At 56.2% G+C, this 275,195-nt stretch overlaps 18 protein-coding genes across 29 annotated transcripts in view; 9 read left to right on the top strand and 9 right to left on the bottom strand.

Annotated features, from left to right (window-relative positions):
* The window catches only part of MEIOC (meiosis specific with coiled-coil domain), a gene marked incomplete at both ends in the record, with an annotated part of 16,453 nt that extends 2,368 nt beyond the window's left edge, over positions 1-14,085 (top strand). Inside the window, 6 exons of the mRNA XM_083877778.1 lie at positions 3,963-4,120; positions 4,242-4,346; positions 5,778-7,617; positions 9,528-9,662; positions 11,732-11,912; positions 13,793-14,085. Of these exons, the coding sequence (XP_083733904.1) occupies positions 3,963-4,120; positions 4,242-4,346; positions 5,778-7,617; positions 9,528-9,662; positions 11,732-11,912; positions 13,793-14,085 (2,712 nt within the window). The remainder of the gene's footprint in view (positions 1-3,962; positions 4,121-4,241; positions 4,347-5,777; positions 7,618-9,527; positions 9,663-11,731; positions 11,913-13,792) is intronic.
* Positions 14,086-16,974: 2,889 nt separating this feature from the next.
* On the bottom strand, positions 16,975-25,717 carry CCDC43 (coiled-coil domain containing 43; the record flags this gene model as incomplete). The annotated part of the gene is made up of 5 exons (XM_083877823.1): positions 16,975-18,341; positions 19,697-19,752; positions 20,332-20,497; positions 22,744-22,831; positions 25,496-25,717. The coding sequence occupies 5 exons, from the start codon at positions 25,715-25,717 to the stop codon at positions 18,154-18,156; spliced, it is 720 nt and encodes a 239-aa protein (XP_083733949.1). The 3' UTR covers positions 16,975-18,153.
* A 332-nt stretch (positions 25,718-26,049) lies between these two features.
* DBF4B (DBF4B-CDC7 kinase regulatory subunit) lies at positions 26,050-38,118 on the top strand (the record flags this gene model as incomplete). The annotated part of the gene is made up of 11 exons (XM_083877777.1): positions 26,050-26,160; positions 28,376-28,585; positions 29,931-29,981; positions 30,588-30,657; positions 31,506-31,576; positions 32,251-32,287; positions 34,213-34,255; positions 35,096-35,212; positions 35,365-35,491; positions 36,123-36,232; positions 36,735-38,118. 11 exons carry the CDS (start codon positions 26,050-26,052, stop codon positions 38,116-38,118), a joined length of 2,331 nt encoding a protein of 776 aa, XP_083733903.1.
* A 3,930-nt stretch (positions 38,119-42,048) lies between these two features.
* ADAM11 (ADAM metallopeptidase domain 11) lies at positions 42,049-51,678 on the top strand (the record flags this gene model as incomplete). Its single annotated transcript, XM_083877477.1, has 26 exons — positions 42,049-42,106; positions 43,382-43,575; positions 44,816-44,892; positions 45,229-45,295; positions 45,668-45,753; positions 45,831-45,897; positions 46,043-46,091; positions 46,187-46,254; positions 46,571-46,645; positions 46,733-46,804; positions 47,283-47,449; positions 47,525-47,609; positions 47,688-47,778; positions 47,892-47,943; positions 48,108-48,207; positions 48,466-48,537; positions 48,628-48,720; positions 48,821-48,901; positions 48,982-49,032; positions 49,654-49,717; positions 49,784-49,883; positions 49,957-50,076; positions 50,157-50,325; positions 50,399-50,513; positions 50,983-51,073; positions 51,547-51,678. 26 exons carry the CDS (start codon positions 42,049-42,051, stop codon positions 51,590-51,592), a joined length of 2,310 nt encoding a protein of 769 aa, XP_083733603.1. The 3' UTR covers positions 51,593-51,678.
* Positions 51,679-63,366: 11,688 nt separating this feature from the next.
* GJC1 (gap junction protein gamma 1) lies at positions 63,367-88,946 on the bottom strand. 3 transcript variants are annotated; one of them, XM_083877484.1, is made up of 4 exons: positions 88,902-88,946; positions 69,819-69,932; positions 67,792-67,864; positions 63,367-67,655 (listed from the first exon to the last, which is right to left on the bottom strand). In XM_083877484.1, the coding sequence occupies exon 4, from the start codon at positions 67,634-67,636 to the stop codon at positions 66,455-66,457; it is 1,182 nt and encodes a 393-aa protein (XP_083733610.1). In that variant the 5' UTR covers positions 67,637-67,655; positions 67,792-67,864; positions 69,819-69,932; positions 88,902-88,946; the 3' UTR covers positions 63,367-66,454. The 3 variants fall into 3 exon arrangements, with proteins under 3 accessions (XP_083733610.1, XP_083733609.1, XP_083733611.1); XM_083877483.1 differs by lacking the exon at positions 88,902-88,946 and adding an exon at positions 86,840-86,920; XM_083877485.1 differs by lacking the exon at positions 88,902-88,946 and adding an exon at positions 86,840-86,920 and having other exon boundaries at positions 67,792-67,861.
* Positions 88,947-92,200: 3,254 nt separating this feature from the next.
* EFTUD2 (elongation factor Tu GTP binding domain containing 2) lies at positions 92,201-113,595 on the bottom strand. Its single transcript, XM_083877662.1, has 28 exons — positions 113,544-113,595; positions 113,282-113,387; positions 112,418-112,583; positions 111,891-111,969; positions 109,699-109,774; positions 109,106-109,171; positions 108,831-108,866; positions 107,948-108,038; positions 107,006-107,088; positions 106,363-106,529; positions 105,220-105,344; positions 103,579-103,642; positions 103,135-103,225; positions 102,209-102,344; positions 101,800-101,927; positions 100,578-100,771; positions 100,319-100,430; positions 99,934-100,074; positions 99,397-99,498; positions 98,832-98,914; positions 97,112-97,198; positions 96,731-96,857; positions 96,198-96,285; positions 95,733-95,851; positions 95,256-95,350; positions 94,328-94,481; positions 93,307-93,414; positions 92,201-92,766 (listed from the first exon to the last, which is right to left on the bottom strand). Exons 2-28 carry the CDS (start codon positions 113,384-113,386, stop codon positions 92,671-92,673), a joined length of 2,919 nt encoding a protein of 972 aa, XP_083733788.1. The 5' UTR covers position 113,387; positions 113,544-113,595; the 3' UTR covers positions 92,201-92,670.
* DNAAF19 (dynein axonemal assembly factor 19) lies at positions 113,385-117,637 on the top strand (the record flags this gene model as incomplete). Its single annotated transcript, XM_083877776.1, has 4 exons — positions 113,385-113,409; positions 114,144-114,360; positions 115,189-115,321; positions 116,722-117,637. 4 exons carry the CDS (start codon positions 113,385-113,387, stop codon positions 117,187-117,189), a joined length of 843 nt encoding a protein of 280 aa, XP_083733902.1. The 3' UTR covers positions 117,190-117,637.
* A 3,568-nt stretch (positions 117,638-121,205) lies between these two features.
* GFAP (glial fibrillary acidic protein) lies at positions 121,206-125,069 on the bottom strand (the record flags this gene model as incomplete). The annotated part of the gene is made up of 9 exons (XM_083877709.1): positions 121,206-121,247; positions 121,522-121,607; positions 122,253-122,296; positions 122,482-122,702; positions 122,945-123,070; positions 123,350-123,511; positions 123,579-123,674; positions 124,051-124,111; positions 124,606-125,069. 9 exons carry the CDS (start codon positions 125,067-125,069, stop codon positions 121,206-121,208), a joined length of 1,302 nt encoding a protein of 433 aa, XP_083733835.1.
* Positions 125,070-129,348: 4,279 nt separating this feature from the next.
* FAM187A (family with sequence similarity 187 member A) lies at positions 129,349-130,590 on the bottom strand (the record flags this gene model as incomplete). The annotated part of the gene is made up of 1 exon (XM_083877775.1): positions 129,349-130,590. The coding sequence occupies one exon, from the start codon at positions 130,588-130,590 to the stop codon at positions 129,349-129,351; it is 1,242 nt and encodes a 413-aa protein (XP_083733901.1).
* Positions 130,591-142,113: 11,523 nt separating this feature from the next.
* Positions 142,114-147,692, bottom strand: C1QL1 (complement C1q like 1; the record flags this gene model as incomplete). The annotated part of the gene is made up of 2 exons (XM_083877607.1): positions 147,117-147,692; positions 142,114-142,293 (listed from the first exon to the last, which is right to left on the bottom strand). The coding sequence occupies exons 1-2, from the start codon at positions 147,675-147,677 to the stop codon at positions 142,114-142,116; spliced, it is 741 nt and encodes a 246-aa protein (XP_083733733.1). The 5' UTR covers positions 147,678-147,692.
* A 6,441-nt stretch (positions 147,693-154,133) lies between these two features.
* DCAKD (dephospho-CoA kinase domain containing) lies at positions 154,134-163,368 on the bottom strand. Of its 4 annotated transcripts, none has more exons than XM_083877394.1 (6): positions 163,034-163,368; positions 161,519-161,626; positions 159,729-159,846; positions 157,535-157,738; positions 155,635-155,722; positions 154,134-155,192 (listed from the first exon to the last, which is right to left on the bottom strand). In XM_083877394.1, exons 3-6 carry the CDS (start codon positions 159,838-159,840, stop codon positions 154,907-154,909), a joined length of 690 nt encoding a protein of 229 aa, XP_083733520.1. In that variant the 5' UTR covers positions 159,841-159,846; positions 161,519-161,626; positions 163,034-163,368; the 3' UTR covers positions 154,134-154,906. The 4 variants fall into 4 exon arrangements, with proteins under 4 accessions (XP_083733520.1, XP_083733519.1, XP_083733522.1 ...); XM_083877393.1 differs by having other exon boundaries at positions 161,523-161,626; XM_083877396.1 differs by lacking the exon at positions 163,034-163,368 and adding an exon at positions 162,933-163,033 and having other exon boundaries at positions 161,523-161,626.
* A 71-nt stretch (positions 163,369-163,439) lies between these two features.
* NMT1 (N-myristoyltransferase 1) lies at positions 163,440-180,515 on the top strand. Its single transcript, XM_083877594.1, has 12 exons — positions 163,440-163,584; positions 169,495-169,609; positions 170,826-170,970; positions 173,080-173,198; positions 173,690-173,781; positions 174,378-174,494; positions 175,200-175,370; positions 175,707-175,815; positions 176,828-176,998; positions 177,240-177,407; positions 178,371-178,508; positions 180,257-180,515. Exons 1-12 carry the CDS (start codon positions 163,457-163,459, stop codon positions 180,275-180,277), a joined length of 1,494 nt encoding a protein of 497 aa, XP_083733720.1. The 5' UTR covers positions 163,440-163,456; the 3' UTR covers positions 180,278-180,515.
* Positions 180,516-181,833: 1,318 nt separating this feature from the next.
* PLCD3 (phospholipase C delta 3) lies at positions 181,834-194,202 on the bottom strand (the record flags this gene model as incomplete). Of its 3 annotated transcripts, XM_083877592.1 has the most annotated exons (15): positions 181,834-182,445; positions 182,526-182,675; positions 183,860-183,995; positions 184,860-185,008; positions 185,400-185,516; positions 186,248-186,407; positions 187,201-187,356; positions 187,432-187,584; positions 187,747-187,891; positions 187,987-188,188; positions 188,958-189,183; positions 189,653-189,782; positions 189,869-190,097; positions 191,328-191,489; positions 194,100-194,202. In XM_083877592.1, 15 exons carry the CDS (start codon positions 194,200-194,202, stop codon positions 182,357-182,359), a joined length of 2,307 nt encoding a protein of 768 aa, XP_083733718.1. In that variant the 3' UTR covers positions 181,834-182,356. The 3 variants fall into 3 exon arrangements, with proteins under 3 accessions (XP_083733718.1, XP_083733717.1, XP_083733719.1); XM_083877591.1 differs by lacking the exons at positions 191,328-191,489; positions 194,100-194,202 and adding an exon at positions 186,995-187,030 and having other exon boundaries at positions 184,860-185,059; positions 189,869-189,987; XM_083877593.1 differs by lacking the exons at positions 191,328-191,489; positions 194,100-194,202 and adding an exon at positions 186,995-187,030 and having other exon boundaries at positions 189,869-189,987.
* Positions 194,203-198,405: 4,203 nt separating this feature from the next.
* Positions 198,406-205,232, top strand: ACBD4 (acyl-CoA binding domain containing 4). The gene is given in 10 exon segments (XM_083877708.1): positions 198,406-198,564; positions 198,567-198,696; positions 198,780-198,864; positions 198,932-199,052; positions 201,003-201,116; positions 202,019-202,125; positions 202,725-202,875; positions 203,959-204,110; positions 204,473-204,517; positions 204,812-205,232. Coding segments are annotated over 10 exon segments (1,143 nt in total). The 5' UTR covers positions 198,406-198,437; the 3' UTR covers positions 204,923-205,232.
* Positions 205,233-206,868: 1,636 nt separating this feature from the next.
* Positions 206,869-208,502, top strand: HEXIM1 (HEXIM P-TEFb complex subunit 1). The gene has a single exon (XM_083877674.1). The coding sequence runs from the start codon at positions 207,037-207,039 to the stop codon at positions 207,952-207,954; it is 918 nt and encodes a 305-aa protein (XP_083733800.1). The 5' UTR covers positions 206,869-207,036; the 3' UTR covers positions 207,955-208,502.
* Positions 208,503-218,501: 9,999 nt separating this feature from the next.
* LOC310918491 (myosin light chain kinase, smooth muscle-like) lies at positions 218,502-223,285 on the top strand. Of its 2 annotated transcripts, none has more exons than XM_083877359.1 (10): positions 218,502-218,544; positions 219,860-220,033; positions 220,365-220,455; positions 220,575-220,778; positions 221,208-221,425; positions 221,852-221,975; positions 222,054-222,206; positions 222,370-222,490; positions 222,565-222,655; positions 222,990-223,285. In XM_083877359.1, the coding sequence occupies exons 2-10, from the start codon at positions 220,018-220,020 to the stop codon at positions 223,115-223,117; spliced, it is 1,146 nt and encodes a 381-aa protein (XP_083733485.1). In that variant the 5' UTR covers positions 218,502-218,544; positions 219,860-220,017; the 3' UTR covers positions 223,118-223,285. The 2 variants fall into 2 exon arrangements, with proteins under 2 accessions (XP_083733485.1, XP_083733484.1); XM_083877358.1 differs by lacking the exon at positions 218,502-218,544 and adding an exon at positions 219,315-219,502.
* A 5,680-nt stretch (positions 223,286-228,965) lies between these two features.
* Positions 228,966-246,453, top strand: FMNL1 (formin like 1). The gene is made up of 26 exons (XM_083877530.1): positions 228,966-230,048; positions 235,691-235,774; positions 236,027-236,110; positions 236,193-236,266; positions 236,786-236,869; positions 237,095-237,226; positions 238,426-238,534; positions 238,757-238,833; positions 238,906-238,999; positions 239,329-239,403; positions 239,921-240,031; positions 240,105-240,254; positions 240,346-240,447; positions 240,547-240,784; positions 240,992-241,297; positions 241,411-241,532; positions 241,984-242,186; positions 242,678-242,912; positions 242,996-243,064; positions 243,178-243,258; positions 243,853-243,982; positions 244,070-244,233; positions 244,461-244,562; positions 244,788-244,880; positions 244,990-245,113; positions 246,062-246,453. The coding sequence occupies exons 1-26, from the start codon at positions 229,887-229,889 to the stop codon at positions 246,163-246,165; spliced, it is 3,309 nt and encodes a 1,102-aa protein (XP_083733656.1). The 5' UTR covers positions 228,966-229,886; the 3' UTR covers positions 246,166-246,453.
* A 2,101-nt stretch (positions 246,454-248,554) lies between these two features.
* Positions 248,555-274,926, bottom strand: MAP3K14 (mitogen-activated protein kinase kinase kinase 14). 4 transcript variants are annotated; one of them, XM_083877371.1, is made up of 17 exons: positions 268,426-269,098; positions 268,150-268,267; positions 266,909-267,181; positions 266,293-266,362; positions 264,438-264,648; positions 263,727-264,323; positions 262,557-262,694; positions 260,300-260,429; positions 259,486-259,617; positions 258,961-259,065; positions 257,720-257,883; positions 257,225-257,375; positions 256,266-256,613; positions 254,923-255,029; positions 253,467-253,611; positions 252,832-252,932; positions 248,555-251,744 (listed from the first exon to the last, which is right to left on the bottom strand). In XM_083877371.1, exons 3-17 carry the CDS (start codon positions 267,159-267,161, stop codon positions 251,580-251,582), a joined length of 2,817 nt encoding a protein of 938 aa, XP_083733497.1. In that variant the 5' UTR covers positions 267,162-267,181; positions 268,150-268,267; positions 268,426-269,098; the 3' UTR covers positions 248,555-251,579. The 4 variants fall into 4 exon arrangements, with proteins under 4 accessions (XP_083733497.1, XP_083733500.1, XP_083733498.1 ...); XM_083877374.1 differs by having other exon boundaries at positions 264,438-264,645; XM_083877372.1 differs by lacking the exons at positions 268,150-268,267; positions 268,426-269,098 and adding an exon at positions 274,874-274,926.
* Between the last annotated feature and the right edge of the window lie 269 nt (positions 274,927-275,195).

Genomic DNA, 275,195 nt, shown 5'->3' with positions numbered 1-275,195 from the left:
CATCCAGGACTTGTTATTTTGTCAGACTGCTGTGCTCCAAAGGATTGTATCCTGAGTATTTAACATTTAACCCTGCAAAAACATTTATTGTTTCACTTACTAAGGGCTAAGAAGGCCTGTTCTGTCTAAACCAAACAGATAAAATAAAGGTAAAGATGTTCCTTTTCACTTAATCAGGATATAATGCCTTTTCTCAAGAAAAGAATTGGATGCAAGTTTTCTTCAGTACCTTAATACTCTCTACTGATGGGGAGAAAGGGGGTCTAATTCCTGACTCCTGGCAGGGATCAACCAGCAGAAACTGGAGCAGATGTTTTAAGCCAACATTGTTGCCGGTTTTAAGAACTCCCTGGGCCTGGAGGCAGGGTCAGGTTGAGAAAGGAGACATTGTTTATTCTGTGCATGGTCCCGGGGAAGTTTTCCACAAACCAAGCACGCCAAGGAGTGAAAAGCAAGAGAATTTAGACACTAAAGTTGTCATAAACCTGCCTGTCTAATCCACAGTTCCTGCCTGCCTTATGCAGTCACTCAGCTTGTGCAGCCTTAAATAAAATATCCCAGCTGTGGTGATCTCCATCTTTCTTTGCTCATTCCATTACTTGATGGATTTCTTTAGTGCCGTGAAGAATAAGAAGAAAGTGTTTCTGCTACTCTTGTTAGCTTATTTTAACAGCCTTTGCAAATTTTTACATTGTAGCAGTTTCTATACTAGCGTAGTGCTCATACCCATAGGGTTGTATAGATGAAATTAAGATACAGGGGTGTTTTTTTTAGTTGAAAGGAAGCCACTGGGGGTTCAATAGTTAAAATCACAGCCTCTGTTCTGAGTAAATTTACAAACATAAAAACTTGAATGTGATTTAATGGATTATCTATTTCTGTATCTTCACAAGGAGTACTAAAGCATACCCACCTTTTACTCGTATATCTGAGTATCATTTTTATATTAATCACTGGTGGAATTTCAAAATTACAGGTGTTCTGTTCCATATCAAGGCAAAAATCTTGAATTTCGATTGTATTTCCTTCAGCTGTTGTTCATGTGCTGTACAAGTGCTGACACCTGTGGTTTGTCATCTGTTTCTTAATGGGCCCATACTCTGTGTCCTGTTGGATACATTGTGGTTCCATTATTGACCAGGTCCAGAGCAATAATAGCATGAATATCATATACTATAGTTTTCAGTGCATATATAAATAGTATCTGTTGTTTCCCTACCTTCTTAATTACACACAGCCTGATTTCCCAGCTTCGAGGCACTTTGGGAGGTGTTAATGGTCAGGGGTTTCCTTTTGCATTACTTGTATCAAATGGCTTTCTGCTACTACTTTATCTTCTGTAGCTCAGCAATATTTACCTTCACCCTCCTTATGTATCAAAGGAAATTTTAGAGTGTGTGTTGTCAGATTCCCATCTAGTTGTAACATTAATTAATAATTTAAATTCTCTTCCATCCTCCTTAAACCATTGTAAAATTGGTTTTTTGTTACAGTGTTTGACTGGACAGGAAAGAACAAAAGGATTACCTGTATAAGTTTCATATTCAGAACAGTTAAGGCAGTTCAAGGAAACATGTCACAGTAACAATCCTAACCAATGTAAAATTATACCAACATTATAGCAAGTTTGATATCTGGCACTGTCTTGGCAATCCTGCTCTGTGCAATTATTTGTCTGCAATAATTACAGCAGTTGAAATTGCTACTACCCCTTGAGGGCATTCAAGTTCTGTGTAAGACAGGCCTTCTTTCCAGGCACAGTTCATGAAGTTTCTTTTTCATTTTTTTAGTCTCTAAGGTCCAGAGTCAGGGGTTTCTCACTGAACTCATCCTGTAGTTTTCTTCAGTCCTGAATGGTGGTTCCACAGCTGTAGCCCTTAAAATTTCACAGCTGTGTACATTGTAAAATGAACCTGGTATGGTCCTTTCCAGTGTTCCTTTGGTGGTTCATTGTTCCCTGGTCTTAATCCAATCTCCCACCTGGATGTAATTAACAGATCAATCAGATTTCTGCAGTGAAGGTACTTGTTGATAAAGGACAAAACTCTCCCTAGAGAGATAACATAATTACACAAGTGTTCTTGGCCCAGATATTCACAGAATGTGGTTTGTAAGAGACTGCCTGATAAGGTCATCTGTACAGATTTCAAAAGGACTGAGTTTATCTCTGGATCTGGGTGTTATTCTGACCCTCAGTAGTGCTGGTGGCAACATCTCAGGTCTCTTTGTTTTGTCCTTTATTCCTTCTATGGTCCATGGAGGTTTTGATTGGGCAGGGCCAGCTCAATTGGTGTAGCCTCAAGTGTTCAGTGACCAGGTGGCCTTCACTAAATGTAGATCCCAATGTTTGAGGGTCCCACCACCCACTGCTTTCAGTGTGGTTTTTAACAATCTGCTGTACTGTTAAACTTCCCCAGAGCCTGGTGCTGCACACCCACTACAGCAAATGCTTGGATCAGGTTTGTTTCCAGCCTGCTCTGGGCAGGTCTGTTGTTAACTCATCCCTTTGTGCCTCACGTTTGTTGGGTTCCAGTCCAGGCTGTTGTGGTTTGGGAATGGCACTTCCCAGTTCGGTTCTCCCACTGGGATTCTCCAGACCACACACTGATCTCTCCTGCTCTCCCCTTCCCCTCCCTGCTGAGCACAGAGAGGAGAATTGGAGGCACAAAAGGCAAAGATCACAGGTTGAGAAGAGCAATTTACTGGGAGCAGTAGTGAGAGAAGAAAAGGAATAGTAACAGCAATAATGATAGAGGGTACAAGAAAGGATTCACATGGAAGAATTTCCCAGTAATACTGGACAGCTCCCTCCAGCACATTCTCTGGACTGGAAAAGGGCCCCCTCCCAGGGCAAGGAGGTTGGGTGGTACAGAATAACTTCTGGGTCCTGGCCATGCCCCTTCCCAGCTACTGTAAAAAATTAACCCTGTCCTGGCCAGAACCAGGACAGTTTAATTTGTATCCTGTGCCGAGGAATGATCTCTTTCAGTAATACCTCACCTACCTCCTCAGCCTGATTGCTTTGGCAGGGAAAAGCTTCAGGTTCCCAGGAAATGTATCAACTATTACCAATAAGTATTGATCCCCATTCTGCCATGGCAATGAGAGAAATCTATTTGCCAATGTTTTCCTGGTGTGTTCCTTTTTTAGCTTGTCCTGGGGGAGGCTGAGGCTGGCTCTGTGGATGCACACTGTGGCTCACATTTCTTCACTATACTTTTTGTGATGCCTCCCATTCTAGTCCCAAGGGTACACAGTTTTACATTGTTTTCCAAAAACCACTGGGCTGTTCTTAAATCCCTGGGGCAAACCAGTGCAGCTTAATTGAGTCTTTGGTCCCATTTGTGGATCCTCCCATTCAAATGCAAACAGCTCCTGACTTTGGTGTCCAGTGGGATACAAAAGAAAGCATTTTACAAGTGCAATACCAATACTTGTTACTGTGCCTGCCTAGGCCTTTTGGGGGGTCTGTGGTGATCACTACGTGACTGGGGAGGTGCCCCCTACTCAGTTGCCAGCAAAGGTCAGCTCAGGACACACAGAGCACAAGGCTGAGTGACAAAGAACTTGTGATGTGCAGCTCCAGCACCTTCTTAAACAATTGCTAGGCAGGATGTACTAAAGCTTTTCATAAGCCTTAAACAACACTTGTTTAGCAGACCTAAGAGCATCTGGTTTTATTCAAAAGAGGGGTGAAAAGTGAGAATGATACCATCAGCTTCCATATGCAACAGAGAGCAAGGGAAGAGACAGAGAATTCTGCTTAAGAATTTTGAGAATTCTGCTTAAAATATTAATTATTAATATAGCTTGAAATTGTTGTATTCCAAGTTTGTGGCTTGCTTACTTCTCATGTGCTGATTCCTCAAAGAGTGAACTCAGTTATAACCACGTACAATGACAAAATGACAATTTGACGTGTTTCATATTAAATAAATGCTTTTATTGTATATTAAATGCAGAATGAAGAAAATGTGGAGTTACCTCAGACCTACAGTTCTTCCCTTACAGCATTAGAGTACTCTGCACCCATGGACCCTTCCCTTTTGTACCCCTCTTGGTCTACGTGTACAGATGACAACAAGCAATCTGCTGCTCCTCAGATTAACCTGAAGTCCAGGTAGTCATCCTTGGCAGGGAGTGTATGTCTGTTGGGGTAGATGGGTTATATTTTTTTAATTTAATGTAGGAAGTACTTTGAATGTAGGAATTGTTTTTATTAACACACAATTGTTTTTCAGGATTCAGCCCGAAAGGAACGATTATGGCAGTGAAACTGATTTATATGGGCTCGTGTCAAACATTTTGGAAGAACAAGACAAACCACAGCCGTGCTTTGCTGAGGGGTAAGTGAGGTGCAGGTGACAGGAACTCCCCTCTCTGATCTCAGTGGGCTCCTGAGTCACCTCCATCTGCTGCTGGCCAGGCCTCATGCTCTGAGCATGAGCTTGCCCTCCCTTCCCCTCATCCTCCAACCTTTCACTTGGGATACTTGGAAGCTTTTCTCACGGCACTTAGATTGTATGGCAGCTTCTGGCTCTCTGATATTTACAGAACTGGTTAATTGACATTTTTTAAATAAGATCTTAACAAGTGTTGTGGACATGCTGTATTCAGATAAATCCCCTGGATGTATGCCTTGGTCTGGTGTTTTGTTTTTTTTTTTTTATTTTAATCAAGAATGAATTCAGACTTTAGGTTTCTTTCTTAATTAATGTCAATTCACAGAAAAAATACACAAAGCACAGGCTCCTTCACATTTGCCTGAACTGGCAGGAGAAAATTCCATGCAAAATTAATGTTTCTTGCTGTTAGTGCTACCTAAGCAATATTTGTGTATCTAAATGTCAGGTTTATTTTGCCTCTATTCCTGCACCAGAAGAGACAATTCCATAGTCATAACAACATGACACAGAAGGGTGCAGGTCCAACATCCCCAGGATACTTACGGAGCTCTCTGTGTTTTCCTTTTCCAGGTCTAGGAGACAAGACAGGGAGCCCAGCTCTCAGGTTCCCAAGCCAGGCACTGCTTTTCCTTTCTGTCTTCCCAAACAATTCCAGTGATTTCTCTATGTGTGCTGAGTTATGTGTCTGAAATGAGGGAAAACTTCAGAGTCAGTCTTGATATCATGAGACAACTCAGTAATTCCTTTGCTATGGACAGGCAGGGCTGGTTCAGTATTCCCAGAACTGGCCTGCAATGGCTTCCAGGCACAATTTCTCCTTTACTTAGTCTGTTTACAGTTCTCCTGGGCAGTCAGGGATTGGTGGTCCTGTGTTAATTCATGCTGGTTAGTGGAAAGAAACGAGGTGTGCTGGGATGCTGCCTCTGGCTTTACCTGCAGGAAGCAGTGCAGGCCAGTGTAAGGCACAAGTGAGGTGAGAGAGAAGCATTTTCTCTGGAGTGCTGGGACATGGCTTTGGAAGACTGAGAGCAGTCTGGCTGCCTGAACTTGGTGCTGAACCAGGAGTATTTTTGGTGATGATGGACAGGAGTGACATACCAGGATTTGATGTGTACACATCCCTTGCAGGATGAAGCCTGCCCATAGCTCCTGAGCTGTGGTGATGTGTTCGGACAAGGCACAATCAGTTTTCTCAGCTAGTTCTGGGAAACTGAGGATGATGGGAGTGGGTAGAAGTTGAAGTCAGACATCTTGGAATCATTTGAGAGAAATTGTTCGGGAATAATTAGTTTCTTAAACCTTGTTTTATGTTTGGGAATGAAGAGCAGCAGCACAGATCAGTGTTTAACCTCGTGTTTCTTGTTTTTCAAGGACCTGCCCTCCCACCCTGAAGTCAGTGTGGCCAGTGAACACGAGCAGAATGGAGCACCATGAGCTGTTGCCAGAGGCCAGGAGGGCAGTTGTTGGAGCAGTGCCCCAGCAGGGTTTCTATGGCACTGAGTCCATCCCTGCTGCTGACAAGCAGTTCCTGCAGAGTCCCACTGTGGTGGCACAGCAGAAAGCCGACGATTGTTACCGCGGCTTTGCCAGCGTGGACCTGGAGGAGCAGAGCTTGTACTCTGCCAGGAGTGATCGTGCCAATGGCTGCAACCTGCAGCCTAATGAGAGTATGAAGACAACACCTGTATATCAGAACTACCCCTACCTGAAAAACACATTTGCAGCCCAGGCTGGGTACTCAGAAGCAATCAAAGACTCAGGAACCGATGCTTATTCTTATGGAAGGGAGAAGGTGTGTCCCAAAGGAGCAGATGCACAGGTGCACCCAAAGCGGGCAGAAACATTCCTTCCACAGTGTCACAGATACAATGAGAACACAGATTATAGCAGATACACTGAATATTCTCATGCTGGTAAAGCAAAGCCCAACAAGGGCACCAGTTGTAGCCTACAAGAAAATAGAAAGCTGGTAAATGGAACCCCTGAGGCACCACCTCTGGATGCAGAGCCCTATGCTAAATTATTTCAAGTTAAATCAGGAACTCAGAAAAAATTTGAAGATACAATTTCTGATCAGCACGACTTTACATTTCCCAAGTCTGTAGGACTTGTATCAGAGAAACAATTTGCAAGCGAATCTTCCTTCGGCACTGATTTTGGGCAAAAGTTTGAATATGGACTGAAATCTTTTGCAGCTTGTCCAGGAAATAATGGTGTGGAAAAGCAGCAGTTTTCCAAGGCCGATCTTCAGAATCCTGAATTCTATAAATCACTCCCACTGTTGCCCAGTGCAGCAGTCCCCTCAGCAGGCTCGAGCACCAGGCCAGGGTGGATAAACATCCAAACCAAACCCGCGGCTTCTGGCCCCTTCCAGAATCCAAGTCCTTTGTTGAAACTGAATAATCAGTCACCTGCATTTCCAAAAAGCTCTCGTCATTCTAATGATGTTTTTCAGTTGCCATCTTCAAATTTGCCTTTGAATAGTAATTTACTTCACAAGTACTGTCAAGACAACCCATTCCTCTCCAGCCTTGACTTCGGCTACAGCACCGCAGAACGAGCTCGGGCAGCTGCATGCATGGAAGCCCTGGTTAGAGGTGGGGAAGAGAACCTCATTGAGTACCTCAATGAGAAGAAGTTGAAGCAGCCCAATGGATTCTGTGACAGTTACTTGGCTCAGCAGTTGGGGATCATTGACAATCTGAACAAACAGCGTTTCCAGCTGAAGCCACAGAGCGAGCACTGTGACCTGGAAGGGCAGAACCAGGCAGATGGGGTGTTCCAGGACATGTACCAGGAGTTACTGGAGTCTCAGGGGCAGCTGCATCTCGGGGCAGGGAACGGGGACACTGGTGCCATCGGTGCTGGGAGCTGCCTGCAGGCTCCAGGCATTCCCAACTGCATGGTGGGGGACTTCAGGCGGAACCGGCAGCTGGGCCCCGGCACCTTCCCCTTGAGATCTGCTCACCTCTTGGGCCGCTCCGTGGTGCCTCTGATGGAGCCTCACACCTTGTTCTCTCAGGATGATCTCAAACGCCTGTACCCCTGCTTTACAGAGAAGATATATGGTGACAGTGCCCTTTCTGGTTTTGTGTCAGCATTTGGATTCCAAAAGCAAGTGAAAAGTCGCAGTGGGCCTGCCAGCGAGCTGCATGTGAGACTGGAAGAGTGTTATGAGCAGTGGAGAGCTTTGGAGAAAGAAAGAAAGAAGGTAAGAAAACCAAACTAAAATAGTATCACAGGTTTGATGTAGATCTCATCCTGCTCAGTGCAGTCCCAGATCATGAGTAGTTCTGCTGTTAGGAGTTTAAATGCTTGATGGGACTTGAAAGTTACAAGTTTGTTTCTCTGTGTTTTTTGGGACAGGAAGTGAAAGGTGTGGAGATTTGAAGCCTGGCTGGAAGCATAGCTCATTTTGTATGGAACATTGCACTAAAAACAGGAATTCAGGAGCTTTTCCAGTCCCAGGGCTGGGGAAGGTGTGTTCATGAGGAACAAAGATGTGTTTGCTATATCTTTTTTATTAATACAACTGGATCTTTGAAAGCAAATCCAGTAAATATGTTTTGAATTGAAACTAAACTTTAATTCTTTCATTCCAATTTTTAGGAGCTACACTGATTTCCTACCTCCTGTTTCCCTGAAGGTTTAAACCTAGGGTGTATTTGAAGGGTTGAAAGGGTTCTTTTTTTTTCCCTGAAACAGAGGCTGAGGGAAGGGTCATTTAATTGAAATCCTTGCAGTAAAAGGCTCAGGTAGGGCTGTGTGAAGCTCTACTAAAAGCAGTTGCTTTTTCTGGTTGTAGGAAAACCTGTCTTCATTTCACCAGCTGAGATGGGGTTTGAATTTCAATACCTGGGATTGCCTGTGGGGAAAGCTGGGCCAAATGTCACCTGGCAATAGTGGGGCCTTTTGGGAGTTCTCCTGTGCCAGCCCCCACAAAGGAACCAATTCCAAGAAGATGTAACGTGGGGATTTTTTTGACAGTGTTTCCTGACATAAGCAGTGGTTGCTTTGAATACAGGGTTTGAGGAGCAGCTTAAGGAGAGGAGGTGGTGTCTGGAATGCATGGAAAGTGCAGACAGAAAAAGCTGGCATGTGGATTGCCAGGGGCCATGGGGGAGAAATTCAGCTTTATCACAGAATCCCAGAATGGTTTGGGTTGGAAAGGACTTTAAAGTTCCCTCAGTGCCACCCCTGCCATGGGCAGGGACACCTTCCACTGTCCGAGGTGTCCCCAAGCCCTCTCCAGCCTGGCCTTGGGCACCTCCAGGGCTGGGGCAGCCACAGCTGCTCTGGGGACTCTGCCAGGGCCTCACCATCCTCACAAGGAACAATTTATTTCTAATATCTAGTCTAAACCTGCTCTTTCTGTGTGAAGCCGTTCCCCCTTGTCTTGGCACACCATGCTCTTGTTAATAGTGAACCACTATGAAACCATCCAAGAATTGCAATTTTAAATCAGATTCAGCTAATTAATTGTATGTTGTTATGGGTGTTTCAGAGTGACATAATGAGGGAATGAGAGATGGGAACTTGGAATCTTGCAAACAGCTTTCAAAATAGTTTTCTGATGGCTAAATAAAATACAGAATCCTGGAATGATTTGGTTTGGAAGGGACCTTAAAGACCATCCAGCTCCACCCAACTGCCATAGGCAGGAACACATTCCACTAGACCAGGGTGCTTAGGAAAAAATCTTTCTGTAGTGTAATCTGTACAAAAATTAGGTTAATTGCTGACTGAAACAGTTTTATTTTAATTTTATGTGTGAGATCCACATCTGTTTGGTCATTTTTTTCCCTGTAATTCTGACTTACCTCCATTTTATTTCCAGGCAAAACCAGTACAGGCTGTAGTCAGAGTGAGCAGACATAGCACTGCTGGAACACGGTGTGTTGGCTTTAGTTGAACTGCTTTGAGTAAAGCAGTTGTTCACTTAAAGCAGGTGATTGTCTCACCAGAGAGTTAAATCCCAAATGGCTGAATCCTCATTGTCTCCTTTAAAAAACTCCAAAACCCTGATGGGAAGAATTTGAATCTGATATTTTTTCTTGTTTCTGTAATGAAGCACACTCTGCATGTACATTCTGAGGGAGTTGTTCTTTTGTTTTCCTGCAGACTGAATCAGCTCTTGCTAAGAATTTCCAAGGGAAGAAGGTTTCCAGTACTAACAACATTCCAATTCCAAGGCTGACATCAAATCCATCAAGGGTTGATCGCTTAATTGTGGATCAGCTACGGGAACAAGCCAGAGTGAGTTGTAGGACTAAAAAAAAATCTATTGAACTTATCTCACAGAACTTAGAGTACAGTGTGAGATAGGTAAGATGATCAGAGCAGCTTTTCCCAAAATAGCTTTGTTCTTCAATGCTGTGCAGGGAATAACATTTCAGCAGTCCCTGTTAGAGCTTCTACAGCTCCTGGGTGCTGTTTCCAGGGAACCACAGAGGGGCTGAGGCTCACAGTCACATCCCCATGTGCCAGGAGGACGCAGTTCCTGGTGCAGGAGTGTGCACGTGGTGCAGCATCCAGTCCTGGAGCCTGTGCACTGCTCTCAGGGCTGCTGCATTCAGAGCAGCTCAGCAGGGAAATGTTCACTGTGGATTTGGAGACACTGTGATGGAGGAGGTATTTGTGGGGAAAAAACAGGTTTAGTTAATGTTTCAAAACTGTTGACAGATGTATTTGCTTGACAGTCTGGTATATTTTACTGCAGAATGATTATTTGATGCTGAAAATAGACCTTCATCCAGAGCTTCTGTTCCCAGTTTGCTGTTTAACCCAGAGAGCCTTAACCAATAGGACAAGGGAGACTGGTGTCTGCTGAGCTCTGTGGGCAAACCACGGGGAGGTGACAGCTGGGGGAGGAGGGAGCCATCAGAATGGTGAGGGGCTGTTGTGGCCCTCCTGAGGCCCAGTGACCAGAGCCATGTGCTGGTGCTGCAGGCAAGAGAAGCAGAAACCATCCTGTCCCCCCCTGCCAGGGGCTGTGGGGTGAAAGGGTTCTGGGAAGTGTTTGGAGGCAGCAGCAGTGCTGGGCCAGCCACTCAGCAGCAGGGGGGAGCAGCAGCCTGTCCTACCTGCCTCACACAGGAGAAATAATCCATGGAGCTGTGTCTGCTCACTGCCTGCAGGGCCTGCCTGGTGCTGCTCATCCAGCTGAGGGATGGAGAGAAAGATGTGGATGGGCTTAGTGTACTCTTTTTAAACTCCTGCTCTGTGAATCCCAAAAGAACAGCCTTAGTTTCCATGTTTGGAAGGCTTGCCTGCCCTTGTCCTGGTACTTTAAAACTGCCTCCAAAACAGGGCTTAATCCCCTCTAGCCATTTGAGAAACCAAACTTCAGGGTATAACACCTTAAACCCTTGTTAGGTACCTTGTTAGGTAGTTTTAAGGATGCACAACAGCAGAGTGGGTCTGTTAAACCTGGATTCTAACAGCAGAAAGCTTGGTGATGGCCAGAGAGGAACCCTGGTACAAAGGTTTAAGTGGAAGCTGTGTTGGCAGAATCTAGAGTTAACTCTTCATAGTTGGAGCATCCAGTTCAGTCTTCTTGACAGTCATATGCATTCCTTTAAGACGTTAAGTACAGCCATGGCCTAAGGAACATCCCAGTTTTGGGATTTTTAGTTTCTCTTTTTCTGCAGACCAGTAGCCAAGTTCTCAGCTTTATGTGACTGTGGCTGAGGAGTCACTTACCACGGGGAAACCCACTAAGTAATGTGATTGCTGTAAGATAAGACAACAAAGATGCACATTTTTAGTGGACTAAACAAACCTGAATTATTTCTGAGTGTTTGTTCTCAGCTCCCTTAGTGTTGAGTGTTCATCCCAAAGTTGGCCCACACGTGGTTCCACAGCACCTTTCCCTCTCCCAGTGCAGCTGTGAGTGCTGCTGGCCCAGGCTGCCTTGCACAGCACAAGGGCCCATCTGGGTTTTCACCCAGAAACTGCAGCAGTGCTGTGAGAAGGGAGGACCCAGTGCTCTGAATTCAGGGAAATACATATTACCCTGAAACCACCTTTTGTTCATGGATGTCTCAAAGCTGTACAGATCTGGTATTAACCAGTAAGCTGGGGGTCCTTACTGTGGTTCTGTAGCTTTGCTATTGTGCTTTGCACACCCAGCTGTACCACAGCTTTGGGTTCAGAGATCAACACATCCCTGGTAAGAACTTAAAACTGCTTCAGCTGTAACTTCATGAACTGTTCTCAAAAGAAAGTAATGATTATCATTAATCTGTTCTCCCTAGTTAGTTAATTTTCTTGTAAGTGTGGATGAGTACAGCGTGAAGCCCTGTAAGATGTGAATTGCTCCTCAGGTTGTGACTTTGCTGGGGAAGATGGAGCGCCTGCGCAGCTCCCCACTGCACGCCAACATCTCCACTGCTCTGGACAAACACCTGGAGTCCATCCACGTGGTGCAGGCTCGCAGGAAGGACGAGATTGTCAACGCCTCCAGCCGGCAGCGGCACGGCCCTCCCAGGTGCCAGGATGAGAGAGGTATAGCTCTGCTTCTGTACCTTTATAGGGGAGCTGGGAATTGAACACATCTTGCAAAATAAGTGAGGGAGGGGGGTTGTAATTCAAGTTTTAACTTACTTTTCAATGTTAGAGCTTTGTCAAAGGTAGATTGGATGGGGTTTAGATGAGGGTTTGAGGAGTCACTAAAACTGGGGTTTAGAGATAAATAGGTTAAATCAATTTGGAGGTTAGTCAGTTAATAAACTAGCAAGGAATAAAAATTAGTGGGTTTTTTTGATAACATATTCAGAGATTGGGGGTGTTACTAAGCTATTGCCTCTTGCTTCTCCCTGTCCCTCATATTCCTGTTCCTATGAGCCCTCCAGTTCTTTGTCTAGAACTTCCTTGGTCTCTCCATGCTGAATCTTCCCAAAGCAACCAAGATGACCTTGGGTGACAAATGGATTTCCTCTTCAAGCATATTCTGTATGGACTGGCATAATTACAAATCGTATTTTGGATGGATGCACAAAATGAGCAGAATGTTTTCATTCTTAATGGTGTCCCAAATAAGCCAAATATTCAGTTTAATCTTTGACCAGTGCACAGGCAGAGTGGCAGGTTCCCTTTTTTCTGAGATGGGAGTCAGGGTAAATTCCTGCTCCCTGCAACACTCTGACCTCCTACCTTGTGTCAGAAGCTTATATTTCTTATATTTCTAAATCTTCTGATCTCTTCTGCTGTTCTTTCTACATCTGAATTGCAGGGATTATTTTACTTCTTTGGGGTGTCTGTAATTCTCAAGTTTACCTCAGAATATACACTGCAGCATTCTTTATTTACACCTGTTCCTCATCATTCTTGTTTCTCTTTACCTTGACCGAAGAATATGGAACTCATTAAGGTGAAGGGGATTTTTTGGGTGTTGAAGCCCATGAAAATAATTGGCTTTACCTGGCACTAGCACATCTGTGAGCTCTTTGGAACAGAGTAGTGTGGGAAGGAGTTGTCAGACCGGGAGATGCAGCTTCTTGGTGCAGGTGCTGGGAGAGCAGAAGAGACTCTGCACCGTGGAATCTGATTGCCCACCTGGAGGGGTGGTGCCTGGTCCTCTGCCTCATACTGCTGTCTTGAGAGCAGCAGTGGGGAGGATTTTTTTGAACAGTAAATTGTTGGATGCAGTAACTGTATTTGCTGTGTCAGGCAAAACCTTGAGGAAAAAGCCTGAAGCTGTTCTGGTTTGTTTGGGAGCAGGTCCTGCCTAGCCCTGTTTCCATAGCACTTTTCTATTGCATCTGATCCAGTATTAAGCATCTGTTACAGAACCACAGGATGGTTTTGGTGGGAAGGGTCCTTAAAGCCCATCCAGTTCCACCCCTGCCATGGGCAGGGACACCTTCCACTGTCCCAGGCTGCTCCAAGCCCCATCCAACCTGGCCTTGGACACTTGCAGGGATCCAGGGGCAGCCACAGCTGCTCTGGGCACGCTGTGGCAGAATAACAGGATCACAGCCCAGGTGACCCTTTACAGCTCTGTGGTTCAACACCCATTCACAGAATATGACCTTTGTGCTTCAATACAATGCCCCAAAGGAGCTGTTCCTTCAGCCATGGTAAGGATTTCTTGGCAGGACAGGTGGAGGATCCCCTGTGACCCAGAAGGGGAGGGCCCAGGTGCCTTTAGTGTGTGTACATGGAGCACCCCAGCCCCGGGGTGCAGCTGCAGCAGGAAGGTGTTGTAACAAACTGAGAGCCTAAGAGCACATTTGCCTCACTGTATGAGGGCAGAGAATTTCACATCCAGCTCTTACAAACCTGTCAAGGGCCAGGCAAAGTCAGACACGAGAGGGAGGGAAGGTGTGGGGCGAGGGCAGCCCCAGCAGCGCTCCGGGACTAAAGGGCCGTTTCCTCCCCTGCAGTGGTGCTGGCTCTGGCCGCGGCGCTCCGGGCCCTGTGCCTGGCCACGCGCAAGGTCCGCACCGTGCTGTGGTGCGCCTTCCAGATGACCCTGCCCAAACCCTCCGCTGCCAAACGGGCTCGGGAGAGACTTCCCCAGGAGGGGGCGGCGCCCGAAGAGAAACGAGCCGAGACGCCCCCGGCTGCGGCCGCGGCCCCGCGAGGGCCCAGGGAAGGGAGTGCAGAGGGAGCTCCGGGGCCCTGCACGGACCTGCTCCGCAGTGTGTATGAGAGAGGAGACATGAATTCCTCATAATTTTTGGTTCTTTTTAGTTACTTCAAAGTTTCAACTGCTAAAGTTCATATTTAAAGCTATATCTTGATGAGAAGTGAGATTTGCCTTAAGGGCTCTCAAGTTAAGCTGTTAACGTGAAGGGCAGGGTGAGAATGTTGTAAAGCCAAACTGGTGAATGTTAACTTAAAAAAATAATCAGACTAATTCATTAACAGCCAAGATATTATTTAACTCCTGTGGGTGAAGCCTGGTGTCCAACTCTCCCCATAACTCCTTTTAGTTTTGCTTTAGGAAATAGGTTTTTAAATAATGATTCTTAAAGTCTCTGGTGTGATGGGGTGTGAGGTTGGTGTCAGATCAGATTGTGATGTAAAATGGTTTCCTTATTGAACTAAACCCTGGAAACAGGAAGAAAAAAGGCTAGGAATACCCAATATTCATGTAAAAGTAGATATTTAAAATACAAATATTTATGATTTTGAGATTTTAAAGTCTACATTTGGGAAAGGCAATATGCACCAGGTTCCACTAAATTACCAGTAGAGGAGAATTGCTGTGTGAAACCATGAATTTAGTGAATGTGTTCAGATATTTGGAATGGTCTTGGGAACAAAGGAACTACTGTTGTAAAGTATTTAAGTATAATCAAACTACGACAGGCAGACAGGATTGTCCTGCAGAGCTATGAAGGAGCTTCAATAATGAGCGTTGTTTTTAATTTAACTTCAGAAAAGGTCAAGCCAAGTTCTGAAATTTGGATTTTCTTAAAGTTACTAGTTTGGTTTGAAATTTGATTGTCAACTTCTAGACTTCTTTGTTCCCTTCTGCATTTGGGCAGCTCCCAGCACTGGTGTTTGCTTGCAGCTCTCAGTCTTTAGGAGCAGAAGTGATGGATTCACCAGCACCCAACACTGGTGCTCGGGACAGGGTGACCCTGGGAAACCCACAAGCAGTGGGTTCAAGTTACTGAGCTGACCATGCCTGCACATGTCTGGGTACTGACATGGCTCTGCTCTTCCTGCTGCTGGGAATGCTGATGGGCAGAAGGGGTGATGGCATCAGATAAATTGTCATTAGATGATGTGCAGAAACGACTGAGAAAGGCTCAGCAGAAGGTGGGGTGTGATCACGGCAACAACAGAAGTGCTGCCGGGTGAGTGGGGCAGAACAAGCACAGCTTCCTAACAGTCAGTGCACTGGGGGTTGTTCAGTTTGACCCAGGCTGTGTTGATGTTAAAGCAAAACTGACTGTGCTGACTGGAGTTGTCTATAAAAAAATAAATTCATTTTTGTTGAAGAGCTTTTGTTCTGCAAGTGTGTTTCCAGGCTGGGCTCCTCAAGCCCTAACCAGTACCAGAGAGAAGCATTCAGTCTGTTCTGGAGTTGCATTGAGGATAAAGCAGAGGGGATGCTGAAATCCCTCTCTGGAGAGAGCCATGACCATAGCATTGGACATGCCAAGAGAGCCAGAGTAGGGAATGTTTCTTCCCTGCAAATGTCTCAGCTCCAAGCTCTGCATTTCCAGGGAAGGCTGATGCAGCAATTCTGTCATCTGCACTGGGAATCTTAGGGATGAGTCCAGAGTATTCCTGCTGTCGGTGCCAGCTGTGCACTGCTGCCTGTCCTGAATGGAGCAGCAGTGGCTGGAGCTCCAGAAGCTGAGTTGCTGCCAGCCTGGGCAGCTGATCCATGGCACAAACTGCTGACATGGGAAGGGGTGGGCCCACAGTCCTGGGGGGCAGGGGCAGTACCATGGGGTGGGGGCAGCCTTTCAGCCTCATGGCCTCACTTTGAGTTTCCAACACCACTGGAGATTTCTAATACCATTGGCTGCTGCTATGGTGCTGCCATGGTTCCACTCTGCCCCAGGACAACTGCTGGAAGTCAAAGGGCTGGACTTGCCCTTGCTCCTGATCCCTGTCCCTGACAGGGCCTTTCCCAAGAGCAGAGTGAGGTTTGGGCAGACAAACAGCCCAGCCCAGGCCTGTGCCTGGCTGGGAGGGCAAGGGACAGTGGTACCTGCAGAGGAATCTGCAGGGTGTGGGGTTCCCACCGTGTCTGTGTGACTGTGCCCTTCCTGCATCCATGCAGACTCCTATGGATGTGCACACGTGTACCCTGTTCCTGGACAGGCTCTGGAGTACAGCAGTGGGCAGAGCAGGCTCAGCCCCCCTCTGCCATGGAGGTGAATGTTGCCCTTCTCTGGACCCTCACAACCAAAGGTCTCAGGAGGCTGTGACAGGCTCAGGTGGGCTGTGCCTGGGAGGTGGGCATTTTCCTTGGAAATGCCCTCAGCTTGCATTTTCCTTGGAAGCCGAGGGCAGGGCAGTTCAGTGCCAGGTCACAGAGCTCCAGGTAAAGCCACTCTGGCTGACAAGGCTGGGCAGCAGCTGCTGCCAGAGCAAGTGGGATGCAGAGAGAGGGGAGATCTCTGGTGCTGCCACCTGCTGAGCCTGCAGGTGGGCAGGGCTCCCTCGGGCCTGGGCAGAGTCAGTGCCTCACCCAGCCTCAGCCCAAGGCTGGTGCACAGGGCTCCAGGGCACTAGAGGAAGTGAGAGCTGGGGCTGAGTGACACCCCCTTCCCTCAACAGCTGCCCCTGCCCTGTTCCACCACAGTCCCAAACCCTGAGCCACCTGAAATATGATGCTCCAACCAGGAACTGCCACAGTGCACCAGGCCAGGCTGGGAAGAGAGCCTTGGAGAGCAACACAGCTGGGTCAGCTCCCAGGAAAGAGGGTATCACAGACAGCCCTGAGAAACAAGGCATGAATGAAGCTGAATCTACACCAAGGCAGCAACAGGTGAGCCTTCAGAAATGCTGCTGCTGGGCAAGGGACCAGCAAGGACGTACCACTGGCACTGCCATCATGAAAGGCAACATCACTCAGAAGAACCACTTCTTTGCCAATCAAGATTTATTATTCAAGTCCAAAGACAAAGCAGTTGGAGACTCACACAGCACAGCAGCGGCCTGAGGGGGAGGCCTGGCCCTGGAGTCAGAGGGTGCTGAAAGCAGTGCTGGGTCACACCCTGGGAGTGCAGAAGCACAGGAGCTCAGCACAGGTCACCTCACAGCACACAGGCACCTGGAGCATGCTGCAGCACAGAGCCCAGGCACACCCCTTCCCCCTCAGTTCACAGGATTAGTGTTCTCCTTCTCCAGTGGGCAACAGCATCACAAGAAAGGCTGGAGCAGCAGGGATGAGCCCTTTGGGGGAGGAGGAGCATTCAGGAGGAGCACTGCAGTTCCTGATGGCAGCTGTGCACAGCAGGCAGTGACCCCAGCACATGCCCGGCTCACCCAGCTTGTGCCAAACCAGCTTCAGAGCTTCACCCTGGCAACAGCCATGGAAGTAACAGTCCATGTTCACCCCACAAACATTGGGGAGCACATTTTTCCAGCTATCTGGAGTCTTATACTGCGTTAGGAGTGTGGTTTGCTGCTGCTGAGACCAGTGCTCCTGCCCAGGCGGTGTTTCCCTCACTCACAGTCCGCGGGTGATGCAGTGACATTGCTGCAGCTCCTATCTCACACATCTCACTCCTCTGCTGCAGCCCAGCACTGCCCTGTGCTGAGCTCAGCTCCAATCCTGCTCCCCCAGCCCGAGCAGGGAAGGAGCGTTGGCCTCAGCAGTGCAAACACGGGGATTTGCAAAGACATTTTTCAAGGCTTGTGTAAATGAATCCATGTGTGCCCCAGGGCAGCGTGTCCTGGCTCGTGGCAGGACAGGCTCAGCTCAAACCACGGCCAGTGCAGGGGCTGCTCCTACACAATGCTCTGCTCCCAAGTGGTCAGAAGTAAAAATGGATAGTTTAACAACACGGACATAATCATTTCACCCTTCTTTGGTACAGACACTGGCCACGAGCACCGACTGGGACACTGACACCACAAGCACAGGGCACACAGAGTCCAGGAGCTGCTCAGAGATTCTGTTCTGCTATGTAACAAAACAAAACAATAAAAAAAAGGCAACACTTCCCAAGAACTGCTCCCAGCCACTTGCCTGGAATACTTGCCGCTTTTTAAACACACACCGTATTCAGAATTAATTTTATCCTTTGAGAGTCCAAGTGGAAATCACCAGCTACCGCTTCCGCTCACCCTTCTGTGTTCGTTTCTTCTCCTTCTCCTTCCGCTCCTGCTTGGCCAGCTTGTCCTTCTCCCGCTGCAGTTTATCCTGCTCTTTCTTCTTCTGGAACTCATCCCGCAGCAGCTCCCGCTCCAGCTTCCTGGCATTCAGGACATCCTCCACGTTGGTGTTTCGGAATAGCGCTGGGGCAGGCTAAGGGCTGACAATGCTCTACCTGAGGCCATGTGAGACAGGGCCTGTGGCACATGGGAACCTTGTTCTACCTTCCCCCTCACCTCCTGACTCCCTGCTTCCTCACAAAGCAAGGAATTGGGGAATGAGTAATGCAGAAAGGAGGAATCTCTGATCGCTTTTCCAAAAAGAATGGTCAGGTTGAAGAACATCCACTCCTAGAGAAGAAAGGGTCTGGAGCACAGGTCTGATGAGGAGTGGCAGAGGGGAGCTGGGGGAGGGGCTCGGCCTGGAGAAAAGGAGCTTAGGGGGGACATTCTCACTCTCCACAACTCCCTGACAGGAGAGTGCAGCCAGGTGGGGGTTGGGCTCTGCTCCCAGGGAACAGGGACAAAAGCCTCAAGTCTTGTCCCTGACTTGACGAACAGCCTCAAGTTATGCCAGGAGAGGTTCAGGATGGATATTGGAAAAACCACTTCATGGAAAGAGTGGTCAGGCATTGGCACAGTCTACCCAGGGCAGTAGAGGAGTCCCATCCCTGAGGGATTTAAAAGCCATGTGGATGTGGCACTTGGGGACGTGCGTCAGTGGTGGCCTTGGCAGTGCTAGGAGAATGGCTGGACTCAATCTCAGAAGGCTTTTCCAACCTTAGTGATTCTATGTTTTTTTCCTAGAAAAATGAGATTGTCTACTGATTCTTAAGACAGATATGTAGAGATACATGACAAACCTCTACAAACCTGAAAGGAAGCAAACACAGGGTACAACCTCAAGTGGGTTCAGTGCACGTGTGTGACATGTCTGAACACATACATGTACATACATGTGTATATGTACATGTCCCTAATGTAGGGACAAGAATAATTTATGTTTTGTAATTAATTATATGATAAAACCTGCTTCCATCTTAAATTTGCCAGCTGGGAGCTCAAGGACAGTCCCAGTTCTGAGACAGACATGGGCCCCTTGGGCCTGCCCATCCTGAGTGTTGAGCTGCACCATGGCTTGCCAAGCTTCATTCCTGACATGATTTCCCTCTCTGGACACCAGTTAACATTAACCTGATGTTCTGGGAGCATTGTCCTTATCAATAAGCATGTTCTATGAAGCTGCAGGAAGGTGGAAGAGGGAAAGAAGGGAGGAGAAGAAAATGAATGGCAGGGTTGGTGTGAGCACTGCACACAAAGCACACAGACCTGTCACTGTGAGCAAGGTCAGGGTAAACAGAGAGAAAAACCAATCCCCAAGCTTAGAAGGTGGCCCTAAAGAAACAGGGAGACCAGCACAGAGAGAGAAGGATGAGAAACTCACCATGGAGGCTGCCTGCCCCACAAACAGCCTGAGTCACCAGGAATTCAAAGGATACATTTTTCTGATCCAATATTTACTGCTGTCGTTGATCCATCCTGTTCATCCCCACCAGTGAGAGAATTAAGGAAATGTAGACATCAGTAATGAACTTGTGCCTCTTTACAACCACACTTCACTCAAATAACAGCCTTATAAAGCCAGGAAGAAGCAGCTGGACTCTCACAGACCAGGTCTGCACAGCTCCCACCCTCAGCTCCTGCTGCTCCAGGGCCAGATGTGGTTGATTCACTCTTCTGGGCAGGGAAGAGCTCATTCTTCAGCACCACAAAGAGTTAACTTCTTACCCTCCCACTCCACACACACTCTCTGTAAAGGATTATTTCAGCAGATTTCTCCTGGGAAAGCAAGAGAGAAACTCAGTACCAGCTGCTGAGGGCTGAGGGCATTCACTGCTCTCCTGCCACACACCTGGGCTGGGCAAAGCATCACAGCCACGTGCTGGTGGGGACAAACACCCTCCCAGGAGCATCTGCTCACAGCACTCCACAAACCAGGAGCTTCCATGCTTTATCCATGGCAGTTATTTCATCGTGAAGGAAGACTGCAAAGCTTCCCCAGCTCTCCCCACCAGACCCTGCAGAGCTGTGAGGGAGCTGTTGTTTGATGTTTAGAACAGCTGTTGTGCCACACAGGCCCGAGCCCTGGGCAGGAAAAGGATATTCTTCCTCATCAGTCACGTTGGCATACTGGGCCAGGAGTGCAGCCTTCCTCTGCTTCTCCTCCTGGGACACCTCCTTGGGCTTCACCACTATCCTGGCCTGCTTCTCCATCATGCTGGCGATGGCCTGGACCTCATCTGGCAGGAGAGGAGTGACAGTGTCAGCCCAGGTCCCAGACATGGCCACAGAGCCCCTGGCGTCACTCACTGCCTGCTGTGTCCTGCAGGGACTTTGTCCTGGGGGAATTGCACCCACTCAAAGAGAGATATCTTACCCAAAAGCTTTTCCCAAGGACAGTAGTGGTGCTGCCAAAGCAGCTGCTTTGGGGAATTCCAGCTGGGATCTGGGAGAGATGGGGTTGCTGAGGAGCCACCACGGGGCTGGCTGGGGCCAGCATGGGGCTGACACCCTGAGGTGATGCCAGCTTCTCCCAGGGGGAGTTCCCTGTGCTGCACCCAGCCACCACCAGGCACTGTTATTCCTGGAGTAGACACTGTTTTACTGGAGTAAGGGAAGTTTCACAATGAAACTGGAATCAGGCTATGGCTAATGAAAATCCATTTGAGTCCAAATCACATTTTCTTGGGCTTCAAAGCAGCTTAGTAAGTTTATTTCAGTGTGTACTAAACTCCCATCAAAGAGAAATTCTGAAAACCTGAAGGAGGGATCAGTTCCATGCTCTCCCTTTCTTTCCAACCAAGAAAAACCAGCAGCTGATTTACCTTTTAACACTGATATTCCACTTCCCATTTCCTAAAATGACATCTGGGTTTTGATGCCAATTTTTTTTAGCCTGTTAATCACTTACCCTCAGGAATTTCTTTTTCTGAAGTGGATACACACTTCGGAGGGGATTTATCCTTTTATGGAACCCCAGTGAAATAATTCCACCCTGGGAACCCTGACACACTGTGCTGCCTTTCTATAACAAGAAAAGTCCCTGTGGGTGAGCACTGGCAGGAGCAGGAGGAGCCCAGCAGCAGCTCCAACAATTCCAGTCACTTGTCCCCAAAAGAAATTTATTTTATTTAATGCATGGAACAGCATTAACTTCTCCCTGTCCCCAGCCAAAGGCAAGGTCAGGCTTCCAGGATTTCTGGGCAAAGCCACTCAGCTGCTGCATGATGGAGCTGCTGTGTCTATACAAAGGGTAAGGGACAGGGGGATGCTGGGGCTGATCTAGTGATGAGGGACTTGCTGCCAGAGCCACTCCTGGGTGACACTGGGCACTGACAAAGTGCTGTTTGCAACCAGAGGAACCAAGAAAATGCAAAGCAAACAAAAAGCAGGATTTAGCCAAAAGGGACATTCCATTGTCACGATCTCCTGTCAGCTCTGTGCCACTGCAGTGTCACTGAGCTATGCTTGAACCACAAATCCTCCCAGCACACGCCTCCACTGCATCCAGAGCCCTGCACAGGCACCAGGACAAACCTCTCCAGTGGACAAGGAAAAGGAGAGGTCTTGGCTCCCAGCTGAGGACAAGGGATGGATTCAGGGAGGGGACACAGGGACAGTGGGGCTGAGGAAGGAGCAGTGACGGTTTATCATCAGCCTCACAGAGCATCCTTCAAGAAGCATTTATGGGGAAAAAAGGAAGAGTTGAAAAGGGAAAATGTTGGAAGAGGAAATATGGAGGTGTGAGCAGGGTGAGCAGCAGCAGCAGGGACAGCCCAGTTCTCCACAGGGGCAGCTGCAGTTGTACAAACCAGCTGCTTTCCAGACTGCCATAGACAGAAGCAGCACAGGTTTCTATACCAGAATAGCTGCAGTGCCAGCACTGAACAGAGACAGCCCTGGATGTGTTGGGAAAGGTTTTTGAAAAAAAAAAGGTTCAGATTGGACCTTAATGACCAGCTCATCAGAAAAAAAAAAATCCTATAGAAAAAAAAAAAAACACACACACACAAAAAAACCCCCAAAACAAAACAAAAACAAACAAACAAAAAAAACCAACAAAAAACCCCCCACCAAAACCACACAAAAAAGAAACCCAAACAAAACAAGAACCAACAAAAAAACACACACCAAACCAAACCAAACAAACCCGACCAACCACCACAAAAAAATCCAATGCCAAACCAAAAAACAACAGAAGACCAAAACCCCCATAAACAAACAAACAAAAAACCAAAAAACAAACAGCTTTCCTCTGCAGGATGGTGAACCCAAAGAGCAGCAAATGCTAGGGCAGCCCAAAGTGAAGCTGCTCATCCCCAAACCAGGTGAAAGAGTAACTGGGCAGCAACGGAACGAGAGGCAGGTCAGACCTGCAGCCTTGGGGCACCACTGGCTTGAGTCCTGCCAGGACAAACACAAAGTTCCCTGCAGGTCACCCCACACTGAGGACCAGGGCACAGCACCCCAAGGCACAGCACTCTACCTTCTTTCTCCTCTTTGGCATCAACGACCTGGGAGTCAGACCACCTCTCCACAACCTCCCTGCACACATCGTTCAGGAGATCTTCTTCCTAGTAAGGGAAAAGAGACTCCTCAGACTTGGAACAGAGTTGGCTGCTTCAAACCAGCACCAGTCAGACAGGAAAAGCAGCAGCAACAAAGGATCAGAAATACAGCTTTTCACCCCAAATCTGCCTGTTGAGCACACACAGGACTCTGTTTTCCCTGGATTACACAATCACAGCATGTCTGGTCTCTGTGCCCATGAACAGCTCTGACACACGTAGGTTTCACAGCTGTGGCTGTGCAGGTGCCAGGGCCCTGCCCACACCCAGGAGGCCATGGGGATCTTTGCTCCCAAAGCCTCCTGCCCAGAATCCTCTCTCTTCCTGAGCAAGGCCACAGGGAAGTGACTCAGTGCCACCTCCATGCCAAGCTCACTAAAGGGAATAAATTACATGGGATAAATCATAGATCAGGGCCAGTAGAGAGCTGGAACCACTGTGGTGGTGCTGACAGACCATTACCTCCCACCAGCAGGGACACTCTGGTCCCCCCTGACCATTAAAGTGGCAGTGGGACACATTCCCCTGCTCCAGTGGGGGCTCCTCCAGGGGCTGCAGGTGAATCTCTGCCCCAGTGTGGATCTCCAGGGGCTGCAGGGGCACTGCTGCCTCACCATGGAATCCCCACAGAACCTCAGGGGAATCTCAGCCTTGGTGCCTGGAGCAGCTCCTGCCCCTCCTCCACTGACCCCACAGAGCTGCTCCTCTCACAGGTTCTCACTCCTCTCTCCAGCTGTGCTTCTGCAGGTGTTTTTTTCCCTGCTTCAATGTGTTACTTAAAGATGCTGAATGTCTTGGAGCTGATTGGCATTTGCTCCATGCAACGTGGGAGAGCCGAACCCCTCTGATGGGAGGGGGATCACAGAGCTCATGGGCACCAACAAATATTTCCAAACAAACAATAAATTATGTTGGTTTGGAGTTCAGTAAATACAGAGAAATATCAACCAGTTGTGAAAAACACAAGTGAGACAGATTCTGTCTGGTTTAAAGAGAAGAACTAGACACAAATAGAACTCGATTTTAAGTTTCTTGATTAGAAATGGTGATATCTGAATAAACTCACTAGTGCAAGCATGGCCATGACAGCAGATATTACCTGAAATGTCACCTTATTTTAATAAGGTTTGTGAAATACAAACAAGTGAACAAAAAAAAAAAAAATCCCCTGTAATTTGTATATAGAACTAGAAGAGACTTGGCAAGAAAACCCCCAAATTCATCAAATAAAACATTGTTTCAAAAGTCAGTACAGAAATAAGCACAGAGTCTAAAAATAAAGAAACAAAAAAGAAACTAAAAAAAGAACAGACTACAAAGAGTAATTACAAAGTCTGAGGGTTAAAGAGATAAAAATGTTTTACAGGAATGGCAGAAAAATGAAAAGGCTGTGATATGGCCGGGGCAGCCCTGGACTCAAGGGACTTGGGAACCCCACAGCTGCTCAGTCCTGGCAGCAGCACCACAGAAGGGAACTCAGGACTGAGCAGAAAAGGGGAAACAGCAGAAAACCAGAGTATCAGGAAAGGGGAATATCAGTGGCAGGCCAGCCAGCACTGCTCAGACAGGACACACTTCCCAGGCCTGGAGAGGGCCAGGCACAGTGATGGGGATGGAATGAAGTCTGGTAATTACAGGGAGGTTAATTAACCTCAGCTACTGCAGAGCAGCACTTTGCAGAGACATCTGGCTCCATCCCTCAGGAAGCACCGTTTGCTTCTCCTGCTCTTTTAGGCTCAAAAACAGTTGAATGAGCTCCCTGTTGTGCCCCGGGGCGGGGAGGGGACAGGGACGGCAGGGGAGGGCGCTCTGACTTTTAGGAAACCCCTGTGGAATGGCACAGTCAGTATACAGAAGGAATGGTGCAATACCTGTGATGAGAAAACGCTGATTGTACCCCCCCAGTGCCTCTGGGTTTTGTGTTCCCGCACTGATATTTTGGGGAGGAAATCAGCGACAGGCACTGACTGAGCAGACAGTTCTCAACACCAGCACCACTCATGATTTAACATTTCACACTATGAAACATCCATTAATTAAAAATTCCCAAGACACAGACACTGTAACAATCACACCAGGAGGACTATCGAAGAGAAATCCCTCCCGGCACTCTCCTGGCTCCCAGGAATCCGGCAGGGGCAGAGGCAAGCCCTGCCCACCCCTCGAGCTCACCACGGCTGTCCCTGTCCGTCCCAGCCCCAGGCGGATCTGGTTCCTGACAGACACCGCGTGTGTGAGGCACGGGAGCACCGCCCGACACGCTCCTGCCGGGGAATTTACCATTAAAAGTCACCTCTCGGAGCCCAGCCGGCGCTGCCCGGCCCGCGGTGAACCCCGAGCGCTGCTCAGGAACAAAGGCGATCCCTGTGCTTCCCACCAACAGCCCCTTCCATCAGCCCCGAGCCTGGCACAAAACCCCTCCCCAGCCAACACCCCAAACAGGCACCGAGAGTCCGCAAGGGCCGCGGGTGGGGGCAAAAAGAGCCCCTGGATGTGGGTGAGCTCCCAGTGAGGGAAGGGGCTGGTGCCCCCCAGGCTCCGGGGAGCCGCCCGCCCGTCCTCCCGCCGGACCCACGGAGCCCCCGGCGGGAGCACGGCGCGCTCATCGGCGCGGGGCGGACGGCGGGACCCCGCTGGCCCGGGGGCCGCAGAGGGACCCCCGCCCCTCACCAGGCAGGCGGCCAGGACGGCCCGCAGCGCCTCCAGCCGCTCCTCGTCGCTCTCCTCCTCCCGCAGCAGCCCTTCGATGTAGGCGCCGTACACGGCGCGGTCCAGCCCCAGCGCGTCCAGCCGCGCTGCGAGCCACGCTGGGAACGGCGGGTCCGGGACCAGGATGGGAGCCGGGATCGGCATCGGGAGCGGGGCCGCGCCCGCCCCGCCGGGCGCCGCCATCTTGGGCCTTCAGAGGGGGGGGGGTACGGCGGCCGCGGCGGGACAAATTGTGGCGCCGGCGGGAGCGGCGGGAGCGGGGTCAGAGCCAGTGCGGCCGCGCCCGGACGGGAGCGACGGAAGCGGGGGAGTGGGCCGGTGTGCCCGGTGTGCCCCGTGTGTCCCCCGCTCCCTTGGCACAGCTTCTCCTTCCCCCGGAGAGCGGTTTCGCGGGGAGCCGCGCGTCCCTGCGCGGCCGCCGTGCGGGGCGGGGCGAGACTGGCGGGGCGGGGCTGGCGGCGGAATTTAAACGACGACAAGCGGCGGGCTCCTGGCTCCGCGCCCCGGGCAGGGCCATGGCCGGCACAGCCTCCCCTCGGCCGCTCCGCGGACAGTCCTTCTACCTCGACCTGCCGAGCGGCCGCAGCGCCCGGGACCTGGCGGAGGCCATCGGGCGGCTCGGTGGGGTGAGCGCGGGCCGGGGCCCTGAGGGCGGGGGAGAGACCCCGGGGCTGGGGATGCCCTGGCAGTGTGGGGGGGTGTCTTGAGGGGGCATCGCCCCTTTTCTGTCTGTGCTTATTTTTTAATGTTTCCTGTTTTTTCCGGGCAGCCGGAGCCCAGGGGGGCAGGTGGAGGTCACCTCCATCCCCGCGCTCCTCTCGGGGGGCCCTGGGCGGTCCCGTCCGGCCCGGGACCGACCTTTCCCCGCCAACATTCCAGGTGTTCCCGCCTGCCTGGTCCGCCCGGTGCCGGCCACCACCACGGGAGGGTCTCCCAGAGAGTGGTGACCGCCTCCCTGGGCCCGGAGGTGCCTCCAGTCAGGGGAGAGGGGTGAGGGTCACTGCGGCCTGGGAGGTAAAGCCGCTGCTGGGGCACCTCCCCGAGGTGATAACTGCTTGAGTGGTGATGGGTGCACCGTCACCCGGTGATAAATGGTTGCCTGGCCAGGGACGTGTTTTCCCGGTCATTGATGCGTAGTTCCCCCTCATGGCTGACAACAGCCTGTGGCGATTTAATTTTTTAGGAAAGCTGTGGGACTTCTAAATGGAGTTCCACATAGAGTAAAGTGGGGAAATGCCAACCAAGGTTCTGATCATGGAGCTATGTGCTTTTCTCATGGTTTTCCCAGAAAAGCCGTCTGGACCCATTTCCCTGGAAGGCTGTTATTTGTGTGTACACCAGTGGCATCCTTCGTGGCCTCCAGGCTTCCTTGCTGCTGATATTCCTCATCAATTCCTTTTATCCTGTCCCAAAACCCTTGAAAAAGTAGCATCACCTCAGTCCCTCAGGCTGGAGCTGATTGTACCTGTTGTTCATCTTTCAGTCTCATTACTCTTGTGCACAGTTTGGTTCTCAGAGTTGTTACTATTTGTTTTCAAGGTGTTTAACATCTCTGATGTGATCATCTCATGTAACCTCAAAACTTAAATCCTACAATCTGCACACCAGTGTAAAATCCTTTAGTTCTTGTTGATGGTGTTTCCCTTCAGCACTGATCAGATGTTGGCTGCACAGACATGTGGGGAGGGTGACTTGCCCTGTTTTCCCTTTCATGGATTGCACCTTCATCCTGAACTTGCTGGTTTCTCTGTGCCCTCCCCTGACTGTGCCCCCCACACTTGGGACATCTCTTTCCTAGCTGGGCATCCTCAAATCTGAGAACTCCATGCTCCATCATACAGTTACTTCTCCACGCAGCTGCTGTGCTGCTTGGAAATAATTTTAGACTTTGACCATCCTTCTGGTTCCTGTCAAACACCATCCTGGCCCTCCCTCTCTGAAATTAAGTCCTTTGGCAGTGCATCTGTAGAGACTCTGAACTGCCACTGTCTGTAAAGCAGCTTCTGGCAGCAATAGCCAAGCCCAGATTCTGTGAGTAGTTCAGGACACAGGTAAGGGCATCCTTACTTGGCACAGGGCTGGTGACACTCTGGAGTGTTATTTGGGTGGGGAGGTTGTGATTTCCTCTCTTCTGTGCTTGCAGCACAGCCTGCAGTGACCCTTGCAGCACTTCACACCCACTTCATGGTTTGAGAATCTCTACCTACATGGATTCTGCAATGGAGCAGAACCAGCTTGTTCAGCAGCTGTGATTTTGGATTGCCCAGATCTTTATCTTCCTGAGCCCTGTGACGCTCTGCCTCCTGCACAGATTCTGAGGAGCCAAGTCATTATTGGCTTACAGTACCATTAGTATCCCAGCTTTTGGTTTCCACCTCTTTCTTGGCCTGGTATCTCCTGTACAAAGGTGTGTGTATGTTTCAACTCCCTGGTTCTCTCCTGCCCTGTTCTCTGCTTGCCCAGTTGTTTGCTTTCTCCTTTATTTTTCTAAAACTTGTTATGTTCTCCTGAGGACAGAGTTCCTCCAGGCTGATCCATGATGTCCAGGGCCTTTTCCTCAGCTGTTGGGGTTTTTTTGAAAGCACTGTGTGAGGAGTAGGTGGTGGTGACAGAGTTGTGGATCTGGATCTGAAGTTCTGGTGACTGTTTGCAGTGAATCTCTAGGGTGCCACAGCATCTCCTCCTTCTGGAGACAGCAGTATGGAATGGAAGAAGGGCTGTGATTGCTTCCAGCAGCCTCTTGCTGTGAGGATTGAGCCAGGGGCAGTAGCTTTGCTTAGCAAGGCTCTGTCAGCTTAGGGTCAGACACTCTCAGAGCTGCTCTGTTCTGTCTCGTTACAGGTGACCGAAAGCTTCCTCAGCAAAGAAGTCACCTGTGTGGTGTCCAGCAACAGAGAGGCCAAGAGGAGCCAGGCCAAGCCTCGGGAGGAGAAGCAGAGCAGCTCAACTGCAAAAGGCACAAAATCCACGAGCTCTGTGCCTGCTGCCCCAACCAGAAGAACCAGAGAACCAGGGAACACAACCAGACCTCACCAGAAGCCACCATACACTGTAAGAGCTACAAAGGTTTTGGCCTAAAGGGTCTGTAGGGTAGAATCTGGGGCCAGTTTTGGAAGGTGGAGCTGTTCCTGCTCTGAGTAAATATTCTGTGTGGTTTTTTCCCTGCTCTATTCCTGTTTCCCTGGCTGCTCCTATTCATACCCTTATTCCTTGTATCTGCCATCACTGTCTACTCAAATGTGCATGTCACAGCTTTGGGCTGTAATGAAGGAAATCTGCTGGAATGGCAGAGGGAGTGGAGGCCTTGGCTGCCTTCCTGGGGGAACAGGCAGAGCTGTGGTGAGAAAAGCCAGAGAAAACCATTTCAGTCTCTGGGTACTCAGAGACACAGGGCAAGACCCCTGTACCTGGGGAGGAGATCCATGAGGGCCTCCTGCAGGAAGGGGCTTCTCCTGGTTCCATTTGCCTGTTGGAGCTGGGTTTTCTGCTCACAAATGCTTGTGGCCAGACTCCAACATCCCACCTTGAACGTGGTGTCTGCTGGAAGCTGTGGCTGGGGAAAGGCAACTGCCCCCGTCCAGGCATGAGGGATCTCTGCCAGCTGGAGCTGAACACTGCAGTGGGAAACCTGAGCTGCAGAGGTTTCTCCCAGTTTCTGTCCCCTGTCCTGGCTCCCAGCACTGTCCCTTGTCCTTACAAAGAGCTGAACCAGTCTGCTGAGAACATTGGCTTGAAAATAAGGCTCAGTTCCCAGGATATTCCTGACCCTGGCCAGCATGTTGGGATGCCTGGAGAACAAGAGGCTCAGGGGGACCTGATCTGTCTACACTCCCTGACAGGAGGTTGTAGCCAAATGAGGCTTGGTCACTTCTCCTGGGTAACAAGTGACAAGACAAGAGGAAACAGCCTGAAGTTGTGCTGAGTGGGTTTAGGTTGGATGTTAAGGAAAACTCCTTCATGGAAATGGTTGTCCAATCCTGGCACAGCTGCCCAGGGCAGTGGTGGAGTCTCCATCCCTGGAGGGATTTAAAAACTGTGTGGATGAGGCACTTACGGACAAGGGTCTGAGGTGACCTTGACTGTCCTGGGGAGGAGTTGGACTTGATGGCCTTATAGGGTTTTTCCAGCCTGAACAATTCCATGATGCAGCAGGCAGTTTCCAAAGCTAAATTGCTGTTTCCCCTTGGCACACTCTGGAGCCTTCATTTCACTGCTGGTCGATAATTCCAAACCTTGGCTGGTGCTGGTGGTGCAATTGAGTGGTCCTCTCTGCACTTTGCATTCCCTGGAAAGGCTCTCTGCACTGGCAGAGATGAGCCCAGCAGAGTGAGGGGATCCCCAGGGGTTGCTGCTCTCCAGCTCTTTGCCATCACCTGTCCATGTCTCCTCTCCACAGGCACTGCTGAGCCGGGGGAAGGAGCTGCTGCACAAGGCCATGAAGAACCAGGTGAGCAGCCCTGGATGGGCTCTGCTGGGGCTGGGTGTGCTCAGAGTTCTGCTGAGCAGAGCAGAACCAGTGCCAGCCTTCCTGCAGAGCCCCTGCCCTGCTGACAGAGCACATCCTGGGACTGGGAAAGGCACAAAGCAGTTGCTTGTGGCAGAATATTGTGCAGTGCTCCTGGTCACTGCTATTTATGGAGCCATGTCATCAAGTGTTGTACCTCTAAGGCCGGTCCCATCTGGGTGCTCAACACAAGACAATTATTAACACAAGGCCTGTTGTTAGATGAATTTTTAGCATAAGAAGAACTAAAGCAATGGAGCTGGGGCAAAAGACTCCCCTGCAGTCCTTTCCCTGAGGTCACAAGTGGCCAGATAAATCTCAGTGCCCACTCAGAAGCTCGTGCTGTAGCAGGGATTAAACATTTGCCCAGGATGCTGCTGTTAATTTGGGGTAGATAAAGCATGAGTTCGATCCTTTACTGCTGTGCCCTGGTTTTAATAAGAGCCACGCAATGCTGTGTCAGTTGGGCAGCAGGAAGGGCCCTGAGCTCAGCTTAGAGCTGCACATGGCTGTGCTTTGAGCTGTGCTTTGCCAAACCTCTCTGTACAGGACACCTGCAGTGGCAGCAGCATCCTCGCCAACGCTCGCCTGTGGGGAGTCCAGATCCTGCATGTGGATGGTATCCTTCTCTGTGGGGTGCAGGGAGGCTGCTGGTAATGAGGGATTTTGGAGACAGGTGGAGCAGAAGTGATGTAAGGGGAGTAGAACAGAAGGAAGGAATTGCAAGCAAATATCCTGGAGTGATGCCATCCTGGCCGGGGCTGGGTCTGCCCTCAGGCACCAGATCTGTGTGTGCAGAACGTGCCACTGTCACATTTGCCGCAGCAAACACAGGGTACATTGTAATGTACTGAAGGTGGAACATCAGGAAATGTCAATATCTTGGTCAGTACATCAATTTGTTCCAAAAAGACCATTTTTACTAATTAACCTGGAAGGACAATCATGATAAGGGCAGGATTTGGTTGGGTTTAATTAAGAAGTGCTGGTGTTTGAGGACCTGTTCTGTAAGGCACCTCCCGTCCCCATGATGGATGGGGAGGGGGTGATGGCAAAGTCAGATGGTGGAACTCTGATACTAATAATAGGTCTGGAGTAACAGGTTCCTGAGTGTCTGATGACAGTGACATACAGCTGTGGCTGAGCCTGTCTGGGTCCTGTCCCTGGGCTCTGCTCAGGCTCTGGGGCTGCCAGACCTCGGGCTCTGCTCTGTGTGCTGCAGAGCTCCTGCCAGTGCCTCCTTCCTGCAGAACCGCAGCAGCCTCCAGCTCTCCTAGAGAGCAAACAGGGGGGCTGTCCCTCAAAGTGTTCTCTTTGTTTCACCTTGGACCGTTCCGTGGGGAAGATGCTCTGCCAGGGGCTGCAGGCTCCGGCTTTTCCCAGTGCCATGGGGGGGGTGCTGCAGTCTGAGGGGAACAGCTCCCTTCCCTGGCTGAGCTTTGGCTCCTTGACATTCCACCTGCACAGAAATGTTGTCCTATGCCCAGCAGCTGCTGCGAGCCATCTCAGGAGCAAGGAAGCAGTGCCAGAAGACAGAGGTAACAATTAAACTGCAGCCAGTTTCAGGAGTTCAAGGTCCCTGGACAGCTTTGAACAGTTCTTGTAGCAACTTCAATGCCAGTGGGCCAGTCAGGGGGTACCGCATCCAATCTGGTGCTTGTGTTAGTGATAGAGATGAAAAAATTCAAAGGATTTTTCGTTTTATAAAGTTGGGGATAAATCCAGATGAGAATGAGGCAGCTGTCAGTACGTATCATCATCCATAGCACAGCTAGCGCTGACTTTGACCCTAAGGGACTAAGGGTCATGGTTTAACCCCAGATGGCAACTCAGCCCCACACAGCCACCCTCTGATCCCCGCCATGGTGGGGAGAGAACTGGGGAAGTGAGAAAGCTCATGAACTGAGATAAAGATGATTTAGGAAGGAAAGCAAGAGCCACACACACAAGCAAAGCAAAGTATGATGATGTGGCTGGTACACTGGCTCACCAAAAGATTGATTAATGCATTGGAGAGGTCATGGGGAAGGTGGGATGTAAGGACAAGGCATGGCAGCCTTTATGTTGTATTTCAACTAACCCTGGGCAGCTTGGGAGACAAAATGAGGGGAAGTGCTCTGAAATGGTGGGTGAGGCTCCTGCTGCTCTGGGATCAGTAACTGCAGCTCTGCTTGTGCTGCTCCCATGCTGAATATGTCCCTTTATTCTCTAGGTGAAATGCCCTGCATCCAGATCCAAAATTCACAAAGGTAGGCCTGGAAGTTTTGCTGCTGTTTATGCTCAGATGTGGAGCTGCTTGGAGAAGCCTCATTTAGAATTTGAAATACATCAAAACCTTTGGCAATCCCAAAATATGCCAACTCTTTAGGCAGTTCCCCTTGAATGGGTTCTGTTACTCCTTGTTGGAGTCTGGCTGCAGCCTCCAAGGACAGCTGAGGACCTTTGATTTCACACTGTGTTCAAAAATCCTAAAAACTCTTTGCTGACAGCTCCCAGAATCCCGAGGCACCTGAGAACAGTGCTGCTGCACACTGAATCCAGCAGCTTCAAGGAGGTTTTGAGGAATAATGCATCCTGCAGAGGAGAGTGTGTTCCTCCCAGCCCACTCACTTCTGTTGGGCTGAGATGTGCTGCTGAGACACCGATCCGGGGACGGCGCTCCCGGGGAGGAGGGAGGGGGAACAGCCAGGTTCTCATCTGCAATTAGACAAGAGCCAATTGTGGTGCTGAAATTGGCACTGGTGACGTCAGTTGATCTGTGACTTGTTTGACTCTGCGCATCGGAGAGCAAATACTCAGAATGGTTTGGAGCAGGCTCCAACCTGGATTGTGTGAGACACTTGGGAGTTATTTTGCAGTTTGGGGTGGGGGGAAGGTGCTGAAGAAAGGCTCGAGAAGCTGTTGGATGTGGCAGATTGTGCCTGCAAGCTCTGAGATCTGTGCTGGGCATGCTCTGAGCCTGGCCTGTGGTCTCACAGTGACATCAGAGCCATTTGTCACTGCTGGGATCACTCGGGACCTGTGCACCCATCTGAGCTGGATCTGGGGCCTCCACATGGCCTCTCTCTCAGAAGTGCTGAGCATTTGGCAGTGTTTGCCTGGAAAAAACTTGATCTTGTACTGAAATAGCTGCTTCAGTGACGTAGCAGCACATTTGAGGCAAGCAGAGGGTGAGGCTGGTGAGGACAGGTGGGCTCAGCCTTTCTGGGGAAGGAGGGTGAAATATCTTTGGAAAAAATAGCATTGAGTGCCAGGATCACAAGAAAACAAAACTGCTTGCCCTTCAGAGGCTATGAGGGAGGCAGGAGAGGCTTGGTTTCAGGGTCAGGTAGATGTCCTGTGGGAACACCTTGGTGTTTATTTGTTTCTTAGCCAGATCAGGACTCAGGTTTCCAAGGTGAGCGTAATGTGAGTGGAACGTACCTGCAGGACAGGAGGGACCTTGGAACCTCCCCTCTCAGCCTGGCTCTGAAAACCTTTTCCCTCAATGCACTGCTGAGACTCTTTTGCTCTCTTCATCTATTTTATGCCTCCATAGGAAGCAAAGCTGCTGTTTGCCCTCCTTGGGAGCTGAGCAGAGGCCAGATACTGCTCTCGAGCAGTGTCCTGGTGCCAGGCTTGGCTGGGCAGCACCTTGGTTTGTCTCCAGCATCTCTTGCTGCTTTCACATCACCATGCTGGCCTGAGCCAGGCTCTGCACTTGAGGCAGGGTGAATGGAGGAAAATGTGCTGGAAGTTGTTGCAGAGCCCTGAGCCAGTGCAGCAGCCACTGCAATTCCTGAATTCCCTTCTCATACTCAGTGGCACATGGTGGGGTGGGCGGGGGGGGGGGGTTGTCACAATTCTTGGGGCTGGAGTCAGAAGGCTCAGGGTCAGGCCAGTGGCTGTAAGACTGAGGGGGCATTAAAGATGCGAGGGGATGGCTGAATACTCTCCCAAAGGTGGAAATGTCCCATGGTTGGGCTACCTGGGGTTTGGTTACCCCACTGCAGACTTGGGGCCAGGGCTGTTGAAGATCACCTAAAGAGCTGTTTTGGCTGTGCTTGGCCACCACTGGGCATTCACCAGTGCCAGAAGGTCTAATGCACTCAGCTCTGGAGCCCAGTTCTGTTGGGGAATGAGTGACTAAGTAGGGAATTTGGCCAGGAAAACTAACCAGGCTTCTCTCTGGCAGGAAAATTGAAGCCCCCTTTTCTGAAGGTTGAAGACCAGAGCAGGTAAATGAGACCTTTCTATATGTCCTACCCTGAAACCTCGGGGTCTCTCCTTCACTGGTTTCATTCCCAGGAACTATTCTGCCCATGAAGCAGAGTCTGGCTTCTGTGCAGACCCTGTTCCACACTGGGAAGCTGACTCTCTCCTAGAGAGAGGCAGATGGAGTTTAGAGAAACAATCCAGGTGTCTTGTGTGTCAGGGAGAAAAAAGGTGTTAAATGAAACTTGACAGCAGTTTCCTTCCTTGCTCGGATTCCATGTGTGATCCTCAGCAGGTCACTTAATCCACCCAAGCCCTGGGCAGTGAGGAGTGAGATTGAAGCACAGGAGGTCAGGGCCTGTAACTTGATGACAGCCTTGGGCACAGGGGGCCTGATCCCTGTGGTGTCTCTGAGGAGTCTGTAACTCTACCAGCATTCACAGGTCAAATTAATTATTCCAAAGGCAACATTTAAGGCATCTCAATTAAGAGCCAATTATTGGGGTTTACATGCTGCATGCAATGAAGTGTGAGGGGAGATGTGGCCTGGGAATCAAAACCCTCCTGTGCTGTGGGGTAGCTGGAAATACTGCACAGCTCTGCCCTGGGGCAAAAGGTGGAATTTGGGCTGAGCAGGCAAACTTGCCTTCTGTCCAAGATATGCGCCACTGGGGCTGTTAGTGGGAGCTGGGTTTAACACTTTCAGGGAGAAATGGGAACTCTGGCACAGGCACAGGAGAGCACTGGGCAGCATCTCATCATAAATGAGGTGCCACCTTGAGCCCCTCCAGGCTACAGAGGGGACAGCTCTGAAGCTTTGCCAGCACTGCCTTAAGTCTGATGTCCTGATCTGCTGCTTTCAGGCAATTTCGACCCTTCTATCACCAGTTCCAAAGCCTTCCTGACCTCAACTTCCTGGCACCCAAAAGCTCCAGCCCATTTGAGCCTCTGAAAAGCCTCTCCAATTCCTGCCAAGCCAGGTAGGCTGTAGTTCCTCCTGCACAAGTGTTTAACCCTGTTCCTGCTTGCTGCTGGTTCCTGTGGTGGTTCCACGTTGGATGTGGGCACCAGGAGCCCAGTGCTGGTCCCTGCTGGCCCTGCCAGGCAGGGTGACCCAGTGCTGTCCCTGCAGGGGTGCTGAGGGCTGTGCCCTGCACAGCGCCGGGGGGAAGAGCCCCCGCTCCACACACGTCACTGTGCCCAGGAAAAGGAGGGGCTTTTGTGAATGCTGCCAAGAGACCTTTGAAGAGCTGCAGAAGGTAAAGGTTCCCCTGGGACCTGGTTCCTTGCAAGAGTTATGGGGGGCACTCAGAGCCTTTGTTAATCATGCCATGCCTGTTTAGCACCATGAACTCCTTTGGGAGGAATTGCTGTATCCAGCAGGATCTGCCTCTGGGATGGGAACGTGGTAAATCTGTGTGCCCAGACTAGCAGGTCAGAGCACAGTGGGTTTGAAGGTTGGACCACAATGTGCTCCTCTCTTGGGTGCAAGAGCCTCAAGGATCATCCTATTACATGATCCATGAGGTAAAGAGGCTGTTCCATGGCAGCCATGGGGCACAGGTGGATTGAAAAGGTGGGAGGAGGTTTTTTATCTACTGGAAGGTGCCAAGCACAGGGGCTTTCAGAGCCCAGCTGTTAGTGCCAGACTGGTGGTGGTGGAGTCTATTTCCTGCTGCTGAGGAGGCTGTGGGCTGCTCTTGGATCCAGACACGGCCTCCTCATCAGCAGGAGCAGGGAACAGGACACTCTGTGTGTTCCCAAACCTGCCAGACACTGGCTCTGTCCCTTTGCCCTCTGGTGTGTTAGGCTGTGGGAAATGCCTGTTATTGCAAATTCCCCTCCTGGCAAAGCTTTAAGTGTTGTTAAAGGGCCTCTGCCACCTTCCAGCATCTCCAGAGCCCTCAGCACCAGCAGTTTGCCCAGGACAGCTCCCAGTACCTCCCTGTGGATCATGTCATCTCCCAGCTCACCAACAGCTTTGTGGAGTGGTCAGCTGAGTAAGTCTGGGAATCTGGGAACTTCTGGAGCCCAAAGGGATCAGGGCATGTGCTGCATGGCACATTCATGGAGTGGGGTCCCTGTGCCCGAGAATCAGAGGCCGGAGCAGGATAAACTTGGCATCTGCTGGGCAAGGCTTAGACAAACCCTGGAAGATGTTCCTGCATTTCCATGGGTTTTCTCCTTCAGGGAACTTCCCACAGACTCCTAGTGCCTCCTAACCTAGAAAGGGCAGCTGAGCCCACCCCTTCTGTCCCCATGTCTGACTCAAAACCTACTGCTCTGTAGCCCCCCTCTGCCTGGGCACTGGCCTGAAGAGGCCGAGATCCCTTGTGTTGCCCATCTTTGCCAGCAGCAGAGTCATTCTAAGCCTCTCCAGGCTAAAAGTGCCTCCCTGCTCCTGAGCAAGGGCTGTAAATAACCTGCACTGCAGGAAAGGCCTTGTCTCCCTGGGGGAGTGTTGCTGGGGCTGGGTGAGCATTAACTGATGGTTCCTCTCAGGGTGCCCTGGGCCTGCCTGGCAGAGGAACGTGCAGTGCCTGAAGCACACAGCACTGGAGGAATCAAGCTGCTGCCAGCAGAGCTGGGAAAGGAAGGGGAGAAGCCTGAGCAGGGTGCTGTGGAACTGGTAACGGATGCAGAGCTGGATCATGGCCTGAAGACCAAGGGACGTTCCCCCTGCCTGCCCAGGGACAGGCTCAGAGATCTCAGAGGAGGAGGGGGCTTGACAAAGCACAGCTCCCTGCAGCTGCCCAGGGGAGCAGGGCTCAGCAGAGGGGTCTGTGCTACCCATGGCACCGTGGGGGAGCCTGGGCTGGGGGCTTCAGGTTTAGGCTTGGCTCCTGAGCTGGGTTGGGGACCTTGTGCAGCACCTGCTCCTGTCAGAGAGGCAATGCCTTCTTCATCTGAACCTCATACACAGCCTGGGTCAGTCAGCCACCCTCCCCAAGCACAGCCTGCCTCCAGGAAGCGCCAGCTGTGCTCCAGACAGAGCTCCCAGGTGGGAAAGAGGGCTAGGCTGGAGCTGGGTTGTGGCCTGTCCCCTCTGGGTGAGCAGACGGAGCTGCTGGTGGGTGGAGGGATGGGGGCACAGGATGCAGGGCAGGTGTCTGAGCCAGGCCTGCCCGGTGTGGTGGGGGCTGGCAGCCTGCCCCTGGGCACAGAGCTCTCCAAGAGACCTCACAGCTCCCTTGCTCTGGATCTGTGCCTGTGTGGGAGCCCTGGGGACCCTGTATCCCAGCCAGGATCCCTGGGAGCTGTGGCTGCAGGTTTGGAGCCCGGGGAGGCAGCTGCAGCCAACACTGTCAGCGAGCATGGCTGGAGCAAGGAGAGATCCCAAGGGAAGCAGCGCAGAGGGGACAGTGACAAGACATCCAGGAATGGGGACAGGCCTGGTCTGGAGAGCACATCGAGCAGGACCAGCTGCCCTGCTGGCTGCCTGCCCTCTCCCACACTGCCTGTGGCTGAAGCCAGATGTTGCTGCTCACTCCATGTCAGGGCAGCAGAAGAAACAGCCCCTGGAGCTCCCCATGTCCCCAGGCAGGGCACAGAGCGGGCACAGAGCCCCGGCCTCCTCCCGCCTGCTCCCCAGAGCCCAGAGGCTGCTCATGGCTCCAGCAGGAGCTCCTCGGAGTCAGACTGGGATGTGCAGCTGCACCCCAGGCTCACGGGTGTCCAAGGCCACAGGATTCTGCCTGTGGACAGGGACTTGCTGCAGCAGACACACGTCAGTGTCAGGGACAGTGGGTACGAGTCTCAGCTCTGCTCCGTGCTGAAGGAGTCAGAGCTGGCCTGGGCAGGCCAAGGGGACAAGAACTGCAGGAACTGCTGCACAGCGACCAGAGGAGCCTCTTTCCCCATATTTGGGACATTGTTCGGCAGCTAAAACCACCTCCAGGCTGCTGTCTGGACCTTGGTGGGGGCTGGGAAGGGATTTATTGAGGCACCCTCTGTATCAGGACCAGGAGACCCATCCAAGAGTGAGCACAGCGCCGGCAGCCTGGGCAGCTCTCCCGTTGGGAATTGGTGGGGATGCAGTGGCCTCGCTGCCCTTGGTTGTGATCTTCCCTTCTCTCTGCTGGCCACGTTCAGAGCCAGCAGCTTCCTCTAAGTCCTCACAGGCTGCTGACACAGTGGTGCCTCTGGAAGTCTCTCCTCAATGGCAGTGTGCTCTTTGCCCTTCCAGAGGGAGAGCAGAGCCTGTTCCTCTTCCCAGAGCTGCAAAGACTTAGGAGAGGAGTGTCATGGGGATGAAATTTGTTCTCCTTATGTGATCTGGGGCTTGTCTTTGAGTATTTTCAGGTGGTTTTAACTTGTTTGTGGTTTTTTTACAAACTTCTAGTCTTTGAAATAAAATGGAGGGATGAGATCCTGCTCTGCCTTGTGGGTGGAATGTATCTGGGGGCAGGAGCGAAGCAATAGGAGATGGGTGGAGGAAGCTTTGCTGGAAGGGGTCTGTGGGCAATGGGCACCACAATGAAGGGGGCACAGCATTTTGTCCAGCCCCAGAACATAACCTCATCTGTGGTTTGCAGCGGAGTGTGCTCAGCAGGTGCTGGGAAGTTGTACCCAGTGCAGGGGTGGTGCCTAGCAAGGAGGGATGTGCAGAAACTGGAGAGCATTTGGTAGGAGCCTGTTGACCTCTCTTGGGCCTGGGGCCAAGGGATGGAGGTCAGGGATGGTCTGGGCTGGCTGAGAGGCTGTTTTGGAGTGTCTAAAAGCAGCCTGTGGCTTCTTGAAGGGCAATTCCAAGCAGAATGGAACCAACCCTTCTGTGATGCCCAGTGTCAAGCTGCTTCCAGGTGCAGGTTGGGAAAAGGAAAGATTCAGGGCCCAGGAGGGTGGGACAGCCCCAGGACGGGCACCCAGAGGAGTGGGGTGTCTGTCCTTGGAGATGTTCAGTCCTCAAATGAAGGACAACACTCCATCCTTCACTCCAGGCTCAAAGGGAAGGCTTGAAATGGGATCATGTAGTGGGAGCAAGGACTTTGAATACACGAGGCTTCAGAGGGTCCTGTGCAACAGCCAAACTCCAGTTCTTTACCTGCTGCCACCCCTGTAACAAAGGACTGATCAGAACTGTGGCAGGAGCTGAACCCAACTGGGCTCAGCGTTCTGCCATGGAGATGTCCCTGCACCCACAGGCTGTCCCAGCAGGAAGGTGATCCCTGGGAGAGGGAGAAGAGGGGCTTGGAGCACCAACCAGCCATTGCCCTGGTGTGCTCAGTCTCCTGGAGGAAGTGACCAGCTCTGTCCCTCTCAGACAGCAGAGAGGGGGCCCTGGGGACAGAGGAATGGCCCCTCCAGGCCTTTGGCCTGTGTTACCAGAGCTCCAGAGTGACCCCGGGGGAGACTGGGATACCTCATGGTAGTGAGCTGACCTGGGAGATCAGCAGCTGTCCTTCACCAAGCCAGGGAGGGGCGAGGGACCCCTGAGTGCCACCTGCCCCTTCCTTGTGCTGACCAGTGACTTAAACCATGGAGTCCCTGGTCTGGGGGATGGAAGCAGCTGCTCCATGGCCCATGGAGACTCTGTAGCCTTGGATCAGGTGCTCAGGCTGGAGATACAGAATCTTGGAATGGTTTGGGTTGGAAGGGAACTTTAGGATCATCCAGTTCCAACCCCCTGGCTGGGGCAGGGACACCTTCCACTAGACCAGCTGTTCCTGGTACCAGGTGTAGATCCACCCTGGCTGAGCACCTCTTTGTCCCTGTGGTGCTGAGGACAACCAGAAGGGCACAGGGAGGCACTGTCCCCGTCGGGCTGGCAGCCTCAGAGCTCCCGAGGAGCCCAGCAGGTGCTGGATCATCTCTGCTGTACTGATGCTGCAGTTCCTCCCGTTGTTGCATAGAGGAAGAGGAAGGTCCAAGGGCAGCAGGTCCCAGTTTGGAAGCCCTGCCTGCCCCATGCTGATCTGCCTCAAAAGAACCATTTGCCAGCCAGGAACCCCCTGAGTATGGTTGAGAAGGTGCTTCGGGGAGTCTGGTCCTGTGCAGCCCCCAGAGCCCCCTGGGGAGATGTCCCTGTGTGTGAGTCTCAGCCCCCTTTGCACGGCCTGGGGGGACTTTGAGCCCCCCAGTCTGAGCATGACCCTCAGCACATCTTCTGCCCAAACCAGGCTGAGATGCAGCTGCCCCTCAGCTTTTGGTTCCTGTCAGCTCTGCCAGCACTGGGGGTAATGAGCTGAGCTGCAGAGGGACTTGTTGCAGTGGTAACACAAAATGGGGCAAAAAGGTTGTCCTGGAGGAGGGTGAGGGATGTGAACTGGGAGTTCAGGGTCCCCAGCTTGTTCTTTTGGGGGACCTCCAGGGCCTTCCCAGGGCAGCTGACATCTGGGATGAGCTGAGGCCACTGAAGCACCTGCACATTCCCTTCTGTGGAGCACATGGTGACACAGCTGAGCCCCTGTCCCCCTGCCAGACACAAGCAGAGGTTCCCCACTGCCCTCCCCGGGGAGCCCAAGGACAGCCCTGGGCACCCCCAGCAGGAAGAGCTGGGGCTGGTGGTCTCCGTATCTGTGTCCCACCCTCAGTCCTGAGGGAATAGTCTGTGCTGGCTGGTGGTGTATCCATCACCCGAGGCTGGGGCCCCTCCGGGGGTGCCTGTGCCTGTGCTGCCTCTCCCCATGAGCTGCCTCTCCCACTCCCACTGCAACAAACAGGAATTTACTGGGGCTTGTCTCCCTAAAATTGTTCCTCTACCACCAGGAGAGAACACAGCCTTGCAGCACCCCCCAGAATAAGAGCAGAGAGAGCCCTTGGGTGACATCACCCACCCAATGGGTATGGTCCAGAATCACCCCATGTCCCCAGCGCTGTGGGCACCAGCTCTCCCTGGTTTCAGCACCATTCCCTTGGAACCCCAGGCTCCATGCACAGCCAACACCAGCCCTGGCACCAGTCGGGGGGGAGTTCCAGCTGGGAGGGTGCTGCTGGTTGGGGTCTTCAGTCCCAGCTGTAGGCTCTGATAACAGTGTGGGTTCTGATAGTGGTTGGAAGCGCCAGGAAAATCTGTAGGGTCTCTGGGGCTGGCTGGGAACCAGCAGGGGACTGAGGGCTAGTCAGGGACTGGGTACCAGCTGAGGAGAACACAGTACAGGCTGGGGGGCCCACAATCCCAGCTGGAGGCCCTGCACTGGCTGGGGGGCCTGGTGCTGGTGTTGGGAGGGTTTGGGACTGGCTGGAGGGGCTGGGACTGGTGTGGGGGTCCTGCACTGGCTGGAGAGAGGCAGCAGTGGCTGAGGGGGGGGTTGGTTCTGTCTCGAGGTTCCAGACCTCGGGAGGTCCAGTATTGACTGGGGAGTTCTCGTGGGGTGTTCCTGTGCTGGGGGGCTGTGGGGAGACCCAGTCTGATCCCGGCTGGGAGGGGTCCGGCTCTGGCCGCTCCACTCCGGTCCCTGCGGTGCGGGGTGCCCAGCCCCGGCCCGGGGCCCCGGTACCATTCCGGGGGGTGATGCTACCCGAGCTCCGGTACGGGCCGGGGGTGCTGCCGGCCCGGGGTGATGCCAGCGGGGCTCCGGTGCTGCAGTGCCGCGGGTGCCAGCGGCGCTGCGGCAGCCGGGGCGGGGAGGGTGGAAGGGGCAGGTACCGGGGGCGGCGGGGCCGGGCGGGGCGGGGCGGGCCCGGGGCGGCGCTGCCGGTGCCGCTGCCGGCGCTGCCGGGGCCGGTGCCGGTCCGGTCCGGCGGGCCCGGGGCCGCGTGCGGGCGGGGCGGGGGCGGCGCTGCCGGCCCGGCCCGGGGCGGGGGGCCGGACGGGACGGTGACGGTCCCCGGCGCGGCGGGCCCGGCGCGGCCGCCGGCGGAGCATGAGGGAGCCATGAGCCCGCTGCGGGGGTGGCTGCTGGCCGCGCTGCTCTCGCTCGCCCCGCGGGCAGGTAGGTCCGGACCCGCTCCCGCTCCGGCATCGCCCCGGTACCGGCCCCGGTACCGGCCCCGCATCGCGCCCGCCGCGCTCCCGGCCCCGCTCCCGGCCCCGCATCGCCCCGCTCCGCTCCCGGCCCCGCCGCCGCCGCTGCGGCTTTTTCGCTGCATCGACACATTTTTCCGCAGCGCCGCCCCGCAGAGCCCCGGGAGGGGCCGGGCCCGCGGTCCCCCCGCACCTGCCCGGCCCCGGCCCCGCGGCCCCGGCTCCGCACCCGCCCCGGCCCCGCAGCGGCCCCGCAGCCCCGCGTCCCCCCGGCCCCGCACCTGCCCCGGCCCCGCGCCCTCCCCCGCGCTGTCCCCGCAGCGGCCCCGCCGTGTTCCCCCTCCGGAGGTGGCCGCATAGCGGCCTCCCATGTCCCCTTCAGGATGTGTCCCCGTCTCGGCTCTCCCTCTCCCTGCATGCCCCATCGATGTCCTCAGAGCAGCCCTCCATGTCCCCTTGGGATGTGTCCCCATAGCGGCCACCCCCCCCGTGTCCCCTGGCTGTCACCTCCAAAGGTGTCCCTGCACCAGTCCTGCTGTCCCCTCCTTGTCCCCTCCAGGGGGATGTCCCCGTACCAGTCTTCCATCTCCCATTCGGTGGTGTCCCCATCCCAGCCCTCTCTGTCCCCTGGGTGTCCCCTCTGAGATGTGTCCCTATTCCAGCCCCCCCTTTTCCCCGCATGTCCCCTCCAGGACATCCTGACCCCCCTCCCCCCAGCCTTTCCCTCAGGTGTGGTGGCATTTCTGAGCCCCCTCTGCCCTGCACGCTCCCCTCTGGGATGCATCACTTTATCAGCCACCCATGTCCCCTGTGTGTCCCCTCCAGGACATGCCAGTGTATCTGAGACCTCCTGAGCTTCCCCACCCCGATGTGTTCCCCTGCTCTGGGCCCCCTCCTGTGCTCGCAGGGTGTCCCCTCCTTGGCACGCCGGTGTACCTGGATGTTCCCCAGCTGTACACCCTGGGACAATCCCTGTTCCCACCCTCCGTGTTCCCAGGGCATCCCATCCAGGACATCAGTGTCCCCTTCTGGATGCAGTGCCACACTTGGGCCACCCCCTGAGCGTGTTCACCAACTCTGTCCCCTCGTGTTCCCATCCCTGCGTGCTCTCATCTCCCTGTCCTCGTCCCCAGCCCTCCACGGCCCCTTGTCCCCAGTCCCCTGTGTCTCCATCCCTCCTCCTCCCCAGCCCCCGTCCCCCCAGCCCTCCCAGGTGGCCGCCACCCTGTCCCCTGTCCCGCAGGTGCCGCCGCCCAGGCCGGAGCGCCGCCGCGGAGGCTCCCACGGGCCGCATGGCAGGAGGGGCGGGTGGTGTCCCAAATCACCCACCCCAGCAGGCTGGTGGGGCAGAGCTCGGGTGGAGAAGTCCCAAAGCATCAGTTGGACACCAGGGTCAGGCATGAGCCCGGAGGAGGAGGAGGAGGAGGCGGCGGACCCGTAAGTGAATGACGGCCCCCAGCCCGCTCCCTTCCCGGGGTCCCTGCCAGGTGCAGGTCCAGGTCCCCAGGCAGCCACCGCCGGCGTGTGCGCGGGTACCGGCATCCCGAACTGGGGCCCTCGTGTCCCCAGGGACCATCCCGCTGCCACCCTCCCCGGAGGGACACTGACTTGTGCCACAAAATCCCATTCAACCTGGGTGTTGGGAGAGATGAAACGGGAGCGGGCAGGTGGCGAGCGGGGCTCCCACGGGAACGGGCTCGTGGGTCCGGCAAGGACGGATTTAGGCCGCTCGGGAGCCGTCCCGCATGTCCCAGCCCGTGCTGCTCCCCAGAGCCCGCCAGGCTGGGGCTGGGGGCGGTGACCTTCCCCACGGGCGGCCGTCCCGGCGCCCCGGGGAGCGGCACACCCGCCCCGCCCGGCACGGGGGAGTTGCGGTGTTGGCACCGCCGGGGCCGGCGCCCATCGATCCCCGTCCGCGCCGGATAAAGGCGAGCTGAGGAGCTGCTCTCGCCGCAGAGGTGATTTACACCCGGCGTCGAGTGAAAGCGCCGGACGCCGGGAAGCGCCGCGCTGGCGGGGGGCAGGGAGGTGTTAAGCCGGGGTGTCGCGGCGGGAGGGAGCAGCGGAGGTCCCGGGGAATTCGGGGCTGGTCCCGGCGGCAGAGCCCTCTCCGGCGGTGCTGCCGGAGCCCAGGGATGCGGTCGGGGCGCGGGACATCCCCTCCCTGCGATGGCAGACGGCTCCTCATCCCTGTGTCCTCACCCCGAGCTGCCCCGGGCTCCCAGCAGGGGGACGGGGCACGCCGGGATGGGTTTGGCCTTTGTGCCGTTCCCGCAGCCGGTGCCGGGCTCACCCGTGCGCCGTTTGCCGGCTCTGAGGCCGCGCCGCAGCGCTCGGCTCCCGCTGCCGGCGGCAGGAATTAGGTCAGGAGCGGCGGCGCCGCAGGGCGGGAGGAGCGGCGGCTCGGGCTGGGCCCAGCGCCGGGGGGACCCTCCGGCAGCCCCGCCCCGGCACCCGCGGGGGGGGCGAGGGGATCCAGGTGCCACCCCAGGGCTCCAGGGGTGATGGTTTAAGAAAAAAAAATCAACAACCGGATTTCCTTTATGCTGAATTTTTCGGTTTAAAAAAAAAAAAAAAAAGGTGTATCTTCACAGGCTGTGTATTTGGGTTGGGATTTTAATTATTATTTTAGTTATGAATTTTTTTGGGGGGGCTGACGGCTCTGGCTGTCCTGCAGGGGCTGCACCTGGCACAGGTGAGCTTCATGGTGCGTGCCTTCGGCTCAGCCTTCACCCTCGATCTGCGGCTGAACCAGTGAGTGCCCCGGGGGTCCCGGCTGCTGGTGCCCCCCGGGAGGAGGAGCTGGGGCTGCTCGGGCAGGGGGAGTTGTGCAGAGCCATCCCAGCAGCGCGGGCTGAGCCGGGGCCTGGAGCAGAGGGGAGAGAGACCCAGGGGGTGCCAGCGCCCTCCCAAACTGGGGGGTCCCAGGCTGGGGTGATTCCTTGTACATGGATGGTGGGTGGTCTCCCGCACCGGGGGGGAGGGGGGGGGGTGCCCTGCACATGGACGGCTGCTGTCGTCTCCTTCTTCCTCCTCTTCCTCCTCTTCCTCCCCACCCCGCGGCCTCTCACTCCCTCCTGCTCCTGGCAGCCACCTCCTCGCCTCCCACTACGTGGAGCGACACGTCGGCGCGGGCAGCAACGGCAGCCACAGCACGGTAAGATGTGTGCCCTGCTGTGCCATGCTGTGCCAAACCACGCTGGGCCCTGCTGTGCCAAACTACACCACGCTGTGCCACTGCAGGGGTTGTGGTGGCCACTTCATAAATCCCACAAAATCCTGGGAATGGGCCCCAGCAGCTCAGCCTTCCCCCATCCCCTGGGTGCCCCTGGGTGCCCAGCCCCTGCTGGCAGGGTGCTGCCATGGTGCTGGGGATGCCCCTCGAGTGGGGGATCCCTGGGTGCTGTGGGCACCAGGCACACCCTGGGGGGGCCTGGCAGTGAACCCCAGAGCCCCCAGCCCGGGTGCGGCCCCTGGGGGTGCGGGGCAGGGCGGGACCCGAGGCTCAGAGCCCGTCCCCGCTCCGCAGGGCGCGGGGGAGCACTGCTACTACCAGGGCCGGATCCGGGGGCAGCCCCGCTCCTTCGCCGCTCTCTCCAGCTGCCAGGGCCTGCGGTGAGTACCCCACTGCCCACAGGGGGCCCGGGGGGCCGCGCCCCTCCGCACCCCGACACGCCCCGCTCTGTTTGCAGCGGAGTCTTCTCGGACGGCCGAGCCACGTACCTGATCGAGCCCCAGGCGGGCGCCGAGCACGGGCAGGTGAGCGGGGGCACTGCCATGGGCCTGCCTGAGTACCCCGGGGCAGCTTTACGGGTCTGCCTGTGCCCTGGGGACAGGCACGGGGACATGGAGACCTGGCTGTCCTCCCGTCCCCCGCACGGCCGTGACACACCTTTGTCCCCAGGGCCTTCGGCCACACATCGTCCAGCGCATCCCCAGCTGCCCCCGACTGGGTGAGCCTCACACAGAGCTGGTCCTGGGGATCTGTGGTGGTGGCCTCGGTGGCCCCGCGTCCTGGTGTCCCACCAGCTCTGTCCCCTCCCTCCAGGCTGCCTCTTCCCTGCGCTGAGCCAGCGTGGCCCGGGTGAGATACCAAAGCTGCGGCGGCGGCGGCAGGTGAGTGGGGACAAAGGGTACACAGGGCAGGACACAGAGGACACGGGCAGGGGACTAGTGTGCTCGGCCCGGCTTGATTTGTGCCTGTTGGCTGCGGGTGCAGCCAGGCCCCTCCCTGGGTGCAGGGTTGTGTTTGCAGTGTGCCCTCCCGCCTGGGCTCAGGGATGTCCAGGGCTCCCAGCAGAACACTGGTGTGGCTGCATCCCAAGAGCAGCCAGCGGCTCTCCCCGCTCCCTGTATCCCAAACATCGCTGGGGTCAGGAGGGGTCAGGAGCCGCAGCCGGGCTCCAGTGCCAGCTCAGGGTTCCCTCTGCAGGTCCGCCGAGCCCAGCACACGGTGCACAGCGAGACCAAGTACATCGAGCTGGCCGTGGTGAACGACCATCAGCTGGTGAGCCGGGGGTTCCCGGGGCTGAGGGGGCGGAGAGGGGTCGGGTTGGCCCCTCCCAATCCCACCTGGCCCCTGGTGTGCCCCCAGTTCCTGCAGCTTCGCAAGTCCGTAGTTCTCACCAGCAACTTCGCCAAGTCCGTGGTCAACCTGGCTGACATGGTGAGGGGGGAGTCCCCGGAAGGAATTTGCCCCTGGGAGGGATTGTCCCTGGGAGGGTTAATCCCCAGCATCTGATGGGTTTGTCCCTTGGGGGCTTCATTCCCCTTCATTCCCAAGAGATTTATCCCCAGTGGGCTTATTCCTGGAGAGGGGGTTTATTCCCCACCCTGGTGGATTTGTTCCCGGGGAGTTTGTCCTTAGTTCCTGATGGTTTGTCCCTGGGGTTGGTCCTCAGCACTTGCTGGGTTGGTCCCTTGAGAGTTTGGCCCCAGGGAGTTTGTCCCACTCATGTTTTTTTTTCCTTTGGCACGGGGCGGGTTTGTCCCACCGGAGCTTTGTCCCTGGGGATTTGTCCCTGGTGACGGATGTGCGTGCCCAGCTCCTGAAGGTGTCCTCAGGGGTTTATCCCCAGCAGTAGTAACAGGGGTTTGTCCCTGGGAGGGGTCGCGTCCCCAGCACTGTCCCTTTGTCCCCACAGATCTACAAGGAGCAGCTCAACACCCGCATCGTGCTGGTGGCCATGGAGACGTGGGCGGCCGAGGACCGGATCCGGATGGGGCAAGACTCCCTGGAGATCCTGAACGAGTTTGTGAAGTACCGGCGCGAGGGGCTGGCGGAGCACAGCGACACCGTCCATCTCTTCTCGTGAGCGCTGTGGCCACATATCCCCCCCGGGCCCGGGGACCGCGTCCCCCGTCCCCACCATCCTCTTCCTCGCAGGGGTCGGACGTTTCAGAGCAGCCGCAGCGGCACCGCCTTTGTCGGGGGCATTTGTTCCCCCGCCCGCGCCGGCGGCGTCAACGAGGTGGGTGCGGGGAGACCCCCGAGGGCGGGCCGGGGACAGGCCGGGGGTCCCCGCGGTGACCCCGCGTCCCTCCCGCAGTACGGCAACGTGGCGGCCATGGCGGTGACACTGGCACAGACTCTGGGGCAGAACGTGGGCATGATGTGGAACAAGCACCGCACGGCCGCAGGTACCCCCCTCCCGCGGGGCCACGGGGGCCATGGGGACAGGTCGCGGTGCCACCAGGCCGGCGGGGGGACAGTCAGCACCCCCAGCCTCGCCTCTCCTCTCCTCTCCCCCCAGGGGACTGCCGCTGTCCGGACTCCTGGCTGGGCTGTATCATGGAGGACACAGGGTGGGTGTCACCCGCTCGGGGTGGCACTGCCACATCCCCTGCCACACCTCGTGTCACCGCTGCCGGCGGGGGCATCGCCGAGCTCCTGCCCGGGTTCGGGTGCCCGGCAGTGCCCCCGGGCACGGGCAGGGTGTGACAGTGTGACAGTGTCCCCCATCCCACAGGTACTACCTCCCGCGGAAGTTCTCCCGCTGCAGCATCGATGAGTACAACCAGTTCCTGCAGGACGGCGGCGGCAGCTGCCTCTTCAACAAACCCCTGAAGGTAACGGCCCCCCGGCCCCTCTGGGGGTCACTCTGGGGGCTTCTGGGGTCCCTCGTGGTGTCCCCAGCCCCTGCCAGGGCCAAGGTGCTGGTGCTGAACTCCCACAGCAGGAGGAGCCTCGTGCCTGGCAGCAGTTTGGGGGTGCTGCCATTCCCCGGGGATGTGGTGCCCTTTTCGGGGGGCTCATGGCAGCAGGTGGCTCGGGGGTCCCCAGGAGCTCTCGTGTGTTTGTGTCATGTCCCCTCTCGGTCCCGGCAGCTCCTGGACCCCCCGGAGTGCGGCAATGGCTTCGTGGAGGCGGGCGAGGAGTGCGACTGCGGCTCTCTGGCGGTGAGCAGGGTCAGGGGGAGCCCCCCGCCCCGGGGGCTGCCAGGACTGCCAGGGGGCTGATGGCCGTGATTGCTGCTGCTGTCCTGGCAGGAATGTGCCAGGAGCGGGGGAAACTGCTGCAAGAAGTGCACCCTGACCCACGACGCCATGTGCAGTGATGGGCTCTGCTGCAAGGGCTGCAAGGTGCGGGGCTGGGGGCACCCGGGGGGCTCGGGGGAACCAGGGTCCACATGTGGATCCAGTGGGGTCCTGTCCCATTCCTGATGAGTTGGATTTGTGACAGTACGAGCCACGTGGTGTGTCCTGCCGGGAGGCTGTGAACGAGTGTGACATCCCCGAGACCTGCACCGGGGACTCCAGCCAGGTGAGCGGGGCCGGGGGACATGGTGGGACACGTTGTGGAGCCTCGTAGCATCACCCAACCTCTTCTCAATGTCCCCACAGTGTCCCCCCAACCTCCACAAGCTGGATGGATATTTCTGTGAGAACGAGCAGGTGAGTTCAGCCCAGCCTGGTGGGACACAGCCCTGGGGTTGGGCACATCCCCACAGGCTCCAGCATCAGGGCTTGTGCATGCTGGAAGTACATTTGGGACTGTCCAAGGCCAGATTGGATGGGGCTTGGAGCAGCCTGGTCTGGTGGAAGGTGTCCCTGCCCATGGCAGGGGATGGAACTGGATGGGCTTTAAGGTCCCTTCCAACCCGAACCAGCTTGTGACATTTGTCAGCAACGCAGCCACAGCTGAGCCACTCACACACATGTGGGTGTGGGGTTTGGGGTGAGCAGGGGGCCCTGAGCCCCCACTGCTGTCCCGTGCCTGTGCACACATGTGGCTTCTGATCCCTGCACCACATGAACTGGGGCTGGGACCAGGCACGGGGGGATGTGTGGGGGGCTCATTGTCCCTGCAGCACCTGCCTGCAGCACGTGAGTGTGAGCCCCTCTCCACCCCTCTGCAGCCCCTGAGCCTCCTCCAGCCCTGATCCCTCCCCAGCCCCTGAGCCTCCTCCAGCCCTGATCCCTCCCCAGCCCCTGAGCCTCCTCCAGCCCTGATCCCTCCCCAGCCCTTAGTTCCCTGACCCCTCTCCAGCCCTGACCCCTCTCCCCTCCCCGCAGGGACGATGCTACGGCGGGCGCTGCAAAACCCGGGACCGTCAGTGCAACGCGCTGTGGGGCCGCAGTGAGTGCTGGCCTGGGGCGGGGGGACGCGGGGGGTGACGAGCAGGTGACACTCGCTCTCTGCCAGGCTCGGCCGAGCGCTTCTGCTACGAGAAGCTGAACGTGGAGGGGACGGAGCGGGGGAACTGCGGGCGCGAGGGCCTGGGCTGGCTGCAGTGCAACAAGCAGTGAGTGACCCCTGTCCCCGCGGCCCCTCCCGGTGCCACCTGCCGTCCTGGTGACACCGCCGCTGCCTTCAAGGGACGTCCTGTGCGGCTTCCTCCTCTGCGCCAACATCTCGGGGTCGCCGCGGCTGGGGGAGCTCAGCGGGGAGATCGCCACCACCACCTTCTACCACCAGAACCGCTACGTGGACTGCAGGTAACGGTGTCCCCGAGGGCACGGCCCGGCCCCGGGGCCCCGCGGGGCGGGTGTCACCCGCTCTGCCTGTCCCGCCACAGGGGCGGCCACGTGCAGCTGGTGGATGGGTCGGACCTGAGCTACGTGGAGGACGGGACGCCCTGCGGGCCCGGAATGCTCTGTCTCGACCGCAAATGCCTTCCAGCCAGCGCCTTTAACTTCAGCTCCTGCCCCGGCAGCTGGGACGGGAAGATCTGCTTCGACCACGGGGTGAGGGGCGCGGCGGGGACAGGGGGACGGCAGCAGTGTCACGGTCGGGGGGTGACGCCGTCTCCTCTCACAGGTTTGCAGCAACGAGGGGAAGTGCATCTGCCGGGCGGAGTGGACGGGGAAGGACTGCAGCGTCTACGACCCCATCCCTGAGCCGAAGCCGACGGGGGAGACGGAGCGATACAAGGGTCCGTGTGCCCGCGGGGGACACGGGCTCCCTGCTGTCCCCAGGCCACACAGGCTGGGCTGTCCCGCTTTGTCCCCAGCCCCACCGGGGCTCCAGAGTGTCCCCCCACCCTGGTGCCGCAGCTCAGCCGGGCATGGCTGGGTTCGCCCCCTCCCCTCCCAGGTCCCCACAGCTCTGGGTCATCCCTGGGGCTGTCCCCCTGTGTACCTGCATCCCGTCCCCACTGAGGTGTGTCCCTGTGGCTGGGTTTGCCTCCCTCCCGGGTCCCCACAGCACTGGGACTCCCCTGGGGCTGTGTCCCGGTGTCCCCCTCTCCCCTCCCCACTGACATGTTTCCTGTGGCTGGGTTTGTCCCCTTCCCGAGTCCCCACGGCACTGGGGCATCCCTGGAGCTATGTCCCCATGTCCCCAGTGTCCCCTTCCCACTGACGTGTGACCCTGTCCCCTCCTCCCTGTCCCGTCTGTCACAGGTCCCAGTGGCACCAATATCATTATCGGCTCCATCGCGGGGGCCGTGCTGGTGGCTGCCATCGTCCTAGGGGGGACAGGCTGGGGATTTAAGTAAGCAGCCACCGCATGGCTCGTCCCCTCTGCTGCTGTCACCGGCCACGTCCCCTCTGCACACCGTCACCGCGCCAGGGCCAGGCCGTGCCCTGCTGGGGCACCGCCAGAACCCCCGGCTGGGCATCCCCTGCGATGTGGCCTCTGGTCCCCTCGGCCCTGCCTGGTCCCCTGACCCTGCCTGGTCCCTTGTCCCAGCCCCTGCCTGACCCCCGGCCTGCCTGCCCTGCCTGCATGTGCCATTGGGGTGTGACTGTCACCCGGACCCCGTGGCCGTGTCTGTCCCCGAGCATGGGGTGCTGGGCGGGGGCTGTGTGGCGCCCCCCCCCCGTGTGTGCTCCTGCCTGGCACTGGGACACCGCTGCTGCCTGTGGGGCCAGGGACACCGGGGCGGGGGGACGCACCAGGGGGGACAGCGGGGACACGGGGGTGGCACTAATGCTCCTCTCCTCTCCCCCTGCCACCCCCCCAAGGAACATCCGCCGAGGAAGGTACGACCCGGCGCAGCAGGGAGTGTAACCATGTCTCCCCCATCGTCTCGTCACCGTCCCTGTCACCGTCACCGTCCGGCAGCCTGACGGCGTGGGAGCCCCCGGGGCCGTCTGTCCGTGTGCTGTGTGTCCGGCCGTGCTGTCTCCATCTCTGTGCCCCCACGGCTGAAGGGGAGCAGCGGCTGGGGGGGCCTGGCAGCCGCCCCCCCCCGGTGCTGGCTCATTTCAGCTCAGTGTCCCCCCGTGTGTCACCCCCCTGTCACAGCCCCCCACTAAACGCACTCCACTTCTGTGTTGCAGGTCCGGGGGGGCCTGAGCGGGGCCGCTCTGCCCCACCCCCCCAGCGCCTCATTAACAGCAATTAAATGGGGCGGCGCTGCCGAGGGTCCAGCCGAGGAGGAGAGCGGGGGAGGGGACACCCGGGGCCGCCCCCCGGCCCCCCCCCGCACCGCCACGAATGTACGGGGACCCCCCTGCCCCCCGGGCTGGCGGCACTCGGCCCTGGATGGATGGATGGATGGATGGATGGATGGATGGATGGATGGATGGATGGATGGATGGATGTACCCGCGGGGCCAGCGGGGAGCCCCGGCCCACAGCCCCCTCTGCCCTCCAGCGGCATCTTCCACCCGGGGGGCCCGCGACCCCAAAAGCAGGTCCCTGTACCCAGGACAAGGCCAGTGTCCCCAGGACGAGGCCAGTACACCCCAGTACCAGGCCAGTAATACCCAGTGCCCTTTCCCAGTTCAGGGCCTGGAGTCGTGTCCCCCCCACCCCCCGGTGCTGCGTCCCACGGGGGCCAAGTCCTGCACCCCCAGATGTGCCTCCCCGCCCCCCCAAAGCAGCTCAGCAGCCCCCGTGTGGGCTTTGTGCCCTCAAATTCTCCCCCACGTCATGGCTGCACCCCCAAGCCATGGGACCCCGAAGTCCCCAGTGGTGGGACAGGCACCCACAGGTGACAGCTCTCCCTCAAGACTTCCCCAGCTCAGGCAGGTGAGCCCCAAACTGGTGACACTGGGGCTGGGGGGGACAGAAGGGCCCCCCTGGGGGACCAGGGTACAGGGTGAGCCCTGGGCTGGGGACACACAGGGCTGCTTGCTGGGTGGCACTTGTCACCCCAGCCCCAGGGCAGGCTTGTGGCCCCCGTTTCCCCCAGACTGGGTGTCCCCACTCCCATGGCAGGCTGGGTGAGGCATCACCCTGTCCCTGTGGCACATGTCACCCTGCATGGGGTGGCTCTAGAGAGCCACCCAAACCACAGCACCACGGACCACTGGGGGCCACACTGGTCCCTTTAACCACTGGTGACACTCAGCATGGAGGGGGGACATCCCCGGTGACACTTGGTGACAGAGCCTGGTGTGTGTGCGTGTATGTGTGGGGACACTGCTGGGGGACACTCAGCATGGGGACAATGGGGGATGACACCCACTGTCCACGGCAGTGTGGGGGTGTCCCCTCTGTGTCCCCTCCGTGTCCCCTCCTTGCCCAGTGTCCCTGCCCACCCTTTGCCATGGAGACAGAGAGTCACCAAGAGTGTCTCCAAGCCCAGCCGTGGCCAAAGTGTGTGGTGGCACCCAGCCTGGTGTGGCAGCCCCACTGGGCACCCACGGGTGCCGTGGCTGTGGTGGCACCCCAGGGTACAGGGTGGGAGGTGACAGCAGGAGGGGGTGGCTGGACATCCCCTGGCTGGGCTTCGGCGGTGGCTTCTTGTGTGACATGTCAGCACCGGGCTGGGACACGTGGGGACCTGGGACCACCGTGGGCATCAGGGGTCTGGGATCAACCCCCCATCTCTACCACTGTCACCACAGTGTCCCCACAGCTGCCACAGCCAAAGTGCCGGGGTGCTCCCCGCGGCGAGGGGACACCCCTGGGTCAGAGCAAGAAGCCACCGTTGTCACTGGGTTTGGGGACATCAATATATATATATATATATATATATAAATACTGGGACTTTTCTTAATGATTTTAACGCTGTCAGGGCGGGAGGGCCCGCGGCGGGGGGGGAGGAGGGGCACCCGGTGCTTCCAGAGCCAAGAGAGCAAAGCCCCCCCGGCCCCCGCTGCTCCCCCGGGCCCCGTCCCGTCCCGGGACGAGCCCAGCGGGGCGGGGTCCCCGTCCCCCCCTCGCCGCACCGCCGCCACCCCGCACCGCCTGCTCCGCTACCGCCGGGCCGGGCGGGCCCCCCGCGCCCCCCGGGCCCCGAGCTCCGCTTTGCACGTGCTGGGAGCCGCCGCTCCGGGCCCGGCCCTGGCTCCGGCCTCGGCCGCCTCCCGCAATGTCGCAGAATTTATTTACAATAAAGATTTGGAAAACGACGGGGCTCCGCTTCTCACCCGCCGGGGGGGGGGGGGGGGAGGGACGGGGCAGGGAGGCTCCCTGGGTTTCATCTGTGAGGATGCTCCGGTCCTTGGATCCCTCCAGCCCATCCCGCTGAAGCCTTCCCCACGTCCCACATTCCACCCTGGCCTGTCCCTCACCATTTCCGTGTCTGAGCCAGGAGACTCATCCGGTATGGAGATGATGGCGCACGGTAAGTGTCACCAGGCTCCCCCGCTCATCCTTTGCCTGGCTGGGGGCACTGTCGCACTGTGGGGACACGCGGCTGCCCCGCGCCCCATCACAGAGATGCTCAGGCTCTGTGCAAGGACAGGGACACTGCCCCATCCCAGGGACAGCCTCAGCTGAGTGAGCACCTGCAGGGTCCTGGCAGCCACCCCTGGCAGAAGGGCACTGGGGGACAGGCCCCCAGCTCCCAGAGGGACCCACTAGGATGGAGCATCTTCCCATGGAGCCAGCCCGGGCGGTGCTCGGCTCAGCTGGGGCTGCACCCCAAAGCTCAGCAGGGACAGTGACGGGCACGGCCGGGCTCGCAGGGACAGCCGGGCTCCCCGGCACAGCGGCTGAGCGCGGGGAGAGTCCCCGGCAGTGCCGCTCCTCCTCGCACACCGACCAGGAGAGGGCTCTCCCAGCACAGCCCATCAGCGGCTCCGGCGGCCCCAGGACGCTCCAGGGCCACGCGTGTCCCCGCGGTGGCAGCCCCGACACAGGCTGGGCACCGGGCAGAGGCTGGGGGTGCGGCTCATCCCCCGTTCGGGCTCCTGTGCTGCCCAGGGGTCACCCCACCGGCCTCACTCCGCTGGGGGAACCCTTCTCTGCCCGCCGGGGACAAGGAGCAGGATTCGGGACAATTCCTGCTGTGAACACCTCCCCCAGAGCCCCCAGACGTGGGGCTGGAGGTGCCCCTCGGCCTGTGGAGCCCTGAGGGACTCGCTCTGGTGTCCCCGGGGAGAGCACACCGGCTCCAGCTCCAGCTCCCTGCACTGAGCTCCAGTCTGGGGTGCTGGGGGCGCCTGAGCACCTCGGGGTGCTGCTGCCTGGGCAGGACACCCAGCCCCGGGCCGGGGCCTCTCTCTGGCCCCAGATCACCTCATTAAAGTGATCACCATCTGCCTCTGGCTCTGCCCCCTGGCAGGACGGGCCGAGGGGTGAGGAAGAGGCTGGAGACTCCTCTGGCCATGGCAGTGACCGGGGGGTGACCGGGGGGTCTGCACCAGGACCCCCTCGCCCCTGTGTCCCCCTGGCCAGGCCAAGGCTGGCAGCAAACGGGGCTGTTTCCCCCTGATGTCACTGCAGGGGCATCTCTGCACCTCATGAGGGGTTTGGTGCAGTTTTGCTCCATCCACAGCAGAGCTGTGCCACAGCACAGAGTTATTTTGGGCTGGTGTCGAGATACCAGCGCGATGAGTGAGTCAGAAATATTCCAGATGCACTGGCTGCTTCTGAATCTTGAGTTATTCAAAATCTTCAGGGTCAGGAGGGCAAAAAACATGAATTCAAGTGGGCCCAGCTGAGCCTGCTGCCCTGCAGAGTCACACAACACCCACAGCTCTTGATCTGGGCTCCTCTGCCAGGGGCTGGGGCACAAGGACACCACAGTGTGCTGGATGTCCCTGGGAGAGGGGAGATGGTCCTTGGCCAACTGCCCAGGGCCACAAAAGCTGCAGGGGGCAGCAGGTCTGGTGCCCAGAGACACCCAACACCCCAGGCTGCCCTTTGTCTCCAACACAAACTTTCCTTTCCAGCTCCCCCCATGGCTGGTACAGGCACAGAGCATTCCTGCCTCTCCTCGAGCTCCTTCTTTCTCCTAATTCACTGGTTCTGTAAGGGACAGTCCCTGTGCTCAGCTCTGATCTCCAATCCTCACCCACTGCTTTTACTACACCTGCCAAAGGTCAACCACAGCAACCCATGGGGGAAGCCACAGTCTCCTGCTTCCATGCTGAGATCAGAGAATCAGGGAATTGTTAAGTTGGGAAAAGCCCTCTAAGATCATTGGGTCCAACCATTCCCCCAGCACTGCCAAGGCCACCACTGCCCCTGTCCCCAAGTGCCACAGGTTTTTAAACATGCCCAGGGACAGTGACTCCAGCGCTGCCCTGGGCAGCTGTGCCAATATCTGATCACCTTTCCAAGGAGCAATTTTCCCAATATCCAACCTGAACTTCCCCTGGCACAACTTGAGGTCATTTCCTCTTGTCCTGTCCCTGTTCCCTGGGAGCAGAGCCCGACCCTTCCTAACTGTCCCCTCCTGTCAGGGAGTTGTGCAGAGCCACAAGGTCCCCCCTGAGTCTCCTTTTCTCCACGCTGAGCCCCTTTCCCAGCTCCCTCAGATTCTCCTCATCAGACTCCTGCTCAAGACCCTGAACTTAAGAGAAAAAAAAAAATCCAAACAAATCCCTCATTATTAGTAAACCCAAAGAAAGAAGAACCCAACGCCTCCCCCGTGCTGTGTCTGTGCCATTGCATAATGGGAAACCCTCGAACCTAAAATATCCCTGCTCCTCTGGTTGTTGAAGCTGATGATCGACCATCTGGCCACGATTTTCCAACTCTAATCTAATGAGGCAGACGCCACTTTTGGGGTGAGCGCAAGGACGAAAGGCCTTGAGGAGTCCCCAGGAAGGTGTCATGGCCCAGCCTGGGGGTGCTGAGGGGGCTCCACGTGAGCCTGGAAGAGCAGGGGGAGGCTCAGGCTGCTCCTTCATCACAGAGCTGGGGTATCTGGGGCACCTTGGGAGCAGAGGACACATCAGATGGTTGTCCACATCAGAGGACACATCACACCTCTGCAGTGTGGAGGGATGGGGAAATGTGTCCTGAAGGGTGTGAGCCATGGGGGGACATCCATGGATCCATGGGATTATCTCCCAGGTGAGAGAAAGAACACCCCAAAAAGCAGTTTCACAACCATTTGCCATGCAAATGAAATAACCTGAACTGAACTCTGGCCAGACAAGGACAATGGGATTCCAGCTGAGAAACCCTCCCAAGGCTGGCACCTGCCTGGTACAGAAGCTGCCCCTCGGTCACAGCACAGTCACACTGTACCCACACCGGAGCAATGGGTGTTCCTGCTCCAGGAATGACGCTGGGATTCAGCAGGACTTCATCCAGCTGGGATACCTCAGAGGAGAGGAGAGGAGAGGAGAGGAGAGGAGAGGAGAGGAGAGGAGAGGAGAGGAGAGGAGAGGAGAGGAGAGGAGAGGAGAGGAGAGGAGAGGAGAGGAGAGGAGAGGAGAGGAGAGGAGAGGAGAGGAGAGGAGAGGAGAGGAGAGGAGAGGAGAGGAGAGGAGAGGAGAGGAGAGGAGAGGAGAGGAGAGGAGAGGAGAGGAGAGGAGAGAGGAGAGGAGAGAGGAGAGGAGAGATCATTCTGGCTCTCTCTTAGAGTCCCAGCACAGTGTGCCCTGTGATGAAGTATCCTCACTGTGCCTCTCCAAGTTGAGGCCTTTATTTGATACATGGAAAATTCAGGGAAATTGACGGGTTTGTCGCCATGGAGAAGCTCAGCAGGAGGAGTATGCACACCTCAGGTGGAAGCAGATCCCAGCTCTGTCTCGCCCACGATGGGAATTTTGCTCTTTAGGCTCCAGATGGAAACAAGAAACAAACCCGTGCACGGGAAAGAGGCCGTTTGGGGAAAGAGGCTCTGGGCTCCACACGTGGAGCTGACACTCCACAGGGCATTCCACAGAAACAGGCATGGGGGGAAGGAGAGAGTCAGCACCCAGCTGCCAAGGCTCTGCCAGGATCAGCTCATCCACAGGGGAGGTGACTCCACCTCTGGGTGGTCCAGGAGGAGCCAGGCAGGCTGTTCTGGAATGGATGAGGAAGAAGGGTGACAGGATCTTTAGCAAGGCCTTGTGGCAGCCTGGCCAACCCAACAGGTCCTGGTGACTGCAGTGACCTCCCAGGCTTGTCCCTGCTGGTTGTGCTGCTGAGCAATTTGGGCTGATCAGAGAATCATAGAAATTGAGACCATCTGAAAGCCCATCTCACTCCAGCCCCCTGCCAGGGGCAAGAACACCTTCCATTAGACCAGGAACACTTTCCATTAGACCAGGCAGCTCAGAGCTCCATCCAGCCTGGCCTTGGACACTCCAGGGCTCCAGGGGCAGCCACAGCTTCTCTGGGCACCCTGTGCTGTGCCTTACCACCCCAATAATAAAAACTTTCTTTCTTAAATTTAATCTAAATCAATATAAAACCATCACCCCTCATCCTGACACAACAGGCACCACTTAAGAGTTTGTCCCCATCCTCTTACACCCTTAAGTAACACAGCCAGAGTTACCCAGTGCTCAAGGAATTTGCAGGGGAAAGCCGGGATTGTTCAGCTTTTAGGTGATGATACCTGAGCTGAAACCTTTTGCTGATCAGCCTGAGTGATCCTGACCCGATTTCTGTCAGCAGAGGGGATCTCTCAACAGCAGAGAATAAGGACACGAGGAGAAACTCGAGCTTCTCAAGGCTGCCCACAAAACAGACTCAGGTCAAACCCCGAATCGCTTTTAGGGATTCTTAGAGGCTTTAGGAGCTCGGGGAGGGACCTGCCAGGGGCAGCAGCCCCGGCCCAGCGTGGGAGCACCGGTGATGGAGTGTCCCCCCCTCCGGGAGCAGGGAACACTCAGTGCCGGGGCAAAGAGAACAGGAGCTGAGCCCCGAGGTCAGGAACAGCCCCACGGCACCAGCCCCACCGGCCGAATCCCGCCGGGAATCCCCTGGAGCCGCTGCAGCCGGACACACGCTGGGGACAATGGGGAGCTCAGGGGTCAAAGCGCAGTCACACCAGCGCCTCTCAGAGCCCAGATCAGCAGGGGAAGGGGAGGATTTTCACCAGCCAATGGCCCGGAAACAGGACTGAAGGCTTCGGTGTCCTTTAACTTTGGCTGCGCAGCCACCAGCTCCGGAGGGAGGGCGCGAATATCCCGGGGAAAACGGGGGAAACCCAATTCCCGGCTAGACTGAACAACAACATTCCCCAATGCCCTTTAAGGAGCGATCTCCCGCTGCCGGGCGCTGCCTGCATCCCTTGTAGGTCTTTTCCAGCTCACAGCCCGTGTCATTCCAGGCGTGGGCCGAGCTCCCTCGGCTTTAACCCCCGCAGTGCCGGGGCTGATCGCTCACACGGGAGCGGGGCAGCCCTGGCGCAGCTCAGATCCAGGTCAGGGCAGCTCGGAGCAGTCCCCGGGAGCCCGGACTGACCCTGGCAGCGCAGCCAGCCCAGCTCCGCTCCCAGCGGGGCAGCGCCCGAGCCCCGCACGGCCCCGGCCCCGGCCCCGGGCAGGGAGCAGAGGATGCCGAGTTAAACTGGCAGCTGACAAAGGGAAGGTTTGTTTCCCCATTTCCTGAGCTTTTCTTCCCAGTCCTGGAGAATTTAAATTCGCAACTAGAATGAGCAGTTTGTTAAATCAGGTTTGAGGTCCCTCAAGGTCCTGGCTGTCCTCTCTGGGATATCTGTGGTGCCACAGCCTCCGGGTCAGAGAAGTTTATGTAACTCTCTCCTCACCCTGCTCTGGCTGTGACACTTTCTCTGCGATCTCCTTTCTTCACAAGGATCCTCCCCTTCCCTCACTGGACAGCAAAATACTCAAAATGACTGAATTTGAGCACTGCAGAGCATCCTAATGTACTGTTTTGTTAAAAACCCAGCAGGCTCCTTATGCTGCTCCATCCAGCTGGTCAGCAAGGGAAGGCAGGAGGGGAAAAGAAACCAGATTTCAGAGCCAATAATTAAACCAGGATTCCATTTCATAGAATCATTAAGGTTGGAGAAGACCTCTGAGACCACTGAGGGACTGATCACTCCTTTGTCACCAAGGCCTGAGCACTGAGTGCCATGTCCAGTCATGAAATCACACCCTGCTGAACTCATCCCCTCCCAGCCATGGACTGTCCTCCTCCTCTATGGACCAGGGACAAACCCCCAGGGCCAGTGTCACCTCTTGGACACACTGCCAAAGGAAACTTGGGGCACGTTGGGAATCCCAGGTTCTGGGTGAGCCAAGGGACAAGGCTCTCCCATTTGCTCTCTCTCACCACAAACTTCCATCCTTCAGGGTGAGGTGGTTATTTTATACCTGAGAGCACCGTGTTCCCAGCCTGCCCAGCCACATCCATGTGCTCCTGGCAGCAAGAACCTGCATCGGGCAGGGAGACACTGCCCAGCCTCACTGCTCTGGGCTCATCCTCTGCTCCTCTCTCTGTACCACCCTGCATTTCACTCAATAAACTCACTTTCTCTGAGATACAGTCACATCTGGGTCTGTAGTACAGAAGGTTCTCACCACTGCCAAGCTCCTGCCTCTGTGTGTGTCCTGACACCTGCCCAGCCCTGCTTCCAAATTCCTCACTCACACCTGTTCTTACCTGTGTGCAGCAGCAGCATTCCTGGTAACCACCTTTTCCTGGCACTGGAAGGGTCCCAAACTTCCTGTTAACTCTTTTGAAGGCAGCAGCACCTGCAGGAGAGCTGGAGATTATTATATTATGCATATTATATAAATATCATATATATATGACCATTAAAATCAGACTGGTTTGAGTTGAAAAGACCTTTTTTAAGAACATCCAGTCCCACCCCCTGCCATGGCTGGGACACCTTCCACTGTCCCAGGCTGCTCCAAGCCCTGTCCAGCCTGGCCTTGGACACTGCCAGGGATCCAGGGGCAGCCACAGCTGCTCTGGGCACCCTGTGCCAGGGCTTCCCCACCCTCACAGGGAGGAATTCCTTCCCAATATCCCATCCATCCCTGCCCTCTGGCCGTGGGAAGACATTGCCCCTTGCCCCACCACTCCAGGCCCTTCTCACAAGGGCCCTGGTCTGTTACCAAAGCTGTTTTCAGTACAGAACAGGCTTTTTAAAAAGTTTGTTGATTGCAGTTTTTCCAGTGACTTCAATTTTATCAAAAAATTTATGAAAAGCCTGGCAAATTCATAAATGGGAATATCAATTTTCTTGGGATAAAAGACACTCGGGTGGAAAAAAACCCTCCCTTTAATCATTATGCATTTTTAAATGAGGACAAGACAAAAGCTGAGAAGCTGCCCTGGTGCTTCCCAACACTCCCAGCAGAGCTGAACCACACCAGTGCTTGTTTGCTGGCTGAAGGAATTCCATTCATCAACAGGGCCTGGGATCCTGACTGCTGTGGGAATCCCGAGGAACCTCCTGGCCGAGCACATTCCAGACAACACCCAGGTGTGCATCGCTTCCCCCCAGAGCCTCACCTGCCTCTGCCGGGGCTCCAGTGGGATCCCAGCTCCTCTTCTGCTCCTGCTTGGCCACAGTTCACCCCACAGGGGAATCCAGGCCTCGGGGCAGCCACAGTCACAGCTCAGGCATGGGAGAAGGGCTCATGTCACCCTCCCAGGGTCCAGGTGGAAGCAGCTGCAGGGGCCACAGTTCCATTCCTGGGATCCACATCCTCTGCCAAAGAGTCACCGGAACATCCTGCTCAATAAAAATAAAAGGGAGCAGGACAGCAAAACTTGGCCTGCACAGAAATGGCTCCCAAGTCCCAAAAAGCACTGATCAGATGCCTTTAAATCCTCCTTCCAAGGCATTTTCCCCAGCTATCAACATGGAATTTACACAACAGTGATAATGTCACGCCGCAGAAAACAAAATGTCATTTCCCGAGCAATGATGAACTGGTATTTGGAGCCTCCTCTGATACAGAGAAAACGAATGACAATTTCCCTGGGAGCAGAAGCCCCCAAGCTCCTTCCCCTGCTGCTTTGGAGGGTGGATCACACTGAGTTATGGATTAACAGAACATCATTTAACTCATGCAAACAGATCTGTCCTTCAGGAACTGTTCCACGGTAACTGAGCTGAGCACGTCCCATTCACAGGGATCAGGCACTGAGCACGTCTCAATGAACAGCTCCTTTGGATGGAACCTCACAGCAGCAAATTGCGTGCCTGAGACCAGGAATTGTTGAATTATTAACAAATCAAGCTACAGGAATGTAACACACTTCCATACAAGCTGCTACAAAACCATTGCTGAACTACAGGTAGGAACACTTAACGTTAACAATATTTAACACCCAACCTATGCTTCCAAAGGGAAAATCACTGTGCAGAGAGGATGTCACACTGGCAATACTCTTCCCCCCACTTCACAGCAGAGGAGAAGGAGGTGGAGCTGTCAGCGGGCACCACAAAGCCTCCGCTGGGATCACGTCTAGACGTGTGGTGCTGGGAGAGGTCCTCAGGCACCCGAGGCATCCGCCCGGGGCTGGCAGATGTGACAGGGACCCCTGGGAGCTGCTTTGCTCCCTCCTGGAGAGGCAGCTGGAGGCCACACAAACACCCAGGGGCACCTCCAGCAGCTCTGCACATCTGCCCGGGGCGGCTGAGCCGAGCCTGCAGCGGCTGTGTGTGATCCCAGCTCTGACCTCTGGTTCTTCTCCCGAGCACAGGATCAAACCACCACAGGATGGGCTTCTACCAGACCACTGCCCCACAAATGTGTCACCAGGGCAGAGTATTTGGGCTGTATCCACTTTTTCAGCTGTGGTTAAAATAATTTCAGACCTTCTCACTGTGAATTTGCTGTTCAACAGAGGCTTCTGTTCCTACAACCACCAGGACTCAGGCTGAGCTGAGGGCCTGTAGCTGCCTGCAGGGACGGGAATAACCATGTGTGTAAAGATTGCAGGGGGTTTAGGGTCTGGGAGCAGCAGAAGCCCAGCTCCTGGAGATCCCTGCCCTGGAATCTGTGCTGGTACAGCAGCAGCCCTGGCCCCAGTTATCCCTGTACTGGAACCTGTGGTGTGGCTCAGGCTGTTGTTGCCCTTCCCAGGCATGGAGCTGGCAAAGGTATTCCCTGTCCCGTGCTCTTCTCCAAGGCTGTGGAGTCTGTGGGCTGCTCGGGTGCCCTGGCAGTGGAGAAAAGAGAAGTTGTTAGTGCTGGAGCTGGCCTGGGTGGCCGCCACCCCTCCTGCCCCAGCAGCCTGGGAGCAGGGCAGCACCGCGGCTGCTTTCCTCGCTCCGGACAAACAGCCCTTGTTCCAAGCCCCCGGAACAGAACCCAGCTCCCTCCCAGCTCCCTGCCAGCTGCACGCAGGACAAACACTCCACGCCTCCTTCCGCAGCCCGAGGTCAGGCCGGCAGCGAGGGGACAGCAGGGACACTCACCGGAGCCACCCTGTGACAGCCACAGGCGCCCGGCCGTGCCCGGTGACAGGAGCCGGGCGGCAGCGCCCGAACCGCGGCTCAACTGGGGCAGCAAATCCTGCACAGTTCACTGGGCACTGCCCGCGCGCTCATCCATATGCAGAAATGCAGATTTCCCTCTTCTCCACCCTTTCCAAGGTCTGACTGCCCATCTTGGTGGGTTTTCCCTTTCCTAATGCGATTGTTCTCGTCCCTGCAGAGCGATTCCCAAGAAAAGGCACAGGTAATTCCGAGCCGACTCTTTATTGACCTAAACAAGGGCACATGTATAAAAATTCCAAACTGTGGCTCTAAGACAATTCATTAAATATGCCTCTCCCTCCCCCCCATGTTCTATTGCTGGAAAAAAGAAGCCATCTCACTCAGACTGGAGCAATCCACTGGATTTAATACTTTTTTTTTTTCCAAACCCAGAGAATGTCACCACAAATCCAAATTCCATCCAGCACTTTTTGTCCCAAAGTGTCTCCTGGACGTTTATTTCAAAATGGTCCACATTAAGCCAAAGCAAGAGCATTTTAAAGCAATGCAGGTGTTGTTACTTCAAAAACAAAATCAAAGTCTGATATTCCAAAACCAGCCACAGCCACAGCCAGAACAGAGTTGGGACAGACCCCAACACACACTCAGCTTCAACCCAAATGTGCACTTTGTACACAAAGAAAGTGAAAATAAAAAGCATCAGAAGTATATAATATATATATCAGAAGTAAATAAAAATTATCAGAAACAGCTCCTTTACTTGGGATTTCAGAATGAATCCAGCGCTGGGATTGGAATATTGTGGACACTCTGCTCATTAACAGGGATTTACTGGGTGGGCAGAAGCCCACAGGACTGCTCTGAGGCAGCAGCTTCACACAGGCCATTAACTGGGAAATAACACAAAACCAGGGAGGAACAGGTAGGGGCCTGGTTTAAGTCCTTAACAGGAATTTGCTATAGTTTGGGAAGAGAGCAGTGAGGAGAAGGATTTTCCCTGCTTTCACTGGGGAAAGGTGTTCCCAAAGCACCACACGGGGTTAAATATCACCCATTTGGGACACTGAACAGAGCAACCAGAGTGCTGGGGGTGATGAGTGGACTGTGGCCACCAGCCCTGTTTATCTCCAGGCTCTGAATGTCTCTTCCCTCATACTTCCAGACATGTTTTCCACCCAGCTTCCCAACCACACTCAGCTCACTCCGGCAGAGCCTCTGCCCATCACTGTGACTTTCTTCAGGCCACTGTTTCATTAGAGGAGTGCCACTGTTGAACTGCTCCCAGACCACACAGCCAGTCCCAGCTCACCGGGCCATCCCTGCCCACATCCACTTGCTACACACGTCCCGGGTCACTCACACTTCCTTAGAGACCACCCTGGCACTCCTCCACCTGCTCCCTGGAGCAGCCAGGGGTCAGTGCCAAAGGCCAGGGGGGCAATTCCCTTCCCAGAATCCCCACAGCTCCAGAGGAGCTCACAGGGGGCTGTGCTGGCTCTGGGCACAGCAGGGGCTCTTCAGGTTGCTCAGGGATAGTCTGGACCCATGCCTGGCCTGCCTGGTGTCTTAGAGGAAAAACAGACCAAAACAACTCAGCACAACACCCATTTACAGGAAGTGCTCAGGCAGAGGGGAACAGCAAGGACATGCTCATGTCCCCTTGGAGCAAACTGAACGTGGAGACTGGATGTTCTGAGGGACAGGAATAGGGCAGGGACTTTTATCTGGGTCCTTCAAGGAGCCTCACTCCTCATCTCTCACTCCTCCCAGGGTGCCCAGAGCAGCTGTGGGTGCCCCTGGATGTGTCCAAGGGCAGGCTGGACAGGGCTTGAAGCACCCTGGGATACTGGAAAGGGTCCTTGCCCATGGCAGGGTATAGAATGAGATGCTCTTTAAGGTCCCTTCTCAAATCATTCTGGGATTTGATGATGCCATGAATCCTGCTCTTGATCCAGCTCTGACAAGCCACTGAGGTAGCCTTGAAAAAGAACAGTCCTGCTTGAAACAGGCCCCCAAAAGATATTAAAATGCATGGAAACCTGAAAAAAGAAAGGGAGCAAAGCAAGGTCCCGAATCTCTTATAAATAGCAGCAGAAAGCAGAGACATTTATCAGCGTCTCTCCAAGCCGAGCCGGCTCCTTGCCAGAAAGACAGAGCCAAAGGCATCAGTCCCTCACTCCCCTTCTGCTAATTGTAAATTCAAGTTTAATGCCAAACCCACAGAATGCCAGATCGGACTGGTCTCTCAAGCAGAAAGCTAAATTATACATATTGCTGTGTCTGAACTAAATCCCTTGGACAGAACGGAAGGAAGAGGGGTCTGGAATAAGGCAGAACCATTGATATTCGGAGAGGCTCCGAGACTCCCACAGACAGCTCGTGTGTGCTGGCTGCAGGAGAGGGAGGGGATTCCACAGCCAGAGAGAGTTACCATGACTCCATCTGACCTGATTCGTTTGAAAAGCACAGGAATCCTCCCCAGAAGGTACCACTGCCTGCCCTTGGGCACAGGGTGTTACACAACAGGAGGCCTCACAAACTCTTCCCATTGCTCGCACAGAAACAGGCAGAGTTACTGAATCCAGTCATTTCTATTTATTTTTTTTTCCGGATGTTTTGTAGGAGTTTGAAGAGTCTCCTCCCTCCTGTTGCACACGATGTGCAGGGAGCCCTGAGCCCTCTCTGCCCCACAACTGGCACTCCCAACACACACAAACACACATTTTTCCTGTATGTCATTTTCCATAGAGGAAAGAGGCTGTAGGACACAGGAGCTTATGGGATGACACTTCCAGGTTGCAAGCAGCACATTAATTTAGTAAAAGACAGAGTAAGGAGCACCATTGACAGAGGTTTCCCAAATCTTTCCCTGCTCATGATTTGCACCCATGAGCTGCCCGGAGACTCCACTTTTGCATGTTCAAGGCACTTTGGAAATGCAGCATAGAAAAGTTTTACTTGGAAAACAAGGAAGAACAATGACATAACTGCAGACAACAATAATAAAATTAACAAAATGCTAATGGCTACCCATTTGCTTTGTCGTTGTTGATATAAAAAGTGTAACATCAGATCCAGTGTACAAATACAAAAAAATTGTGCATAATAAATGTACTATAATACTGTACATACAGCATAAATCGTTCAATGAGAATGAATTAAATATACTTATTTGTCTCCTGACTTGGAAGACAAAAGAATAAAGTTCTAAAGTCCTAGAGTCAGTGTATAAACCCTTTCCAGGGGCTGAATCACGAGCCAACGGTATCCCTGAACATCAGCAGAGTCAAATATTCTCTTAATGAGAGCCTTTATTAACGGGGTTGCTGGTTATGATAAACTAGAAGAAAAAACCGCAACATATCAACTGAGCCAACATTAAATCCAGACCGAGTTCTTCCCATCTCCTGACTTGCTACTGGCACTACTTTTGTTGGAGCCCGCTTTGGATTTCTTCCCTCTGGAAGTGCTGGGGTTGTTTTGGTTGTTGTAAGCCTGGATGGCAAGGTCCAGGCGGTCCTGAGCCACTTTGATTTCCCTCTGCAGGATCTCCAGGTCAGTGGGAATGTTCCCTTCATTGCTGCCATACTGCTGTTCCTGAGCTATGTTGGCTTTGTTCTGCTTGTAGGCCATCTTGGCATTGGACAGCTCCGTGCACTGCATCTGCTCCGGCTTCAGCGCGATGTTGTAGCCCGGCGGAGCTGATGGCGTGTTCCAGGTGAAGGGGTAGTTAAAGGTCCCAGAGTCAACCAGCTCCTTCTTCTTGGCATTCAACGTGTCCCGGATGGTGCCAAACCCCAAGTGCAGCATCTCCCAGACATTCAGGAGCAGACACATGCAGCTCACCCCATACATTATCAGCAGGAAAATGGTCTTTTCGGTTGGCCTGGAAATGAAACAATCGACGTTGTGCGGGCACGGCTTCCTGCTGCACACAAACACGGGGCTCACCTGGAAGCCGTACAGGAAATACTGCCCCACCAGGAAGCCAACCTCAAACAGGGCCCTGGCCAGGAGCTGCAGGACGTAAATCCTCATGAGCCCGTCCTCCCGGATCTGCCGCCGGCTGTCGTGCTTGACTTTGGCAGGGCTCTGCTTCTCCTTCCCCTCCCGGACGCTCTCCACTTCTATCTCCGGGTACATCATTGGGTCTTCCTCGTGGTCACCCTCAGCTTCCTCCAAGGCCCGGTGCTGTTTCCAGCGGATGGGCAAGCTCCTCCTCCTGGCTCTCCTGCTGGCTTCGCTGTGCTCCACCATCCGGGCGATTTTATGGATGGCGTAGCCTAAGTACAGCACAGAGGGAGTGGCAACGAGAATGATCTGGAACACCCAGAACCTGACGTGTGAGAGAGGGGCGAAGGAGTCGTAGCAGACATTCTCGCAGCCAGGCTGCTCCGTGTTGCACACAAACTTGCTTTGTTCATCATAATAAATGGATTCTCCTCCCACAGCAATTAGGACAATCCGAAACACAATCAACAATGTCAGCCAGATTTTGCCAACAAAGGTTGAGTGGTTCTGGATCTCGTCTAAAAGGCGGGTCAGAAAACTCCAACTCATGGTGGTCAAATGAGTTTATCTAAAAAACAAACAGAACCCCCAAATATTCATGAGTTTGTTTATCTGCTCGAGCCTAAATGGTTCAAACTCAACCAAGAGAGCCCGAAAACTCCAGACTTTTATACCCAACACCCATCCATGTTTGTGACCATCACCTGCTATTGGGATCCAGCTGCCAGAATTTGCTTGAAGATCCTACGTCTCCTCCGCAGGCTTTTGAGGAATCTGCTGTAAGAAACAGTAGCAGTTCAGTATCATTTCATTAAAAAATGTGCTCCCAAAGCTACTCCCCAGCCCAAGAGAGAGACACAGCTGCTCTGTATGTCACAGGATGCTAAAAACATTTAGAGTGGAAGCTGAAGACTCCAAAACACAGTGGATGGGAAGACAAGTGGCTATGAGATTTTTGGGTGCTGTTGGCCACATTCCACCACTGATAAGGGGATTTATTTTAATTTGTTAAAGCTTGGTGATTATTGTCTCAGCCACAATCCGTAGGAGACACTGTTGTGTCCAAGGGCAATACCAGCTGCCCTAATTCAGGAAAGGATGGCCCAGCCCAGCTGTGATGCAGAGGCAGGACAACCTAGTGGCCTGAGCAGTATCACCCTGCAGGGCCAGCCTATGGACAGGGCTGGGACAAGGAACTTCTAACCATGCTCCAACCATCCTGTGGATGGATTTGGGTTCAGCCCCTCTGGGAGGCTCAAAATAAAAAAATAAAAAAAACAGAGTGGATTTTGAAGTGAAAACTTGGTTAGAAAGAGTTACCTGTCAAAACTTTTAAAAGAGCTACTCCACACCAGTGAGTGGTGTGTGTGTGAGGGGAGAAGGGGCAGCGCTGGCAGGAGCCGAGTGAGCGCCGGAACTGCCGGGGCTGGCCACGCTCCCGAGCGGCCCCGGCACAGCGGGGCACAGGCAGCTCTGCCAAATTCCAATGGCTGCAGATCCCAGGTTGCTCAGAGAAGCAGTGGCTGCCCCTGGACCCCTGGAAGTGTCCAAGTGTTCAAAGTCGGATGGGGCTTGGAGCAACCCAGGACAGTGGAAGGTGTCCCTGCCCATGGCAGGGGATGGCACTGGATGGGCTGCAAGGTCCCTTCCAACCCAAATCATCCCATGACTCCAGGATAAATTTGCAATCCTAATAGTAAAAATCCCATCCTTGGAAACTCCCGTCTGGAAACACTTTGAACAAACCCCAGCAACACTGCAAGACCTCCTGGAGTTCCAAGAAGTGAAACTGGTAAAGCACAGGAAGAACTGTGGGACACTGTTAGAGCAACAGGGGGTAAGGCATCTTGCTGACCTTTGATGATGTCAAATATCAGTTTGTTAAAAATTATTAAAAGAAATTATAACACCAGAACAACATTTTGTGACAGATCCTGAACACAGAACTGGACAAATCTCCAGCACTCTGATCTTAAAAGGAATTTATTCTTAACCTGAAGAAATTCCAGGAGACTGGAAGAAAACTAGTACTTGGAACTATTCAACTTCTTCCACGTAACTGCAGAGTTGTTTATAGGCAAAATAATGAAATGTGAGGAGATGCAAGCAATGCAGAATTAAAGGATATAAATGTGATCTCCCTCTGGTGGAATTCAGTGTTCCACTGAAAAGCCAAGAGCAGGGATATGGTGTGGAAGGGCTGTGCAGGACATTTGATTTATCACTTCATGACAGTGGGAGAAAAAAAATAGCACAGGAGAGTATTAAAAAAGGCCATATTAAGTGATCAGAAGTAACCAAAGTCTTGACAAATGATTCCCACATTAGGTCCAAGACTAGTTCCATAATTACAGCAGTTCTGAAAATCTCTGGCTGGATCTTCCCAAGCTCAAGTGGGGAGTGGCTGCTGACAAAATGGGCCCATAGGACATGAGTTTGCAGGATGAGAACTGGAGATGAGAGTTAGCAGTGGTACAGGAAAACACAGATTGCTGGGGAGGCTGAGGCCTCTGGAACAGCCTCACTGCCTGAACCACACTCAACTGTAGCTCAGGACCAGCAGAGCAGAGTTTTGTAACAGAGGGAGAGGTTGCTGTGGGTGTCAGTTAACAGGGAAGAGAATGAGGCCCTGAAGGATCAGGGTTTCAAGGAGAGCTGCTGATATGGAGCAGGTGATGGATGTGACCCCTGGCTTTGTCACTGCAATCAGGAGCCAGGGGGGTGATCTTACCTCCTTGTTAGCGAGACAGCCCCGGGCACCTGCGGCCGCATCCTTCAGCACTTGCTCCGACATCAGAGAGTGGATACAGGAGACTCAAAACCAGCTGAGGGATGGGGAAGGTGCCTAAAAGTGAGTGGTTTAGAAAGATCAATTTGTTTAGTTGGCAAACATAGGAGACAAATGGAAGTGAATCCCAATAGCAACGAGTCAGGATCATGATGTATCATCAAAATTATCAATTAGGACAAAAATCCCCAGCCCTCACTCAGGTGGACAGGCCACCTGCGCTCATCCCTGAAGAAGAACATATTTAAATCAGATGTGTTCCATAGATAACAGCTAATAGAGGTGCATGCAGTCCTCCCAAGGCTTCCATCCAAGCTCCTCTTCAACACAACCCTGCTGCCACCATTCCACAGAGCAATGGCTGAGAGACCAGGTGCCAGTCCCAGGGCAGCCCTTTCCTGCAGCAGGGGCTCAGCACTCTCATTTCAAAAAGGCACCCAAGTCCAGCTCTGCCACCCCAGTTCTGTGTTAGGGGGATGAGACAGAGCTTCAGACACCCCACACTCAGCATTTCCCACCTGGATTCCGAGTCCAGATGAGGGGCACAGTGAGTCTGGGGGTCCTGCATGTGCCTGAGAAGTCCCCAGTGGGCAGCAAAGGCAGGTGAACCCCACATTGAAACAGGAGTTAACAGAGGGGAGGATCCCCAATACCCCCCTCCCACCACACTGCTCTGCCCATCTCAGCACCCTGGGCACCAACAGGACACGCATGTCCCCACTGACACCTTGTGATTCATCAACTAAAAACCAGACAAAACCCAAAGGAGTTTAAGAGGTTAATTCTTATTCCCTGAAAATGACAGGGCCACACTTTTCACTGAAAGTAAACTACTAAGTAAATTTGAAATTAATTAAACACTGTTGCCAATGTAAATTTGGAGTAACACCCAGAACCAGCCTTTAAATTTTCATATACTGTCACATTTCTCAGCACTTAAGGACAGGGAAGTTGGAAATGAGTGCAGATTTCAGTAACAGAATCTTTACTTTTGGACAAGATGCTACCTCCCATCTAAGAAATTTCTTCAAGGTACGTGCCAGCTTTTCAAGGTGCATTTTCTACCTGCAGACATGTAGCAACAACAACACAGGAAACACTCCTGTGATTCCCAACCTGAATTCCAGCAGTTGTATCAATGCACAGAGTGCCAGACCTATGTACAGACACGCTGGGGTTCCCACAGCCCCGGGATGCAGGAGGATTTAGCCAACCCATGGTTAACAACCAGGACCTGCCAATTAATGGGTCCTGGCAGTGGAGCTCTGAAGCTGCCCAAGAGCTGCTTCTCTTTGCCAAGAAAGTGTCACTTTCTCCATTTAGTCCTAGTGCTGAGCAGAGCTGCTGGGACAAACATGGGAGGATCCATGAGCAAGCAAAGAACTTCCTGGTCTTTAAGGAAATGTTTTGGTTCAAGCAAAATGACCAGTCATTAAATCTTGGAAAGGTTCAGCCCATCCAAATGAAGTGCAGTACAAACCTAAGAACTTTCAAGCGGAATTCCGGTGTTGTCCTTGTGTTCTGTGGGATCAGCCAAGGTTAGAGGGGCACGTTCTGCCTCTCCACCACGTGCTGCAGCACCCAGACACATCACAGTAACCTTCACCCAACATACACCCACGCTCCTGCAGCTGTTTTTCCTGGCAACATTTAACTCAATAATTTTCCAATGTTTGAAAGAAAAGTCTATGGACACTGACACGTATCTGAGAAAGGCAGAATGTCAGCAATTTCAGCTAATTTAAGTCATGCCAGAAAGTGCATTTGAGAGAGACTTTCATCCCTTGTATTTGTCATAAGTTCATTTCAGCACTTCCAGCGGAGGAGGCTCCTTGGAGCAGGCAGGATCCATGATGAAATATCAGGAGGTAGCAGGCTGGCTCCTGAATTAAAGCTTTGCAGGCACTGAACCCAGAGAGAATGAAGAAAAATTTGGAGCAGGTACATGGGCAAAAAAAATATCAGATTCAGGTGAAGAATGTCTGGAGTTAACATGGCTGTGGTTCACATACAGCCAGGGAATGGCCCCTCAGGTGTGCCCCCTCCTCTACCCAGCCCATGGGGGGTTGCCTATGAATTTAAACATTTTAACATTTAAAATTTCACTTCCTTTCAGCTTTCTCCTCAAATAGCGATGACCTCTTGGCACCCAGGCTGGGAAGAACTGCCCCATGGAGCAGTAACATGCTCAAAATCCTGCCCTTGGATGAGACAGCAGGGTGCAGCAGGGACAGCAGTGGGGCAGGAGGAAGCTGCAATGCTCCAGCAGTGTCGCCATTCCCCCCAGATGGAGGGCACCTGGAGGGCAGGACAGCCAGCACCAGGGGGATGTCAAGGCACCAGTGGGTGTCATTCCAGCCTTCAAATCCCAAACACCTGAACCATTTCCTGCCCAGTACAGACTGGGCCCAGCCCAGTACAAACTGGAGCCCCTTGGCTCCAGCCCAGTACAAATTGGCAGCTACAGCCCAAAACACCTGGGCATGAGGAGGCAGGGAGTGCTGGTTTGGTTTGGCACCAGCAGCCTGAGGATCACAGAGCTGGACTGGATGACCCACGTGGATCCCATCCAGTCCAGGCTCTTCTGTGATGTTTCTTTGGTACCAGGACTCATTTCATGTAATTCCAGCAATGACAGAAGTGGGGCTGGGCACAGCCTCAGCATGTCCAAGGATGGCACCAAACTGAGGGGCACAGCTGATATCCTGCAGGGAAGGGATGCCATTCCCAGGGATCCTGACAGCCTGGAGGAGTGGACCTGTCAGAACCTTGTGAAGGTTGGTGAAGATCCAGGACCCTCCAGCTGACCTTCAACAAGGCCAACTGGAGGGTTCTAGATCTGGGCTGGGGCAATCCACAAAAGCAGCACAGACTGGGGGGTGGATGGAGAGCAACCCTGCAGGGAAGGACTTGAGGATGCTGGAGGATGAAGAACAGGATGTGAACCAGCAAAAGTCCAGAAAACCAACTGTCCTCTGGGCTGCATCCAAAGCAGTGTGGGCAGCAGGCAAGGGGGGAATCCTCTGGAGCCCCCAGCAAGGGATAGACATGGCCCTGTTGGAGGGAGTCCACAGAGATGCTCCAAGGGCTGGAGCACCTCTGCTATGGAGACAGGCTGGGACAATAGGGGCTGCTCAGCACGGAGAAGGAAAGGCCCTGGGGAGACCATCTTGGGACTGTTCAGAATAAATGGAGCTTGTAAGAAAAATGGGGACATTTTATCAAAGCCTGTAGTGACAGGACAAGGGACAATGCTTTTAAACTCTGAGCAGGCAGGGTTAGACCAGACATTAGAGAGATTTTACCATGAGGGTGGGGAGGCCCTGGCACGGGCTGCCCAGAGCAGCTGTGGCTGCCCCATTCCTGGAAGTGTCTAAGACCAGGTTGAATGGAGCTTGGTCTAGTGGAAGGTGCCCCTGCCCTTTGATGGCAGGGACTGGTAGAGGGTCTCTAAATTTCCATATTTCACCAGCACCTCTTAAGACAAGGCTTCTCTGCAGGTTTCGTAGCCTCGAGGCAGTTGTTAAGGAGAATGAATATATCTACAGAAAATTTTCTTCCTCCCTAAATTATGCCTTCCCAGGTCATGCTAATAAAATTTGATTAATTTATTAATGATTTATTTGCTTTGTTTAGTTTTGTTTTTAAGCAGTTTAAAAAGACATGCTGAGCAGGAAAAAAAGAAGAAATGCGTGGCAATTGTGTTGTTAATCAAAAGAGGTTTCATGCTGCATGAAAGTGAAATTGGGCCTACAGGCTAATTAAAATAGTATTTGAATTAGGATGAGTGAATAATTAGCATTATTCATTCAGATCTCATATACACTGAAAAGTAAGAAATTACATGATTTACAAGTACTTTTGAGGAAGCAGAGGAGTTCCTTCTTTTTTTTTTAACCTGGTAAACAAGTAAGATTTTACTGCTCAAGAAAGCAGAGAGCTGTGGCCAGACCCAGCACTGGAATGGTGCCAACACATCCTGAATCCTGGTGAGCCTTGTGCTGATGCCACCTGCATTCCCTGAGCAGAATTCCAGTGTCCATTCTTCTGAGTGACACAGGGGCAAGGATGTGAGGATATCCCTGGGATAAGACAACTCACAGATATCACCCTTTTATCCTCCGTGAAGGCTCAATCACCACCAATTTCACTCCTATTTTCAGCAATAAAGATGAAAAGGAATAAGAAAAGTGCACTGAATTTTATTTTTAATCTTACAGAATACTTGGGAAGGAAAAGGCTGGGACTTTTTGGAGAGCACACAGTGCTCTTTCAAATAAATCCTCTGTCATCTGGCAGGGCTCACGTGGCAACAGCAGAGAATGGTTTGGAAAAAGCCACAATGTCAATGTCAATTTGGAAACCATTTCTGAATGGTGCCTCCCAATCCCAGGCATGCTAACAAGGCTCTGCTGATTCCCAGACCAATCCCCCGAGTCTAAAATCCCCACGTTGAATTATGAGACCACAGATCCTATGTGGGATATAAATAGAACAGGAAAATATGGGTAAGAGGTAGGGATATAATAAGATTCTTGAGCTGTCAAAAAAATAAAGATGTCAAGTACGTATCTTTTTGAAAATCAACATATACCCACCCGAGCATTCAGTTTACAGATAAACTGGAATTTGCAGCTCAGACATGAACCTCCGGTCGCCTTGGCGTGCCCTCTAGGTACTGCTAACATGGGAAGCCAAGTGACAATTTTAGCAACACTCCCCCGCAGTGACAAAATTCAAATGAAATCACGACGTGTTTTGTGCTGGCCCAAACCAGCTTTTACTGCACCTACAGCAACCGTGCTGCTGCAGGAGGCAGCGTGTCCAGGGCAGGAACGCAGAGATCCCGGCGTGGTAGAGTGGGGTCTGCCCGAGCAGCACGAGGACAGGACGAGCCGAGCCTGACTCGGGGTCATCTGAGAGCAGGAGCCTGCAGTGACAGCAGGCTCCACGGAAAATGGAGGCTGGGCTCTACAGTCTCAGTCACCTCATGAGATTTTCGGAGGCCCGTTGTGGGGTCTGTGTCAGCCTGAATCCCTTCACACGCGCTCAGCAATCAGCATCCCTTCCCAAGGACATGAATGAGGTGTTTCAGCTCAGAGACTGGGAGAATGAGCTCCCAATGTGGCACTTCTTGTAGCCTAATGCCAGCCTGAGGCTGCTCCTTACACCCATCCTGCAGATGCCAGGTATCAGGAGGTAGAAGGAGCCCCAGGTGATGCCAGGACTGTGGTGATGTGAAGTGTGATCAAGGAGGAAACAAAGTGGTCAGAGACCACCATGCATTGCTTCATCCTGCACTGAAACCTCGGCTTCCTGGGCAGCCTCAGCCACACCGACACCAAAGCCTGGGGAACCAGCACAGTACTGGGACTGGAGCCTGCAGCAGTAACAAACCCCCTCCTTCTCAACCTGCTGGCAGATGAGGAATATCCCAGCAAGGAAGAGCTACTGGAGCTCAGAACCAACCCAGTGTTTGCTCCACCAGCGCTCCCCCTCTCCTCCAGCCTCACACATCTCACAGCTCTGCTCCACCACAGTTTAACCCCATTGAGCCTGGATGGTTTGAGCAGCTCCTGTAGGAACTGGGCTCCTGCAGCACTGGCAGGTCCAGAAAGACCCACCAGGCCCTGCCTGCTCTTGGCCCTGGTGCTGCTGAGCTTGTTCCTCCATGCAAAGGAGCCAGTAAAGCACAGGAAAGCTTTTCCTGTGTAATTCAGTTGGATATTGAAAACAAGGAATTACAGGGTAGGTAAAAGACAATTTTATTATTTTTTAAAGAATTTGAATCTGAAGTTCAAGCCATAGTAGAAAAAACACCCAACACTGCTGTTCTGAGAACAAGACCAAGCGTTTAACCAAATCCTGAGCTCTTGGATTGCCAGCCCAGGCTGTCTGCAGACAACAGGCCTGGAGACTGATATCCTTAAAATCTGAATATCCAGAGGGCATCCTTGAGAAAGACTGTTCCTACCAGCTGAAATGACCATCAGACTGGGTGAGTGTGGCCTCAGCGGACCCAGGTGCACAGAACACTCCTGAGTGTGAGCTGCCAATTCCCATTCTCCCACACCACAGGATCCTGCAGGCTTTTCCATGAGGTGATCACACACAGTCAGCACTCATCTTTCAAACACCAGAGTTCTCCTTCCTAGGAGCAGCTCCTGGACCAGGCATCCATCTGATGAGGCACCACGTGCTCCTCAGCTCAGGGCTACTAAACTCTGGCTCAGACAGACAATGTGCTACCTCTTGACAAAACATGAGACCAAACACCCCAACACTGACTGAGGCTGTGACAGCCCCTTCGTAAGTGGCAGAGCTTTACTTCAGTCACTTCTGAAGGTGCTTAACCCCTAAGTTCCATAGTACCAAATGCATCACTTTCAGAAATGTGCGATGTTCTCATAACTGGTAGTTTAAACCACTATATTTTACATCCCAAAGCAGGGTCAATCAGAGCAGGTTGGAAGGCCCATGTCCAGACAGATTTTAAATACCTCCAAGGCTGGAGACATCACAAGCTCTCTGGGCAGCCTGATCCTATTAAACACCTCCAGAGACAGAGACCCCCACAAGCATTGAAAAGTCAGATTGGGCAGTCTAATCCTACATTTGCTCATGCTCACAGTAAAAAAAAAAGCTTTTCTTATGTTTAAGTGGAATTTTCTGTGTATCAATTTTACATCACCATTCCCTAGGTACCATGGAGAACAGTCTGGGCAACAGCAACAGGAGCAAAGCAATTTAGCAACTTTTTCTGTAAGAATAAACATAACAGAGAGGGGACAAGTTGCAGCAACTTGAGCCGCACAAGCAAGTGAAACTGTGACCTGAGGTCCTTCCCCCTGCCAGTGTGGGACAACTTCCACACAGTGCTACTTGTACTGGCATGATATAATGCAATACGTTATTAAAATATTAAAAATATTGTACTATTGCCTATTTGGAACTGTGTTCCCAGCAGTTATTTTAATAAATTTTGCAAATGGAAGGGTAAAGATGGAAAAATTGCAGTGGGGAGAATGACAAAAGGCAGACCCTGAGTGGCCAACAGCAATTCAAGCCAGAGTGTGATGGATTGGGGCTGGGGTTCCTGCACAGACCTGTCAACAAACCCCAGGGATTCAGCCCCTTTCAGGACACACTCACCGGTCTGGGAACAGCAGAAGGAAAGAAAGGGCAGGAGAGTGTCCTGCTGCAAACTCTGTCTGGAAACAGCAAAAGGAAAGAAAAAGGGCAGGAGAGTGTCCTGCTGGAGACTCCCTGTGTGGGCAGGCCCAGCACCAGCACTGCCCCTCAGGGCTGCACCCAGGGACACACAGGGTGAGCAGAGCCCAGACAATGCAAACCCACCTGTGACACTCAGGGTATGGCAGCACCTGGGCCCACCCGAGAGCTCAGACCATGACCCCGAGCCCTGCAGTGAAGCAAGAAGGAACAATCCTGTTTCCCCAGACAGACCCACAAGGGTGCAAAGGGAAGAACACACAGAACACACAGAACCTCTGGTTGTTGCATCCCCAGGAAGCATTGAGGGAAAGGTGCTGCTGGGGAGCAGGAGCCTTTGGACAGGCTGCAGCATCCATGTGCTTACCTGGATCCCTCCAAGCTCTCTGGCAGCGAGCTCTGGAGAAGGCCATCCTCACTCCCATACCGTTCCAGTCAGGCATCAGAGAGATTTCCCTCCTTGATGTGATTAGTGATTCAAATAACCACAACACCCCTTTAACTACACCCGATTCCACTGCAGCCAACAGCTCCACAGCGTTTCCCCACCGGGCTCCTCCTCTGCGCTCAGAGGGATGAGTGTCAAAAGAAAATGACACACTGGAGGCAGCTGACCCAAATATCACTCTCACGGCCATTTCGGGAAAGGAGAGGGAAGCCAAAAGAGAGCAATTCTGTCGGTTCCTGTACATCAAAATCCAAGGCTCTCACTTGGCTGAACGGGAGGCAATCGGATGGGGATGAACACCTAATGCTCCCACCACCATCTTATGACAGTCAAGAGAAACTACGACAGTGTTTGCTTCATAGATAAGCCTCAAAAACTACCATGAACAGCTTGTAAATGAAACAGATACCACGCACCCCGACGCAGTCTGCCACAACGTCCCCAGTCACCAATCCTGCAACATGGCAGCTGCTTCTCTGTGACCCACATTCAAAAAAAAGACTTTTATTCCCCAGCTCTATCTGGTCTAGTGGGAGCCACCGCCTCAGCCTACAACTCCACCAAATCCACATCACATTTTCTACAACAGCAGCTCTGCAGAGAGGGAAGGATGTTCAGGGGTAGAAGAGGACAGTGTAAACCAAAGCCTCACCACTGCAAACCCTCCCTGCTGTGCTGGTGCTCTCAGGCCACTGAGTACTTGGAACAGCTCTGCTAAACTGGATTGTTCCTGTGCTGGGACACAGGAGCAGAGAGCCTTGCAGCCCCTGTGACTTCACCCAGCTCTGCATCTCCCCAGGCTGAGGGCACCAAGCTGAGCAGGACAGCAGCCAGCTGTGCCACATGGTACAACAATCCATGACATTGGTGTTGGGATGGACAGCCAAGGACAGCACCTTGCCAGAGAACAGGTCTACAAGAAGTTCTACTGCTGCTTCAACTTCTCCCAAGAGCTACTAAACCACAGAAACAGCTGAAGAGTTTTGTTTCAATAAAGTTGATTTTACACACAGTTTATTCTGAGACAGGGAGCAGAGTAAGGCAGCAGATTGCCATACTGGCATTAAAATGTTACTCCAGCTTGAGTTCAACAGGAGTCATAACAGCTTTATTTTGCCAAAGATAAAATTTAGAATATAAATATGCACATAGATTCACTAAGTGACTGTTGAAAAAAAAATTTCTGTAATGAAATAAGAAACATAAAGCTGTCCTTTTCTGAAGGACTTGAATACTTTCAGACCCCCTTGGGAAGAGACCTGAAGCACTGATGAACTCTCTATGCCCCATCACTCCAGCTGGGAAACATACACACCAACTTCTCAGGGGGCTCTTCCCCCTGAGATCAACTGGAAATAACTCTTAATTTATGAAAGGAGGCCAGAAGCCCTTTTCCCAGTGACAGGCATGCTGCATCAAGCACACAGTGGCAGACGGGTCAGTTTTTCCACTTGACTGCTTTTCCTGGCCAAGGACTTTATCTGACTTATTATCGACACAGATTGGGACAATTAGGAGCAAATTGAAGGCAGATCAGCCTCCCCAGTGCTTAAATCAGGCATGAGATTTGACAGAGGAGCACCAAGGGGACCAAGGGATGGTGTGTACTGTGTTGTGGGGCTGCTGGAGGTTTTTCCTACCTCTGAGACATTGCACCCACAACTACAGTCAGGGTGACAGTGCCAAGCTGCCCCCAGCTTATTTCCAAGCTTCCAAGATTTTAGGAGGCTGGTGACGTCTTGTTAGTCACTGAGTGAACTTCATGCTTGTTCTGTAATGTTCTCCTCAGCTCTAACCAGGAGCCAGCAGATCACCTCTATTCGGCATGACCCGGGAATGCCCAAGGGCTGGGCCACTTCCTAACGGAGCCCAGCAGGTCTGCTGGCAAAAACATTCTTAATACAAAAGGTAATTGAGCATCCGCTGTGTCACAGCTCGTTCACTCTCACAAAGGGGAATTAGCTGCAGATAAGATCACCCCTGATAAGGAACCACTGGCTGTTTGGTGGATCGTCTCATCGTGCACTCTGCCAAACACAGTCAGACTGGTTTAGGTTGGAAGGGACTTCAAAGCCCATCTTGTTCCTCCCCATGCCATGGGCAGGGACACCTTCCACTATCCCAGGCTGCTCCAAGCCCCCTCCAACCCGGCCTTGGACACTTCCAAGGATGCAGGGGCAGCCACAGCTTCTCTGGGCACCCCGTGCCAGGGCCTTACCACTCTCATAGTAAAATACTTCATTTTAATGTCCCACCTAACCCTGCCTTCTCTCAGATTATAAGTGTTGTCTCTTGTCCTGTCACTACAAGCCCTGGTAAAAAGTCCCCATTTTTTCTTCTAGCCCCCTTTATAAGGTGAAAGGCCACAGTGAGGTCTCCTCAGAGCCTTCTCTTCTCCAGCTGAACAACCCCAGCTCTCCCAGCCCATCTCCAGAGCAGAGCTGTCCCAGCCCTCATTCTCACTTCAGATTCCCACCTGCACCTTGACAGACTCTCCCTGCAGAAAGCCACCATCAGGAACAGGCTCAGCTTTAATGTCACTGACAGAGATGACAAATCCATCCAGGGAAAACGACGTGACTCCTTTACACACAACTCATAGCACCAGGAACAGCTCCAGGCTCTTGGCCAGCCCTTTCCCCTGGGACTCACTGGGAAACTGGTTCCCACTGCAAGGACTGGAGGGGAGATTACAGAGCAAAGAGCCAGACTGAGGAGTCACAGCAGGGAGGGCTGGATGGATTCACTGAGGGCTTAACAGAGCATGGAGATGGACCCCAGCCTGGGTACAGCCATTCCTAAAATTGTCTTGGGACAGGGAAGCAACTGCCATGCCAACTCTGAAAGACAGGGGTTGTGAAGAAAGTCCTGGCAAAATGTAGTTGTCCAAACCCAGCACTCACACAGGATTAATGACACAGAGCAGAATTAATGGGCATTGATTATCTGTATAAATATAATAAACCAGGGGAAAAGTCAGCCTGGCTTCTGGAAAAGCACTTCCAGCCCCACAGAGGGCTCCAGATCTTCTGGGTATTAACCTCTGTGAGTCTCTCTCATCTGAGACTTCCTGTAGGGACACCAAAACGCCACTGGAAAAGGGACTGTCCCTGTATGGAGAGACAACTGGGTGGGAGACAAGGGAGTAGCTGTAAATAGTCATTTCCTGCAAGTGAGGGAAGTCAGAGCAGGGGGTCACAGGGGAGAGGCTTGGACCTGTGCCAGACTAGGACACTGTCTGGATGTGACCCAGGATCCTGATAGAAATATTCAAGGGGAGGTGGATAAGCAACCATGAAGAGCAGCACAGAGACCACATGAGTCTATGCAACCTGGAAATAAAATGGCAGATGGAATTCCACATGGATAAAGTGATGCATATATTGAATAAAAAAATAAATCTCAATTTCATCTAAAAATAGATATGCCCTGAGATGGCCTCAGCAAACAGGAGGTCTTGGGGCTGTCAGGCTGCTCTGAGAATGCTCTGGCACTGCTCAGTACAGCCCCAAAACAGCATTTCACCAGTGTCAGAGGACAAGCACACCCAGCACATGCAGCTGTGCCACTATGTGCCTGGGGCACACATCCATGGCATGTGGCTCTGCCCACTCTGCCATGTCCCCCTGAGCACCCATGGCTCACCCATGGCACATGGCTCTGCCCACTCTGCCATGTCCCCCTGAGTGCCCATGGCTCACCCATGGCACATGGCTCTGGTCAGCCTGGCCTGTTCCTATCATAGGAACAGAGGAGAACAGCAGGAGCTTGGAAAAGAGGTATGGAGTGGCTGGTGGGGGAAGGACAGGGAATAAAAGCAAGAAAGCTGAGGGGGAAAACAGGTAGGGAGCTGTGACCCCTGGAGTAGCCTGGAGAAGGAAAACCCCTCAAAAACTAAAAGCCAGAGCTGTGCCTCTAGTAAGGGTAAGTCTGTAAGCACAAAGCAGTTGCATTTTGAGAGAGTTCGGAGCTGCTCCCATGCCCTGCTGCAGCCCTCACATGGGACAGGTCAGAAACAGGACTCTGGAGCGGGCAAGATTCCATCTGATCCATGAGGCCATTCCAAAGGAGCCAGGAGCAAGTGGCTCCGAGGTGTTGTAGAAAAAGCCCCTCCATGAACCAGCTGAAAGAGAGGCACCAGCAGATGCCAAAGGGAACAGAACTGGTACATGGGGCTGTTAATCACTGCTCAGTTCCAGCCCCCTGGAAGTCTGTATGTGCCAGACGATCCCGGGCAATGGGAACACCTGAAGGGCAGCGATGATTTATTTCTGTCCGCGGCTCTCCAGCACAACCCTCCAGGGAATGGGATTCCGCAGACACTCGGATCGATATGGTTTGGTCACAGATTGCAAAGAGAGCAAGAGCAGGCAAGGAATACAAACCAAGCTGGGGACAGCACTGAGGAGGAGGTTCCAAGTCAGCTCCAGAAGGAGCAAAGACTTCACACGAACCAAGGAATAAAGATAATTTCCATATGGCTCTGTGGAAGATCGCCGTGTGCTTCCTCCCAAACACTTCAATTTTATTTTGCTTCATAATATCTCAGGAATCACAGTTTCCACCATGAAAATTCCTCTTCTTTCAAAATAGTTTAACTCCATATCTGAGCACCAGCTGAGTAACTCCTGTGAATGAATCTGCTGCAAGTAAAATTTAGTAATTTCTCAACTACTTCAATGTTTACCATAAGAATCAGGAAATTTTTAGATTTTTAGGAGGACATGCTGTATGCAGGGCAGCACACCTGCAAGACACATTAGGAAGTTTAATTATTTTAATTTTATGCCATTAAGAAATGTACTGACACCAAGGCCAGCCCCATGTACACAACCTACATCCACGTCCTTGTCTGCCTACAGACACATCTCTAACCTCAGGACTGTGCAGCGTTGGGTGTCATCTTTGTCCCTGAATCCATAGCAGAGCCAGGCTTCCAGGAGTTAACAAGGAGTCAAAATTCCCCCTCAAGGGAACATGGGCACACACAAGACATACAATCACCCTTCCAGGCTCTTGACTATTTTAAGCATGAGAGAGATACAGAACTTCACAGGCGATGGCTTGTTCCCAGTCTGGCAGGGCTGCAGCACTTGCGCTGGGATGTCACCGCGGGCAGGAATTCCATCCCCTGCTGCCACCAGCATCATCCCTCATCCTGTAGGAGATGCATTCCCGAGGCACACCACAGCCAGACCCATGTTTAGACCCAGAAGTCATTTTTCTACATTCCCTCATCAGAAAAGCAAAGTGGACAGCAGCATCCCCAAGACGTGGCACTTTTCGGGAAGACTTTGGGGATGTTCAGAGGAGAGGGAATGCTGTGCACAGCCACCTACGAGGCAAACACTGCACCCCAGGACAGCAGATTAAGGGCTGAGCGGGACACCAGAGCGGGGACTCAATGGAAAATAATCAAATGCAGTTGTCAGCCTCCTCCAGCGCCACCGACTGTGACATTCGACATTCGGACTGGAAAGGATGCGAGGCACAATCTGCTGGTCATCCATATGGATGCCTCCCTCCCTCCTTCAATCCTCCTCAGTATCTCAATCGAGGTCAGGCACGCACACTCAGACTCGTTTTCTGACAAATTTGTAACTAAAAAGCTGGAACTAATAACTGTAAGAGCCCAAAGCTGGTTTCATGAACTTGTTTAGGCAAAAAAGCTGGCTGACTCCACCAATTTCCATCTAGGCAAGGTAACAGGGAGAAATCCTTCACTCCCGTGTAAAAATGTAAATCCCAGCTCAGTGAGTCATTTAAACACATGCCTAATGCAAAGCCTGAAACAAATCCCGCTAATAATCCGGGCTGCTCGCTTATTTACAGCTAGGCATGGCTTAAGTACCTGGATGATCTGGAAATACCCCCGAGCCCCCGGAAAAGAGCCTAAACCAGGCTGGTCTGGGAATTAATCACAGTGGTATGAGCAGAACTGCTAATACGAACCGGGGAAGGACTCTGTGTGTGTGTGTGTGTGTGTGTGTGTGTGCTGAAGCATCTGTTCAAGTTTAGGCATATAAAACATTTTTCAGCCCAATGACTCCAGAGGGAAATGCCTCATACATCATCTCATCTGACTCAATTTTTCCATCACACTTCCTTTAATACAGTTTTGTCCATAAATACACTATTTGTTTTTTCCAAATATAGATTTTTATTTATAGCCAGAAAACCTTGTAACTTGTGTTATTGCTTAAAGCCCTGGGTTCTGCTTTGAAATGGAATCACGTTCTTCCTTGAAACAGAATTGCTGAGGAATTACTGGCCAGTACTGAGGTATGAAACCAAATTCTCTACGTTTACAGAAGATAAAGGGATTTCTTTTTGCTCTAATATTTGCCACTCTCAGTATTTCCTTCACCAGGAATCACCAGTAAGATCCCAACTGCAAAGTCATACATTGCGTACATCAATTATCCCACACCACATCCAGGAACTTTCACCTTAAATCTTCATTTTACACCAAAACAAAGTCAAGTTTCAAAAAATCTCGACCAGGTCTTCCAGAGAGTCCTGAATTTGGGGAGAACTGTGCGTCACTACCCGAGCAGCAATAACAATTCATATTTATGGTATGAGGAGGTCAGAAATGCTAGCACTGCCCTTTCCTCTCCAAGGAGCATTTCAAAGATAAATTCTTTTTTGTAGCTTTTAATGGAAAGCAACGAGCCTCCCAAAACCAGGACCAAGAATGGGCAGTGAATGGGAAATTTGGTGATTTTGACATTTTAAAAACATTTTTTTTTTCAAGAGCGGAATTTACATATTGAGCAATTCTGAACACAGCAAGTGAAATGTGATTTAATACCATTTGACCATTCTTAACCATAACTCGAGTCAATAAAAAGCACAGCCTGTTATTCCACAGCACAAGCCCGGGACAGAGGAATTGCACTCCTGCTGCTTGCGGGAAGTGCCGAGACCAGCTGGAAACACTGATAAATGCCAGGGGCTTCTGCAATAAAACCTTCACTGCCTTCCAAAGCAGGGCACACAGAGGGGGCCGTGCAGCCACTCGTGAGGGGCTGTCAGCAGGTCCAGGGATCATCTGTAACTCAGGGAGTCTCCCTACCTGCTGGGCAGGAATGTGCTTCATTCAGCTCAGCAGGGACAAAGTGAAGCCACCATAAAAATCAGGGAATAGTAATGGAACTGTTTTTAACGGCAATAATTTGCTTCCTATTAAGCAGATTAAAAATACATAAATCTGGAGCACAGTTCTGTGGAGTGGCAGCACAGAACACAAAGGCTGGAAGCGGGGTGGGAGCAAAGGATCACCTTCCCCCTAATGAGGCAGCAATGCCCATCCCCCGGGACCGACAACAAAAGGCTCCATTATCCACGAGGGTTTCACTGCAAGTGTTTAATGATTGCTACCCTTGTCCGAGTTCCTGCTGGGGTCCAGGGAATCCTGTCTGAGCAGGAAGGGTGAGGCACGAAAGACGTACCTTGTACAAGGCAACGCTCCTTGTGATTTCCACATTTTAAAAAATGCTGAAAATCTGAAGTGGTGTAAGGAAAGAGCCACAAGATCAGCCCCCTCTCCCCAGCTCCATGCTGGTGGTGAGGCTGCAGCTGGTTTGTGAGAATCACAGAATATCCTGAGCTGGAAACGACCCACAAGGATCACCCAAGTCCATGTCCTGATCCTCTCACTTCTTTCCTCATTGAGCGGCCGCTTGCGGGTGCCAATGACCACAAATCACCAAAATTCACCCCCAGCGAGCAGGGTCTGCCTGGGCTCACACACTGTGGTGTTCCAGCAGCTCTCCATGGAAAGCTCACCATTCCAAAAGGACTGCTTGCTCTCCAGCATCACAGCTGGGTCAGGACCGAGGTGTCAGGAGCACCACCAAGCCCTTGTGGCTCCGGAATCCCCAGCTCCAGCCCCCCAGAGAAGCACCAAGGCACTGGATTTTCAGTGACCCAATCCATAACACACCCAAGGAAGGCACCTTCTGGATTATCCAACTCCTAACTGTGTGTTCCTAGGCTGCTCGGTTGGTCCTAAGTGGCTGGATCACACCTAGGTACAACCTCAGGCACTGGATCTCATCCTTTCCTTGGCAAAAGTGGTGGATGAGGAAAGTTTGGGGATTTTTTTGCCTCACAGAAGTTGCTGGCAGTCAGCAAATTATTAGATGCACAAATTTAGGTGTTAAAATTCATCACAAACTATCCAGTGACTAGATTTAGCTTATAAGAAATTTGTTCTTATCAACTCTAGAACTATCCAAACCCAGAAAAGATAAAATTTATCTTTTTTTTTAAGATAAAGTTTCACCTAAGCAATATAATTTTCACACCAATTACCTTCAGAACCACAGAATTCTTTAGAAAAACTGTGCCTATAATTAAAACTCTCCAGGGTGTACCAAAATCTTTGCTAAATTCTTAAAATTGGTCTCAATTTGCCCAGCATCTGGGGTTTAACTTCCCCACTACCACGGGCTGGGACCCCTGGAATTCCTCCCCTCCTACACATTCCCAACCCTCTTGGGGCTCCTCTCTGCCTTGTTCAAAGCAAGCACTGTGCTCTCAGCCCTTGAACCAAATTTTCCAGTTATTTACTGGTATTTGCATCACTTGCACGTTTTCTGCGATAAGTTGGGTGTTTGCTTTGAAGTGAAGGGCAAAAATAGTTAGTCCCTAAAGAAGGGCTAAGGATGAAACACATCTAGAAAAGAGGTATTTCATGACAATTCCTTGTCTAGAATCCTGCATTCCGATCTGTGAGTTGCTTTAAAAAAAAACCAAAAGTTGTGATATTGTTGGATAAATTAAGAAAACACTTAGATTTGTAAATTGAAATGTTTTTATTAGCAATAACTCAACAGTCCTCTCCATCAACGGTAGGACAAACTTACAAACTCTAGTCTAAAAGCACTAAAGACAGTCAGACCCTTTGGTAAGGGAACAGCCTGTCAGTAAAATGTTTCTAATAACTTTTCATCACTCAAACTGATCTAAACCTTGCTAAACCCATTTCAAAGAGACAAGAGGTGCTGGGAGACAAACCCAAAGAGCAGCTGGTCACATTTCCAACACATTTCAAAAACCACAGACGCTCTTGTAAAGCAAGTTTCATGTGCTGTGAAACCTCCAAGGGGACGTGTCACCGTGCTCCTGCTTTGCCCCATGCGCTGGCATTTCAAATTGGAAATGTCAGACAGGTTCCTGATCCTGGAGAAATATCCTGCAAAGGGCTCTCCTCATCGAAGGAGCCAGAGAAAGGCTCCCAGGGCAGACCCCACGCTCAGCCCAGCCCCTCAGCTCTTACCTGGCCGCCTCCGTGCCCGCAGACATGGTGAGAGCCCGGCCCGCGCCGGCTGCCACGGGGACAGCCCAGCGCTCACTGCTGCGCCGCGGTGTCACCGGGGGCCGGCCCCTGCTGGAGCTCTCGGCCCATTCGCCAGACACCCAAATGTGTGACAGCTCAGCCCACCCCCCCGAGCCCCGCCGAGCCACCAGTGACCACAGAGCTCCATCCCTGCTGCTCCCCAGAGCTGCGGAAGCGTCGGAGTTACTGCGAGCACTGCTGGAAATTCAGGAGTTTCCCTCGGAGCCAAACGGCACAGTAAGGCTCAAATTCCCTTTTGAAACTCCTTACCTATCCCGCTCCCGAGCTGACCTGTTCCCTCAGGAAAGCACAAGCACAACTTTCAAACAGACTTGGAAAGTACCAAAAATACAGAGAATGAGACCTTGCATTTTCCTAAACATGAGCCTTGACAGAAAACAACCTTCTCCCCTAAATGACCTCTGGAGAATGGAGGGTTTGGTAACTGCACTGACAGCTGGTTCATTGAACATCCCCAGGACACAGATTTCTAACAGGAAGGGACAGTTTGGGTTTTTTCTTAACCAATTATCCTTGACTTAGAGCAGGCAGGAGACATGGAAATAATAACAGCAATCAATGGTCTGTCAGATGGAAGGGTTTTGTTCTTCCTCTCATTTCCAAATACCAACAAAACACCCAATGAAAAAACAGAACCCGGTGGTACCAACTGTTGCTCCAGAATCCATATGGTACATCCATGCCCTAATTAATCCCTATGAACTATCTCCTATTTGTAATTAATTTGACGGTGGAACAAAATCAGCACTTCAATGGGAAGCAAGGTCACACTGACCAGAAAGTGTCAGGACTAATTCCTACCAACAGAAATGAGAATTAGCTTTAAAAGGCCAGTAAAAATAGCTGCATAAATGTCATTCTTGTGAAATTTTATGACGCTGGGTGAAAGTTAGGCCCAACGGAGGCCAAAGCTCTCATCTGATACAAGAGCAGGATTCTTCTCATGCTCTGCATTTGGGTCAGGCACAGAGAATCACGGAATGTCCTCAGTGAGAAGGGACACACAAGGTCACCAATCCCAACTGAGGGCCCTACACAGGACACCCCCAACAATCCCAGCATGTGCCCGAGAGCTTTGTCCAAACACTCCTAGAGCACGGCAGCGGCCCGTCAGCTCGGGGCAGGGCTGGCTCCGGCTGCCACCGGCGTTATGAAGGTTTATCCGGGCAAGGAATTCGGAGCAGGAGCTGCTTCTGCTTCCAGGGACTGTGCGGGAGCTGCAGCAGCTGACACTGGGGACCCGTGAGCCCCGTCCTGGCCGGAGCCGGGAGGGGGACGGGGGTGACACGGGAGGGGAGGTGGGCACGGGGGTGACACGGGAGGGGAGGTGGGCACGGCGGTGACACCGGAGGGGAGGTGGGCACGGGGGTGACACCGGAGGGGAGGTGGGCACGGCGGTGTCACCGGAGGGGAGGTGGGCACGGCGGTGACACGGGAGGGGAGGTGGGCACGGGGGTGGCACAGGTGGCCAGTCCCGGTGGGATCGCCCCGTTCTGCGCTGGGCAGCGCGGGGAGCGCTCCGCTCACCGCCGAGGGGCTGGACACGTGCAGCCGCGGGCCGGCACCCGGCGCTCCGCCCGGGAAAGCCCTTCAGGCATCACTTCCCTCGGAATAAACACCCCGGACAGGCCCGTCCCGGAGCGCGGGAGGCACCGAGGAAGGAGGAGGACGTGGGGACCCGGGGGCTGAAACCGGCCCCTCGCAGCGGCACCGGCGGCGGAGCGCGCCCGCCTCATCCCGGCGTCTCCGGATTCCCCCGGCTCGGTCCCTCCGGGCTCCCGCCTCCCTCAGCCCGCCGCAGCTCCGTCCCCTCGGGGCCCGCGGCTGCCGCGCTCGGGCTCCCGCCTCCCGGTGCCCCCTGGAACGGCCGCTCGGTCCCCTCAGCCTCCCGCCGCCCCCCGCGGCTCCGGCCCCTCGGGAGGTGCCGCTCGGTGGTCCCAAACCCCGGCCCGGCCCCGCCGCGCCCTCAGCCCCCACTCACCGGGTCCGGCCCGTGGCGGCGCCGGGGCCCCTCGGCCGCCGAGCCCGGGCGGGGGGCGCGAGGCGCATGCGCGGAGCCCCCTCAGCGCGCGCGGGCCGGGGCGGGCGGGGACCCGAACGGGCGGGAGCGTCCGGAGCGGGACCGGGACCGGGACAGGGACAGGGACACGGGACGGGGACACGGGACAACAACATGGGACCGGGGTCAGGGTCAGGGGACAGCAGGGAATAGGGACAACGACATGGACCGGGGTCAGGGTCGGGGGACAGCAGAGAATAGGGACAACGACATGGACCGGGGTCAGCGTAGGGGGGATAGGGACAAGAACAAGGAGTGGGGTCAGGATGGGGACACAGCAGGGCAATTGGGACAAGGACACAGAGCAGGACAGAACATGGGGAGCAGGACAAGGATAGGGAGGAATACTGGAGCAGGGCCGTGGACAGGGACACTGGAAGCAGAATAGGGACAGGAGCAGAGTAGGATGGGGACACTGGGAGCAAGATGGGGAAGGAGATAGCAAGAGCAGGATGAGGACAGGGACATAAGGAGCTGGACAGGGCGTGGGACAGGGTGGGGATGTGGAGACCAAAACAGGGTGGAATGGGAGCATCGGGAGCAGGACAGGCATGAGGACACCGGGAGCAGGACAGTGATGGGGACAGTTGGAACAGGGCTGTGGACAGGGACACCAGGAGTAGGATGGGTATGCGGGTATTAGGAGGAGGGTGGGGACAGGGACATGGAGCACAGGACAAGGATGGGGAGGGGACAAGAGACACCAAGAGCAGGGTGGAGGTGGGGGCATCAGAAGCAGGACAGGGACAAGGACACTGCAAGCAGGATGAGGTCAGGGACACAGGGAGCGGCACAGTGATGGGGACAGTGGAAACAGGATGAACAACAGGGGCAGGAGGGGAGCAATGGGACCAAGAAGGGGACAAGGAAACTGGGACAGGGGATTGGGACATGTGGAGTAGGAAAATTATGGAGGCACTGGGAGCAGGATGGGAATGGAGAGAGCAGAGGCAGGCTGGGGACAGGGACATTGGGAAGCAGAAAGGGACTAGGGTAGGATGGAGACAAACACCAAAGCAGAGTGGGATGGGGGACCAGGAGTAGGACAAGGACAAGGACACAGGGAGCAGGTGGGGACAGTGGGAATGGGGCTGTGGACAGGGACACCAGGACAGGGTGGAGGCACTGGGACAAGACAGGCATGAGGACAGTAGAAGCAGGACTGCAATCAGGGTCCCCGGGAGCAGGATGGGGACAGGGACACAGCACAGGGTGGGGGCTCATCCCACGAGGGCTGCTCAAGGTGCCGTGTCCTGTGGGGCCTCCCAAGTCCCTGGGGATGGGGACAAATGGGAACAACTGGGGGAGTCGACACAGGATCATTCATTGCTGATGGCCCTGCTGAGGGTGAGGGCACATCCCCCGGGGATGGACCCAGAGCTGAGCTCTGACCAATTCGTGTCATGGATGGAGTCCCCGGTCCCCCAGTGCGTGATTCCATGTGCCTCGGCCCGAGCAGGCACGTTCCTTGGGGCATCCTGCACCCGCACAGATCCTTTGCGTGGGGAATTTCCAGCCGCGTGGCCGGGGCTGGGGTCGGGGTGCAGCCCCCACTCCCAGGGCAGAGCAGTTTCCGCGGAAAATCCCCAGCTCACGTACGCAGGGCCAGGTTTGCGGCTGCCGGCCCCGCTGCGGGTCAGCGTTTTCCAGCTGCCGGGAAGAGCCTGCGTGAGAACCGGCTCCTTCCCACGCCTGCCCGGCCGCGGCCCGCCGCCCTCCCCCGGGGTGACGGCCGGGGCGATGCCCGCACCCGCAGGGACCCACTGGGCACTGCAGCCTCGGGGCTCTGCTCTCTGAAGGAAGGTGCGACTGGCACCGGTGCTCATCCACCGGTGTTCCCAGGGCCCCGTTATCCAGCCCTGGAGGACCCGAGGCTGGGATGATGGATGTCCTCTTCCTACGACAAACCCGCCCAGAGCAGCCGAGCACTTGGCTCCGGAGCCAGGGGCCATCCTCGAGCCCTGGGACGTGCAGTGCAGCACCGAGCACCACCAAGCCCCGGACACTGATCCCGCTGCAGCCCTGCCAGGAGCACCCCAGGGTTTGTCCCAGGAGATGTCTGGCCTGGTCCCTGGGGGCCCAGTTTGGTGCTGGGCTGTACTGGGAGGTGACAAGCAGCCCCAGTGTGGCTATAGGGGTGCCAGGGTTGTATTCTGCTTTCATCAAGCCAGGACTGAGCCTCACTTTCCCCAGGACAGAGGGGGAACATGCATTCGGTGAGGCCGCAGTGCCAGGGCAGGTACGGGAGGCGAGGGGGACCCTCCTGCACTGCCCGACAGGAAAGGCTGAGCCTGGTGATAGGGCTGGAGCCCCAGGACCACATCCCTGGAAACACAGCCTGCTGATGGGGCCGGAGCCCGGCACAGTGCACCTTCCCGCTGGGCCATGGGGTGGGGCAGCAGCACGGCCCAGGCGATAGTGGCTGACAGGAAATCCTTCCCTTCCCTGTTTTGATGCTCCACTGGCCTGAATTATCCCTCACAATATCCAGTTTCCACAGAGATCCAGCACCTGGTGGGATGGCTGGATGTGCTTTCCATGGATGCTTCCTATCCCGTGCTTGTGTCAGCCCAGTGCCTCCCAGCTTCCACCAGCAGCTGGCAGGTTTTGGGAGTGGGGGAGGAGGTTGTCCTTGGCTTTACCCTCTGCTCCCCCTGTGCTGCTGCCTCAGGGCCATCTCGAGCCCCTCTGAGCGCAGAGATGCTCTGGGACAGGTTCCCAGGGATATCACTGGGATGAGTGAGGCTGCCAGGACCAAATTCGGCATGGCAGGATCAGGGCAGGGCCAGGCCAGCTCAGGCTGGGGGCAGCCAGGGGACAGGGAGGGCAGGAATGGCCCCAGGAGAAGTAAATCAGCCCTGCTTCCACAGCACATACTTGGGACAGAACTAGGGCAGAGTTCAGAGCGAGAGACAGAACAGGGGAGTGGAGACGGAGCGCTAAAAACCTCTCAGAGGATGAGCAGCCGATGAAATCCCTGAAAACTCGGCAAGACTGAGTGAGAAAGAAAAAAGCCTGGGCTGACTGGTCCATTCACTACCACAGGCAGGAGTGGGAGAGCTGGCAGACAGGGAGTCCTTGGGAGTGCTACAGTGCTGAGGCCAGGGGGAACTGGGGCTGAGGATGGGAGAAATCCTGACAGTGTGTACTGGAAGCACTGGGAAAGCAGACCCTCTCTGAGCACTGCCATGCCTAGGCACAATCAGATTAAGCCCAGCCTGGAAGTTTGTACTAAATGTTTACAAGGGTTCAAAAAAGGGATACAAAACCATCAAAGCCACACTCATCCCTCCTCCTGGGGAGGCTGGTAAAGCACTGCCCCCACCACCCCCTCACAACCCCCCTTTCAGCTGCCTGAAATGCTTGACACAGTTGAGGCCCAGACCTCAGGAATACATCCTGATTCTGCTCAGCTCCATGTGCTGGAGGAGCCTATCCAAAGGGAAAACCTTGCTGGAGGCAACAGCAGCTAGAGACTAATACAACATGGATCAGGGCTCTGGATCTGGGCTGTCCCCATATGGAGAATGCCCACAATTGGTCCATGGAGACTCCTACAGCCATGTGACCTGAGGAGCAGCTCCCTGCCTGCCCTGAGCCTCCAGGAGCTGGGGCTGGGCAAGCAGGGATGGGGAAGGACCAGCAGGTGCTGGCCAGGGCTCAGGTCAACCCCCACGCCAGGGCAGCAGGTTCACATGGGGTAGTTGAGAACGACGTCTTGCTTGGCCAGTTCCAGCAACATGGGGTCATCGAAGAACTTGCTGATGCTCACGTCCTCACTCAGGCCCTGCAGGGTAACACAAAGCCAGGGTTATTCCCCATACAGCCACTGCCCAGAGAGCCCAATGAAGAAACTTTGTGTACCACACACAGATAAATTTTCAGGTTCCAAAAAAGGCATGAGGTGTGTCTCTGCAGCTTGAAGGCATCTAACACTGCTCAGGAACCTGAAAATGTGGTTTCTGCTGCTGAGCACATCTACCAGCTCACTGCCCTCCACAGGGGAGCTTGATTCCCTCTGCACCCTCTCCAGCCCCTCAGCACAAAAACCAGTTCCTGCTGTTTCTGCTGGACAAGGGGGCAACACCAGGCCACTGAGGGGTCAGAGGGGCTGGGGAGGGAGCGGGGCTCAGCAGAGGCCACAGGATCCTGTTTTGGGCTGGAGCCACTGATGGGACTGACAGGCAGCACAGGGGAAGTCCTGGGGCACAAAGGACATCAGACCCCTCTGGGAACACAGAGAGGATGTGGCACACCCAAGGGACAACACTGCAACAGCTCAGCTGCTGGGACAGAGGGACACTACAGGGATTTGTCCCAGACATACCTTCCTACGCCTGGTCTTGATCATGAACTCCCTGGCCAGGTGTGGGGCTGGCTGCGGCTCCAGCGGCCGGATGACGATGCTCTTGTCCAAGGGGTCACCAGGCACAATCTGAAACACAGGGCCAGGGTGTGAGCATGATGCTGGGGCTGCTTCTGGAGACCCCAACTTCAACAGGAAACATCCCTGGGTCCCACAGACACCCCAACACCCTGTCTTTTCTGGCACACAGACTCATGTCACTGCTGGTGGTGGTCATGCTTGTGAGAAGTCAGTAATACAGTGATGAAAACTCAAGCCAAGGACATGTCCCTCCCCCAGGGAGTACTGCAAGACCCTTAAACACCTCCTAACAGAACAACCCATGCAAGTCCTGGTCAGCACAACCCCCTCCACAAACCAGGCATACTTAATTGTTTCAGAGCTGAGCCTTGGACTTTGAAACATCAACCTTTAGGCCAGGGCTCAGACTGCAGCTGCTGCTCTCATGGAGCTGTACCCCAAACCACTGTGCACCACACAGCTGTGGCTCCCACAGGGCCTGATCTGCCCCAGACACAGAAGTGGCCAGAGAACATTATTTTGTCCCAAACTTTGCTTCCTACAGGTTTAAAACACCACCTCTGAGAGGCAAAGTTGCAGTGTGGCACAGGTCAAACTTCCTGCGGCAGATCAGTGAGTCCAAGCCCCACTCCAAGACTTCTGCTGCCCAGGCTGCAGAGCATGAAGTGGACCCAAACAGGTTCCCTCCTCCCAAGGGGGATGTCCTCTCCCCAGGCACTGCAGGACCCTGACACTCAGCCAGCAGCAGCTTTCAGGGCTCCCTCACTAGCACTGGGAGTGATGGGACTTGGAACAAAGCCCTGGCAGACATGGGATACCTGGTGCACAAAACCTCCCCAAGATCCTCTGAGGATGTTCTTCAGAGCTTTCCTGCTCTGTTGGAGCTGTGGCACTGATGGCACCTACCTGGTACCTGATCCTACCTGTCCCTCTTCCCCATCTCCCCAGGGCATGGACTCACCTGCCAGTGGTGGAAGACAGAGAGAGAAAAGGCTTGTCCCTGTGTGTGAGTCCGCAAGTCTGTCTCAAACCCAAAGGAATCAATGGCTGGGATGAAGGCTTTGATGGTGTAGAGGGGAGAGCCTGGGATCGGAGCATCCTGGGTCACATGGCCTCTGCAAATGTGGCAAAGGATCAGCATTCCCGTGTGTCACAGAATCATGGACTGGTCTGGGTGGGAAGGGACCTCAAACCCCACACATTTCCATCCCCTCTACCATGGGCAGGGCCACCTTCCATTATCCCAAGGTACTCCAAGTCCTGTCCAACCTAGCCTTGGACACTTCCAGGGATGTGGGGCAGCCACAGCTGCTCTGGGCACCCTGTTGCAGGGACTCCCCACCCTCACAGCCAAGAATTTCTTCCCAATATCCCATCTAACCCTGTTCTTTGGCAGTAGGAAGCCATTCTTCCCTGTCCTGGCACTCCAGGCCCTTGTCCAGCTCTCTTGGAGCCCCTTTAGGCATTAGAAGGGGCTCTAAGGTTTCTCTGGAGCCTTCTCTTCTCCAGGTTGAACCACTCCACATCTCCCAACCTGTTTTTACAGGGAAGTGGCTCCAGTCCCCTGAGCATCTTCCTGGCCTTGTCTGGAGCCACTGAAGGAGGTCCAAGTCCTTCCTGCGCTGGGGCCCCAGGGCTGAGCACAGTGCTTTGTACATTCTCCTCTCTGACACTCAGGAAGAATCAGGGACAACCCAAAGGCTGCATGTGATCCTGAACATCCCTCCCTGCACTGCTCAGGGCCAGGATCAGTCAGGAAGCTTCCAACTGTCACTTCATGCAGACTTCACCCTCTGCACCAGTGCCAGGACTGTGGAATTCTCCCAACAGCCCAGATCCCAGCATTGCTGCTGTGCAAACCCCCACTGCTGGCAGCTGGAGCAGCTCACCTGCGCCGGGCCAGCACCGTGTACACGGCAGACACGCAGTCGGCAGGAGCCTGAACCTCCACGAAGTAGTAGGGCTCCATCAGGCGAGGGGTGGCCTGTGAGGGGACAGGGGATAGCCACTGAGCCTCCTGAGCACCAGCACAGCTCAAGTTCTCTGGTCAAACCCAACAGCTGACAAGATTACAGGGTTTTTGCTGCCCCATGGCTGCCCAAATCAACATCACAAACACCAAAAGGACCTTTTCTCCCTCTGGGCAGGAGTCATGCTTCCCTAACCCCCATGCCCACCCTCCCCAGCAAGCCCAGCAAGAGAGAGCAGATGCACAGCAGTTTCCATCCAGGCTGAACGCAGGCCTGCAGGACTCGTGTGCCAGCCCACAAGGGCACAGCAGACACTGATGGGTGAATGAGTCAGTGTGCACCCACATCCCCAGGGCAGCTCTGTGGGGATCAGCCCAGCACAAGGCAAACTCTCACCATGAGGAAGGCGGAGTAGACGACCCTCCGGGCCGTGGGGATGATCTGCCCTCCACCCCGGTGCAAGGGCTCCTGAGCAATCACCGCATCCAGGATCTTGAACTTCACATTGCGGATCACTGCCAAGGGAGAAATGACAGCCAGTGACCCCAGGGGACGTTCTCTGCCAGCACCAAACACATCCCCAGATGCCCAAATGCCCAGAGCCACCAGCAGTTCTCCTAAATTTAATTCCAGCAGGGAATGCATGACCACGTCATAACCCTGCATATCACAGAATCATGGAATGATTCGAGTTGGAAGGAGCCTTAAAGCTGATCTAGTCCAACTCCTTGCCATGGGCAGGGACATCTCCCACTAGACCAGGCTGCTCCAAGCCCTGCCCAGCCTGGAACACCTGAATGCTTAGAGATGGAAGAATTTCACCAATCTCATTATTTCAGTTTCCCCACAAGTCCCACTTACATTCATCACAGAGAGGCCCTTCCCTGGTCCCCCACTGGAAGCCCTGCACGATGCTGTCCTTCACTGAGCCCAGCAGAGACTTGTCCACCTAGAGACAGACAGCTTCAGAGACCACAGCTCACCACAGCCAGTAACACCCAGTGTTCAAAAGCCAGTTTCCAAAAGAGCAGCAGTGTCTCCCTGTGCCCTCAATGTCCACCCCTCTCTGTCACAGCTCAAGAGCATCAGCACTATGTAATTTCTAGAGCACTATAAATTAAGAGTCCACGTTCTGGTGATCCTGAAAGCCAAGGCCATTAAGTTGCAAATTGTGGCAAGCTGGGGACATTGGCCCAAACAGCAACATCTGAAAAATAACAAGTGACCTGGTAACCAGTGTAGAATCACTGTGGGGAAAGTGCAGCAGGTCTGAGCTGTGGCAAACAATGAGCACCTCAAAGGCATCAGGGCCTTGCTGAAAGTTCTGGGAGGAGTGGGCACCTCCTGGCACCACAGGACAAAGGTCTCACTGAAGAGTGGCCCCCACTCCTCACCTCTGAGGGCAGTGTGTCATCTACCAGGATGTTTGGGCCAGTGGCGTCTGGCCCAAAGGCCCAGATGGAACGGGCAGCCAACAAATCCCAGTCATATTTGGTCTGGAAGAATTCACCCAGCTTCTTTCTGAAAGAGAGAAAGGGAAGAAGCTCTAGGAAACAAGAATCTGACCTGCACTCATGATGTTTTACAACCTTGTTCTCTTCAGGCACAAAAGTCTCAGCCAGAGAGGCTCACAGACTGGCTGGCAGGAAAACCAAACCAGGATCCCTGCCTAGAGGCTGCTGCCTGATACTATGCACCCTGCAGATCCCAGAATTCCCTTTTTCCCCCAGTTATGTACTTCCAGCTGGATTCCTGCTCTCCCAGACTGCTCATACCTGTTCCACGTTATCTGCACCACTTCATTCTCAATGTCCTCTGCCAGTCCCTTCTCCAGGGGCTCAGCAATCATTGTGATCTTGTTCCTGAGGAGAGACAAGTCACCATCAGCCACAGCGATGGAAATGGGGTAACTGGGAAGACCATAGGGACTGGCAGCTCTGCACTGAAAAAAAGACATGGAAGGGCTGGGATGTGTCCAGTGAAGGGAAAGGAGCTGGGAAAGGGTCTGGAGCACCAGGAGCAGCTGAGGGAGCTGGGAGGGCTCAGCCTGGAGAAAAGGAGGCTCAGGGGGGACCTTCTGACTCCCCACAACTCCCTGACAGAAGGGGGAAGCTAGGGGTGGGGGTCAGACTCTGCTCCCAGGGAACAAATGACAGGATGAGAGGAAGTGGCCTCAAGTAGAGCCAGAGGAGGTGTATGTGAGATATTAGGGAAAATTTCTACACAGGGAAGGTTGTAAAGGCCTGGCACAGCTGCCCGAGGCAGTGGTGGAGTCATCATCCCTGGAACTGTTCATAAAACATGTGGATCTAGCACTTGTAGACATGGTTTAGTGGTGAATATGATGGGCTGACAGCGGGACTTCATTTAGGGCCCTTTCCAACCTTAATACCTTCACAATTCTGTGATTCTCTGACTGCACCCAGCTTGGATGCAGTTGGGCTGATGAAGCCACCTGCATCCACTGCTGTTCCCGTGTCCTTGTGAACACAGCCCAAGGGCTCAGCTGCTGCTCCCTGGAGCCTGTTCAGCCCCAGGAGGAGACAGCTGAGGGACAGTGTGGCTCCAGCCCTCCTCTCTCACATCCAGCCCCTGTCCAAGGCTGCAGGAGGGAGCCCATGGGCCAGGCTGGGAGCTGTGTCAGACACACCAGATGCTGCCTCAGAGAACCCCCCAATGCCTGAAACCCACCCCCAGCACAGGTCATTCCATATGCCCAGATGGTCAAAGCCTGTCCTGAGAGTGGGAACAACCTGGTCTGGTGGAAGCTGCCCCTGCCCACAGGAGGGCTTGGAACTGGATGGTCTTTAAGGTTGCTTTGAACCCAAAGCATCCTGTGATTCTGTGAAGACTGGAACCTCTCTGTTCCCAGAAACAAGGCTGCCAAACATGGCAAGATTGTCTCAGAATAAAGGAAGGCAAGAACCAGAAACCACAGGGGAACACAGGAGTGTCAACTTCAGCAAATCATGATTTCCCTCAAAAATCAGGTATGGGGGCATCCTGTGCACACAGCTCTCCCCCATATTCCCTCCCAGGCCTCCCTCTTCCAATCACATGCACTGTGAGGTGCTAGAGGAGAGCAGCTGCAAGGCTCCAGGGTATCACCAGGAAGAACAAATCCAAGATTACATATGGATAAGAGAAGACATAGCTCTTGCTCATGAAGTTATTGGGGGAGTTACTGAAGGCAGCACTGGGCTCCTTGGCATCTGCTCCAGGATCCTAGTATACCTCAGAACTGCTGGGAAGGTGTGACACTTATGGAAAAAGGAGGATGTGGATCTGTCTTCATTCCCTCCATTCTCAGAGCTCCTACACAGCACAGGAACATCCCTGAGAGTGTGGTGTGTTCCTGAGGAGTTCAGGTCAATGGGACATTGCTCACTCAGGGATGTGCCCCTTGGTGGACAACAGACAGTGGGAACAACCCCCTTGGAGGGGATGGACCCTCCCTCTGCCCCCTCCCATGCCCAGCTCGCCCAGGGCCCTTACTTCTTGTTGGGTGTCTCAGCAAAGCACTTCAGGGAGGATGTTTCCACCACTGTCTCACAGAATGTCACCACTGGATCAGCCACCTAAAGGAACAAAAGGTTTTTAAGGTTTCCAGTACTTCTTTGTTTGTAAAAAGACTGTTTGAAACCTCTGAACACCTGCAAGGAAAAACCGGTTCAACTGGCAGTATTTTATTCAGGGTCGTGTAAGAAGCACTGAAGCTTTCAAGTGAGACAGGAAAATTTAAATTTTCAACTCCAGGTATGAAAAATTCTGCTCAATTTATTTATTTGATGCTAGCCAGGCAATGGCTAAAGCACAGGGGAAGGCTGGAATATGGAAAACTCCTCTCCAACCCAGTGCGCAGTATCTCAGTCCCACTGATCAGGCTTTAAGAGGCCCTTTTACACCCTAACAGATTTACTTTTTTTTTACTTTTACAGGAATGTGACAAAATCCATTCTGTATGTTCAGACAGGTTCTTTTTTTTTTATCCCCCTGAGAGAGGGGAACAAAATCCTGCCCAGAGTTTCCAGCGGGGAAAATCCCTCTGTCATTCCCTCACCTTGATGTCAATCTCGGAATACATCTTCCGCAGATCGTGCATCACACAGTCCAGGTACAGCTCTCCTGTTCCCAGGATCACATGCTCCCCAGACTCTTCCACCTGGAAGAGAAGAGGGATTCAGCTGCTCACAGCTCCTGCCTTCCAGGCTCCTACTCAAGCCTGAGGAAGGATCAGCCCTAAATACACTTAGAGTCAGAGCACCCCAAGGAAAGCTCCCAGAGCCTTTTCCAGGAGGAAGTGCTGCTGGGCTCTGCAGAAAGCTGCTTCCCTGTCACAGCAGGGGAAGTGTGTGTTCTTCTGCTGGATTTACACTTTTCTGCTATTTCTACATAATTTATGAGATCAACTGAAACAGTATGAGAAGACTCACAACAAACATAACAACCTGTGGTAAAAAAACTGATTTTTTGAAGATCAGCCCAGAGGGTGCCCCCAGCACTGGCTGGAAACAGCCACACACACACAGAATCACAGAACAGTTAAGGCTGGAAGGGACCTCTGGAAATCATCTAATCCAACTGCCCCCAGCAGTACCTTAGTTGTAAGTGAGGGGTAGCTCTTGTTGACTTTGCGGAGACCGTCCAACATTTTGGGGAGCTCTGAGGGGTTGACTGGCTCCACAGCTATTTTGATAACAGATGTGGTGTTGAACTTCAAGGGACGGAAGATCTGAGCCTGGAACCAGAGAGAACAAAGAGCTGAAATTGCATCCCTACATGTCCTCAGGGTAAGACACAGCATGTGAAACTCTCCTCTTTCCTCAGTGGCTCTTGTGTCCTGGCACCATGTCAGGCATGGATTCTTTAGCCCCAGCATGGGAGCAGACAGGGAGTCTTTAACCCCAGCAGGGGAGCTTTTGGGCTGTGCCCCATCACCTTGCCTCCCTGGAAGGCTGAGCAATGCCAGCCAGGCACGGTACCTCCTCATTGCCCCGAGGCTCCGTCACAGTTGCCGTCTTCACTATGGGCTGGTCCACGCCCTCGATCAGCACCCAGTTGCCAGCAGGAACCCTGTTCACCTCAATGTGATACCTGAAAGGCAGGAGAGCACCACTGCAGCCTCAGTCCCTTCAGCACCTTCCTCCTCCCTCTCTCTGGCAGCTTTCCCTCCCTCCCAGCCCCTCACCTGACTCCAGGTGACTCCTCTCCCAATGAGCACCTTGCCAGAGCTTTCCATACCTTGCAACTGAGATCCAGAGGCGTCCAACGGTGCAGATCTGGGAATCCTCCTCATCTTCCAGGGTGTAGTTCTCCCCAAGGACCTTCACAGGCTGCCCAGCGTGGATGGTGCCACTGAGCACCCTGCCAAAGGCATGGAACTGGACACCATCATCGGTGCTGTACATTTTGGTTGTGTGACACATCAAGGGACCCTTCCCGTGACACAGAGAGACAGAAATGAGATTCTTTCAAAACACAATCAAGAAACAGACAAAGACCTGGCAAGACTGGACTCTGATGATCCTTGTGGATCCCTTCCAACCCAGAATATTCTATGATTTGTGGATAAAAGGGACTAGTGGGCTGGAATTTAGAAATTAATGTTTTGATTTGCCAAGTCCTTCAGTTCCTGCTACTGGAAGCCTTACATCTCCTTGCCCTGTATGGAAAGTCCTGGAATGACTGGTGGACTGTTCTGGAGCTCCTGTCCTTACTCTTGTAGAGCAGCAAATGGTGGCTGGGACAAAGCCATGAGGAAAAATGTCACTTGCTGGCCTGAAAACCTGCTCAGGGCAGAGCACCTGAGCCCCCCAAGATCACAGCTTCCAGTGCCACAAGGTGACTCTACACTGGTGATGTGACAGTCACCACTGTGCAGTTTTATGTGGATAATCACAACTCATTAAAAAACAGATTAATTTTCTCTGCAGACATCAAAGCAAAAGTCACAGGCAAATTTCTCACTCAGCTGCTGGCGTTGGTGGCTCCAGACAACTCCGAATGACAGCTCAGTGCAAGCTGTTGGAGGAGGAAGAGTTTGCAGGGCTGGGAGAGGAAAGGTGCTGACTAACTAACACAGGGTTATTTTTATCAGCACCATGCAGCTTTTTAGAGTTTGGAGAGAGAATCAAACTTCAAGGAAAAGGGACAAAAAGACTGCAAAAGGACACAAAACCACCCTGCAGCTCCCACATGCTCTGGAGTCCTGACCTAGTCCTGTTCTTCTCTGAACACTGTGAAACAATTCCCTCTCTCCAGGACTGCCCTGGCAGGCAGCTGAAGCTCCTTGGAGTGAAGAGATTTGTTCTAGTGTCGGATGAGAGGTTTTAGAGTGCTGCAAGTCAAATCTGTGGAGATAGCTGGCGGGGAGGCAGCTGCCCTGGCAGGGCACACGGAGCAGAAGAAAAAAATCTGTTTGCCTTGGTTTGCATGCTCAGAGCAAACACAGGAGTTTCCTTACGTCAGGGTCACACTCGCTCATGGCCTCCCCCAGGTCAGAGTCGACACCACCGGTGTAGGTGTGCTCAATTTTTGTCTTGGCCCCCACCTTCGGGGAGGGGATGTGCTGCACACACATGTCCACAAAGCCTGGAACAAGAACATGTGGTGAGGACAGAGTTAACCAGTGCAGAGGAAAGAAATGGACTCCATAAACACAAGGCACAGCCACAGTCACTGCAGCACCCACAGCAGCAGGGGAGAGGTGAGCAGTGTCTCAGGTTGTGCTGTGGGCAAGTGGGGTCATAGTTTAGATTTGAGCAGCATCTGTGCAAGTTAGTGCTCTTTGGCCAAAATATAACCCTCAACTCTTGGTGTGAGGTACTGGGGATATAAGGAGGATTGTGGAGGGGAAGACAAACAGCTTGTACCTGTGAACTCCCCAAAGAACTTCTTGCAGACGAGCCGCAGCAGGGGCCGGATGTTCAGTTTTAATTCCTCTTTGGTGAGGTGGATGCCAAGTTCATCCAGAGTCCTGGGCAGGGTCGTGTCCACATCCCCCACCACCTGCAAGACAAATCCCACTCTCAGGTTCATTCTGGGGGTCCCAGTCAGTAACTCCTCAGTGCAGCATCACACACCACCCACCACCCACAGGACTCTCAACCCGCACTGGTTTAGAGCTCACACGAGAGCCAGATGGGTCAAATCACAGAATCATGGAATTGTTAAGGCTGGAAAAGCTCTCTAAGGTCATTGAGTCCAACCATTCCCCCAGCACTGCCAAGGCCACCACTAAACCATGTTAGTCTCCAAGTGCCACATTTACATGGCTTTTAAATTCTTCCAGGCATGGTGACTCCACCACTGCCATGGGCAGCTGTGCCAGGGCCCTTTGGGGGAAGAAATTTTCCCTAATCTCCAATCTAAACCTCCCCTGCACAACCTGAGCCCTCTTCCTTTGTCCTGTCCCTGTTGTGTGGGAGCAGAGCCCAACCCCCCAGAGCTGCCCCCTCCTGTGAGGGAGTTGTAGAAAGCAAGAAGGTCCCCCCTCCTTTTCTCCAGGCTGAGACCCCCAACTCTTCCTCATCCAACTTGTGCTCCAAGTCTTTGCTCCAAGTCCAAGCACTGTCACTCGACTGCTATCAGGGCACACAAGGAAGAGCAAGAACTGTTCTACTCACTGCAAATACGATGCTGCATTTGCAAGAAATAACGACTACTCTACACCTCCAAGCCCACCAAGTGCAGATCCCACTGTGGAATGGAAAAGACCAGACCCACCAGCCAGCCCCCAGTGCTCAGCCCCAGCTGTTCCTGCCTGGAGATGTGGGAGGGAGAATGACCCATCACAGACCTGAGCCAAGATCTTGTACAGGGGCTCCAGAATGAACTCCACAAAGCTGCGCTGAGAACTGCTTGTTGGGGCCTTTTTGGTGAACTTGCGGCTGTTGGAGACAGGGAGGTGAGGAGCAAGAACTGAAGCCTGCCAGCACCCCTACAGAGCCTCTGCTCCTCCCAGCTTCTCCTCCCTCCCAATCCCCTGGGAAGCTGTCAGCGACACATGGGCCAGGCTTACTCCAAAGGAAGAGCCTCTCTGCTCCTGCTTGCAGGATTCAGGAGGACCACATGGATTCACATTAGGCAGGAGGCCTGACTCAACCCTTCCCAGATACTACTCCACCACAGGACCATAGGATTGGGAGTGACCTTGGGTGGTCATCTAGTCCACATTTTACAGGGAAATGAGGGAAAAACACTGGAATAAATCAACATTAAAACATTTAAACAGGGTTCTTACGTCTTTGGATTGAAGTAGATGTCGCCCCAAAGCCGCTTTGCAAACTCCTGGTAATTGATGTCTCCTAAAGGAAAAAGCAAATGAAAATGTCTCTCAGATGTCACTGCTTTTCTCTTAGCTTAAAAACCTTTATTTTTTGGCTTTTAAAACAAGCCTGAGGATTCAATTTAATGAACTGATGCTGATGAGTGAACGCATCGTCCCGATTCTGAGTGAAAGATTAAGCACTGTCCTGGGGAGAGCAGGCAGAGATGAGCAGAAAGAGGCCACTGGGGATGGCCCCAACAGCCCAGGGACACTGCAGGTCACAGACTGACTTCCTAGGAACACTCCAGCTCTCTGCTACCCACGGGTTCAGAGCTGAGGAGTGCTGCAGGAGCCCAACCACATCTGCTGCACTTCCAAACAGGAACACTGTAACTGCTGCTGCAGTGCAAAGGTACTGGAATGGCCTTCACCCCTGGGTCCTGCAGGCTCAGCACCAGCATTTTCTGCCCTGCTGAACATCTCCAGGTTCCTTTCTCTTTCTCAGGAAGCACACAGCCAAATACCCAGCGCTGAAGGTCCTGTGCAGTGCTGGCTGTCATGGTGAATTTACAAATACCAGGACAGGATGACAACCTACAGCAGGTTCCAAACAAGCCTTTGCTGTGGGCAGATGTGTGAGCACAAGGAATTTCCTGGTGGCTGCAGTCAGGACACTGATGCTGCTCTAATTCCTGTTAGCTGACGTGGTGGCTGCACATACAATTCCTGGTGACCAGAATCCACCATTCCCAACTCCAAGCACCCATTCACCTCCTGCCTTCCCTCACCTGGCTGGCATCTCCTGCCAACTGTGCTGTCCTCAGCTCCCCAAGGAGGGGTCTCACCCCAGCAGGCTCTGAGTTAATGATGTGACACTCAGGGGGCTCATTTATCGCTCCAAACTCTCAGGACACGTGACAGTCCTGACACCATCAGTCCCTGACCTCTACAACTTCATCCTCCCTCAGGCCAAGTTCTCTGCAAGAGCTGCCCCAGCTGCTTTACAACCTCCTTCTTCCCCTGCTCTCAGCTCCTACAGATCCCCAAATTCCCCAATGGGGGACTTCAAAAACCTGGGCTGTGCAGCTGCTAATGCCAGCACAGAGCACACTGCTACATGCAGCAGATTGCCTAGAGTGGGCACCTGGGGAGCAGAAAATTAAATCCAAGCCAGAAAAAGACAGTTTCTTAAAAAAGAAAGAGGGCAAGAGTGCAAAACCTTGTGGGCAAAGCTTGTGCCCAGCTGCAGCTGAGTCTTGGACTTTTGGGAAAAGGCAGGAAGAGCTTAACTGCTTCGCTCCTGAGCTGCTGACAAGGAGGCAAAGCACAACACACACACACCTGCCTTCAATTGCCTGTTATTTCTACTTAGGGAATGAAAAAAATCTTGGCTTCTGACTCAAAAAACATTTATCAAGAGAAAATATCTTGCTAAAACTGTGTTTCTGCTTTTTAACCCCCGAGGCTCAGCTCTGCAGCACCACTCAGCTCTCAGCAATTCCAGAACACAAACACTGGCCATGTGCAGGGGAAGCTGAATGGCTTATAAAACCTTCACAAGAAAGGTTGGGAAATGAGATGTTGAAGTGCACCAGGTTTCTGGCTAATCCTTACCATATGTGTCTGCATAAATCTTTGCAAAAGACCCCAGTGTGAAGCAGATGCTGTACTGAGAGCTGGAGAAACACACGTTCCCCAGAAGGGGAGACAGCACGAGGTTCTCGTCGGTGGAATACATGCTGAGAGGAGAAAAATAAAACCAAATCAATGTTATGAACCAAAGAAGACACTTCAACCCACTTCCCACACCCTACAGCAGTGACAGGCAAGGAGCCTGCATTGCCAAAAAGCATCTTTAAACAGGCTGCAGCTTGCTTGCCATCAGAATCTCAGGGTCAGGAACATTTTCTGCCTATAAACTTCAAAGCATTAATGTGCAAAGATTTAAAGACCCTAGAACTAAAAAGTTACCAGCACAAATGCTTCAGATTTTTTATCTTGGATAATTTTTCTTCCCCTAAAAAAGCAGCTGAGTTGGTCATCCAAGTAAGGGAAAAGATAATATAGGGATATAATTTAATCCAAACAGGTTTAATGAGCTCACAGCCGTGCTAGGCAGGGTGAATTACCCTGCTCCCAGCTGCCTGATGCCAGCACACACCGGACAGAGACAAGCCAGGGAGCTTGTGTGCAAATCCACACACACTTGAAGGGCAGAATGCTGTTAAAAAATGCCTGGATGCAGAAGAACCCATAGAAACGATGCATGGCTGCTAAGATGTCCCTCCCTTCCCTGAGCAGGGCTGGCAAGGAGATTGGACTGTGTTAGTATCATAATCCTTGCCTAGGAGTTGAAACAGCAAATCCTCTTTTAGTTTTGTAGCAAGTATTTAGGAGCTTTGAGACATCTCAACCTCCAATTTGGGATACAACCTGGATCATTTCAGTGTATTTGAGACATTTGAGAGCACAAATTCCCTGCTCTGGTCATATGTTCACTTTCTCTACTTTTTAATGAAGGAAAAATGAAATGGGGCAGGGGAAATGAAAATCCCTGGACTTTGCCAGGAAGAGCAAATCCTGCTTAATTCAACGTATTAGCTGAGATGAACTTCCAGTAGTTCTTTCTGGCCCATTTTCTATGACTCAACACATCAAGAGACAAACTGATGTGTTTTCAGGCACATGCAGACCTCACAGAGAGCCATGGGACAGGGACAGCAAGCACTAGCAATGCATCACCCCAATCACCCTCACCTGATCAGGCCATTAACTTCGTCTACGATGTGTCTGAGTTTGTAATAAGCATCTGTGGGGGGCAGTTTCAGCTCCAGGATGAGTCTGTCGATCTTGTTGATGCACACAGTCACTGCCAGCCTCTCCTGCACCGCGTGCTTGATCAGCCTCTCCGTGTTCAGCATCACCTGCAGGGAGCAGCCAGCTCAGAGCCCCAGGAAAGCCTCCACAAAATGCTATCTGGGGCGTGAGAGGCAACCAGTGACCCTTACTCTGCTGCCAGGCTGCAGAAAAGCCCAAGCTCAGCAACCAGCAATCAGCTAATCCTTCTGAAATTCAGAAATAGGTGCTAAACCAACCAAACTCCTTGAATCCAACCCTGTGGACATCTCAGATATAAATAACCTGCTCAGTTTTAGGTATCATGGGGATGGAGATGAACATAAGTCAGATAATCAGCCTACGGGCCACAGCATTTCATCAGCCTGGACACAGCAGCCAGAGGCTTGGCTGCCTGTTCACATGGAAAACACCCTCATTTCCCACACTATCCTCCAAAAGCCCTTCACCCCAGAAAGCTGAACCCTTCCCAGGCCTTCATGCTAAGGCAGGAGCACAGACTCCAGAGGGAGGGATGTAAGCCCCAGGAGAACGTGACACTCACCCCCTCGGCCGCGTCGATGAAGAGCACGACGCCATCCGAGATGCGAAGGCCGGCTGTCACCTCATCAGAAAAATTCACATGACCTTCAAAACCACACAGAGGTGGGCAGTGAGAAGCAGTGAGCCCCAGAGCAGCAGCAGCACACAGGGTGGGAAGCAGTGGGGCTCTGCAGACTCCTCTGGTTGCTGGTACCCAGAGAGGCAGTAACAGAGATGGTTCCTCCTCAGATGGGGACCTGGGAGCAGCTGCCAGAGCTCCCCATGGGGATTGAGCCTCAGCTCTAATGCTATTTTTTGAGCACACAACAACTTGTTTAACAGACACTTTTCCTCACATTTGTGACTGTTTTTCTCACAGCTCTGTGCACGTAGTTCAGGAAAAGGAGGAAGATTTTTTCTCAAAGATAACTGATGCCTCTCCCCCCAGCCTCCTCCTGCGCTCTAACCTCCCTTATCCTGAGCTGTAGCTCAGCAGATGTGTCCCAAGACCCTCTTCCCTAAAGTTTCTTACAAGTTGATCTGTGATTATGTTCCCTCCACAGCAGCCTGTCAGAGGCCCAAGGAACTTGCTGAGCCTCATTGTGGGGCAACAGCATTTGAGCAAAGCAGGGTCCCCCTGCACATGGCAATAGCTGGAAAAGGAAATTCTACCTGTGCTGCTTGAGTGAAATACCTTTTCAGCCTCACCAGCCCTCAATTAGGCTAGCTAATCACAAACATGAGCCTGACTTGTCCCTGCCCATGGCAGGCGGTTGGAACTAGATAGACTTTAAGGTCCCTTGACCCCAAACCATCCCGGGTGATTATGGGTCAGTACTGCTCGAAGTGACTTCACATGAATGAACTCAGCTGAAGGCTCAGGACTAGGCTGGAATCAGCTATAAAAAGTATATAACAAAGCTAAGTGCTTCCCACAGCAGGATTTTCAGGACTGCACAATCACCTGGAGTGTCAATGATGTTGAAGAGGAAAGACTTTCCTTTCGTGTCCGGCAGAACAATCGTCACTGGGGTGCTCTTGATCCCCACCCCTCTCTGAAACACAGGAAACCAGGATTACAGGTACAGAAAAACAAAAGGATCACCATGTACAGATGTAGAAGAATACCAAGGAAAAATCAGAAAGATGAAAAGAAGTAAACATTTATCCTGGAAAAGAGCAATAACCTCAGATCACTGAAGTACGCAGCCCAGCTCTTCCATCTGTACTGCTAGGACTGCTGAGCCACGACTGCACCCTCCACACCTGATTTCAGCTGAGGAGGTACTACAGGCAATACCTGAGACAGAATGTGGGTGTTTGTTTGTGCTTTCACCCTCTGCTGCCACCAAGTTACACCTCAAAGCACAAGATTTGCTCACACAGAGTATAAATTAGAACATTGAGAGGAGAAAAAAAGCGCTTTTAAGGATTGTTCTGGTCCTGACATGAAATAACATTCCCACTCATGCCCAGACACATGGAGTCAGAGCTAAGGAAAACAAGGACAAATGCATTTATTTTGAAATATTTTTTTCCTCATCCACCACTGCTGCAAACATCTTCCTCCTTTTTCTCTCAAAGAAAGTAAGAATTACCCCCAGACTGGGGTGGCTCTGCTGTAGATTTAACATTACACAGGATATAAAATCATACATGAAGCTGAGGGAAGGAAGTTGGACCAGGAATTTTCCTGAGGCAAACAAGAGGAGCAGATTGTTTTATTGATAAAGAAAATAACCAAAACAGAAGGCACAGAAAGGCATTAAAATGGACGAGGAAACTGCCTACAGCAATTGTGAGTAAAGCATGAGACAACTGAATAAAATCATTACAAGACCACTCACCTCCTGCTCTGTGAACAATATATCAGTGTAGCAGAGCTGCAAAGGCAAAACAAAAATCAGTCTTACATTTTGGTATCAGATAGTCAGTTTGAAGCAGGACACAATAACTCTGACACATCACTGAGGTGACAAGTAAGGGACAGAAGGAGAATTAGGACTGAGCTCTGGCTTCCCAGTCACTGAACCACCTTGTCCCCATGCACAGTCACCCTCCCTCAGGACGTCCAAGCCACCCCGTGTTCCCCAGGGCAGGAATTCCCCAGCAGCTCACTCACATCCTGGTCGTAGCGTTTCCGGATTTCTGGGTGCGTCTGCTCTATCAGGCAGTCAACAAAACACGTCTGGAAAAGAGCAGAGAAAGGAGGTTCCACTCTTCAGACAGACACAAACACAACCCCATCCCTCCAGTGGCAGCATAGAGCACACTGAGCAGGTTATTGTAAAACCTACAAATTCAACCTACAAAAATATCTACAAATTTCACAGGGAAACATAGTGCCAGGACAAGGGGCAATGGCCTTAAGCTGGAGGAGGGCAGGGTTAGACGGGGTATCAGGAAGAAGGTGGTGATGCCCTGGGACAGGGTGCCCAGAGCAGCTGTAGCTGCCCCTGGATTCCTGGGAGTGTCCAAGGCCAGGTTGACCAGGGCTTGGAGCAGCCTGGGACAGTGAAGGTGTCCCTGCCCACGGCAAGGAGTGGCACTGGCTTTAGGGTCCCTTCCAACCCAATCCATCCTTGGATTCTATAAATAAGTGCATGAGCAGGAGAAGCAGAAGGTGCTGCTGCAGAGAACCAGGGGCCAGGAGGGCTGGCAAAGCAAGCAGACAGGTCACCATCACTACTCCTGTACTGTGGACACTCACAGTACCTTGCCATGGTGCAGGTGCCCGCACAGAGTCACATTCCGGATGAGCTCCGAGTTGTCCATCAGATCTGCCAGGAAACTGCAGGAACAAAACACAAAAGGCTGTTGCAGGCTTCTGCTGTGTCTAAGAAAAGCAGGTGCTGCTTTTCAGCCATACTTTCTATCCAAGGTGCCCCCTGAATCCTCGCCAAACTTTTATTCTGCCAATGCCCTGCGGAGGAAGAATCCCACTTTCCAGATGGGGAGGACAAGAGAGTTGGAGTCCCAGACAGATGGCAGTGGGTGGGAGGATACAGAGCTGGTAGAGCTGCCAGCAATGGAATATTATTGAATATTTTTCTTCTCGTCTAGTCAGTACTGGAGCAAAAATCACATCCACGTCCTCAGATGATGAAACACTTCCACTCTCACCATGGCAGACAGGCAGGTAAATCGTGGTGCTGGATAACAAGCACCCTATGGAGCTTTGAAAGCAGCCAGGGGCTCCACAGACCATTAACTCTGATTTTCAAGTCTTAAAACAGTGACATTCCAGGAACTCAAGGAATTAAGTCTTTTTCAAATCAGCAGCTGAGCTGGGTAATGATGAGCTGGTCACTTCTGGATGGATGCTGGCCAAAAGATAATTGAGATCCTAAATTACCACCCTAAAAATAATGGGAGGCTATAAAACATGCAGCCACTGCCAGAGGCCTGCAGAGAGTAAGTGCTGTCAAATAATTTCCTTTTTAAACAGATTAAATTTTCACTGATGCAATAGACTTCTTAATGTAAAACATTTTGATTAAGAGCTAAAAAATACAGCAATCAATACTAAACCCGATTAAAACCTTCCTAATTGGTCTGAAAATAAGGCTAAATGGGAAATCAATACCAAGCTTGCAGGTTTCTGGCTACATCCCACAAGGAATTTCTCTTTGCCCATCCTAAGCATTTATATCAACAAACAGGAGGAAAATGAATTAATTACAAATGGAATGAGCAGAGCATACAGGGATCAGGGAAGTGGTGGATAATGCAGAGCCCAGGACAGGGACTGAGACAACGCAAGGACTGAGAAAAACCAGCCCCAGCAGCTCTTGGGCTCTGCTTCAGCTCTGCAAGCACTCCCAAGCACTGAGCACAGCCCCAGGCAGCTGAGGGACCCCTGAGGGAACAGCAGCCCCAGGAACATCCTGTCCCCTCTGGAAAACACGAGGTTGCTGCAGAGGCACTGCTCAGCACCAGGGAACTGTGCTCAGCCACACCTGCTTCTGGGACCTACACCTGGAGAGGAACATTTACAACTGGGAAAAGCCCTGACAGGCCACAAAGTGGTGAGTGGAGAGATGAGCCCAAGGAGACTCCCACAGCTCCATCTGCTCATCCCAAACAGAGACAACACACACACAAACACACTGAACACACAGGGACACGGACCTTCCACCCACCACAATGTGCAGACACTGCTCCAACATCAGAGTTTTACCAGAAAAAGCAAAGGATGGTTTTTATTCCAGAGAAAACTCATTTGAGATATTGCATCTCCAATTTAAAATGCATGTGGAATTTTTTCCAGGAGGTTTTCTCCCAGCCCTGGTGTCCAAGAAGCTGCTTTGGGACACAACCAATAGACCCACGCAGAGCAGCTGCAGTGTCCTGCTGACTGCACAACACTCAGCACTCACCCAGCAGCACAAAAATTCCCAATGGAAACTGGAACACATGGGACCTGATCTGAGACTGGGATCAGCCCAAAATGTCCCAATGTGATGTGTACTATACACTGACCATGTGGGTATTTAACAGAGAAGCTGGCCAGAGCAGCTGTGGCTGCTCCATCCCTGCAAGTGTCCAAGGCCAGGTTGGACACTGGGGTTTGGAGCAGCCTGAGATAGTGGAAGGTGTCCCTGCCCACAGCAGGGATGGGACAGGGTGGGTTTTAAAGTCCCTTGCAACCTAAACCATTCTAAGAACATTGCCTAAGCCAGACTCTTGCTATGGAGCTTGATCTCAGCCCCTGAAGTGAGATTTCCCTTGTGTGTCCAATCCTACCCTGTGCTGCTGGTGAGGAGGGAAAATGTCTGTGAAATGGTTTGTGCTGCACTTCCTCGTTTTGGGTTCAGAACCTGGGAATTGATGCTCTCAGGTCTGTGCTGGGTCAGAGACACACCAAGCCAGAGCCCCTAGACCTGCCTCCCCCAGCCCCAACTCACTCCATCTCGTAGACCGTGACTGGCAGCGTCTGCTCCATCAGGGAGAACTTCTTGGTTTTCACAGGTTTAATAATGGGCTCTGAAACAAGAGAAAGAACAACAAACTGTTCCCAGAGTCCCTGAACCAGCAGGGTCATGAATGGCCCCCAGGAATGGGGAGTTTTGCTGACAACTCCTCAGTTTTCTGGATGACAGATTCTCTTGGCTGTTTGTCAACAGGAGGTGGTCACTGCAGGGCCTTCCAGCCCAACCGCTCCAGTATAAAGGGATCAAAGGAGATCACTTAAATGCATTTACTTTTCCCTAAAATAGTTTTCCCATCTCTGCTGACTCCTGTTCTTCCAAAGATTCGTTTGTTTGGATTTGCAAAAACCACAAGTGCCCAAATCTGCACACACCAGGCAGAGCTCCTGAGGCTGTGAGGGGACTCCAAAGGGGCAGGACAGAAGGGAATATTATTTCCCCTTTCCAAGGATCCATAAAGAGCCTTCTCCTCCCTCCACTCCCTCCACCCCCTCCCCACTCACCAGTGAGTGGCTGTGTGTCCTCCTCCTGCACAATGGTCTCCACCTCAGGCCCATAGACCTCCTCTGCTGTGGGGTAATACTTCTTGTCCTCGTGCAGCACCACCTCCATCCCGGGGTGCTCGTCATCGTGCTCCCCCATGTCATCGTCATCATCATCATCCTCCAGCTGCAAACAAGGCTCACTCTCAGCTGCTGTGGAGCCCCCAAGGGGACAGGCCTGGGGCCACCCCCAAGAGAGGGACCCCAAGTACAGCCCCAGCACCCCCAGAGGTGCCCTGGGAGCAGCTCCTGGAGGAGCAGCACGGCTCTTCTCACAGCACCTGGATCAGGAACAGCCTCTGGACTTGCAGGGACACGGGCACAGGCAGAGACTCACACACAGCAACCCCAGACAAGAACCACATCTGGGTAACACAACCCCCACCCCACACACGCCAGCAGAAGATGGGAAGAGGCTCCCTCGTTTCCCCCGTGGGGCAGCCCCTCTGCTCCCCCTGTGTCCGTGGGCTCTTGCTCTGCCTCCCTCTGTGAGGATCCGGCTCCCTGTGGCAGCCTCAGCTCCCTCCTGAGGAGCTCCCGAAGGGACACGGACCCTCCATAGGACTGACACCAAAACCAGCCAAGCCCAGTCCGAGCCGCAGGGGCTCCCTGTTCCCACCGCGATTCCAGCAAGAACTCATTCTCTTTACCTCAGGAACAGATTTTGCAAACTCTTTAACCACCAGCCCCACTCCGACCCTCGGGATCCGGAGCCCCGCACTGACCCGTCTCACCAGACCCCGCACGGGGCAGGAGCAGCCGCGGGCCCGGCCCCGCTCAGGGGCCCCGGGGGTCACTGCCCCTTCTCCTCTCCACCCCATTCACCTCGTCCAGGTCCTTGGACTCTCGGCCCAGGTCGTCGTCGTCATCGTCCGAGTCCAACTCAGGCCCGATGTAGTTCCCAAATTCGTCGTACAGGTCGGTGTCCATGCTGGGGGGCGGGAAGAGGGCCGGTGAGGGTGCACAGACCGGGGGGCGCTGACCGAACCCTCAGGGCCCGTGGCAGCGGGGGCTCCGGCCCTGCCCCAGCCCCAAGCCCCGTTCCTGTCCCAAGCCCCGGCCCGGCCCCGGCCTCGCTCTCCCTCACCTGCCCCGGCTCCGCTCCCGCCGCTGCTCTCGCCGGCGCCGCCGCTGCCGGAGGCCCCCGGGCTGCCCTCGCCGCCTGTCGCGACAGAACGTCCCGCGCCCGCCGCCAGCGCTGCGCCCACTGGAGAAGCGCCGGGTGGGTCCAGGGCGGGGTCGGGGCCGGTTCCGGAGGGTCCCGGGGGCCGCGGGCCGAGCGGGGCAGCGCGGGGCGGAGGGGCCGGTTCTGTCAGGCGCGGCCGGGGCAGCCCCGGGGACCTTGCGCGGCCCCGGCGCTCCGGCGGCGGGAGCGAGGCTGTGGCGATAGAGGGAGCGGCCCCGGGGCCGAGGTGTCCGTCACCCCGCGGGGCTGTCGCGATAGAGGAGGGGGCCCCGAGGCCGGCGGTGTGTCAGGGTCTGGGGGCTTCCCGACAGGGGAGAGAGTCCCGGTTGCCATCCACGTGCGCGGCCTTTAGGCTGTCACAGTGGGGGTCCGCAAAGCAGGACTGGCACGATCAGATCGGGGTTGTCGGGCCAGTCCCGGCAGCGCTCTTGTGACAGAAGTGGGTCCTCGAAACCGGCCCAGGCAGGGCTGTGTCGACAGGAGGGGTCCCTGTGCCCCCAGGCCGGCCCCGTCCCCTCGTCCCGCCGGTGGCGGCGGTGTCCACCCGCGCTCCGGGGCTGGACCCGGGGATGGATCCTGGGATGGATCCGGCCGGAGCGCTCCCGGCGCTGGAGCGGGAGCTGCGGGCGGCGCTGGCGGAGGACGAGCGGCGGCAGCGGGAGGGCGAGGCCAAGCTGCGGGCCCTGCGCCAGGGCGTCCCTGACTACGACCAGTTCAGGTCCGGGGCTCGGGGACTGGCCCGAGGGGCCGGGAGGAGCCAGGAACTCGTTTGGGGGCTCCGGGGTCTGAGCTCGGAGCTGATGGCCGAGGGGCAGCAGCCTCGGGATGCCCAGAACAGCTCCAAGGACAGAGCCCAAAACTCCTCAGGTGGCCCCGTGTGGGCTGAGATCTGTCCCTGCTCCGTGGCCGATCTCTCCTGTTGGCAGCAGTGGAATGGCACTGTCCCCTCCCCAGGACACTGTCACCTCTTCCCATTCCCACTCCCAGCCCCCGTCTCTCCTAGGAGTGCTGAACCAGAGGGTGACATGTCCCCTGTGCCCTTCCCAGCCTGTTCTTCCTCCCAGTCCTGTCACTGCTTTATCCAGGGGTTGTGAGCAGGTTGGGATGGCAGGGCTGCTCCACGGGGCAGTGTCAGGCACTCCCAGTGCCCCCCAAACTCCTGGATTCCCTATGGATCCATCTGGGGCTCCCTGTCCATTGACATCCAGGATCCATAGGTAGATCCAGGACTTTGACCACACTTGGGAGGTGTTCTGGGACCAGATCAAATTCCATTCATATCTGCCTCGTTCCCCCTGATCCCTGAGAGGCAGGAAAACACTTTCAAGTGGCTTTTCCCCCAAATATCTTGCTAGTCACTCTGATGGGATTCCTAAGGGATTTTAGGCTGGTTTATCCTTGTATTGGTAAGGGCCTGCTCCTCCAGCCTGTGCATATCCTCTGGGTGATCCATATGGCCCAAAGTCAGGAATTGGCTCAAAGAAACAGTTTGAAGCCTCAAGTGTTTTCTCTTGCCATGTGTCCCTCCTGTCCCTGTTCCCTTTAGGGAGATTGTGCTGGCCTCACACCTGAAGCCTCTGGAGAAGAAGGACAGGCTGGGACAGAGGAGGAATATGCTGTGGAATCCCTGTGCAGCCCCGGCCAAGGCAGCACCTGCTCATGCTGTGGAGATCCCACGGGTGAGGGAGAGGCTGCCAGGGCCTCATCCACAGCTGGAAATGACTCAGGAATCATCTGGGTGTTAATTGGAATGCAGGAGTTACTCAGGACTCACTCTGGGTGTGAGCCAGCTCTCCCAGGCCCCTGGAATATCAGGGTTTGGATCAGCACAGGGTCAGGCTGGGCCCTTCAGGAAGTGACTGCTCCATCCCTGTGGGAATGGAGGCATGGCTGACGCTGGACCCAGAGCTCCCAGTGTCCCCAGCAGCTGCAGCCTGGGACCCAGAGCCAGGGCTGTGCACCAGGATCCTCCCTGGAACAGCCTCCAGCTGCAGGGATTCCCTGAGCACAGCCAGTGTTTTGCCCATGGTTTAATGATCATGGAAAAGGGCTGGGTTGGGTTAATCCTGACTGAGCCTGATGAGCTCACTGAGTCACTCAGTGGTGGGAAACAGGGACAGGACATTTTCTGCCCAGGCCATTTGTGATCAGAGTCACCTCAGTCTTGCCCCTGCTGTGGGCTCTGTCCCCACTGCAATGTCCTGGTCACTGGATGTTTCCCAGGATAAGGCAGTTTCATGGATTGCCTTATAAACAGTCCCAAGAATTGTTTATAATGCTGGATTTCATTGACCTGTGTTTATTGTAAGATATTTTGCAATTCTTGTGAATAGTGTTGTGTTTCCTTGGACTGAGCAATAATCTCCCCAAGAAAATCCTGCTCCTGGTCCCATCAGCACCAGGCTTAGACCTCCAGAGCTTTTCCCTCTGTGCTGAGCCCCAGCTGATGTCACTTTGCCTTGTCCTGGGCTGTAGAAAAGCTGCACATTTGCCTCCTCCTTCAGCCTGTGTGTCAGTGACCCAGCGGGGATGGGCTCAGCAGTTAATTAGAGCTGGTATAAAATGGGATTTCCTTTACCTGGGAATGCCACTTGGAGCTCAGCTCTCATCCTCTGCTCTGCCACAGACCCACCAATGCTGAGTGGTACCAGACAGGGCATCTGCATCTTTTCTGGGGTTTGCATCTCCCACCTTTTCTCTGCCACTCCATGTTTCTTCCTCTCAGTGCTCAGGGTGTTCCTGCCCTGCCCCAGTCTCTGTGAGGTCCCTTCCCAGGCAGTGCTGCTGGATCCAGGCTGGGCAGTCTGACTCTGGTTGGGGTTGGGTTTAACTACACAACCACCTGTGTTCACACTGGGTGTCACATCTCATCCACACTTCCCTTTTCCCCCTGGAATTCTTGGGGTTAAAGGCACCTGGTATTTCCTTGTCTTCCCCTTTTCCCCCTCAGCAGCTCCTCTTGCAGCCAAAGCCCCTGGTAAAAACATCTTGGCTGTCCATGGGCTGATGGGGGCAAGGGGGTCAAAGCCTTCAAGTGGGAACAAAACAAAAGGAACTGAGTGTCTCCTTTCTCCTTCAGGAACTGGATCATCTGCCCAGGACCGCTGCGGAATTTCACAGAGATTGGCGCAGATGCTTGAAAAGTGGGACAGAGAAATACCAGTTTTTGCTGGAGCTGGGAGGGGAAGCCTTGGGCAGGATCTTCCAGGCTGATGTGGGCTTCGGCCTCCTGGGGGAGTTCCTGACAGTGCTGGCAGAGAACATCCATCCCTCAGACAGAGCTGCCATCCTTCAGATCCTGCAGAGCCTGGTGGGCACCAAGCGCTTCGGGCTGAATGTGGCTCTCCTGAGCCAGACAGAGAAGGAGAGCAGCCAGGATTTGTTCAGGAAGCTGCAGAGCAGGGATTGTCAGGCTGCTGGCCAGCCTGGCAGCCCAGCCAGCTGTGAGGCAGGGAGGGACACCCATCCTGTGGAAATCCACTTGGAAAAGGAAACTGAGGAGGAGAGGACAGTGGCAGAGCTGATGAAGTGTTACCAGGTCAGCTGAGGGAGCAGGAGCACCAGGATTGAGCAGAAAAAGGGTAGAAGAGGCTCAGATAAAACTGAAAGCTTGACTTTGGCATCACCCAGGGCACAAGGTCTGCACAAATAAAGTTTAGCTCCCAAGCTGTGGTACTGTGATCTCTGAGCAGAGTGTCCTCACAGATGGGTATAGGAGAGTCTCTTGGATAAGGAGAAAACCAAGGAAAAGAAAACATCAGGTGATAGTTTTGAAGGAGAAACACAAACCCAGATAGTCTCTTTCCTCTTCCACCCCTGTCCACGGTCACTGAGGGGTTTTAGGAGATATAATCAATGACAATGACAACTGTCAGGTCCATTTTTTCCCCCAAACCCAGTGCACCAAAGGCAGTCACCCCAGCAGGCTGGAACCACCTACTCCCACCTGCCCTGGAGAAACCACCTGATGGCAGGGTCCAGGTTCATCCCCGAGACCTGGCATGGGAGTATTGGGCTTTGTGGCACGACTTGAGGGGATGTGTGTGTCCTTGCACTCTGCTGTGGTGCCATTCCTCCTGCCTTTGCACACCTGAGGACAGCTGAGGGCTGGAGAATTCAACAAAAGAAGATCCTGGAGCTACTCAGGATCAGGATGGAGGATTTTGATTCCAGAACAGCCCTGGCACAACGGTCACAGCTCTGGTGGGAACAGGCACGCTGCTGGAGTGATGCCAAGGCTCAGGGTGAGGATGTCAAGGCTGGCAGCAGCCTGCTGCATCCCCACCTCTTGGGAAAGGCAAAATCCCTGGGGTTTGGTGGGAAGACTCGGGAGAAATGCAGTGGAGCAGAGGTTGTGTGAATGGTGATGGAGAATGGGGCTGTGAGATACACTGGGACGCTTTCCCGGTCAGCCGGTTCGTGGTGTGACCTGAGTTGCCAAGAGCTGAGCTGAGGGGCCGGGGGGGTCTGTGGGGAGTAAAAATGAGCTTCATCATCATCATCTTCATCTTCACCCACCTGGGCTTCCAGGCAGGGTCCACAGAGGGCAAACATGGGCATCATCACCATCATCCTTGCCCATGTGAGCACTCAGTCAGGGTCTGTGGGGAGGAAATATGGGCAATCATCATCATCATCCTTGCCCACATGGGTGGCTGCTGGCGGACACTCAGGAGCCCATCCAGGCTCATCCACACGGGGCATTGAGACATCCTGGACCATCCTCCTGTAGAAAATCCCTGATTTTCTGGCCATCAACAGTCAAATACTGCCAAGTCCCTGCTCTCCCTCCCCTCAGAGCAGGAGTGGAGCAGCAAGGACTGATGTGGGAAACTCCCTGTTGGCACAGCTCACTAGGGACAGGCAGGATTTGACAGTGTTGGGGTTTGCTCCAGAAGGGATTTCACACTGCCAGGATTTGTTCCTGACTCTGCCACTGGTTGGCAGTGGGGGTTAAAGCTCAATAAAGCTCAATTAAGTCCTTTCCAAAAGAAAACTTGGAGATGGTGCAAGATGTTCTGGCCAAAGTCTGTAGAGTTCTTGATCTGCACCAGTGATTTATTACAGCTGTTTTTCTAAGAGGCTGCTAAAAACATCCATCGAACTATTTTAATCCAATTAATACTTGCTTTTCTCACTCTTGTTTGCCTTGTTTTCCATGTTGAGAACTGTGTGTCCCAAACCCTTCAGTATTCATTTTGAGCTCTTCAGCTGGAGCAAACCCATACCTTTTAATTTCTGGTTTTTTGGTTTGTTTGTTTGGGTTTTTATAATTTGCAATGGGAAAAAAAAAATTTAAACTGATCTGGTGATTTTCTTCAGAAATGGCTGCTTTTAGGGTGTTTTTAACTCACTCGACTGAGCACAGTTGGGAGTCAATGTTTGTGCCTGATAAAGTCATCTCAAACTTCCCCCAAAGGTTGTGACATCTCTGCAGGGTTTTGGTGGACACTTAATCCTCAGCATGGAGCAGGATGTGTCCTCCAGGTTCATCTCCTTTTTCTGAGGATGTGGCTTGAGGATTTCAGCAAAAATCCCTCTGTCCAGGAGGGCACTGAGGATCCCAGTGAGGCTCTGGCCCTTGAACTGTGTGGTTGATGTGCAGGATCTCCAATCCACCCTCACCCAAACAGCTCCAGCCAGTCCTGGGAGCTTCCCAGGAGCTGCAGCCTGGGGCTGTGAGGGGAAGGAGCTGGGTTTGAGGGTGAAGAACCCCCAGCAGATCCCTGATTCCCATCCTGGGTAGGGGATCTCTCCCACCTCACTGCAGCTATGGGCATTATCCCTGCACCCCACTCCCCTCTGTTCAGTCCCTTGTGGATGTTGGCCCCTGGAATGTATCCGTGCCTCCAGCCCTGAGCACATCCCCCTGCACCATCAGGGTTGGTTTGTGCTCCCAGAGGTGCCCACCACCCCAGTTATCCCCAAATCCCACGGAGCTGGCTGCAGAGAGGTGGATGGAGGCACAACCACGCAAGCTCAGTGTGTTCATTAGCTTTATTCTCATCCCGAGCTGCAGCGGCGTTAGTGCATTATTAATTCCATAGCAAGGGAGGCTGCTCGTGGTGTCCCAGCCCTGCACCATCCCCCTGCATTCCCACCCTGGGCACCACCCAGATCTCCTATAACATCTCCTGCCCTGGGAATGGCAGTTATGGGACTGGGTGCTGTGTTTCTGGAGTCAGAGCAAAGCTGCTCAGCCCCTGACCAAGGTGGGGACAAGGAGATGAGGGGATGGCACCCAAGGGCAGCTCTGTGCCCATCCCAAAGGCTGACAGGGCATGGGAAGTGCTTCTGGATCACTGTTCCTATGTCAGGGGGCATCAGGCAGGTCCTGCTCATGGTCAGTGGCTGCAGCAAAGGTGGGGACAGGGCTGTGGGTGAACACTGGGCTGGGCAATGGCCCTGGGGGCGTGTGCTGCTCTAGGGGGGGACAAGTGGGGGACAGGGCCCCATGCAGACCAGGGACAAGGGATTTCTTCCAATCCCATCCTGAATGCCCATGGAGGGGGAGGCTCAGGCTGTGTGTGGGGCACAGACTATGGCTGGGGCAGCCCCTGGCTCCCAGTGTGACCCCCAAGTAACGAGGCGTCCCTCCTTGGTTGCAGGTGGGACCTTGTGCTGTGAGACCCTCACAGGTGCCCCCTCCTCCTCCTCTGCACCCTCTTCCTCTCCATTTTAACCTCCATGAGATTCTCCTGCCACAGGGCCATGGGTCACCCCTCACCATGAGCCCCCCGGGTCTGTTTTTTCCTGCCAGTGTTGGGGACACCTTGGTGGCAGCCACCCAGTGGGATCAGGACAGCCCCATGGCTCAGTACCAGGAGAAGCCCTTGAGATCACTGTGTAGCCCCACAACCCATCCTGGACACCCCAGCACCCTCAGGAACCCCTCCCAATGCCCATTTCATCACCCCTTGACACCATCCCGAGAGCATCCTGCTTCTCCACCCTCCCCTTCCTCCTGCCCCTGCCTCTCCACCCTCCTCTTCCTCCTGCCCCTGCCTCCCAGCCGAGTTCACCCAGCGCTTGGTGACAGGGAAATGTCCCTCTCCAGCCGGCACCTCGCACCCTGCATCCTCCCCCGCCCGAGGATACTCAGGGTTCTGAGTGCCCTGGGGAGATCCAGGGAGGTCTCCCGGACCAGAGAGTGGATGCAGGGAGATGCTCTTGGCACCATCGTGTTGTCTGACCGTGCACGGAGATCGAAACAGGACAGACTGTCTCCCTAGAGACCCAGGATGAGGCGGGAAGGGCCCCCGAACCCCCGGCAGCCCGTGCTGAGGGAATGCAGCAGTATCCCGGTGGGGAGCCCGGCCCCGCCCGGATCCGCCGGACTCCCCCGGTGCTGCCCGGTCCGAGCCGTGCTCTGCCGGCTGCCACTCCCTAACGGGGCGCCACCGGACCCTGGGCACGGGGCCCGTGGGAGAGGCGAGGGGCGCACGGGAGGGAGATGCTCCCCCCGAAACGCCACCGCTCCCTCCCCAGCCCCGTGCCCGGCCCGGGGCTCCCGCGCGGCATCGGGCGGCACCTCCGGAGCTGCGGCTGCTGCGGCTCCCCCGCCTACGGCACCTCCTTGTGCTCCTGCTTGGACTCCTTCAGCACCTGCGGGTGGGAGCAGAGGGACCGTCAGCCCGGGATCGGGTTCTGCCACCGGCTGAGCCTGCCTGGGCTCTGAACCAGCTTGGGGACAGGGACAGGACAGTTTTCTCTATGAGCCGTCAGCCTCAGCTCCACCATGACCCAGAGCCAGATCATGCCATACTCTCAGGGATCACTGGCTCCCTGCCTGGGCTGCATGTGGGGCACACCCCACATGGGGGGCACCCTGTGGGGAGGTGGGGATGGAGCACAGATGACATAAATGAGGATTTCCCACCTCTCCATCTCGGGTCTCCACAGTTTTGACTACGATGCTCCTCTTCACGTGGGCTTCTGACACAGATTTGGTGTCCAGGCTGGTCTCTGGGGGACAGGGGAAGGACAAGACAGTGACACTCTGCTCAGGGTATGGCCCTTCCAGCCACACTCAAGAGGAGAAGCCCAAAGAAAACAGATTGGGCTGGAAACCCCTGAACCATGAGAGACACCAGCCCTGGAGACACAACTAGCTTCAGGGACAGGGTGGGCCTTGGGGATGTGGCAGGCTGTGGGATCTGATGCCTCCTGGGGACACAGTTGGGATGCAGGGACAATTGGGGACATTTCTGGCCTTGGAGATGCTGTCGACCATGGGGACATGGGTGGCTTTGGGATGTGATTTAGCTTGGGGACAGGGTTGTCCTTGGGGACACAGCTGACACTGAGGAACACAGTTGGCCTTAGGGATGTGATTGTCATTGAGGACATGATGATATGATCAGTGTTGGGGACATCATTGGCCTTGGGGACACATTCAGCCTTGGGGATATGGCCATGGCACCCTCCTCCCCCCACCCTGGGAGCACCCAGGGGTCCTGGTTCCCTGAAATTCAGAGAAAAACCTCCTGATCCCTCTAAATTGGGCAGGGATGGCCAAGGTGGCTTCTCCTGCCATAGAGCCCCCAGAAGCCACCTTTGTTTGTGCTACCATTTGTGCTCCCCTTTCCCATGTGTGGGGCAGAGTCTCACCTCGGATCTGCAGGTTGGAGAAGCTCTGCACAGGGATGGTGATCCTGCAGGGACAACAGGAGCATTGGGAAGAGCATGAGGTCCTGCTGCCCCTCTGCTCCACCTGCCTGAGGCTGTGGCAGCAGGGCTGGAGGATGGTCCCCAACCCAGCCAGACACCCCAGAGAGACCACGAGGACTTGTGGTTTTTAGGGGAATGGCTGAGGTGAGGGGCAGTAGGGAGCTGTTACCTGCTCTCCTCGCCCTCCAGCAGCTTCCGGTATGTGGCAATCTCAATGTCGAGGGCCAGCTTGATGTTGAGCAGGTCCTGGTAGTCCTGCAGGTGCTGGGCCATCTCCTCCTTGAGGCTGCGGATGTCCTCCTCCAGCCGCACCACCGTGTCCTGGTAGCCGGCCGTCTCCAGGGCATAGCGCTCCTCCAGCTCCCGCAGCTGCCTCTCCATGGACTCATTCTGGGGGGCCACAGGGGGCCGTGACACCCTCCAAGGCCACCTTCTCCCGGGAGTTGGGAGCTTTCCCCAGTGCTCATCCATCTCTCACTCTTGGGGACCCATCCTCAGTGCCCATCCGTCTCCCACCCTTGGGGACCAGCCATTCCCCTGGCATTGGGTGGTGGTCCTGCCAGGGAGCCCCCTGATGGTGGCAGCTCCCTGAGGCCATGTCCCTGCTCTTGCACCCCACGGCTGTCACCTACCGAGCCTCGCAGGGCCTCCAGGTCACAGGTGAGGGCCTGGAGCTGGCGCCGGTACTCGTTGGCCTCCTGCTTGGCCGCCCTCAAGGCCTCGGCGTGCCGGGCGGCCGCGTCCGTCAGATCTGCAAACTGGGACAGGGGACATGTGCCATGGGATGGGACCACAGGGCAGGAATGTGTTCTGGTGGCACACAGTGTGGGAACACAACCCTGCTCTGCTCCACAGCAGGGACATGGCCCCAGGAACACATGGCAAGGAGAAACATCCCTGGCACAAGTGGGGACAGCAGAGATCCCAAACCCTGCACACCACCCAACCCCAGGTGATCAACCCCAGACCCGAGATGGTGACATCCTGAGAGGAGACAGCCAGCCCATCCATCTGTGGGGCAACCAGCTCCCACTGACCTTGGACTTGTACCACTCCTCGGTCTCCTGGACGTTGCTGGCGGCCATGGCCTCGTACTGGCTGCGGATGTCGCGCAGAGCAGCCGTCAGGTCCGGCTTGCTCGTGTCCACCTCGACGTGCACCCGCTGCCGGGCCAGCTGCTCCTGCAGCTCCCGCAGCTCCTGTGGGGACAGGGGGGTCAGGGCAGCCCCCTGAGCCCTGGGACCCCCAGCCCCAGAGCGGGGTTACCTCCTCGTGGACCTTGCGGAGGAAGGCGATCTCATCCTGCAGAGACCCCACGCGCCGCTCCAGGTCCAGGCGAGCCAAGGCAGCATTGTCCACGTCCTGTCAGCATGGGAGGGCAGGAGGGACTGTCCCAGCTGGCCACCTGGGTCTCCTCTGCCCTGAGCTGCCTGGTCATGTCCATTCCCTCCTGCTCTCATGCAGCCCTGCCTCTCTCTGCCCATCATAGCATTTCCCAGTCCCTCACTGCCTGCTCCTGACATTTCTGCCCATCCACGTTCCATATCTGTCCACCCCTGCTCTTCCTATTCATCCCTGCTCCATTCCTGTCTCCTACCTGCCCATTATAACACATACCAATCCCTCAGTTCCTGCTCCTGCCCATCCCTGCTACCTCCCTGTCTGTCCCTGTCCATCCCTACCCCATCCCTGCCCATTCCCAAGGGAGGCCAAGCTGGGATCTGGCCCCTGCCCTCACCTGCCTGTAGGCAGCCAGGTTGCTCTCAGCCTCCAGCCTCAGGGTCACCTCGTCCTGCAGCCTGTGGGGGCAGAGGCACAGTTACATGTCTGGCACCGTGGCTGGTCACTCTCAGCCCACAGACAGAACCCCCTGGGCCAACACAGCCCCACAGCAGCAGCAACTGCCCCAATCCAGGTCAGCTCGTGTGCCCACCCCACATACCCCACACACCCCACACCATCCCAGGCTGTTCCCAGGGGTCACCCATATCCCATCACAATCCTGGTGCACACCAGTCCCTGGTGCCCCGGGCTACCCTGCTCCTGTCTCAGGGGCCACTCTGACCGCTGGGTAAACCCTGGACTCCATTCTCATCCCAGGGGTCACCCTGGTCTTTGTCACCACCATGGTTCCCATCACCAAAAAGATCCTGATCACCATCCTGGTGTCCATCCTGGTCCCTGCTGCCACTTTGGTTCCAGTGGCCACCCTGGTCCTGGTAGTCACCCTGACTCCCATCCCAAGTGGGCCACCCTGGTCCCCAGGGCCACCCCAAGCTGGACAGTGCCTTACTTCTGCTGGAGGCTGCCGAGGTCCTCGGCCAGGTTGTCCCTCTCCATCTCCAGCCGGGCCTTGGCGGTGCCCAGGTGCTCCAGGCGGCGCCGCAGGTCCCGCAGCTCCTCCTGGTAGATGTCGGCCGTGCGCGAGGGCTCCTGGTCCCGCGCCTGGTTCAGCTCCACCACCAGCACCTTGTTCTGCTGCTCCAGCAGCCGCACCTTCTCGATGTAGCTGGCGAAGCGGTCGTTGAGCTCCATCATCTCCACCTTCTCGTTGGTGCGCGTCTCCCTGAACTCGGAGTTGAGCGCCGCGACCAGCGAGAAGTCCATCCTGCCCGAGCCCAGGCGGGGAGCGGGAGCCCTCAGCTGGGTGCTGCGGGGCACCCGGGGCCGGCCCGGGGGGCTGCCGGGGAGCCCCCGGTACACGGGCAGGGAGGGGCCGAAGCGGCGGCCGTAGGAGGACAGGCGCCGGCTCTCCATGCCGGACGGCTGGGCGCGATGTGCGCGGCCGAGGGTTTTTATGGAGGCCGGGAGCCCCTGCCCTGCCGGCTGCCCGGCGCTGCCCCCGGCCAGGAGCCAGCGGGCCGGCACGACGCCAGGCTGTGGCGCCCGGCGAGGTGGCTGTGCCCTGGCACACAGCCCGGGCACCGCGGCACAGCCCTGCCCACCGCTGGCCCCGCACCGGGAACTGCGGGGTTTGGGGAACGCGCCGGGATGGGGACAGAGCGGTGGCCGCGGGCACCCCGTGGGCGGGAGATGGGTGCGAGGCTGGGTGCCGTGCCGTGGGGCACTGGGGGGTGCTACTAATGAAGACCGGCTGCTGGTTAGGTGTCCGGAGCCTCCCTAAGTCCTTCCCATCCGGATGGGTCTGTGGGAGCGCCGGCTGGTGGCCCTGGAGCCCCGGTGCCCCTCCCAAATCCGGGCAGGTGTTTATCCCACACAGCTGAGTGTGCATGGCAATGTCACCGGCCACACATGCACTGAGTTTGGGGGGCCTTTTGCCCCTGGTGGCACATGGCAGGGGGTGGTGGGGGCCAGGACTGGCTGCCAGGGACTTTCCACAGGGGCTGAAAGGGGCTTTGTGCGGAGCCAGAGCCGCAGCACAGCCGGGAGGGACCTTTGTGCCAGGGCACGGCACTGCCGGGAAACACCGGGGGCCGGATCCAGGGGCGGGCGCGGGGCCACCGCCAGCCCCGTCCCTCCCGGTCACGGCACAATGGCCACAAACTGGGGCATGGAGGGGTCTTGGGCACGGCCCGGGGAGGGGATGGGGCGGCTCTGGGGACATGGGGACATGAGCGACGCGTGGTGGCACCAGCGCGGGTGCCCCGAAATGCAGCCGGGGTAAAGCTGGGGGACAGGGGGGTGACTGGGACTCTGCTGCAGGGACAGGGACAGGGACGCGAGCAGGGACGGGGACTGGCCCCGCCGCTGGCAGTAGATGGCAGCCGATGGCCGGGAAAGGCTCCCGCCTGCCGTGGGACGGGGACACCCCGCTGGACCATGGGCACCATCACCGGGCCACCAACAGCGGCCAGTGGGGAGGGCTGTGGCAACGGTGTGTCCCTGTGAGACTGGTGGGACTGGGACAGCTCCCACATCCTCCTTTAATCCCCAGAAGCTTCCTGCATCCAGCCAGCCCCTGTTTGCCCGGCTGTCCTGGGCTGGTGTCACCAAGGGTTGTGCCCACAGAAATCCCACGTTTGGGACACTTACATATTGCACAGTGACTCTTGTGTCCCCAGACAACAGTGGCATCCCTGGAGAGACGTGTGACAGCTCTGGTGACAGGGCAACTCTCTCCCTGAGGTGCACAGCAGGTGGCGTGGGGACAGAGCGGGGGCTGCGGAGCTTTGGGGTCCTGCGTGGGCACCCGCTGCTCCCCAGGGATTGATCCTCTCCCGGCTCCCACGCAGCGGGATCAAAGCACGGCCACTGCCGGCAGCGGCGGGAGGCAGAGCTGGGCTCCCCCTCCTCCTGCTCCTCCTCTTCCCTGGCCCCCCTTAATGAGACGAATGAACGGAGAGAGGGCTGGGAGTTTTAATTGGAAGCTTCCAGGCTGAAGGAGACAAAGGTGAGATCAGCGGCTGCCGGGCAGGGAAGGAGCCAGGAGGAGCCGATGACCCCGGCCCCGTGGGACAGCAGCACACCCGGAGCTGTCCCCATCCTGCCACACGTGGTCACCACCGAGGGTGGCTGTGAGGAGCTGGTGCAAGGAACCAGATGTGTCTGTGCCAGATGTGCCCTGGCACGGCAGGAAAGGGGATCACAGGGGTGGTGGGAACACTGGTCCCAGGGTTGTGTGCTCAGGGGTCTCTGTCCCAGGGTGGGGGTGACAAACAGGTGGCAGTGATGGGGTTGGGGCAGGGGGGAAATACAGGACAAAACCTTTTCACTATACAGAGTGTCAGGTCCCAGGAGGGCAGGTGGCTCCCCCACCCCTCACCTGTACTCTGGGACACTGATCACAGGGTGCCCAGACCTCCCCAGGCCCAGAAGAGGGTGCAGAGGCACCCACTGGACCCTGGGATGATGGAGATGGGGAGAGCCACAATGGAGCACAACCCCAGAGCAAGTGCCTTTTTCAGTCCAGCTCAGCTGGGAGCTGCTCCTGAACCCTGTCTCCCCATGGAGAGTCCTGTGGGAGCACAAAGGGGAGCTGTGAGAGGGGCTTTGAGAGCCAAAATTGGGTGCAGAATAATTGGGGAAGCTGTGATTTTAGGGGGTGTCAGGTGTTGCAGGGGAGGCTGTGGGAGGCTGAAGGGGGTTCAGGCTCATGGGCAGTTCTAAGGGGGCACTGGCCAGGGTTGGCACAGGGAGGGAGTGGGAAGCAGAGCCCATGGGGAGTCTCTGAGGCCTCGCCCAGCCTGGTGATCTCTCTCCCCCACTGCACCCTCCAGCTGAACCAACCCCCACCTCAAGGAGTGCATGGAGACCATTGGACCTGGGGCCTGGAGCTGTTACCCCATCCCAGGCAGCTGTGGGAATAGGAAGACACAACAGCAACCTCAAAACACACAGCCTGGAACTGTTCTGTGCCTGCACTGGTGCTGAGAGGTGCTGGGAGTCCTGGGGACATGAGGGTGTGGAGGTCCCAGTGCCTCCTGGCTACCACCAGATGTGGTGGCCTCGAGCTGCCACAGGCCCGCAGAGCCCCCGAGTGCCTTGGCCCCACTGCTGGGGCTGCTGGGCCTCGAGGTGTCCCCCTGCTGTGTCCAGCTGCTGATCCAGCCCTGCCCCTTCTCCCCCAGCCCATGTCACCATGGACATGTTGGCCAAGGGCAATAAAAACTGGGCGCAGTGTCACCTCAAGGCCAGCCCCACCTCCTCCTGCTCCCACACAATCTTCCAGGTGAGGGCTGCTGCCTTTGGGATCCTTCCCATTGCTGCTGCAAACAGGGCTGGAAAACAGACCTGGAAACCTGTGCCAGGACCCACATCCCAGGGCTGTCCCCCTCAGCACTGAGCTGGGAATTTTGCTGCCCACGGGCTCTGTCCATGAGCTCTCTGGTGTCTGGGTGCAAAGCTGCCAGTGGATTTCAATTGCAGCGAGGCCCTGGCCTGAATTGGCAGGGCTGTCACGGCTGCCTGGGCAGATGGAGGCTCTGGCTGTCACTTCAGCCTGAGCCTGGTGCCTCGCCCCTTGCTGCTTGCAGGGGAGCAGCCCAGGTGTCTGGATGCTTTTCCAGCCAGCTCCCAGCTGGGCTCGTTGGTGGCTCCTGGATTCCTGCCTGCACAAATCCCTGAGCTGTGCTGGAAATGTGCCCTTCCCGCTGCCAGCTCTGCCTCCCGACAAGCAAACCACGGGCTGGGAGGCTACAGGAGCAGCTCTCAGCTTCCAGCACCTCTGTCCCTGCAGGGGTTTCTCCTGGAGGGCTGAGGGGATTAGAGGGCAGTGGGGGAAGCATGTTGGGTTCTATTGGGAGATTTTTAGGGATTCAGAGGGGAAGGCAGGGAGCAGTGCTGCCAAGTGAGTCTTGGTGGCTGTGTTCTCCCTGACCTGCACCAGCCCTGGGCTTGGCACCCACAGCCCTGGCTGGTGCCTCCCTGGGGACACTGTGCCCACTGTGCTCTGTCTGGGGGCTGAGTTTGGTGTCAAAGTCCCCAGAGAAAGTCAGGCCTGGAGCTGCCTCTATGTGTGAGCCCATCTCAGCTTGTGCTGGGGCTTTGGGTGTGTTTGTTGCCCTTCTAGGACCCAACCAGCCGTACCCTGCTCCATCCCTGAGTACGGGGATGTAGATTGTTTTCCATAGCTCTATCCCTTCCTGCCTCCCTCCCTGACTTTGCTTCCCATGTTATCACCAGGTGTTCGGCTCACCATCATCAACACAGTTCCAGTGCCAGAGCATCACTGGGACCCACAGTGCCCTCCTGGACAGCAGGATTTCTTTGGGGAATGCTGAAATCCTCAAGTCACATCCTCAAATAAAGGAGATGAGCCTGCAGGGCACATCCTGCTCCCTGCTGAAACCCTACAGGGGTGCCACCACCTTTGGGGGATGTGTAAAATAGTTCTGTCAGGCACAAATATTGACTCCCAATTCTGTGCTGAGTTGTGTGAGTTAAAAACACCTCAAAAGCAGAGAAGTTCTGAAGAAAATTACCAGATTAATTTGAAAAAAAAAATTCTCTTCTAAAAGTCGAAACCAAATATTGAAGAAGACATTAAAACCAAAAGATATGAAAATGGTCCTCATATTGGAAATTTCCTGTGTGAGGGTGATCCACGGTGTCCAAGTGTCATTTGGGGAAGCTACTATTACTTGGGCGGTTTCCAGAGCATCCGAGAGATGTAGTGGGACATGTGGATGAGGAAGAAGATGCCAGTGATGATGGCAAAGCTGATGCCCACAGCCCTCATGACGAAGATTGACTCGGGGTCAGTGAGGCCCCGCTGGCGCCGGGGCTGGTAGGTGACTCTGAGCTGGAAGCCGGCCACCAGCTCGCCCTCCCGCCAGCAGAAGTAGGTGGCTTTGTCCCTCCTGCCCACTCGCTGCAGGTGCAGGTGGTTCCCGTGGTCGATGAAGAGCCTCATGTGCTTCCTGACCCCCACGAGGTAGTGGGAGCGGTAGAGCCGGACGGAGCCCTTGTCCCAGGCCACGGCATGCTCGGGCCGTGCCCCTGGGCAGGTGATGACCAGGTCAGTTTTGGGGGGCTGGCTGTGGTACTGGATGGGGACACGGGGCAGATGGGGCCTCTTGCCCACCTTGTAAATGATGTTGGAGATGGACTGCACGCCCTCCTCAGGGACTTCCTTCTTTGGACAAGTGGCCAGGCAGCTCCGGATGGCCACCTCGGGGCTGCGCAGGTGGATGAGGCGGGGGAAATGTGGGGGCAGAGCCCGGGAGCCGCAGGAGCTGACGTTGGGCAGGGCCGTGCGGTACCGGGGCCTCAGCTGGGCGCTCTGCACGTAACAGAGCCCGATCCGCCGCTGCTCCCCCCGCACCCCGCAGCGGTCACAGCTGGTCCAGTCCCAGAAGGTGGTGAAGAGGGTGAATTCCTTCCCTGTGTAGTCCTCTTGGACGTGCTCGTCGTTGTCCAGAAAAGCCACTTTGATCTGCCTGGTGGGCTGCACGTCCACGTCGTAGCCGTAGAAGAAGAGCCCTTCCTTAGTGCCACACAGGTAATGCCCTGAGTCCCTCACCTGGGCTCGGAACACGATCAGGCTGAACATGCGGATGCTGAAGCGCTTCAGGAGGTCGCTGCCCGCGCGGATGTGGCTCGAGTCCACGATCACAGTGCCGTTGAAGTCTGTCAGCACCGTGGTTTCATGGCTGTGCAGGTTCTTCTGGAAGTACCAGACGACAGAGGAGGCCTCCTCGGGCTTGCACTTGCAGGGCAGCTCCAAAGTCATGTCTGCCAAGTAGGCGACGTTCTCGAATATCAAGAAGGCAGGACACGCCGTCTTCTTGAACACGTCCCCTTTCTTCTCAATGGCAAAGGCCCCGAGAACATCCACTAGGGAGAGGAGTATGGTGGCTCCCAGCAGCCTCGTCCCCATCGCTCCAGGTGCTCTCTGGCCCAGCAGAACTCACACAGCCCAGCCAGGGATCTGCTGGGAGCATCCTGCCCTGGGACAGCCCAGCCTCTGTCGCCCACTCTGGAACCTGCCCATCCCCAGCAGCTCTGGAGCGTTGTCACCCATGTGCCTGGCAACAATGGAGCTGTGCTGAGACAAGTGGAATCCCCAATATCTCATCATGGTTTGAGTTGGACAGGAACTTAGAGGGGATCTCTTGTGCAGATCAGCATCTTTATGGCTGGTGCTATTGAGGTTTGGCTTTTGGGGCAGTGGGTAGTGCTCTAATGACTGGGGCCTGTTAGAGAGGGCAAGAGAACCTTCGACCGTGGGCTGGCCAATCTGATGAGAGGGGCTTTAAATGGAAAGGCCTGGGGGGTGGTTTCCAAAGTGGCAATGCTTGTGCTATTGCTTCCTCCTGGGGAGGAGACCAGGCCAGCCCGTGGAGCCTGATGTTCCTTGGCTCAAGGTGAGAATCACAGGGCAGACCCATCAGTGCTGTGTGGCTGTGGTGAAACCTCTCACACCGCACATGGTTTCTTGAACCCCTGTCTGAAGTGCCTGGACACAGTCACAGCATGGGGAACAAACAAGAGCTAGAAATGTGAATGTGCAGTGGCAGGGCCATGATCCCACTGCAATGAGACACAGTGGGACAGCTCACCTGACTGGGATGTTGTCATGGATGGCCATGGCCCCCCACACCCCTCACCTGCACTCTGGGACACTCATCAGAGGGCCCAGACCCCCCCCCAGCAAAGGGTGCAGAGGCACCCACAGGTCCTGGATGATGGAGAAGGGAGATGGAGCCCAGCCCCAGAGCAAGAGCCTTTCCCAGACTCCCCACACAAGGAGGAGCCAGGAGAGAACAGCCACATCTTGGCCCTTGGATTTGGAACAGAACAATTTATTAAAACCACAATAACTTATTTCCTAAACCCACTCATAACCTGCAAACAGACCAACAGTACTGAGCCAGAGGGGGCACAAATAGGAGCACACAGCTGGAACCATGGCCAGGAGGGCACTGGGGGGCAGGAGGGCATTGGGGGGCAGGAGGACATTGGGGGGCAGGAGGGCACTGGGGGGCAGGAGGGCACTGGGGGGCAGGAGGGTACTGGGGGGCAGGAGGGCACTGGGGGGCAGGAGGGGATGCTCTCGGAGCTGCAGGAAGAACACGGGAGACAGGAACTGGAGGCGTTTGGAGTTTGAACTCTGGGAGAGGTGCCGGGGGGTGGATGCGGGAGGGCTGTCCCGAGCTCTGGCTGCTGCTCGGCGCCTGGGGGAAGCAGCTGTGGAACCGGCCCGGGGAGGGGGCTGGGGGTCCGTGCAGCCCCTGCTGTGCCGGTGCCAGGGCTTTGGGTGCCCGCCGGCGGGGAGGGCCGGGGGATGACACAACGGGGGCCCGGGGACACAGTGGGGCTCTGCGCTGCCCGGGGAGTCTCTGCTGCCTTCCCACGACTCCACTGGCGCTTCCTCCGTGTTCGGGAGCTGCGGGAATTTTCTGATTGGGAATCGTTGCTCGACAGGAGCATCCTCTTAACCAGTCCGGGAGACATCGGCCTGGGATTGGAGCACGGAGAGAGCTCCTGAGAGCATTCCGGGTCGGTGCTGGGCACAGGGGGATCTGGCGTGGTGAGTGGCGCCCCGGCTGAAAGAGCAGAGAACAAAGTCTCCCCCTGTGTGCAGCTCGGGAGCGCACCCAAGCCCCGGAACACCTCCTGTGCCCCGAGCTCAGCGCAGACCTGCCCTCCCGGCCCCGCAGCAGCTCTGATCCAGCGGCTGCTCCACCAAAGCGCACCCAGCCCCGAGAAGAGCCGGCACAGGCTCCGGGCTGGTCCCACAGCCAGTGCCCCGGGGCAGTGCCTGCGCTGTCCCCGGCGAATGGGTCTGCAGAGCCACAGCTCCGCTCCCAGGATCGCGCCGTGGCACGGAGGATGAGGAGGAAGAGCTCAGCCCTGCTCAGAGCCGGCTGCCGTCCCGGCTGGCTCGGGCAAGGGAACCAGGGAGGAGTAACGGGAACGGGAGAAACGCGGCTCAGAACCGCTGTTTGGGCTCCTGGGGCAGGGAGATCCCTCCCGAGCCTCGCACACACGAGCTGAGCTCCCCCGGAGCTGCTCCCGGCTCCTGCCCGAGCTGCTGCCGGGCTCGGATCGCACAGCGAGGCCGGAGCCACGCCGGGTACGACCCGCTTGGTGACACCTGGGGACACGCCCGTTCCTCTGCCCCGCGCCCACCGCGGCTCCTCCAGCACCCATCGAGACACAGAGGAGGGGCCAATCCCCACTGTCCCCATCCCAAATCCTCACCAGCACAGCTCAGCTGCATTCCCGGGCGTGGGGCAGCCTCACTGGGCTCTGCGGGGCTACAGGGAGGTGCAGCTTCCTCCAGCCCTATGGACTCCTCCAGTGCCAAGACCTCTCTTTCCTTTGTCTTCGCAGTCATTTCATCAGGGCAGAGGCTGTGAGTAGAGTTTTGGGGTAAGAGAGTCAAACGTGGAAGATGGGACATTCTCAAGCTGTAAGTCCCTTTCTGGAGAGCCTGAGCAGCCAGGTGTGGGTGCACCTGTGGGTGACAAGGGACCCAGGGACAAGCCAGCATCTCCAAGCACAGCCCTGGTCCCACACCCATCCAGACCATGGAGAGCTTGGTCTGCCCAGGCCAAGAGGCAGCAGGATGCAGGGAGGAGATTAAGACACTCACTTCTGTTCCTGCTGCCCAGACAGGTCCTGCAGAAGAGGACTTGGTGTCCTGGCCTGGAACTGCAGCTCGGGCAGGGAGGCTGTTCTGGGGCTGCAGGGAGACATCCCAGTGCACTGCAGCTACAGGGGCTGGGAGGAGGCAGTGGTTAAAACACAGTGGGCAGCACGGACCCATCTCTGGGGCTGGAGCAGGGCAGCTCCTCAGCCTCCTCCAGGCTCAGGGGCCCCCGGGTGGCTGCAGGGAACACGATCTGTGCTCAGAGACCTGCTGCCATGGGCAAACCCCCTGCAGGGTCTGGGGCTGAGCAGCTTTTAACATCAGAGCAGGCACACGCTGCTGAAGCTGCATCGGCAGCTCCTGCCCGCAGCGGCGCCCCCGGGCTGGGAGATTCCCACGGGAGGCACCACCAACACACCTCACCAGGCACCCTCCTGCCCCAGCCAGCAGCTCCCGAGCCCCGGCAGGACCCGCCCGGGGCTCACCGGCTGCAGGATGTGCCTGGTCCGGAGCTGCCGCGGGTGCCGGGGCTCACGGCCGCGATCACGGTGCTGCGGCGTCAGTTTGCTGTCCCGAAGCGAAACATGGCCCTGTCCGGCCTGTCCCGAGAGGCTCCGCTCGGCTCCGGGCCCGGGGACACGCTCCGGGACCCGCCCCGGAGAGCCGGAGTGCGGGGAGTGTCCTCACCTTGGCTCCGGCCAGCGCTCGGTCGGCGCTCTCCAAGGCCAGCAGCGAGCGGTTGATGCTGGTGCCCTCCCACAGCCCCTCTCCCCGTGCCGGGGTGTCCCAGGCTCGCTCCGAGCCCGCCAGGTGGATGAAGCTCAGCTTGGTCACCCGCAGGTTCCCAGGGAGGCACCAGTGGGGTCCCACAGCTTCACCTGGATCTGCGAGGACAGAGGAGGCTGAGGCTGTGGCTCCACACAGGTGCTCTGAGGGACAGGGCTCTGTGTTTTCAGAGGAAGAGCCAGTGAATCCTGTAGGGAGATGAGGCAGGAGGAGGAGAGGAACCTGGCACGTCGAGAGGATGAGCCAAACACCTGGGGATGACACAAGGAGCAGAGGCAGGGAAAGGATCTGGTGGGAAGGGACAGCTGTGGGAACAATCAGCACCTCCCACACTCGATGATAGAGAGGGGTATGGCTGGTCAGGTCCTCAGAGGGACTGCAAAAGCATCCAGACACCTGGGCTGCTCCCCTGCAAGCAGCAAGGGGCGAGGCACCAGGCTCAGGCTGAAGTGACAGCCAGAGCCTCCATCTGCCCAGGCAGCCGTGACAGCCCTGCCAATTCAGGCCAGGGCCTGGCTGCAATTGAAATCCACTGGCAGCTTTGCACCCAGACGCCAGAGAGCTCATGGACAGAGCCCGTGGGCAGCAAAATTCCCAGCTCAGTGCTGAGGGGGACAGCCCTGGGATGTGGGTCCTGGCACAGGTTTCCAGGTCTGTTTTCCAGCCCTGTTTGCAGCAGCAATGGGAAGGATCCCAAAGGCAACAGCCCTCACCTGGACAATGGCCTGGGAGTGGGAGGAGGTGGTGCTGGCCTTGGAGTGATGGTGTGCCTGGTTTTTATTGCCTTTGGCCAACTTGTCCAGGAGCTACTCTGGTGACATGGGCTGGGGGAGAAGGGGCAGGGCTGGATCAGCAGCTGGGCACAGCAGGGGGACACCTCGAGGCCCAGCAGCCCCGGCAGTGGGGTCGAGGCACCCGAGGGCTCTGCGGGCCTGTGGCAGCTCGAGGCCACCACATCTGGTGACAGCCAGGAGCCAGGAGGCACTGGGACCTCTACACCCCCGTGTCCCCAGGACTCCGAGCCACTCTCAGCACCAGTGCAGACAAGTCTGTCCCAGCCCTTGTGCCTTTCTTGTGTCCAGATCTGGTGGAAGGAGAGGCTCTGTGCCACAGCTCCTCTCCCAGGCTGCTCCCAGATGTTCAGTGGTCCCTGGGGCTCCAGCAGGTCATAGACACACTCTGTACACTTGGAACAGGAATTCTGGGTCAGGCTAAGGTTTGATTCTCTGGGAGAGAGCTGGGAAAAGAGCTGGGTACCCCTGTAGGGTCTAGCGCAGCCCTGACCCCACCTCTGGAACCTCATTCCACCAGGAGGAGCTGATGGGGCTCAGAAGGCAGGGACAGCTCCCAGAGCTTTGCTGGGCAATTCTCCCAACCCTGCTCTCCTCCAGCCCCTCCAGCCAGGAAGCTCTCACTGCTCTGTGGAGCACAGCAAGGGAGAGAAAAGCCCCCCACTCCAGCTGGCAGAAACCAGCAGCACCAGTTCACTCCTCCAGGTGTGATCCTGCTCCCAGTCAGGCTGCCCTGAGAACCCCAGGCACAGCAGGGGACACTGTGGGTACCCTGAGTGTGGCACTACAGGTTCTGGATCAACCCTAAATCTCTTCCCTGGGGATCCTGGGGCGGGAGAAGACACTCTGGCCCACACCAAACCTGTTGGTAGGAGACAAGGACCTCACAGCTCTTGTCCTTCATGGCCTCAAGCCTCTTGTACAGCTCCACCATGGCCAGGTGCATAATGCCAGGACCTGTCCTGGAGCCCAGGATGGTGTGAGTTGTCCCAACTCCTGAAGCACTGTAGGCAAACACTAGAAGGAGAAAGGCTGGGTGGTGAAATGATCTATCATTACTCACTTGGTGCAGGAGAGGAGAGGAGAGGAGAGGAGAGGAGAGGAGAGGAGAGGAGAGGAGAGGAGAGGAGAGGAGAGGAGAGGAGAGGAGAGGAGAGGAGAGGAGAGGAGAGGAGAGGAGAGGAGAGGAGAGGAGAGGAGAGGAGAGGAGAGGAGAGGAGAGAGGAGAGGAGAGGAGAGGAGAGGAGAGGAGAGGAGAGGAGAGGAGAGGAGAGGAGAGGAGAGGAGAGGAGAGGAGAGGAGAGGAGAGGGAGAGGAGAGGAGAGGAGAGGAGAGGAGAGGAGAGGAGAGGAGAGGAGAGGAGAGGAGAGGAGCTTCCCACACAAACAAGACAAGATAAAACTCATAACTTTCCCCATTGCTCCTCAGGGCAATTTTTTTCTCTGGTTTCAGCCTCTCTAATGCAGCAGGCACAGAAGGAGTCTCCAGATGAGCACAGCTCCCATGCTCGGGTCACCTCTGACCCTCTCCCCCACGAGGCATTTCTGCTTCCCTCTCTTTGACCCCCATGTTCCAGCATCTCCTATGGAGCCTCTGCATCAGGGTGGGACACACTGATCTGGAGCCTCAGTCTGCTCCCCAGGGCAGCACTCAGTGCTGGAGTCTGGGGACAGGGGCAGCCCTTCAGTGGCTCTCAGGAAGAACCTGGGACCTGGAACAGCATCCCCTGGTCCCAGCAACTGTGCAGGGTGAGCCTGGGGAGTGCTGGGCTCCTCCCGGGAATGTGCCTGTGACATCCAAGGGCTGCCAACAGCTGGGAGCAGCTCGGGGGCTGCAGCAGCAGCTCGGGAGCTGCCCAGGACCTGTCAGACCCAGCTCTATGGGAAGAGATGGCAAAGCCAAGGGGCTCTTTCCTCATGCATCCACCACATTTCTTCCCATCCTTCTGACCCAGGACAGACAAGAGCAAGTGATCCTTGTTCCTCAAAACGCCTGGACAGCTCCTGCCCAGCCTCACCTCTCCCCCTTATCTCTCCTCTCCACCCCATCTCCTGGAGTGCCAAGCGCTGCTGGAACCAGCAAGCCTCAGGCTGTGTGGTTTGGGGTTGCTGTTGTGTCACCCCATTCCCAAAGATACGTGAGGGCTTCCAAACTAAATTCAGGGCTCTGCTGAGCCCACCCAGCCTGGGAGCGAATGGGCAGGATCTCCTGCAAGGATCAGAGGTGTGTGCCAGGATTACCGGAGCAGTTGCAGCCAGCGGGGAGGGTGTCCAGCAGAGGGAGCGTGCTGGGCTGGAACACCTCCTCCTGCGTGCCCTCCTCGTCAAAAACGTGGTCGAACACAAATCTGAGGTTCTTGCCATGGTGCCGCCGGGCTCCTCGGGGCTGAGCAGCACCACGGGCTGGTTCGGGACGTGCAGGACGGGGGGTGCAGCTCGCCCCTGGGGGCTGGGGGGGCTCAGGCAGCACCACGGCCATGGAGCCCTCCTGGAGTGGGAGGTCTGCACCCCAACAGGCACTTGGGGCTGGGACATGGGGCTGCTGGGGGACACGGCTCCCGATCCAATGATCTGGGTCCTCGTGAGGTCTGGGGGGGAATAGGTTCATCTGGAGGGTGCAGTGGGGGAGAGAGATCCCCTGGCTGGGCGAGGTCTCAGAGCCTCCCCCTCACCCCGTGCCAATCCCGCCCAGTGTCCCTTTGGAGCCCCCCATGAGCCTGAAGCCCTTTCAGGCTCCCACCGCCTCTCCCAAAACCCTGTCCCCCCTTCGGGTCTCCTTGGATCCCAAATGGCTCCACAAACCCCTTCATGTTCCTACTGCTCCCCTGGACCCCAACAGCCTCCCCAAAGACACTAAATCCCTTTGAGACAGAGCCCGCTCCCACAGCCTCCCCAAGGGTCCCAACATCCCCCTTCGAGCCCTCAGCCTCCCCGCCTTTTGGCCCCCAGAGCCCCTCTCACTCCTTTGGTCCACTCAGAGCCCCCTCGCACAGCCCGGCCTCCCTCCCCTGCAGACCCCCGTGTCCCCATCCCGCCCCTCCGGCCCCATCCCAGCCCGGCACAGCAGAACGGACCCAGGGGGACGGGAACGGGCTTGGCAATCGCCTCCGCCCGCAGCGCCCGGAGCGCGGCCGGGACCTGCCGGGAGCCCGCCCGGTGTCACCCGCGCTCGGGGACCCGCTGGTGCCCGGCAACCCCGGAACGTTGTCGCTCGTGCCGCTAGTGGCCACAGGGCTCCCGAGGATTGTGCACGGTGCTGGGACCAACGAGGACCTCGGGAGCACCCGAGGATTCATTATCGTGGAACTACTGACAGGTTTGTGTTGGACGGAGCCCTAAAAGGTGATCTCGTTCCAGCTCCTCCGAGACGAGGGGCAGCATCCACCCTCTCACCCCACCCTGGCCACTCCTCTTTTGCTGCAGCCCAGGATGCGTTTGGTGCCGCCAGTGCTCGGTGTTAGCTCGGTGCAGCTTTTCCTCCACCCCCAAGTCCTCTGCAGGGCAGCTCTCAGCTCTTCTCCCACTCCGTGCTGGTGCCTGGGACTGTCCCTGGGCAGGTGCAGCCCCTTGCTCTTGGCTTTATTGAACTTCATCGTGTTCTCTTGGTCCCCCTGGATGTCACCTGCAGCTTCATGTCACCTTTGTGAACATGCTGGGCTGGAGCCACTGTCCGTGTCAGTGAGGAAGGGACTGCAGAGCCCCGGTGCCACTGGGAGCCCTCGGGGACACCCTGGTCACCCCCACTGCCCACTGACCCTCTGGCTGCATCCAACAGCCAGTTCCTAGCCCACCCAGCAGCCCACCCCTCACACCCGTGTCCCCCCAGTTCAGGGATGAGGATGTCCTCTGGGACCGTGTCTGGTGTGCTGGATTTTTATAGGGGCTGAAGGAAGCTCCAACCTGTGGGTGCAGCTGTGGATTAGGGTGACTGGGGATGTTGCTCTGTTGCAGTTTGGGGTGAAGATCCCTCGTGTTGAGGACCACATTCAGTGCAGAGAGCTCAGGGGGCAGCTGCCCTGGGAGCTGCAGGGTGAGCTCTGTGGGGAAAATGGCCAGAGCCCCCCACAGGTGGCCAGGACCTGGCACTGACCCAAAGGGCCCAGGGCAGGTAACTGGACACTGGGACACAGCAGGAAATGATGGCTCAGCAGGAAGACCCTGCTGTCAGTGCACAGACTGGGAGGGGATGGAACCCTGGCAGGTCCTTTGTTGGGATAGCATCTCAAGCTGTTATTGAGCTGCTGCACCATGATAAAATTCCTTGAAGGAATCAGAGCCTGGGGCTGCACTCTGGGAGCCCTGGGGCTGAGCTGGAGAGGAAATCAGGGTCAGCAGTGAGATGGACTGTGGAGGAGCCAACAGGGCCCCTTGGGGCACTGCTGATGGCCTTGGCCCCACCAGTGCCAGTCTGGGGTGGGAGTGCAGCTGCCAGGGCAGCCCAGATGGATGACAGGGAAGTTTTCTGAATAGTTTCTGACCCAGATGGGACCTCAGGTCACCTTCCTTCTCCAAACATCCAACTGCCAGCACCAGGTGACTGACCCAGTATGTCAATAGGTAGGGAATGATCAATCCTTTTTTGTGATTTTATATTGATAATCCTTTCTGGCCTATGGCAACTCTGCTGACCTTAATTTTGTTCTGTTTGGTACCTGCAATAATATTAGGTGTCAGGGCGGTGTTAAATCCCTTGAAACTTTTCCCTTTGAGTATATTATCAGGAATGCTCCATTAAAATCAGGGGAGGAATTCCTGTTGAGGAATCTCTGGAGCTGCTGCTGTGAAGGGGCTTCAGTCCAGTCTGGAGTGGTAGGAATGTGACTGTCAGAGGGGCTCTGGGATGGTTGGCCAGAAAGTTTCCTGAACAATTGTTGACCCATATGGGATCTGAGCCCACCTTCCTTCTCCAAACATCCAACTGCTGATGCTGGATGGGCTCACCTGGGATCCTTGCAGCAGGGAGGAAACAAAGGGAGAATGCTAAAATTCCCTGAGCAGATTCCACATCAGTTCTACCAGGGAGGTTGAGTCTCTCATTGTGCAGCCTTTGGGTGCAGTTACTGCAGTGGATCGAGGCCGGGCCGGGCTGTGCCTGCCCCTGCTGCGGGTGCGGGGAGGCGGGTCTGAGCCAGGCTCGGCGGGGACAGAGCGAGCCCAGAGTTCTTTAGGCATTTTAAAGGATGCAGTGGGAAGCTGTTTACAGTCCTGGGCTGTATCGTGCACTGGACACTGTTCAGTGCGTGGTGACTCCTTTCAGAGGCCCTTCCATGGCAGAATCTCCTGTGCGGCTCCCCAGGCTGCCCGTGCCCGGCCGGGCACAGACCCCCGCGGGAGGAGCTGCTCCCTCGGGAATGCTGGTGGTGCCCACGGAGCTTCCTCGGGAAGGGGATCCAGGGCCATCCGCAGGGAGAGGCGCCTCGGCTCCAACCGCTCCTGGAACTATTCACGCCATAGTGATGACACTGTCCCCTTTGTGCCCGCTCAGCCCCTCACGACCTGACCCAGTTAAGCCACGGCCTCCTCACTGTGCCTGCACCTCCTTTGGGGCCCCAAAACCCCTCGCACTGAGCGCTGCGCCCACTTCGTGCCCTCACGGCCCCGGCCCCGGCCCCGGCCCCGGCCCCGGCCCCGGCCCCGGCCCCGGCCCCGGCCCCGGCCCCGCTCACTCAGCTCCCAGCGGGTTCCCGCCGCCGCGCCGCCTTTAAATTACCCGCGAGGCCCTGCCCTGCTCTCTGATTGGCCTTGGACCTCCTTTCAACTCCCATTGGCTGCGCCCCGCGCGATCCCTCATGGGGGCTGTAGTCCTGAGCCCCGCGCGATGCGCCCTGGGAGCTGCAGTCTCGCCGTCGCCTGCGCCCCCTGCCGGTGGCTCCCGGGGCAGCAGCAGCAGCTCAGAGCCCCGGCGGGTGGCGGGGCTTGGCAGGGTCCGGAGGGTCTCCGGGCGGGGCTTCGGCCGCACCCTTCTTGGGGACCTTCTGCTTGGGGCTGCGATCCAGCCCGGCCCCGCCGCCGCCTCCAGCTGGGATCGGTGATGGGGAACAGCGCTGGGACCCGCCGAGGATTGGAACACACACAGAGCTGGGAGAGGGAGCACAGCTGGAAAAACACACACCTGGAACACACACACACACATACCTGGAACTAATACACCTGGAATACAGACACAAAGCTGGAACACACACACACTCGTGACACAGACACACACACCTGAGGGACACACACCCCTGGGACACAGACACATATCTGGGGACACACACACACACACATGTGGGGACATGAACACTCATTCTTGGGGGGACACACACACCTCGGACACACACATGCAGCCAGGAGGACACCCAGCCCCATCCTGTCCCCAAGGCCACTCCGTGTCCCCAGGGCTCCCACCCTCTGATCCCAGCACAGCCCCCCCGGAGGCGGCCGCTGGCCCCGGGCACCCGCTGTCAGCTCTAATCGGACACGTCCTGCCCGTGCCGAGGCAGCGGTGACGTGTGCCCGAGGGTCCCAGTGGCTCTGTGTGGCCTGACTCGTCCCTCTCCTCACAGTGGCAAAGCTGTGTCACTCAGGGGACACCCCCTCATGGGCCACCTGTGCTCTGGGGACAGGGCCACGGGCCATGGTAATGGTGGCAGCCCAAGTGGCCTCACTGAGGGTGGTGGAGGGACAAGGAGCCTCCCGTGGCTGGGCTGATTTGATAAACCAAGCGGGGTCTGGGCGGGGGGTGGTGGTGGCAGGAAGATCCCGTCCCCAGGGTGGGGGACATTGGGGACACACACAGCAGACAGGGAGAGATCACAGCTCTGCTTTACCATATTGTCAAACCCGGCGGGGGGCGGGACGGCGGCTCCTCCCGGCCCAGCACAGCCCCCCCGGCCCGGGGCCGTGCGGACACCGCGCGTCTGTACAGCCGGACCGCCCCGAGCCCCCGGCACGGCCCGGGGCGGGCAGAGAGCAGGGGCGGGACAGGGGGCACTCTTGCCACCCCCAACCCTCTGCAGCCCCAAGCCCTCAGTCGGCAGCCTTGGTGTGAGCTCACGGGAAAAAGGGATCTGGGCACGGAAGGCAGCCGGGAGCGCGAGGAGTGCAGGATCCGCGGGCTGGACCGCGGCGGGGCTGGGCAGGAGCGAGGGGAGCTGGGGGACAGCAGGGAACCGAACCACGGCACAGGGACGCCGTGGGGCTGGGGGGTCACTGCGGGGGATGCCGGGGGCGGTGCCGCGGCTCCGGGCTCAGTCCGAGTAGATGATGAAGCCGGAGAAGGTGCTGTACTTGTTGTTGTTGCCGCCGTGGGCTTTGCCCCCGTCCAGCTTGATGAAGACCTCGTCCCCCGCGTCCAGGTGCAGGATGACGCTGTTGCTGGCGTAGTCGTAGTTCTGGTCGGCGTCCTGCGCGATGGCGCTGGCCCGGACCTGCCCAGGGGACACCGCGGGAGCGGCTCAGGGCGCGCCTCTGCCCGCGGATCCCACGGGACACGCCGGCTCACACACATCACATCCACCCGTCCGGGCCGGCCTGGGGGGCCCTGGGTCCCCCAGCGTGGGTGAGCGGGGCCCGGGTGGAGTCAGTTCCCAGAGCCTCTCCCTGCCCCGGCGGGCACAGACACGGGAACACGGCTCTGGGTTTGGATGGGGACCATGGCACAGACGTGGCTGCGGGTCTGGCAGGTGCAGGATTACAGCCCCGACACAGGAGCCCATTCTGATACAGGACCACAGCCCTGACACGGAACCCCAAATCCGGGTTTGGATACAGGACCGTGGGTCAGACATGGGCCACGGCTCCAACAAGGGACCACAGCTCCACAGTCAGACACGGCACTACGGCTCTCATACGGGACCCGACTCCAGATTTGGGTGCAGGACCACGGCTCAGACACAGGACCCCACCTCCAGAGTCCGATGTGGGACCATGTCTCAGACACAGGACCCCAGCCCCGCCGTGGGACCCCAGATCCAGGTTTGGATACAGGAGCCCAGCTCAGACACAGGACCCCGTCTCTGGGTTTGGATACAGCACCACGCCTGGGACACAGGACCCCATCTCCCAGCCCAGCCCCAAACCAAACCACTGAACCCAGCACATCCCGCAGCGCTTCCCAGGAGCTGCACAGGGACCCAGGGCTTGTGGCGAGGGCTGAATTCAAATCCCCCGTCACACGGACCCCGCACCCACTGCGGGGAGGGATGCTCCCCCCATAAAGGTTTCCTGGGTGCCGGCAGAGCCAGAGGAGCCGTCACCGCCTGGAGAAGCGGTTCCGTGGCTGGAGCCCGCTGCCGCTGCAGAATTCTTTGGGTAATCAAATCTCCGCCGGCGCCTCGCGGGGAGATCGCGGCGCTGGGTGACAGTGACAAGGCGGCTGGTGAAATCCCAAGTGAAATGCAGAAGCGCTGAGCCGGGAAGAGGTGCCGCTAATTACAACCGACGAGAATCGGCTCTTAATTGGCTCGCGCGGGGCGGGCAGGCACCGGCGAGCGGCTGCGGTGTCCCGGAGCGGTGGGACAAGGACGGCTGTCCCCGTGCAGTCCCGCCCTTTGCCCCAGGACAGGAGTCCCAGGGGACCATTCCTCCCCCAGCCGCATGTTCCCGAGCCCACGGGCAGCCTGCGATGCCGGGGTCAGATGCTGTTAACTCTGGAACCCACTGACGGCCGGGCTGGTGCTCCCATAGGACTCGCTCGCAGCTGTGTCCCTCCTGCCACCAGCAACACTCACCCTGCTAAAAGTCACCCTGTGTCTACCCTGCCACCGCGAGGGTCCCCATTCCCGGTGGGGGACCCCAAATCCCACTCAGTCACAGCGCCCCAATCTCCAGGGGACGCTGCCTCTCCTGGGGTTCTGCTGAGGAAGGAGGGAAGAAGCCGTGAGGAAGGAGAGCCAGGAAAAGCCATTCGGCGCCGGGCTCCCAGCACCGTCCCCCCCGCCACAGCTGGAGCTGCCCGGTGCCATCCGTCTTCCCTCGTTAAGGAGCCGCCTCGTCACCGCTCGCCCGCCAGCCCTCGCTAACCAGGGAAGATAAATGGCAGCGCTGGGCCCGGGCTGAGCCGCTCCCGGCACCGCAGTGGCACAGGAGGGGGGCTGCCACCAGGGCCCCCGCGATGGCCTCACCCCCTTGTCCTGTTCTATGCCTCAGTTTCCCCACGGCACAGCCGGGAGGTGGGAGCCATGTGGGTGGCGTGGCCCCAGCTTGGACTCTGCTGCAGCCGCTGTCCCTGACCCCAGTGACAATGCTGGAGGTGTCCCCGGTGCTGGGAACACTCTGGAGTGGTCCCCAAGGTAGCTGCACCCAAGAGCTTTCAGGGGGACAGGGGACAGTGCGGTGCTGCCACGTGCGGTGACACTTGGGGCCTCAGGGACACCACGTGCCCCAGGTGCCACCACGGCCCAGCACCCCCGAGATGAGGCAGCAGAACTCTCGAGGACCCCAGACTCAGTGGCAGGGGCTCCTCAGGACCTTCGGGACCAGCTCTGGGTGCCCTCCGAGCACCCCTGAGCGCAGCCGCGGGTGCCCCCAGGACCCCCAGGCAGGTCCTTGTGTACCCTTGGGGACTGTCCCCAACAGTCCCCTGGGGCTGTGACACCCCCTGAGCTGTGGATGGCCCTCCTACTGCATGGGGACCCCAAAACCACCCGATACCAGCCCTGTCCGTCCATCTATCAGTCAATCAATCAATCCATCCGTCCCACCGTCTATCCACCTTCCCGCTGCCCTCGCCTCAGCTACGGGCTAATACAAATAATAATTAATGCTAATTACCCACCAGCAGCAGCTCCCCTGGCTCTCATTAACTCCAGCCCCGACCCAACGGTGATGGGCGGCCCCCAAAGCAGCAGCACCCAGGGGATTTTGGGGGGTCAGGGGGGCTCCCCAAGTTCTGACTCTGAAGATGCCAGGATCGACCTTTATCTGCTGGGAACCCCACACCTTGCAAAGGACGGGGGATTTTTGACAGAAATCCCGTAAATAACCCCATTTTTAAATTATTTGGGGCATTGGGGGGGATCTTCTTTATAGATATCGATGCGGCGATGCCTTGTTAGTAATTAACAAGCAGTTAATTAAGTTGCATCACCCGCCTGAGCGCGGCTCCTCTTGACAAGGGGCTCCATAGCTTCTGGAAATTCATCCAGGAATGTCGATGCCTCGCAGAGCTGGGGGGTTAGAACGGTTTGGGGTGGTCCCCAAAAATATTTTGGGGGAGGCAAAATGGTTGGGGTGAGTTTTTGGGGTGCTCAGTCCGGAGTTATATGGATGCTGCTCGGGAGAAAGAGACAGAAGTGCCAAGCGGCGCTGAACCCCCCAAAAAATTTGGGCTGGAGGGCGGGGGAGGACAAAACCAATCCAAATAAAAGGAAATTTGAACTGTTTGGATGGAGAAAAGCTGCCGAGCGGCTCCTGCTGTGCTCCCGCTGGGAAGGGCTCGGAGGGGTGAAACGCAGTGGCGGTGACAAGGCTCCCGCTGCCTGCCCCACACCCGGGCTCTTTCTGGGGTGATAACTCAGTTTGGGGTTAATTCAGGGTCCTGCATCCTCAGGACAAGGACGCACCGCGGGTTGTGGTGCCGGAGGAAACGATGGGAAGCGGGAGCAGAGTGGATGGATCCTGCGGGAATCCAGCTGCGGGGACATCCAGGGGAATTGAACTCGGGTGACATCGCGGGGGTCACAGCCGCATCTTGTCCCTCGAGTCGTGGCCGGGAGGGGGACATGGCGTGGAAACGGGACACCCGAAAAGCGTGTGGGTGGCGGGGCTGAGTCCCGGCATTGGAGGTTCCAGCGGGATGGGGTCGGGGGGATGTGGGAGCGGGGAGGGGGAAGGATGGAGCCACCCTGGGGGTGTGTGTCCCCCACAGTGTCCGGGTGTGTGTCCCTCGAGGTGTCCCCACGCAGCCCGTCCCTCCTGACCCGGCAGCAGCAGAACCAGCTCCGGGCTGGGGGTGCAGCCCCCCAAAAGCGGGGCAGGCGCTGCCCCCCTCGAGGCCACTGCAGATACTGTCCCTGCCCCCCAGGGACCTCAGCGGGGACAATGGCACGGCCTGGGGAGCACCACGGGAACGCTGTGGGGGTGCCCCAAGGTACCACAAGGCACCCCAAGGAACATCTCCGTGGCCAAGGAAAGAGCTGAGAGAACCCCTGGGGACACGTCAGGGTGGATGGTGACTGTCCCCAGCACCGGAAGAGGGACAGGGCACACAGGGCAGCGTCTGGGAATGGGAGGAGGAGGAGGATGGGACACCCCAGGGGGGCACCCGAGCCCTGCAATGTCCCTGGGAGAAGGACAGGGCACCCCAGGGATGCTCCTTCAGGGCGGGGAGCAGGACAGAGCACCTCGGGGCAGCATCCAGAGCCCGTCATTGCCACTGGGAGAAGGATGGAGCATCCTGGGGGAGCATCTCCAGCACTGAGGGAAGGATGGGGCACACTGAGGATGCAGCTCCAGAGATGGAAGCAGGACAGAGCCCCCCGGGGATGCACCCAGAGTCCACCATGTCACTGGAGAATGGGGCACTCTGGGGTTACACCTCCCTGCCCAGGAAAAGGATGTGGCACCCTGGAAACGCACCCAAATCCCATCATTGTCACAAAAAGAAGGACAGAGCATCCTGGAGGTACATCTCTGGGGATAGGAAAAGGACAGAGCATTCTGGGGGTGCACCCAGAGCCCATCTTCACCACTGGGAGAAGGATAAAGCACCCCTGGGGTGCTTGTCAGTGTCTGGGAAAAGGATGTGGCACGCCAGGGATGGACCCAGAGCCCATCACTGCTACTGGGAGAAGGATGTGACAACCTGGGGATGCATCTCTGGGGCTGGGAAAAGGACGGGGACCCTGGGGAAACACCCAGAGCCCATCATCAGCACTGGGAAAAGGATGTGGCACCCTGGGGGTGCATCCCTGGGGCCAGGAGAAGGATGGAGCACCCACGGAGTGCATCTCTGGGGCGGGGAAAAGGACGGGGACCCTGGGGAAGCACCCGGGGTCCATCATCAGCACAAAGACGATGTGGCAACCGGGAGGTGCATCCCTGGGGCCAGGAGAAGGAGGGTGGCTCCATCCTTTCCCCTCCCCGCTCCCACATCCCCCCGACCGCATCCCGCCGGAGCACCCGGAGGGCACATCGCTGAGGCCAGGAAAAGGACGGGGCACCCCGAGGAAGCACCCACAGCCCTTCTCCCGTGCTCGGGAACAGCAGAGCTCCGGTTCCCGCAGAGGGAGCCGGGATGGGCAGCCCTTACCTGCCCGTTCTTGCAGAGGTCGGCCCACATGCTGGTGCCGTCGCCGCCGCGCATCAGGACGTGGTAGGTGAAGAAGTAGGTGCCGGGGATGGCGCAGGTGAACTTGCCCGAGGCGGCGTCGTAGCTGTTGCCCAGGTTGGTGACCACGTCGTCGAACTTGAGGACCTCGTAGCCCTCGTGGGGGTTCTTGAGGCCGGCGTAGAAGGCGACCCGCGGCACCGTGCTGTAGGTGGCCGCGCTCACCGCGCCCGTAGCCCCCGGTCCCGGTAATCCCGGGGGTCCCGGTCTTCCTGCTTCGCCCCGCGCCCCCACCGGCCCCGGCGGTCCCGGTTCTCCGGGTGGTCCCGGCGGTCCCGGTTTCCCCGGTCTCCCCGGTTTGCCTTGGGGACCTTGCACCAGGGTGGAGGGAGGCGGGAGGGGGCCGCGCTCGGCCGGTTGCGGGGGAGCGGCGGGGCCGTAGGGCTCGCAGACCATCCGGCAGGTGCCCAGCATCTCGTACCGGCCGTCGGTACCGGCGGAGCTCACCAGCACCGGGATGAGCACCACCAGCACCAGAACCATCACCACCCCCGCCGCGGCCGCCAGCAAAGTTTTCCGGCCCAGGCTGAGCCGCCGCCCGGCCGGGGCGCGCTGGCGCCCGGGGGAGGGAATGGTGCCGGCGGGGGGGAGCAGGGCGGCGGCGGCGGGGGGGCTCAGGCTGGCGGCGGCGGCTCCGCTGCGCTCCGCTGGCTCCGGTGCGCCCCGCGCCGCACGGGCCACGCCCACCCGGCAGGACCACGCCCACCCCGTGTCGGGCACGCCCCCGACCACGCCCATTTCACACCGGACACGCCTCCGTCTATGCTGACCGCGCCCACGAGAGCGCCCCGCCCCGCCCACCCGCGAGCCCCCCTCTCCGGGGGAGGGAAACTGAGGCAGGGAGGTGGGATCGGCCCCGGCTGCCCCACTGACCCCGCTCCGCCAAGCGCGCGGGATCCCTCGGTGACTCCGGCCCCGCCTGGTCACCCGAGCCACGCCCCGTCCCCACGCCAGACCCGGAGCACTCCGAGCGTCCCAGTGGAGCTGGGGGACACCCCTGGAACCCGTCTGTGTCCCCACAGAAGGACACCCACGAGGGATGGTCCCCGGGGCCAGCCCCTACTCCCTGCCTCAGTTTCCCTTCCCACGATGGACCACACTTTGGAACGGCCCAGGTGACACCCGCTGACCAAACATCCATCGCGGTCAGCCGTGGGTCCGTGGGATGGGATGTCACTGCTGGTGGCAACAGTGACAACGGGGCACCCGCAGGTGCCACTGCGGGCATGGCCGGGCTACGCGAAAGAGCCGTCCCCGGGGGCTGAGCACCGGCGGGCTCATGACATGGGGACACGCGGCTGCGCCCGCTCCGTCGCCTGCCATCTCCATCAGCCTCGGCGGGGACAGCGGGACGCGATGGCAAGTGACAGGCGCCGCCAGCGCCGGGGGTGAGCGAAGGACGCGGGAACGGGGGAGGGGGACACGGACACACAGGCACAGAGTGGCCCGCGGCCGCTCCCAGCCCTGTCCGGGTGGCCCCGGGTGACAACACCGAGGTGGCATCAACCTCAGTGGCACCTGTGAGATCCGCAGGGTCATCATCTCCCCTGCCCCCCAAAAAGACCCTGGAGGTGCATCCCTTCATCCCCTTCAGGCCTGTGCAATGGCCCCAAACCCCAGGGGACACACGGGAGACAAGCCACACCCCCGCCCCAAAAGAGGGGGGACCAAGGGGACGTTTGACAGTCATTGATCGCCCCCGTATGTCCCCCGGCTCACGCAGAGGCTTTAATCAGCGAGCAGAAATCAATTAGCTGCCTTTAAGGATGCAATTATTCCTGGGGGCTTTACAAGACTGGGGAGGGGGGGAGTATTTTGGGGTGGGGGTGCTGCCAGCACTGTATCCCCCCTCAAAGTTGTCACCGTTATGTCACCAGCTGTTTCCCTGGTTCTGTTCTCCATCATTTTTGTCGCCCCCCCATTCCTCGTTATCTTTCTGTTTTAACAAGTGCCTAAAAATACGCCTGGCGAGGTCACGGGCTGCGTGAGTCACCATCAGTGCAGGGATGGGGTGACCCGGGTGGGCAGGGGGCTTTGCGTGGGGACGGGGTGCCCGGGCGGGGACACAGAGGGAGGACAGGCCCACGCTGGTGGCATCAGGGCACTCGTCTCACCTGGAGGGTCAGGGGACATCTCTGGTCCTCGTTACTGCTTCCTCATGGTGGGGGCACAGTCCCAGGTCACCTTGTTGCCACAGGACATTGTGTCCCCTTGGCATAGCCACCACACCAGGCCACTGCATCACTCTGGGCCACCCTGTCCCCATGGCAAGGCCACCACCCTTGGCCTCCATGTCCCCACCTTGTGGCCCTACAGCCAGGAGCAGAGCCATGACAGCCTCAACACTGCCGGGGAACAGCAGCACTGTATGGGGGGAACAACACCCCAGGTGACACTGGCTGCAGCCCCTGAGGTGCTCCCTGTCCCCAAGCCCTGTATGGGCAGGGAGTGCAGTGTAGCCCCTCAACCCAGCTCCATCCACCTGGGCATGGATCAGAAAAGCTCCAAAGGGCCACGTTTGGGAGTGCAGGAGTTGGGAAAGGGACAAAGGTGGGAGGTGGCAGGAGTGGCTGTCGTGATTGTGGTGGTTTTGATGGCACCGATGGCAGTGATGGCAGCAGCGATTCCAGTGACAGCAGTGGCTCCAGTGGTAGTGCTGGTGGCAATGGCTGTTGCAGTGGTGACACCAGCAGCTGTCACAGCTGCAGTGGTTGCAGTGGTGGCTGCAGTGATGGTGGTGGCAATAGCAGCTGTGGTGGTTGCAGTGGTTGCAGGGCTGTGGTGGCAGCAGTGGCTGCAGGTGTTGCGGCGGTGGCTGCAGTGGCTGTGGTGACAGCAGTGGCAGCGGTGGCTGCGGCGGTGGCGGCGGCTGCGGCTCTGCTCGACGCCCGCCGCTCCTCTGCAAAGGTTAAGCAAACAGCAGCTCCCGCAGAATCGATGCCGGCCGAGCCCTCGGCTGTTTGCTTTGGCAGCGCGGCGCGGGGGCGGGCGGGCGGTGCTGGGGACACCGGCAGCGGGGGGGCGACAATCAATGCTCCAGGGGCGCAGGTTTGGCCGGAGGGTGGCTGTGCTCCCCCACCTCCCACTCGCTGTGGAATTCGTGGAGTAGGATTTGGGGAAGGGCAAGGCCGGCCGGGCCAGGGCAGGGAGCCCGTGGGGCTGGCACTGTGCTATGCCTCAGTTTCCCCTCCTGGCATTGTGGCAGATGCTGCCCATAGGACCAGGCTTGGCCAGGAGGACAGGGACATTGTGCCCCCCACACCTGCCACCTGGCCCTGCAGCCATGCCTCAGCCCAGGAGTGGCTCAGCTGGAATTAAAACAGAGCCGGACACAATCAATGAGCCCAAAGTCAGCCCACGATGACGAGCCTGTGGAGGGAGTGGCTGTTTGCAGGCTGCCCGAGGAGTTTGGATGCTGTCCCCCAAATTGCAGCTGTGTCCTCAGGATGGGCTCTAGAAGGGGACATGGGAGGGGGACATTCAACTGTGGGCAGGAAGGGCCAGTTGTCTGGTGGCCTAGAAGGACAACTGGATGGCTGGCTGGTGAGCTGGGTGGTTGGTGGCCAAGTGGCTCACTGGCAGTGAGGGGGCTGGTTGGACACCCAGCTGGTTGGGTGGATGGGTGGATAGCTGGGGCCAGGTTGGTTGCCTGGCTGGGTCATTGACTAAATGGCTGGTTGGCTGCCTGGCCAGTACACCACCAGTCAGGTTGCCTGTCCAGCTGTCTATCTGCTTGTTTGGCCAGCTGAGCAGTTGGCTGTGGTCAGCTGGCCAAGTCAGCCCTGGCCCCGGAGGCCAGCCACACCCTGGCATGTCCCAGCCCAACACCCGGCACTGTCCCTGTCCCTCGCCCAGCGCGGGGAGCCAGGCCGCGGGCAGGGGGAGGGCAAAGTGTGGGTGGCACATCCGCCGTCCCTGTCCCCGTCACGCTGCCTCTCATTACGGACACGGCGGGGCCCGTCACCCTCCCACCGCGCGGCAATTAAGGGCTGCCAACACCGGCAGTTAATTAGCGCCAGCGGTGAGTGCTGCGAGGTGACGGCCGCAGGGCTGGCGGAGGGGACGGGCTCGGGGATGTGTCCCCCCAGGGGGACATGGGGTGGGAGTAGCCGGGATTTGGGCTGCTGGAATCAGCTGTGCTGTCGCGGGGGTGCCCCATGGGTGCGACACGGAGGAGGAGCACAGTGACAAGTGGATGCCAGCGATGGGGTGTGCAGGGGGTGGCACTGGGGAGTGTCCTGCACACTGATGGTGTGTGGTACCCCAGGCTGTGCAGTGACAGTGACAGTGGGTGACACCCCATGGGCCATGCAGTGACAGACACACTGGATGATGCACTGTGGGCCGGCAGTGACAGTGACAGTGGGTGACACCCCGTGGGCCACGCAGTGACATAGCATTGTGTGACAGCCCCAGCACCAGGCACTGACGGTGACTCTGTATGACAATCCACGGGAGCCGCAGTGACACTGCGTGGCACCCGGCGGCCCCACAGTTACAGTGACACCCTGTGCACTGCGCGGTGACAGTGACACCATGTGACACTCCAGGGAGCAACAGTGAAGCTGTGCAACACCGCAGGGCTGCACAGCAGCTCCGTGTGACACGAGTGGGGCTATGCAGCCATGGTGACACTGTGTGACACCCCAGGGAGCTGTGCAGTGACACTGACACTGTGCCACACCCCGGGGGCGGTGCAGTGACAGAGACACCTGTGACAACAGATGCCGTGTAGTGACACTAGTGACACCAGTGCCATGTAGTGACACCACACTCGGGTCCCCTCAGCCTGTTCCCCATTGTGGGTTTTGAGGTGCCCACCCAGTTCACACCTGGGGACATTCCCCATGGGGGGACATCACCCTGTACCTGCAGCCTCGTGGGGGGACAGCTGTCTCCATCCCCTGCCCCAGCCGGTGTCCCTTGGTGGGTGTGCCAAGGGAGGGGGCTCCAGGAATGGGATACACCAGGGAAAGGGGGCTCCAGGAATGGGGTACACCAGGGAAAGGGGGCTCCAGGAATGGGGTACACCAGGGAAAGGGGGCTCTGAGGAAGGGGTTACCGCGGGGAGGGAGGGCACTCTGGAGGGGGGGCACTGCGGACGGGGTGCTCCAGGGATGGAGCACCAAGAAATGGGGGTTTCAGGAGTGGGGTGCCCTGAGGAAGGGGATGCTCTGAGGAAGGGGTGCAGCGGAGAGGGGGTGCCCCAGGAAGGGGGTGCACTGGGGAAGGAAGTGCTGCAGGTAGGGCTGCTCCGGTTCGTGACGGGATGCAGGAGCAGGGGGTGCAGCAGGAGGAGTGTCCGTCTGTCACGAGCCCCCGCCAGCCGCAGCAGAATCGATCCGGCCGCCAATTTGCACAGTCAAATATTTGGCTTCGCGGCGCGGGGCCGGCTCTGCTCGAGCCGCCCCGGTGGGCGCGGGCCCGCGGTGACGGTGGCGGCTGCTCCGCGATCGATGGCGGGACGTGCGGCGAGCGGGGCCGGGGCTGTGTCCGTGGTGCAGCACCCACGATCCTCCATCAGCACCCACGGGAGCCCATGTGGAGCCCGCTCCGGGGGCAGCACCTGTGCCAGGAGCGCAGGAGCTCAGCCAGGGCGTCCTCCAGGCCCCCTCCATGGCCACTGATCGCCGATACCACCCAGCCCAGGCAGCGGAGCCGTCTGTCACCGGCAGGGAATGGCTGAGGGTCGGCCACTGCCACAGCCACAGGTGGATACAGGCTTGTCCCCGAAGGGGTTCGGCTGGGGTGTGGGATGGGCAGGAGTGGGACCGGTGGTGCTGAGGCAATCCTGGGGCAGTTCCCACGGATGGGCACCACACAGCTCCGATGGACACAACACCATTGTCAGGCTCCAGGGTCCTTCCCCCGCGAGTCCCAACGCCTGGGCCCGCAGCCCACGCAGGGGGGCTCAGCCCCCAGCTCAGCCCCGGGCCCCCACTGCAGGCTCTCCCGGCCATTCCAGCGCCGTGGGCAGCCCTGTGCCTCACCATGCCCCTAGATCCGCTCGCTCCCTCGGCCCCGCTAAACTCGTTAGCGGCGGGCGAACGTCAGCCGGGCGGGAGCGAAGCGCCAAATGCGATTACGGCCCCGTCTCGCTCCCTCCTTCCACCCCCGGCCCCATTTATCGCGGAGGCGGGCGGGAGAGAGGCGGAACTGGCGCTTATCTCGGCCGAGAAATCCCGCTCCGGCCCTGATTTATGGCTGGCTGCGAGGGATTCCAGCGGCACTGCGCAATTACGGAGCATTTAGAACACAGAGGGGTCAGCTCGAGTACGGCTCCCCCAGCCAGGTGGGCGCTCCAGCTCAGGGATGCTCCCTGGGGCTGCACAGGGACCACCAGGTCTCTCCAGGTGGGTGAGACATGGAACCTACAGGTGCACACTGGGGCTCAGGGGAGGACAGGGGTGTGTGCCTGGCCCCAAAAAGGGGCACGTGCTGGCTGGGGACACCCTGGGACCGTCCCTGTGCCTAAAGGATGGAACAGGGGACAGGCAGGGCACTGCCTCACAGGACCAAGGCCAGGCAGGAGGGTGGCAGTACCCTGGAGGATCCCAAGGATCACCATGTGCAGGGAGGTGGCCAGGGGCTGGCAGCACCCACCTTTCTCAAAGTGTGGGGACAAGTAGTGACAGTGGGGACAGGGGTACCCTAGAGGGAATGTGCTGGACAGAGAGAACCATAGCAGGTCTGGGATCACATCCTGACAAGCCAGACCCACCCCGTGGGGGGCCCAGAGCCAACACTGAGCCACGGCACTCCAAAGGAAGGTCACGGCTGAGCTGATGCTCCAAGCAGCTCCTGGAGCAGCTCAGGGATGTTTACTGGGAAAAGCAGGAGCGGCCGGCAGCTCTTCCTGCGTGTGCTGAACTTTACAGAGCGCAGCCGTGCCCCGGCATAGGAACAGCCTGGGAGCAGGGAAGAGCCGCGGGAGCAGCCGTGGGATGCAGAGCAGCTGCTGTTCAGTGTTTTATTAAAACAAAAGTGAAGACCCAGCACCTGCCTCACCCAGGCTCGGCTCTCCCACTGGGAAACTGCCGCCGAAGGAAGCTCAAACAGCAGGAAATGAGTTTGAACGAGGTAGAGCCCAGGTCTCAGCCTGCTCCAGGGTGGATCAGACCCTTGGATCCAAAGCCAAGGGTGACCCATGAGTGAAAGCCACAGAAACAGAGGGCAGGGGGGAGGAGCAGCCAGCTGAACACCCCATCCACGACAACGAGGTGCTGTCCTCCCCCTAACTGATTTAACAAGCTTCCATTAAATCAACATGAAAGAGTGGAAATCTCAAATCTAAATCTGGATTAGGAGGGCTGAGCTATGAGGAATCACCCGGGGGACACTGGAGGCAATAACAGGGCCTGAGAAGGCACCCTGCCCTAGGGATATTGTCCTGGAAGACATTAGCAAGATTGTACCCGATTAAAGTGAGATTGTCCCAGATTAAAGTGCCTCAGATCACTGAAGTCCCACAATAAAGACCCACATGGGGACCAGGGTCTCATTCCGCAGGCACGGCTGGTGGGTGAGAACCTGAGCAGGGAGATTGTGCCTGAAAAACCCTCTGGTTGTGTTCACCTTGGGAAGTGTGCAAGGAGACGCCTCATGCCGCTGTCTGCATTCAGCTGGCAAAGCTCATTAACAGAGGTGGCCTTTCACTGCCCTTTTCAAATGGGGAAATTCAGGCCCCTTCCCTGACTAAGAGAAAAGGTGAATTAAGAGATGAAATGCCGGATGAGGAGGAAGACCAGCCCCCCGAACCCGGCGAGGGCCGTGCCCACCGCCAGCCGTGCCCAGAGGAAATCCAGGGAATCCTCGAGGCGGGCGTGCAGCCGCAGCACCTGCCGGCGGGTGCTCTCCCGGTCCCCGGAGTTGTCGATGACGTGGGTCGCCCACTTGCGCTTCTCGTCCAGGGGCAGCTGGGAGCTGATCCGAGCCTCGGCCTCGGCCACGGCCAGCCCGCTCCTCTTCATCAGCCGCTCCCGCTGCGTCGGGGGGTCACTGCCGGGCAGAGCACGGGGCTGAGCTGGGGGTGGGAGGGAACGGGGGATCTGCCTTCCTCGGGGGAATCACTGGGGTAAAATGGGAATGAGAGAGGTGCCCCCTGTCATTTCTGACACAGTCAGCCTGCACTTGGATCAGCAGAGCCACCACTGCCTGGGCCATTCTCAGCATTGGCACAGCCTGTAACAGTGCCCCAAACCCTGCCCTGATAGAGCATGGGTTGTGGAAGGCCCAAGGGCAGTGAATTCCCCTCTGTGATGGTGCTACGTTCCAGGGAAAGCTCAGGAAGGCCCTCATGCACTATAAAGGGAGGTGTCGCTTCTCTCAATGGGCTTTGCACCAGGACTGAGGGTGAACCTTCACCAGAGTGGAGGGACATGTTGGTCCCCTCTGAGAAACAAGGCATTGTCCCTGTCTTCATGGTTCCCAGAGCACTTACCAATAAACCAGCACTGTGTATTTCATAAACCTGGTCAATCCACGGGTCTCAAAGAGCAGGGGGATGTCGAGGATCACGTAGCGGTATCCTGTGGAAATGACATTCCCCAAAAAAGGGAACAGTGTTAACCCCCATTCCCAAATCCCTCATTCTGCACTCACACCCATGGCCAGGAAAAGCAAAGCAAGCAAGAGCTCTACAGCTCCATGATTACCACCAAGCAGAGCAGAGCCTGCTGGCCCTCCTCCCTCTCACAGAGAGGAAATGGTGTCATTCCAAGTTTCCAGAGGAAAAAAAAAAAAAAAAAAAAAAAAAACAACTCTAACCTGGTTGCTCCAGACCAAAGGTGAAACTGCAAAAATATAATGAGGAGCTGAAATGAGGAGCTGAAGTGAGAGGAGCAGTGCCTGGCTGGCAAGAGCAGCAGCAGCCATGTGCTGTGCTGGCCTCTCCCGGGAAGCAGTGCCCACAGCAGGATCTGCTCTCCACTCCTTCTCTTGTCCAAGACTTCACCAGGCTGCAGCCATCTGAGCCAATATTTCCCAGCTCAGCTTTCCTCCCTTTATGAAAAGCTTTGTCTGAACAGCTCCATTTTTCTGAGGAAAAAAAATCCCCGCAGACCTCCTGCAGCTGTGACACTGAAACACAGGGGAGCCTCCAGGCTCAGCCCAAGGGCTGAACCCTCACCAAAACTGGTTGAGCTTGGTTTAAAACCTTTGTCCAACTGCAGGGAACAGAGCTTGTCACAGTCAGTCACTGTCCCCCTGGTTCTGCCCTTGCCTCTGCCCTTGCTCAGTGTTTGGGGAGGTGGGAGATGCCCTGCTGAGTATGGGGGAGAGGGTAAAGGGAGGGGAAAGCTTTAAGTCAGGACTTCACTCCCCTGTGTGAGGGGGACACCTTAGGTTTTGTTGGTGTCCCCTCTTTATAACCCCCCTAAAACCGAACTGCCCACAGCAAGTAAAGTCTTGACAAAGACATCATCATCCAAGGAGCCACCATTCCACCAGCATCTCTGCCCTGAGAGGCTTCTTGCTGTCCTCTGATTTGATCGATCAGAGCTTTCCTTACACAGCGATCCTCAGAGACAACATCCAGCTATCCCAAATCATTAAATCCTGACTAATGAGGACAAAGCAGCCTGCTGAAGCCACACAGAGCTCTCGCCGAGGGCCAGGACAGCATCCGCCTTCTGAGCCCGCAGCCCCGAGTTCAAGACTCCATCTCTGGCTCCTGGCATTCCTGCCTGTTGCTTCCTTTGTGCTTCCTCCTCCTCACCCTGCAGCAGAGCTCGGCCCCATGGTGCCCCAGCCTGTTCAGCTCTCACAGGGCTCAGCTCTGATAAGCACCACGAATCCAGACTGACTCTATTAAAGCATCCGTCTGTCTACATGGAGACCTCCGGAACAGCTGGTGATCTTATCTGGCATTTCCCCAGCCCGGCCTGACAGCTGCATTTGTTCCATTTATCAAGGGGAACAGGGGCCTTTGGAAGCCACAGCTGTCAGCCCATTCCTCACCTTATCGACACTCAAAGGGCTCCACAGCTTGCACTGAAGCCGGAGCAGCCTGGGGGCAGGGAGGGATATTTGGCCGTTTCGGGTGTGTGACATTATCCGGTGGGTAATCTCAGCAAAGCTGCTCCCAGGCCCTACAGATACACTTTAAACCACAGAGGAAAGCGGTGAAGGGCAGCAGTGAAAGGCAGGAGTGAATCAGGAATGAATCCTCCAAACACTGACACCAAAGGCCACCGGAGGCAGAGCACAAAGGCTGTCACTCAATGTCCCTTCCCTTTCTCTGTCATCCCTGTCTCTCTCCCCACATTCAAACCAAAGGCAGAGGGAGCAGGGATGGCTCCTGCCCAAGCAGGAGTCCTGGCTGGCCAGACATAGTCCCTTACCGAGTACAAAGTACTTCAGGACCTGCTTCAGCATCTCCTTCAGGATCTCAGGGTGGGTGATGGAGTTCAGCAGGCGCCGTTTCTCTGGCTGGGAGAAGATAATGTTTCCGAGAGCCTCACGATTTATCTCGCCATTCTCCAGGAGGATCTCGGTGCCAAAGTGCTGCAGGATCTGCTGATGGGCCTTGGAGTGGGGCTGCACCACTGAGAACATCAAACAGCCAGGGTGAGAGCCGGTTTTACAGCACAGTTGGTGTTTGCATCAGCAATCACCCTCAGATGGGGTTTGCTCATTAACTAACGGAGCTGATGCTCCCGTGGCAGCACATCTGCCTCCAGCACATCTGTCCTGGCACCACATCTGCACAGCCTGGCAGCTTCTGCCAGAACAGCCCTGCCAGCCCAAGGTCCCTTTGAGGGCTGACACCCGGGAGATCAAAGTGCTGCAGACATTAATTCAGCACCACAACCCTCATGGCACGTGCTGCTGCAGGGGGTGACAAGTCAGCAGGGCAGGCAGGAGGACACGGCCATGGCCACAGGCCAAGGCTGGGGCAGGAGCTGGGCTGAGCCAATTCCCACCAGGGACTGAGCAAGGAGATCCTAAAGGGATCGGACCAGCTGAAAACTTCTGCACTATGTGGATACTCACTGCTGCAACTTGGCTCTGGATGCTGCTGAGGTGGTTTTTTTTTTACTGTCTTTCACATCAGTCACTAAATTCTTCAGGAAAATGAACACAAAAACCTTCTAAAAGCTCAATCCCCAATCAGCCCTTGCAGGAGCTCTGACGTTACAGGAGTGTATAACTTTAAAGCCACAAAAAAAAAATCACCAACAAAAAGGATTAGGCAATAAAACCATAATTAAGCTCCAGCTGAGGGTAACCACAGTGAAGAACAGACCGCAGATAATCATCTCTCCCAAATCCAGGAACATTGCCACAGGTTGTAACCTCAGGCCAACCTCATAAAAGTCTTTAAGACCAATTTTTTTCTCCCGTGGAATATCACATGGAGGCAGTTTCAGGAGGGGTGAAATCCATATAGTAAACAAACACATATAAAAAAGGAATTGGTGCAAAATAAAGTGATTGGCAGAAAACTTTCACAGAGTATCTGTAGTGTTTTCCTACCATCTCTGAGGACTTTTAGCACCTCCAGCAAATTTCCTGCACCTCCAGGGGAATTACAGTGCAATAAAATGTTAAAGCATCACAGCTTTGAGTGGCTACACAGTAAGTTCTTCACCAAACAGAAAAGCTCAGGCACTTCCAAATGACACCACTGCACCATGGCCCAGCAGCAGACCCCAAACCTGCTGCATGCAGGACCCAGAGCCCTCAAATCTCAGACTGGGGGAAAGCTCACCCAGTGCCACCCCAAGCCATGGGCAGGGACACCTTCCACTATCCCAAGTTATCCCAAGTCCTGTCCAACCTGACCTTGGACACTTCCAGGGATGGGGCAGCCACAGCTGCTCTGGGCAACCTCTGCTCTCCTCATTATCATGGTGGGGTGAAGGGATTAACACCTTACAGGTAATCAGGGAAAACAAGGTCAGCTCTGGTCCTACTAAATCAACAGATCTGGGACTCTGGGTCTTTTCTCCAGCACAAGCAGCACATTTTGAGAGCAGCAAGAGGCAATTGTGCAGTGCAGGAACATGGAACAAATTCCCCCTGAACTGGGATCTCTGCAACCTCTTTTTTTTGTTCTTTTTGAGCACATTAATTTTGTGGTCTGATCTCTCAGTATCACCAGAAAAACAAGGTCCAGCACAGAGAGACATCCTCTTTCAGTCACCAACGTAACTGAGTGACAGGATGGGTGTCCTGGGGCTCAGGACGTGTATTGGACTAGGCAAGAGATCCCACTTCCCAGGGAACCACGTTTATTTTTGCCCAGAGTTGGCTTTCAAAGCTGGGAAGCAGTACATGCCAGGGGATGGAAACTCAGAGCACAATCTCCCCACGGTGTTTATTAGGCCATGATCTTATTTTTTTTCTTTATTAAAAATATATCCTAGTTCAAATCCCCCATGGGGCAGCTGCTCCACAGTCCCGCGGACTGGGAAGAGGGAGGGAAACCCTTCTCCGATGTACCCAGAGCACCCTCTGCCGTCAGCGCTTCCCGGCAGCGATCCCGGTTGTCAGGGGAACCTCAGGCAGCAGGACCAGCTCTGGAAAACTCACCCTGCCTGGCAATAACATCGGCATCGATCACGGCACAGCCCAGCTCCCGCAGCACCGCCACCACCGTGCTCTTCCCCGATGCGATCCCACCCGAGAGTCCCACCAGGAACATCGTGCTCTGGAAGGGAAGGAGAAGAGCTGGAATATGTGCCAGGACAAGGCCATTTTGTTCATGCTGAGCACATCAATTATTTAGTCTCAAACAGGCAACTTCATTCAAAGCTCATTTTCCTACTTTCTCGGGGCATCACTGAGAGATCAGCAGGATTTTGGCATCCTCTGAGCTGAGTATCCTGTTCCACAGGCTGGAGGACAGGGTTGGATTAAAGGCTTCTCTGAACCCCCACTAACTCTGGATGTGTCACTTGAGCCAGCCCTAAGTTCCTCCAGCTGGTTTATCTGCAGCTCCTTCCCCTTTAGCATCTCCACCCATCAAACCAGAGCCCCATCTATAGCAGCTTGAGTCATGGAATCATGGAATTGTCTGGATTGGAAGAGATCTTAAAGCCCATCCAACTCCACCTCCTGCCATGGGCAGGGACACCTTCCACTATCTCAGGGTGCTCCAAGCCCTGTCCAGCCTGGCCTGGAACACTTCCAGGGATCCTGGGGCAGCCACAGCTGCTCTGGGCAACCTGGCCCAGGGCTCACCATCCTCACAGGGAGGAATTCCTTCCCAGTATTCCATCTCGCAGTGGGAAGACATTTCTCCTTGTCCTGTCACTCCAGACCCTTGTCCAAAGTCCTTCTTGGAGCCCCTTTAGGCACTGGAAGAGGCTCTGAGGTCTCTCTGGTCACCTCTTCTCCAGGTGAACACCCCCAGCTCTCCCAGCCTGGATCCAGAGCAGAGGGGCTCCAGCCCTTGAAGCATCTCTGTGGCCTCCTCTGGACCTGCTCAGAGAAATCAGGAAATTTCTGGCAGGTTTGTCAAAGGTGGCCCAGGAGCACTGGAAAAGGGCAGAATTCAGACAATATCTCAGCCAGGACTGGGACACATGAGGCCTGAGAAGAAGAGCCCTGCTCAATCCCTGCAGCTGACTATCACAGATCAACCAGCTCTGACACCATCAGGACCCAGAGCCCACAAGGCACTCAGTGAATCCTATTCCAACACCACTGGCAGCCCTGAGGACAGGGAAATCACAGCCCTGAGCAGCAAACTGGTGTCCCTGAGCACAGATCTGTGCTTGCCCTTGGCCTCGAGGCCAGGAGGGAGTTGGTAACACTGCTCCCACAGCTCCTGCACAGACATTTCTCTGCTCAATCCAGACCCTGCAATCCTCTAAATCCTGCTTGTGTGCTCTCAAAACCAAAAGGTTCAGCCACACAGCGGCAGCTCTGGAGAGCTGAGTGGACTACTGTGAGTATCTGCATCCCAAAATTACACTAGCCTCAGCGGGCTGGGTACAGACTCCAGTGTCCCTCTTGCAGCCCCAGCCCAGAGTGTCCAGGCTTTGTGCTGCCGAGTTGTGCAAACCCCCAAGGACAGCAGCTCTGATGTTGCTGTCCCCTCATCCAGGGTGACACCATGGGTGAGGGGCCAAACCCCCCACAGCCCAGCCTGTGGCTGCTGCATCTGAGAAGGAATTGGCTCCATCACCTTTGGCCAGGAGCCACTGGCTGCTGGTAGTCACCCTTTGGCTTCCCCTCACCCAAATCCTGCTCCCTCCTGGCAGCCCAACCCCAACAATCTCAGTCACCATCACTCTGCCTAACCTGGCTCTGGCCTCCCCCCTCCCTCCAGACATCACCAGCCCCCCAAAACCCCTGCACATAAAGGACCCAGGTACCTACTGCCCACAGTGTCCCCTGTGAGTGGCACCCAAGGACAGCAGCTGGGAGCACGGGGCTGCCGGAGGGCTGAGGAGGGGTGAAAACACAGCACTGCAACCCTTTGGCTAGAAAAACAACAAAAGAAGGCACTTTAGTCACAATTCAGTCCTACAAACGGGACCCAAACCCACAGTCTGGGGGGAAGGAGGGGGGTGGGCAAGTCCTGTGGCAGCTGGAGGCAGCTGAGCAGAGGGAAGGAGCAGCAGCAGCAGCCCCTGGCAGCAGCTCAGACAGCAGCTCCACCGAGCACCGACCCAGCCTGCAGCAGCACCACGTGCTCCTTCCCTTTTCCAGACACCAGGAAAACAGATGGGGAGAGCTCCAGCAGCAACAAGGGGGGCTCCAAAAGGAACCAGAGAGGGCCAAAATAATAACAGCAAACAGCAGTGACTGGGGAGGCTGATGTACATCCCAAACAGGACCTGGACACCACAGAGAGCCTCTCCAGTGCCCCAGGGGGGCTTGGAGTGACAGAGGGGCTGTTTATTTATCCCAAAAGGTTAAAATCCTGCCCTCCCACCAGGACTTTATACTCCCACTGCTGCAGGCTGTGAGGGGCAACACTGCATCAGGAGAATCCAGATCATGGCAGTGGAGGCTCTATGTGCCTGTTTTGTAAAAATACACTAAAAACTCTCCTGCCCTTGTAAACAGAGGGCTTTAACTGCAGTAACCCCAGCATTCTGGCCTCCAGCCTCAGCTGGGACTTGCTCCCAAAACCTGCTATTTCTGTCCCTCCATCGCATGCCTCCACCACAGGAATTACTGCAGGGGGAAAGCAGCCCTTGGAAGGGTTATCCTGGAAACCAGGGCCAGCTGGGGATCTGAACACTTGTGCTGTCTAAGGGCCTGCACAGATCTCAGGCATCAATATTTAACAAGCTCGGGTCTGAACTGCACACCAGGGGAGAGGCCAGCCCGCTCCTGCAGGTGTTACTGGCAGGAGCCAGAACCAGATTTCTCCCAAATATGCCATTTTGGGGGGATATATTTGGCTTGTTCCAACTAAACCAGACATGGGGAAAAACAGAACACGAGCCACAGAAGCTGGTCAGGCTGGAAAACTCGGCGAGCTGTTCCTGCAGTGAGGAATGGGGAGATGCACTCAGGGCACTGAGGAAATATTTTGCAAAGAAGTGCGTGCCCAAAAATTTCCATGTCCCAGCGGCAGGTTTTGAGCACAGCACAAGCTGCCACCCTCAATCCATCCATTCGGCAAGCACAGGGATTGGGGATAAAGCTGGACCGTGTCCTTCAGCACCGTCCTACACCCGGCCCTCCTCCTGAGCCCATCCTCGTCTATGGTTGGGGCTGAGAGAGCTGGTGTTTGGCCCGAGAAGGCTGCAGTTAAAGGGAAGAATCACCAAGTACATCGTTAATTGGCGGGGAAGGAGCTGCCGCCACAAACACCTCCACCCTGCCCGCGGGTGCCGGGGTAACCATGGCCCCCGCCCGCCGCCCTCACCACTCACCCTCCGCCCGGCTTCACACGCGCCACAGTGTCCCGCGCGCCTATTGGCTGTCGGGGAGCAGGGGCGTTTCTCCCAGCCAATCGGCGCCGCCCTCATTAGACTCGACCCACCCTGCAAGCCGGAAGCGGGCGGAGACGAGAGCACCTCGGCCTTGGCGAGGAACGGGCGAGCGGAGGGACGGGCCGCGGCTCTCCGACCGGCGGGGCATCCACGCGGCTGTTCGGTGTGAGGGAGTCCTCCCGTCACCAGCGTCCCGCCCCTGGGCACCCTCAGAGACTGACGGGAATTGTAGTCCCGGCCCTTACGCAGCCCGGCCTCTGCATGCCCACGCAGACTACCACTCCCGGCATGCCTCGCGGCTCACCGCCCAATCGCGGCGCGCTTTGTTGCGGGGGTGCGGCACGCGCGGAGGCCCCGTTCAAGATGGCGGACGACAGTGAGACAGCAGTGAGGCGGCCACCGGGGAGGTCTCCGCGGCCGGCGGCGGAGGAGAACGACCACGAGCATTGCAGCGACTGCGAGAACGAGGCGGAGCATGGCTCCAACCGGGGGTGAGCGGCGGTCGGGACCGCGTGCCACGGCAGCGGCCGGGCCCATTGAGGCGAGGAGCGGCCGGGAAGTGAGAGGCGCCCCGCCCCTCGGGTGCGCTGATTGGTTGCTGGGCAGCATCCAGGGCAGCGATTGGTCGAGGCGCCGGTCAATCTGACGGGGGGGCGGTGCCGCTCGCGCCCATTCACGCCGGCTGCGGGAGCGTGTCCGGAGCTCAGCGGGGCCGGGCGCGGCCGCGGCGGGGATGGGGATGGGTGACGGCTGCGGTGCCGTGGGGCGGCCGGGATGGGGCCGCGAGTGCCTTTTTCGGGCAGAAACAAGCCCAGTTAGCGGCTCTTCCTGGCTTTGCATTAGGGTGTGTCTCCCCACATTTCCTCTGCCCTCCCGCACAAGCCTCAGCCCATTCATGGCATCTCCATCCCCGCGGTAACGCCCAGGGTGGTGGCACGGTAGGATGCGTGATCCTGCTTTCCGGAGCGTGTGGCATCCCTATAACCTGGAATAATCCCGGTTTCTGCACACTCATCCCGTCGTTATCCTAAACACAGTCCAGGGTTTTGCAAAGCTCTGCCGTGGTTGGAGGAGCGCAGCCTCCAAAGGTATGGAATGGTGGAATAACAACAACAAGGCAGGGAGCGAGGCAGGTTCTTATCTCAGTAGGGAAGAGCTGGAGTGCTTAACGTAGCACCCTCATTACTCACTGCCTTAATTAATACGGTGCAGAGCTGCCTCACCATGCCTGGGATTTGTGGGAGAGGTTTCGTCCTCATTCCTGCTGGGGATGGGAACGTCAACGTGTGGTTTTCCAGAGGTTTCTGGCGGTTTTGTACTTTGTTCTTCCTGCACCTGAGCCTCACTGGGCTCCTGCTCACCTGGTGCTGCTTCCCCAGCCCTGCACAGCACAGACCATGGGCTTGGAGAGACCTTCTCCCTACATCAACAGCTCTCCTTAGGCAATCCTGCCTGCCCAGGAACCAAAGCGAATAAAAGGTCACATAAGAAATATCGCAGAGGCTTTTTTTATGACAGCATAGCTGCCCATTTATATTTCATTTGCCTCCCGGATGTGGCACCGTGTCTCAGTTTAATCGGTTTAGCTGTGCTTGGGGAGATTTTTATTTTCTTTCCCTCTGACATGATTAGGTTTGTGGAAGCCAGAGCCGAGCAGAGGAGACGCGGTGCTCAATCACTGCTGCTCCCCAGCCCGGCGCTTCCTCCTGCCCTCTGCCAGGAAAAGGTGTGTTCTGGAGCCCTCCTCGGGTCCTGGGCATCACTCTGGCCACCTCGAGGAGCTGGAGAACCACAAGCAGCCTGGGGAATATCCAGTAGGAAATGGTTTGGAAAGCTTGGGAAATAACACCAAAAGCATGGCTGGTGGGCACAGCCATAAGGAGTGTGAGGCAAGGTTGGAGCTCTCTGGCAAATCTCCTGTACCCCCAAAACCCACCAGGGAGAGGCCAAGTAGTGGGAGGGAGGATGGTTTTCATACTGGATGCACAGTCATTAATTGTGTTGATTCCATGCATCCCATTAAACCAGGGTGTGGGAGTGTTTCCTGTCACCTCAGTGACACTGTCCCCCAAAACAAGGCAGGAGAAGGGCTTTGAGCTGCCAGGGTTTGTAGAGCCACACTCAGAGCTCTGCCCGTGTCAGTTTGTGCTGGGAGTCACTGGATCCTGGCACTGAGGTTTAAAACATAAAAATATTCCTTAGTGAAAGCAATACTTCCTTTCCTTTTAAGGGCAGGAAAGAGGAATTGAGTTTCCTCAGCCTCAGTCCTGTGTCAGCACTGGGATGTCGCTGCCCTGCTCTCTGCTGTGGCTATCCAAGCTGATTTTCCAAAGAAAATAATACCACTTTGTTATTTTTCATATTTCCTTTTGTGTGGAGAGAGCTTCTGCTGTGTCCCTGGTGGCTGTGCAGGATTTATTCCCTGGTTCTGGAAAGAGAGGAACATTGCATGGGCTCAGCCTGGTGGGATTTGTCACCTCACAGGCAATGAGAGCAGTGATGACAGCAAGGATTGGAGTGTCCCAGTCCCGTGGAACAGTTCTATTGTTGTCAGAACCATCTGGGGAAGCTGTTCCAGGCAGGAAGAGTTTGGGAGCACCCTGTGGCACAGCTGGGTTGTTGCAGGATGGGGTTTGAGGGAGCAGAGGGGCTTTTCCAGAGGGGCAGCTGTGGGTTTGGCAGTCCCTGCCTACACCTACCCACAAAAAGGAGTTCCTGGGACAAGCACTGAGCTCCAGCACGTGGGATTCAGTTGTAGGTGTAAAGAGCATCCTGGGCTCTGGGAGCTGAGCTCTGGTGTGTGGAGATCCTCCCTCCCTCCCTGCCACAGCCCCTAACAAGATTACAGAGATTACAGCCTAAGCACCATGCCTGATTAGCCCCTGGGATGGCAGAAGGATTTTCCAGCACCTAAATAGAGAGCAAGGATCTTCTTCTCATCTGACACTTTCAGTCTCCCACCAGGCTGAGGGAGCTGCCCACAGCTGGAGTTGTTCCCCCTGTGCTTCCTCCCTCAGGTTTGGGAATACAGTGGGAACACCCAAGGGTCCAGGGATAGATAATTGGGTGCTGAGCACCAATTTGTTGGGTGAGTCTGGAGTTTTCCAGCCTCTGGAGGGGCTGAGCTGATGGAGCACAGTCAGTCTGAGCAGATCTCACCCTGAACAAGCTCAGCTGCTCTCTTTAAGTGCTCCCAAAAATGTCTTTTCAAGATCACTCAGGTTACAGGGGGGGTTGTTTTCTGGGCAGTGGTTGGTGCTGGAGCCTTTGCCTTCAATTCATAGAGCCACCTGGTAATGGGAAAGGAGGGACTGGAGTGCTAAGTAATGACCATGATGGTGGAGGGATGCCTTTCCAGGAGAGTGTTTTCCTTAGCCAGAAAAGAGATCGTGATGATCCCACAGGAAACTGGGAGATGTTTTGCACAATGCAGCCGAGGTACCTTTGTCCAGCTACTTCATCTCTGAATGCACCTCGGAATGCAAAGGGATATGGGAGGAAAAAGGCCTTAAGTGCAGCTGGGAAGGCTGTGGGATGTGAGCTGGGCTGGCAGCTCACCCCTCCTGGGATGAAACTGCTCCGGCCCACTCAGCTTCATGGGTCAGACCAGCTGCAGTAGCTGAGATTTTGGATGGTGGTGGCTTGTCCCAGGACACTGGTGGGGCACTGTCAATAATTTGGGGAGTATCTAGGGGGTGCAGCTATGCTGGAGAAAAAAGATATTTGCTTTCCTAAATAGATTTAAAATAGAAAATACCTGTAATTGTTGCTTCTCTGAGTGTAGTGAGTGAGACTGTCGGGTTTTCCAGCATTTTCCTACATGCTGGTGACTCCTCTGCCAGGTTGGTTTTCATCTCCTGTCTGAAGCAGGGCCCTTCCCCAGGCCATGCCACCTGGAATGCAAAACCTCATCCCACCTTCTGCTGCCCTGATTTCTCCCAGGTCATGCCAGCTTCGCTCATAAATCAGGGAGGAATTTTCTCAGCTCTTTCACCTGTGGTTGGGCCGAGCTCATTAGCACCAAGCTGGGAGTTGGCAGCTCTGATTTATGAAGCAAAGCGATGCTGACAGAGTATGAGGGAAGCATTTTGTTTGTCACAACTGACACCAGCAGCCTCCCAATGTGCAGGTGAGCTGGGAACACGTCTCCGTCCCCTTTGGAAAGGACAACTTCCAGTGTCAGCCCTTGGGGTGTGTTCAGGAATTCTCCTGGTGCTGTCAGTTTGTGGTGTTAAAATTGATAGGGAATAGTTTGGATATGTTTATTGCAGCTCCAAGGTGGCTTTGCTCATCCCAGGACTTCAGTGTGGCCAGGATCTGCCCTGCTCCTCCTCAGAGAGTTAAAAAAGCCATTACCCATTTGTCACTAAAATCAATAGTGGTGTCAGCAGTGCTGTGCTGGGATTGCTGTTGCTGTCATGTCCAAGGAGCATCTCCTGGGTGGAGGCAAAGCCCTTTCCTTGTAGTGGGAGGGAAGGTGAGATTTCCCCCCAGGGATGGCTCAGCAGCTCCATGGGCTGCTGGTCCTCAGAGCTGTGGCTTTGCTCCTGCTCCCCTTCATGCTCTTCTGAAGAAGAAGGGTGCTTCTCTTCACCCCCTTTTGTGGAGCAGCTCACCCTGAACCACTTCTTGTTCTCACACCAGGAATGCTTCCCATCTCCTGGTGTTCCACACAGACTCTGCTGATAGATGGGAATCTTTTCCCCAGCACGTGCTGTCTGCAGAGTCTCTGCTGCTGTTGAGGTTTTATCCAGAGGAAAAGCTTCCCCAGCCCAGTCCATGTCCTGCAAACCATCCTGCTCTGCTCCCCAGGGCAGTGCAGCCCATCACGTTGGCTTTCTGTGCTACAGCCACAAGCATCTCCCAGCTTTGTCCCTCAAAAAACATTTCTCCATCCGCTTTTCCCTAGTTTCATAACCTTCTTGCTGCTCAGCCTAGGGGTTGCATAGAGTGCTTGGGTTGAAGGGACCTTGAAGATTATCCAGTTCCACCCCTCTGCCTTGGGCAGGGACACCTTCCACTTTCATTTCTTCAAGCTCTAGTCTCCTCCCAGCTCCTTATTCTGGTCTTGTTGAAATAAATACTTGGATGCTGCTCCACCATATTTTCCAGCACATTTCTTCTTTTTTTCCTGCTCCACCTTCTTCACCACTATCTTGCGTTTAGTAAAGACATCACACTGCTCCAGAATTGAGCACTGCTTTTGTGGGGAGATTGCAGGCTGGTGCCTCTGGGCAGGTCAGTCCCTGCTGTAAGAGTTGTTATGGGGTGCAAGGAAAGGGACCCCTCTGTTGTAGAGTAAAAATGCCCTGGCTGTATCCTGACCCTGCTGGGCAGCACTGAGGGACAGGACAGAGCTGAGCCATGTGCTGGCACCCACTGACCCCAGCTTGCTTTGCAGGAGACCCCTCATGGGCTGTCAGAGCTCTTCTGGCCATGTGTCCCTGCCTTTTCCCCTCCCATCTCTCTGTTCAGACATGCTCCAGCCTCTCCAGGATTGAATTTCCCCCTGAACACTGACAGTCTTGGAGGCTGTAGCCAGCTCCCAGCTCCCCCATAACATTGTCTATCCTGTGTCAGGTCATCTCATGCAGGATCACAAGGTCATTATCATGAGATCCCATCTGCCATGCTGGGAGCAGGCACCTCTCCTGTGTTTTGGCATCAGGAAGCTGCTGGAACAAAGGCCAGGCTCAGTGAGGGGTTTCACACCAGCAGCTGTTCAGGGATGATCATGATCTGGATGTCCAGGGCTGCCCTGCATCCATGGAAGGAGGAGCTGTGCTCTGGTGTAGGCACTTCCCACCCTGCACTCCCAGAGATTTGCTCCTCACTCTCAATTTTTCGGTTCCAGCATAACAATATAATAATTTTCCAATAAACAGCCTCCTCTCCCCAGAGCATCACCAATGCAGGTGAGGTAACACTTGGCACAGTGTCCTTGGCCAGCAACCTCTGTGGTTCCTGAGCCTGCTGTGGGGCTTTATCCCTGGGGCTGGAGCAGTGTTTGCTGCCACCACATCTATCCTTGGGCATGGAGAGGAGGAAAAAACCAAAGCTGGGCATCCCAGCACTCCACAGGGTGGATTTGGGCATGGGTGACACAGCTAGTGATGTGACAGTGGGGATGTGGTCACCTGCAGCACAGGGCACAGTCCCCACTGCCCAACAAACCTGTGGGGTGGGAGGAGTTGGTGCTGATCCCTTTTGGGGAGCTCACAGGGAGTTCTGTGTTGTGGGATGAGCACTTGGCTGCACCCTCTGTGCATGGAGTATTCCCCTTCCTGGAGACTTGGACTCAGCAGGGAGCCTGCATTTTCTTTAGAGTACCTCAGAAACCAAACAAATACTCTCCTGAAAGAAAACCTCAAGGCTCCAATGATGTTTCTTTTGTTCCCCAGGGGCCTGAGTCCAGCAAATGACAGCGGAGCCAAGAAGAAGAAAAAGAAACCCAAACGGAAGAAAGAGAAAGGAGGAGGAGACCAGCCTGACCAGGCTCAGGACCAGCCAGTGAAGGTGACCAACCCTTCCCAGAATCCTGGCTCCCCACAACAGCCAGCCCCATCCCAAACCTCCCCAGGCTTACTTAGGCCAAGGAAAGAGTTCCCAGCCCAGGTTTTAGGCACTTAGTTGCTCAAAAAACTTCAGATTTAGAGTGATTTCCCAGCGTGGCTCCATGTGTGGGAATTCCTGTTGGTGCAGAAAGTGTTTGCAGAGCACTCTGGGGATAATGCAGTCCTTGGCTGGATATCCCAGCTGGTTCCAGGGTCAGACTGGCGCCTCCAAGTTATTCTTCCCAGACACCAGGTGCCTGTCACAGGCAGGAGCTGCCACACTGCCACCTGCCAGCCCTGAGTCCTGCCCAGCAGCACGGCGGTGACATCTGGTGGTGTTGATTTTTTTGTTTGATGATCACAAGAACAGCAGCTGGGTCTATCTTATCCCTCTGGGCTTTGCCTGATCCTCTCCAGCAGCCAGTGGCTCAGGAAGCAGCATGGGACACGCAGGATTTGACCCTCCTGGCCCTCTTGTCCCCTCTGGTCCTGTGACAGAGGACATACATCAGCAGAGGCTGTTTTCTGTCTGATGCCCAGTTCTCATCCAAATATTTTGAATATTTTGTCCATCTGACTGTGCAGAGCTTTAAACTGGGACTTTGCGTTTTTCAAACTAAATTCCTCAGGGATCAGAGAGGAGCTGGGGTTGGGATTTCAGAGCCGTCCACCCTGAGGAAGAGGAGGATGAAAGTGTCTTTCATCTTGACTCAACCTCTCTGCCTTGTCCCAGTCCCCAGAGTCCAGGGACTCCTCTGGAAGCTGCAGTTTGTGGATACAGACCCAGCTTAGAGGGAGGAGGCTGAACAGTGAAAGAGAAAGGAATCCCAAGTGCTGAGTGTGGGTTGATCCATCTGTCTCTGCAGGATGTCAGGTGGGGAGGTTTGCTCCTGGGCCTCACAGCACCCACTTAACTGAACCTTAAAGCATTTTCAGAAAATTCTTCCATCCCCCTTGTCCTAGGAGTGCCCAGAAACCAGATCTAGGTGAGTGGCAGGTGAAAGGGTTCATCCATCCTCTCAGGGATTGAGGATGGGAAGTGAGGTTCCTGCCTGCTCTCCCTTTCCTGGCAGCGCCCCACAACAGGATCAGCTCCAGGTTCCTCTGGAGGAGCCCTCATACAGACCTGGTGGCTCACCTTACTCATTTTGTCTTCCCACCTTCTTTTCTGCCCTCAGGTGAACTCTTTGCCTGCTGAGAGGATCCAGGAGATTCAAAAAGCCATTGAGCTCTTCTCCGTAGGTCAGGGCCCTGCCAAAACCATGGAGGAAGCCAGCAAGAGGAGCTACCAGTTCTGGGACACACAGCCAGTGCCCAAGTTAGGTATGTGCAGCCCCTCAATATCCTGTGGGCCCTCGGGGAGGCCTTGTGGCCCCCAGGCTGCTCCAGGAAGCCCTCAGAGAAGCCTGGAGATGCTGATCTGTGGCCACCAAGTGAGTCCCTGCCTGACCTGGCTTCAAAGGCACCAAAACCACTTCTCCACCATTCAGCAACATGGACTAAGTGGATGGAGAGGGTCTGAAGAGCTCTGTAAGCACTTCAGGAAGTACAGAGGGACAATCTGATGCCTCCTGCATTTGTGCATCCCTTAATCCCAGTCCTCAGCCCTGGAGTTGGGTCTCCCCAGCCCTCTGTACCCAAGTTTTGTGTGTGGTGTTGCCACATCCTGTGAACTCAGAGCTGTCCAGCTCTCCCCTCTCTGGAGGCTGAAGCCTCCCAGATGGGGATCTTTGGTGGGGAAAGTCACTCAGGGCTGGATGGTGCTGGGAGCAGCTCTGGGAAGCAGCTCCAGTGCTGAGCTGCCATATCCTTGCTCTGCTGGGCTCACATCCCTCTGACACGGGCAGGAGCTGTAGATGAGCCAGGAAAGGGGAAGCACAAACATCAAAGCATCTCCACCCCAAGCTATCATGAACATCTAAGGATGGGGAGCCCCATCTCTTGGTCCCCTCTTCCCCCTGTGAACATCCCAGTGGTGCTTCCCACCTCTGGTCCTTGCTCCAATCCTTCCTCTTGCTCCTGACAGCCTGTGGCAGTGATCTGCCACTGACACCATGGCAGGAGCTCTCAGAGCAGCTGTGCCAGGAGAGCTGCCTGGCTGGAAGGGCCTCATTCCTAGGCTGATTGGGGTGCCTGGGATAACTTTACTTTAGTCTCTTCTCATCTGCATCCCCTAGAGCTCAGGGGAACTAGACAGTGAGGCCAAGCCCACAGTTTCTAGATTTATCCAAAACTTGTCATGGCTTCAAATTTGCAGCTCTTCAGTATTTCCCTTCATGGGTTTGTGTTCCTTTTGCTGCAGATTCAGTGTTTGATTCCCATTCCATGTTGTCTACACCACTCTGAGGCCTTTTTGGGTCTCAAAAACTTTGCTGGGAGCATCTCAGCTTTAAGTTGGGAAAATCACAGTGAGATGGCACATGGTCATGTGAGACAGCAGAGTCTGGTCTTCTATAGACCCTTTTTTCTGAGGATGCTGGACACGGGAAACATCCTTTCTGCTTGGGAAAACCCTGGGGAAAGAGTGGAAGGTGTCTCCTGGGGAATGGGAAGCACAAAACAACTCGTTCCTCCCAACACCAGGGTGGTGGCTGTGCCCTGGCTGTGCCTGGCTGCCAGCCACTCACCATGTCCCAGTGCTCCTTGTGGTCCTGGTCTGTTCTGGCATTACAGACACAGGGCTATTTAGGGCTGGATAACAGAGGTGCTGGAGGATTTTTGGGACCAGATCTCAAAACAGTTCAGCACCTGCTCAAAACAGAGAGGGCGGCCAGGGGTGAGCTTTTCTGGAAGCTGTCTGGGGTGGGTGTGAAGGGGGAAGTTTTTGCTCTGGGCTTTCATCACCTCCCCATTGCTTGGAAACCTTTTCAATGCCTTTTTAAGGGAATTCCTAATTAGCACAACTTGCTTTTCTTGGCAGCACTGAAGTGGTGCTGCTGGACTGACATCCCCAAGAAAGCCAGAGCTCAAGCCAACCTCTCCTGGCTGAATCAGGGCCTTTAGGAGTCAGTGGTTTTACAACAAAAGTTGCGTTGTTCACTGCAGCTCTTCTTTAGGCACAGTGGGCAGGAAAGCCTGACACTTGCCAAGTGGCAGTGGCCAGAGCTGGCAGGAGACCACTGTCCCACTGAGGGGCTCACAGGAAAGTGCTGGCCCAGGCTGGGATTGAGGGGATGGGGAAGGATCAGGATCATTTGTGGAGCTGAGGATGTAGCTGTGGCTGTTTGATCACCTGAGGGACTCCACCATTGCCCCAGAAGGAGTTTTGATTCTCTGCCCATTGTCACATCCCAAACTGGGTGAGTGAAGTGACAATCCCCCTCTGCCACTTCAGGGGTGGGAGACATGACGCATGTTGGACACCAGACTGAGGTGTTGTGGAGGCCTCACACAGCAGAGAACTCTTTCATGGCTCCCTGCTCTGTCTTTCAGGAGAAGTGGTGAACACCCACGGTCCGGTGGAGCCGGACAAGGACAATATCCGCCAGGAGCCCTACACCCTGCCCCAGGGCTTCACCTGGGATGCCCTGGACCTGGGGGACAGAGCTGTGGTGAGTACAAGCAGCTCAGCATACGTGTGTTGGAGTGTCTTGGTTGGCAGTTCAGGGCTTGGGCTCTTGGAGATGGTTTTGGGGATGGAAGGGAGTCCTTCAGCACAGCAGGTGACACTCTGGCTCTGTCACACCATCTCCTGGGGTTTGCATGGGTCTGACTCCCCCTACTGCAGTTCCCTCTTACCCATCCCAGATTGGGCAGCTTGGCCTGGTTTGTTCAAGGGGATGTCAGGATGCCTGAAGCCCAGAGTTCTCCTGTTGGAAGACCCTTTAGAGTATGCCCCACTCCCCTGGAAGATGACACAGGGCTCCCCTGTGTCCTGCTGCTCCCCCTTCTCTATGTGACACTGGTCCAGGACCCCGGAGCAGGGACATGGCTGCACATGGTGCCCCAGTGCTGTGGCCACACGTGAAGAATTCAGGGTCCTGTCTGGGGGCAGTTGATGGCTGAGTAACCTCCTTAACCTCTGTGTTCTGTGCTGCTGCAGCTGAAGGAGCTCTACACACTGCTCAACGAGAACTACGTGGAGGACGATGACAACATGTTCCGGTTCGATTACTCGCCCGAGTTCCTGCTGTGGTGAGTGGCACCAGGAGTGCAGAGCAGGGGCTGTGGGATGCTGACAAGCCTGATCCCAGTGACAGGGCTGCAGCTGCCTTTGCTTATTCCATCTCCCTTCTTCCTGAAATGTCCCTTCCCCATCTGTCACTGTGTACAGTGTCCCAGGGACACGGTGAGAGGGGCTGTCACCCAGCCCTGCCTGCCTCTGGCTCCTTAGATACGGGAGCTTAAAAGTGAACTTTTCTCCTCTTTGCTTTGATCCCTTAAGTGTTTGTGAAAATCTCAGTAGCTGAGGAATTCCTCAGTGCCCTGGAACTGTGGGATGAAGGCAGCTGCCAGCAATACTCTGGGAGTCCTGTTGCAGCAGAGCTGCTGTTTCCTCAGGGTGTTCCTGAGCCAAGGAACAGAGATTTCCTCCTGTGTCCCTAGCGAGGGCTGGCTGCGGGGTGCAGGAATTGCCCTGGATCCCAACACTCCTTGTCACATCCCTTCACTCTCTCATCCTCTTGCTGGTGAGCAGGACTCAGGGTGTCCCAGTGCAGGGTGGGAGGCAAGAGTAGGTACACCAGGGACCTTGGGTGGGAGGTGACTGCTGAGCTCTGTCCCCTCCCCAGGGCACTGCGTCCTCCAGGCTGGCTGCCCCAGTGGCACTGTGGGGTCCGAGTGGTCTCCAGCAAGAAGCTGGTGGGATTTATCAGTGCTATTCCAGCCACCATCCACATCTATGACACGTGAGTGCTGCTGCATTTCTCATCCTGCCTCTTGCTGACACCTGGGGCTTTGGGGAAGTTATGAGGGGCTCTGGCTGTGTTGTCCTCCCCAGCCCACAGCCAGGCCTTTGGGGATGTTTTGCTGCTTGGAGGAGAAGATGGGGGATATTTAAGGGTTGGCAGGGAGGTTCTGAGCAGGGACATCTTGTAGGTAACCATTGTGAAGGCTCTTTTCCTCAATGTGGTAGGTTAACTTAGAACTCTGGCTTACAGAAATCATCCAGGGCTAGATGGAGATGTGAAATCATAGAATATCCTGAGCTGGAAGAGATCTCCAAGGATCATCTAGTCCAGGTCCTAGCCCTGCACAGGGCAGCCCAACAATCCACCCTGTGCCTTGGGAGCATTGTCCAAACTCTCCTGGAGCTCTGGCAGCCTCGGGGCTGTGACCATTCCCTGGGCAGTGCCCAGCCACCCTCTGGGGCAAGAACCTCTCCCTAATATGCAACCTGACCCTGCCCTCACACAGGTTCAGACCATTTTTCCTGGGAATTACTGGGTAACAGCTTAAGGGAGGGTTCTCCAAACCCAGCCCCTGCCCCTTCCCTGAGGTGTTGACTCTTCATTCCCTTCAAGGGGCTTGGAGGTAGATTGCCCAGGGTGTTGGTCTGATCCGCCCAGGTCAGGACAGTCAAGCCTCATGCTCTGCATTGTTTCCTCCCCAAGAGAGAAGAAGATGGTGGAGATAAACTTCCTGTGTGTCCACAAAAAGCTGCGCTCCAAACGGGTAGCTCCGGTTCTGATCCGTGAGATCACACGGAGGGTGCATCTAGAGGGAATCTTCCAGGCTGTTTACACTGCGGGAGTGGTGCTGCCAAAGCCTGTGGGGACTTGCAGGTGAGTGTCTGTGGCTCTCCCAAGATTTCTGTCTGCAGACCTTCCCTTCCTCTATGGCCAGTAAAGTGTGTGGGATTCCCTGGGACAGGAGAGAGTGATCCCAGCCCAGGTTTCTCCTCCTGCACTGTCCTTCCAGGATTAAGTGCAGTGGCTTTGCTAAAGCCGTTCACAACACAGGAGAGGAGACTTTGGCAGCACAAGCACTTCAGAACCGTGTTTCTCTCTGTGGGGAGCTGCTGGCCTGATGTTCTCACTTGCCCTCACGGCAGCCACGGGAACCTTGTGGCCCTGCAGCCGCCCCAGAGCAAGTCTCCCACTGCCAGTGTGTTTCCGCAGGTATTGGCACCGCTCCCTGAATCCTCGGAAACTCATCGAGGTCAAATTTTCCCACCTGAGCAGGAACATGACTATGCAACGTACCACGAAGCTTTACCGGCTGCCCGAGGTGGGTGCCAGCCGGGAGCAGAGCTCAGGAGTTGCTCCTCTCTGGGCAAGGGGAGAGGCACAAACATCCTGATTGAGGTCAAGTCCTCTGCCTGGAGACCCAGGGTTTGTTCCATGTAGTAAATGACTCTGTCAAGCAGTTGTGCGTTATTTAATCTTTATGTATTTTTGCCTGGGTACCTGCATTTTAAGGGCAAATTCTTTCAGTTAGAGGACCCTGTGAGCTTTTGTTTGCTGGTGAGTCATAGCCTGTCGTGCTGGTAAAACGAGCAGGCAGATGTGACAGCCTTCATCTGTCCAAACACAACCTCGGTGTGACCTTGGATCGGGTTAGTGCCTCATTCTTCAGTCACACTGATCAGTTCTGGCACTGCAGTTGTCCTGCTGGGGAAGTTCCCCAGCTGGAGATGGAAGAGAAAGAAACTAACTGCATTAAAATTGCCACCACCCTCCTCGACCTTGCTGGCTCCTTTCTGTCAGCCAGAGCTGCCCCTTTGGGGTGGAAAATGCTGTTTTCATGCTGGGCAGCTCCCAGCTCCTGCCTCCCACAGCCACACAGACTGCAGTTGCTGGGCTGAAGCTACTGGGTTTTGTACAGAAACTCAGCCCCAGAGCAGATCTGGGCTTGCTGAGCCATCCCAACCCTAGATTAGTAATTAAGGCCAACTGGGAATAACATCTTGTGGAGCCTGAGACATGTCTCCCAGCCTGTGCCTGCTCCGAGTGGGAACAGGAACCTGGAGGGAAGCAGAGTTTGTGTCATTAGAGGGTAGGAGACCACTTCCAGTGGGACTTGACCTGGCACTTGAGGATTTGGGACATGCTGTGCTCTCTGTGGTCTTTGCTGTCGGTGTCACGGCCGATCACATCTATCCTTTACTGGGCCCACAGGGCTGGGGGGCTGAAAATGGGCTGATCTAAGCAGAGAGTGTCTCTGTGCTGCTCGTTGGAGAGCCCTTGGGTGATGAAAACCACTGTGCAAGCAATGAAAAAACTTGTCCCACTTTCTGCAGACTCCCAAGACTCCTGGCTTGCGGCCCATGGAGCACAAGGACATCTCTGCTGTGCACAAGCTCTTGACTGAGTACCTGAAGCAGTTCCACCTGACCCCTGTGATGAGCCGAGAGGAGGTGGAGCACTGGTTTGTACCTCAGGAGAACATCATTGACACCTTCGTGGTAGAGGTGAGGGGCAGGAGCACAATGGCAGGGGTGTTTTCCTGGGTTTTAGCCTCTACTGGAGCTGTGGGAGCGATCAAGGAGGAGCTCCATGCCCCTCCAGGATGGGAATTTGCTGGAGGATGGTGCCTCCATCCTGGGCCCTGAGTCTCCCTGCAGCCTTTACTCCAACTAGGAGAGCCCCTCTAAGGCTCTGGCCAGGCTTTATCCCAGCCTGACATGTCGTGATGTCACTTGTGCCTTGCAGAGTGCCTCGGGAGAGGTGACAGACTTCCTGAGCTTTTACACGCTGCCCTCCACCATCATGAACCACCCGACTCACAAGAGCCTGAAAGCTGCTTATTCCTTCTACAACGTTCACACCAAGACACCTCTCATTGACCTCATGAGTGACGCGCTCATCCTTGCCAAGTCGGTGCGTGTGGGGGTTTTCATCTTCTTCTCTTCGAGCCAGGATTAAATGCTTGAGAGGCACAGTTTTCATGTTCAGACTCAGGTGTTTATTAATTCTTATCTATAGTACAGTCTCACAAGTTGTGAGTTCTAGCTAACAAAGTGAAAAATGGCTCTGTCTCTTTCCAAGGTCTTTTAGGCACAAATTGTCCAATTATGAAATGACACCTATATTATTTTTACTTTTAACCCAATAACCAAACACCCGTGGTCTGCAATGTGGATTTTTTCACCCAATTCCAATACCTCACCCAAACCTATAAAGAAGAAGGTGAAAAATAAGAACTTAGCCTACACCCTAAATCCTCTATCTTGCTTTATATATATTAAAACCTTAAACTCTTAAGTTTTCCACCCTGTGATATTACACACTTCTATCCAAACTACACACCCATAATCCCAGTGCTGTCACTCAATTTTGGAATCCTATTTCATGGCCTCAGGTCACATGTAGTGCTCTCTTGAGGGTCAGTGCCTGTTAGAAAGCCTAAAATTGGCAGCTTCCAGGGTTCCAACAGGTGAGGGAGGCAGGGATGGGCTGGCACTGTGGGACACTGGGCAGCTCACAGAAGCTCACCAAGAAACTCACTGGGCAGTTGCTGCAGGCTGGCCACCCTTGGGTTTGTGGGACAGGCTTGTTCCCAGGACTATGGAAATCCAAATCCAAAAAGATCTGCCACCCAGGAGAGGAATACAGGGCTACCTTGACCCATCCAGCTTGTGGTAAGCTGAGCTCAGGATGTTACTTGTGTCCTACAGCAAATAGTCCTGTAGTAGTTGGATTGAGGATAAGGACACCAAGGCTGAGCTCTTCTCTTTTTCTGGGATTCAGAGCCAGGCAGGAAAGGGGGCCAGGCTGCTCACAGGTGGGAGGAACTCCCCAGCACAAAAGCAGGAACTGATGGCTTCATGTCTCCCTGTGCAGAAAGGATTTGACGTCTTCAATGCACTGGATCTCATGGAAAACAAAACCTTCCTGGAGAAGCTGAAGTTTGGGATCGGGGATGGGAACCTGCAGTATTACCTGTACAATTGGAAGTGTCCCAGCATGGCACCAGAGAAGGTCAGTACTGTGAGGAGGGGTGTCATTCCCACAGCCCTGGGGACATGGGTTTGCTGTCACCCACAGCTGAGCATTCCAGCCCAGCTAGTCCTTGCAGTGTCACACAGTGATGGGTGAATCCCTTTGCCATCTCCTGTGCCTGCACAGAGTGTGTCCCTGTGGAGAATCCCTCCACACTCATCTTCCAAAGCTAGTTTTATTCCTGGACTAGTGCAGGTTCAGTCCTTCCCCTCACACCATCCTCTTCCCTCTGAGGAAGGAGGCCAAGCATAGAGGAGACAGCAGAGGGCTGCAGGGTGACAGAAGTGACACTGGAGGTTGTGACAGTCGCCTGTGATCCCACACGGGACCCGGGTGTCACACGCACAGTCCTGGCTGTCAGTGTGTCCTGGTGGAGTGGGAGGAACAGCCACCCCTCTGGAGAGAACAGACAGGCTGGAGCAGGAGCTGTGACAAAGGGGACTGAGCCATGGTGTCCCAGGATGTCATTTGTCCCCAGGGCCAGCAGCCTGTTCCCCAGTGAGCTGCTTCCAGAGCTGTGCTGCAGCCCCTGCCTGCCCTGGGCCATTCTGAGGCAGCACCTGGTTGCTGCTGTCTCTCCACACCAGAGATGTGATTCAGCACCTGTGCAGTCCACAGCCACCTTGCAGAGGATGGTGCTTGAGAACCAGAATCTGCCCAGCTACATCACAGCTAATTAATGCTTTAACAGCTAATTAATGCCTCAATGGCAGTCACAGGGCTTTGGTTCCCTGGTGTGAAGCCAGCTCTGTCTATGGGCACAAGCTTTGTGCCCTAAACCAGCCTCACTTGCCTGCTGAGCCTGTAGGAAGGTCCAGGAGGTGTCAGCAATCCCTTCTTTCACTGGGAGAGCTGCCGGGGTGTGGGAGAGCCTGATGGTGGGAATGTTTCCCGTGGTGGGGCTGCCTCTGGGTCCCCTGGGTCAGAGTGCATGACCAGCCACCAGCATGTCCTGGAGAGTCCCCAGCAGGGCCAGCTGCCTGCAGAGGGACATGGCCAGGGACCAGGCTCTTGGTAAGAGGCTTCTCCCAAGTCACGGAATCATGGAATGGTGTGGGTTGAAAGGGACCTTAAAAGAGTACCTTGTTCCATCCCTGTCACAGGCAAGGACACCTTCCACTTCCCCAGGCTGCTCCAAGCCCTGTCCAGCATGGCCTTAGACACTTCCAGGGATCCAGGGGCAGCCACAGCTGCTCTGGGTAACCTGTGCCAGGGCCTTTCCACCTTCACATGGAGAAATTTCTTCCCAAGATCCCATCTAATCTGGCCCTCTGGCAGTGGAAAGCCATTGCCCCTTGTCCTGTCAATCAAGGCCCTTGTCCACAGTCCCCCTTGGAGCCCCTTTCAGCACTGGAAGGGGCTCTAAGGCCTTCCTGCAGCGTTCTCCAGGCTAAACACGCCCAACTTTTAGGAGAGGTATTCTGTCCTTCTGCTCATCATGAGCTGAGAAACATCCTTGGCTCATGAATCAAGGCTGTCTCATAACCTGACGGGGCTTGTCACACCCCAGACATTGGTCACCTCCCCAGATCAGAGGGATGTGATCATGAGATCACACGGGTGGGGCCCATGTGCCCATTCACCCAAAACCTCAGGGCTTTGCTGCTCTCAGATATCCCAAAACCAGTGGAGAAACCCACACAGACAACACCGAGCCCTCCCAGCTGTGTCCATGCCGAGCTGGGAATGGAGCAAAGCATCCTGAGCCCCCTTTCCATTGCTCCCAGGTTGGATTGGTGCTGCAGTAAGGGAGCCCTTGCCAGGAGAGCGTGGAGGAGCCAGGCCTGTGGAGGTGCTGCCCTCATCCTTTCTGCCAAAGCCGGGCCCACGCCAGGAGAGGGGGACCGGAGCCGCCACCCCCACTGCCATCAGCCATCTCCTTGTTTGATTTAACTGCATCCTGGTAAAGACATGATCAAGGAAATGTAACTGCTGAAACTAGATCATGATTGGCATATAATGGATTTAACGGGTGAATAATAAAAGTATATATTATATATATTTTAAATCTTTCCTGTTCCCAACTGCCATGAGTTGCATTCAGCTGCCGAAGGTCACCACTGGGCTGCTCGACTGGGACTTTTCTCCGTGGGGACAGCTGAGGTTGATGCTGTGGTGCCGTCGTGCTAGAGTACTGAGACGTGGTGGCTGCTGGCCAAACCCTCCTGCCTGCCCTGAGGGTGCTTCAGGCTCTCCCCTGCTCGGCTCTTTGCCCCTGGTTTGCTCCTGGCTCCATTAAACAGGGTCCCTCCCTGCAGGCTCAGGAGCATGTTGAGACTCCTTTCAAAGGGCTATTTGTGCAAGCGATGCCTTGTCCCATCTCCTGCCCAGCCACGGAGACTCCAACCTTTCCTGCTTGATTCTGAACCGAGGGGCAGCAGCGCCAGGAGATCCAGGAGGGATTTGGCTCTGGAGCATGTCCAGCACACCCTGCTCTGCTCAGACTCCTGGGGCTCCTTCCCCTCAGCCTTCCCCACAGGGCTGCGGGCACCGGGGGATGCTCCTCTGCCACTGCCACGCCTCTGGCCTCTCTGCTCAGCTGCTTTTCTCTGGAAGCATGGAAATATGGATACGCACCATTGGCATCACCCCGGAGCTTCAGCCTCCCCAGCCCCCGGTGCCTCCACCTCCAGCTCCCAGTGTCACCTCGTGCTGTGGGATCCGCCGAGAGAAAGGAAATGTTTCCATGGAAAACCTTCATCCCATCGAGATCTTTTGGGAAAGGAGTGCCTGGACAGCCTCCTGCCATGTCATGAACCTTGTCCACCCTGAGCTCTGAGATGCTCCTGCCCGCCCAGCCAAAGGTTTCCAAAGCTGCACACCAAGGCCAAGACCCTGTCTATGCACTCTCATGCCTCCCTGTCCCTGCGTGTCCCTGTCAAACCCCATGACACCACGGACCCTGAGAGCCTGTGCCCACCCCAGCCTGGACCTGTGGGGCCTCGGTGGGGACAAGGAGCCCATCACATCCCCCCTGGCAGTGCCATCACATCGCCCCTGCTCGGGGTCCTGTGTCACCTATGCAAGTACCTCTGTGTCCCCTCCTGTGTCCCTGCTGTTCTGGGCTAGAGAAGGCTGGGTGTGGGTGGGGGACACCCTATGGGACCCTCCCCCTGTCCCCATGGCAGGTTTGAGGGCTGCTGCAATGAATCCCCCCAGCTTCCATGGGTGCAGTACCCATGGGTGCTTGGCAGCTCTCCAGGGCACCCCTGATTTGGGGGTGGGCTCAGCCCTGATCCACCTACAATGGGCCTGGGGGGTGACAGGGACACTGGGACAGGCTCTGTTAAAATAAAACTTTTATTTGACTGGCTTGATCCTGGGGTGTACATCTGTGACTGTCACTGGTGCCAGAGCGGAGGTTGGGAGTGTGTCCCCACCCAGGCACAATGCAGTGTGTTGTGGCAGAGTCCCCTCAGACTCCAGGGTGATGGCACCATCCTTACACCCCAAGAGAGGGGCTGGGATCAAGCGTGGCCAGGACTGGTGAAATTTGGTGATTGCTGTCACCCATGTCACCCCTGTGGGGCTGTGCTGAGCTGTCGTTGGCCCAGTCGACCCATCTGGTTGTCACAGCATCTCTGTCCCCTCAAGGAGGGGAGGAGCAGGGCACCAGCAGAGTGGATGGCACTGGGGAACAGGGAGGGGAGCCCCCACCCCTTTGGGTCCTCCCAGCCCTGCTGTCACCACAGACAGGTGAGCAGTGTCCTCGGACTGTCCCCACACAGGGCGCCCACCCAGGGAGGAACCTGTTGTCCCCCACACGGAGACACGATGTCCCTCCCATGGGCACCTGGGGACACAAGGATGTCCCTCCTGTGGACGCCTCACAGGCTCTTGCATCGAACGTGCACGAAGAGCGTGGCGGGGGACAGGGACGCCCCGTCCTTGGAGAGCAGGTGGATGTGGCGGTACCCTGGGGACAGACGGGGGCTCAGTGGGTGGCAGGGGGCTGTCCCCATCCCCGCAGGGCAGGGGGGTGGCACCTGCACCCACCTTGGCGCATGCTGGGCAGGGGCAGCGTGAACTGCCCCACAAAGTCGTTGCAGGAGGTGCTGTCGTAGTCCTCCACCACAAAACGCACCAGGGCCAGCTCGGGCACCCGCACCTGGAACCGCAGCGTCTCCTCCCAGCGCGGGTTGAAACCTGCGGCAGCGGCAAGAGGGGTGGGTGTGGCCACCGGGGACACTGGAGCCACCAGGGCCGCCCAGTGCCCCACAGGGACCAGCAGGACTCCCGTGCACTGCCCCTGCCCCGGCTGAGCTGCTGTCCTGCACTGGGGCAGGCTGGGGGAGTGGGGGTGATGCTGGGGCCACAGTGGGGTGTACTGGGGAAGAGGGGACCATGCTGGAGCTGTGGTAGAGAATACTGGGGGGGATGGAGGCCAGAGTCATGCTAGGATGCACTGGGGAAAAGGGGTCATACTGTAGCTGCAGTGGGCTATAGTGGGGGAACAAAGGTCATACTGGGGGAATAGGGGTCACACTGGAGCCATGATGGGGTATACTGGAGAAAAGGGAGCCATACTGGGCTATACTGGGAGAATGGGGGTTGTACAGTGACTGTGGTGGAGTATATCCCTGTGTGGAGGGATGGGATAATACTGGGACTGATGGGATATACTGGAGGTTATGTTAGAGCTGGGCTGGACCATACTGAGAGAATGGGGATAACACTGGGGCTGTGGTGAGGTATACTGGGGAAATGGGGGTCAGACTGGGACTGTGGATACTGGGGAGAATAGGCATCACACCAGGCTTGGGATGGGTGCACTGGTGGCTGTAAGGGAACAGCACTGGGAAGAACTAGAACATGTTGGACCCTGTCACTGGTGGGGATCTGGCTGTGCTGGGGAGGGGGCACTGATCCTCAGGGAGGGGACTGGGATGTCCTGGGCACTGGTTCAACTGCCTGTGAGTGCTGGGCTGTGGGTACCCAAAACACTGTTCCTCACGAGGATCAGGATGCCCCTGGCATCAAGGTGTCCCTGGATCAGGGTGCCCTGGGGTGTTCCTGGGGACCAGGTGTCCAGAGGAACTCTGGGGGTCAGGGTGTCCTGGGGCACTCCTGGGCACTGGGGAGCTCTGAGGTGCCCCTGGGGGTCAGGGTGTCCTGGGGCACCCCTGCAGATCAGGTTCCTTGGGGTGTCTGCAGGGATCAGAGTGCTGCAAGGGACTCTGGGGACCAGCTTGTCCTTGGGCATTCCTGAGATTCGGGGAGTAATAGGATTGTGAGAGGTAAGAGGTAATTGGATGTCCCTGGGGGTCGGGGTGCGTGAGTGTCCCCATGGGTCCAGGTGTCCCTGGGGGTGCCCAGGTGCCAGCACTCACCGTTGTTGAGCTTGTGGTGGGTTTGTTGCTTGGCGCAGTCAGCCGGGATCCCGTAGATCTCCACGCGCACAAAGGGATCCACAATGGAGCTGCCCTTGTCCCTGTTCAGCTTGGGCAGCTGCTGTGCTGTGATCACCTGTGGCACAGGGAGCTGGAGACCAGGGGACAGGGACCACGGGGGGCCCAGGGGGACGTGGGTGTGGGGAAAGGACTGGTGCCCCCAGGAGAATGGACTTGGCTGGGCTTGGGGACACGGTGAAAAGGAGGGAGGTGGCTGATGCCACCCAGTGGCTGACACCAGCTGGATCTGGGGACAGGATTAGTGTCACCCTGGAGAAGTGTCATGGGTGGCAGAGTCAGGAGTGTGGATGGGGTGAGGAGGAGGAAGGTGGCTGGTGCCAGCCAGGAGAAGAGACGTGGGTGGCCCATGGCTGGGGAGAGGGTTGGTGTTCCCAGAAGGGAGCAGATGGCACCCAGCCAGGAGTGGGGATGGGGTGAAGAGGAGGGAGGTGGCTGGGTCCCCAGGAGAAGGGATGTGGGTGGCACTTGGCTGGGACTGGGGAGAGGTGGGGAGGAGGGAGGTAGCTGATGCCATCTCAGAGAAGGGACATGGCTGATACCAGCTGGATTTGGGGACAGGGTTAGTGTCACCCACGAGTAGAGACATGGGTGGTACCATGGGTACAAACAGATGTGAGGGGAGGGTCAGTGTCCCCAGCAAAAGAGGTTGGTGGCACGCAGAGGAGAAGGTGTGTGAGTGGCACCGGGCTGGACATGGGGTTGGCATCACCCTGAAGGGACATGGGTGACACCAGGCTGGACACGGGGTTGGTGTCACCCAGAAGAGGTTGGGTAGCACCTGGTTGGGAGCAGGGTTGGTGTCACCAGGGAAAAGATGCAGGTGGCACCTGGCCAGGCACTGGAATGTCATGAGTGTGACCCAGCAGGGACATGGGTGGCCCCCAGCCGGGCCTGGGGACAGCTCAAGGGGTGTCCTCACCCTGATGTGCAGCGCCAGGCGCCGGGAGCCCTCCCCGGGGGGGCTGCGCAGGCACAGCGGCTTCAGGACGTAACCGCAGCACCCGTTGGCCAGGAACCGCCCGGCGTTCAGATCCATCTCATATCCCGGAGTCTGGAAATTGAGGGCCACTGTGGGGACAGCAGGACAGGGTATCAGGGTGGGTGACAGCTCCAGGGCCACTGTGGGGACAGCAGGACAGGGTATCAGGGTGGGTGACAGCTCCAGGGCCACTGTGGGGACAGCAGGACAGGGTATCAGGGTGGGTGACAGCTCCAGGGCCACTGTGGGGACAGCAGGACAGGGTATCAGGGTGGGTGACAGCTCCAGGGCCACTGTGGGGACAGCAGGACAGGGTATCAGGGTGGGTGACAGCTCCAGGGCCACTGTGGGGACAGCAGGACAGGGTATCAGGGTGGGTGACAGCTCCAGGGCCACTGTGGGGACAGCAGGACAGGGTGTCAGGGTGCATGACGGCTCGAGGGGTGGGTGCCAGGTCAGGGAGGGGCCTGGGGGTCTCACCGAGCTGGCAGCCGGCATTCCACATCTCCTGGGGGTTGTAGTTGGCAGAGTTCATCTTGAGCCCCAGCGGGTACACACGGCTGAGCTGGCGGGCATTGTACCGGACCAGCGCTGGGCCTGCATGGGGGACATGAATCAGCGGGGCCACTGCACTCCTCAGTGCTGCTGGGGGACCCCAACAGCGGGTGATGGGCCCAGGGACATGGACAGAGCCTCCCCAGCTAGTTGGCCCTGAGCCTGAAATGTGACCCAGGCCCTGGAATCAGACCCTGGACCTTGAACTTGGACCCCTGACCCTGGATCCTGATCTTGACCCCACACATTGACTTTGGACCCCAGACCCCAACCCCAGATCTTGACCCTGATGCCTGGACCTCAGACTCCAAACCAAAACTTCCAAGCCTATCCCCTGACCCAGATCCTAATCCTTGACTTCGGACACTGACCCTGGAACCCAGACCCTGAACACTGACTTAGATCTTAATCTCAGGCCCTGACTTCACATTCTGACCCTGACCCCTAACCCCTGGCCCCAGACCTCAGTGCCTGAATTCTGACCCAGACCTTATTCCCAGGCCTTGGACCCAGATGCCACATCCTAAACCCTGATCCCAGACCTTGATCCTGGTCCTGTGACCCCAACCTTGGTCTCTGGCCCCAGGCCCTGCCAGCAGACCCCAGTCTCACCCATCCAGGGCAGCCTGGGTGAGGCCAGTGTGACCCTGACTACCACCCATGGAGCCACCCTAGAGACAGAGCCCATCACTCTCAGCCCATCCTGCATCCCAGTGACTCAGGTGTATGGACACACCCTGTCCCCATCCCTGTCCCCATCTGGTGGTCCTCACCTGCCTCCTTGATGAGCTTCCGTGCCTTCCTCTCACTGAAGGAGGACATGTGGTAGGGCTGGGGGTGGCGCAGGGCCTGGGCCAGCCCGGGGAAAGGGACAGCCTGGCAGTACACCACCAACGCCGACAGCTCTGGGGACACCTGTGACGCGTCCTTGGCCTGCCAGAGCCACCGTGGTGTCAGGGACAACCTGGCCCCAGTGGCCACCTGCCAGCCTGAGGGCCTACAGACCCCCTCCCCTGCTAGTGCTGAGTGCTGAGACCCCAAGGCAATGGAGACTCTCAAGGCAGTGGAGACCCCAAGGTGGGGCAGGACCTGAAGCAATGGAATGATGGACCACCGGCTGACGGGGAACCCAAGCAGGCTGAGAACCTGAAGTCATGGAGAACCCAAGGGGATGTACAGCCCAAGATGTTAGAGACCCCAAGATGAGGGAGACCCAAAGTACTGGAGACTCTGAGGTGATGGGCACCCTGAGATGATGGAATACTTGAGGTGACAGAGAGCCCAAAGTAATGCAGATCCCAACAGGTCCCCTGGATGTGATGGAGGCCCAGCATGACGGAGAACTTGAGAAATCAAAGTGTCAGAAACCCCAGAAACCCCAGGCCACCCAGCCCAACAGGAAGAGGGAGGCACAGCTGAGGGGTCCCCAAGCTCGGTCCCCTCTTCCAGGCAGTGACAGCCACTCAGTGCCCCCACAGCACCTGCTCTGTCAGTGCCCCCAGCTCCGTCCCATGACCCACCTGCAGAGGTTTGATCTCCTGCAGCGATTGCAGCGACTGAAAGAGGAGAGAGCAGGGCTGCAGAGGGGGATGGCAGAGCTGGCAGTGCTCAGCTGGGACAGTGCCAGAATGCCGTGGTCCCCCAGCACCACCAGGATGCTCTGATCCATCAGGACCACCAGGATGCCGTGGTCACCCCGAACCACATCCCTGAAAAAGTCTCTTACCCGCCGGGGGCTTCTCTCCTGTGCCTTCTCCTCCTCTTCTTCTTCCTCCTCTTCCTCTTCCTCCTCCTCAGGGTCCAGAAGGGAGGTGACACCCTGGGGCTCCTGCCACAGGTCTGGCAGCTTCTTGCCCTTCACCAGGATCTTTTCTTTCAGCTGCTACAGGAGGCAGGTCCAAACTCAGAATTCAGAGGGGACATGGGGACACTGAGGTGGGCATGCAGGTGGCCTTACCTCTGGTGAGGGGAGGTCGTGGGGGTCCTGGCCCTGCAGGGGCTGTGTCAGCAGCCTGTCCCCCAGGATGGCCTTCATGTGCCGGGCCATGGTGGCCTGCTGCTCCAGCCCGCAGTGGTTCTCCAGGGACAGGATGACAGGGTAGGGGGATTTCTGGGCATGGGGATGGGCAGCCCTCAGCACCAGGCACTCGGCACTCAGCACCCCATATCCAGCACTCAGCACCCCATACCCGGCACTCAGCACCCCATATCCAGCACTCAGCACCCCATACCTGGCACTCAGCACCCCCATGGCTGCTGGCCCTGGCCTCACCTCGAAGGCAGAGTCGCGGATGCTCTCGATGACGTCACGGAAGAGGATTTTGGAGGTGAGTGTGTGGCCGTGGTAAACGACAGGCTCCCCGTCCGAGCCCTCCCAGCAGTCCAGCTCCACACAGCGGCACCCTGCCCTCAGCGCCCTGCCGCCACACGGCACCAGATGAGTCCCTGTCACCCTTGAGCCACGGGACCTTCTGGGGCTCCACGGGGACACCCACCTGACAGGGACACCCACCTGACATAGGCTTCGGTGCTGCTGGTGCCGCCGATCTGGTTGCGAGTCAGGTAGGTGTTGTGGGAGGAGGAGATGAAGTAGTGGCTCAGGGGCTGGCTCATGTCCTGGTGCACCTTGGTGTGCTCCTGGTTGAGGATGTCCCCGGCAGCCGAGAGCAGGTACATCATGAAGCCGTCCAGCATCATCAGGTCCTGCCGCTTGGCTGCGGGACACGGTGGCAGGTGTCACAGAGGGCTGGCAGGGTGGCACCCTGGGGACTTTCCCCACTTGGAGGTCCCAGTGGTGCCATGTTCACCCCCTGACCTGGCACTGTGGCACCCAGGGGACATGTAAGTTCCTCAAGTGTCCCATCTCCATCCTGATGGCACTCATCCTGCTGGTGCCACATTCACCCTGGATGTGGCATGGTGACACTCATGAGGCGTGGAGGTTCCCTGTCCCCACCCTGATGCCTTCTGTCCTCTCAGTGCCATGTCACCCCAGACCTAGCACTGGAGGTCCCCTTTGTGTCCCATCTCCCATCTGATGTCCTCCATCCTCCTAGTGTCACATCTACCTTAAGATTGTCACTGTGACATGGAGGTCCTTCATCCCTACCATGATGTTCCCTGTCCTAGTGCTGTATTCACCCTGGACCTGCCATGGTGGGACGTGAGGAAGACAGAAGTCCCTCAGCAGTATCACATTCATACCAGAGCTGGAATCACATCACCCATGAGACATGGAAGTCCATCTGCTGTCCATCCCCACCTTCACATCCCCTGTCCCCAGTGTCACATCCACCAGGTACCAGCCAGGCCCTATGCTGGATGGCTGACACTGGGACCACCCTGGGAATGGACACCAGCTCAGTAATAGAAGCCCATACCCATTTTGGGGAGTGATGCCACAAATCAGATCCCCATCCCTGCATCACGACCTCCCATGGCTCTGGCAGTGCCCATCCCATTACCCCACTCCCCCAGCCTTACCCTTCTGGTTGAGCTCGTAGGTGTGGATGATGGTGTGGGCCTGGCGCAGGCTGGAGTCCTCGCCCTGATCCCGGAGGAAATCCTGCAGCTCCTCGGCCGACAGCACCCGGTCCTCACCCGAGTAGCGCCCGAAAAGCTCCTCCAGCTCCGGGCGCCGCAGCAGCCGCCGGCAGAACTCCTCCAGCTCCCGGCCCTCCAGCCGCTCGTTGCCCGAGTGGTCACACTCCTGGAGGGACACAGCCCAGCCTCAGGGACTGTCCCCTCCCTGTGTGCACAGGGCACAGCCACCCCCTGCCTTGTTCTGCCTGGCTCCTGGAGCTGGCAGTGCGTGTGGGATGATTTTGGGGGGCTCAGCTACTGTCCGCTCTGTTCCCCCATCCAGAGCCCTCTGACCCTCCACTCTGAGATGGAGCAGAGCAGAGCTCTGTGCCTCAGTTTCCCTAGGTGGAAAGGCACCTTGGGAGATGCCCAGAGGGACAGCTCTCCACAGGGGAGAAATGTCCCACCTTGGGGACACACAGAACAGTGGCTGGGACAGCTCACCCCACCTCATCCCTCTCCACCATGTGCTCCTGGTGGCACCCAAATATTGGTGGCAGTGGGTGGCTTTGGTGTGAGGAGTTTGTCAGTTCTCTGTGCCATGGAAGGTGGTGACAGCAGTGGGCACAGGGGGTGGTGCAGTACGGGACGAGTACCTTGAAGAGCTTGGAGGCATAGACATCGTCCATGTCGATGTTGAGCATCCTCAGCATGCTCTTCACCTCCCGGAAGGACATCTTGTTGTCCTTGTTCCTGTCTGCTCGCTGCAGGACCCCATGGATCCAACTACAACGGGATAAGGAAACCACCTGGTGTCACTCACAGCCGTCCCCACCCTGTCCCCATGCCCCCGGGGCTCCCTCAAAGGATACTGGTCGAGCTTCTCCATTTGGCTCATGGCCTGCAGCCGCGCCATCAGCTTGGTGAGCCCCTGCACCCAGTGCCGGGCGTCCTCCTCGCCGCGGGCGGCCAGGTCGAGGTTCTTGCGGCGGCCCTTGAAGGCGAGGGTGAAGCAGTGGCGCTCGGGGAAGGCGGCGCCGTGTTTGCGCAGCCCCTCGGACTGGCGACCCTCGCGCACCCGCTCGATGTGCGTCACCGAGACTGCGGGGACACGCGCGGGGTGGGGAGGGACGATGGACGTGCTCTCCCGGCGGGTCACCCACCCGCGAGCATCCTGCAAGACACCCCGGCTGCTGATGGACACCCGCGCGTCCCCGCTGCGCCCCAGGGGACGGGGCTCGGCTCCTGTCGCTGCCGCAGCCGGGCTTAACCCGCTAATCCCAGGCGAGACAGGAGCCGCGGCCGCTGTCCCTGCGGGGATGGGGACGGGGACTCTGGCGGGGGATGGAGCCGCCTGGCAGCGGTGCCAGCTCCAGGCACCCATCCCAGATGAGAGGGTGGAAAGAGACGGGTGACGCCGGGGAGGGGGACAGAGTCTGGCCGGGATGGAGACAGGACCTCGTGTGCTGACCCTGGGGGGGTGAGAAGGGTGGAGGCTCTTACAGCTCCGCATGGGGTGTACTGGGAGGCGCTGGGAAGTGCTGGAGGGCTCTGGGAGCCACTGCATGAAGTGGGTTGGAGTTCAGGTATCGGGTGGGGGTCCATATTCTGGAGTGGATTCATATCTTGGGTGAGGGTCTGGATGCCAGGCTTAGGGTGCAGGTCCTGGACTGGGGTCTGAGTGCTGGGGGATGTCTGGGTCCTGGGTGGGGATCTGGGGTCCAGGTCACAGGGGGGGATCCAGGCAGGGATCTGGGTCCCAGGGGAGTCTGGGTCACAGGTGGAGGTCTGGGTGGGGTGTGGATTGTGGACTTCCACATCCCAGAGTGGGGTCTGGTTCTCATTGGGGGATTTAGGTCCTAGGTTAGGGTCTGGGTCCTGGGTTGGGGTCTGGAACTCAGGAGGGGTCTGGGTTCTGGGTGGGAATCCAGGTCTTGGGTAGAGGCCTGGGAACTGGGCTGTGGTTGGGGTCCAAGGTGGGGCTCCAAGTGGGGTTCTGGATGCTGGGAATGGATCAGGGTCCTGGGTGAGGCTCCAGGTGCTGGGGTAGGGTCTAGGTCCTGAGGTAGGGTCTGAGTCCCAGGTGGGGCTCCTGGATTGGGGTCTGGGTCTCACATGGTGTCTGGATTCTGTGTGGGAGTCCAGGTCCAGGATTGTGGACTAGGTCCTGGATTGGGATCCAGATTCCAGGTGGGGATCTGGGTAAGGGTCGAGGTCCTTGGTGGGGGTCTAGGGGTGGGTTTGGGGTACTGTCCAGGTCCTGGCCCTCCCTGCAGCTCATGGCAGTGCAGGATGTGCCCCAGTGTCCCCAAGCCCCAATGGGACACTCACAGCTCTGGGGGGAGCGGGCGCGCCCGAAGCGTCCCTCGAAGCAGACGGTGACCCCGTCCTCCTGCAGGCGGAACAGCCGCTCCCTGGAGCCCCCCTTGGCCTTCACCTTCCAGAGCAGAGACCCCCGGAGCATCCGCTGGACATCCTCGTCCTCCGTCAGGCCTGTAGGGACAGCCCTGGGCTACCGGGGGCTCTGGGGGCTCTGGGGGGCCTAAGGGTGTACTGGGGGCTCGGGCTGGGAGTGGGGGCTTGGTGCACATCTGTGTGCACATCTGTGTGCTATGGGATGGCATGGGACAGGACAGATGGGATGGGATGGGATGGGATGGGACAGACACAATGGGACAGAACAGTACAGCACAGCATGGGACAGGATGGAGGGATGGGACAGGACAGGGTGAGATGGACAAGGGAGTGTCACCCTGATTTTTCAGCCTTTTGATGTTTACATTCTTGGAGTGGAGTTTATCACACATTGTAAATAAACAAAGTGGATGTTTTTGCATTCTTCTCTGTGATGGACTTCTGGTTTGACCAGTGGGGTCAGAGATGTGTTAACCTCGTCTCCCAGTCGCTGGTCAAACCCTAAACCCTATTTACATGCTAAACCCAAAATAAACTTCCTTATTCTTTCTTGTCTCACAAGTGGACAGAGTGAGTGTCCTTCTTTCGTGTCCGTCAGGCAACAGGGGAGGCTGATGGGATGAGACGTGAATGACACAACGTGACAATGCAGATGGGACAAGATGGGACAAGTAGGATTGGACAGGAGGGGGTGGGGCAGACCAGACTGGATGGGACAGAGTGGGCAGGACAAACATGACGGGACAGGATGGGACAGGGCAGGCAGGGACAAGATGGGGTAGATGGATTGGGACAGAGCAGATGGGCTGGGGTGGAACAAACAGGTTAGGATGGGGCAGAATGGGATGGGGTGGGATGGGATGGGATGGGATGGGATGGGATGGAATGGGACATGTTGGGATAGAACACCATAGGATGGGGCAGACAGGGCAGAATGGGATGTGATGGGACAGACGGGATGGGACAGGAATGGGTTGGAATGGGACAGGACAGGCAGAAGAGGACAGACAGGACAAGCCACTGCCCTGGGGCCCCTTTGGAACACAGTGTGGCTGTTCAGGGGGGACGGGACAGGACACAGCAGTGGCACAGCCCAGCTGCTAAATCCCAGCAAAGCCACCCAGATCCTGCATGGAGAATGCCAGGATAGTGCCAGCAGCAGAGCTTAGGCTGGGAACAATGACGGGGTGGACTCAGGGGACTCGTGGGCCCACGCCTCAGCCAGGACTTTTCCATCTATTCACAGAGCAGTTGTTTCCTCCCTTTTTTGTTTTGGCAGCCATTCCTAACATCCCCAGGGGCTGCATCCTGCTCTGGATGGAGATTCCACTCCTAGGCTGGGAAAGGGTGGTTTGGGGGCTCCCAGGGACATCGTGAGCCAGCCATAGCCTTGGGGATGCAGCTGCCAGCACCTCCTGCATGGTCACATCCTGCCCAAGGTGCAGGGTGCAGGGCAGGTATGGACACAGGCATGACCATAGGGATACAGGAGTGTAGGGACACATGGATACAGGTCCATGGGCACAGGGATGGACATATGGAATGTCAGATCCATGGGCACAGATGTGTGGATGCATGGACACCTGGGTACATTGTGCACGTGGATGCACAGACACAAGGACACATGGATGTGTGGATATAGAGATGCAGGGATGTGTGGATACATCTGCTGATGCAATGACAGACCAACACACAGATATTGAGGTAGGTGGATGCACAGGTGCAGGAGTGCATGGATACAGACACACATGGATGCATGGACACAGATGCTCAGTTGTGTGGAGTCACAGGTGGGCACAGGGATGCACTGATGCAGGAATGCATGGAGACACAGGTGCAGGGAAGAACTGCTGCCAAGACACATGTACATGTGGGCACGTGGATGCAGAAGCGTTGGGGTGCACGGACAGTCAGACACACGCTGGTGCATGGACATGGGGTGGGTGCTCCAGAACACAGCCGAGGGGTGTATGGACGTACAGGTGCCGGGATGCAGGGACAGATGGACACATGGATATGTGGACATAGAGGTAAGGGACAGATGGATGCAAGGACACACAGACACACAGACACACGGACATGGGCACACAGAGCTGCAGCAGCTCCAGGCACCATGTTCAAAGCCGTGGGGCACAAGGCCAGACCTGGCCCTTCCCACTGGTCCCACTGCAGTCCAGGCCAGCCGCTCCCAGGGACACACCCTGACCTTGCCAGGCACCCACTGCCCTGCCTGGGCCAGTGAACCCCGGGGTGCCCACTGTGCCAGCGCAGCACCCCTGGCTGGGGAAACTGAGGCAGGGTGTTGGGGGTGGTCCTGGGGAGTGGGACCTGAGCCTTGGGGACAATAAATACCCTGAGCAAGGGGGCTCCTGTCACCTGTGATGTGGCCAAACCCTGACCCCACTGTCCCCCAACAGCTGGGGCCATGCACAGCTATTTTGGGGTGTCCTTGGGGACCTCTCTCATCCCAGGGGACCCTTCCCTGTGTGGGGAACTCACCCACCTGGGGAACCCTTCTGTCCCTGGGGACCCATCTCTGCCATGGGGACCCCCACCCTGCAATGGGGACCTGTTCCTGTCACAAGAGTCCCCAACCCACGTCGGGGACCCTCCCAGCCACGGAGATCCCTCCCGAACCCCTCTGGCACAGCCTTGCCGGAGTTTCTGCCCCGTTCCCCCCGAACTCACCCATTTTCTTCAGAGCCCTCCCGGGCCGGCGGGAGCCACCGGCACCGTCCGACGGGGCGCGGAGCTGCTCGGCGGCGGGACGCGCCTTCCTGCCGCAGATCATGACGCGGGACCCCCGGTACCGCCGGTCCTCCCGGTGTTCCCGGCACTCCGGTGCTCTCGGTGCTCCAGGTGCCCCCGGTGCTCCCGGTGTCCCGGGCAGTTCTGTCGCTCCCGGCACTCCCGGTGCCCCCGGCCGGTGTAACCGGGCTGGGCGGTGGCGGAGGTCGGGGCTGGGGCTGGGCTGGGGCTGGACGGCCGGGCCGTGACCGGGGCCGGCCGCGGGGAGGGAGCGGGAGGAGCCACATCGCGGCCCGGGCGCTGTTATTAACCCTTTGTGCCGGCCCGGGGCGAGCGGGGCTGCCGGTGGGGACCGGGGCTGCCGGTGGGGACCGGAGCTGCTCAGGGCTCGTTCTGCACCGGGCTACTTCAGCACCGGGAACGGGCCGGGGTCCCGACGTGCATCCGGGTGTTCGTTCTGTGTCCGAAGGGCCGGGACAGCCCGGGAGTCCCCCCTGCCCCCCGCGGGTCCGCCTGCCCCGGGGCGCGGCCCAAGGGACACAGGGGTCACCCCCGGGAGCCCCACTCTGCCCAGTCACCCTGGCAGCGCAGTGGGGACCCGGGGCACCCCCTTTGCCATCACACCGGGCACCCCGTCCTGCCGTGCCAGCCCTGTCCCCAGCTCATGGGCTGGGTGCCACCGCCTGAGGGGCCACAGGAGGGTGCTGGGAGCTCCAGGTGACTGTCCCCACTGGTGGGACACCCAGGGAGGGCCAGCAGCACGAGCTGGGGAGGGCCAGTCCCAGAGCCCCCCATGTGTGTGAGTGCAGCCGTGTGCACACAGACCCAGAATCGTTTAGAGTGGGAAAGACCCCCAGGATCAGCGAGCCCAGGCTGTGCCCCAGCCCAGAGCACTCAGTGCCACACCCGGCTGTTCTTGGGCACCTCCAGGGATGGGGACTCCAAACCTCCCTGGGCAGGTTCTTCCAAGGCCTGAGCACCCTTTCCATGGAGAAATTCCTCCTGATATCCCACCTGACCCTCCCCTGGCCCAGCCTGAGGCTGTTTCCTCCTGCTCCTGGTTGCCGTTTTCCCGCAGCCACCACTGAGAGTGGGTGGGGCAGGAAGGGATGGGTGACTGCAGGCTTCTTCCAAAGATCCAGAGTGTCCCGGGGAACGGGGAGGCCATCCCAGGCCTGGCTGGGCTGTGGGGACCAGGAGCTACAGGACAGGAGGAGAAGGTGATTTTTCCCAGTGCCAGGCCCTGGGTGGGACAGCTGGGCATCCAGGTGTGAGAGCAGGGCAGACTGGAGCAACATCTGGGCACCTTGAGTGATACCTGACTACCCTGGGGTGACATCTGGAAACTTAGGGCAACATCTGGGTACCCTGGGGGATACTGGAATATACTGAGGGAACATCGGGGCATCCATGGCAACATCTGGGCATCCTGGGTGATATTTATGTGTCCTGAGCAACATTTGGGAACCCAATAATTGGGCACCCCTGGGACAATCTCTGGTTATCCCATCTGTACATGCAGGGAGACATCTGGGCACATCTGAGCAGCCTGGGACAGTATTTTAGTGCTGTAGCTCAAGACCTGGGCAACTCCTGCAATGCCTGGACAGCTGGAGACACATCTGCACAGCCCTTGGGCTGGTTTTTTTTTTTTTTGGGGGGGGGGGGAATAAAGCTCTTCCTGAATACTTTGGGGACAGCGGGACACCACAGTCACCCTAAAAATGCACTTGCAACTCCCATAACTGGACTCTGCTCCAAGTTCTCTTCCTCCCATTGAAATTGCATTCCCAGGAATTCAGCAACAAACGCCTCGACCCGCTGAGGTGACCGGAATAAACACCTCTGGCTGGAAAATCCTCAGCACGAACAAATCCCCGTGCGGTTCCTCCTCTCCCGCGGCGTTGCTATTTTCTCCCGCCCGGCAGCGGGTTGGAAGGGATCCCAGGGAAAGCAGAGCTCGCATTCCCGGCCGCTTATAGCACAGCACGTGTGCCGTGAATCAGCGCTCGGAGCCGGGGCCGGCCCTGCCCGCAGCTGCAGCCAGCGAGGCCCTGCCGCTGCTCCGAGCAGGAATCCTGAGTCAGAGCTTGGAAATGGCCGGAGGTTTAAAATGCTTTGCTGCTTTTATTAAATATATATATATATATATATATATATATATATTATTATTATTTATTTAGGTTTTTTAATTTATTTTCAATCGGCGAAGGAAATGTTTTCCCCGGGTGATGTGGATGAGATTTAGAAGGGTATGGGAGGGGATGTTGACCCACTTGGATTTGGGATTTGGAGCAGGGATTTTCCAGACAGGAAAACTGGAGTGTGAGGCAAGGATGAAGCCAGCACAGGGATACTGAAAGCTGCTCTGCATCCCAACCTCAGGATCCAGCCCTGGGCCAGGTGGTCCCCACAGCACCCCAGAACCTCCCATCTCCCCAGGACACCTTGTTCTGCCAGGTCACACATGTCCCCATGTCCCCACAGCTCCCTGCCTTCAAGGAAAGCCCTTGGAGCAGAGGGAGAAGGAGCTTCACCTTGAGAGCTCCGAGACCCCAAATTCTGCCCCTTTCTTATTATTGTAATTAATTAAGTTGGATAATAATTAACAGTGGATAAAATTATACAGTGAATAAAAGAACAGTGGATAAAGTTGGGTAATAATTAACCATGGCTCTGCCTGGCCCAGCTGTCCCCTCCCCATGCAATGGGACCTGCCCAGTGCTCCAGTGACACTGTCCCAGTGCCACATTCCAGATCCCCAGTGCAGTATCCAACTCTCCCAGTGCAGTGTCCCTATCTCCTGGTCCATTCCCCTGGGACCTTTGGTAGGTGGCTCCATTGCATTGTCCCCATGCCTGGTGCATTGTCCTGGTGTCACAGTACATGGCCCCACTGTCCCCATGTGTGGCCCCACAATCTTTGATGATTGTCACAGAATCCCAGAATGGTTTGGGTTGGAAGGGATCTTAGAACCCATCCAGTGCCACCCCTGCCATGGGCAGGGACACCTTCCACTGTCCCAAGGCTCTCCAGCCTGGCCTTGGACACTGCCAGGGATCCAGGGGCAGCCACAGCTGCTCTGGGCACCCTGTGCCAGTGTCCCAGGGCATCCCTGTGCTCCATTCCTGTCTGCCTTGTCCTGCTGCACAGCCCAGGTGTGTGAAACCTTGTGGCACACTAAGCACAGTCCCTGTGCCTGCAGTGTCACAGAGCTCTGCCACTGCCCCATTGCTGTCCTCTTGCACAGGGTTCCTGCCCTGGGACATGGCTGCAGTGTCACTACACTGCCCTGTCCCAAAGCTCTGTCCTGGGCTCTGTCCCTGTGCTCCATTCCTGGGCTCTGGTCTGGGGCACAGCCTCACTCTTCCAGGTGCTGCAGCACACCTGGGGCACTGTCCTTAGACACACTGTCCTTAGTCTCACTGTCCCTGTGCCCTGTCCAGTGGAGTGTCCCAGGGCACTGTCCCCGTGCCCCATCTGTCCTCGTGCAGTTTCTCTGTTCCTGTGTCCTGTTTCACTGTCCTGGTGCACTCTTTGACTACCCTGGAGCACTGTCCTGTGCACTCTCACTGTCCTGGCTCACTATCCCTGTGCACTGTCCTTTGTCCTCTGCCCCTGTCTGGCTGTCCCTGTCCTGCTGTGACACTGTCTCTCTGTCCCTGTCTGGCTGTCTGGCTGTCCCTGTCCCACTGTCTCAGCCCCACAGTCTCTGTCCCACAGTCGTTGTCCCTGTACCCCTGTGCCTATCTCTGTCCCACAGTCCCTGTCCCACAGTCTTTGTCCTGCTGTCCTTCTCTCGCTGTCCCTGTCCCCCAGTCCCTGTACCACTGTCCGTGTCCCGCTGTCCCTGTCCCTGTCCCGCTGCCCCTGTCTCACAGCCTCTGTCCCGCTGTCCCTGTCTCACAGTCCTTGTCCCACAGTCCCTGTCCCTGTCCCGCTGTCCCTGTCTCCGCCGTGTCCTCAGCATTGCAGTCCCTCCCCGTCCCCGCCAGGCGGCGCCCCGGCCCCTCGCTCCGCGCGCTGCACCGTCGGGCCGGCAGGGGGCGCGCGCGCCACGCTCGGAGCCGGGAGCGCCGGGGGGGGGGGAGGAGCCTGTTCCGGTAACCGCGCGCTGATTGGGCGCAGCGAGCAAGGGGGGGGGGGGTCGATGGAAGGCGGACGCTGATTGGGCGCGGCGGGGAGCGGCCGATGTAAGGTGGGCGCCGATTGGCCCCGCGCTGTTCCCGCACGGAGAGGGCTCCCCCGGGCCGGGGCCGGTGCGGGGCCGGTCCCGCCATGGAGGAGCCGGGCTGCGGGGCGCAGTTCCGCGCCGCCGTGCAGGTGATCCAGGGGCTGCCACGGAGCGGTGAGTACGGGCCGGGACCGGGGCCGGGCAGCCGCGGCGCCGGCGGCTCCGCTGACCGTGTCCCGCAGGTGCGTACCGGCCCTCCTACGAGGAGATGCTGCGCTTCTACAGCTACTACAAGCAGGCGACGGCGGGGTGCTGCCAGGGCCCGCGGCCCGGCTTCTGGGACCCCATCGGCCGGTACAAGTGGTAAGAGCGGGGGGGTCCCGGTTCCGCTCCGGTTCGGGTCCCGGTCCGGGTCCCCAGCCCCGCTGACGCCGCCCGCCCCGCAGGGACGCCTGGCACAGCCTGGGCGGGATGTCCAAGGAGGAGGCGATGGCCGCGTACGTGGCGGAGATGAAGAAGGTGGCCCAGAAGGTAACGGGGCGGGCGGGGCCGGGCCGGGCGCTGCGCGGTGCCCGTGTCCAGCCGCCGCCCTCCGCAGGTCATTGACACCGTGCCCATGGACGAGAGCACCGAGGAGATGTTCCGCTACTTCGAGCCGCTCTACGAGGTGATCCACGACATGCCCCGGCCCCCCGAGTCCTTCTTCAAGAGCAAAGGGGGTGAGTGGGGGCGGCTGTGCCCCGGCTGTGCCCGGAGCATCCCCGCCCTGGGGCTGCGCTCCTGGTGCTCCCGCTGTCCCCGCCGGGCACCGGCACCGCCTCCGGGTCCCGTTTGTCCCCGGGCACGTCCTGCTGCCGCTCCCGAGGGGACACGGGCTGGACACATCCCCCCGACCCTGCCGGGGCACTGCTGCTGCCGAGGGGCTCTTTGGGCACACCCCGTGTGACACGGTGTCCCTTTGACACATTCTGGCCTTTCTCTCCTCGAAACTTTGAGGCGAGGATTTGAGCTCTGGTTTCCCAGCGGCCCTTGGCTGCTCTCCCTGTGTGCAGAGGGGCAGGGATCAGCTCCTGGGGAGGTTGTGCTTCCCCTTGGCGCTGGCCCACGCCGGGCAGGGCTCCGGCTCAGCTGCTGTAAACATCTGGACAGGCCGGGCAGCTCCTGCATGGAGGGGATGTGGAGAAACAGGGCTTGAGAAATGGCATTATTTGGACCTGTTTGTGCTAGAGGAGAATCCTTCCCAGCCCTTTCCATGCCTCTGGCTGTGGACTAGTGCCAGGAGGGGGCTGAGGACCTGTCCCACCCCCAGTGCAGGGCTGTCCTGGGTGTGTCTGACTGCTGAGGAGCACCCAGGAGACCAAGGGAGCCAGAAAGACACCACCAGTGGATCAGCTCAGCAGCACAGGGGCTTCCAGGGCTCATTCACAGCAGGTGTGTGCCCTGGCAGTGGTTTGGGAGAGCCCTGGCAAACAGACTCACTCCTGAGGCATCTGTCCTGTGCCTGTCACCCCCTGCCTGAACAGGGATACCACAGCCAGTTGTGTGTAAGCCTGGGCCCCAGGGAGCCGCTGGTGGCTGGAACTGAGGTGCAAAGCACTGATCTCTGGAAGGTGTTGAGTCATTTGTGTTAAAGGTTCCCAAGCCTGCCTTCAGACACTGCAATCATAGCTTTGGTTGCTCTTGACCTGGAGCAGAAAGGGGATTTCAGAGTGTGGAGTGTGGCAGGTGCCTCTGGCAGCTTTTGGGCACAGAGCTGGGAGTCTGGGCAGCTTTGGTTTTGTTTATTTACAAAGACAACACATTATAAAGTGGCATTTGAAACCCAAATCTTGGATGGTTCCAGGTCCCAGCAGGTCTCCAGTGCATGTTGCTTTCAGCAGAGTCTTGTGAACGTGGCTGGCTGGAGCCAGGACTGTCCTGGTGCTGTGTGAGGTGACAGGACCCTGCCTGCACCCACCACTCTGTGTCATAGCCCAGCCTGAGGAGGATTTGGGAATGGGGAGGATCCCAGAGCAGGGCAGCCCTGGCACTACCCCTGTGTGGGGTGCAGCTGCCTTTGTCCCCCTCAGTGATGCAGGCTGGGGGCAGCAGAGAGGGGCAGGCAAGGAGCAGCAGGGCAGCGTTGCCACACTCCTGCCTGCCCAGGAGCAGGGAGCAAAGTCCCGTGGGCCACCGCAAATCTGGCTGGGATTAACCCCGTGGGCTCCCTCAGGCCTGCTCAGGGTGCTGCTGCTGCCCACACAAGGCTCTCCAGCCAACGCTTCTTGCACTGGGCTCTTTGTTACCGTGGGTGTGCCGAGGGCCATGGGCGCTGCCAGGGGACAGGACTGTCACTGTCACTCACCAGTGCTGATCCCTCTGCCTGCTGCCACAGGGGCTCGGGGACAGGGATGCCTCAGCCTCCCCTGGGTGATCAAGGTGGTGTGCACAGGGTAAACCCACATGAGTTCACGTGGATTCCTGGGCTGTCAGTAAACAAAGCTGGCTCCTCACCTTCCCTGCCAGCTGCTGGCACCCCCAGAGGCTGCTGGTCCCTGGCTGGTCCCTGACATCTGCGTGTCCCCCAGCTGTGCTGACAGGGCAGCTCAGCCACAGGGAGCCAGCACTGCAAGGACAGCACGACTCTGACCCCACAGAATGACCCTGCTCTGCCTCTTCCCTCCATGCAGAGCGCCAGGGGCAGCAGGAGGGCCCCAGCCAGGATGTCCCAGTGGGCAGCCCAGCTCCAGAGAGCCCCAGAGACACCGTGCCTGGGGAGCAGCAGGACGGGCAGCACATGCCAGGTTGGTGTCCCTGGTGTGGCCAGCACCTGGCGGAGACCCCATGGAGCAGGCACCGGGGCTGGGGCTCTATCCACCCATGGGACTGTTGGCTTCAGGCACCTCTGCTCCAGCCCTGCTGGTGTTCCAGGCACTGCCCACATCACGGGGCTGTTCGTGGGTCCAGCTCTCACTGGGGTAACCCTGGATATGTGGGGTTGGCTCTGCCTCACTACTGTCTGTGCAAGGGGCCTGACTCTCCTAAACTGCCGGGACAAGGAGAGGCTGTTGCTTCATCACTTGGAAAATACCACCCTGGAAAGTCCGTGATCCGTGAGAGGATGTTCTCCCTTGGCTCAAGCCACATTTGCTGCTTTCTTGGCACTGGGATTCACAGTGCCCAGCCCTGGCCCTCCCTGGTGACACCCCAGCCCTGGCTTTTCTCTCACAGCCCCTTGCACAGTCACCCTCTGCCATCCTGTGCCCCCTGAGGGGCCCCTGGCTGTGCCCTGGGGTGGGCAGGGTGCTGCAGGGAGGTTCCTCCTCCCGCTGCTGCTCCAGCCTTCCCCCAGGAGCAAATATGGTCACGGAGTGAGTGTCAGTGTCCCAGCCCTGCCAGCCTGGAGTGCTGGGGCTGGAAGTGCCCAGGGAGCTGGGCAGTTCCCCTGCCTGTGCCACTGCTGCCCCGAGGGCTGTAGGTATTGTGCCAATGGGACACCGTGGGTGGCAGGAGGGGAAATTCAGTCCTTGGATTCATGGCCATGATCTGGGCCATGTTAACAGAAATGCCTCCACCCCAGCGGTGCCTCAGTTTCCCTCTCCTGCCTTACCCTGGGCATGCACATCCCTTGTTCCACCTGCTCCCCTCTGGACACAGCTGGCCACCCCTGCCCTGCCCAGGGCTCAGCCCTGTGCTTCCCTTCCAGGAGCTGGGCTGGCTCCTGCCCCCGAGGTGCTCGAGGGGAGCCAGGTGACGAGTGACCCTGAGGGGGACACGTTCTGTGACACCCTGGAGCAGATGGAGCCTGAGAAGGTAATGGAGGAAGCACTGAAGGCTTTGCCATCCCTGCCCTGCCTGTGCTACACAACACCACCAGCCTGGGAGCCTCACAAAATCTACAGGGACACCCTCCTGCACCTCTCTGGGCTTTGTGTCACTCCTGGAGGCTGGTCCCTGTCACAGAGAGGACACTGAGGAGCCTCCCCAGCCCCTCCATTCCTGTGATGCAGCTCTGGGGGGGGCACTGGCGGCTGTTGGGGTTGGGCAAGATCAGCAGCTCCACATGGGTGCCACCACCTAGATTGTTCCTCTGCCAGTCCTCTCTGCTGCCACAGGCCATGTTTGGCACTTGAGGTACCATGGTGAGGCCTGGTGGATCTGGTAGAAGGAGGGAGGAAGCCCCACCTCTTTTGCTGCCTCAGGTCTGGGCACCTCACTCCCCTCAGGTGTCACCTCCCAAGCCAGGTGCTGGCTGCTGTTACCACTGGGAATCAGCTTCACTCAGTCCCATGCCTCCTTCACCCCCAAAAATGCCACAAGGCAGAGAAGGACTCCACTGCTGCCCTGGCATCCCCCTCCCTGCCCTGGGGAGGGTAGTGGGGGTCTCAGGGCCCTTTTCTCCCATCTCCTAGGCCGGGCAGGTGCGGGGGCTCACCCCAAACGGGCTCCAGGCTGGGGCTGAGCCCCCAGTGCCCCCCAGTGCTGGGCAGGGTGAGCGAGGTGAAGGCAGAAGAGCTGAGGGGAGCAGCAGCACTGACCTCACAGCCCTGGGCTCCGAGACAGGTGGGTGCAGAGCTTGTCCCTGCTGCTGCCCCACCTCTCATGGGCTGGGCTGGGCTGGGCTGTGGGGCTGGGCAGCCCCCACCACCCCCAGGGGACCGAGTTTGGCTCCAGAACCTGTGGTTGGGTCATCAGTAGCTGAAGAAAATCACAAGTGTCCTGTCTCTGCATCCCTTGGTCCCCAAGCAGTTCAGTGGCTTTAGTCCTCTAGGACACAGCCCTTCTTTTGCCCATTTCTTGCAGTGGTACTAATTTGCCTAAATTTGGAGAATGCTCTGCTGGCCCTTCAGCACCAGGCAGGGAATGCAGGTCCCTGGCTCCCCATGCCCAGCTCTGCCCAGGAGGGCAGGGGGTGAAGCTGGGCCCTGTGCCCTGGAAGCCTTGAGGACAGCAGTGCCACTCACCTGATGCCACCCACCACTGCTGCTGGTGTCTGGGGACCACCAGGCCCTCGAGCTGTGCCACTGCAGGGAGGAGCCTCCCCCAGACATACCGGGCTGCCCTGAGGTGGCATTGCCACCCTCACCTGTGGGACTGGTGCCATTGCCTCACCTGGGCACAGCCCACGTGTCTCACCCCTTCCCCGTTACTGTTCCTTTCTGGGCTGCTTGACCTTGGCAGTGAACTTGTCCTGAGGCCGATCAGGCCAGGCTGGGCTGTCCCCAGCGGCTGGCAGTGAGTCCCTGCCTGTGTCCCACTCACAGCCTGGATTATCCAGGTGTTTGCTGGGCTGCTTTGGGGCCTTTGGGCCCGGGGGAGGACAGGGAGGAGCTGGCCCTGGGTGTCCAGCCTTCAGCAGGTGGTCCACACACACGACAGCATGCACCCTGTTGGTGGCCACCCACTGCCACCACCACAGCACTGGAGGGACACAGTGGTGTGTGGCTCTGGGGACAACCTGGGTGCTACTGGGGCTGCCGGGCTGGGCTGGGAGCAGCTGTGGCACGGGCAGCCCATGGCAGGTGCCCTGTGGAAGTTGCCGCTCACCCGTGGGTGGCAGCCTGGGGTGGGCAGTGCCAGCCCCGGGGCTCCTCGGGCAGTGCTCGGCCTGCCCTGGCACTCGTGTGCCCGTCCCTGTGCCCGCAGATGTCCGGCTGGCCGGGGGGGACACCGGCAGCCCCCCGGGGCTGGCGGCAGAGCTGGAGGCCCACGTGGCCAGCACGGTGCGGGCGCTGCAGGAGGAGCTGTGCCAAGTGCAGGAGCGGCTGAGCCGGCTGGAGATGCTCGGGACTGCCCAGGTACGGGCTGGGCTGGGCCGGGGGCAGGGCTGGGACATCATACTGGGACAGCAGGGCTCAGCTCCGGGCCCTAGGACAGGGCTGGACCAGGCGTGGGGATCCCCACGGTGGTTGGTGACACATCCTGGCAGAGCCGAGGCTGGTGCTGCCCTGATCAGGCCCACGGTGTAGATGGGGAGCTGCTGCCCCTCGCTGCCATTGCCTCCTTCATTCCCACTGCTCCTGGGGTCCTGGCCCAGCTGCACCATCTGCATCCCTCTCAAGAGCCCTGCACAGGCTCTCCAGGCCATTCCCTCCCTCTCACAGGGGCTGGAAAGGGGGTCCAGCCCCACCTGCACCCCAAACCCTCTCCTGTCTTGCAGGAGGACACAGCTGGGACAGACCCCGGCCTGGCACTTGCTCCAAAGGTGAGTTGAGGGTGCAGGAAGCGCTGCGGGGTGTCCCTGCTGTCCCCCTGTCCACCCAACAGCCCACCGGGGCCTGGGGACACAGCTAGGGGAGGTCAGGGGAGGGATCCTCAGCTGGGGAGCAGGTGACATCGTGGGGACACGGCCCCAGGGATGGCGGTGTGAGGCATGATCTCCAGAGGAGGAGAGATGGGACCAGAACCACCGAGGAGTGGCAGCGGTTCCTTTCAGCAGAGGGCTTGAGGGGGGTGTTTGGTGACATCGGTGACACCTTTGTCCCCTTCCCCACGCCAGGCGATGTCCCCGTGGCGCCTGACCGTGTCCCCGCGCACGCTGCTCTTCCTGGCCACCTGGCCCTTCGTCACCCAGTGGCTGCTGCGCCACTGGCAGGGCAGGAAGAGGTGACCACCCCGTCCCCGCTGCCGCTGCCACCCCTCCTTCCCCATCCCGCTTCGCACGAGCCGGGGAAGCGCCACGGAGCCACGCGGGAATCGCCTCAACAGCCACGGGGCCCAGCGGGCGGGGACACCCCGGGCCCCGGTACCGCTCTCGGGGCCGGGCCGGGCCCGCCGGGAGCGGCGCCGGTACCGCCCGCACGGGGCCCGGGCGGCCGCCCCGCCGCCGCCACGCACAGACCGACCAGGACCAGCTGCGGCCCCGCGGGTGGCGGAGACAGCCACGGGCCCGTCCCGGCCACCGGGGCCACGGGGTGCTGGCACATCACCGAACCTGCCTCAATTAAAGCTGCCTTTTCGGTTCAGCCCCGCTGCCTTGTGCCCTGCGAGGGGAGGGGACCGCGGCCAAACGCTCCGGCCTGGCCACCTGCTCCTGCCCGGCCACTGTCCCCGGCCGGTCACCGCTAGAGGGGCACGGTGGCCGTGCCTGCGTGTCCCCCGTGCAGGGCCTCTGTCTCCAGGCCCCAGCCTGTCCCCCCGCTCGGGTCCCACGGCCACCCTGAGGGTCCCCCCCACGCGAGGGGGTGGCTGTGCCCCCTGAGCCACCGGGCCCGTGCCAGCGCCACCCCCGCCCTGTTCCGGGCTCGGCGGTGGGGAAGCCCCACGGACCTATGAGGGCGGAGGGAGGGGCTGGAGACCCCCGGGACCTCCCTGGCCCGGGGTCCAGCGCTGCCATCCCGGGGGTCCCCGGTGGCCGCTCCCCCTGGCCAGGGGGGCCCTGCCGGTGTCGGGGCTGGGCAGGGCAGGTTCCCCCGCTGGTGACACAGCGGTGACCCCCTCCCTTCCTCCCCGTTCCGTGGGCTGTGCCCCGCCCGGCCGTGAGGCTCTGGGGCGTGGGTCCCACAGGGGCCTGTCCTCTTCCCCCCTCAGACACGGAGCCCCAGCAGCCCCCCCAGGGCCGCCTCCAGGCCCGTCCATGGTTCTCCCCAACCGTGTGTCCCCATGGCGTGTGTCCCTCAGCGGGGGCCCCCCCAAACCCCTCCAGACCCCGCGAGGCCCCTGACGTGGGGCCCGAGGGGGACATGGCCACGGTGGGTGGCGGTGGCAGGACCAGGAATAGGACCAGTTCTGGAACCGGCACAAGGCCCAGAACCTCCCCATCCCCCTCCTTCCCCCTCCCCCCGCACTCCCCCACAGCCTTCGGGAGCGCAGCCCCGCACCGCCCCTGCAAAAAGGGATGCGGCGCCTTTAAGAGGGAACTTCTTTCCGCTTCGGTTTGTTTACATCTCCCTCCGCCAACAGCAGTGCTGCCGCACCCTCCCAGCGCCGGGGTCCTTCCGCTCGCCCCCTTTGCCCCGGGTCCACGCACCCCCGGAGCCCCTCCCGGCTCCCCCACAGCCCGGCCCGGCCCGGCCCGGTCCCGTACAACCCCCTGGGGCCCGAGGCCGCGGCACTGCCGGCGGCGCCTCCGCCGCGCGGGGACTCTTTTCGGACGGTGCCACAGCCCGGCAGTGGGGGGGGCGCGCGCGCTGCCCTCGGCGCGGGCCTGAAGGTCGCGGGGCGCGCGCGGCCCCGCGCACGGGAACTCCCCCGCCGCGTGGTACGGCCCGGTCCCGCCCTCGGCCCGTCGCGATTAGTGGCGCCGCACACGAGTGACGTCCATTCCGACCAATGGCGGCCAGGCCCTGCAACGGCCAGGGGCGTCTCCCTGCGGGTGAGCCCGCCCCCCGCGCCCGCCGATTGGCCGCGAGGCGGCACCGCCCGCGCGCGCGGGGCCGTGGTGGCGGAGCTGGGCGCGCGGCGGGGGCGGGTCCCGGCGCGCGGCGGGGCGGGGCGCACAGGGCGCCTGCGCGGGGGAGGCGGGGCGCGCGCGGGTATAAAGCGGGCGGCGGCTGCCGAGGAGAGGCAGTCGGGAGCGGGCGGCGGCGGGCGCGGGTTTGGGGCGTGGGGTGGGATTGCGGCGGGAGCGGCGGCGGCGGCGCGTGCAGTGCGCGCGGGGAGGCGGGCCCGGCGGCGTTAAACTCCCCCCTCCTCCCCCGGGCCATGTCCCGGGCGGCCTGAGCGGGGGCCGGCCCCATGCGGCGCCGGTAGCGCCCGTCAGCGAGCGTAGCCGAGCGCAGCGCTATGGCCGACGCGGCGCCCGCTGAACCGGGGCCGGAGCCCCAGTGCGAACCGGAGGTTCGCTCCGAGCCCGAGGCGCGGCCGGAGCCGCAGTCTGAGCCGGAGCCGCAGCCCGAGCGCGGAGAGGCGCCGGCGGAGGACGCCGATGCCGAGCGGCTGCCGCCCCCCGGGGCGGAGGCGGCGGCGGCGGGCGGCGCCGAGGGGCGGCCGCCGACGGGTGGAGCGGGGCGTCCCGGCCTGGGCCCGCGGTACCGGGCCGTGGGACGCACCGAGGAGTGGCCGGTGAAGAAGAAGCACCGTCGGCGGCCGTCGAAGAAGAAGCGGCGCTGGAAGCCGTACTCGAAGCTGAGCTGGGAGGAGAAGCAGCAGTTCGACGAGCGGCAGAGCCTCCGCGCCTCCCGGCTGCGGGCGGAGATGTTCGCCAAGGGGCAGCCGGTGGCACCCTACAACACCACGCAGTTCCTCATGGAGGACCATGACCAGGAGGAGCCCGACCTGAAAACCGGGCTGTACCCGCGGCGAGCGGCAGCCAAGTCGGACGACACGAGCGAGGAGGATTTCCTGGACGACGCGGCGGACGAGGACGGGGGCAGCGACGGGATGGGGGGCGACGGCAGCGAGTTTCTGCAGAGGGACTTCTCGGAGACCTACGAGCGGTACCATGTGGAGAGCCTGCAGAACATGAGCAAGCAGGAGCTGGTGAAGGAGTACCTGGAGCTGGAGAAGTGCCTCTCGCGCATGGAGGAGGAGAACAACCGGCTGAGGATGGAGAGCAAAAAAGCCGGGGGGGAGGCGGCGGACCCGGCGCGGGTGCAGGCGCTGGAGCGGGAGGTGGACAGGCTGCGAGCCGAGAACCTGCGGCTGCTGAGGGAGCAGGAGCTGCCCCGGCAGGAAAAGGGCCCCTGCAAGCCGGGGGAGTGACACTGGGCAGGGGGCGCGGGGGGGTTTTTACAGTGCTGGGTGGAACATTCGGTCCTTGTACAGAGTCGCCGCGGACCCTTTTTATGGGCTAAACTGCAGCTGGGGGCGCCGAGGGCTCCCCCTTTTTTAGGTGGCTGTCACGGGGCGAGGGGGGGTTGATGTATTGGTGATATCTGGTTTATGGTTTGGTTTTTTGTTTTGGGGTTTTTTTGTTTTGATTTTTTGGGGGGTGGGGGGGTGGTTTGTTTGTGGGTTTTTTTTTTTTTTCTTTTTTTCTTTTTTTCTTTTTTTTTCTTTTTTTTTTTTTTTGTGTCTAAACCAAAAAAAAAAAACTTTTAAAAAATTCCCCAGAAAAGCTGTAAATTGGCCAAAACTGACTATAAAAAAATATAGAGGTCTAATAAATTTAATTACTTGTAACTGTAATAGTTTTGGTGTGATTTCTCGAAAATAATCAGAATGGCATTCCACCAGGGAATACATCCTGGATTATTTTCACCGTGTTATAACTGTTGTTTGATTAAACTTAGTTGTAATTCCCTGCTTAACCCTTTTTGTTATTATTTTCCCCCCATTTCATTTCAATTTTAATTCTGCTTAATGAGGTGGCATAGTTAAAAGTACCTGGAAAGGGGGTAAAATGGTGTGTGATGGACAGAGGGCACCTCACTGAGATAGGAGTAGCCTCAAGTCTGTCTTGTTTGCCTAAGGCTCACTTAAACTTGATTCTTGTTTCCCTGCAGCTCTGTAGGAATCCATGTCATTAACTGAAATCTGGGCAAAAACTGCCTAAAAAAATCTACTTCAAGCTACAAGTGAGAGGAAAAATCTTAAAGTTTTGGAGCAGCCCAAGGAAAAGTTTTGGTAGTCAGCACTTGGCCTCTGAAATGGCTGACGAGGGAGTAGGGAAAGGCGATGGCTCAACCTCCCTCCTGCTGCACCTGAGAGGGGGAGGAGGAGGGAAAAGCAGGAAAAGCTCCGAGCGCTGGAGCTCTTTTGGGGGGCAAACGGGTACATGAAGGGGTGAAGCAGGGGAGGGGCTGGGGCCGAGGTGAAGGAACTGGAGGTGATGAAAGCTGTACCTGGTGAGGCAGGAGCTGGGATTGAGGCAGGGAGCCCGGATGGGCCTGGGCAGCTGCCCGGGGGAATGGGGCTTTTACACAAACCCCGAGGGCTGGGGGGCGGGGAGCAGGGACAGCGCTGTCCCAGCGCAGGTCGGTGGGAGCAGATCGGGGGTAAAGCGGCAGCGCGGAGGGGCTGGAAAGGTCCCACCAGGTTTAACCCCAGCCTGACCAAACCCTGGCCGCTCCACGGGGGTAAAACAGCCTTTACCAGGGAACAGAGTTCAGGGGGATGGGGGGAGAGGACAGGGACGTCCCCAGCGCTGCCAGCGCAGCTGAGGTGGTGTAAAATTGGCAGCTAAAGCGGCCGAGGGAGCCGCTGGAGGGGCGATCACACCGATTTCATCCCCCCCCGCCCCCAGCTCTGGGGCACCAGTGGGGGGAAGGAAACGAGCCAGGGCCACTTGCTCAAGAGCCCGGGAGCCAGCGGCTCCTTCCCTGTGCCATGACATCACCGCAGCGCCGGGGGAGGGGGGGCGATGATCCTGCGGGATCCTGCGGGCTGCGATGGGGCCGAGCCCCGCGTCCTCCCCCGGCCCAGGCGCTGCTTCCCCGCCGTTTGTTTCCCTGCCGAACAATCCCCACAACAGGCGTTTTCTGCCGGGGCAGGACGTGTGTCCGATGGCACGGACGGGGGTCCCTCACGGTCTCAGCTCTGTGAAATGCAGCTCCCGGCACCTGGTCCGTGGGAAAACCTTGATCCAAAACGATATTCTCAGTCAGGTTTGGCCCTCATCCACTTAACCCACACCTGTCAGGTTCAAGTCCCTGGAATAAATGTTTTCTCTGCAAATGCTTTAAAAAACACACCTTAAAAAATCCCAAACCAAACAAGCCAACTAAAAGGACCATAATGATCAACTCTCCAACCTGCTCTGCTCCCATCAACTTCTGCTTTATTCTGTGCTGTATAACGACTCTCCCTAGGAACCAGGTTATCCTGATCCCAAGGGCTCATGGCAGCTCCTGGGCCCAAACCTCCTGCAGACACAGGTCAGTGACAGTCAGGGACCTTTGAAACCTCTGAGTGGATCAGTAACGGACAAGGAGCTTGTCCTTGCTCCTGCCGGGCCAGGGGGAGAGTTCTCCATCCCAATCTCTCCCACGAGCTCTGGAGCAGAGGAGCTGACTGGAATTCAGCTGTGAGCACGGAGCCCACGGCAGCAGGGACCAGCACAGCTTGGCTTGGGATTGAGAAGTTGCAGTCATGGAATGGTTTAGGTTGGATGTGACCTTAAACACTATCCAGTGCCAACCTCTGCCATAGTGGGGAGGCCCTGGCACAGGTTCTCAGAGAAGCTGTGGCTGCCCTTGGATCCCTGGAAACATCCAAGACCAGGCTGCATGGGGCTTGGAGCACCCTGGAGCACCAGGTGTTGCTGCCTTGGCAAGGAGGTGGAATGAGATGGGCTGTAGGGACTCTTCCCACCCAAACCATTCTGTGATTCTCTGGACAGGGATGCCACTAGGCCAGGCAGGAATCACCTTCCCCAGGGCTCCCTGGCTGTGGGAGGGCAACAACCACACTGGATTTGGGGCACTAGCATTGGGAGACCCACCGGCAAAGGGCTTTCCCAGCTCCTCCCCTCCCAAGGGTTTTGTTTTCAGAGGAAAGGGCCGAAATTCTCTCCTGAGGAGATGCAGAAATTACAGCACCAACACAAAAAATGGAGACTGCTCCATCCCACGTGCAGGAATGGCCTTTCTCCTAGGACAGAAGCACTGCAAGGACAGAGCAGTTCCCTGGAAACACTGCAAATCCAAGAAGGAAGTGTCTGTTAATGCCACAGCCTTGGGGTGAGTCAAGCCCCAAATCCTGCCCTGCGACACAGCAGCCCCTTGGAGTCGCTCCTGGTGTTCCAGGCCTGAGTAAATCCAGTGGCTCCTGATCCCATGGCAGGGTTACAGCCAGGGACATGGCTCCAGCAGCCCCACTGTGCCCTGCCACCACCTCACCTCTACTAACTGCCCTCCCCTTTGCTGGCTTCACCTTCCCAGGATAAGCTGACAAAGCCACTGGGAATTTCCTGGTGACTCTGGGTCACACAAGTGGCATTTTGGTGAAACAAGAGGAGAATCTGCATCTGGTGGGGGCATCACCAAAAACCTGCAGCTCTTGGTGCCTCAGCAACAGACCAAACCCTGGCTGGCAGCTCCAGCCCCTCAGGATTGATCCCTTCTGCTCCCCACGAACCCTGGAACACCTGGGCAGGTGCAAAGCTCACAGCTCAAACCAAGTGTGACCCTCATTAGTTTGACAAAATCAGCTTGAAATTGTATTTTCAGCTGTCACAAGCATTTGAAGACACACAGAGTAAACCTCCCAGGCCTGCAAATGCAGCTGGGATATAAAAATATCATGGAATCACAGAATGGATTGGGTTGAAGGAACCTCAAAAATCAGTTCCACCCCATTGCCAGGGGCAGGGACACCTTCCACTGTCCCAGATTGCTCCAACCTGTCCAACCTGGCCTTGGACACTTCCAGGGATGGGGCAGCCATCACCTTTCCATATGAAGCTTTGGAATTCAGGACCTGCTAAAGCAGCATCCACGGAGTCAATAACAACAAATATAATTTTTAAAAAAATACCTCACCAAGTGCCTAAATGTAAAATAATCTGGTTTTAACTGACTGACCTGCGTCTGACAGCACAATCTCCACTTAGAGCAGAAGCCTCCCAAATCTCCCTGTTTTAAACCTAAACCCAGCCCCACAAATACCAGGGGATGAGCTGGTGTTATCGGCCTTTGCCGAGGCAACAACAGGGCTGGGAACTGGAGCTCCACTGAGGAGCCGTGGGGAGGCTGTGCCAGCTCAATCCCTCCCCAGCGCCAAGCACTTCCAAAAAAAAGAGCCATTTTTAGTTTTTAAACGGCCGGGGTTTGACTCTGCACGGGGAAAACAACACTGCAGGTGCTTCCCCAGCCCTGGAGGGGCATCGCTCCCTCCGAGCCCGGGGTCGCTGGGGTTTGTTACCGCCCGACAAGTTCCCCCGGGCCCCGGCAACAGCCGAACGCTTTTGTTTTTGAGTCTCCGAGCTCCCCGGCGGTGAGGCCATGTTAGCTGAGATCCACTGGATCCGGCCAGGATCCCTCCGGGAACCCCGCGGGCTTTGGTTGAAATGTGTGAAACAAAGGATTAAATACCAGGGATTATTTTCCCCCACCCAAAACGCGGTGTATGAGGGGAGCTGAGGGACGGGACACCGGCAAATCCAGACGTGCTTCCCAGCCCCAATTTCCATAAAACCTGCGCTGTCCCTACTCAGGGCGGGTCAGGCAGGGCCAGCCCCGCACGAGATCGCGCTGCGGCTGTCGACAAACGTTAAAATACCATTTAACGTTAATTTTGATAGAAACACGGCCCCAGCCCCCGCCCTGTAACGCAGGTGCAGCCGGAGCCCTCCAGGCCGAGCCGGGCCGGGCCGGGCCGGGCCGGGCCGGGCTCCTCCGCCCCACCGGCCCCGACCCCGGGGAGGCCGCGCGGCTCCGTGAGGCGCCTGGCAGCGCTGAGCTCCGGTCCCGGAGCGCTGATGGGGAAGCGTCCGGTGGCGCCGCGGCACCGGCCCCCCATTAGCCGAGCGGAGGGCCCCGCGCTCTGCTCGCGGGACAGAGCCCTGGCCGGCCCGGCCCGCGCTGTCGGCTCGGTGCCGCGGAGGGAATCCCGGTCCACGACGGGAGTAGGCCCGGCCCGGCCCGTCACACACAAAATGGCGGCGGCGGCACCGCTCCGGTTCCGCCCGCCCGGCCGCCATAGCCGCCGTCCCGGCTCCGCCGCGTTCCTGCCAATCACAACCCGCCGTACCCCTGGGTGACGGCTCAGCGGAGCCAACAGAAACACGAAGCGCAGAGGAAAGGGCGGTGCGTGTATCCAGCGCGACGCATTGTGGGGGTCGTAGTCCAATTCACGCATTACGCTGGCGGGGCTGAGGCGGTTGTGGACTCGCCGCCCCAGGACGCCCCGCGGCCCCACGTGGCGGGCGCTGTGTCACAGCCGTGGGCGGAGGAACCGGGCCGGGCCCCGGCGCGGCTGGGCCCGGTCCTGCCGCGGGGGCGGAACAGCGCAGGCCGCGGCCTCCCGCAGGCCCTGATGTCACCAGGGGGGGCTTGCAGGGCCCGGAGTCCCCGGAGCCCCTCGGCGGGGCGGGCAGGGCCCGTGGGGCTCCGAGAGGAGGGTTTTGGCCGCGATGGCGACACCGAAAGCCGGCCCTGAGGACGGCTCGGCCCGGGGGGCCGAGGCCTTGCTCAGGCGGCCGGTGCGGGGGCGGGGGAGGCTCCAGGGAGGGGCCTGGATCGATGGGGTGACCCCAGCGCCAAAGGGGGATGTTGGGCTCCAAAGTGGAGTGTTCGGCCCCAAAGGAGGGTGCCTGGCCCAGGAAGTGCCCAGCTCCAGGTCAGGCTTTCTCTTCAGCCGTCTGGCGTTTAACTCCCAATGCCTCTGTCCTCCAGAGCCGATCCCGGGCAGCAGCAGACGCAGATCAGGACCACAATTGGCGCACACAGATCGCGATTAGATAGATCACAACTGTGTCCCCTCAGCACGGTGGGAGCTCAGTATGCTCAGGGGGTGACAGTTCTCCCCCACAAATCACCTGTCCGCCCAAACCCAGCTCTGCCGAGGGCTCCTCCCACGGTTATCTGGGCTCCATCAGATCTCAAGGAGAGGAGTGACCCGAAGGGCAAAGTCCATGAGGTTTCCCAAGGGTTTCACGAGGATTTTTTCCCCACTGGTAGCGCTCCTTGCTGACTGAGCCCTGTGGGGTGTGGACAGGGGGTTCAGTCAGCAGGAATTTTAAGGGAATAATGTGTCCTTGGGGAATCAGGGCACATAAAAGGCAAAATGCAATACATTTTGCAAAAAAACCCCCAACCAAACAAAAACAAAACAAACAAAAATCCCCCCTAAAACAAACAAACAAACAACAACAACAACAACAACAACAAAAAAGCCTCTCACTAGAAACCTAAAAAGTCTCTCCCTTCAAAGTTGGCCATCTTGAATTCTCATTTTCTGGAGCAGGCTGGGCCCAGGCCTTGCCCCTGTGTGATTTTTGGGAAGAACAGTTCAGGGAATGAGACTGAGCAGCCACTTAAAGCATTTGGAATTGAGTTCTGATGTTATGAAAAGACAAAGAGGTTTGTTGGGTTTTTGTTTGTTTTTCTGGGCTGGTAAATCCCCAATCATAAGTTCTCTTCCCCATAATGTGATTTTAATGAGTGGGGGTTAATTGTCCCAAATGTTTTCCAGCCAGGGGGTTGGTGCTGGATATGGCCTGGCTGTTCTAAGTGGGAAAGGGGATGGGATGGTGTAAAGTGGGCCAAATCTTGGGAATTGGGGAGGAAGGGGACAAATCCACTTCCCCCTGGACTGTCCCAGTATGACCAGTAGTAAGGTGGACAGAACCCTTTTTGCAGAGCTTGGGGGGCTGGTGACATTGGTGCCACATCCCAGAAAGGGATTCAGGCATCACCCTGGCATGGGACCAGGTGCCCCCAGCCCCTGGGAACTGTCCCTGTCCCCACAGGCCCAGGATGGGGGCATTGGACCCTCCAGAGGGTTTGTCCCTTTCCCCCACCCCGCTCTATTGGGATCTTCCCAGGAGACAGCAGGGAGGGAGAGCTGTGTGCTCTGAGAGGCTCCTGGATATGGGGGTTGTTTCTGGCATCCCCTGAGCTCTCAGATGTTCTCCCCGTGCTGACCCATCGCTACAAGCCGGAAAAGACCCATTTTGGGGGGATTTCTGTATCAGGAGTTGTGACATCAGCACTCAAGGCCACATCAGTCCCCAGCCAGTGCAGGAGGGGTTTGACTCCTGGCGTGTCCCATTTCCTGGGATTTTGTGCTGTCAGAGGGACAGTCTGATGGCAGCCTCCTCAACCATGGATCTCCTGCCTGTTCCTGCCCTTTCCTGCCTATTCTGCCCTTTCCTGCCTGTCCCTGCCCTTCCCTGAGTGCTCCTGCCCTTCCCTGCCTGCTGCTGCTCCAAGCAGAGCACAGGGGGAGCAGGGAAGGGTTTGGAGGAGCCGGAGCAGCCTGGGCTGCTGATAACCCCCATACCTCCGGGTGTTGGACTTATCTCTGAGGTCCAGCTCCGGCCCCTCTGTCACTCCCCTGCAGCGCCTTTAGCCACTAATGAGGCTCTCTGAGGTCCCATGGGTCATTATTTGTCACCCCATGGGTGACAGGTTGTCAGGATCCAGAGGCAATCCCACTCCCCAGGGTGCTTCCTGGCCGTGGGAGCACCATCAGTCCTGTCCCTGACTTGCTGCACCTTCCCAGGGCTGGAGGAACAGGTCCAAGGTCCTGAGGCTGCCTGGAGCAGCTGCATCAGCCAACCCCACACAGGGACAGGCTGATTCCTGAGCTGGTGCCAGAGATACTGTGGTTTATAGATCCAGGCTGATTTATTTTCCATGTATTTGGGTCTTTTCCAGGTGTATTTTAGTTCCTTCACACCCTGGCGTGTCTGGCTAAGCACAACCAGCCCTGACTGCTACCCCTGGGTCCTTCCATTCCTTGTGGCATCCCAAAGCCAGCGTGCCACAACCCTTTCCACACTTTCAGGAGTGATTTTGGGGCAATAGATGTTTGTACAGCCCTGATTCTGCAGAATGGGGTTTGACCCCAGCACTCAGCAGCCAGGACCCAGCACCCACCATCTCAACTCCCACCTCCCAGTGGCCTTCACCAGCTCCCCAGCACTGAGCTCCCAGCACTCATGTCCCAGATCTCCAGCTCCTGGCATCCATCACCCAGATCCCAGCACCCCCAATTCCCCACGCCCTGGATCTCAGTGTTCCCAGCACTCCCAGCAGGCATCAGCCACTGCTTCCAGCTCACACCACTCAGCTTCCAGTGCTTCCAGTGCTCCCAGCACTCTCATCATGCATCAGCCATGACTTCCAGTACCTAACTTCCCACACTCCTCTCCCAGTGCTCCCATTTCTACCAGCAGCCTGCACCCAGCTCCAGTGCTTCCAGTGCTTTCACCACGCAACTTCCAGTGCTCCCAGCAGGCATCAGCCATCATTCCCAGTACCTGCACCCAGTTCCCAGTACTTCCAGCACTCCCAGCACCCATCTCCCAGTGCTTCCAGTGCTTCCAGCACCCAGCTCTCCACACCCATCTCCAAATGCTTCCAGTGCTCCCAGCAGTAAGTTCCCAGCGCACCCAGCTCTCCAAACCCGTCTCCCAGTGCTTCCAGCACCCATCTCCCACTGCTCCTATCTCCCAGCATCCAGCTCCCAGTGCTCCCAGTGCTCCCAGAGCTCCCAGTGCTCCCAGTGCCCGGCCGCTCCCCCCGCCCTCGAGCGCTGCGGGGCGCCAGAGCCGGACAGTGCCCCCCTGGCCCCGCCCACCGCACCCAATCAGGGCATGGCCACGCCCACCTCAGTGCGCACCCCCGGCCTCGCCCAACCCGGAAGCCCCGCTCCGAACGCCCCGCCCTTTGCCGTAGCCCCGCCCCCAGCGCGTGCGCGGCTGGCCCCGCCCACCAGCGGCGCCCGAGGCTGTTGGCCCCGCCCCCCGTGTCCCCTCCCATGTCCCCTGGGTGTCCCCTCTCGCCCCCCCGCCCCTCTCTGTGCCTCCGTGTCCCCCCGGTGTCCCCCCGGTGTCCCCAGACCGTCCCAGGTCCCCTGTCCCTCCCTGTGCCTCCATCCGGGGTGTCCCTGCTGCCCCATCGCTGGTGTCCCTCTGTCTCTGGAGTCCCCCTGTCTGTCCCCATGACCTCTGTGTTCCCCATGTTCTCCCGCGTGTCTTCTGCATCCCCCCATCTGCTCCATGACCTCTGTGGGCGCTTGTGGCTCCCATGTCCTCCTGTCCCCAGTGTCCACTGCCTTCCCTGTGTCCCCTTCATGTTCCCCTGGTCCTCCCAAGGCCTCTGAGTACCCTCCTGTGTCCCCATGTCCCTGGTGTTCCCTGTCTTTATGTCCTTCATGTACTCCCATGTCCTCCATGTGCCACTGTGCTCCCTGTGCCTCCCAAGTCCTCAGTGCCCTCCATGTCCCCATGTTACCTGTGTCCCACACACATCTGGCACGTGCAGAGTCTTCCTTGCCAGGGAAATGGGGAGCAGGGGCCGTGCCCCTGGGATAACAGAGAGCAGGGACTGTGTCCCGGGGTCATTGAGGGAGTCAAGGACAGATGGACACCCAGGACCCACTGATGTGACCCCGTCCCCCTGTGCTGTCACTCAGCACTAAGGTCCACAGCTGAGCCCTGCAGTGACACCCTTTATTGTAGGACCTACAAAAAAGCAGAGGCAGCTGAATCTGCACAGAGGGTCCTGACTCAGCCCAGAGTGGGGCAGGGGGGCTGCACGGGTGGTCAGGGTGAGCTGGGGGGCCTGGTGGGCACCCCATGGGCAGCACGAGCTGGTTTGGGATTGGGGGAGTCACCTGGGAGTCCCATCCCGGCCGTGCCAGAGGATCCCCTGGGCAGATGGGGGCAACCTGATTCCCAAAGCAGGAACACATGGCTGCCTGGGTGCAACTACTAATGATTAATTAATTAGATTAATTAATTAATTTTATAAGGCGCAAGGAGAGGGTGTCCATGGTGGGTAAGGCACCGCTGGACATTTCAGATGGGCGACCTTCCCAAATCTAAAAGCAAAGGTGTGGGACAGGGCCGGGTCAGCGGCCGGTAGATGAAATGCTGTCGGTAACGAGACAAGCCCAAAGGATGGATTGATCTGCTCGTCGATCCCTGGACCAGCAGCCAGCTCTCCCTGCTGTTGAGGTCCCATGGATGTGATGCTCCACCCAGAGGGAATGCGGCTCCCGAGGGTTTCACCCTCCAGCCAAGTGCTGGATCCCGACACATCCCGCAGGGATGTGGGTGCTGCCAGCCCTCCACAGATCCTCCAGACCTCAAATCTTTGTCCCATCCTGGCCTTTTTCCGCTCCTTTTCCCGCCGTCATCGGCACCAGCGTCAGCCCAACACTGACATCAAGTGGCTGCCGGGATCCCTCGCATTCCCGGGGTGTCTCCTGTCTCCGGGAGCTGCCAAGCACCGCCCGCCCGGCCTCATCCTGCCCCGGAGAGGGGCCGAGCCCTGGGGTGTCCGCGGCCGCTCTCTGGGCGGGCGGGATGATCCAGCCGTGCTCTGTCTGCCTGTCCCCAGCCAGGCCACCCCGTGTCCTGCCCTGTCCCCGGCAGTCGATATCCCAGCGGGGTCGAGCCGAGCGCTGGCGGCCCCGCCGGGCCCGGAGCATCCAGACATCCCTGAGCCCCGGGGACCAGCCCACGGCAGCCCCGGCCCCGCTCGGCCCCGCCGCCGCCAAGGCCGCGGTGACAAAGGCACAGCGAGGTCGCGGTCACCCCGCCATTGCCCTGGGGACATTTGTCCCCTACTCCCTGGCGGAGACCGTGGACTTTGTGCCGAGCCTGGGAGCGGCGCTGGGACGCGTCTGGCGGCGCTGGCACAGCCCCAAATCTCCCCGAGACCTGGCTCCGGACAGCAGGTAACCCCGGGTGACACTCCCCTGCCCCGGCTCTGTGCCACCGGGCTCCTCCGGCATTTCGGGTCCCTGTGCGGTACCACTGCCTGATCCCCTGATCTGGAGTCAGCTCCGGGAGGAAATCACGGTGTTCTTCCCGTTTTAAATCAACCGGGCAAAGTGGGCAAACGGCAGCACCGGGCGCCAGAGCAGCTGCACGCTCCTGCTTTGGGGGATAAAAGTTGGGAAACACATTTTTCCTCCAAACCACCTGCTTTGGAGGCCCGGAGGAGTTTGGCAGCTCCCCATTCACCTTGATCCCCGCTTCCCTGGAGCCGGGGCCGAGCTCTCCCGGGAAGCCGAAGGCTAGGATTTGTGCTGGGAAGGGCGATGGCTCCGCTGGGATATTGGCTGCAGGTGGAGCAGGGACGGGGGGGCAGCTGTGGGTGCTCAGCCCCTCTGCAGGAACCCACCCACGGAGGCGGGGGTTGGCCGGGGCTGTGGATTTAACCCGTGAGAGGCCCCAGGTTCCGCATAGGTGCTGGGAGGGCAGAGCAGGGCTGGGCTCTCTGCTGTGTAATGAGGCGTGTCAGGGCTCTCTCTGCAGCCCCCTGCCCTACCCTGGGGATCTTCTGCCTGAGCTCTCCGTGTTGCAAACCCCTGGCCCTGTACGGTGCTAGATGGGGCTTTGGGGCACGATCTGGGGACAGCTGGCGGGTGGTGGGGATTGTTTATCCCCCGAGTCCGGAAGGGCTCTGCTGGGAAGGAAAGGGAGGGGAGAGCCAGGGCCGTTCCCAGCTCTGGAGTGGGAGGGATGCTCCCAGCTGCACCCCGAGACATCCCCATTCGTGTGGTCCCAGTTGTCCTCAACCTTTAGGATCACCCCTTCCCTCCCTCCCCACCTCCCCGGTGGCTCTGCAGTGGCTGGGGGAGGTCAGGGACCCGCAGGTGGCCTGAGACAGGAGGGACCAGACAGTGACAGGTCAGTGCTGTGGCTCTCGGGTTGGGGTTTGGGTGCTGTTGCCTGACACCCTTGGGTGTCATTGTCTGTCCTCCCAGCCTTTTTGGGGACCGAGCGTGGAGGGATCGTGTAAGGAAACAGCTCCTTTGCCCTACAAGTGCGGTTTTCCTGGGGATTTCCTGGCTGATGTAAGACAGTGCATGGGAAAAACATCGGCTCGGAGCCAAAGGTGCTCCTGGGAAGGGGCTGTGCCCATCCAAAAAGGGGCCTTGCTTTAAAATCTTGCTTGGTCCTTTTTGGTCCATCAAGAGGGACCCCCTCAGGGGGTATTGGGAGTGTGGGAGCCAGTGGAGTGATGCTGGTGGTCTCCCATGGCAGGGGGAAAGTGCAGAGCCTCAGGGAGAGCAGCTGGAGCAGACACAGACATCACCTGCCCCAGCACCCCTGTCCCAGCTTGGGGCTGCCAGCGCCTGGGGGACACATCCAGCACCTGTCCTGACTGTGCCAGCACCCTGTGAGGAGCCGGTGGCACTGCTATGTCCCAGGCAGGAGGTACAGCAGAGTCCTGCGTCTGTCCCCAGGGAGAGGGTTCCCATCCATCCTCCCTATCAGCACCAATCTCCATCTCATTCTGGCCCCATTTCTCTTGGATTTTTGATCCTAAAAGCACCTTTCACCCCAAACCTGACTTGCAGAGTGCTGGGCTGCCCCAGGAGCTCCTGTCCCCATGTTCTCCCCAGGTGACATCCACACTATGTGGGGAGGGTGGTTGGTCCCAGATGGAGCAGGAGGGACACAGAAATCAGCACTGGAGGGGAAGACAGGCCCGTGGTGCCCAAAGCATGGGGGATCTCTGCATGGTCCACCTTAATCCATCCCCCAGGAGCTGAGGAGGCCTTTGAACACCGTGATGTGGTCATCAACAGCCAGGACAAGGTTTCAGATGTGTACACACAGCTGGAGAAGCTGGGGGAGTAAGTGAGGGTCCCATGTCCCCACACCTGGGGGTGGCCCGTGGCTGTTCATGTGCAGCCCTGGTGGGATGCAGGTGGTGGTGGTGGCTCCTCCATCCCTCATCCTCCCTCTGTCACAGGGGGAAATTTGGGATAGTCTACAGGCTGCAGGAAAAGGCCACTGGCAAAATCCGGGCTGGGAAATATTTCCGGACACGCACAGCAAAGGAGAAGGAGGCGGCTCGGGCTGAGGTGGAGCTGATGAACCTCCTGCACCACCCACGCCTTGTGCAGTGCCTTGATGCCTTCCAGGAGCCCACCCAGCTGGTTATGGTGATGGAGTAGTGAGTGGGGGGCAGTCAAGTTTGGGGGTGGTGGGGCAGTGCTGGGCTCTGCCAGGGGAGCACTGAAGGTGGGACACCCCCTGTGCTGTGGGGTATGGGGTGGATGGGGAGCCTGGTGACTGGAGTTCTGAGTGGTGAGGTCCTCCCAGAGCACTGAGTTCTCTGGGGGGGTTCTCTGGTGGGGCTTCCCTTCCTCTGGGCTGATAATGCCCCAAAGGGTCCCCAGCACCTTGCTGTCCCTGGTGTGCCAGGTGGGGAGGGGGCCCTGTGCCATGGGGTGCTGGGGTACAATGGATGGAGACCATGCAACTCCTGGAGATAAGGGTGGAGAGATGCCCCCAGAGCTCTGAGTCTGGGTTCTCTGGTGGGGCTTCCCTTCCTCTGGGCTGGTAATGCCCCAGAGGGTCCCCAGCACCTCGCTGTCCCCAGTGTGGCAGGTGGAGAGCTCTTTGAGCGCATCGTGGATGACGACTTCGAGCACACGGAGCCCAGCAGTGCCCAGTATGTGCAGCAGATCCTGGAGGGGCTGCAGTTCATGCATGGCCAGGCCATTGTCCACCTCGACCTCAAACCTGAGAACATTGTCTGCATCAGCCCCGGCAGCCACTGGGTCAAGATCATCGACTTTGGCTTGGCACGGAAGCTGGGTGAGCAAGAAGGGGCTGCTGGGGGTCCAGGGCAGGGATTGTCACTGCCACAGGGATTGTCACTGCCACAGGGACAGGATCTGGCCTGGCACAGCAGTGAGGAGCTTGGTGTCCTCCTGCCTGGGACACCAAACGTGGCCCTTCCCCATAACCACACGATGCTCTGGGGAGAACTGTGTCCCCAGTCCTGCTGCTGAGTTGGAGACTCCCAAGGTCCCTGTGCCCTGCTTGGCACTCTGAGATGCCCCTGGAGAGAACCAAGAGCTGCAATCGGCCTTGGAGGGTGGCAGCTCCACCTGGGCACAGGGGCTCATCCCCCTGGGGTTTGTTGGTGTGTCCTCTGTCCTGGACACCTGTCCCAGGGCAGTCCCAGCTGGACATCTGCCCCAGGGAGATCCCAACTGGCCTCCTGCATCCTCTCTGCAGCTCCAGACACCCCTGTGAAGGTGCTGCATGGCACCCCCGAATTCATGGCCCCAGAAGTGGTCGCCTTTGAGCCCGTGAGCTTCTCCACAGACATGTGGAGTGTTGGTGTCATCTGCTACATCCTGTGAGTGCCCTCCTGGGCAGGGCAGGCTGGGCTGGAGGGGGCTGAGCTGTCATTGATGCCCTGGGGTCACCTCTTCAGGCTGAGTGGGGAGTCACCCTTCCAGGGGGACACTGACATGGAGACACTGAGCAATGTCACAGCTGCCCAGTGGGACTTTGAGGAGGAGACCTTCTCAGAGATCTCCCAGCAAGCCAAGGACTTCATCAGCCAACTGCTGCAGAAGGACCCCCGGTAGGGCCTGGGGCTGGCTGGGGGCTGCTCAGCTGCAGTTGGGCTGGATTTTGGAGTGCTGGGGGGGTGGGTAGGGGAAAGCTCTGTCTGTTTGATGGAGGGGACACTCCAGATGGGGGTCTGAGGGTGGAGCAGTCCCTGTGACCCCTCCTCTGTGCTGCAGCCGGCGGCTCCCCAGTGCAGAGGCTCTGCTGCACCCCTGGCTGCAGCAGCCCCAGCCCAGCAGCCCCAAGGTGCTGTCCAAGGAGAGGATCAGGCTGTTCCTGGCTCGTCGGAAGTGGCAGGTACCTGGTTGGGATGATGGGGACGTGGGGATGGATCTGGCTGAAGGGCTCAGTGCCTTTTCTCTTCCCTCCAGAAAACAGGGAAAGCCCTGCTGGCTCTCAAGAGGCTGACCCTGCTGTCCCAGAGCCAGGACGGGAAGGCATCAGAGGCTCAGGATGAGGAAGGTATTTCATTCCCAACACCCCCCCTCCCAGCCCATTCTCTCTGCTTTGCCATCTCCACCTTGTGCTCCTGGGCAGCCTCCTCTTCTTTTTGCTCCACCCTGGGTGTCGCTAAACACCCAGACATGGCCCCACAGTGGCATTTCTGCTCCAGGGCCCAAGGTTCTCTCCATCCTCACCCCTGTGGGGTGGTCTCTGATGCAGCCTTGGACAGGCTCATCCCACTCTGTGTGACCCAGGGCTGATCCCCACGGGTGCCTCCTGTGCCTCTCTCCAGCACAGGGGAGAGATTGGATCCAGCCAGCTCCTCACCATTCCCTCTGCCCATCTCCTGCAGGCCTGGACTGCAGCCTGGAGAAGGAACAGCCCTCTGGGGCTCTGCCCCAACGAGGTCCCAACCCCTCAGAGCTGCTGCCAGACCGGGAGGAGGAGGATGGTGGGAGAACTGCAGCCTCAGGGCAGTGACAACATGACCATCACCCCCATCGTGGACCACCTAGAGATGGGGATGGTGCCCCCTCCAGCAGCTCCCACAGTGACCTGGCCAGCCTGGGGCAGACCCAGACCCTGCTGTGGGTGAGCTCTGGGGTCCCTGTGCTGCTGTCCCTGCAAGGAATCCAGGCACTTGCCACAATAAAGCACCGACAATCTCTGCACTCCCTGTGCTGGTCCTATTTCCCCAGTCTCACTGGGAGAGGTGGGAAAGAGCTGCTCAAGCTGTGCCCACCCCTTGGGAGCTGGGATCAGGCTCTTGCCCACCTGGGGCACCAGCCTTGTCCTCTCCAGGAGTGCTGCTGGCCCTGGGCAGAGCAGCCATGGGTCTTCCTTGCTCAGAAGAGTATTCCTTTGTTATCGGGGGTTAGCATCCTGTCCTGAGCTCACATGAGCCAGGATCAGCCTTGAGGCCTCTGCTCTCTCCATTTCTGGGCCAACTCTGGTACCAGTAGGACTGGAAACTGCTGTGGGACCTCCAGCCTTGGCTTGAGGAGGCAGAACTTGGTGTCTGAGAGTCCTGGGGAAAAACAACTCCAGGTACCAGGATGTGCTGGGGGATACCCAGCTGGGATAGAGATTAGGTTTGGGTGTCCTGCTGGGCACGGGCGTGACCATGAACCATCAGTGTGCCCTTGGGAAAAGGTGGTGAATGGGACCCTGGGCTGCAGGAGGAGGGAGGGATTGTTCCCAAATTCAGTGAGGCCACTCCTGAAGGACTGAGCTGTGTTCTGGGGGCCCCACTACAACAGTGACATGGACACACAGGGACAGTTTGATGCAGGATGAGGGAAAAACTGGAGTCCCTCACTCACGAGGAATGTCGGGGAAAGCTGGGATTGTTTAGGGAAGAGAAGGTTCAGAGGTGTCTCATCACCTGAAGGGAGGATGAAACCAGGCTCTTCTCAGCAGTGCCCAAAGTCCGTAGGCACCACCTGAAACGCCATCTGAACCTCAGAAAAACACTTTTTTACTGCCCATGGAGCACTGGCACAGGTTGCTCAGGGAGCTTGTGTGCTCTTCATCCTTGCAGATATTAAAAATCCATCTAGGCACAGGCCTGGGGCCCCTGCTGAGGCAGAGATGTGCACCAGGTGCCCTCCAGAGGCTCCGTCCAGCATTAACCACCGTGTGATTCCATGAAAACCCTCTTCCTGCTGTGAGGGGCTGAGGCCTGCTGCTGGCAGAGGCCTCCTGGAGGTGCCCTGGTTGGAGCAGCCCCGTGCCAGGGTCCTGCCGTGCCAAATTCTGCACGGCTTCCAGCCTTCCTCCTCCTCTTCCTGCAGCAGGGCCGAGGAGGAAACTGTTATTTTTATTAAACAGAACTAAATCCACCCACTCCAAGGAGGGGAAACGTCTGAGGGCTCTGCCTGGGAGGCACTCACAGGGCACAGCTGAGAGGGACTCCAGCCCTGGGTGCTGCTGCTGGAGCAGTGATGACAAATCTGCTTTGGACAGTTTGCTAAACCCTCTGGCCGGTGGTGGCCATGACAGCAGGAGCATCCACGGCAGGATTTGGCATCCTGCAGTCTCCAGATATGACAGAGCAGCCCCAGAGCCTGAACCCCTTGGCTGGGGGCACTGTGGCTCTTCTCTGCTCTTCTCTTGGGGAGGGTTGTGTCACCTCCCTGTCCCCTGGTTGTGGGACAGACTCTCCACCTGCCACAGCTTTATCAGTGCCCAGGCCTGACTTGAATTCTTGTGGCAAAAGGTTGTTCCTGTTATTAATGTCCATGGCTGATGGGTCCATCTAACCACGGAAAGCAGGAGAGCACTGGGGGGTGGCAGATTGTCACCCTGCCCAGGGCTTGGTGGTCTTATCTCTTGTTTGAAATGGAGGATGAAATTTAAGAAGGAACTTTATTTGGAAACCTGTGTATGGACCTGCTGCTGGAGAAGGGGGAGCCTTTTTGGAAATCCCCGATGTTCCCTGGAGAAAAGGAGGCTCAGGGGGAACTTTCTGGCTCTCCACAACTCCCTGTTGGGAGGGGCAGCTGGGAGGGTTCAGGCTCTGCTCCCAGGAACAGGGACAGGACAGGGAAAAGGCCTCAGGTTCTGCCAGAGCAGGTTTAGATTGGAGATTAGGGAAAATTTCTTCCCCCAAAGGGTTGTCCAGCCCTGGCACAGCTGCCCAGGGCAGTGGTGGGGTTTAAAAACTGTGTGAAAGTGGCACTTGGGGACAGGGATCAGTGGTGGCCTGGGCAGTGCTGTGAGATGGCTGGATTTGATCTCAGAGGGTTTTTCCAACCGGAATGACTCCATGATTCCTCACCGGGTCCAGCAGCTGTGAGAGACATCCTGACAGAACTCACCTGCTTCTTCTTCCTCCCCTGTTTTCAGCAGGAGCTGTGGATTCCCTGCTCCTGGTTGGAGAAGAAACTCCTTAGAAACAAATAAACAAACCAAAATATTCCAGATTCTGCCCACAGCATTTCCCATCCCAGAGTAACAGAGAGAGGCTGAGGAACCCCTTTCCCACACATCACATCCTGGTTTTTCCCTGCTATCTATTCCATGTTTTCCTCGTTACACAGATTCCAGACCCATCCCTCGGGAATGGTGCTGAATGTGCTCAAGCTGCAGATGATAAGCAAACACCAAGTTGCATATAATCAATCCCCTTGATGAGCTATTTACCATGTGACACTACCAAAATATTTCTGGTTGGGAACAATGTTTATCTTCCTCTGTTTTCCAAACTCCTCACGACCCTGAAAATCCAAGTCCCAGGACTCCAGGCATGAACTTTTTCTCTCTTAGCCTATCTTTATACAGTAAAATCTGATTTACCTACAGAAGAAGCTTATTTACTGACAGAAAACACTTGCTCCTTCTCCTTCTGCTGCTTGTCATGGCTTAACACATTAAAATCTGCAATTCAGGGAGGAATGGAGAATGAATTATACCTGGAACTCATTACAGCCACTGAGAAATTCAGCAGTGCTGAAAATAGAATTCTAATCTCAGGATCTCAAAGGCAAAGGAATTAAGATCTTGTCTTTCCATCAGGACAGGCTCTTGGCTTGGTCTTCACTTCAGCCACACAACCCCAGAGAATGTCCTGAAATCCTCAGGAATCCTCCATGGGGGCAGAAGACATGAGTGATGTCCCCTGTGGAATCTTGAGAAGATCCTCATCCTTATCTCAGGTATTTCATGGGCCTCCAGGTCTTTGAGGAACAGGAGGTGGGGTCAGTTGTCCAAATATCCCCAGCGGATACTTGGAGTTTTATTTTATTTTATTTTATTTTATTTTATTTTATTTTGTTTTGTTTTGTTTTGTTTTGTTTCTGGAGCTTTATCCTTCAGTGCCAGGAGATCAGATAACCTGGCTGCACAATCTAAACCTGGGAATGTTTGTTTGGATGAGGAAATATTGCCTGGGTAGCTCTAACAACAAGAAATAGTTGGGGGGGGGGGGTGTGGACCTGGAAATTCAGGGGGGAAAAAAATCCATTCCTGCTTGTGTTTTCTGGGGAATTGAAATTAATTAAGAAAACAAACTTAGGTGTCTGAATTCACCCTTAATGTAAAAAATGTAGCCCTGGGCACATACTGCAGATGATTATTTGAATGTGTCGTTACTAAAAAGGCTTTTTAAGGACTTTTATCACAGGAAGAGACCAGCCCTGGGCTAATTGGAGTTGTCAATTAAACACTCTCATGTTCCAAAAACCAGGAAAGTGGTGAGAAAGGACACGAGAGTACGAGGACAGGGTGGTGACAAGGATGTGGGGCAAGGGACCATCCTTGTCCACATGGAGAAGCCAGAGAGGAGGGTGGCTCGATGGAGGGAGAAGCTGCGCATGGTGAGGGAACATCAGGAACACCTGAGCTGGGATGCACTCGCCTCCCAGCAAAGCTCCCCAGGTGAAAGGCACACCCAGTGTGTGTCCTCACTTTCCAAAGGTCCCAGCCAGGTTCTGAAGGGTCAGGAGGCTCTTTGAGGCCACAGGAGCTCAACAGCCTTCACCCTAAGGTGCAGCACCCTGGAGAAGAGCAGCGAAGTCTTCCCACCAACCATGGGAGGTTTGGGTGTTTTCCCCAGTGCCTGGGGCTGGGATGGGGGTGGGCAGGGTGAGCTCCCCCAGCTCATCCTCCTGCTGTCACTGGTGCAAGGACTGCCCTGTCCCAGCTGCACCAAACACCTCCCACAGCCCAAACCCAGCCCGGGCTCCCTGTATCCAGCTCAGTTCCGTGCCTGTGGGAATCAGCAGAACCCAAACCCCTCCCGGAACCCTCTCCCTGCAAAGGCCGCCGGAGCCCCGTCCGTCCCCGCACAGGCCGTGTCACACTCGGAGCCCTCCCCGCCCTCGCAGCCCTCCCCGCAGCCAGGAGATGGTACTGTTGGCCCGGCCCTGCTTCTGCCGGGGCTCCAGAGCCTCAGCCGGCCCCTGCACACAGGTCCTCGCACCCTCCTCCAGCCGAGCTCAGGAAGGTGTTGCCTGGATGCTCCGGCAGCTCTCGGGTTTCATCCCAAACCAGCTGCCCAGAGCTGCTGTGGCTGCCCCATCCCTGGAAGTATCCGAGGACAGGGCTTGGAGCCACCTGCTCTGGTGGAGGATGTCCCTGCCCATGGCAGGGGTGGGACTGGATGCTGCTTAAGGCCCATCCCAAACCAAACCATCCCATCATTCCATGATCCTGGCATGCAGCAAGGTGCGCCTGGAGGTCCCAGACCCTGGAGTCCCCACAGTCGCCTGTCCCACAGCAGAGCCTGTCCCCAGTGTGGGATGGTCCAGGGGACAATATTCTCCCCCAGACACACCTCTGGGACCACATCAGGGTGGCTGTGCCTGTCCCCACAGAGGACTGCAGTGCCTTCCCTTAAAATCCTGGATCCCGAAATGAAATGTAAAATATTTAATGAGAAGCTGAAATATTTAACAAAACAGATTTGGACTGCAAAATTGAGCCTTGGAATATCAGGACAACCCCAAATATGGGTGACCCCAAATATGGGTGACCCCAAATATGGGTGACCCCAATTTTGGTGCTGCTGAGCTGTCCCTCAGTCCTCTCCCAGCTCCCAAATCCCCAGGGATGATGGGATGGACACAACATCACTCCAAGGGAATTGGGGCCTGCTATCCTCACGTGTCCCCTGCCCCAAATTTGGGGTTTGAGGAGGGTGGGGGAGGTTGGCTGAACAGGCCCAGCATGTTCCCCCAGTCCCTGTGGTGCCGTGGTGACACCTGGCAGGTCCTGCTGGGCCGGAGGTGCCGCGGGAGGCAGACAGAGGTGTCTGGCCTGGGGCTGGGCAGGGGGTTCAGACCATGGCAGGGCTTGGGGCTGCTGGATCCCCTCTGGGTCTGTCCCATCCCTCAGCTCCTCTCTCCTCCAAAATTAGGTTTTAGCAAATTTCACCAAATTTCAGTTAATCTCACCGAGTCTCACCCAATCTTGGTGAATCTCACCAAATCTCACTAAATAGCACCAAATCTCCCCAAATCTCAGTGTCTGTCACTGAACCTCACCAAGTCTCAGCAGAGCTGAGCTATGCAGTGCCCTGCAGTCCTGGCAGGGACACGGATCCGTGCTCACAGCAGGGTCCTGGATGTGCTCAGGATGTTCCATGCAGGCACAGCCCTGTGTCCATGGGCTGGATCTGGTGCCACATCCCAATCCCCGTGCCCAGGGTGCTCTGTGGCCCCTCAGGGACAGCTGGGGGACACTGTGGGTGCCAGCCCAGCTCTGTCCCTGTTCCCACGAGCCTGTGGCAGGGCAGGATCCTCCCAAACTGTTGGGATGTGTCCCCGTGTGTCCCCACCCTGGGAGTCCCCAGGCCCTGCCCAGGCTGTGATGAGTTTGCTCGGGCTCAGTGCCCCTCCTGTGCTGGCTGAGGTGGGAGAGGGAGCCCAGCACCTCCCCAGAGCCCTCCCTTCTCCCACTGCCTGTAAAAAAAGTGAGTGATGACATTTAAAAGTAATTAAATAAACAAAATTAATAAGGTGAAAAATTTAAGGAAAATCAGTTAAAATCATAAATAGTGAGAAATCAAAGAGCACATAAAAGAAGAGAAATATAGTAAAATTATGAAATTAAATAAAAATAAATTATATAAAATAGTAATAAATTACTGTAAGATAAAAGGAAAGTCAAACAAAAAGCCTAAATAAATAAATAAATGTAAATTTTAAAATAAAATAAGTACTAGAATGAAATAAGACTGAAATAAAATAGTTAAATAAAATGTAACTAAATCATACATACACAGAACATAAAAATTAAAGCAAAAATTAATTAAATAAATAGAATGAAAGTAAATCTAAAAATTAAAATAAAACTAAATGAAATAAATAAGGAAGGATAAAATAACGGGGAAAAGAGGAATAAAAATATATTAAAAAGTCAAATAAAATAAAACACTTAAGAACAATATTTTTAAAAATTAATAAAAATTAAAATAAAATAAATATATAAAGTAAATATAAAAAGTAAGTCTAAAATAAAGTAGAAAAAGGAAATAAAATAAAATAAAATAAAATAAAATAAAATAAAATAAGCAAATAGACTGCAGTAAGCCCCGCCGGAGCAGCGCCGCTCCGCTCCGTCGCTGCAGCCGAGCAGGTGCCGGGGCCGCCTCTGGCTGCGGCCGGGGCGGGGGCCGGGGGGGCGGGCTGAGCCTTTATAGCGCGATAACGCCCCGCAGAAGTTGCAAACGCCGGCGAGCGGCGGCGGGGACGGGGACGGGCGAGGACGAAGCTGGGCTCGGAGCCGGGGCCGCCCCGCAGCGCCCGCCATGGGCAACGCGGCCGGGGGGCTGGAGGGGGGCGCGGCCCCGCGGGAGCCCCGCGATCACCGCCCGCAGCCCGGGCCGCCCCCCGCCGCCGCCGCTCCGCCGCCCCCCCGGCAGCCCATGCCCGCGGCCGCCGAGCTGGAGGAGCGCTTCGGCCGCGTCCTGGTGAGCGGGGACGGGCGGCCGCGGGGGGACGGGGCCGGGCCGGACGGCGGGGCCGGAGGGGAGGGGGCCGCCCATAACGGTGGGACAGGGGGGACCCGACCCGCTGGAGGGGGTCTCTCAGCATCCCCACCGGCGTCAGCATCGTTAGCAGCGTTACCGCTATTATCGTCATTATAAGGATCGTATTGTTACTATTTCATCGTTCTATTAATTATTCGATTTATTATTTAATTGATATTCTTATTGATAATGATGACTGCCCCGCTCCCACCTCGTTTCCCCGGGGACGCTCAGCCCTGCCCCGGGATGACCCCCGGCCGCTCCCCTCCCCTCATCGCTCTCACCTTGAGGGGATCCAAGCCCCAAATTGTGGGGGTGACCCCGAGCGGCGGACCCCGGGCAGGCTCCGCCATGGCGGGATCGCGGCAGGGCCGGAGCGCCGCAGGCAGCCGGGGCTGCGGATGGCGATGCTTCGCTCACCTCCTCCTCCTCCTCCTCCTCCCCGGAGCCGGGGAAGCCCCCGGCCCCGCTCCCGGCCTCGCGCCGGTGGGCAGCGGGCGGTGTTCCCATGGGATGGATGTCTCCAGCTCCCGGAGACACTCGGAACTGCGGGAGAGCGGCTCCCGCTCGCTCCCTCCGTCCTTGAGCGGGGCGGGCCGGCCGTGACCTTCGCGCCGGGAGGGCCGGCTCCCGCCATCGCGCCACCGCTCCAGCCCCTGCCCATGCCCTCCCAAAAATGCTCCGACAGGAAGGAATTGCTGCTTTAACCCCCCGAGCCCCTGGCGGGAGATGGAGCCGTTTTGCCGATCCCGAGCCGGGGGCAGCCGCTCCCACGGTGCCGGCACGCCGGGATCCGCTCGGTCGGGTCTGCCGGGATCCGCTCGGCAGGTTCCCCATCCCAGCTCCGAGCACAAATTACTTGGGAGCTTTTTTATCTCGTGGAGTTTATGGGATTATTTGGGGATGAGCAGCGCAGCCGGAGCCTCTGCAGTTGCAGGGGGATGATGGTGAGGGGCTCTGCCTGGTGGGACCCCCGTGCGACTCCCAGGGAGGGGCTTTGCCGTGGGACACCCGTGGTGGCAGGTGGCTGGGTGGGGTGGTGGCGCCTGTGATGGCTCCGCTGTCACAGCAATGATGGCAGGAAACACCTCGGGCTGTTTCCGCTGCAAGGCCCCAAGAAGCAGCACTTCGAGCCGGGCTGGGCCCAGCATCTTGGAAATCCTAAGCCAAAAAATTGTCAGAAAAGGGGAAAGCGCTGCTCCAGGCCCTCAGCACCACCTTCCCTGCCTTCATCCCGAGGGAAAGCCCTTTTCCAGGAGAAAGGGCACCCGGGGGGCTGGATGTGCCCCGAAGGGAAGCGGGTGTCTTGTGAAAGCGGCTGTCCCAATCCCGCTTCCTCCTTTCGCAGTCCCTTCCCCATTCTGGTGGCTGTGGGGACAGAGGAACCCCGGGGGGATGGGAACAGGGGGTCCCTCTGCCCTCACCCACCACAAACACGTTCCCTGACTCTGGCTTCAACTTTTCTGCCTCCTGAGCTCAGTGAAGGAGCAGGTGGTGATGAGCTGGGAATCTCCTGGTGGGACACGATCCAGACCCCACAGGTTGCCGTGGTTACAGTGATGCCATGAGAGCTCAGTGCAAATCAGTTTTGGGCTGGACATCCCAAACTGGGAGAGCTGGTGGCGCAAAGCCTTGGCAGAAAAGCCCAGGAAGAGCCTAGGGGATCCAAATTGCTGCCAGGAAGAGGATGGATACACCCATTCTGTGCCAAGAAATGGGAATTTAGTTTCCCAAAACTTTATTCTCAAAAATTGGCTTCTTCCCAGCTGGGGCACTGTGGCAGATGCCATTTTGGCAGAGTGATGGGAGGGTTGTCCTGTGCCAAGTGGTTTGGGATATGATGAGGTGGATTTTTGGGATGGAGCAGAGGAAGAGCATCTTTGCTGCTGGGATAGGGATGCTCCAATACTCCCGCTTGGAGCAATCAGGATTTTCCCCCCTTTGCATGTCAAGAGGCATTAATTAGGAACATATAAATGGAATTGTGAGTTGAGGTGTGGTGGAGTCAAAATCAAACAGTGCCTGACTGGGACAGGGGCTGCTCCATCCGGGAGCTTTGCCTGGTGGACGCTTTGCTGCCTCTTCTCCCAGGACGTGGGGGGAGTGCAAGGCCAACGTCACCATTGCAGATGTTTGCAGATGTTTGCAGATGTGCTGTTGGCCCCAGCAGCAGCACGGGTCACCAGCAAGTCACAGTGTCAGCCTTGGCTCAACCAGGAAACAAAACTGGTCCTCAGCTTCCTGCTGGATCCATCTCCAGCTCAGTGGCCAAGGCTGGCTGAGGGATGTGGGACTGCAGTAGGGTGTCCCCATGGGGGACATGTGTCCTGGGTGGGAAGTTGCCTGTGAGCCACGGCTGCTGGATCAGGGCCTGGAGAGTGTCCTGGTGCAGGAGCCTCCCTGTGCTGCTGGATCCAGCCCCGGGCGAACCAGGGGGACATCCCAGTGCAGGATGGGCAGGCAGGCACCCAGCAGGGATGAGGGCACACTGCCTGGATCAGGCTCTCTCCCTGATTTGAGCTACAGCAGCTTCTGCTTGTTCTTAAAATAGAGTTGGATCTGCTGGTGGCAGCAGCCACCCCCCAGCCCGCTCCTACCACCCCCCCCTGGCCATCCTGGGGACATCCTGCTCCTCCACCGGCCACCCCTCCCAGACACTCCGTGGGTTTGGGTCTGGCTGGATCCAGAGAGTGCCTGATGGGATGAACTGGTCCTGGCAGTGTCCCCCAGCCCAGTTTGCTGCATGAGGGAGGTCAGAGAGCCTTGGGTGGGCCTGATCCTGTTCTGTGCCTTCCACTGAGCCCTGGGAAGAGGCAGGAGAAAAAATCCAGTGGCAGTTGGGGGCACTGGAGGGGACACCATGGGACAGCTGGCACTGCAGGGCTGGGTATGTCCCAAACCACCTCAGGGGTGCCCTGTGGCCATGAGGGATAGAGCATCCCAGGAGTGGCACATCAATCACCCAGGCACCTGGAGATGTTGGCCCTTCCTGCAGCTGGAGAGAGCCCCTAAGCACCATCTGGGGCAGTTCCCTGCCCTGTCCCCTTCCCTGTGGCAGCATTTTGTGCCTGGTGTCTGGACTGGGATGTTGTCCCGTCCCACGTGCTGCCAATGCTTTCCATTCCCTCTCTGTGGATGCACATCCCCCGTGCCCCAGAAACGGCTGTGCCAGGGCGGGTTCAGCCCGGTTCACACTCAGCCTGGCGGGGTTTGCAGCACAAACACTTCCCCGGAGGATGCCGGAACATTCTGTGCCAGGTTTGGTGCAGAGCTGGGCTCAGCCCGGCTCCGCTCAGCGCTGCCCGCTCACGTGTGGAACAAAAAGAGGTGTCTGACACCCAAAATAGCTCTGTCCCCACCAGCCATGATAGGAAAAGGTTGTTTTGTACCAGAAAATGATGATGGTGCTGCTTCACCTCCCCTGGCCTTGGTTTCAGTGTAGGGCAAAACCTGGCTCACCCCACAGCTGGTGCTGGGTCCCAGCCAGTCTCACCCTGGTGCTGGGCAAGGCTAGGATGGCACTGCAGGCTCTGTGGCACTTTGTGTCACAGCAGGGTTGTTGGGGGACATTTGGTGGCACCCCCTCAGTGACGTGGTGGGTTGTGAGGCTGCTGGAAAGCCCCGGCCAGGGAAGGAATGAGGGTGCTGGATGACGACAGGTGGGATGTGGCTGCTGGGAGCAAGTCACTGTGGCTCCTCCATCCTTATCCCCAAAGGAGGAAGAGGAGAACGAAGTCCTTCATCTGACACCTGTGGGATGCTTGGCTGATGCCCTGCCCCACATCATCTGCCTAGCCCCACATCACCCCCCGTGCCCCACACCTCCCGCCCTGCCCCACCTCCCACACCACCGGTCTCCGCTCCCCGGCAGGAAATGAGAACCGGCCTATTTGTGCTGCCGGCTGAGGCTCCTCAGCGGAGCCGCTTCCTCCCCGGCACCACAAGCCCACCCGGGAGGCAGGCACCACCCAGTGTGTGTACCAGAGCTGTGCCACATCCTGCCCGCAGGGAGGGGCTGGGGCAGAGCCACCTCCACGGGAACAGCCCAGTGTCCCCTGCCCCATCCCCTGCCCCACCCTGGTGTGGGTCCTGTCCCACCGCCAGTGCAGGGTCCTGCTCTGTCCAGGTCCCACATGTGATGGCTGAAAGCCAGTCTGTGTGGCAGGTGCCACCATCCCCTCTCTGCCAAGAGCACCCAACAGTGTCCCACCGAGGGTGCCATAGGTGTGACAGAGTCCTGGCTGGGGTGTCTGGGTGTGTGGTCCCTCTTGGCACAGTGCTGTCCCTTGGTCTGACCCTCATCCATCCCCAGGATGGCAGCTCAGGGACCAGCAATGGGGACAGTCAGGTGCTGCTGTCACCTTGCCCATCCCAGAACCCACCCAGCAGCTCCAGTGGCTTCTCAATGAGGCCATTTCTGACTCTGCAGCCTGACTGTACCCCCTGCCCAGCTCTGTGCCAGCCGGCCCAGCCAAACCCAGCTCCTCCCCACCCACAGCTCCTGGTTTTGGCTTCTTGTAAAAGCAGCTTGACAGGTCCTCCCTGGAGGTGGTGGAGAGGTTTCTGTTCCTGCCCACCACAGTGGCACCTCTCCCCTTGGACCTGCTCTTCTGTGGGCAACCAAAGCCTTGGAAGATGCCTTCCTCCAAGGATGTGGTTGTTCCAGCACAGCATGCACCCCACATCCCCATGCTCCTCATCAGGGAACCCCAAGACTGGGATTTAGGGGTGGCTTGGGGCTGTGCATTGCTCCACGTGCCATCGCGCCAGCCTGCAGGTGCTCTCCAGCTGAGCTGGGGCATCAAAATTTGGCTCTTTTAGCAAAATAAATCACCTGTGAGCTGAGCTGAGGTGCAGCCTGGCCCAGGCCATGGGGGGTGTCCCATGAAGGTCCCCCCATGGTGTCCCTGAGCAGAGCAGCCCAGAGGCAGGAGCCGTGTCACACTCGTAGCAGCGCCGAGAGCGGAAACCACGTCACGTCCTGCGGTGGCCGCGGGGGCTGAGGTTGTGCAACGGTGGCACGGAGGGGTGTGGGGACATGCCAGCCCTGGCATCATTGTCTCTCAGTAAACACTGATTTCCCCAGATGGGTTTGTCACGCACCCGTGGGGGGGGGGACTCGGTGGTGACCCCTCATCAAGCACGGCCTGGGCTCCTGGGTCCCTCAGCTGTGTCACCAGTCCATGTCCCCATCCCTCATCCTGTATGGCCCTGCCAGGACTGGGCTGGCTGAGGCTGGGCACATGGTGCACTCATGACATGGATGGATGTGTCCAGTTCTTCCTCCTGTCCCCCACCAACACCCTCTGCCCTCCCCTTGGGGACCCTCAGCTGGTGACATTACTGATGGGTCATTGGGGTGCTCAGATCCTGGGAATAATGGTATTCCCAAACTCCCCCTGTGGTCCCCATCATCCCACCAGTGTCCCCATCCTTCCACCAACATCCTCATCCTCCGATGGGTACCCCCATGTCCCATTGGTATCCCCATCTTCCACTGCTGAGCAAGGACTGAGCAGGGGGTGCTACATCCCAGGGGTGTTTTTGGGGTGACCCCCAGTGCTGACACTCTTCACCCACAGAATTCCATGAACCTGCCCCCGGACAAGATGAAGCTGCTTAACCAGTATGACAATGAGAAGAAGTGGGAGCTGATCTGTGACCAGGTGAGGTCCAAGCTCACACCATCCCCAGTGCAGTCCCTGTCCCCAAGTGCCACTCGTGGCGTGGTCTGGGCATCAATCTGGCTGTACCAAGCACTGACATCCATCTCGTTACTGACACAGCACCTTATTAACCTCATTAAGCATTGGTGCAGTTGGGGTGGGGACAGGGACACTGTGGCTGCTGTGGGGACAGTGGCATGTCCCCGTGCCACAGCAGGTGGCCCAGTTTCAGCCTCTCTCTGGGGCTCGTAGGAGCGTTTCCAGGTGAAGAACCCTCCGTCCGCCTACATCCAGAAGCTGAAGAGCTACTTGGACACAGGGGGTGTCAGCAGGAAGGTGAGGGGTTGCACCCTGGTCCCCTGGTCCCCATCCCAGGCTGGGCACAGGGACAGTGCCAATGGCTGTCCCCACCCCACAGTTCAAGAGGCGAGTGCAGGAGTCCACGCAGGTGCTCCGGGAGCTGGAGATTTCCCTGAGGACCAACTACATCGGGTAAGGGTGGGGTTGGCATCGTCACCCAGCTGCTGCCACAGTCTCTGGGGTGGGGGTGGATGCTGCTGGCTCTGACTGGAGGGTGACAACAGGATATGGAGGCTGTGGCCTCATCCTGCCTCCTTAGGAGGGCTGTGATGGGAAGCTGGGGGAGCTGTGGGGTCTGAACCCCATTTTGGGTCTCTAGTACCCCTGGGGTGACAGAAGGGACCCTACCCCCACCCTGGCTGTCCTGATCCCTTGTGGGGTGGGGGGTGCCCACGATCCCCAGGGCCAGGTTGTCCTGTCATAGCAGTGGTGGCAGCAGAGCCCTTGGGCTGTGTCCCTCATGTATCAGGTTCACCATGGCACTCACCTGGCCTCAGAGAAATGCCAGCTCATGGTGCCACCTCATGTCCACAGTGTGTTCCACCACTGCTGGGGACGTCTGACCAGGGGGTGACTCTGCTGAGTGTCTGGGGGCAGGGGGAGAGAGGATGTGGGGGTTGGCAGAGCCCACTAACCCTCTGCACCCTCCAGCTGGGTCCAGGAGTTCCTCAACGAGGAGAACAAGGGGCTGGACGTGCTGCTGGAGTACCTCGCCTTTGCCCAGTGCTCTGTCGCGTATGTCCCCGTCGGGTGTCTTGTCCCCAAGGCTGGGATCAGCCTCCCCTGGGGCTCAGTGGGGCTGGGGTGGGGGGGGGGAGGGTCCCCGGGGGTGCCTCCCTTGTCATCAGGGCGATGCTCCATGGCTGGAGCTGAGCAGAACATCCCCAACATTCCTGAGGAGCATCTGCCCGTGTTGGGGTGCCGTGTCTCACCCATCCCCATGTCCCCACGGGTCACCAGGTATGACATGGAGAGCACAGAGAACAGCCCCGGCTCTGACAAGGGCAAGGAGCGGTCGCTGGAGGACCTGAACAAAAGCACCTCCTCGTCCCCCACGCAGGGCTCCTCCAAAATGCGGCCCCTCACTGTAAGGTAACGTGTGGTCCCGTCCCCAGCTGTCCCCCTGTCCCTGTGCCGTGTCCCCGCTCTCGCCACGCTGCACCCCCGGCCGCGCCGCGCTTGGAGAGGGGCTTGGCAGGGAGACACAGGCCCGGTCCTAAAAATGGGTGCCCATTGCTGGTTTGAGGGTGGGGACAAAGCCACATCCCCCTGTGTGGCCCCGGGGGCTAAACCCTGCCTGGGGCTGGGCCGGATCCATGTCCCCGCCCCGGCGCTGCCGCCGTCCCGGGGTGCTCTGGTTAAACCCCGGGAATACACAAACATTGGGGCTGTTGGAGATCTTGGGGGAGCAAATGGCAGCCCCTTGGTTTAAAGCCGGGGCGGAGGGACGGGCCTGTGTCCTCCCCAGCCGGTCCTGGTGGCCGGTGGCTCTCGCTTGGTGCCGCTCGCCCGCAGCCCCGTCTAACCCCGCTCTTCTCTTGCACGCTGCCGGGGACGCGCTGACGGTAGGTGACGGGGCACTGGCGGGACGGGGACACCCCACGGGACCCCGCTGCTGGTCACCGGTATTGGGGACAGGGCCTGCGGGGCATCCCCGGTGGGCGGGGAGGTCCCAGGGACACCCCACCGCGGTCACCCCGGGAGCCGTAACGTGGCACCCCGGGGACCGCGGGGGTCCCTCGCCGCCTGCCAGCAGTTCTGGAGGAGCCGGAGTGTCCCTCCTAGCCCCAGGGACAGGTCAGGAGGGACGTGGCACCCGCAGGGGGTCCCATCCCTTGTCCCCGAGCCCGGGTGTCCCCGGGGCGGCGCGGGAGCCCCGTTTCTCCCTCCTGTCCTGCAGGCTCTAACGCGCCTCCAGCTGCTGCCTCTCGAACCAGCACATCCACACCCTCCTCCGCCACGTCCACCCCAGCGCCCCCTGCGGTGCCCCGGGCAGCGATGGGGACAGTGCCCCCAGGTCACCCGGCAGCTCCTGCCCGCCCCGGTGAGCCTCCGAGACCACCTCTGTGCACGAGAGGGCCCCAAAACCCATCCCGCCCCACATCATCCCCACCCAGTCCCAGGGCTTCTAGATGAGCACGGACACGAGGGTTTCTCCCGTGGGGTGCAGCCGCCCCGGTGCCCCGGTGTCCCCCCGCCCCCGCTGCCACCCCTTTGCGCTGTCCCCTCCCCGCTTTGCGCTGCGCCCGCGGCTTCCCCAGGCCCCGCTCAGCCGCGCTCTCCCCGCCCAGGCTGAACCCCTCGCACAGCAGGAAGACGCTGCGCAACTCGCGGCTCGTCAGCCAGAAGGACGATGTCCATGTGTGCATCATGTGCCTCCGCGCCATCATGAACTACCAGGTGGGAGTGGGCGGCATCCGCGGGGATCCGCCTGGGGCTGCCCCGGGATCCCCCGCGCCCGCGGTGGCAGCTCCGGGGCGGGACCGGCTCTGGGTGCCCTGGTTCTGAGATGTCCTCACTCAACCTCCTGCCTGGTGGGGACGTGGGACGGGGGTGTCCCACGGTGCTGGAGTGTCTCCAGGGAGACACACGACCCCATTAATGCTTCTTTCCGCCCCCAAGTCTGGCTTCAGCCTGGTGATGAACCACCCAGCCTGTGTCAACGAGATCACCCTGAGCCTCAACAACAAGAACGCCAGGTAGGAGCTGCCCTGCCCCCTGTTGTCCCTCGTCCCCCACGGCCTCAGTCCTCTCACACGGCGTCTCTGCAGGACCAAGGCTCTGGTGCTGGAGCTGCTGGCCGCTGTCTGCCTGGTCCGAGGTGGCCACGACATCATCCTGGCTGCCTTTGACAACTTCAAGGAGGTGAGTCCCCAACAGGGACACCCAGTCCCCAGCAGGGACATCCTGTCCCCACATGAAGATCTGTGCTCCAGCTGGATTTGTCACTCAGTTTCCCTCTGTGTGGCAGAGACCTGCATCACCCTCAAATCTCTGTCTCACCTAGAGATATTCCACTCACTGAACTTGATGTCCCCATGCCACCATGTGTCCCCAGGGCCATGTGCCAGCTGGGCTGGGTGCCTAGCAGCACCGGTCAGGGTTGGGATGGTGTCACCAATCCTGTCCTGCCACCCTCCTGGGTGTCCCCTGGCCCTGTCCTCCCTGGCCCTCAGCCCCCTGCTCCCCCCCAGGTCTGCGGGGAGAAGAACCGCTTTGAGAAGCTGATGGAGTATTTCCGAAATGAGGACACTAACATTGACTTCATGGTGAGTGGCTGCTGGGGCCCATGCTCTGCTGTCCCCAGGGTGTCATGTCACCAAGGCTGCTGCACTGTTACCAGGCCAGAATGCATCAAGAGCTCCTAAACCACCACACTGTCCCTATGGCATCCTGTCCTGAGGGATGCTGAGCCACCAAAACTCTCCCCAGGCCACCATGTCCTCAGGGGCTGCTGAGCCACCATGCTGTCCTGGGGGTGCCATGTCCCAAGGGCTTCCAGCCTGTTCTGCTGTCCCCAAGGGCTTCTTAGCCACTACACTGCCCATAGCATTGTGTCCCCAAGGGCTTCTAAGCCACTGAACTGTCCCCAGGCCATCAAGTCCCCAAGGGCACTATACTGTCCCCATGCCACCATGTCCCCAGGACTGTGTAAACCACCATGCACTCCCCAGGGGCACCATGTCCCCAAGGGCCACCAACCCCTCATGCAGCCCCTGGAGCAACACCCCCAAGGGCCACCGTGCCCCTGTGCTGCCGTGGCCGCACTGAGCCGTGTCCCCGCAGGTGGCCTGCATGCAGTTCATCAACATCGTGGTGCACTCGGTGGAGAACATGAACTTCCGCGTGTTCCTGCAGTACGAGTTCACCCACCTGGGGCTGGACCAGTACCTGGAGGTGGGTGGTCCCGAGGGTGGGGGTGCCGGGGGTGCCGCCAGCACTGCTGGTGACACCAGCTGTCCCTCCGCAGACTCTGCGTCTCACCGAGAGCGACAAGCTGCAGGTGCAGATCCAGGCTTACCTGGACAACGTCTTCGACGTGGGGGCCATGCTGGAGGACTCGGAGACCAAGACGACGGTGCTGGAGCACATGGAGGAGCTGCAGGAGCACGTCAGCCAGGTGGGCCGTGGGTGCGTGGGCAGAGCCGCTGACGCAAGCCCCGAGGGAGGGATGAGGACGGGGCTGAGCGGCGGCGCCTCGTTCCCCACAGTTGACAGAGAAGCTGCAGGATGCGGAGAACGACTCCATGGCCAAGATAGCGGAGCTGGAGAAGCAGCTGAGCCAGGCACGGCGGGAGCTGGAGGCGCTGCGGGTGAGCCAGGGGTGCCGAGAGAAGGCTGGGGCCGAGGGACCGGGCTCTGAGGGGTGCGGTGGGACACAGGTGACCTGCCGGGGGTTGTCACCTCTCCAGGAGCAGCTGAGTCCCCCGCGGCCGCCCAGCCCGCCGTCCCCGCAGCCCCAGGAGTGTTACCGGCTGGCGCTGGAGCGGCGGCTGGCGGAGCTCGAGGAGAAGGGGCTGGTGCAGATCCTGCGTGGGCCCGACGGAGACGTCGCCATCGAAATTGTCCCCGTTGTCATAGAAACCCCCGCAGCCCCCGTGGTTTCTGGAGAGGCCACTGGCACCACCGACACCACCGCCACCTGCACAGGTACCGTGGGTGCGAGGGGATGTCCCCTTCCCGGCGGGGACACCTGGCACCGAGGAGGGGTGGCAGCGAGTCTCTGGGCACAGAAACTGAGATGGGGGTGTGGAGATGTGCCCGGGGACTCAGGGTAATGCGGTGACAGGGGGAATGTGGCGATGGCACCGTGCCCTGCTGTGTCACCATCTCACCCACCTCTTCTTTCCCTTGCAGATGCTCCGGCTCTGGCTCCAGCCCCACCTCCCCCACCGGCACCTGCTGCCCCTCCGCCTCCACCCCCTCCGCCCCCCCCACCTCTGCCGGGGGCTGAGCCCATCCCCCCCCCACCCCCCGCACCCCCTCTGCCCGCAGGCACCGCCCCTCCCCCAGCCCCCCCACTCCCGGGTGCCCCAGTGCCACCACCCCCCCCACCGCTCCCGGGGGGGCTGGAGGGCCCCGTGCCCCCCCCTCCACCACCCCCACCCCTCGGTGGGGAGCCCCCAGCCGGGCCGGGTGCCCCCCCCACTGCCAACGGTTCAGGTGAGTGTGGCCCGGGGACGGAGGGGGTGTTCCCTGGGAGGGGTTTGGGGGCACCCTGGGGTGGGTTTGGGAGCCCCCACCCTGTGACGTGCCCCCTCCCCATGACCCTGCAGTGAAGGTGAAGAAGCCGATCCAGACCAAGTTCCGCATGCCTGTCTTCAACTGGGTGGCCCTGAAGCCAAGCCAGATCGACGGCACCGTCTTCACTGAGCTCAACGACGAGAAGGTGCTGCAGGTGAGTGATGGGGACAAGGGGCTGGGCACGGGGTCCATGGGGGGCTCAGTGCCCCAGGCCATGCTGAGGTGGCCTCGTGCCCACCCTGCGCCCACCCACGGTGTCACAGGGCTGCAGGAGGAGCTGGAGGTCAGGAAAACTCCTTAGCACCATGTCCACCATGGAGAGGGACATGGGATCAGACGTGCTTCTCCTCTCACCCTTGCTCCATCCACATCCTCACATCCTGTCCTTTTCTTCTTCTCCATCTCCATCCTCTGGTCCCCTCACCCCCTCCTTACCCCTCCCTGTCCCCTTGCCTGTCCCTGTACTTGTCCCCTTGTTCCATTCTCATCCCCTTGAGGGGGATGATCCTCACTCCTCACCCTCATCGTGGTCCTTTGGCCCTGTCCTCACCCCAGATGTCCCACTGCCACCTCCCTGCCGTGCCCACAGCCCTGTGTCCCCACAGGAGCTGGACATGAGTGACTTTGAGGAGCATTTCAAGACCAAGGCACAGGGCCCCGCCCTGGATATCAGTGTCCTCAAGGCCAAGGCCACGCAGAAAGCCCCCAGCAAGGTGACCCTCATGGAGTCCAACCGGGCCAAGAACTTGGCCATCACCCTGCGCAAGGGCGGCCGCAGCATCCAGGACATCTGCACAGCCATAGAGACGTGAGTGCTCCCCCCTGGACTGGGGCAAGGGTGGGCACAGCCCAGCACGACCAGGGGGGTGGGATGGCACAGGGTGTGGTGGGATGCAGGGATTGGTGTGTGGGTGCAGGGACAAGTTACAGAGATGGAGGGTGGGGGGATTAGAGGTGGAGAGGGGGATGGATGCAGGCACCAGCTGTGGGGATGGAGAGATGCAGAGACGAGATAAGAGACAAAGGGCAGTGGGGGCCAGACACAGAGAGACAGACAGATGCAGAGAGCAGTTGTGGGGTTGGAGGGATGCAGGAAGCAGAGATGAAGGAATGTGGGGACCAAAGACAGAGAGATAGAGGGATCCATATGGAGAGATAGAGAGATGTAGGGTCTCACTCTCAGGGATGCAGGAAACCAGCTGTGGGGATGGAGGGATGATGGAACCAGCTGGAGGTGACAGGGGGGCTTCGGGACCTGTGGCAGAGCCTGACTGTGCCAGGGGCGTCCCCTCCCCGCAGGTACGACCAGCAAGCTCTGAGCCTCGACTTCCTGGAGCTGCTGCTGCGCTTCCTGCCCACCGAGTACGAGCGGACCCTGATCGGGAAGTTCGAGCGGGACCAGCAGCCACCAGAGGAGCTCTCGGACGAGGACCAGTTCATGATCCGCTTCAGCAAGATCCCGCGCCTGGCCGAGCGCATGAACGTCATGATCTTCCTGGGCAGCTTCGGGGACACGGCCCAGCTGCTGACGCCGGTGAGCGCCGGGGACGGGCGGGGCGGGGGCTGCGCGGGAGCGGCTCCTGCGGCGGCTCTCACACCCTTCCCTCCCTCGCACAGCAACTCAACGCCATCATCGCCGCCTCCATGTCCCTCAAGTCCTCCAGCAAACTGCGCCACATTCTCGAGGTGAGGGCTTCGGGGGGAGCTGGCCCCGATGGGAGCACACAGGGCGCTGGCAGAGTGTCTGTAGGCGCTGTGCCCTCCTGGCCCTGTGTCCCCAAGCCGTGGTGTCCCTGCAGATCGTCCTGGCCTTCGGGAACTACATGAACAGCAGCAAGCGTGGAGCTGCCTACGGCTTCCGGCTGCAGAGCCTTGATGCGGTAGGGCCGGTGTGGGGTGCCTGGTGTGGGGCTGAGGGGGGCACTGCCACTGCCAGGGACCAGCCCTGGGGACAGAGGGACACAAGGACCAGCTGCAGAAATGGAAGGACACTGCTGTGGGGATAGAGGGATGCAAGGACCAGCAGGAGGGATGGAGGGACATGAGGTTTAGCTGTGGGGACAGAGGGATGAAGAGGCTGTCTGTTGGGATGGAGAGGCAAGGGGAGGAGGCTAAGGGGTGGAGATACACAGGAATGGGCTCAGAAGGATGGAGACCTGATATGGAGACGTTAAAGGATTCAAGGACCTTGATGAAGGAAGATGGGAACCAGCTGCAGGGATAGAGGGAGGAAGGTTACACATGGGAATGTAGGGATGAAGAACCAGCTGCAGAGAGAGTGATGCAGACCCAGCCAAGGGGATGGAGAAAGATGGGAATCAGCCATGGGAATGGAGGGATGCAGATCCAGCTGTGGGAGTGGAGGGATGGAGAGATGCAGATCCAGCCACACGGATAAAGGGCCACCAGAAGCAGCCCTGAGCAGGGTGAGGGGGTGGTGGCTGCAGGTTGGGGCTGACTCTGCCCTGCCCCAGCTCCTGGAGATGAAGTCCACAGACCGCAAGCAGACGCTGCTGCATTACCTGGTGCGGGTGATCATGGAGAAGTACCCAGAGCTCACTGGCTTCCACACCGAGCTGCACTTCCTCGACAAGGCAGGCACAGGTACTGCCCATGGGCCTGGGGCTGGGGATTGGGGCAGCCCCTGACCCTCGGAGCCTGCCCTGACCCCGCAGTGCCCCCCTCCCGCAGTGTCCCTGGAGGGTGTCCTGCAGGATGTGCGGAGCCTGCAGCAGGGCATGGAGCTGACCCGCAGGGAGTTCATGAGACAGGACGACAGCCCCGTGCTCAAGGACTTCCTCAAGGTCAACTCGGAGGTGATGGAGAAGCTCCAGGCTGACAGCAAAACTGCCAAGGTGGGTGCTGGGGTGGGGTGATGGGGACAGTCCCCTGCGTGGGGACACCCTGGGGTACCCTCTGCTCACACCTCTGCCCGCTGGGAGAGGCTCCTGCTTGGGATGTGGCTCCAGTGGGACAGGCAGGAGGGATATGGGGCAGGATGGGGATGTGGGAGAGGCTGGAAGGAGCTGGTGGGTGATGGGCACCACTGCCCAGCCCCCAGATCAGGTGTCTCTGCCCACAGGAAGCGTATGAGTCAGCTGTGGAGTATTTCGGGGAGAACCCCAAGACCTGTCCCCCCACCACCTTCTTCCCCATGTTCATGCGCTTCATCAGAGCCTACAAGGTAGGAGGGGATATGGGGTTCTGTGTTTCTGAGGGCTGGGAGGAGATTTGGGGCACCTGACCCCACTTTGGGGTAATCAGCAGAAGTCACAGGCAAGGCTGGGGCTCAGGAATGCCTTTGGGATGGTTAGAGATTTTGGAGCTGGGGGCTGTGAGGGGAGGAAGGAAGGAGGCTGCAGTCCTGTACTCCCCTGGCTCAGCACACCCTTCCTGCCCCTCTCCCAAGAAAGCAGAGCAGGACATCGAGCTGTGGAAGAAACAAGAGGCCGCAGCCAAAGAGGCGGAATCCGGCTCCCCTGGCAGCGAGCAGCCGCCCGAGGTGAAGGTGCCCCCATATCTGTGTCCTGGTGGGTGGGAGGTGGAGGTGAGGGTACCCCATCTCCTCTGGGGTGTGATCACACCACTCAAAGGCCCTGTCCCCTCCCCAGCTGCCTGTCCAGAAGGCCAGGAGGCAGCAGATGGACATGATTGCTGAGCTGAAGAAGAAGCAGATGGTGAAGGAGCCACTCATCTACGAAGGCAAAGATGGGGCCATTGAGGATATAATTTCAGGTGAGAGATGATTTCAGGTGGGCATCCAGGTGTCCCCACATCACCCAGTGCTGGGGGCTGCAGGGGCTGTCACAGGAGCTGGAGGGTCACCAAGCCTCATCACAGAGACCAAACCTACCTGGAAGCACCTTCACATCCCACGTAGCAAAGCTGCTGAGTGCTCCCTCCCCTGTCTCATATCTCTTCCTCCTCTTCTGCTTCTTTCTCCTCTCTCCTCCTCCTGCTCCTCCTCGCTGTCTCTGGATCGCTCTACTCAGCTCTCAAAACTGTCCCTTTCACGGCCCGGACGGGCAAACGCTCGTCCCGGCTCTTCTGCGACGTGAGCTTCAACGAGGAGAGCCCTCTGTAGGTAACGTGGAGCAGCGGGGCCGGCCTAGGTGGGCGGGGGCTGCCGGGCTTCCCCCCCTCCCCGCCGGGATCCTCCAGGTGTGTGGCCGGATTTGCCCCACGCTGAACCCCAACCCCGGGGGCGCTCGGGATTAGCCCCCGATAAGGTGCTGGGCTCCGAGAGCCCACGGCCGGGGTCCCACGGGCTGATGGTTCGTAGCTGCTGCTCCTCCGGTCGTTGTGTGCGGCCCTTGGCTCCTCCTGGGTGTCCTCACAGCCGGGGGAGCGACTGCCGGGCAGAGAGACAGGGCAAGGGGTTTAAACGAACGAAGGAGAGTTTTAGGTTGAAGGTTCGGAAAACATTTAATTCCTGTGAGGGTGGGGAGGCCCTGGCACAGGGTGCCCAGAGCAGCTGTGGCTGCCCCAGCCCTGGGAGTGTCCAGGCTGGACAGGCCTTGGAGCAGCCTGGGACAGTGGAAGGTGTCCCTGCCCATGGCAGGGGTGGCACTGGATGGGCTTTAAGGTCCCTCCAGCCCAAAGCATTCCAGGTTAATGTGATGGGTGGCGGGATCCCGGGTGGGCAGTGAAGCTCACCCGGCCCCTGCGCTTCCCCCGGTGCAGATCTGCGGAACAACCCTTACCGCCGGGGGGACAAGGCCCGCGGCAGCGCCAAGAAACGGGCGGCGGGGCAGAGCCTGCAGGCGACGCCGGACATCGCGCTGTGACCGGCGCCGTCCCTGCAGCTCCAGGACCGGGGCAGGACCGTCCTCCCGACGCAGATGGGACCGCAGGACGTCAGTCCCTGAGCCCGGGGCTCGGCGGGGTGGAGGGACGGTGCCCGCTCCGAGCTGCTCCAGCCGCTTAACGTGCCGGCTCCGCCTTGCCTGGGGCCGGGCACGGGCACCCCCGGCGCTTGCTTGGCCATGTCCCCGAGCTCCCCTCCCCAGGCCGGCAGGGTCGGGGGCCCTCCTGGCTGCGGACAGGGAGGGGGAAGCACAGAAAGGGCCCCAACTTCTCCTGGAAGGTAAAGAGAGGCTGTCACATCCCTCCTCCGGCGCTGTTTGCTCGCACCGCACAACCCCGGCGTGTCCCAGCCCTCAGCTCGCTGGTGCCTTTGATTGCCCCTGCGGGAGGGGAGGGGGTGTCACCAGGGACACAGAGCTCCCCGACATCCCCCCCGGCCCCGCGGAGCCCCCCGAGACCCGCGTTCTCCTGCGCTGCAGAGCTCCCACCCCGGGCACCTCCCGGGCCCAGGAGCTGGCAGCGGTGCTATTTTACATGATTTTATAAGTCTTCCTTCAAATTTCTCTGCGATGCGGCAGCAGGGATTGGACCACCCCCGCGCAGGGTGTCCCCAAGGCGATGGCGAGGGCGCTGGGCTGTTCCTCGCCGCAGGGGAGGCTCCGTAGCTGCGGCAATCGGCAGCGGGGACAAGTTTCTGCGAGGTGGTGGCACCTCCGCCCACCTGCATCCCGAGCATCCACCTGCGCTGCCGGGGCTGTCCGCCCTGCGGGGCTCCCCGTTTTGTGGGGTGGGGCACGCAGGCGATGCCGGCAGCCCCAGCCCCGCAGCAGCCGCGATCCCAAAGGCTGCGGGTCCCTGCTGCGCCGGGCAGGAGAGGCCCGAGAGCCGCAGAGCCTCTCGCTACTGGAGCCGGCTGTCGCTGCCTCCCCTGCCCCGCTGCTGCCGAGTAACCCCGACCCCCAGTACCGCAATTAAACCTCTCGGTGCATTTTCTTCATCAATCGGCTCCCGCTCGTCCCGATGGGAGGACGCTCCTCCCTCCTCCTGTCCTTCCTCCCGTCCTTTCTCGCTTGACCCAGCTTTAGCCAGAGCAGCCCCTGCTTCCTGCTGTATTTAAGCTGCTTCAGCGCCGGCTCCGTGTCCGGGGAGGAATGGGAAATGAATGTGTAACTTATAAATGCCTTTAAGCCAGAGATGTAAACCATTAACTGCTCATTTGTATACATTATTTTTATATACTGAAGGCCCGTGTAATCTAAAGCAGAACTGGTAATAAAATGTCTCAGAGAATAAAGGACTTGTCTGGGAGAAGGGTTTGCTTGGGGGGGCAGTGCTGTCATGGAGGGGGGGAGAAAAGGAAGGAAAGATGGACTGAGAGAAGGATGGAGGGAGGAAGGAAGAGAGAGAAGGAGGGAGGAAAGGAGGAAGATGAAGGGAGGGATGGAAACATGGAGGGAGTGGCTGTGGCTGCCCCATCCCTAGAAATATCCAAGACCAGGTTGGACGGGGCTTGGACATTTCCCAGGAGCAACCTGGGATAGTGGGAGGTAAGAGGGTGGAATGAGATGACCTTTAGGGTCCCTTCCAACACAAACCAGTCTGGAATTCTAGCAACAAACCACCCACCTTTTTTTTTTTTTTGAGGACAACAGATCTGAGGTCTGTTCACAGCACAGACATGTGGGTGCATGACAGCACAAAAAATGTGTTTCAGGATAACTGTCCTCATTCACCAGCCTGGCCACAGCCCCCCAGCCTGCTGGGCTCGTTTACTGGAAGGATTCAGCTCCGTGCAGACAAACAGCTCCTGCAGCAGCAGAGGGGCTGCAGCACTGGGAGGTGTGGGGGGGATCCCCAGAGCTCTGCCTGCCTCACCCCTGCACCTCCCAAGGCAAGACTGAGCAGCTCCCAGTGCAGCAATTCCCCTACAACAGGATAGATTAGGAAAAGGGACTGTCTGCTTGGAAGGAGAGAGATGCTGGAATACTCAGCAAAGCCTGGGCTTAGATCCATCCAAGTTAGTGTTGCCTCTTGAGCCCCAGAAATCATAGAATCCTGGAATATCCTGGGCTGGAAGGGACCCACAGGGATCATCCAGTCCAACTCCTGCCCTGCACAGACAGACACCCCAGCAATCCCACCCTGTGCATCCTTGGGAGAAGTGTCCAAACACTCCTGGAGCTGTGGCAGCCTCAGGGCTGGGACCATTCCCTGAGGAGCCTGGGCAGTGCCCCAGCTCCCTCCCTAACTTCTCCTGCATTCCCCAAACCCAAGGGTAATTATTATTATAGCAGAGTTTAATCAGACCAGGCTCCTCTTCCTGGAAAATGTCTTATTCAGCATCACCATCTTGTTTTCTGGGCCACCACATCCAACCACCAGCAATGACAACAAACAAGAACTTTTTTTTAGCTTTATTTTTTTTCCCTGTGAAAATGCAGGTCATTAACTTCAAGAAATCACAGTTTCATAAAGTGTCATTCATTCCATACAAGCTCCTCATTCCAGCACCTTCCCCCACTGCCCATCCCAAAGAGATCCACCTCGCCTCACCAACAGTGATTTTTCCAGACTTCCGGAAGGAGCTGCACGACAAGAGCCATCTGTGTTTATCACTCCTACTTGTCCTCCCCACCCTGAGCTGGGGTTCTGTTCTAAACACTCGTTATGAAACCTGACAGTTCCAGCCAAATTTGAACGAGGATAATGCAAATCTTCCCCAACTTTCTGCTGTCAGTACTGCCTTCATCTGGAAGCCAGGTTGTTTTTGCCTGTCACAGCAAAGTGACAAGCCAAGGGAAGAGGAAACTGTCCTGGCAGCAGGAGAGAGCCAGGGAGAGCTCAGGCTGGCTGGCAGCACAGCCTGGAGATTGTCCCAAAGGAGAACCCCAGCGCAGGGACTGGGAAGGCACCAGTGGTTTGTGGGGCTGCCGAGGTGCCTGTCCCCAGGCAGGGACTGTGACACGACCAGGCTGTGTGGGAACCTGCAGCCTCACTTGGGCACTTGTGGTGGCAGCAAAACAGGACTGAAGGCTTTGGACAAAACAAAGAGGGTGAATCCTGGCTAATGCTGCTGTGTGGGGACTGGGAAACACGGACATCTCCATGGGCCAAGAACATGGACATCTCCATGGACCTTGAGAGCATGGACACCTCCATGGGCCTGGAGAACACGGACATCTCCATGTACCTGGAGAGCATGGACACCTCCATGGGCCTGGAGAACACGGACATCTCCATGGGCTCTGCAAGGACATCCTGGGCCCAGGAGTGTTCCCTGCCCTCATGCAGGTGGCCTGAGTTCAGGTTAATGCTGCAGATATAGAGCCCAGGAGTCCTAGAGACAGTCCTGCTGCTCCCTCCCTGCTGCTCCAGGGCTCAATCCCAATGCCTGGGCATGGAACCAGATACCAGGACATGGGAGCACCTCCCAGGTGACAGAGGCACAAGGGGCAGCCTTTGGGATGGAGCCCACAAGGTTTTGGGATTGACACATCACAGACTGACAGAAACAACCAACAGTTTTCCTCCTGCCCCTGAAGAAGCTCAGGAAAGGAGCCAGCCATGCACTGAACCTGTGCTTGGGAGCTCCTGGGACCCATGGAAGAGGAACTTTGATCCCCTCTGCTCCAGAGCTTAAACTCTCAGTAGTTTATGGCATCTGAAAAAAGAAATCAAGCCAACCTCTCTCTTTCCCATTCCCTCCTGGAAGACATGTGCATAATGTGTTAATTATTTACTAAAAAAACTCTGACTATGGCATTGTAGATATAATTAGGTGCCTATTTTGGACAACGTATTAAGTGCTTTAGAACAAAAAGTGCTATAAAAACTATACCCAGAGTGGTGACAGGTTTCATTTTTCCTTGTGACTTTCACTTTTTATTACATCACAACTTGAGTTTTCTGATCAGGGATGTCACTGTCTGGTAGAGCAAAACCAGCCCATGTTCTGGGAGGCCAAAGGGAAAGAGCATCCATTGTTTAAGGAGTGCTGCTCCTCAAAAAGGGAGGCTCAGAGTTCAGCTTTTCGCAGCTATTTTCTAAGTGAACTTCCCTTGGGAAGACTGCCAGCATTGCTGCCCCATTGTGTTTCCCAGAACAGCACAGACCTGGCAGAGCCCACCTTGGATTTTGGGAGCTGTTTCTCTGCCCAGGCTGGATGCAGAGCCTCTGCTCAGAGGCAGCCACAGAGCTCTGGGAGAGCCACAGCCACAGGGAGGGACTGTGATTTCCAGGTGTGCCAGGCCTTGGAACAGCCCTGAGCAAACACATTCGGAGCTCACACCTCCCTCAGGATCTGTTCTGGGATGGAGAAGGGCGAACAACACCCGCCCACCTGAACTTGACCTGTGAGGTTTCAGTATGTTCCAAACATTCACAAATCAGTAAAAAAAAACCAGTTGAAAGCTTAAGGCATTCCAGGCCCAGCAGCCCATCCCACTCAGTGAACCCAGTCTGAAGTGAAGGGAGGAGTGGGAAGCCTTGTGAGGCCAGGCTGAACTCACAGAACTGGGGCACTGGGCTGGATTGGGAGCTGGGAGGGAGATTTTTATAAACTCTGCAATAAAATACAGCCCTGTCACAGCTGACAGCTGATGTCATTAACTCCTCCAAGAATGGGACAGTGCACCTGAAGTCCCACATCAGAGGTGGGAACAGGATGGAGGAACAACCCTTCCAGCCTCCCACCAAGGAATTCTGTACCCTCCTCCTGCCCTGCCTGCCAGGAACACCAGAGAGAGCACCAGCTCCTCTGAGACCTGCAGGTGGGAGCTGCAAACAAAGCTCTTTCTGGGAACAAAGTTCTTTTCTGATTCAAGAAGGAAGCAACTGCGGGGAAGGGTGGGAGGTGAAACCAAGAACCAGCCAGTGACTGCTGTCGATTCTCCCCATGCAAAAGGCTTGAGGTGGAGATGATGCTCCCCAGAGCCTACAGAAATGTCTCTTCCTCCAGCTGGAAGGAAGTCAGCCAGCTCCCCTCGGCACAACCAACCCCAGCTGCACTGAGGGCACCCAACCTCCTTCTCTGGGCAAGCCCAGCAAGGCCCGACCTCACCTCGGAGCAAGAGCAAGAGTTCTCACCCAATCCCCTGCTCTCCTGAAAAGCACAACCTCCTTCCTCTGAAAAGCGAGGAATTTCCACCTACCATTCTCAAGCTCTAACACACCCAAAACAAGTCATTCCCAATGTCCTGGGGAATGCCTAAGCTCAGGACATGTCTTGGAAGTGGATCAGAACAGCCAACAGAAGTGAGGCCTGAGGGCAGCGAGCTGTGATCCTGCCGCAGCACAAACACCAGCCACTGCACTTGGTGCTCCACGGCAGGGGAGGTCAGGAGCTTTTGCAATTCCTTCTTTGCACAAGGTGCAAACCTCCAAGGCAGGCAGGGCCTCAGGGCCTGTTCTCCAGCTGGCCGTGCTTGACGCGCCAGGCCCAGCTGACGCTGCAGTCGGGGGCCAGGGTGCACTGCAGCTCGATGCCAGAGTCAGGCACCTCCATGTCATAGTGCACAGGCTGCCCCTCCTTGGTCACCAGGCTGAAGGCAGGCACAGGGATCTGTGGAGCAGAACACACAGAGCTCAGTGGCACTTCCACTCTCCTCTAGAACATTGCACCTCTCCATCACAGCCAGCTTCCCAAGACAGGAACAGCTCCCAGGGAGGGGCTTGTGCTTGGCAGGAACATCCTGAACTCCTCTCATAAGAAAATACCTTGGAACTGGACTGGGCAGTGCCCATCCTGCTGCCAAAGTGCCTCCCCGAGCTCTGGGCCATGGCTGGGGGGTCCTGAGCTGCCCGTGACTGGGGACCTGAGCTCCTCTCCAGGCATTTTGCTTTGTGATGTCCACAAGAACAGATTCTCAAGACAACCAGCACCACTGGAACATTTTCTGGACTGGTGTAACATCTTTTAGAGACAATCCCATTTTATACTCAGATGAGTCACAGTCCCACAGATACTCCAGAGTTTCTTTCAGGAACAGCCAAGGCAGCCCACAGTGAGGTTCACAGGAGTGTGCCAACATCTCCAACAGAACAAGTTGGAAATTGGAAGCACCCCAGCCAAACACAGCTCATTTCCCTGAGCTGATGCTACTGCTCATGATGAAAAAGCTATATAATGATTCTTTAGGGAGAAGGGAAAGAATTTATAATTGAAAAGGATTTTTCAAGCTGCACAGATGCTTTCTAAGATATAAATCCCCATGGTCACTCTGACAGTTAGCAGTGGTTCACAACTCAGGTTTGGTACTAGGTTTAAGCTGGATATTAGGGAAAATTTCCTCACTGCAAGAGTGGACAAGCATTGGAACAAGCTGCCCAGGACAGCGGTGGAATCACCATTCCTGAAAAGGTTCAAAAAATGAGTGGATGTGGCACTTGGAAATACAGTTTAGTGGGCCTGGTGGGATTTGGATAAAGGTTGGACTTGAGGATCTTGGAGGTCTTTTCCAACCTTAATGATTCTGTGATTCAGAAAACATCCTCTGGTACCACACTCACAACAGCAGCACTGAGGTTCTGCTTCTAAAGGTCTCCCAAGGATCCCTGAACCACTCCTGGGTCTCCCTGGCATTCAGGGGTTATGAGGCTGCAGTAGGGAAGAAATCAAATGATGCACTGAACTCCAGTCTGTGTCTCACCTGGCTGCTTATCCCCGTGGCAATGTCGCCCACCTTTGTCCTGTGGAAATCCCTGATGTGCAAATTTTCTCCACTTAGCAACTGGATCTGGATTTTCACTCCTGGAAAGCACAAGAGATTCTTTAACTTCTGCTGAGCCACAAGGACCTCACAGTCCACAGCAAAACTGACTGACAAGGCACATACATGGGGAAAAACTAATTTTTGTGATTAAGGATTTAATTTATGTAAGTTTTTTGCTGAGCATAGAGCTTGCTGCAGGCAGCAATGACTCACAGAGCAGAGCTGCATTTAGCAAGAAAGCAGCTGAAGTGATATATTAATTTGCACAATATGCCCTCAAAATTCTGGGTAGATGCTTGTGGTTATAAAACATTCCTTGCACATGGAAGCGGCAGGGCACACAGGCTCTGTGTGCTCAGAAACTTCCCTGGATTCTACTGTACAGAGCCAGTGCCTTCCACCCACCAGTGACTGGGGCAGACTGGGCCTCCTCACAGCACATCTTTAGTGGGGATCTGTGCTGGCACAGCAATGAAGGACAAAAGGAGCTCAGAAACTCCATATCCAGCCTGTCTAGATAGTGAGAAGGTGATTCCTGGCCCTGTATCCCAGGTATGGAGATGCAGACCCACCGTTGAAGTAGCTGGGAGTGTCTGTGTGCCGGCTGCGGCTCAGCAGGTTGTTCCAGCTGCAGCTCTGCCCGTCTGCCTGGCTGTTCCAGGAGTGGATCCCAGAGCTCATGGTGTCCCTCAAGCTGTGAGAAGCCTTCATGGAGTTCTGCAGGAGTAAGCATAAGTTTGTCTAAGGCTGTGAAAGAAAATGAGCTGGTAGGAGATGAGCATTAAAATAAGGTCAGGAGGAAAAAGGTGGAAATCCAGAGGGATTTAAGGTTGGGCCTTAGTCAACATTTATGTGCCATCTGGGAAAGGGAACGGATAGCAGTGCAACAGTGTGCAGACATTATCAGATATTCTCAACAGTTAAATCAGTAACAAGCTGAAAAGCTGGATGAGAAAAGAGGGGTTGTATTGAGTGGCAGGAGAATTAAGCATCAGATAAAATATTTGTCACTTACTGACATTAGAAACACACAGGAAAAACAATTAACTGTACAAAACCAACCATAGACCCTGTGCTGCTGCACTGTTGGGAAGGGTCTGTATTGTCCCAGTCAATCTGACATCATCACAATGGTCTGAACCAGTCAAAAGTTAACTTAAAGGTATGGGGTAGGTGTTAGAGGGAAAAACCAAGCAGAGTCAGATCCCACACTGCATACTGTGTGTGTCAAGAGCTGAGCTGCACAGAACTCCCTCAGTTCTCCTCAAAAAGCTCTGGAAGACTGAGAAGAGAGACAAAAATAGGACACAAAGCTGCTCCCAATCAGAACTGACTCCTGCAGATGCCAGGATGCAGAAATTTGGGACTCAATGTCTTTGAAAACTGTGATCGAAGGGCTTTGTCCTTCCCTGGTCCAACAAGGCTTATTCAGTTCCTCACTGGTATTCCCTACCTTAGGAACACCAGGGAGAGCAAATCAATCTAAATGAAATTGGTATTTAAATATCTAGGACTATGTATTCATTAGTATCAATGGGTTAAAATAGGTTCATGGAGAATAGATCCACAAGCTGGGAATGAATATCCAAGATTTGGGTCTCTGTTTTCCTCTCCTGCTCTCCTGGTCTTTCCCTCAACTTCCCACTGGTGGCCATGGCCAGGAAGAAGACCCTGCACAACTGCTTGGTGCAGCTCCTACTTCCATCACTGCTTCCCCAGCTCCCTCCTCCTGCACAGACAGGGTTGAGGCTGCTGAGATTTTCTGTACCCACACACTTGAAGCTTCTGCTGAGGATACAGCACAGGAGAGCCTCTGGAGGAAAGGATCCATGCTGGACAGGGAACCAAAGCACAGCTACAACCCTCAGCACTCCACTGGGCATGAGCAAAGCTTTCTTCCCAAGGTGCTCTCCAGCAAATTGGGTGTCAGAAAGCAGCAGCAAAGGTGAGAAATTCCATATTTCTACTGGTCACAGCTTCCAGTTTTCCCAAGGGCCCAGCCAGCCACCCCCATCCACCCCCACTCACCTTCTCACTGGCATCTGACACAAAGGGGCTGTCAATGCTGAGGCATGAAAGCATTTGCTCTTGTTCTTCTAGAGAGTAAGGCTGGGAAAGGCTGTTCAGAAACAGTTCTGCAGCAAAAGGAAGAGAAGGGAGACATTTCCAGTGTTTCCTTCCATGCCTCCCTGCTCTAATCACTGCTCTGCAATTAATACCCAAAGCTTCTTCAGCAATATTTAATGAACACTGATATTGGTGCCAGCAAAGCCCAACACACAACTCTGCCATGCAGAGGCAGCACAGTGATACAGGGAAATTGAGCCAAGAGGAGATGGATTGTGCAACAACATGCAAAATAGCAAAAAAAAAAAATTCCCAGTTCTTGCCCATTATATCCCCTGTGAGATGTCACTCTAGATCCATCCACATTATCAGGGAAAGGTCAAACTCATGTACTCAGCTCTCACAAGTATCTGGATGTTTGTACTCTCTTATCTGGATACAAGTACTTACAAGTACTGCAAATATTCCTGATAATATCCAGATATCCCATACATAACCAGCTCTTAGAATGCTGCTGAGACCCAAAGACATTTGGGAAAGAAGCTGCCCATCAGCGACCCCTAAAATTCCTCATTCCTCAGTTTTCTGACACAGTTACAATTCAAACCACTTTCTTCCTAACTGGAAGCCTTCAATTCACTCCAAAAGACTAGAAAACATGGGAGGAAAAAAAAAAGTGAAATGTAGAGTTATACTGGGGCAAAAGAACTGGACAAATCACTGATTTCCACACTGAATTTACTGCTGCTTTTCAAACTCTGGATTGCTGTTGTAACCAAATTCCTTGGCTGATGGCTGTAGGTTTTCCAATGCCCAGAACAAAACAGTTCCAGGCTGAATTTAACTGCAGTGCTTCGCTTGACATCTGCCATTCCTTTAATTTTGTCCTGACTTACCTCAATTAAAAAAAAAAAAAAAAAAAAAAAAGTTTGACCCTAAAATTGCAGATGAAGTTGGAATTCTGACACTGTTTACACAGTGCAAACAAGCACAAGTCTGAAACAGGCTGTTTTCTAAGAGATTCCTGTACCTCTCTCAGAAGGTTCCCCCACTCTTCAGGGGGAAGGAAATTCTGTTCACTCCCTTTGTGTCACATTTAATTGGTTAACAGCTATTAGTTTTAGTAGTTTGAAGGAAAGTTGAGCAATTTGTGTAACAAGAAAGGAACTATGAGCAAAATAACATCCAAGCTGAAATCCCAAAAATAACTGTCAACAAGCCAAGAGAAAGCAGATGTATTTTTATCCTGCTCTCAAGCAAAAAAAAAAAACAAAACTGAATTCCTCCCCCAGCCCAGTGCTCACCAATTTCCAGCTGCTGAAGTTCTTGCTCTGAAATGGTTGTGGCTCTTTCCACGTGGCTGTAGCTCTTCAGGGGCAGAGGAGTAGAGGAGAGAGGTGGGGGATCACAGGTCTCAGGTAACTCCTTGTCCTCATTCCAATGGGTTCCCTCAACCTCCTCTGTTTGCTCCAGAAATGGAGATGGTAGGACTGGGCTGGCACAGGAAACTTTGACTGACAGTTTTGGGTCAGAACCAGTCTCAGAAACTGGGCTCAGGGGGGACAGGGACGTCCGTGCACTGTTTTCTTTATTCAAAGAGAAATGTCTGGGCTCTCTATATTCACCTTTCCAGGGGCTTTTCACACCTCCCACTACAAAAAAAAAAAAAAAAAAAAAAAAAAAAGGATACAAACATTATCAAATAAAGTAATAAAAGAGGTAGAAAGTTTTCCTTTGCAGTAAGAATTTTTGAAGTGTATTTGCTGTAAAATGCCCAGCTTCCTCAAAAGATAAAACCAGATCACCTCCATAAATTCTTGTTGTATTACAGAACCACTCAGCAAGATTAAGTTGAAATAAATTAGTGATGGTGTCAGGGGCAAGACTGAACCACAAGTATGATGTTACTGCTAAGGATGCAATAAACCTCTGCTCGCAGTGGTGCTGCACACCAGGCTCTCCAGGTGCAGCTGATACTCCAGCTGACAGGAGCCCAGGCACAGCACCTGAACAAACCCAGAGACCTCACCTCCTTCAGCAGAGGAGGAAGAGCATGTGACAGCACACAGGAAATTATCATTTCTTTGGGTGACAAACACTTGGCTGCAGGCAAAAGCCATCAAACCAAAATATGCATCAATACTGTGAAAATGATATACTGGACAATAAAACAGACTGCTGCTTCCCAAAGGAGCAGCACCAGCAGCTCTCCCAGTGGGAATACGAAGGTTCAGCTACATCAATTACATCAGGACATTTCTACCTTCCTCCAGTGCCACACTGGTCTTAGTTTTGAGCTCTGATGCAGATGCCCTGTGCAGAGGCTCCTTCTCCAGTCCCAGCTTAATAATCTCAGCAGTGAGAGGGTTGCAGGAAGGTGGAATTTCCCTCAGAGGAGGCGGCTCTTTAGCGATCTGTGTAACAAACAGGAAGTGAAAGAGGTTAGACCAGAGAGGCTTAATTTGATTTCAGGAAGGTTCTTCCCACCCCAACAGCATTTCCAACTGAAATGAAAGCATTAAGTGAGAGCTGAGCACTAATTTTATTAGAGCTGAATGGCTCCAAAGTCACACCCAAGTCATGAACAGCCCAAGCAGAGCAGGCACAGGGAATGCTCAGCTCCCAAAGCCAGGCTGGCATCCTGTCAGATGCCCAGCTGGCTCCCAGCCATCCACCCCGAGGCCAGTGGTCCCTGGCCAGCAATAACAAGCCCTGGCTGCTCACCTGCCTGGCACTGCAGAGAGGCTGGGTCACTCACCTTCAGGCAGAGAGGGTGGTTGTAGTACTGGGTCCAGGGGTGGCAGCCATTGAGCATGTGCAGCATCATACAGCAGCTGCTCCACACGTCCACCTTGGAGTCACAGCGCTTCCCCATCACCACCTCTGGGGCCATGTGGGTCTCTGTGCCAGGCACGTAGTTCCCTAAAACCATCCAGGAGAAAACTCACTGCATGCAGGCAAGAGAACTGCACCAGTGTCACTGGTAGGCAGTCCCTCTCTTTTTAGCTAAAGTGAGAGACAAGTCAGATTCACAGAATCCCAGAATGGTTCAGGTGGGAACTGACCTTAAAGCCCATCCAGTCCCACCCCCTGCCATAGGCAGGGACACCTTCCACTGTCTCAGGTGAGTCCAAGGCCCATCCAACTTGGTGTTGGACACTTCCAGGGATCCAGGAGCAGACACAGCTTCTCTGGGCATCCTGGGCCAGGACCTGACCATCCTCACAGGGAGGAATTCCTTCCCAGTATCCCATCTATCCCTACCCCCTGGCAGTGGGAAGCCATTCCTGCTTGCCCTGTCCTTCCAGACTGTTGTCCCAAGCCCCTCTCCAGCTCTCCTGGAGTCCCTTTAGGCACTGGAAGGGCTCTGAAGTTTGCTTTGACCCTTCTCCAGGCTGAACAATTTGAGCTCTCTCAGCTTTTCTCCATAGTGGAGGGGCTCCACCTTAACCCAAAAAGCAGCATTGTGTGTTCTTAAAAGCTGTTCCCTCTCAGACCCATCTCTTATATACAGAACAGGGATTAAACTTCCCTTTCAAGCAAATCTGGGAGGCAAAACATGAGCTTGACTTTAGAAAATGTACCCTTCTCTTTCAACAGCTGCATGAAGAAGCACGGTTAAGTTTAATAATTACAAAAAAGGAATTTTGCTTTAGTGGAGGTCAGGACTCTTCCTCACTATTTAGTGAGGTCACACAAGTCAGAGTAGGATTTTAAAGTTTCAATATGGTTCCTTGCAGGGACAAAACACTGAATGCAGCATGCTGACATAATCTTACAAACCCCTTCTAGCCTGCGAGATAAAGACGATCACCTCCCAAATTTCAGGTCATTTTGGCTGTCAGTGGGATGCCTTACAGTAATACCAATAAACCAGACACCCTGAGCAATGCTCAGCCTGGAAAACGCAGTTGCTTGCAAATCAGCCACATGTAAATGTTCACGATAAAGAATGAGTCAGAAGGGCAGTTCTTCAGAAGAGCAGCAGCAAAGCCTCACCTGTGACCAAGCACTTTCCCAGCCCGTCTGGGTGCAGGTGAGCAGAGTGGCCAAAGTCGCACAGGAGGGCCCTGCTCCCATCGTCCGACAGCAGCACGTTCTCCGCTGCCAACGAGAAGGGTTCCATTAGTCTCCTCTGGATTAGGGGATGGGAAAAACAGTCAAAAGCACACAGAACTACAGTTCTTTAAGCCCAAAGGATTTATTTCTCCTGTCACTGGCTTAAGCAAGTACAGAGCTGTAATTATCTCTTATAAACTACCAATTACCTGCCCTGGAGATTCTTGTAGGCCAGTGGGGCAGCCTGGGCAAGCAGCCTGGCAGGCCCATGGGGTGACAACAAGAGATGACAAATGTGATTTTCCCAGCAGTCTAGAACCAAGGGAAACTCTAATTTCAAACATAGATCTGAAAATCTAGTAAGTAGTTCCCATGACTTTAGTAAGTAATCCCATAATTTAATCTCAAAGCAGTTTGCCTTTTCTAAGAAAAGGGAAGAACAAGGTACTTCAAACACCTTCCTACCTTTGACATCTCCATGGAGAATGTTTTGAGCATGAAGATACTCCAGACCCTCTAACACCTGGCCCAGGTAGCTGAGGGCTCTGTCCTCTGGCAGGCAGCCACTCTGTTTAATGAGCTGCCCTAATGAGCCACCTAGAAAGGAATCCAGGGAGTCCATGTTAGCTTATCTTTAAATTCTCCCCAGTATCATTAGCATTCCTGGTTGTTTCCATTGAAAAAATGAGATTTTTTTCCAGGTCTGACAGCACTTATCTTCCACACATGGCTCTGTTCCTTTTGTTTATTCCAAGAGCTTTTGCTGCCCACAAAAACAGACCTTGATCGTATGGTTTTTTGCTCAGTGTCAGTTTAACAGCGTTGCTTTGGAGCTCTGTGATCAGAACAGGCATTTCTAGGTGTTACTGACCACCGGCTCATTCCTCACAGCCTGGTTTCCATGGTTCTGGCCAGAAAAAGAGCACCAGGCAATGGAATCATCCAGGTTTGCTAAGACAGTAAGTACCCCCTTTTCCAGGGCAATGTGCTCCACTGGTGTCCTGCAAACCAACAGGAAGCACAAACCAGCCCCAGCTGTGTTTTATTGTGAAAAAGAGACACCTTGAACTGCAGTGAGATAGGACTGGGAATTCTTCCCCCCACAGTAAGCCCATTGCAGGGATTATACACACTCATCCCAACCCACTCAGGAATTCACACCAGGAATGCTCTGCATGCACTGAGGAGCTAATAGATTTATATTGGGGCAGGGAGAAGAGGAGGTCAATGTGCACTGGGCAGTGCCAGTGGTGGTCCCATGGCGCTGTGCCCTGCTCACCCTCCATCAGCTTCATGAAGATGGTGACCCAGGGCCCCTCCTTGACAGCCCCGTACAGGGGCACCACGCTGGGGCTCGTCACGGCCGCGCACGTCGTCAGCTCCTCGGCACGGAAATGTTCCACCTGCACCTACGGAAACAGGTGGGCACTGAGCAAATCCTGGGATGGACCCTGACACAGCTCTCCCTCTCTGGTGTGACAGCAGAGGCACAAGATGGGTTAATTTGGCTTGATTGCCTTGGAGGTGTTTTCCAAACTTAATTCTGTGACCTTCCTTAGCAGAACTCAGGGAGTGCAGCAGGAAGTGAGAACGCTTGGGATGATAAACCCTCCATGTCTAAGGGAAGTGAAGATTCATCACAAGAGATGCCACTTGCAATAACTCCGCATTAGAGCTAAGGATGGTACCCTTCAGGAGGAAGGTAATTTGTGCCTTAGCAAAAAGATAATTTTTACAACTAAACATTCTGCTTTTATGAAAGAGAGGGGAAAAAAAACCCCAAAACCTGGGGATGGTGCAAAACTTGGCAAAAAATTCAACTGTCCCAAAGCAGGAAGGAATACAAAATATGTCCACAAGCAGTGATCTGCATGATCACCTTGTTAGGTGGTGCTCATCCTGCAAAGGGTTAAAGAAAAACTTTATTCACTAAGTTCAGCCAAACTAAATAAAACAAAAGGAATTTGCTGATGTCCAGAGGGAAAACATGAGTCATGAAGATTCTGGTGGGAAAAAGATGCATCATATTTCTTCTCTGTCAGCAATCCATCTATAGCTGGTTTTCTTTCATCTCAAGAATTTGGAGAGCAGGTGCTTCCAACACCAAGTCTGGTGAAAGAAGGTGAGGTAGTGCCCTCCTGTCACAGGGAGGCAGCAGGAACAGTTACCCATGGAAAATTGAAGAGAGCACAGAGAAATGTGCAATTTGCCTGTTAGAACTCTCTGCTTTCAGAGTGTGATCTAAGCAGATGCATTTCTGATATAAAGAAGCATCATTTATCCTTCAGTAATTAGGGGAGGAAATGACATTTTGAAAGACTTCAGTTTCTCCTACTTTCATGTTTCCCTTTTCAGCACAACCATCCTCCTTCCTGAAAATGCACCCCACAAGGAACAGCTATTTCTCCCGAGACTGTGGATTTGCCAAATGGATAATACATTTAAATAGCTACACAGTGACAGGAAACAGGCTGGTTGTATCACCACAAGATTTCACACCTGAACTGTGAGGATGCAGAACAGGAATTAATTTTCCACATGCTTGAGAGATGTTTGTTTCTATAGCTGGCAAATGAATGGTTATGAAATGGTTAAATAAATACACACACTGGCTTGTCTTGCCACTTGCATCTTTCCACAGGGAGCAAGCTGGGCCCAGTGTAAATAGGGGAAAAGTGAACATTTTAAATTGAAAAATGCAAGTTATGGTTCTTTTTGCACATAATATTTTTATACTCAAGGCAAACACTTCCCACATGCTTGGTGAAATTTTCTAGTGAAGTAATGTGAGAAACATCAGTTCACTGGGGTGATGAAACTATTCAAGTGTAAGTTCAAATAAAATAGTTTATATTTTCCTCATCTCCTTGCATTATCCCTCTGTCTGCATCCCTGAGGCCCCCACAGCAGCCCACAAATCAGTGTCTTGATCCAAGTTATATTCCATACACTTCCTACATGATGTGACAATGGCATCTCCTGGAGTACAACAGATCATGGTGCCAACTTCTGGAAAAACACACAACCTTTGCTGCATCTGGAACAGCATCGCCTCAGAACAATGTGCCAGTATTGCAGCTAACACTGAGATGAAAGCTGTTTTCAAAGCCTAGTGACTGCCTTGGGTTTTTCCTACTTTATTCCTTTTCCAACAAGGAAATAAATACCTGCCATGTAACCATTTATACCAGACATGGTTTGAGATAAGAATAGTCAGATAACAGACAACCCACGTGGCTGTTGCTCCCCCACAGCCACTCACAATCATTCAGAAATCTCCACTCTTGCCTCAGCACTCAAGATCCCTTTCAGCACACTTTAAAACCAAATGAGTTTATTTCTGGCTGCCGAGCTTGGCCCCTGTGCACATACAGGTCCTCTATCTGCTTCTCTCTCTGCCATCACCCTGAAGTTTTTCCTTGGACACAACAGCAGCACTTCACCTTTAGTGTACAACAAGGTCCTAAGAGGACCTGGGAAGAGATTTCTCTCCACGTGCTGTCTTGCCAGGACCCCTTTCTCTCACACAGAATTACCTTTTTGGCAGCACACTGAAATCCTGTCTGCTTGTCCTCTATCTTGTACACTTCCCCAAATGAGCCAATGCCCAAGGAACCGTGGCACTTGGTCCAGTGAACCTCTTCTCTGTACTCGTAATCCACTGGCTTCAGCTTCTGCAAGTCCAAACAGAAAACAAGATGAAACAGGGAAAGATTCACTTAAATGTGGAGCTGCAGGGACAGAGATCAGCATTCTCAGAAGTAGCACAAGGACAGATACCACACCACCTCTCTAGAAATACTTGTACAAGATTACTTCTGCCACAGGCTTGAAATGAAACCATAGAGGATCAACCTACTTGATTTCTGTGGGCTCTGTTGATTCTAAACAAGTGCACCCCAGCATTATAAAGAAAGACCACCAGGATTTGAATGGCTTTGGAGCTCTGTGTTCCTCCCTTCTCATGCAGGACATAACTACAAAGCTGAATCCTACAGCTAACCCAGATTCCCCTGACTAAATGCAGACACTGTGTTAAAGCTCTTCTGCAGTCAGTAGATGGAGACTGTGCCTTAGGTGTCAGTGTGAACACATTCAGGCAGGTAAGAGACACCTTGAACTTCACAGACCATGCTGACAGGGTCACACTGACCCCAGGAAAGCCCTCCAGGAGGACTTTAAGTTGTTGAGAGAGAACTGAATTCAGAAGAAGTGAATCATGGCCCTAGGATTCAAATGCATTTCTGTGTCCAGGTGTGGGGGATGCTGCAGGGGACACTGCAGGAGCTGCTGGTCCCAGCAGAGGTACAGACTGGCCTCCTGCACCTCCCCTTCTACCCAGCCCTGGTTTCTGTCACACTCCAGTTCATCCAGAGCCCATAAATATTGCAGCCTGGCTGAACAGATTGGGCTCTTTCCCAGCAAACAGAGGACATGGTTGAAGACTGACTAAGCACAGAACCACCACTCAGAGAAAGGCCTGCATGTCTGGTGACTGAGCACAGCATGGAGCCAGCAGTCTGAGACAGGCAGGGCTTTAATTCCTGCAGAAAACAACTCTGCATCGTTATCTGGCAGCTCCAACCACATCCAGAACCATTCAGAATTCGCAGTTATAGAAGCAAGCACATGGATGCAGATTATCCCTCTCCCAAAGCCCAGGAGAAAACTCTGCCTCCCACACCCCAGAGTGTGGCTCAGATCACCTCGTTCAGCAGCACGCCTTCATTTTCACTCTCTTCATGGAATTGTTCCTTCATTTCCACCCCACCTCCTCTCCACGTCTTGGCCAGGCTGGCTAAATTTTGTGGTTCACCAAAACTCACGCTCCCCTTCAAGGCATCTACCAAATATTCTTCCACAGAAAGCTTGTCTGAACTGGTTTGCACGGACTGGTTGATGCATTTGGTGAAATTATATTCTAAGTTTAGGCCAGATAAACTATTGTCTTTATAGTTGAGGTCACCATGGAAGTATGTGTCCAGAGCGTTCTGTTTCATGGCATGGAGAGGATTGTCCACATGTGGGAAATGGGGGGGAAGGATGTTGTAGGGAAAAGGATGGAGAGTCTCAGGCTGGGGAACAGTGTCCCTCTGTTTCCAAACATGATTAAGGCACTGAATAGGGCTGATCAGCTTGTGCAGTTCAGTTTTGTATTGGCTCCTTGGGGAATGGAGTTTGCCCATGGACAAAGGGTCATGCGCAGTCTTCTCAAAAGACAGTGGATCATAGCCCAAGTCCTTATTAAATTCAGGAACCCAAAAACTGTTTCTGTAAAGAGTACTTTGGTGGGATTCATCCTCCTAGAAAACAAAACCAAACATCTGAGCAGGAACCTCAGTATAGACACCAAAATTCACCCAAGAGGTGTTAGCAGTTTGCAGGGAAAATACAAACGGAAGGTTGAAGATTCTCACCTGGACAGGAATTGGGGTGCAGCTCTCCTGTTCTGGAGTTCTTGGACTTCTCCTGCCAGCAGCCACAGGTTGTCCTTTCAGCTTGGATCTTTTCTTGTGCCTTTTCTTCTTGGCCCTGCCCCGGTGCCTCCCTCTCCAGGTGGGAGCCATCCTGCCCTCCGTGGCATGGGCCACATTGTTGGGGATGTGATCGAGACTGTCCGAGCGGCTGCTGGAAACCAGAACAGCAGGGCTCTGAGACAGGGCAGTGCCAGCACAGCCCAGGTGACACCTCTGACCCACAGAAGGAGAATTAGCAACTCTGCTAACTCAACAGAGAACCAAAACACAACTTCTTGCCTTCTAATAGGTGCTTCTGTAACAAGAACTGGGACTGCATCTAATATGATCATAATATCAATGCCTGCTCTAATTTGAAGGAAAAGAGCTTTGCACAGAGAAGAGGGATGACTAAGTGCACTTGAATAAAACAGCTTCAAAAAGCCAAAATGAGCTGGCTTGTAAAGCCCAATACTACAAGATGATTTCTAAGAATGCACAGATATACACAACACTCCAGCTGGGGTCTGCACAAAGAGATGAACTCTCAAGAAGGATACCTGCCTGCAGTTACTCAGGGTCAGAAAGAGATGGTCTCTAAGATTCCTTTCAACTCAAACCATTGTATGATGCTATGATTCAATACCAATCATGGCAGTTAGATTTTTTTAAATAAAGCTCTAAGAGAAAACAGGATTTTTGATCTTCAAATGAAGCAATTGTTCCATTGACTCAGAACAGTTCTGATACATTCCTCTGCCTTTCCTGATCAGTGACGCAGGGCACAGCCACTCTCTCCATCTTTTCCTGATGTTTTAGTGCTGAAAGATGCCATAAGTAGAGTTCTGGGTGATGGCACCAGAACAGTGCCTTAAGCCTGAACACACAGCTGGTGTGCATCCCAGAAAACCCCAGATCCCACAAAACCCCTCAGAAATGGGTCACTTTGCCCTTCCTCAGATGGTTCATGGGACCACATAATAAAGCCACTGGGCAGGGTCAAACCACACACCCCACAAGGTGTCTGAGGCCACCAGGAAACAGGGAGCACCTAACTGTACCCCAGTCAGGCCACTGGGGCTGCCTAACAGCCCCTAACTGGGGCTCCAGTTTATAAGAAAGCTCCAGGATGTGCCCCAACAGGAAAATATTCCTCATGAAGAAGCAGCTCCCTCCCAGGTGATTCCAGAGAAGCAATTCCCAGGCCTCCACTTGTCCATCACAAGTGTCACTGTCCCTTTTACCACTTTCAGCTTCTCTGTGTTCACAACTTCTGTTGTTGATGCTGTCATTAAGCAAAGGTTCTCTCTCATCCCCTTTTATCCTTCCAAGAAATTAAGCTGTTCCCTTTTCTGAGGACTCCTTCTAGCAGCAGTCCAGGTTTCACACAGCTTTTCAGCAGATGGTGTAACAGTTTCAAAAGCATCAACACTGTTCAGTTAAAAAAGACTGAAAATTTCTTCTTGGATCATCCTACTTCAAGCCTATGAACCTTAAAAAAACCAGTCATTTCAAAACAAATGTGACCATTCAGAAACAGAGGCAGAAGGCTACAAGGTCAGTAAATCTGCAGGCATTGACAATAAGGCATTGCAAGCTGTTTCAAGTAGTTTGTGCCTAAACTTGTATTTTTTTTCTGATAGGAAGATGTTTTGGGAAAGACACATTCTTACCAGGCCTCAGACTGAATAGCTAATTCCAACAGTAGTGCTTTTGGAAAAATATTTTAATTGCAGAGAGCCAAGGTGATTTGGAACAAGGACAAGTCAGCAGACACAACAATGAAGAGGGGTGTTTGTATTAAGAGATCTCTCACCTGTAACGTTTACTGTGGGCAATAAAGGATCTCTCTGATAAAGTGGGGCTGAACTCCTGACTGTTTTCACCTGTGTGAAAAAAAACAGGATCACCACTTGTCTTAAACCAGGCAAAGTCTCTCCTAGTAACAACTGGACTTAAACAGCTTTACCACTGTGCTAAATGAGTGATCCAGACAATCACTGCACAGTCATGTCACACCACCCACACTACATTCTTCCTCCCCCACAATTAGGAGGCTTCCCAGCTATCTCCTGATGCCCCAGCTCTTTCCCAGATGACAGCTTTACTTTGGTTTCTTCCTCTTTATCCCCTCTTTTAAACACCTTTCAGAAGTCAGCTAAGAACAGGTGACCTGCAGGACACAGATCTGGTTGAGGTGCAGGGGCCTCATGCTGGTCTGTTATTTATGCTTTATTCAGTGGATGCTGCCACATTATTAGGAGATTTCATGAGCTTCCTAAATAGAATCTGGGATGTGTCATCAGCTCCACCCCACTTGGGATTACAAATAGATGTGGTCTCAGCTCTCCAGGAGCGCCGAGGGAGTGAAATCTCATCCCTCTTTACACATTCCTTTTTCTCAATGAAGCGCAGCCCGCCCTGCTACTCACATTCTGCTTGGGCAATAATAGAAATTGATGCACAGCCTTCTTCTGTTTCTTCTTTTGCTGTTCCTTTGGTGATTACATCATTCAGGATTTTCCACTGACTGTGAAAGATGACCTTCTTTGAATCTTCTACTTTGCAAACACTGCTCTGCTTTTCACTCACTGTCTCCTTCAGCCCCTCAGCAGCCGAGAGCTCCTTTTTGTGCTTGACGGCTGGATCAGGAGCTCCTTGGCAGGCAATTCCCATCACTGCCATTTCCCAGCTTCAGAAAGACACTGAGCAACAATAGAAAAACAAAACACTTGTCAAAATACTTCACAGACAGAAGCAGCTTCAAGTTCATGAGAAACAGGAGGCTCCTGAAGGTACCAGATTAATAAATAATTCACATCAAGGTCCTGCCCATGTTCTGAGCTGGAGAAGAACCCTGGAGCACCAGTCCTCCATTTCTGACTTGGACCACGGAAGATCTGAATATTCAACATTCTCACGACTGAAAATGGGTTTCAGAGAAATTTAATTCTTGGTATATTCCCTTAACTTAAATATAAACAGTAAAAACAAGGAGAAGAAGAAACTCCCGTATCACTAAACAGGAAGAATATTCATCCAAAAAAAATGAAAAAGGGAAGATATGGAAGTTCTCCTAGAGTGCACCTGGGGGGAATTACGCTGTGCTCTCACACCACATGGATGGCCATGAACCCAGCTAATTCCCTTTTCCCTGTGGTCAGTCATCCTCAAAGATATTCCTCATTTTCCCTCAGTGAAGCCAGGCCCAACAGCCAACCTGCCCATCTACAGATCCTCCCTCACTCCCTTCCCTCCTCTACATCACCAACAACTTCTGCAGTCCTTGCTCAAGCCCATCAGAAGTGCAGCTCTTACAGGATGCAGGATCCATGGAAGTTGGTGATGGATAGAGGACAGTGATGGTGCTGGAACAGATCCCTCTGCCTGAAAGCTGGGGAGGGGATCAGCACAGGCTGTGAGCTGACTAGGAGCACAAATGGAGTTCCAAACAAGTCCCAGCACAGGCCAAACTTTGGCCAGTTGGCAGCACAGGGGAAGGTGGAAGGGAGCTGGGGATAAAGGGAGAAGCACAACCCAGCATGGAAGCAAAGCACTGAGGGACAGGATGGGGATACCCAGGGGTGAAAATCAGCAATGTGGAGAGTGAGGAGTCTCTTACAGCACAAGCCCTTGGGGAATACAGCTTTGGTGTAGCCCCTGATCCCCTCACCTTGGGTTATGGAGAAGTTAAACCAGTTGTTTCCTTATAAACCAGAAAGTGCTCTGTTGTCCCTTAAGTGCAGAGATTCCTTCCTTGTGCCAGTCCTCCCAAAGCACAAGTGTAAAACCTTAAAATGAACATTTGCACCCTTAAACAAGCCATGGAAGTTCAGAAACCTTAGGCAATGCATACAGGTGTTAAGTACCACAAACCCAGGATAGGACAAGGAGGGACATTTTAACAGAGGCCAGAAAAACAGATATCAGCACCATTACAGGAGCACACCTTGAGGCTCATCAGCTTCAATCTGCACAAATATTTCTTCCTTTTCTTTTTTTTTTTTTTTTTTTCCTTTTCCTTTTCTTTTCCTTTTTTCTTTCCTTTTTCCCCCACTTTGAGCAGCTGCCTGAGGCAACAGGGCATTTACTCCAACAGGCTCCTGGCAACAGAGATGAATCAGGAAAATGACAAAATGAGTGGGTGGTGCTCCATGCCTGAAGGACCACCAAGCAAAAGGGGAGGCATTTGGGAGCCAAGTCCATGAACCTTGGTGCTGTGAGTCACCTAACAACCTGGCAGGTATACAAGGAAAGTCAACAATGACCACATTCAGCGGCCAAACAGAGAACAGCTGCTGTGCAAAAGAAGTGCTGATGACAGTATCCCACTCATTACTGCCGTCCCGCTCCCTCTCCTCTACAGAAATAATGTCAATTCTCAGTGCTGTAAAATAATCCCTTGGAGCAGCAGGAGCAGAGCCTGCCAGATGACTAACCCAGCCACCAGTGACCAAACTGACAAGTTCAGAGTTATTTTTATCCTCACTCTCTCCTGACTTGCATTAACTCTGTCTCTCCTTGCCCTCCCCTCACCTTCAAGGTCCTTCAGCGCAAACCAGTCCCCATCGCCAAAAAATACAGATTTCTACAAGTCCCTCTTGGGCTGAGACAAAGGAGAACAGAGAGAGAGGAGAAACAAAACTGCAAGCCCTTGTCGCCCTCTGAAATGGCAAAGAATAACAAGGAAACATGACTGAGATTAAAGTCAACAAACTCTACCTCACTTGCAGACTCAAAGAGACCGAGGCAGCAATTGTGAGCAACGGCCTCGACCCGGGCAGAGCTCAGGCAGTTTAATGTGTGACTCAGGTCTGTGGGGCTGTGCAGGACCAGAACCTGCATGCCCAGCCTGGTTTAACTATTGCTGCACGATTTTCAGCCCTTGGAAAAGTCAAATGCCAACTATTTTTATGGTGTGTACAGCAAAGCATGGCGGGCAGAAGCTATGATTAAAAATAAACAATTGGAACATTTAAATAGTTTTTGAAGTGTAACTTCTGCCTGGAGAAAAGGAGGCTCAAGGGAGACTTTTATTGCCCTCTACAGCTCTCTGACAGGAGGTTGAAGCCAGCTGAGGGTTGGGCTCTGCTCCCAAGACACAAGAGACAGGACAAGAGGAAATGGCCTCAAGTTGGATATTGGGAAAATTTCTTCACTGAAAAGTTGGTCAGGCATTGGAATGGGCTGCCCAGGGCAGTGGTGGAGTCCCCAACCCTGGAGGTGTTCAAAAACCAAGCAGACATGGCACTTCATGGTATGGCTTAGTGGGCACGTTGGGGTTTGGTTGAAGGTTGGACTGAATGACCTTGGAGGTCTTTTCCAACCTCAGTGATTCTGTGATTCAGAACTGAAGAGGCCTGACTCATCTCTGTGCACGTGGAGGGGGCAAAGAGAGGTGCAAAACGTTCCTGAGTCCCATCAATTCAGACACAGGCACTTGGTCTCTGCTTAGACCCACCCCATAGCTCTTCTCAGGGAGCTCCAGATAAAAGGGAGCCTGGGGAGCAGCAAATGGGTACCTGAGGATCCACAGGAAGCCCAGTAAGAGCAGGATTTACCCACGTGAGACACTCTGGAGCTGCAGTTCCCCTGCCTGTTTATGTGCTCCAGGATGAGCACAGCTTCCTGTACAGACACAAGGCACAGATGAGCAGCATGAGGAGCTGCATGTTCCTGAGCTGGAGGGTGGTTGTGTCCTACCCAGAACCGCTTCTCTGGTTTTCAAAACCTCCTCTCCCTCAGCCAGCTCACTTAGGTCCAGCTGTAATTCTTGATTTCCATATCCCAGACTTTCTTCCTTCTGTGGACATGTGATGGGCTCGTTATTTTCAAGGCAGAAAGGGGAAGTCAGGTAATGATGCCAGAGATAAGAGTGGATACTGCACTCCTAACCCACAACGGGCTTTTGATACCAGCATAAAGCCTGTTTGCTCCTTATCTTCACTAAGAGTTTACTCACCTTGGGTTAACTAATGTTAGTTCCCACTGCTGTAAAACAGAAAGTGTGTTTTTACAGAATGAAAGCCAAACAGTCTCAGTTGTGCTGTGAAGGCACCGCTCCGATGGCAACTCCTCCCTCCAGTAACGTGTGGGAGAAACTAAAATACCGGATAAGGTCACCTGAGACTTGAAGGGAGTCAGAATTAACGAGATACTCAAACATTATTAATGTAAGAGATAACCACATGCTTAAAACCTCCTCCTCCCTTCTCTAAACAAGTCCCTCTTCAGCTCTTCCATCTCAACTGGAAGATGTTTGGAGCAGGGACCTTAAAAAAGTATTTCTGTGTTTCATGAAATCGTTGTGAGAGAAACTCAGAGCTGGACAAGAGCCAGGCAAACACCTTTCCAGCACTGCACCACCCCATAGTACACCATAACATGGGATCCTGCTTGATGTGCCTCCCTCCAACACCCCGGACAATGGCTTTTGGGAAAATTTCAGCTAATGCTTTGTGGAGCAGTCCATACATTTGGTCAAAAAAGGCTTGGGAAAGAGCTTTAAAATACATGTAAGACTTCCTAAGTCAATTTCACAGAACGGAGATTTCTTGTCATCTGAATGTACCCATTCAGCGGCAGTTTCACACTGACATTTAGTTTGAAAGAAAAAAAGAAGATAAAAAATTATGTTGTTTCAGTGAGGCTTCCTACTTCCTTATGGAGAGGAGTTCTGTGCACAGAGCACTAACTCAGGTTGCCTTTGCAGCTGCTGCTGGTTTGATCAAACACAAGGAGCATTTTTGGCCACACTGCTCTGTTGACCACCAAAAGAAAGCAACAGCTGGGAAGAGCCAGGAATTTCTGCATCACTAGAGCAACTGAGAAGAACACCACACACCTTTTGGGGACCTTCCAGTCCTAACAGCTGTCAGTGACTATGGCAGAAAGTGCCAAGTCTGCAGCCAAAAGAAAATACACAGGGTATTAGCTGCAAAAGCCTTGTGCAAATCCACCAAACCTTGTCAAGGAACAGGTTCTTCCAAATGAGGGAAAAAAAATATTATAGTTACATGGATGGATCACATAAAAAAATTTGGGGCCAAAGGCATGTATATATATATATATATATATATTTTAATGTACATACTTTGTATACATACTTTAGAGATAGATAGATAGATAGATAGATAGATAGATAGATTGATTCAAGGCCAGGCTGAACAGGCCTTGGAGCACCCTGGGACAGTGGAAGGTGTCCCTGCCCATGGCAGGGGGTGAAACTGGATGAACTCTAAGGTCCCTTCCAACCCAAACCATTCCATAATTGTTTGTACAGCCCCTTCAGACCCTGAGCACCACTGCCCTCCATCCCTGCCTCCTCTCTGCCTGGATGCCACCAGGGCTCCTTTCCTGCCCACGTTTCAGATGGAACTGAAATTCAGACAGTTCCGGTTTTGGCTGAGGCAGTTTAAGGCCTGTTACTGTAGCCCAGGCCTGGGGTGATTTAAACTGCTCAGAGCTGTCAGCAGGACGAGTTTCAGTATGTGTCAGAAGGGACTTAAAAAACCCAATTTTTTAACAACTCAACAGTCCCCCGACTTCAACACACACTTAATGCTGCTTTAAGTGAACGTGTCTAAGGAGAAAAAAAAAAAAAAAGGGGAGGGAAAAAAAAAAAAGGAAAAAAAAGAGAAAAAATTAAAAGAAAGAAAAAAAAAAAAAAAGAAAAAAATAAAAGAGACTTCCCTTGTGTATCTAAGAGTTCCAAAGTGAAAATAAATAGAATGCCTGACTGATTAAAATCCTGGTGAGTCAGAGCAGCAGTTACTATTCCAGGGAGCTCTGAGCCTTCACCTTCCCTTCGATAACCACTGTGACCCATCCAGCCATTCCAGGGACTCCTGCACAATCCCGTCTGTTCCCTCTCATGTGTATCCACAGATTTACCTGAGGAGCACCAGGGAAAGCTAAACCCCTTCTCCCCAAAATACCACAAACTCCCTGTGTGAAGCACGGCACTATCAGTCCTAAGTACAAGCATGTCATGCTACAAACGATAGGCAGTGTGTAAACATGTTCTTTAAAGTGGTTTGATAGTAAATACTCCCAAATCCCGTCTCAGCCACTGGTGTTGCTTACTGTAAACATCAGGATAATGAGCCTCAGTTGGTTTTTTTCAGTTGCCAGACATTAAGATATTGCAATACTTTGGTTACAAAATCTGCGAGGAAATATTTGACTGGGTTTAATTATCAGCAGATTTCTAAAAGCACCCAAATACACCTTTATCCTCATTTCCTCGAGGACAGCCCGAGCCCAGCTCACCCCTGAACAATCCTTTTCATGTTGCTAAACAAAGATATGAACACTACCACTATCCCAGAGTTTACAAACAGCACCACAAGCCCATTCACTCAAAGAATGGCCAGGTTTTCCCAACCCCTCTGTAAACAAGGAGAACAGAAATAATCAGAACAAACTTCAGCCTGATAAGGATTTGTTTCCTCACACATCTCTCAGGTCACTGCTTAACAACATCCTGGCTTTGACAACCCACTTGTGAAGTTATTTCCTAAACTACAACAAAATGATACAGTAAGGCACCTTAAGGGGTAACTTCCACCAACCACTACAGACACACCTGGGAATCAATTCTGCCCAAGCAGGAGGAGCCAGACTGTCACCAGTTGTTACTTTACACTGCTCTGCAGCTTTACATTTCAATAACATTTATAAAACCCATATAAACCTATGTGGGAGCAGTAAGGCTGGGATGCTGGGCAAAACCAATCCAAAAGTTTAATTAAATTTAGTATAGATATAAACAGTTCTATGATGGGGCACATGATCTTAATTTATGATTGGTCGTGCCAATTCAGTTGTGATGATTTCATACTATAAAGTCAAAATATGAACTGATTGGGATGATTTCTAACTGGCCAGCCTGAGCAGACTCTCAAGAGACAAATTCCCACATGTTCATCTGGAACAGAACTGCCTTTAGGCAAGACAAGGCCCATGTTCTTCAAGGCTCTGATCACTAGGTCACTAAACCATGATCAGCAAATCCCAGTCTCCTACAGACACAATTCCCACGTGTCTGTCCCTCCTCCTGGTCCCTCCAGGCATCCTCATCTCCCTCTCCCAGCATCTCCAGACCCTTTCCTAACTCAGGGTTCTTTTACTCCCAGTCAGCTGCTCCTCTCAGAACCTGGAAATCTTTCTGTCCTCCAGGCCTCAAACCAACACATTTGACAATTGCCAGCAAAGTTCAAAAGTCACAGAAGGAAAGCTGATTTATGGTCACCTTGCCTCCATCTTCTTGGCAATTATAATTATAATTCAGCACCTCATCACTGCTACAACAGCTCAGCTCTACCCCCTCCCATTTAACACAGAAAGAAGACTCCGGACAGACTCATTAACTTCAAGTTCATTAACTCCAGTGCTATTGGATCAGGGCCCACAAACCCTTCAGGTTTTCAGTTATGTATGTTTGTTATGGTTCTTCACAGAACTCTACCAAGATTCAGTCTCTTAATACAGTTAAAATTTAATAGTTAATAGCAAGTGACTCATTCCCAAGGAATCCGGTGGCTGTGCCAATAGCATTTCAACTGAGGTAAAATGCAATAAAAGCAGCTCACTACAGACACTCGATTCAACTATTCTTATCACTAATGTCACAGCATAGAAGTGCGAGTTATTACTCATAAAAGTTTAGAAAGCCAGTCGAAAAAGAAATTCAGACTTTGTTTATAAGTGCTGGTTTCAGACTGCTGCGTCTTACATGTGCGGAGCACTCAGCACACATTTCTAATGCAACCAGCTAAAGCTGACAGGAAGCATCTGAGATCAACCACAGCAGCAACTTAGTAATCACCAAAGAAACATTTTAACCTTAAAAAAAAAAAAAAATAATAGGCATTTACTTGTGTCAAAGAGACGCTCAGAGCGAAAAGGACCGGGTGGTTCAGGTGAATTAAGGCCTGGATCGGTTGTATTGTGATGAGCTGAGCTAATCCCTGCCTCCTTCTTCCCTCTCCAGGGCCAGGGTTAACCAAGTCCCTGCACCAGGAGCCCGGGGAACCGGGAGCTCAGGGAACTGGGGGGCACCAGGAGATCAGAAAGTCGGGCTGCCCAGGGCACCGGGAGCTCGGGGCACCGGTAGCCGCAGACCCGAGAAGGTGCCGGGCAGCGCAGTGGTGACATCCACGCTCCGAGCGCACACACACGGCGCTGCTGCGGGAGCGGCTGTGGCGGGGCCCGGAGAGCCCATCAGCCGCTCGGACCCTCCGGCTGGGCCGGGGCTCCTCACGCGCTGCTCCCGCCGGCAGCCGCGGAAGCTCAGCCAGGCCCTACCGGGCAGATGCACCCCGCGGCTCCCGGACCGAACGCCGCACCCCGGACCCGGATCCCACCTCCACGGCGGCGGCCGGGCCCGCACCTACCCCTCCGGCACGGCACGGCACGGCACGATACGGCTCGGCTCGGCTCGGCTCGGCCCGGTCCGGTCCGGCCCGGTCCGATTCTGCTCAGCTCGCCCGGCACAGCCCGGCGCGGCCCCTCAGGCCTCCGCGGCGGCTCCCGCTCACTGACAGGCGGCCCCCAGCGACGGCCCCGCCCCTGTCTCCGCACAGCCAATCACCGTCCCATCTCTCTGCATGACCCCGCCCCTCATCCCGTCGTGTCCAATCACCGCGCGGTCCATGCCCTGACTTCGCCCCCCGGCGCGGCCCTGGCCGGCTGTGTTTCCCAGAAGTGGGCGGGGCT

Source organism: Zosterops lateralis, assembly GCF_965231275.1.
Source record: "Zosterops lateralis genome assembly, chromosome: 24".
NCBI classification, from domain to species: Eukaryota; Metazoa; Chordata; class Aves; order Passeriformes; family Zosteropidae; genus Zosterops; species Zosterops lateralis.
The sequence above is the reverse complement of the archived record's forward strand: the minus strand, read 5'-3'. Positions and strand labels throughout refer to the sequence as shown.

Excerpts from the sequence above, each read along its gene's own strand:
- GJC1 (XM_083877484.1), bottom strand. The coding sequence starts at position 67,636 with ATGAGTTGGAGTTTTCTGACCCGCCTTTTAGACGAGATCCAGAACCAC.
- LOC310918491 (XM_083877359.1), top strand. Across the intron at positions 221,426-221,851 it reads TGGCTTGGCACGGAAGCTGG|CTCCAGACACCCCTGTGAAG; the intron begins GTGAGCAAGAAG and ends TCCTCTCTGCAG. Across the intron at positions 222,656-222,989 it reads AGAGGCTCAGGATGAGGAAG|GCCTGGACTGCAGCCTGGAG; the intron begins GTATTTCATTCC and ends CATCTCCTGCAG.
- EFTUD2 (XM_083877662.1), bottom strand. The coding sequence starts at position 113,386 with ATGGACACCGACCTGTACGACGAATTTGGGAACTACATCGGGCCTGAG. Across the intron at positions 105,345-106,362 it reads GAAGTTAATGGCCTGATCAG|CATGTATTCCACCGACGAGA; the intron begins GTGAGGGTGATT and ends TTCTCCTCTCAG. Across the intron at positions 95,852-96,197 it reads AGGGCCTCTCTGTGATGAAT|TGATCCGCAATGTGAAGTTC; the intron begins GTAAGTGGGACT and ends CTCCCTTGGCAG.
- MAP3K14 (XM_083877372.1), bottom strand. The coding sequence starts at position 267,161 with ATGGCAGTGATGGGAATTGCCTGCCAAGGAGCTCCTGATCCAGCCGTC. Across the intron at positions 260,430-262,556 it reads TTCAGTGTGCTGCCAAAAAG|GTGCAGGTGGAACATTTCCG; the intron begins GTAATTCTGTGT and ends CTGTTTCCGTAG. Across the intron at positions 256,614-257,224 it reads CAGTGTGGCACTGGAGGAAG|TGGGAGGTGTGAAAAGCCCC; the intron begins GTAGAAATGTCC and ends TTTTTTTTGTAG.
- FMNL1 (XM_083877530.1), top strand. The coding sequence starts at position 229,887 with ATGGGCAACGCGGCCGGGGGGCTGGAGGGGGGCGCGGCCCCGCGGGAG. Across the intron at positions 241,298-241,410 it reads CCCCACTGCCAACGGTTCAG|TGAAGGTGAAGAAGCCGATC; the intron begins GTGAGTGTGGCC and ends ATGACCCTGCAG. Across the intron at positions 243,983-244,069 it reads CCTCGACAAGGCAGGCACAG|TGTCCCTGGAGGGTGTCCTG; the intron begins GTACTGCCCATG and ends CCCCTCCCGCAG.
- NMT1 (XM_083877594.1), top strand. The coding sequence starts at position 163,457 with ATGGCGGACGACAGTGAGACAGCAGTGAGGCGGCCACCGGGGAGGTCT. Across the intron at positions 173,199-173,689 it reads ACCTGGGGGACAGAGCTGTG|CTGAAGGAGCTCTACACACT; the intron begins GTGAGTACAAGC and ends GTGCTGCTGCAG. Across the intron at positions 177,408-178,370 it reads CGCTCATCCTTGCCAAGTCG|AAAGGATTTGACGTCTTCAA; the intron begins GTGCGTGTGGGG and ends CTCCCTGTGCAG.
- HEXIM1 (XM_083877674.1), top strand. The coding sequence starts at position 207,037 with ATGGCCGACGCGGCGCCCGCTGAACCGGGGCCGGAGCCCCAGTGCGAA.
- DCAKD (XM_083877394.1), bottom strand. The coding sequence starts at position 159,840 with ATGTTCCTGGTGGGACTCTCGGGTGGGATCGCATCGGGGAAGAGCACG. Across the intron at positions 155,723-157,534 it reads CCTGAAGTACTTTGTACTCG|GATACCGCTACGTGATCCTC; the intron begins GTAAGGGACTAT and ends TCATTTCCACAG. Across the intron at positions 155,193-155,634 it reads TACACAGTGCTGGTTTATTG|TGACCCCCCGACGCAGCGGG; the intron begins GTAAGTGCTCTG and ends TCTGCCCGGCAG.